The 240,000-nt window shown below is 45.2% G+C and overlaps 11 protein-coding genes and 1 long non-coding RNA gene across 14 annotated transcripts in view; 5 read left to right on the top strand and 7 right to left on the bottom strand.

Moving 5' to 3' along the window:
* Positions 1-22,079: 22,079 nt before the first annotated feature.
* On the top strand, positions 22,080-25,342 carry LOC307237757 (uncharacterized protein; the record flags this gene model as incomplete). Its single annotated transcript, XM_080010521.1, has 2 exons — positions 22,080-22,127; positions 24,315-25,342. Exons 1-2 carry the CDS (start codon positions 22,103-22,105, stop codon positions 25,340-25,342), a joined length of 1,053 nt encoding a protein of 350 aa, XP_079866647.1. The 5' UTR covers positions 22,080-22,102.
* A 16,435-nt stretch (positions 25,343-41,777) lies between these two features.
* adhfe1 (alcohol dehydrogenase iron containing 1) lies at positions 41,778-50,100 on the top strand. The gene is made up of 14 exons (XM_080010285.1): positions 41,778-41,916; positions 43,080-43,117; positions 43,792-43,838; positions 43,947-44,000; positions 44,072-44,226; positions 44,806-45,002; positions 46,182-46,259; positions 46,335-46,440; positions 46,661-46,813; positions 47,307-47,405; positions 47,908-47,986; positions 48,356-48,452; positions 49,130-49,287; positions 49,455-50,100. The coding sequence occupies exons 1-14, from the start codon at positions 41,864-41,866 to the stop codon at positions 49,536-49,538; spliced, it is 1,398 nt and encodes a 465-aa protein (XP_079866411.1). The 5' UTR covers positions 41,778-41,863; the 3' UTR covers positions 49,539-50,100.
* A 24,895-nt stretch (positions 50,101-74,995) lies between these two features.
* On the bottom strand, positions 74,996-81,831 carry vcpip1 (valosin containing protein (p97)/p47 complex interacting protein 1). Its single transcript, XM_080011577.1, has 4 exons — positions 79,169-81,831; positions 78,450-78,536; positions 77,390-77,700; positions 74,996-76,829 (listed from the first exon to the last, which is right to left on the bottom strand). Exons 1-4 carry the CDS (start codon positions 81,795-81,797, stop codon positions 76,362-76,364), a joined length of 3,495 nt encoding a protein of 1,164 aa, XP_079867703.1. The 5' UTR covers positions 81,798-81,831; the 3' UTR covers positions 74,996-76,361.
* A 2,146-nt stretch (positions 81,832-83,977) lies between these two features.
* Positions 83,978-92,218, bottom strand: nol7 (nucleolar protein 7). The gene is made up of 8 exons (XM_080010576.1): positions 91,972-92,218; positions 91,522-91,582; positions 88,158-88,213; positions 88,051-88,076; positions 87,102-87,216; positions 86,395-86,516; positions 85,398-85,475; positions 83,978-84,591 (listed from the first exon to the last, which is right to left on the bottom strand). Exons 1-8 carry the CDS (start codon positions 92,076-92,078, stop codon positions 84,518-84,520), a joined length of 639 nt encoding a protein of 212 aa, XP_079866702.1. The 5' UTR covers positions 92,079-92,218; the 3' UTR covers positions 83,978-84,517.
* A 369-nt stretch (positions 92,219-92,587) lies between these two features.
* On the top strand, positions 92,588-95,961 carry epdr1 (ependymin related 1). The gene is made up of 3 exons (XM_080010792.1): positions 92,588-93,055; positions 94,165-94,373; positions 94,745-95,961. Exons 1-3 carry the CDS (start codon positions 92,817-92,819, stop codon positions 94,930-94,932), a joined length of 636 nt encoding a protein of 211 aa, XP_079866918.1. The 5' UTR covers positions 92,588-92,816; the 3' UTR covers positions 94,933-95,961.
* A 658-nt stretch (positions 95,962-96,619) lies between these two features.
* On the top strand, positions 96,620-115,939 carry stard3nl (STARD3 N-terminal like). 2 transcript variants are annotated; one of them, XM_080010566.1, is made up of 10 exons: positions 96,620-96,770; positions 103,574-103,630; positions 104,361-104,555; positions 111,452-111,529; positions 111,932-112,009; positions 112,156-112,209; positions 112,359-112,476; positions 112,867-112,965; positions 113,101-113,156; positions 115,044-115,939. In XM_080010566.1, exons 3-9 carry the CDS (start codon positions 104,376-104,378, stop codon positions 113,151-113,153), a joined length of 660 nt encoding a protein of 219 aa, XP_079866692.1. In that variant the 5' UTR covers positions 96,620-96,770; positions 103,574-103,630; positions 104,361-104,375; the 3' UTR covers positions 113,154-113,156; positions 115,044-115,939. The 2 variants fall into 2 exon arrangements, with proteins under 2 accessions (XP_079866692.1, XP_079866693.1); XM_080010567.1 differs by having other exon boundaries at positions 104,279-104,555.
* Positions 115,940-116,420: 481 nt separating this feature from the next.
* LOC307237756 (uncharacterized protein) lies at positions 116,421-132,315 on the bottom strand (the record flags this gene model as incomplete). The annotated part of the gene is made up of 15 exons (XM_080010520.1): positions 116,421-117,487; positions 117,914-117,971; positions 118,623-118,678; positions 118,938-119,287; positions 119,426-119,591; positions 119,748-120,986; positions 122,285-122,402; positions 122,523-122,620; positions 123,948-124,017; positions 124,688-124,843; positions 126,052-126,174; positions 126,880-127,049; positions 127,340-127,500; positions 131,120-131,184; positions 132,211-132,315. The coding sequence occupies 14 exons, from the start codon at positions 132,313-132,315 to the stop codon at positions 117,927-117,929; spliced, it is 2,922 nt and encodes a 973-aa protein (XP_079866646.1). The 3' UTR covers positions 116,421-117,487; positions 117,914-117,926.
* A 1,456-nt stretch (positions 132,316-133,771) lies between these two features.
* LOC307237958 (arylsulfatase I-like) lies at positions 133,772-141,558 on the top strand. Its single transcript, XM_080010775.1, has 11 exons — positions 133,772-133,929; positions 134,366-134,506; positions 135,249-135,388; positions 136,704-136,853; positions 137,188-137,262; positions 137,436-137,610; positions 138,344-138,580; positions 138,761-138,907; positions 139,244-139,397; positions 139,646-140,148; positions 141,062-141,558. The coding sequence occupies exons 2-11, from the start codon at positions 134,381-134,383 to the stop codon at positions 141,554-141,556; spliced, it is 2,202 nt and encodes a 733-aa protein (XP_079866901.1). The 5' UTR covers positions 133,772-133,929; positions 134,366-134,380; the 3' UTR covers positions 141,557-141,558.
* A 4,505-nt stretch (positions 141,559-146,063) lies between these two features.
* LOC307238600 (enhancer of polycomb homolog 1-like) lies at positions 146,064-176,672 on the bottom strand. The gene is made up of 14 exons (XM_080011658.1): positions 176,346-176,672; positions 166,559-166,718; positions 162,666-162,811; positions 162,092-162,298; positions 160,395-160,543; positions 159,752-159,899; positions 159,469-159,636; positions 157,754-157,843; positions 156,456-156,604; positions 155,946-156,304; positions 152,002-152,105; positions 151,377-151,515; positions 148,497-148,869; positions 146,064-147,675 (listed from the first exon to the last, which is right to left on the bottom strand). The coding sequence occupies exons 1-14, from the start codon at positions 176,496-176,498 to the stop codon at positions 147,603-147,605; spliced, it is 2,418 nt and encodes an 805-aa protein (XP_079867784.1). The 5' UTR covers positions 176,499-176,672; the 3' UTR covers positions 146,064-147,602.
* Positions 176,673-177,601: 929 nt separating this feature from the next.
* On the bottom strand, positions 177,602-187,313 carry LOC307237580. The gene is made up of 3 exons (XR_013844411.1): positions 187,087-187,313; positions 179,745-179,832; positions 177,602-177,806 (listed from the first exon to the last, which is right to left on the bottom strand). It is a non-coding gene; the product is annotated as an uncharacterized lncRNA (long non-coding RNA).
* Positions 187,314-188,372: 1,059 nt separating this feature from the next.
* LOC307238157 (integrin beta-1-like) lies at positions 188,373-223,937 on the bottom strand. 2 transcript variants are annotated; one of them, XM_080011037.1, is made up of 17 exons: positions 223,694-223,937; positions 205,774-205,840; positions 203,631-203,716; positions 202,089-202,311; positions 200,434-200,604; positions 199,577-199,815; positions 198,162-198,317; positions 196,941-197,036; positions 196,707-196,796; positions 196,141-196,281; positions 195,758-195,960; positions 194,389-194,627; positions 193,607-193,829; positions 192,623-192,852; positions 192,074-192,240; positions 191,238-191,321; positions 188,373-190,042 (listed from the first exon to the last, which is right to left on the bottom strand). In XM_080011037.1, exons 2-16 carry the CDS (start codon positions 205,838-205,840, stop codon positions 191,244-191,246), a joined length of 2,409 nt encoding a protein of 802 aa, XP_079867163.1. In that variant the 5' UTR covers positions 223,694-223,937; the 3' UTR covers positions 188,373-190,042; positions 191,238-191,243. The 2 variants fall into 2 exon arrangements, with proteins under 2 accessions (XP_079867163.1, XP_079867164.1); XM_080011038.1 differs by lacking the exon at positions 191,238-191,321.
* Positions 223,938-239,773: 15,836 nt separating this feature from the next.
* The window catches only part of LOC307238230 (neuropilin-1a-like), a gene marked incomplete at its 3' end in the record, with an annotated part of 59,361 nt that continues 59,134 nt past the window's right edge, over positions 239,774-240,000 (bottom strand). Inside the window, exon 18 of the mRNA XM_080011141.1 lies at positions 239,774-240,000. This exon is cut by the window's right edge and continues 48 nt beyond it. Within this exon, the coding sequence (XP_079867267.1) occupies positions 239,774-240,000 (227 nt within the window).

Genomic DNA, 240,000 nt, shown 5'->3' with positions numbered 1-240,000 from the left:
GGAGAGAGGAAATTATGCTTTTTTTTGTATCGATCCTCTTGATCGATCTGCCCCCACCAACCGAAAAGACAGAGCTTGTGAAAAACGACTCCCACTCCAGGTCAATAGGGGGCGAAAAGACGCTAAAGATGTTTGCAACCACAATTAAACAGACGAAGAAGAAGAGGAAGAAGAAGAAGAAGAAGAAGAAACAATGGCCGAGCAGCTCCCTCCTTTCACTGTTTGTGTACAAGAGCGAATCGTTGCTGCGGTTGAAGAGGTTTTATTTGTCTGTGAAAAGGTAAAAGTAGCTAAAGAAGTGAGAGTTTTATTGAGCGAGAAACTGGCAGCAGCAGACAAAGACATTGTCAGACATTTAGAAGAATCTGTGGTGGATTGTGAGAACAGACTGGGGCGCTCGAACCAGGAGCTCTGCAGGCTGAACAAACTACTGTATTTAATACTGACACCTGAAGTCAAGCTACACAGAGCAGGTCTGTATGAAGAGACACTACTTTATGACATACATCTATCTGTCTGTCTGTCTGTATGAAGAGACACTACTTTATGACATACATCTATCTGTCTGTCTGTCTGTATGAAGAGACACTACTTTATTACATACATCTATCTGTCTGTCTGTCTGTATGAAGAGACACTACTTTATGACATACATCTATCTGTCTGTCTGTCTGTATGAAGAGACACTACTTTATGACATACATCTATCTGTCTGTCTGTCTGTATGAAGAGACACTACTTTATGACATACATCTATCTATCTGTCTGTCTGTCTGTCTGTCTGTCTGTATGAAGAGACACTACTTTATGACATACATCTATCTGTCTGTCTGTCTGTATGAAGAGACACTACTTTATGACATACATCTATCTGTCTGTCTGTCTGTCTGTCTGTATGAAGAGACACTACTTTATTACATACATCTATCTGTCTGTCTGTCTGTATGAAGAGACACTACTTTATTACATACATCTATCTGTCTGTCTGTCTGTATGAAGAGACACTACTTTATGACATACATCTATCTGTCTGTCTGTCTGTATGAAGAAACACTACTTTATTACATACATCTATCTGTCTGTCTGTCTGTATGAAGAGACACTACTTTATGACATACATCTATCTGTCTGTCTGTCTGTATGAAGAGACACTACTTTATTACATACATCTATCTGTCTGTCTGTCTGTATGAAGAGACACTACTTTATTACATACATCTATCTGTGTCTGTCTGTATGAAGAGACACTACTTTATTACATACATCTATCTGTCTGTCTGTCTGTCTGTATGAAGAGACACTACTTTATTACATACATCTATCTGTCTGTCTGTCTGTCTGTATGAAGAGACACTACTTTATTACATACATCTATCTGTCTGTCTGTCTGTATGAAGAGACACTGCTTTATTACATACATCTATCTGTCTGTCTGTCTGTATGAAGAGACACTACTTTATGACATACATCTATCTGTCTGTCTGTCTGTATGAAGAGACACTACTTTATTACATACATCTATCTGTCTGTCTGTCTGTATGAAGAGACACTACTTTATTACATACATCTATCTGTCTGTCTGTCTGTATGAAGAGACACTACTTTATGACATACATCTATCTGTCTGTCTGTCTGTATGAAGAGACACTACTTTATTACATACATCTATCTGTCTGTCTGTCTGTATGAAGAGACACTACTTTATTACATACATCTATCTGTCTGTCTGTCTGTATGAAGAGACACTACTTTATGACATACATCCATCTATCTGTCTGTCTGTCTGTATGAAGAGACACTACTTTATTACATACATCTATCTGTCTGTCTGTCTGTCTGTATGAAGAGACACTACTTTATTACATACATCTATCTGTCTGTCTGTATGAAGAGACTACTTTATTACATACATCTATCTGTCTGTCTGTCTGTATGAAGAGACACTACTTTATGACATACATCTATCTGTCTGTCTGTCTGTATGAAGAGACACTACTTTATTACATACATCTATCTGTCTGTCTGTCTGTATGAAGAGACACTACTTTATGACATACATCTATCTGTCTGTCTGTCTGTATGAAGAGACACTACTTTATTACATACATCTATCTGTCTGTCTGTCTGTATGAAGAGACACTACTTTATGACATACATCTATCTGTCTGTCTGTCTGTCTGTATGAAGAGACACTACTTTATGACATACATCTATCTGTCTCTCTGTCTGTATGAAGAGACACTACTTTATGACATACATCTATCTGTCTGTCTGTCTGTCTGTATGAAGAGACACTACTTTATGACATACATCTATCTGTCTGTCTGTCTGTATGAAGAGACACTACTTTATGACATACATCCATCTATCTGTCTGTCTGTCTGTATGAAGAGACACTACTTTATTACATACATCTATCTGTCTGTCTGTCTGTCTGTATGAAGAGACACTACTTTATTACATACATCTATCTGTCTGTCTGTATGAAGAGACTACTTTATTACATACATCTATCTGTCTGTCTGTCTGTATGAAGAGACACTACTTTATGACATACATCTATCTGTCTGTCTGTCTGTATGAAGAGACACTACTTTATTACATACATCTATCCGTCTGTCTGTCTGTATGAAGAGACACTACTTTATGACATACATCTATCTGTCTGTCTGTCTGTATGAAGAGACACTACTTTATTACATACATCTATCTGTCTGTCTGTCTGTATGAAGAGACACTACTTTATTACATACATCTATCTGTCTGTCTGTCTGTCTGAAGAGACACTACTTTATTACATACATCTATCTGTCTCTCTGTCTGTCTGTCTGTATGAAGAGACACTACTTTATGACATACATCTATCTGTCTGTCTGTCTGTATGAAGAGACACTACTTTATTACATACATCTATCTGTCTGTCTGTCTGTATGAAGAGACACTACTTTATGACATACATCTATCTGTCTGTCTGTCTGTATGAAGAGACACTACTTTATTACATACATCTATCTGTCTGTCTGTCTGTATGAAGAGACACTACTTTATGACATACATCTATCTGTCTGTCTGTCTGTATGAAGAGACACTACTTTATTACATACATCTATCTGTCTGTCTGTCTGTATGAAGAGACACTACTTTATTACATACATCTATCTGTCTGTCTGTCTGTATGAAGAGACACTACTTTATGACATACATCTATCTGTCTGTCTGTCTGTATGAAGAGACTCTACTTTATGACATACATCTATCTGTCTGTCTGTCTGTATGAAGAGACACTACTTTATTACATACATCTATCTGTCTGTCTGTCTGTATGAAGAGACACTACTTTATTACATACATCTATCTGTCTGTCTGTCTGTCTGTATGAAGAGACACTACTTTTTTACATACATCTATCTGTCTGTCTGTCTGTATGAAGAGACACTACTTTATGACATACATCTATCTGTCTGTCTGTCTGTATGAAGAGACACTACTTTATTACATACATCTATCTGTCTGTCTGTCTGTATGAAGAGACACTACTTTATTACATACATACATCTATCTGTCTGTCTGTCTGTATGAAGAGACACTACTTTATTACATACATCTATCTGTCTGTCTGTCTGTATGAAGAGACACTACTTTATTACATACATCTATCTGTCTATCTGTCTGTCTGTCTGTATGAAGAGACACTATTACATACATCTGTCTGTCTGTCTGTATGAAGAGACACTACTTTATTACATACATCTATCTGTCTGTCTGTCTGTATGAAGAGACACTACTTTATTACATACATCTATCTGTCTGTCTGTCTGTATGAAGAGACACTACTTTATTACATACATCTATCTGTCTGTCTGTCTGTATGAAGAGACACTACTTTATTACATACATCTATCTGTCTGTCTGTCTGTATGAAGAGACACTACTTTATTACATACATCTATCTGTCTGTCTGTCTGTATGAAGAGAGACTACTTTATTACATACATCTATCTGTCTATCTATCTGTCTGTCTGTCTGTCTGTCTATCTGTCTGTATGAAGAGACACTATTACATACATCTGTCTGTTTGTCCGTATGAAGAGACACTACTTTATACATCTATCTGTCTGTCTGTCTGTCTGTATGAAGAGACACTACTTTATTACATCTATCTGTCTGTCTGTATGAAGAGACACTACTTTATACATCTATCTGTCTGTCAGTCTGTCTGTATGAAGAGACACTACTTTATTACATACATCAATCTGTCTGTCTGTCTGTCTGTCTGTCTGTCTGTCTGTATGAAGAGACACTACTTTATTACATACATCAATCTGTCTGTCTGTCTGTCTGTATGAAGAGACTACTTTATTACATACATCTATCTTATCTATCTAGTGGCGCGGTGGCGCAGTGCATTGCACTGCTGCCTCACCCGAAGAAGGTCCTGGGTTCGATTCCCGCCTGGGGTGCTGTTGGCCCTGTGCTCTGGTGGGTTATCTCCCAAATAGGAGCCTTTCTGTGTGGAGTTTGCATGTTCTCCCCGTGCTCACATGGGGTTTCCTCCACCCAACGTCAGTAAGGACCCCCACCAAAAACATGCACCCATCATTGTCTTGGTCCTGGTCCCCGGGCGCGTCCATGTACGCTGCCCACTGCTCCTGGCTGTGCCCCTGGAGGAAGGACAAGCCAGGATGGGTCAAAAGCCATTTCACCGGCACCATCAAAGCATGTGCATGTGTGTGTGTGTGCAAGCGTGTGGTGTGTTGCGTGATGAATAAAGACTGTTTCTTTCTGTTTCTTCTCTTTATCTTAACAATCTATCAATTAGCCTATCCATCTATCTATCTTTCTGACTAAGCAATCACACTCTTGGTCCAAGTATTAACAAAGAGGATCCAACAATAAGAGACCACTCTCCATTTTATTCCTCAGTTGCCGCTGCCATTTGCATCATTTATTTTCTTTTATAAACAACCCACTCAACCACCCACAACTTAAATACAAAGATAATGTTAATACAAAAACGCAAATGATAATGTACAGCTATATATATACAGCATTGATTATAATACAATTCAAAAGAAAATTAAATAACCACAGTAAATTAATAATAATAAAACAGAACATTCTCCAGTCCAGGTTATAATGTTTGGTGCATTTTTAGCACTTGTAAGTTAAACAAATGTCTTTGTTTGTCTGACTGCCACTGAGTACGAACTCCCGGGAAAATTATGGATTCACAGCAGTGCGTTACAGGAAGTGTGTCAAACAGTGAGAAACCATTAGTTGGAATTGCGGATGGTGGAGCAATATACTCCATGTAGACCATAAACCATTGAACATAAAAACAACTCATCGAAACTCGGTTGAGAAATGTTAATGTTACGGTGCTTTATGTCTATTCGTGTGATGGGTCGCTATGTGGAACCCATTGAGGATGTGCCATGCGGCAACATCGTTGGTCTGGTGGGGGTGAACCTGTTCCTTGTCAAGACCAGGACCATCACCACCTTCGATCATGCCCACACCATGAGGGTGATGAAGTTCAGCGTCAGCCCCATTGTGAGAGGGGTTGTGGAGGGCAAGAACCCCTCCGACCTGCCCAAGCTGGTGGAGGGCCTGAAGCGTCTTGCCAAGTCTGATCCCATGGTGCAGTGCATCATTGAGGAGTCTGGAGAGCACATAATTGCCGGGGTTGAAGAGCTGCATCTGGAGATCTGCTTGAAGGATCTTGAGGAGGATCATGCTTGCCTTCCCCTCAAGAAATCTGATCCCATGGTGTCCTACAGAGAGACCATCGGTGAGGAGTCAAGCATGATGTGCCTGTCAAAATCCCCAACAAGCACAACCGTCTCTTCATGAAGGCCCTGCACTTCCAAGATGGTCTGGCTGAGGACATCAAGAAGGGAGACGTGAGCTCTCGCCAGGAGCTTAAGCCCATGCCTTCTTCCTCGCCAACAGCACGACTGGGACATTGGTGAGGCCCGTATGATCTGGTGCTTCGGACCTCTGGCCCCAACCTGCTGGTGAAAGTAACCAAGTGCAGTGCAGGGAGTGCAGTACCTGAACGAGATCAAAGGCAGCGTGGTGGCCGGCTTCCAGTGGGCATCCAAGGAGGGTGTCCTTTGTGAGGAAAACGTGTGTTCCGTCCGCTTTAATATCCATGACGTGACCCTACATACTGACCCTATCCACCGTGGTGGTGGCTAGATCATCCCCCCCGCAGTGTGCTGTACGCCTGCCAGCTCACTGCTCAACCCAGACTCATGGAGCCAGTCTACCCGGTGAGTGAGATGGTGTGAGGAATCTACAGTGTCCTGAATAGGAGGCGCGGTCACATGTTTGACGAGTCTCATGTCATGGGTACCCCCATGTTTATCGCCTAGGCTTCCTGCCCGTCAACGAATCCTTCGGTTTTACTGCCGAGCTACGCTCCAACATGGGCATTCCCAGGCCTTCCCGCAGTGTCTTTGACCACTGGCAGTTCCAGCTAGTGGTCAAACATATGCAGTATATACAATATATGTCCAGTTGCATTACATGATGGTGATGTGATCAGGTGCAAATATTTTTCTGGGCCCTCCCCACATGCACACACACCCAGCCCATACTTCTTTCTCCTCTCTTATTTCCAAAGTGGTGTTGATTATTTCCACGGAGCTCAATGACGAAACCGTAAAGTGATCAGGTTGTCTTAGCGACAGCGGAATAAACAATGATACCACTTAAACACGATTCAAGTCAAGTCACACTTTATTTATAAAGCGCATTTCATACCAGGCAACACAATGCGCTTTACAAAGAAATACAAAAAATAAAGAGAGAACGTAGTAGTCAGCTGGTCATTACAAAAGAATGCCCCTGAAACAACAGAAACAACAATTGCAACAGAAACAACATAGACAACAAAAACAACAATAAAAGCAACTCCAACCACAGTGGCAACAGCAACCAAAAACAACAACAGCAGCAACAACAGCAGCAGCAGCCACAGAGACAACAACAATGGCAGCAGCAACATTGACACCAGCAGCAACAACAGCAAAACAACATTAAAAACAACAGCAACGCACACGCAAAGACGTCACCGGAAGTGGTAGCTCTCACTGTAACCGGAAAAGTCACTCAGTTTAGAGATGGTTAAGTTAAGGTTTAAGGTTAGGGATGGTTAAGTTTAGGTAAAAGGTAAGTGAGGGTTCAGTTAAGGTACTGTATAAGGTTAGCGCCACCAACAACAACACCAGCAGCAACGACAACACCAGCAGCGACAATACCAGCAGCAGACAATAGCAGCAACAAAAACAGCAGCAACAGCAGCCGTAACAGTAGCAGCAACAGTGCACAAGCGAAGACGTCACCGGAAGTGGTAGCTCTCACCGGAACCAGGAATCTCATCATCTGTATTGAGTCAACAGTGTGTACCATCTCATCTCAACAAAGTAACACACAGCAAAGACATCACCAGAACTGGAAGTGGTAGCCCTCACCGGAAACGGAAATTTCAACTGTGTGCACCATCTCATCTTATTCCAGTCACGGTCCTTTAATTGGTGTCCATAAATTACGGGTCAAGTTTTCATTCAGACCTCGTGAGGGAGATCCTTTTGACTCTCTCTCTCTCTCTCCAAAAACACACCCTTCTTATGATCCTCTTACTGTAATATCACAACAGAAACAACAGCAACAGAAATAGCAGCAGCAGCCACAAAACAACAACAGCAGGAGCAACATGAACTCCAGCAGCAACAACAACAAAAAACAACGGCAAAAAAAACAACAGCAATGCACACGCAAAGATGTTACTGGAACTGGAAATGGTAGCTCTCGCTGGAACCGGAGAAGTCACTCAGGTTAGAGACGGTTAAGTTGAGGTATAAGGTTAGAGATGTTTAATTTTATCTATATGGTAAGCAAGGGTTAAGTTTAGGTATAAGGTTAGCAGCAGCCACAGCACCAGCAACACAGACGGACAGACAGATACACACACACACGTCAGTCAGTCAGTCATAGACTGTAGTGAACAGCAAGGTTTATAACCTGCTTTTAAAAGTATTCAATGTGGGGGCCTCTCTCAGGTCCCTCGGTAAGTTGTTCCATTTACTTGGGGCATAGATACAGAAGGCAGCCTCTCCTGCTTTAGAGTTGGTATGAGGGATAGGTAAAAGACCACTGCCTTTGGACCTGAGAGTTCTTACTGCACATTCAACAAATGACCATTTTCAGTTCTTTACAACCTATAAAATGTTTTGAAACTCTGTTGTGCATAATTTTGGAACAGTGCATTTTGAGTTTTTTCATTTTTGAAAAAATTGGAGAGGTTTGTTCAATAACATTTGAATTATACCCTAACGGTTGATGACTTGAAAATTATACTGACTGTCATTTGCAAAATCATGATCATGCATTATGAAAATCATGCATCATTTGCATAATAATTTGGAATGCGGTGTAAATGAAAATGTACATAGCAGAATGAGGCAGTCTAAAGGTTTCACACATCTTGACACACTGTATGATTCAGTTGGTGCTTTGTATAAATGATTTGTTCTGTCCGAACTCTTTCCCATAGGCTACATATTTCTAAAGCACTTGTTGACAACATGTAGAACACTACACAATACATTTTTGTGATTATCAAAGAGCCCTCTGACCTCAGCTTGGACACACTATCCTAGTTTTCTTCACTGACTGTGTGTCTGTATTTCAGTGTTGCCTCCAGACCTCCAGCAGCTCTCTGTCTGTAAAGAGGAGCTTCCCTCTGAGCAGCAGGAGTGGAGCCCCAGTCTGGGCAAGGTGGAGCCAGAGCCTCTACACATTAAAGAGGAAGAGGAGGACCTCTGGACCGAGTTCCCATTCCTTCCTGTCTGTGTGAAGAGTGAAAGTGATGAAGAGCGTGCTCAGTGGTCCCAGGTTGATCAAAGCCAAACTGAGGAGAACACAGAGGCAGAACCTGTAGCCAGCACCTCAACTGAACAGATGAAACCAGAAACTGGTGGAGAGGACTGTGGAATATCAGAAGCAGCTGGGAGCTTAGATCCAGCTCCTGATTCAGAACCAACCTGTGATGAGAAGCTCCTTTCTCCAGACTCTTCTGAAACTGAAGCAAGTGATGAAGATTGGAAGGAGACCAGAGAACATCAGTCAGGTAATGTTTTCTCCTTCCAGTTTGTCCTGTTAAATCATTGCCACATTGCTGGTTGACTGGATCTGGCAGCAGGTAACAACATCCTCAATATTGCAGAATTAGGAATAATAAAACAAAATTATATAAACACTGCAGACATTCACAATCCGAATGAAACTTAATTATCATGCATAGTTTCGATGAATAAGAGTTTACCTCTTCTTTCTACTCTGAACATTTTCTCAAGGTACAGTGCTTTACAGGTTTTTACTTAACATCCTAGATTTTTCTTTGTATTCTATACTTTTCTTTCTTTCTTATTTTCTTTCTTTTTCCAGGAGTGAAATGCCAGTTTGACGAGACAGACTTTTCATCAAATGAACTCAAAATTCATGAATTTATCCACACAGGATACGGAGGACTGCACCACTGTCAAGAGTGTGGGAAAGGATTCAGGGAATCAGGGAATCTCAAAAGACATCGGCGTGTTCACACAGGAGAACGGCCTTACAAATGTCAGCTTTGTGGGAAAGGATTCAGTCGATCAGGATCTCTCAAGACACATCAACGTATTCACACAGGAGAACGACCGTACAAATGTCAACAGTGTGGGGAAGGATTCAAGCAATCATGGAATCTCAAGGAACATCAGCGTGTTCACACAGGAGAACAGCCTTACAAATGTCAACAGTGTGGGAAAGGATTCAAGCAATCAGGGAATCTCAAGAAACATCACCGTATTCACACAGGAGAAAGACCATACAAATGTCAACAGTGTGGGAAAGGATTCAGGCAATCAACAAATTTTAAGAAACATCAGAGTATTCACACAGGGGAACGGCCTTACAAATGTCAACAGTGTGGTAAGGAATTCAGTACGTCAGGGAATCTCGAAAGACATCAGCGTATTCACACAGGAGAACGTCCGTACAAATGTCAGCAGTGTGGGAAAGGATTCAGTCAATCAGGACATCTCGAAAGACATCATCGTATTCACACAGGAGAACAGCCGTACAAATGTCAACAGTGTGGGAAAGGATTCAAGCATTTAGGGAATCTCAATGAACATCAGCGTATTCACACAGGAGAACGTCCGTACAAATGTCAGCTGTGTGGAAAAGGATTCAGTCAATCAGGACATCTCGAAAGACATCAGCGTATTCACACAGGAGAACAGCCTTACAAATGTCAGCTGTGTGGGAAAGGATTCAAGCATTCGGGCAATCTCACGGAACATCAACGTATTCACACAGGAGAACGACCGTACAAATGTCACCTGTGTGGGAAAGAATTCAATCGATCAGGGTCTCTTAAGAAACATCAGCGTACTCACACAGGAGAAGTAAGGGTGCTCTGATTGATTTGTCACCGATCGTTTGGACGATATTCGTTCTCTATTGTTTGATTGGTAATGGCATAAAGGCCGATCACCAGAGCCGATCAGATGATGCGAAATTATAAGGAAAATGAGTATCCTTTAAAAAATAAATGTAGTTAAAAAAAAAATTTTAATAAAAAAATAATATAATCAAAAATATATACACACATTTTTTTTTAGACGTACCACTACTCCGCTTCCTGGATGGGCAGGCCTGACCCCCGGGGCCTGCCCATAATGCCGGGTGTTCCTGCAGCTAAAATGGCGTCTATCTGAGTCAGTTATCCCATGAAGCAGAGAGTCCTTGTTTTTGGCTGGACAATAAAAGCTGCTTTCCCAGTTTCGCACTCGCAGCATGAGCCTACCTCTGTAGTGTAGATACACGGCAGAGAATATTGTAGATGAGAAGAGGAACAAACAGTCTGCCAAAAATGCAGATTTCTCTCTGCTATAGCCTTTTTTTGCAGTTTTTAAAGTTGGAGTACATTGAAGAAGCATTGTCACAAAGCACATGCATTTATGGCGACCAACACACACATTGGATGGTGTCCGGTGAAATTAGTCCTCTGCACACGACCCAACCAGGCTTGTTCTTCCTCTGGGGGGGTGCAGCCAGGAGCCGTGGGCAGCATACAACGACACGTCCAGGTTACAGATGTCCATCGCTGGTCGAACGATGTGCATGTTTTTGGTGGGGGTCGTTACATGGAGGAAACCCTATGTGAGCACAGGGAGAAGATGCAAACTCCACACAGAAAGGACCTTAATTGGGAGATAACCCACCGGAGCACAGTACCAACAGCGCCCCAGGCGGGAATTTAACCCAGGAGGCAACAGTGCAGTGCATTGTGCCACCGTACCCACTGGGGCCCTGTGTTACCACTAATATTGTGTGGCTCTCCCCCTTGCTGCCAAAACAGCTATGACCCGTGGAGGCATGGACTCTGCAAGACCTCTGAAGGTGTCCTGTGGTATCTGGCACCAAGACGTCGGCAGCAGGTCTTTTAAGTCCTGGAAGTTGCCAGGTTGGGGCCCCCATGGATCGGGCTTGTTGTTCCAGCACATCCCACAGATGCTCCATCGGATCAGTCCCTAATCATCCACATGATGTAGAAGAACACGTCATTCATCAGACCGGGCAACCTTCTGCCATTGCTCCAGGGTCCAGTTCTGATGTTCACCTGTCCATTGTAGGTGCTTTCAGGGGTGGACAGGGGTGAGCATGGGCACTCTGACCGGTCCCATACGCAGCAAGCTGCCATGCACTGTGTTCTACAGTCTTCTTTCTATCATAGCAGCATTAACTTTTTCAGCAACTGAGCCCATTGGCGCCCATGAGCCAGTCGCCGGTTGTCCTTCCTTGGACCACCCGCTTATTTGTTTTGGAGATGCTCTGACCCAGTCATCAAGCCATCCCAATTTGGCCCTTGTCAAAGTCGGACACATCCTTAAGCTTGCCCATTTTTCCTGCTTCCATCAATTCAAGAACTGACTGTTCACATGCTGCCTAATATATCCCACCTCTTTGACAGGCGCCATTGGAACGATTGAGCAGTGTTATTCACTTCATCTGTCAACTGGTTTTAATATTGTGGCTAATCAGTGTAATATAATTTGTTTTAACTTGGTGTGTTTGTGCACATTTAGCGTTTATTACAATTTTTGATTTAAACAGTTTTATTTATTTCACAGGAAGCCTACATTGTTCATCTCTAAGTTGCTATTTGTAATTTGTCTCTTAATCCCCTTTCCCACTCGTGCTGAAAGTCGTAAATCTACTAGCAATGTTCTGTATTGGCATCATGTGGGAACAGGAGCCTATGTTGATTTTCCGTAAAAGTAGTTCCATAATTTCCCTCCCCCTTTCGACTAGGGCTGTAGGAACTAAATTCTAATTGAATTTTAATATTAAAAAGGATCACTTTTCGAGTGCTGAAATTGCCATTCGATTGTGTATTTTTAAAATATATAAATAATTGATTATAAATGTTTTGGCTAATATTAACAAATCAATTCACATGTGATGAGCAATTTAGTTCAATATAAGTTCATCCAGTTTGTTGCATAGTGAACGCACATTAGAGGGAAGTAATGGTGTGCAAAGTCCATGTCGGCAGAGACGCACGAGCGCGTTTCACTGCGTGTACAAGGGAGAGTGCGTCTTTGACCGAAATTTCCAGTAATTCCACTGATGTGGCGATGAAAGTGAAATACAACCCTACCATCATCCTCTCGGACACTAGAATGTCCTCTAGTGCAGAAGTTCCCAACCAGCGGCTTCCCGCTCTGTGCTGGGCCGCGGGGCATTTTCCACCGGGCCGTGATAACGCCTAGTGTTTTTTTTAGGGGCGATCTGCACCGCAGCGGAGCAGCAGCAGGAAACGCAGTAATTCAAATACATCTAGACTTTTTCATTGCTTTGTTTGGAGAAAAGATCGCTCTGATTGGAGATGCAGAACCGTGCGTAACGCCCTGGGGAAATTTCCATTGCCAGACTCAAACAACCTGTCTGAGTGGCCAGGAAATGCAAGATCGCTCTGTCAGCTGGTTAACAATTGCAATTAATCTTCTTGAAATCACTTTCCAGCGGTTTACAGCAAGGGCTATTAGATGTTGGTTTACCTGATCTATAGCTGTGTTTGTTTCTGCTTTCTGTGATAGTTTGCGCCCGATATCCATGTTTAAGATTTGTTCAGCAGATTTCGCATGCACTCTCAAGTGGGCTGAAAGGTTTTTCCAGTTATTGAACGTATTCCCACTAAGCTGTGTGCTTTTTTCTGGGTTTCCAAATAGGTGGCAACAAAAGCACATAAGTCCTTTTTTTCACTGTACACGAGCCAGAACCTGCTTATCTTTTCTCCATTCTTCATCTGAAAGACAATAGATTGGCGCAAAAAAAAAACTTTCTTAACCACAACTTTATGAAGCATTTTATGGGGCCCTTGAGAGCTTGGCGCCTAAGGAAATTTCCAACCTTTGCCTAATAATAAAGTCCACCAGGATCAGCTGTTACTAAAGAGGATTTGGCGATGGGCAGGACGATGGCGATGAGGAAGGTGATCATACAGACGTCATTGTTGGAGTCAGAAGTTTGAGGCATTTGCTCTTTCCACTGTGCCACCGATTTGTGGGTGACAAGAGCAATGAAACCTTACCTGGATCCCCGGATAAGCAGAGAGTTCAGCAAAGTAATGAAAAAGCCGGCTGGGGAGATATGGTTTCCCATTTGAATAATGTAGTTAATATTATTATTTAGAATTTTATTATTATTTCTGTATATTTATAATTGTTTTGCATTTTATATTTAATCATTTATGATAGGCTGTTGGTCCTATAGTCACCTGACTGTGTGTGTGTGTGTGTGTGTGTGTGTGTGTGTGTGTGTGTGAGAGAGAGTTGGGGAAGCAACATTCATCTATAAGCTCTATACCATTGTATCATATTTGTATATCTTAAATATCTGATTATTTCTGTTTTGTTTTTTTTGCAATTTGTATATATTTGACATTTTAATACATTTTTTTGTTATTATTTTTATTCTCCTTTTTTCAGACCGTTAAGCTTTTTTTTATGCTTATGGTCTGTGCTGAACTGCGCCAAACCTCACCAGAAGAAATTCCTCTTATATGTAAATGTCCCTGCAGAAATAAACTGATTCAGATTCAGATCCTGGTTCTGATACATGTCAGCCGCTGCATGTCCTCCCTTCTCACATTAACTGTTGTTTTATTCAATTAAACTGTATTTTTCTACTAACTGTATTGCTGCTTGTGTGATTTGGATCTTAAAGAACCTGTTGTTTGGGAGCACAACCACAACCGCAGCTTTGGTGACATTACTTTTACTTATTTTTTTAAAGATGCTGTCGTGTAAAAGTTACAGAATGTGCTCAGCGCAACACATTGTTTTGGCGATTGAAATAGTGGTTTGGGCGTAGCTTTCTCGCTCAATGCCACTCCCAAGAGATAAGTCAGTCTGGTAGACAGTACTATTCCAGCAAACAAATTGTTGGAATATTCTTCTAAGAACACACTCCATGACTAGATACTATAAAAGGCTGTGTCTTTGTATTTAGCCAGCCTTGTCCTCTGCAGAGACAAACTCAGATCTTTTTATAATAAATTGTTCTTAAGACGTCTCTATTGGCCCCCCCATAATGTTCTTACATTTTGTTAACATTTTCCTATATGTGTGTTCCATGGGAGTCGACTATCAACACATTCCAAGGAATCTGACAACTTTCAACCTTTATAATTCCTTGTCATACAATTTCAACTTTATTTCCTCTCCAATCTTTTTTCTTGTCAAGGCAATGTTTTTTTTATCCAGTGAAAATGTAAAAGCCCCGTCAAAAGACAACGCTCCACCCCGTCAATTGCTTCTTTTAGTTTCCCATCTTCAGCAAACAATCATCCCCCCATGTCGTGCTCCAAATGTGCGTATGCGTCATCTTTCATGATTCAAAATTAAAGTGGATTGTCCACGTTTACAAGTTTGAGGGGGAAGGAGTTTTCTCCCGAGTGATAAACTCCTTCCCCCTCTAACTTGTAAACTTCTTTCCATCACAAAACCTGATCCACCTAAATATCCTTCCTCTAATCCTCATTTTCTTAATTGTAATGAACAGTCCTTCCTTCCACATGAAGTTGTTTTCCACACCAAAGAACACGGCAACCACTACCTCCTTATTTATTTGTGCTTCTCTGACCCCAAACACAGTACTGTACTGGTTCCATTGTACCCCAACCTTTTCTAGAACTACTTACATGACGTGATATGAGAGTTCCTTTTTCGATAAAGTATGTTAGTCGCTCTGTGATCATTCTTTCTTTTATTTTTCCCAGATGTGACGCCAGAGCTGGTGGCCTATAATTTGTGGCTTTGGTTGGATCTTTTCTGCTTTCCTGGTTTTCCTAACCCCCCTGTTCACCTCTTCCTCCTCAGAGCTCCCGCCATGTTCAATAGTATTTTGCGATCGCTTACTCCCTTCCACCCTAATCCAATTATTTGTATCCATATTTTCCTCTTTATTCTCTCCATGACAACTTCCTATATTCGGTTCAGTCAGTTATGGGTTTAGAGCCATCTACCACAACAGCTTGGTGTAGGATATAGAGAAGAGAGTGTCTGAGAAAGTGTCCCTGTTAGGCACAGTAATTATTTTGTTTAGACAAAACAAACAAACTGAGAACAATAAAATAGTCGAAATTTAAATTATAAACACAGTTTTTTTATTTATTTGGAGGAACGGGTCAAGGGGACACACATTGGAGCACAGTTCGTGTGCACCCCATGGCTGGTGCGCCGATGGGATGGGCCCCGAGGGGCCACTAGGCCTCAGTTGCGCCATCTGTACTTACGCCAATGTGCGTTCTTAAGAGTGAGGTTTGGTCTTGGGACGGGGGCGGGGGGATGCCCAACAACAAAGGGAATAGGGAACGTGAAGTTTTGAGAGTTGCGATGCGTTGCTATGGACTCTGGTCGCTATTTTTGAAGGGATGGCTTCCATTCAATTGCAAAGGGAAAATGTACAAATTGTACAGAGATGGAGAAAGGAAGGGAGAAAAAAAAAGGGTGGGGGTTTCACACAAGATGGTTGCAAAGTTTTTTGTGGCAGTTTTTTCTCCTTTAAGACTTCCAAGCATCTTTTATCTCAAACATACCGACCGACGTTCACAGCAGATGGGAGCGATCCCCCAACGATGGCAACTTGCTCCAGCGATATGACGCCAGCTTCACATTCCCTATTATAACGAGTGGCGTGACTCTCATCAAACACACCGCTGTAAAGCTTAGAAGTGTACAACAGTTGATAATATATAACATTATACAACAGGCGTTATAAAAACACATGAAGAGGAAATGTCAGGAAATATGGAGTACAGAGATTAAGGGGTGATATTTGTTTCAAATTAATCCAACAGTTAGGAAACTGGAATGCATCTATTACTTAGTTGTCGACACTAGAATAGAGAGTGGGACATGTTTAAAAACTATTTACATGAATAAGTAGAATTTAACATCAGTCATATTTTAAATCTACCTGCAGGTACAGGAGAGAAAAGACATAAGATCATTGTGGAATTTGTCAAAGCAACAAGTTTGATGAGAGTTTGAGGTTTAAAACTGCAGTTCACACTCCAGACCAGTTGGTGTCGGTAATACACCATGAAGTTGTTGATCAACCACCATTAAAAGAAAGAAGAAGAAGAAGAAGAAGAAGAAACAATGGCCGAGCAGCTCCCTCCTTTCACTGTTTGTGTACAAGAGCGAATCGTTGCTGCGGTTGAAGAGGTTTTATTTGTCTGTGAAAAGGTAAAAGTAGCTAAAGAAGTGAGAGTTTTATTGAGCGAGAAACTGGCAGCAGCAGACAAAGACATTGTCAGACATTTAGAAGAATCTGTGGTGGATTGTGAGAACAGACTGGGGCGCTCGAACCAGGAGCTCTGCAGGCTGAACAAACTACTGTATTTAATACTGACACCTGAAGTCAAGCTACACAGAGCAGGTCTGTATGAAGAGACACTACTTTATGACATACATCTATCTGTCTGTCTGTCTGTATGAAGAGACACTACTTTATGACATACATCTATCTGTCTGTCTGTCTGTATGAAGAGACACTACTTTATGACATACATCTATCTGTCTGTCTGTCTGTATGAAGAGACACTACTTTATGACATACATCTATCTGTCTGTCTGTCTGTATGAAGAGACACTACTTTATTACATACATCTATCTGTCTGTCTGTCTGTATGAAGAGACACTACTTTATTACATACATCTATCTGTCTGTCTGTCTGTCTGTATGAAGAGACAGTACTTTATTACATACATCTGTCTGTCTGTCTGTATGAAGAGACACTACTTTATTACATACATCTATCTGTCTGTCTGTCTGTATGAAGAGACACTACTTTATGACATACATCTATCTGTCTGTCTGTCTGTCTGTATGAAGAGACACTACTTTATTACATACATCTATCTATCTGTCTGTCCGTCTGTCTGTGTGAAGAGACACTACTTTATGACATACATCTATCTGTCTGTCTGTCTGTATGAAGAGACACTACTTTATTACATACATCTATCTGTCAGTCTGTCTGTATGAAGAGACACTACTTTATTACATACATCTATCTGTCTGTCTGTCTGTATGAAGAGACACTACTTTATTACATACATCTATCTGTCTGTCTGTCTGTATGGAGAGACACTACTTTATTACATACATCTATCTGTCTGTCTGTCTGTATGAAGAGACACTACTTTATTACATACATCTATCTGTCTGTCTGTCTGTATGAAGAGACACTACTTTATGACATACATCTATCTGTCTGTCTGTCTGTATGAAGAGACACTACTTTATTACATACATCTATCTGTCTGTCTGTCTGTATGAAGAGACTACTTTATTACATACATCTATCTGTCTGTCTGTCTGTATGAAGAGACACTACTTTATGACATACATCTATCTATCTGTCTGTCTGTCTGTATGAAGAGACACTACTTTATTACATACATCTATCTGTCTGTCTGTCTGTATGAAGAGACACTCTACTTTATTACATACATCTATCTGTCTGTCTGTCTGTATGAAGAGACACTACTTTATTACATACATCTATCTGTCTGTCTGTCTGTATGAAGAGACACTACTTTATTACATACATCTATCTGTCTGTCTGTCTGTCTGTATGAAGAGACACTACTTTATTACATACATCTATCTGTCTGTCTGTCTGTATGAAGAGACACTACTTTATTACATACATCTATCTGTCTGTCTGTCTGTCTGTATGAAGAGACACTACTTTATTACATCTATCTATCTGTCTGTCTGTCTGTCTGTATGAAGAGACACTACTTTATTACATACATCTATCTGTCTGTCTGTCTGTATGAAGAGACACTACTTTATTACATACATCTATCTGTCTGTCTGTCTGTATGAAGAGACACTACTTTATGACATACATCTATCTGTCTGTCTGTCTGTATGAAGAGACACTACTTTATTACATACATCTATCTGTCTGTCTGTCTGTCTGTATGAAGAGACACTACTTTATTACATACATCTATCTGTCTGTCTGTCTGTATGAAGAGACACTACTTTATGACATACATCTATCTATCTGTCTGTCTGTCTGTATGAAGAGACACTACTTTATTACATACATCTATCTGTCTGTCTGTCTGTATGAAGAGACACTCTACTTTATTACATACATCTATCTGTCTGTCTGTCTGTATGAAGAGACACTACTTTATTACATACATCTATCTGTCTGTCTGTCTGTATGAAGAGACACTACTTTATTACATACATCTATCTGTCTGTCTGTCTGTATGAAGAGACACTACTTTATTACATACATCTATCTGTCTGTCTGTCTGTATGAAGAGACACTACTTTATTACATACATCTATCTATCTGTCTGTCTGTCTGTCTGAAGAGACACTACTTTATTACATCTATCTGTCTGTCTGTCTGTCTGTATGAAGAGACACTACTTTATTACATCTATCTATCTGTCTGTCTGTCTGTCTGTCTGTATGAAGAGACACTACTTTATTACATACATCTATCTATCTGTCTGTCTGTCTGTCTGTATGAAGAGACACTACTTTATTACATACATCTATCTGTCTGTCTGTCTGTATGAAGAGACACTACTTTATTACATACATCTATCTGTCTGTCTGTCTGTATGAAGAGACACTACTTTATGACATACATCTATCTGTCTGTCTGTCTGTATGAAGAGACACTACTTTATTACATACATCTATCTGTCTGTCTGTCTGTATGAAGAGACACTACTTTATTACATACATCTATCTGTCTGTCTGTCTGTATGAAGAGACACTCTACTTTATTACATACATCTATCCGTCTGTCTGTCTGTATGAAGAGACACTACTTTATTACATACATCTATCTGTCTGTCTGTCTGTATGAAGAGACACTACTTTATGACATACATCTATCTGTCTGTCTGTCTGTATGAAGAGACACTACTTTATGACATACATCTATCTGTCTGTCTGTCTGTATGAAGAGACACTACTTTATTACATACATCTATCTGTCTGTCTGTCTGTATGAAGAGACACTACTTTATGACATACATCTATCTGTCTGTCTGTCTGTATGAAGAGACACTACTTTATTACATACATCTATCTGTCTGTCTGTCTGTCAGTATGAAGAGACACTACTTTATGACATACATCTATCTGTCTGTCTGTCTGTATGAAGAGACACTACTTTATTACATACATCTATCTGTCTGTCTGTCTGTCTGTATGAAGAGACACTACTTTATTACATACATCCATCTGTCTGTCTGTCTGTCTGTATGAAGAGACACTACTTTATTACATACATCTATCTGTCTGTCTGTCTGTATGAAGAGACACTACTTTATGACATACATCTATCTGTCTGTCTGTCTGTATGAAGAGACACTACTTTATTACATACATCTATCTGTCTGTCTGTCTGTATGAAGAGACACTACTTTATGACATACATCTATCTGTCTGTCTGTCTGTATGAAGAGACACTACTTTATGACATACATCTATCTGTCTGTCTGTCTGTATGAAGAGACACTACTTTATGACATACATCTATCTGTCTGTCTGTCTGTATGAAGAGACACTACTTTATTACATACATCTATCTGTCTGTCTGTCTGTATGAAGAGACACTACTTTATTACATACATCTAACTGTCTGTCTGTCTGTATGAAGAGACACTACTTTATTACATACATCTATCTGTCTGTCTGTCTGTATGAAGAGACACTACTTTATTACATACATCTATCTGTCTGTCTGTCTGTCTGTCTGTATGAAGAGACACTACTTTATTACATACATATAACTGTCTGTCTGTCGGTATGAAGAGACACTCTACTTTATTACATACATCTATCTGTCTGTCTGTCTGTATGAAGAGACACTACTTTATTACATACATCTATCTGTCTGTCTGTCTGTATGAAGAGACAATACTTTATTACATACATCTATCTATCTGTCTGTCTGTCTGTCTGTATGAAGAGACACTACTTTATTACATACATCTATCTGTCTGTCTGTCTGTATGAAGAGACACTACTTTACTACATACATCTATCTGTCTGTCTGTCTGTCTGTATGAAGAGACACTCCAATTCATTACATCTGTCTGTCTCTTTGACCAAGCAATCCACCTTTTGTTCCAAATATTGACAACAAGGGTACAACAAGAGACCGGTCTCAATTTTGTTCCTCAATTGCCACCGCCATTCTCTTCAATACTTCTTTACTGACAACATTAAATAATACAGCAATTTAAAAATTGCAGTTGCCATGATGTATTGCACGTTTTGTATCACTTTCTGTGTCCACTAAGTGTTGCTAGAAAACAGACCAAACACACATTATGCTGCTGTATATGAAGGAACATACAATGTGAATTTAATGATGTTTGTAATACAAGTCCTACCAGTAGGAGGCGCTATGTCCATAACTCGAAAATGGCACGTAAATGTCTTCAGGCCGAGACTCAGCAAATATGTGAATTTTTGGGCAGATTTGACCATGCCCAGTCAAGTTACAAACCACTTCCTGCCAGGAGGGGGTGCTATGACCATAACTCAATGTATCTTCAGGCCGGGACTGTAATTTAACATGTGAGGTTTGGGGCGGATTTGACCACGTCCAGGCGAGTTACAAACCACTTCCTGTTCGTGATGAGACATGGAAATTTGACGCCAAGCCACACGCAGACCATTGGGCTAATTATTAAGCTTTAGATAACTTTTCATTGTTAAGGTGTTGTGTACAACCTGACCAAGTTTGAGGTGGAACTCATTAACCACCGAGGAGGAGTTTGTTGAAGTACCCCTTTAAATGGAAAATAATACATTGAAGTTTCACACTCATTTCAAAATGTGCGTGTGCGCCGTTCCACATCTTGACACAACGTATGATTCAGTTGATGCTTTGTATTAAATTTTCATTTTGTCTGAACTCTTTTCCATAGACTACATATTTCTAAAGCACACGGCAACAACATGTAGAACACTACAAAATACATGTTTGTGTGACTATGAAAGAGCCCTCTCACCTTTGCTTGGACACACTATCCTTGTTTTCTTCACTGACTGTGTGTCTGTATTTCAGTGTTGCCTCCAGAGCTCCAGCAGCTCTCTGTCTGTAAAGAGGAGCTTCCCTCTGAGCAGCAGGAGTGGAGCCCCAGTCTGGTCAAGGTGGAGGCAGAGCCTCCACACATTAAAGAGGAAGAGGAGGACCTCTGGACCGAGTTCCCATTCCTTCCTGTCTGTGTGAAGAGTGAAAGTGATGAAGAGCGTGCTCAGTGGTCCCAGGTTGATCAAAGCCAAACTGAGGAGAACACAGAGGCAGAACCTGTGGCCAGCACCTCAACTGAACAGATGAAACCAGAAACTGGTGGAGAGGACTGTGGAATATCAGAAGCAGCTGGGAGCTTAGATCCAGCTCCTGTTTCAGAACCAACTTGTGATGAGAAGCTCCTCTCTCCAGGCTCTTCTGAAACTGAAGATAGTGATGAAGATTGTATGGAGACCAGAGAACGTCAGTCAGGTAACGTTTTATTGTTTTCTCCAACCAGTTTGTGCTGTTTAATCAATCAATCTTGGCAGTTTACGATATCCTCAATATTGCAGAAATTAAGAATAATAAAACAAAAAATATAGCTGCAGGCAGCAATACACGGGGTCCAGTTTAGTCCTGTTAGGTATGTATTTAAGGTTTCGGATATTCCAAGGTTCCTGAATCTGCGCTCTATGATTATATGCGGGGACGTTTGGAGCGGACTGAGGGACTCTCTCCTACCGCGGATTCTTTCTTAAAACGCTTTCCTTTTGCGGGGATGGGGCCTGCATGGGGCTCAGGTTGAGAGGAGTCCGAGTTAGAGTTCAAATTGGCCCCGCGGTCCGTGCCTTGCCACGCCACGGGCGCAAGGCACGGACCGCGGGGCCAATTTGAACTCTAACTCGGACTCCTCTCAACCTGAGCCCCAACTGTCTGTATCGTGGCAAGGCACGGTACAGACAGTTGCATTGCAGGTTGAGAACTTGAACTCCACTTGCAGACTAACTCTGTCCTGGATGCAAATGGCATACAAATACTCTGTGTTGTATGCCCAGCATGCTGACAGCACGGGTTAGAAAAAAAAAAAAAAAAAAGAGTTCAAATTGGCATTTTAGGGAGACCCGCCGCATCAGCTCCGCTGCACGCTGCCAGGTGGAGGAAGCACCGGTGCTCCTGCTGTACGATTGGCTGTTCATGTCACATGTTTAAAGTAACATATTGAAGGGGTTTTACGATAGCAGTCAATACCTCATTTTTGTGGTGCCTTTTTTTCCTTGGATAACATTTTCAATTTGAAACGTTTACATGAAATACAAAAAACATTGTGGTATTTCTGAGTAATTGCCATTGCACAGTTTCTATTTTTCCGACACTTTGCTGGATCTTGACCACATCACACACAGCACATTTCAGTGGATTTGACTCAACGTGGTCGAGAGTTTTTGTGGAGGACTACTGTTTTGAGTATTTTTCATTAATCCAGCAAAGTTATGAAGACCAAAGAGATAAAATATAAATCAAACAGATATACCGACATCTACCAGGTAAGAAAGTACATCAATATACAGGTAAACCCATGGTTGGTAAGGTCGAATCACTACAGAACGACGGAGTCTACACCGTACACTGGACACGGTCTAATGGACATTCTGATTCAGAATCTGTACATTTATAGTAAATGGTATTATGATGTCTGAAAGCATCTTACTGTAAACCTCATCTTCATTTTGTTTACGAATAGTGATGTCGCTCAAGCAAGACCAGCTGGATATTTGGGATCAAAGTTCGGTTTATTTATTGGATAAAATTTGAACCACCAGATCCTTGTGACATACCAGTTTAAATGACACCTGAACCGTGTTCATAGCTTATGTCATTGTTGTGTGCACAATACTTTTAGACGGGTTGGACATACTTTGGCGTGAAATGCATTGGACGGCATCTGTGATATCGATCAAATTTGGGCGGTTTGTCAGTCATTTCTCCTCCGTATGTGAATCGATTTGAATGAAACTTCAACCACGATGTGTTTGTGACAACGCGGTTGAAACTACATGTGAACCGTGTTGGTAGGTTCTGCCGATGTTTTGTTCCAGATAGTTTTAAATTTCTGGTGTGTGTGTGTGTGTGTGTGTGTGTGTGTGTGTGTGTGTGTGTGTGTGTGTGTGTGTGTGTGTGTGTGTGTGTGTGTGTGTGTGTGTGTGTGTGTGTGTGTGTGTGTGTGTGTGTGTGAGTGAGAGAGATACACTGGGAGTTTATCTAATGTGGCTGTGTTGTGTATTTCCTAATTTGCTTGTTTGTGTGTGTTTAATTAAGGGGCTGGTTGCGATATCAGGTTCTTTGTAGGTTTTTGCTGGCGGTACTTATGAGTTATAAATTGTCCGACCAAGACTGACTGGCAACCCGGCGGTACTACCAGCGACCGCTACACCCTACGGGCTGGACCCCGATATTATATAAACACTACAGACATTCACAATACTAATTAAACTTCAACATGCATAGTTTGGTTCAATAATAGATTTACCTCTTCTTTCTGCTAGACATTTTCACAAGGTACCGTGCTTTATAAATTTTTTTACTTGCCATCCTAAATTATTCATACGCTCTGACTTTTTCTCTGTTAACTGTAATTTTCTTTCTCTCCCGTTCTTTCTTCCTCTTTCTTTCTTCAAGGAATTAAATCCCAGTTGGACGAGACAGACTTTGCATCAAGAAAACTCAAAGTTCCTGAACATATCCACACAGGATACGAAAGACTGTACCACTGTCAACAATGTGGGAAGGGATTCAGGGAATCGGTGAATCTCAAAAGACATCAACTTGTTCACACAGCAGAACGGCCGTACAAATGTCAACAGTGTGGGAAAGGATTCACTGGATCACAAAATCTCAAGAAACATCAGCGTATTCACACAGGAAAACAGCCGTACAAATGTCAACAGTGTGGGAAAGGATTCAATAGATTATATCAACTCAAGGTACATCAGTTTATTCACACAGGAGAACGGCCACACAAATGTCAACAGTGTGGGAAAGGATTTAGTAGATCAGCAGATCTCAAGAAACATCGGCTTATTCACACAGGAGAACGGCCGTACAAATGTCAACAATGTGGGAAAGAGTTCAAGTCATCAGGAGAACTCAGTTCACATCACCGTGTTCACACAGGAGAACGGCCTTACAAATGTCAACAGTGTGGGAAAGGATTCAATCGAACAGGAGATCTCAAGAAACATCAGCGTATTCACACAGGAGAACAGCCGTACAAATGTGAACAATGTGGGAAAGGATTCAGTGGATCAGAAAATCTCAAGGTACATCAGCTTATTCACACAGGAGAACGACCGTACAAATGTCAACAGTGTGGGAAAGGATACATTAGATCAGCAGATCTCAAGAAACATCAGCGTATTCACACAGGAGAACGGCCGTACAAATGTCAGCTGTGTGGGAAAGGATTCAAATCATCAGGAGAGCTCAGTTCACATCAGCGTATTCACACAGGAGAACGGCCGTACAAATGTCAGCAGTGTGGGAAAGCATTCAATCAATCACAAAATCTCAAGAAACATCAGCGTATTCACACAGGAGAACGGCCGTACAAATGTCAACAATGTGGGAAAGGATTCCGTTTATCAGATGGACTCAAGATACATCAGCGTATTCATACAGGAGAACGGCCCTACAAATGTCAACAGTAAAATAAACATGACAGGAACCCTTACTGGCAAATTTACTTTTCGTTTTTATTCTGGTTTTAGCAGCTTATACAATCATATTCACAATTTTGTGTGTGTGTGTGTGTGTGTGTGTGTGTGTGTGTGTGTGTGTGTGTGTGTGTGTGTGTGTGTGTGTGTGTGTGTGTGTGTGTGTGTGTGTGTGTGTGTGTGTGTGTGTGTGTGTGTTCACTTGCATATAGGGATCATATGAGTTGGGAAGACAATTACACTTGTGTGATTCATAATATGTAGAAGGGTTTAGATCACTGTATTAATATAGCCATGGCAGGGCTCCACCTTCTAAAATATATATCTTTTGGAAGAAAATACTCTGAGTATTTTATTTGTTCCATCTGACAAGTTTTCCATGCTCTCTGTCCAAATATTGTTTGTTGGGGGGTCTATGGAATAAAATATGGGTCAAACCTATTGCAGCTGTGAATCACCATACCTGTCTGTGTGAAAACATTTTGTATGAATACATTCATATATGTGAATGTGTACAAAGGTTTTGAATGTGTAAGACATATCTGAGCAAATGGCTATTTTAATTTATTTTACAAAGAAGGTTTTCAGTTACACATATCTGTTTGTGGGTGGAAATAAGTTCACACAAAAAGTTGGATATGTAATGTCATATCCACTTGCCTCATGTATATAAAGTAACCTGCAGTCTGCCAAAAGGTAGATCACCTGCGGCCCAGACACTCAAATAAGATCATTCATCAAACAAATCAGATGAACTCCTGATGAATAGACTAATGTTCTCTGGAATAACTCTGGAGACAAAAACATTGAACTATGAGTCAACAGGAGGAGGAAAGTCAAGTTGAGCTCCTGAATCTAGCGTTAGCAGCTGAGTGGCTGCCTTCCTGTTTTGAACTAATCTTGTTAATATACTTTAGCTTTGAAGAGAACATTCCTCCCTGTGACGGTCTCAAGAAACAACTGGATTGTTATGTGGCTAAACAATGAACGTGACGTTGAATTATAAAAGTACTATTTAGTTCTATTCATACTAATGCAAGGTCGATGGGGTCGAGCTCCTGTCTGTTCTCCTGTGTGTGTGTGTGTGTGGATCTTGACATTAAGGCTTGTCCACTACTATTGTTTTTTGGGGGGTTTTTTTGTGGGGAAAGTGGAAGAGAAATGTACTTGCCCCACAGCATAAGCAAAAAGTCATGAACTAAAAAAATACTGTTTCTCTTCACGTTGTGCTGGGAAATAAAATGATAACGACAATTATCGCAATATTTTTTTTCCTCAAAGTCTAAGTAAAATAAGCTTGATAATTTCAATAAAGTCTTCCACATGAAGGGGTAGAATTTAACATCAGTCATATTTTAAATCTACCTGCAGGTACAGGAGAGAAAAGACATAAGATCATTGTGGAATTTGTCAAAGCAACAAGTTTGATGAGAGTTTGAGGTTTAAAACTGCAGTTCACACTCCAGACCAGTCGGTGGCGATAATGCACCATCAAGTTGTTGATCAACCACCATTAAAAGAAACAGAAGAAGAAGAAGAAGAAACAATGGCCGAGCAGCTCCCTCCTTTCACTGTTTGTGTACAAGAGCGAATCGTTGCTGCGGTTGAAGAGGTTTTATTTGTCTGTGAAAAGGTAAAAGTAGCTAAAGAAGTGAGAGTTTTATTGAGCGAGAAACTGGCAGCAGCAGACAAAGACATTGTCAGACATTTAGAAGAATCTGTGGTGGATTGTGAGAACAGACTGGGGCGCTCGAACCAGGAGCTCTGCAGGCTGAACAAACTACTGTATTTAATACTGACACCTGAAGTCAAGCTACACAGAGCAGGTCTGTATGAAGAGACACTACTTTATGACATACATCTATCTGTCTGTCTGTCTGTATGAAGAGACACTACTTTATGACATACATCTATCTGTCTGTCTGTCTGTATGAAGAGACACTACTTTATTACATACATCTATCTGTCTGTCTGTCTGTATGAAGAGACACTACTTTATGACATACATCTATCTGTCTGTCTGTCTGTATGAAGAGACACTACTTTATGACATACATCTATCTGTCTGTCTGTCTGTATGAAGAGACACTACTTTATTACATACATCTATCTGTCTGTCTGTCTGTATGAAGAGACACTACTTTATGACATACATCTATCTGTCTGTCTGTCTGTATGAAGAGACACTACTTTATGACATACATCTATCTGTCTGTCTGTCTGTATGAAGAGACACTACTTTATGACATACATCTATCTGTCTGTCTGTCTGTATGAAGAGACACTACTTTATGACATACATCTATCTGTCTGTCTGTCTGTATGAAGAGACACTACTTTATTACATACATCTATCTGTCTGTCTGTCTGTATGAAGAGACACTACTTTATGACATACATCTATCTGTCTGTCTGTCTGTCTGTGTGAAGAGACACTACTTTATTACATACATCTATCTGTCTGTCTGTCTGTCTGTCTGTCTGTCTGTATGAAGAGACACTACTTTATGACATACATCTATCTGTCTGTGTCTGTATGAAGAGACACTACTTTATGACATACATCTATCTGTCTGTCTGTCTGTATGAAGAGACACTACTTTATGACATACATCTATCTGTCTGTCTGTCTGTCTGTGTGAAGAGACACTACTTTATTACATACATCTATCTGTCTGTCTGTCTGTCTGTCTGTCTGTCTGTATGAAGAGACACTACTTTATGACATACATCTATCTGTCTGTGTCTGTATGAAGAGACACTACTTTATGACATACATCTATCTGTCTGTCTGTCTGTATGAAGAGACACTACTTTATTACATACATCTATCTGTCTGTCTGTCTGTCTGTCTGTATGAAGAGACACTACTTTATGACATACATCTATCTGTCTGTCTGTCTGTATGAAGAGACACTACTTTATGACATACATCTATCTGTCTGTCTGTCTGTATGAAGAGACACTACTTTATGACATACATCTATCTGTCTGTCTGTCTGTATGAAGAGACACTACTTTATGACATACATCTATCTGTCTGTCTGTCTGTATGAAGAGACACTACTTTATGACATACATCTATCTGTCTGTCTGTCTGTATGAAGAGACACTACTTTATTACATACATCTATCTGTCTGTCTGTCTGTATGAAGAGACACTACTTTATGACATACATCTATCTGTCTGTCTGTCTGTCTGTGTGAAGAGACACTACTTTATTACATACATCTATCTGTCTGTCTGTCTGTCTGTCTGTCTGTCTGTATGAAGAGACACTACTTTATGACATACATCTATCTGTCTGTGTCTGTATGAAGAGACACTACTTTATGACATACATCTATCTGTCTGTCTGTCTGTATGAAGAGACACTACTTTATTACATACATCTATCTGTCTGTCTGTCTGTCTGTCTGTATGAAGAGACACTACTTTATGACATACATCTATCTGTCTGTCTGTCTGTATGAAGAGACACTACTTTATGACATACATCTATCTGTCTGTCTGTCTGTATGAAGAGACTACTTTATTACATACATCTATCTGTCTGTCTGTCTGTACGAAGAGACACTACTTTATGACATACATCTATCTGTCTGTCTGTCTGTATGAAGAGACACTACTTTATGACATACATCTATCTGTCTGTCTGTCTGTATGAAGAGACACTACTTTATTACATACATCTATCTGTCTGTATGAAGAGACACTACTTTATTACATACATCTATCTGTCTGTCTGTCTGTATGAAGAGACACTACTTTATTACATACATCTATCTGTCTGTCTGTCTGTATGAAGAGACACTACTTTATTACATACATCTATCTGTCTGTCTGTCTGTATGAAGAGACACTACTTTATTACATACATCTATCTGTCTGTCTGTCTGTATGAAGAGACACTACTTTATTACATACATCTATCTGTCTGTCTGTCTGTATGAAGAGACACTACTTTATGACATACATCTATCTGTCTGTCTGTCTGTCTGTATGAAGAGACACTACTTTATGACATACATCTATCTGTCTGTCTGTCTGTATGAAGAGACACTACTTTATTACATACATCTATCTGTCTGTCTGTCTGTATGAAGAGACACTACTTTATTACATACATCTATCTGTCTGTCTGTCTGTCTGTATGAAGAAATACTCTGTGCAGGTCGGCCCCATACGGTGAAAATGATGAGAAAATGAAATAATTTAGAGAAAAAAGATAGAACACATAAATAAAAATAGATGATTAAAGCTGACACATGAAATTATAATGTATATCCAGAATGACGCAATCGAAATGTTTCACACATCTTGACACACACATCTATCTTACAATCTGTCCATTCCGTGCCCCCCCACTCCCTCAGTTGGTACTGTGACATCATAGCATTGTGACGAAAGTGTGACATCGGAACACTGGCATATAAGATAGTCAGGCAGGAACACACAGGCGCTCAGAACATGCCTCAGACTCTGACGAGTATCTCCTTCCATCAGCCTCGTCATTGCCCTTAAGGAAGCACAATCTGTGAGTTTGTTCATGTTATTGGTGTTTGCTTACAGTGTAGGAGCTATGACAATGTATTAACAGGTTATATGCATCTGCAGAGAGACTACGCATGAATCTGCGTACTTCTGTACTGTTCCACAGTTTCACACCACTTCTATTAAATATACCAAAAGTGAGCTACTGACTCCGGGTACTTTTTGGGGCAGTGTCTGTTTGTCTGTCTGTCTGTCTGTGTGACAACCATAAGAGACCACTCTCCAGGTTTGTCATCAATCGCTGCCACCATTTTGTTTATCTCTTTTTCACTAACAACATTTATTAATGAATACAATTATTCTGATTTTAAGTCCTGAACTAATTCACATGTTTTGCTGTATATTTGAGTGAGCTGCAGGTTGTCAAATGTGCTGCTGTGCAGGTCTGCCCCATACAGTTACAATTATGAGAAAACTAACTACAACATATTAATAAAAATACATAAAAGGTATTCAATTCAATTAAAATATGCATAGCAGAATGAGGCATTCTAAAGGTTTCACACATCTTGACACACCGTATGATTCAGTTGATGCTTTTTATAAGTTTTTGTTTTGTCTGAACTCTTTTCCATGGACTACATATTTCTAAAGCACACGGCGACAACATGTAAAACACTACACAAAACATGTTTGTGTGACTATGAAAGAGCCCTCTGACCTCAGCTTGGACACACTATCCTAGTTTTCTACACTGACTGTGTGTCTGTATTTCAGTGTTGCCTCCAGAGCTCCAGCAGCTCTCTGTCTGTAAAGAGGAGCTTCCCTCTGAGCAGCAGGAGTGGAGCCCCAGTCTGGTCAAGGTGGAGCCAGAGCCTCCACACATTAAAGAGGAAGAGGAGGACCTCTGGACCGAGTTCCCATTCCTTCCTGTCTGTGTGAAGAGTGAAAGTGATGAAGAGCGTGCTCAGTGGTCCCAGGTTGATCAAAGCCAAATTGAGGACAACACAGAGGCAGAACCTGTAGCCAGCACCTCAACAGAACAGATTAATCCAGAAACTCGTGGAGAGGACTGTGGAATATCAGAAGCAGCTGGGAGCTTAGATCCAGCTCCTGATTCAGAACCAACTTGTGATGAGAAGCTCCTCTCTCCAGACTCTTCTGAAGCTGAGACTGAAGATAGTGATGAAGATTGGAAGGAGTCCAGAGAACATCAGTCAGGTAACGTTTTATTATCTTCTCTGACCAATTTGTGCTGTTGATTCATCTCCACATTGACAGTTGACTGGAACGATGTCGGCAGGTTACGATATCCTCAATATTGTAGAATTTAAGAATAATAAACAACAAAATTATACACTTCAGACATTCACAATACTAATTAAACTGTATTTTCATACATATTTTGGTTAAATAATAAGTTAACTTGTTTCTACTACAGACATTTTCTCAATATTCAGGGGCTTTACAGGATATTTTACTGAACATCCTCAATTGTTCCTACCCGCTCTGATGTTTTCTTTGTATTCCATACTTTCTCTTTTTTTCTTACTTCCAGGAGTAAAATCCCAGTTGGACAGGACAGACTTTTTATCAAGTGAACTCAAAATTCATAAACGTATCCACACAGGAGACAAAGGACTGTACCACTGTCAACAGTGTGGGAAAGGATTCAGTGAATCAGGATCGCTCAAGACACATCGCCATATTCACACAGGAGAACGCCCGTACAAATGTCAGCTGTGTGGGAAAGGATTCAGTCAATCAGGATCTCTTAAGAAACATCAGCGTATTCACACAGGAGAACGGCCATACAAATGTCAGCTGTGTGGGAAAGGATTCAGTCAATCAGGATCTCTTAAGAAACATCAGCATATTCACACAGGAGAACGACCGTACACATGCCAACTGTGTGGGAAAGGATTCAAGGAATCAGGATCTCTTAAGAAACATCAGCATATTCACACAGGAGATCGGCCGTACAAATGTCAGCTGTGTGAGAAAGGATTCAGTCGCGCGGCATCTCTTAAGAAACATCAGCGTATTCACACAGGAGAATGGCCATACAAATGTCAGCTGTGTGGGAAAGGATTCAGTCAATCAGAAGATCTCGAGATACATCAGCGTATACACACAGGAGAACGGCCATACAAATGTCAGCTGTGTGGAAAAGTATACAGTAGATCAGGTTCTCTAAAGAAACATCAGCGTATTCACACAGGAGAACGGCTGTACGAATGTCAGGAGTGTGGGAAAGGATTCCGGGAATCAGGATCTCTTAAGATACATCAGCGTATTCACACAGGAGAACAGCTGTACAAATGTCAGCTGTGTGGGAAAGGATTCAGGGAATCAGGATCTCTTAAGAAACATCAGCGTATTCACACAGGAGAACGGCCGTACAAATGTCAGCTGTGTGGGAAAGGATTCAGGGAATCAGGATCTCTTAAGAAACATCAGCGTATTCACACAGGAGAACAGCCATACAAATGTCAGCTGTGTGGGAAAGGATTCAATCTATCAGGGAATCTACAGAGACATCAGCGTACTCACACAGGAGAACGGCCGTACAAATGTCAGCTGTGTGGGAAAGGATTCGGGGAATCAGCATCTCTTAAGAAACATCAGCGTACGCACACAGGAGAACAGCTGTACAAATGTCAACAATGTGGTGAAGGATTCAGTCGATCAGCAGATCGCAAGAAACATCAGCGTATTCACGCAGGAGAACAGCCGTAAAAATGTCAGCTGTGTCGGTAGGATTCAGTCAATCAGGAGATCTGGAGATCAGCGTATTCACACAGGATAACGCCTGTATTGATGTCAATAGTAAAACAGAAATAAGGATTATAGGAGCCCTATAGTCCTAACTCGCACATTTACTTTGATCTTAGAACTAGAAATCACTGTCTAACAGCCACTAGCAGGGAGCTTGTTACTTGAGCTTGTGTGTACCATGGGAGGTATGTATTTCAGAAAATGAACTTTCAAACAGCTTTTGAAGCACAGGATTGAAATGAGAAATTTCTGACACCATTTGCATCCTTCATATATGTATTAAGTAATAAGTAATTAAGTAAGTAATTAATATAAGTTCACATAACCTCAATAATTTAGCAATTATCTTATTTCAATGCTTACATCCAGAAAAGTTGTTAGATCAGTTTGACGGTCAAATTATTTATATATCTTTTTTTTTTTCCCCCCACAAATAAATCTTATTTTTCATTCATCCACCATAGTGGTCTAATGTCATCTACCAGGTCATTTGCTATTTTCCAGTTTATCAGTGGGTTCTTCCTTTTTCCAAATATACAAAATAGTTTATTGTGACGGACCAAACATTTTGCCAATGTCTATGATCTGGTGTTTTAATCCTTAATATAATTGATGCAACTCTGCTTTACTCTTATTGACTCTTTATTTCCTCTACATTTATGTTGAGAGTTGCAGAGAGGACTTTGAAATTGATGCATCAAAAGCACAAATTGATGTATAAAAGTTCCCCAGGAGGAGAGAAATGAAGTGTCTTGACACAAAATATCATGGGGGAGGATCCCCAGACCCCCGCTTGATTTGAAGCCCCCAGGCATGGAGCCGCTGGCCAAGTGTCTCATATATTTCCACATTGAAGGTGGCAATCCTAGCTTTCAGTTATCAAAAATAAAAGATATTGAACAATTGAGTTGTCTTTTTGAAAACCAATTAGTCATATGTCAGCTGGCAGACGACACAACTTTGTTTTTGAAAAATGTTGAGCAGATACCAAAGGCTATAGAGATTTTAGATTTATTTTAATATTATAGATTTATTTTCACATAGATTTATAGATTTATTAGCTATACATGACTGATTCATCTATACATTCATCTGCCATCTAGGGGGAGCGGATGGTATCCCCATTACAACTACAATCAAATACCACACAATACAAAGTGGTAAAGACCATCAACATTATTTAAAAAAAGCAACCATGTTGAAAGATCAAGATGGTGGTCTACAGACCATTGACTTTGTATGAATGGAACCTTAGAGATCAAATGGTTAAGGTCCTTTTAGGAAATAACAGCTTTTGGTATTGTGTTCCCAGGGACATGTTGAAAAAGATTGGTGCTTTTTCTTTTTTTTTTTTTTTAACTGCTGCAGCATGCCGGGCATACAACACATACATACAGTATTTGTATGCTATTGCATCAAGGACAGAGTTAGTCTGCAAGTGGAGTTCAACTTCTCAACCTGCAATTCTTTTCCGTTGCAACTTTTTTGTTCATTACCTGTAAAACTATCCACATTCCATTCACAGGTACTGTTATATTGGAAATTATTGTACAAACACAATTTCCCACTGCACGATGTTCCCATCTTGAATTACAGATTTGGGTTTTTTTTTAGAAATAGGTCTTTATTTTTCAGTGACTCGATGGAGAGAAATATTTGGTCTGTCACTCATTTATTGGATTAATCTGGCAATTTCTTACCTTTTGAGAAATTCTGTTTGAAATGTAATTTCCAGTGCATCCGTGAACAATGTGATAAGGTTATTAAAAGCATACCAATTTGTTTTATTTTGATGTTTGATAATGATTATTTTGACTACCTCATATGGTTACCCCCACCCCCCATCCCCCTTCACTGGTGATCAATGGACATGATTTATCAAGTAAGACTTTGCCAATCAGTGATCTGTGAAATGACCCATTAACTTCAACTGACCTCTATCTCCAAAAACAAAGGAGCCTCTGTAGTGGAAAAGTTGCAGAAAGTGCCCAGCGCAACACATTGTTTTGGCAATTGAAACAGTGTTTTGACCGTGGCTTTCTCGCTCAATGCCACTCCCAAGAGATAGGTTAGTCTGAGAGACAGCATTGTTTATAACTAAATCATAACTAATTCCTAACTAAAATTATGAGCATAGTTGAGTAATAAAATAAATTTCCACCTCAAAAAAAGCAGACTGATAATAAGGTAGACAATGCTGGCCTAGAAGGAAAGTACGGGAGGAAATGAGAAAAATTAGGCAGCTGCAAAAGACAAAAAAAAAAAAACCTGCAGCGCAACAGGCAGAGCTAATTGCTCTGACCAAAGCGTGCAAATTGTCGAAGGGACAAAATGTCAGTATATACACATTGGCGCCACATGGAAAGCTGGGGGGTTCAAGAGGGCTGATGGGGCACCCATATAGCACAATGAACAGATTGTTAATCTTACAAGCAATGAAGAAATGCGCAAAATTAGCCTTGATGAAGTGTGCAGCTCACAAGTCAGACAAATCCTTCATAACTACAGGAAACAATTCAGTAGATTTAGCAGCTAAAGCTGCGGCAACAAGCAATCCAAAGGAAATACTGGCCATACACTCGGCAGACCTGGAGGAGCAGGTCATGGCAAAAGACTTAATCCTCCTCTAAGAAGAAGTAGCCGAAAAAAATCTTTGGAAACAAAAAGAAGCAACACAGGATGACAATGGAATATGGAGAATGCATGGTGGCTTTGTTGTAGCCCCAGATGGTCTGCTGTGAATGAAGTGGGTAGATGCACGACCAATTGCTTTGATGTTCTATAAAGGAAGCAAAAATAGAAAAACGCAACTAACACCGCATGAAATGCTTACGGATCGCCACATGCCTGCCAGTGTACAAAAGATCCACCAAGAGACATCATTAGAAATTCTGGAAAAAGATGTGAGAGCTTTTGTAAAACAAATAAATCATGTGCACAAGGGAATTTATGATCATGCTGATCCATCCATTAAACCAGGAGATCACGTGTTTGTTAGGGTATTTAGAAGGAAGTGGAGCAATCCAAGAAGAGAAGGTGGTCAGAGCCACCACAACAGCAGTCCAAGTGCAGGGATCGCCAACGTGATATCACTTCAACCACTGTGTAAAGGCCCCAGAAGAAGCAGAGAATGAGGAAGATTTGATTCCTGAAGAACCCAAACTCCAGAGGAAAGGACAGGAAACAGGAACCAGAAAAAAGGACCAAGTGGATAAATAACTGACTGAAATTATGCAGGATGAAGGGGACCGTGCCACGAGTGACACTGCTGATCCGATGGATGGGACACCTACTCCAAATGACACCAGTGGTCAAAATGGTCAGATGCCGCAGAATTCCCAACAATTGACTTCAACAACCTGAACCTGGACCTGGGTTCCTGAAGCAACTCCTACTGAGACCTCTGGCCTATCATGGCACTTTACCTCCATGATAAAACAAGGGGTAGTACAGGTTAAGAATGGTTCTGCCGACTTTGTAAACCAACTAGGTGGGACAAAAAAGGGGACGGAGTCAATATCAGCTTCCAACATCCCAACCCCAGTTGAAAAACTATATAAACAAGCTCAGGCCAACGACTGGTATCAGTTGGTTCATTACACTGGCATACAAAATAACTTTAGTAACTGTGACTTATTCTCCAAAGCGAGACCTGAGAAATCATATGTCACAAACACTCAATTTGGCTGGACCCAATGTGACCAATGGATCAAACAATGGTTGACTACATGTGAGCGCTAAACTGTGCAGTTGAATGCACCCTCTACCATAACTATACAATATTCTTCAATGCCAGACATGCCTGTCCAGCATGTGCGGTCGAGTGCCTGACTTATTTAGGATCTCCTGAACATCTGAGCATCTTTAAATGGCCGGACCATCCAGACACAAGGGTAGGAAAATAGTGTGAGGCCATAGATATCAGGCTGTCCCCAGATTGGACAACCTGGACCAGAGAACCAGAGAACATCGGTCAGGTAACGTTTTATCGTTTTCTCCTCCCAATTTGTGCTGTTTAATCCTCTCCACATTGATGGTTGACAGGATTGATGTTGGCAGGTTGCAAGGTTGAGGTATCGTCAATATTGCGGAATTGATTATTATTATTATTATTATTATTATTATTATTATTATTATTATTATAATAATAATAATTATTATTATTATTATTATTATTATTATTATTATAATAATAATAATAATAATAATAATAATAATAATAATAATAATAATAAACAATATCCCAATAACCCTACGGTCTGGACCCCTAATTATATAAACACTACAGACACACAATACTATATTACACAATACTACTTAAACTGTATTGACATGCTTATTTTGGTTAAATAATATGTTTACTTCTTGTTTCTGCTACAAACATTTTCTCAAGCTACGGTGCTTTACAGGTTTTATTCTTAACATCCTAAATTATTCATACCCTCTCTGACTTTTTCTTTATATTCCAAACTTTTCTTTCTTTCTTTCTTCTAGGAGTGAAATCCCAGTTGGACGTGACAGACTTTTCATTAAGTGAACTCAAAATTCATGAACTTATCCACACAGAATACGAAAGACTGTACCACTGTCAAGAGTGTGGGATAAGATTTAGACATTCACAGGATCTCAAGGTACATCAGCGTATTCACACAGGAGAACGGCCGTACAATTGTCAGCAGTGTGGGAAAGGATTCAAGGACTCAGGAACTCTCAAGAACCAACAGTGTATTCACACAGGAGAACAGCCGTACAAATGTCAGCTGTGTGGGAAAGGATTCAGTCAATCAGGACCTCTTAAGAAACATCAGCGTATTCACACAGGAGAACAGCCATATCAATGTCAACAGTAAAAGACAAATTAGGAGTATAGGAACCCTAACTAGCGCATTAACTTTGATCATTGCAACTGGAAATCACTGTCTGACAGCCACTAGCAGGGAGCCTGGACATGACAGACCTACAGACAGACCTAACCGCATTTGTCGCCTGGTCAGCACTTCATGCGGGGACAGTCCAGTCACACGATGTGAGATTCCTTGGATTGCCATCATCACTTATGGCAGGAATGAAACTCAGTCGAGCTTACCTTCACTGCTTTTACATTAAGAAAAAACATGTCAATTATCACCAAACAATATTTCAGCCATGACAATGAGTCAGCTAGATAAAGTCCATTTTAAAGTGTTTGAAAGGAGCACTTGGATTAGAACGCAGAAAACTGGTGGTAGAAATGTATCTTCCTACATTGTTCTCAGCACAATCATAATGTTTACTCAATTCTCTAATTATCCCTCCTTTTTGACAAATGGTACTTACCATATCTCAAAAAGAAAAGCAATGAAAAAGTACCAACAGTATCATACAGTACCAACTGGCTCTGTCACTACAAACGTTGGCTTGCCACAATAATAGTTAAGTACAGAATAGCTATAGGTAGAGGAAAAAACAAGGTTGGTGAGGAATCCTGTGTCCTTATCTGAAAACAACCATTATTTGACAAGAGCAATATCAGGTATGGCGGCTTTGTTGGCTGTGTTGGCTCCAACATCTCCTACAGAGATGGGGTCAGGTACATCAATGTAAATAACACAAAATGGAAGATCCGAATGGGAGGGTTATGACATCAAACATTTAACGGATGTTGATCATCTTGTTCTAAGTATTTTAGAAAGTCCTGTGTATCCATAACACAAGCAGATCAATAAACCATCAACATTCAAATTAATGTGCTGCCATTATTAACTCAAAATCAGCTAAAATAAATATCTGTAATGGGGCAGAAAAAGCATTACTGGAGACTCTAAATAACTTCAAGAATGAGTTAAGCAACTAGAGAGGGTAAGAAAAATAACGTGATTCACATACCAAAACATTTTAAAATTTAGCATTTAATACTATATTCCTGAGTTATTTATATATTTTCTACTTATACCCTTAAAGGTGCAACTAATTACTGCAAACAATAAGCTTGGAATCTCAGCGGTCATCAAGTTAACAGAAACCTGACTTGCGTTGATCAACATTTGATCAACTATCCATTATCTCATGGTCAATTTGTGTCACCTAACTTCTAAAAAATCACATGAATTATGTGCTTTGAACTGCTAGTCTTACCTTTTGGCCAGGGAGTATTCAACTATAAATCACATTATTCTGCAATCTGATTAGAGAACACTGATAGGTTATTTAGCATTTCCAATCAAGTTAACACCATTACCTAAAAAATAAATATATATATATATGACAATAACATAGCCAGTATTCAAATTGAGACCATCTAAAACCCTAAAAGGGCTATTGTTAACATAGTAAACGCAATCAATGAAGCTTTTGTCTATAATCTGTGCCTAATTCTGTTTCTACATAATAATTGAATTTACTAACTATTCAAACCATTTCCTAAAATTTGGAATACTATTTAACTTAAATTTGCCAATTCTCTTACTGCCATGTAGTTTTCTTAGAGAGCATTTACTAATCTGTGTACTAACAGAATAGACAGATTGATAAAACAGCATCTGCAAACACACACAAAAGTTTCAGCCGGGATCACACAGATATTACTTCCAGCAGGACTTTAGGCGATCAATCAGTTTGATGTTTTGTCTGATGCAGTGACATCACTGAATGCGGGTCCACAGGAGTATAGTTAGTTAGGGTCCTCAACTGTGCACAACCCCTTTTTCAATTGTGAGTTTGTGGTACTTGGAGGCCAAAACACTTCATGGTTGTTGGTGGAGGGAAGGAGCAGAAAAAGTTAACGCTTGCATTTTATTTCACGTTGTTCAGAAAATGTTCCAAGGTATTCTGCCTGATGTTTGCCAAACTGGACCTCTGGCTACAAGGTCTTCACAGACCTTCAAGTGTCTCTCAGCGGGATACCAGGTAGATAGGAATGTCCTTTGGGCCTTGGTGAAGCCCTGGGATGTTTAATGTGTTTGTTGCAGACATTGTCAGAAGATGAACGAAGAGTTCTATCACAGTAACAGGCAGTGTCATAATCGTATTTGCAAATCAGTTAACTACAAATAGAAATAATATCAATAATTTACAAGGACCATTGAATGCTGGCCTTACTCAATTGTAGATCAATTGTCTTTGATCGATCCTGTTGTCAATCCTTCAGGTCTTCCCAATGAGACACAGTCACATCTACACTGGTCAAAGTCAAAGTGCTGCCCAGTGGATTCCTGTTCAAATGCTTGAGAACTGCGGAAAATATAACACTGAAAATATAAAACCACCAAAAATTACTTTATGGGTTAAGTTCACTTCCATCAGGACACACGTGAAAATCCGTTATGCTGACATATTTGGCGACCCAAGGGCCTGTAGATTGCCATGATGAATTTGGTGATTTTGCCAACGACACATGCAGAAGAGCATCATGAATGTCACAGCAGGCGTCCTGTGTCGGGGTCAATCCGCCTGTACTTACCTCACCACAATGAATTCCTAGTACATATAAATGAACCTGTCAGCCACGTCTCCTCCGGAAGTACATCCACCCGGTTAATATAATACTATAGTAGTGGTAATGTCCTGTATAGTAAATATTATACAGGACATACTACTTTAATAGTGATATTGATGATCAACCGTATCTTTTGCGAGGTCAACCCAGACACAGTACATTATTCTGTCACTCACTATGAAGATTGTTTTAGAAAGATTTGTGTCATTTTGTCGTTGATAATGTTTATCATAATTTTGTTTTATTTTGGAAATGTATTTTCTTTAGTAATGTGTACCAACACAGCCATAGCCATAGCCTTTACTTTATTAATTGTATATTTTGGGACAATTATTTGTAAGTAAATGTTTTCTTTTTGTTTGTTTTTTTTACCCAGCCATGACTGCCTTTATTCAAATGACCTTGAACTGTGTTTGTGTTATGTGTTCAGTGCAGCAGAATAATGTCGATATAGACACTTGTATATTACAGTATGTAAACCTCTTGAATCAAGGCCTCATCCACCGCTGAAACCTCCTGCCGGTATACGTCAATAGCGCCGCCATCTTGCCAAGGTGTCATTGCACTAAGTCACAGGTTGCGCTGCTTTAGAAGAAGAACAAGAACAATCTTTAATCGTCACACAACACACCACACTACAACACACACACACACACACATGCTTTTGGATGGTGCTGGTGAAATGGTTCCTCTGCATTGAACCATCCTGGCTCCTCCTTCCTCCGGGGCCACAGCAGGAGCAGGGGGCAGCGTTCGTGGAGGCTCCCGGGGACCTGGTGACGAGGGGCCATCGCTGGTCAGACCATGATGTGTGGATGTTTTTACTGACGTGAGGTGGAGGAAACCCCACGTGAGCACGGGGAGAACATGCAAACTCCACCCAGAAAGGCTCCTGTTTGGGAGATTACCCACAGGAGCACGGTGCAAACAGTGCCCCAGGTGGGATTGGCACCGTGCTTTATACCATTATTATTATTATTATTATTATTATTATTATTATTAATAATAATAATAATAATAATAATAATAAGCAGCTCACATTGGAACAAGTAGAGGATCACAGTAAAGCCCTTGCTCTCTGAAAAAGGTTAAAATAGGAAAGAAAACTAAATAAATCAATGTTTTGTAGCGTGTTGGGGAATAGAGGTAGGGCAGAGATTTCGAAGCATGCTTTGTTTATTGTGTGTTTTGGGGTTGTCGGGGAAGGGAATTGTTTTATGTGTTCTTGGTTACAGTAATGTTAATTGTTATGCCGTTGTTAGTGTTAGTTAGCCATGTTACATGTGTTATGATAGATTGTTATTACTTTTATGTGTTAAGATTGTTGCACCAGGAGTGAAAGTGTGTGTATATATATATATATATATATATATAAATATATATATTTATATATATTTATATATATTTATATATATATATATATATATATATATATATATATATATATATATATATATATATATAAATATATATATATATATATATATATATTTATATATATTTATAAACTACTACCCTAAAAATAAACAATTTCTAAGATAAATAAGACATTTCTAAGAAATATAAAAAATATTGCATCCATGCTGTCAAAGCGGAGAGCAGAGTGAACACCGCGCCAACATGGCGGCGGCAGTGTTGTCGTGACCCTTCACCCACTTTCCCCGTGTGACCGGCGGGGGCGACGCGCCACACGGGGCCGAGAGCCGCAGCTTGAAACGCACGAGGCTCCAAACGTCCCACAAGGCGGAGATCTGCACCGAGCGGCGGGATGACGGGACGCGGCAGAGTGGTGCAGCTGCTGCGGCGGCTGGAGGCGGCGGCGTAAGTGGAGCTTTGACCGAGGAGGAGGCGTCGAGAGGGGCTTTTGAAACGGTTGGACCTCCCGGTGCTGCTGGTTCAACTGGAACTGTACCGGTACTAGAACTGTACCGGTGCGAAACCTCCTTTTCAAGATCGATTCTAGCGTCAATAGGATCGATACCAAAGAAGGAGCAGTTTCTCTCCAAAATAAGTAAAATCGCTTTCTTTTTTTATAATAAAAAAGTAAATATCCTGTATAGTATTTACTATACCTAGTGTATATATAATATCGAACACGCCCCCTCCGGAAGTCATTTATAGTATAGTAAATGACCTAGTATCGTACCGGTCCACCCGGTAAATATAATACTATAGCAGTAGTAATGTCCAGGTGGATTTACTTCCGGAGAGGGCGTGGCCGACAGGTACATGTGTATGTACTAGGAGTTTGCTGTGCTCAGGTAAGTCCAGTACCTTGGCGGATGGAGCCGACACAGCACACCTGCTGGGACGTGGATGATCGTTCGTTTACGTCTTGTCGCTTGCGGGGGCGTGGCGCCGTCCCACGCCACGCCCGCTTGGACGCCACGCCCGCTTGGACGCCACGCCGTGAGGTGTCCTCCCTCTGAGAGCCCGTTTCTTTTTTTTTTATTCCCTTTTTTTGTAAATTTATACAAATCTTATAACGTATTTGTTCAATATGAGACAGAACCTTCTCACTTTGGTGATAACATTAAGAGAAAATTGGAATGGAGGAAAAATAAATGCATTAGGAATAACAACAAACATTTCTTAACAGAGCAGAAACATTTTTTGTTTCATATTATATCATACAAATTAAACTGAAATATGTGTCTGTATAGGTATTCTGGATATGATAAGGTTTAGTATAATTGCATTGAATAATTGAAGTGACACGTGCACACATATCGATCAAAGGGGGAAACTTTGCTGAATTTGGACGAAATATAAAAGCAAGAAGTGGAAGTGAATAAGGAGCGGAAAGAGTCGGCTCTTAATGCTGAGCTCAGTCAAACTCAGGAAAAAGGGCCGGAACTCCCCTCACGACAGCACACCGCCCGCCCCCCTGATGAAAGCCCTCCATAATCTGTGGTTCTGCCCTCGTTTTACTTGGTATCGGATCAAATTAAAACACCACTAACTGGATCTGCTTTGCTTTGCAGGTGCAGGTGTCCTGCACACTCCAACACATTCTACCAAGGTACTGACTGGGATCGTTGAAAATGGATATAATAATAATAATAATAATAATAATAATATCATATTCATAATAATATTATATTAATAGATATAATAATAACAAATATGGTAATAAAATAATATCAATGATGATAATAATACAATTATATCAATAATAATTTCATTTACACTACATAATAATAAATATGGTAATATAATAATAATATCAATGATGATAATAATAATAATACAATTATAATATCAATAATAATTTCATTTACTACCAATAACAATCATAGTAATCATATAATAATAATATTATTATCATTTTATAATACAAAATAATAACAATAATATGAAATATAATAATCATAATAAACATAATAATAATAACAACCATTATTTGCACAGCACCTTTCATACACACTGTGCATCTCATTAATAGAAGGCAACCAAATAGTGAAAATAAAAAAGTAGACAAGCTTTTAACAAAAATAAATACATTTTATGGGCCATAAGGATCACAATCATTTCTCAGAGAATGATTTTCAATTATCATTTCTGTTGAATAATTTATCTGAAATGATAAGTCTTGAACTACTCCAAGTGTGAAATAATTCTCAGAATAATCCTCAGACATTCATATATTATAGATACTGATATTGGTAAATATTAATATTGAGTGTTTCCCATCAGGAGCTGCAGCCAGCTGCACGGTGGGACAGACGGACTATGCATTTGAGGTGATCGATCAAAACGTCTCATTGTTTGCCACTGTGTTTGCAATGGGATTTGGAAATATAGTTTACAGGAACACGCGGGAGTCACCTTGTTTTCTATGTCCTGGTTAGATGGCGAGCTCCAATATCCGATATGGAGAGGGCGTTACCATGGAGATTGGAATGGTAGAGTTGTCGACTGTTTATATCACTAGAACCTCCTTGTGAAAGTATTTCCAGCTGTGTGTGGTGTGCAGGACCTGCAGAACATGGGCGCTCGTAACGTCTGTGTGATGACCGACAAGAACCTGGCGGGCCTGGCGCCGGTCCGAGCCGTTCTGGAGTCTCTGGCCCGGAACGGAATAAACCACAAGGTTTACGACAACGTGCGCGTGGAGCCCACCGACTCCAGGTACTACACCCCAAACAGCACACATCAAAACAATAGGCAATAATTATAATAAAGTAATAGTAGGGGAAAAAATGGATATACACAAAAAAAGACAAAAAAAAAAGCATGAGAAATTGAAATAAATGGCTTCTCTGGTATTGTTTTTATTAATATTAATGTTTATTGTATAAACATTAATATTAATAAAAACAATACCAGTTATTAATTTATAATTACAATTAAAAATGACAAAAAAAATACCAAACCAATATATGTGCAATAATGATTATCTTGACAGTCGTACTACTGTAGGAACTGGTTTTCATGGTGATTACAATTGTAAACAAAAGTTTACAGTTGTTTTTCCCCCTGTGCAGTCAGCGTGCTGGACGTACAACACACAGTATTTGTGTCATTGCATCTAGGACAGAGTTGGCCTGCAAGTCAACTTCTCCACCTGCAACCTGCACCTGCAGAGCACAGCTTTTTCTTATGCAGACAACAGTTTTATCTTGAAATTAAAACGGAATATCTGAACAGCTCTGCAGCTTAAGGGTTGTGCGTGCACTAACGACGGCCTTTCTCCTTCTGTGAGAGCAGCTTCAAGGCGGCCGTCAGCTTCGCCAAAGCGAGCTCCTTCGACGTGTACGTGGCGGTGGGCGGCGGCTCCGTGATCGACACGTGCAAAGCTGCCAACCTGTACGCCAGCCACCCCGACGCCCACTTCCTGGACTTTGTCAACGCTCCCATTGGCCGAGGAAAACCCGTCACTGGAGCCCTGAAGCCCCTGATCGCAGGTGCTTATGGCACGCATCACTTTTTCAAAGTTTCTAGTTTCTTACATTTTAGTCAGGAGTTGCCCGAGGTGGACATTTCGGGAAGGGGGGGGGGCGCGGGGGATACATGCCCCTCAATATATAGAACACGTACATTTGCCCCCCGCCCCCCCAATAAAAACATGGAAGAAGCAGAGGATTTTAATTTTTTCGTAAATAAAGACACCGTATTTCCACCATAAATTGATGCAGAAAAGGAACAAACCTGTGCATTAAAATTCACCAGAATGGAGGAAATTAAGTGTTTGATGCTCAACATTTCAGCAGGAAAAGGCACAAGTCACTAATGAATAAGTACAAGTGCCCAGTTAATAGTGACTGTATACTAGTATCTATAGGAAAAGATGTTTTTGTTGGAGGTAAATATTGAACATCTGAAGGACGGAGCCCCATAGGGTTCAATGACAAACTTGTTCAAATTGTCACTAGAAACATTGGAAAATTGGAAAATTGTCAGTAGAAATATTGGAATAGTTACTAGTAGTGATAAATAAGTACTAGTAGCCAATACATTTACACTAGTAAAACTAAAATAATTACTAGTAACTGTTGGAAAAGCAACTAGTAGCTAAAATATAATAATAATAGCTTTATTTATATAGCACATTTAAAAACACAGTTTTAAAGTGCCTTGACAGATGAAATGCTCAGCTCATAAAATTAAAAAGGCGAAGGAACATGAATAAACAGGAATTCAATCCATTCACTACATTGAAAAAAAGAAGCAGAAGTAGCTTTTTAAAAGTACCCGGGTCGCCCTGTGGGTCAAAGGTTCGAGCCGCGCGCCAGAGGTGCCGCGCGCCAGGCCCCAGGAGGCTCGATGTAATGTTTCTGTAGCGCATTCCGGCTCCACCCAGGTCCAGCGTGACCCCTGGACGGAGCCATGACTCAGCTGAGGGAGCGGGGGAGGTGGAGGCCCCTGAGACTCCAACCCCACAATCCTTTCGATCTCCTCGGTCGCCGTGTTTACCGTGGAGATAACTTCCCCGCAGGCGCGGCGGAGATTCTCTGGCGGCGAAGGAGGAGGCGTGAGCAGGACAAAGCGGGCGGCGCCACGTCCTCCGGAGTGGAACGCAGCCACAGCATTTTGCGGAGAATCCGGGATTTTAAAGATTTCAATGCTGTTCTTTCCGCCCTCAGTGCCGACGACGGCGGGCACGGGAAGCGAGACCACCGGAGTGGCAATCTTTGACTTTGAAGAGCTGAAGGCCAAGACCGGTAGGTGGATTTTTTTTTTCGTTGTCGGCGCTGCGTCGGCGCCCGGTGGGTGACCGTCCTGTGCGCTGCCTGCAGGCATCGCCAGCAGAGCCATCAAGCCGGCGCTGGGCGTGGTGGACCCCCTGCACACCCTGCACATGCCCGAGAGGGTCGCTGCCAACAGCGGCTTCGACGTGCTCTGGTAGGACGGCGCGGCCGCACCCTCACGCCCCGATGATGATGAGGATGGTGGTGATGGTGGTGATGATGAGGATGGTGGTGGTGGTGGTGGTGATGATGATGATGATGATGATGATGATGATGATGATGATGATGATGATGATGTGAACTTCCTGGTGTTTTTAGGCTTGTGAAGCACTTTGTTTCCACGTGCACTGAGTCTTTTCTTCCGCCCCTCCAAGCCACGCTCTGGAGTCTTACACCGCTCTGCCCTACAACCAGCGTAAGCCCCGCCCATCCAACCCCATCCTCCGTCCTGCCTACCAGGGCAGCAACCCCATCAGCGACGTTTGGGCCAGACACGCCCTCAACGTGGTGGCCAAGTACTTGAAACGGTGAGATCGGAGGAGATGACATTCAGTGGATCGTAATTAAAGGAGAACTTTGGTATTTTTGAGCGCAATCCTTCAGTTTCGATCATCGGGCTCCGAAATTGGTAGAAGAGGTTCCGCAGGTTCCGCACCGGGGTGATCACGCTCGCTGAAGAACGTGGTCACGGTTTCTTCCGTTGCAGCTCGCTGCGTGGCCACGTTTCTCTCAACGCTGGATCCATTTAAAAGATTCGAAAATAAGGTTTAGGTCAGAAAACACCGGAGTTTTTACCTTTTTAATCTTTTCTGCTAAATCTTTTCTACGATTGAATTCAGCGTGACAACACCTCCCCTTCCTGCAATTCAAATGGGAATTCCTAAATGTCCTCAATATGAAGTGATCGAATCCAATCTTTGCTGTTGTTTCCGGTTAATAAAACACAGGATAACCCACTGAGTGGAACGCAAAACGTGGCAGTGATATCTTTGCCGAGCCTTTAATTTGCGTGTCTTCCAGGGCTGTGAGGGACGCAGGGGACCGGGAGGCCCGGTCCAGCATGCACCTGGCCAGCGTGTTTGCAGGCATTGGCTTTGGAAACGCTGGAGTCCATTTATGGTCAGTGCGAAAAAAACCTTTTCATTCCAACGCCTCATCCACAGGCGTCGTCAAATGCTTTGGCGACGACTTTTCGGGGTCACATGAAATTATTTTCCATCTCTGGATCAGTTTGACTTGTTAAAATGCAATAATTCACTGAACCCGTTTTAGAATTACAATCGGATGAGTCTCAGAGATTATGGCCGAAATACAAACGTTTTATTAGGTTTCTTGTTTTAATGGTTTGTGTGTTATATTGTATTGCATTTATTGCTCCTTGTTGTTAAGACAAATACATTTTAATGTTGTGCTTGGCACAACAATTTCTTTAATACTAATACTTAATATCGGCATCAGCATTTGAGAAAACCATATCGGTCGATCACTCCTTCCCGTCAGACTGCTCCGTTGGTGTTCATTGCGAGTCTTTATCGTATCCCTGTGATGCGCCAAACTAAGCGTCAAATCCCGACGACAACGGCGCGGGCCCTGCTCAACGTCTGCTGTTTGCTCTGTCCAGCCACGGGATGTCCTACCCTATAGCCGGGAACGTCAAGACCTACAAGGCTAAAGGCTACAACGTGGATCACCCTGTTGTGGTAAGGCCGGTCCTCACATGTCTGGTCAATACAGTGACATCCACCCTGGCGTCTCTTTTTAAGATGGAAATGTCCACCTTAAGAAGAGACTCGTACAGGTAAGTATCAAAAACAAAGTGCAATTTCAAAATCTCTTGAGGTTTACGAGCAAATTTGCCCAAAAGGGACAGTTCAGTGGGAACCGGGGCTGCGTACCACAGCTCCCACAGCGCTTCTGCACTGCTTTGTAAAATAACGTCCGCAGCCCAGGCACCAGTTCCCTGCTCGCCGGCTCTTTTCTCTGTTACACATTTACCAAACTTTCCTTCTGTGTAGAAATGTGTGATCAGCTCCTCACTGTGGCTCACAGACAGATCTGTTTCCCTGCAGCCTCATGGCCTCTCTGTGGTCCTGACATCGCCAGCGGTGTTCAACTTCACTGCCACCATGTGCCCGGAGCGCCACCTGGAGGCTGCGCAGATTCTCGGTAAAGGAGTTAAGTCACATTGGTTGGTCTGGCGGAGGAGAGCGGGCAAAAATGGTTCATGGAGGTTGTGGCACAAGTATTAAGTAATAGCTGTAGACCAGAGCGGGGGTCCCCACCCGCCGGGCTGCAGACCGATGCCGGGCCACGAGGCATTTACCACCGGCCCATGAAGATGCGGGTGGGAGTGCCCTGTTTAGCCTGTGGGTTTTTTTGTTTTTTGGGTTTTTTTTTTTTTACAAAGCCTGATCAAAGCGATGGCAAGTGAGCTTTAGTGTAGATGTATTTATCTATTCATCGATTTATCAATCTATTATTTATTTTCCCTCCCCGCTCTGTGTACACTGCATAACGGTGGCGGGTGGTCGAGGTGGGGGTGTGGCGGTGGGGTTGCCGCGGTGCGGGTGTGGGTGCCGCGGTGTGGGTGGGGGTGCCGCGGTGCGCCTCGCTCTGCTCCCCAGTCTCAAAGTCAGGGGTGAAGTCTGAGGTTGGGAACCCCTGGACCAGAGCAATGCTAACCAGTAGCATCCACTGGAGGGCAGTGGTTCTAATACCCGGTAATTGACTTTACTAATTAATCCACATTAGTAATACCCGGTAATGAGCTACTGCTCATAGCTTCCACTAGGGGGTGTCAAGTGTCTCAGGTGTCTTAGGTGTACGCTGTCTTCTCCTCTCAGGTGCAGACACCAGCAGAGCTAAGCGGGCCGACGCCGGGCCGCTGCTCGCTGACACGCTGCGTCAGTTGCTGTACGACCTGGAAGTGGAGGACGGGCTGAGTGCCGTCGGATACACCAGCGACGACATTCCCGCCCTGGTGAAGGGAACGCTGCCGCAGGTCCGACGCCAAATCACTACCTCGTCCCCTTAACCACCCCCCCCCCCCATAATTTAGACAAAAATAAAAATCAAAAAAGTTTATTATGGTGATGACTGGACGCCGGAGGCTTTGACCTGAGCGGCTGTAGCTTCCCTGCTGAGTCAAGATGTGTCTTCCTTCTCCAGGAGCGAGTCACCAAACTGTCTCCCAGAGAACACACCGAAGAGGACCTCACCCGTCTGTTCCACGCCTCGCTCAAACTCTACTGAGACGACTGAGCTCAGAGGGAGAAAGACGGGCAGACAGACAGACAGAAAGACAGAATCCCTTGTGGTCGTCATTGTTTTCAACTAATTAAAACTGTTTCCTACAGCCAACCTTAAAAATACAAATCTAACCATCTGTCTACCTGTCTATCCATCTGCCTATCTATCCATCTACCTGTCTATCCATCTGCCTATCTATCCATCTACCTGTCTATCTGTCTACTTATCTATCTAAATTGAAGGGGTTAGGGGACAAAGTGTTCAAACATTTGTCGTAGAAAAAAAGGACAGTTTGTTTTTTTGCCAAATCAGTGAAAGTTTTCGGAAAATTGTTCAACATCTTTTCAATCAAAAGTATAAATGGACCTTGGTACATTTAATGTGTAAAATATTAACATTTAATCATTTAGAAAATGTTTGGAATTCACAAAAATGCATCAATTTTAGACTTGTCTTTGTGTAAGGTATGTTTGTTGTGAGTTCTCCAGATGAGCCGCGTGTCCGTGAGATCATGGAAGCTTGATTGTGAAGTTTTTACTTGAAATCAATAAATCCTTGTCCAGAAAGTTGACCCAAAATGTGATGTTTGAGACCCCAACCCTGCAGGGTGTGGGCCCTGCTCCGGGGAATAGAAACCTCACCCTACTTCTGGGAAGTGCAGCTCAGGTTAATCTAGTTTGCAGGTGCTGTTATGTAAAGTAGACACGGAGCTAAGAATGCCGTCGATCTCGCTGCTTTTAAGCGGTTTAACCTCGCTCGCCCGCAGCTCTGTGAGGAGAGAGAGAGCTCAGCCCGTCTCACACCCTCATTCAGACGTTTATTCCCAAACACGTTGTTCTGCTGCAAACTGCTGAGATGGACATGAGAGCAGATGCAGCTCGAAAGCAGCCAGTTCAAGTATTAAATACAGTATGATGCCATGACGACGACGTGATCCACAGATCTGAGTTTTGTGTGTGTGTGTTTGTGTGTGCGTACGTGTGTGCGTTCGTGCGTGTGAGTGTGTGTGTGCGTGTTGCGTGCGTACGTGTGTGTGTGTACATGCATGCGAGTGTGGGTGTGTGTGAGAGAGTGGGCGTACGTGTGTGTGTGTGTTGGTGCGTGCCTACATGTGCGCGCGTGTGTTTGTGTGAATGAACGTACGTGTGTGTGTGTTCGTGTGTGTGTATGAGTTTGCGTACGTGTTTGTGTGTGTGTGCATACATGCGTGTGTGTGTGTGTGTGTGTGCGTACATGCATGCGAGTGTGAGTGTGTTTGTGTCCAAACATGCATGTGTGTGTGTGTACATGCGCGTGTGTGCGTGCGTGTGTGTGTCAGATTAGCTTCCTATTTAAGCGTCAGTGTTCACTATGCAGAGCAACAGACACGATGCAGCAGATTTACATGCAGAGCGATGAGCAGTTTGAAATCTTCACCACAGTTTTCTCACCACAACGTGAGTAAATATCTATCCATCTCCCTGTCTGTCTGTCTGCCTGTCTATCTTTCTGTCTATCTATCTATTAATCTATCAGTCTATCTGTCTGACTATCTATCTATCTGTCTATCTGTCTTGTAATAAATGTAAATATATGTCTGCCAATCTATCTGGCTGTCAATCTATCTATCTATCTGTCTGTCTATCTATCTATCTATCTATCTATCTGTCTTGTAATAAATGTATAAGTCCGTTTTCAGCATCTCGTTTGCAACTCGATGTTTCTAAGATGAAAGGATGCTGCTCTGGTGACCTTCATGTGACATTGTGGGAATACTTGCCAGAGGCTAAACGGTCATTGAACTGCAATTCTCTGCTCATCTTGCGCAATTCAAAACGCTTTACACCGCACGCCTCACACTCACCCACTCATTCATTCACACATCACTGGCGGCGGCAACCGTGCAAGGCACCCACCTGCTCAGCGAGAGCAGTTAGGGGTTCAGTGTCTTGCCCAAGGACACCTCGACGTGCTGCCAGGAGGATTGAACCTGATTACCGGGCGACCCGCTGTACCCTCTGCACCACCCACCACCCTCACCCCAAATATCTTGTATACTTTGACGCTGAAACAAACATGGATGCCATCAAGCTCGCCACTCATGACTCACCACAATTCCACCAGTCGCTCCTCGATTTCAGAAGTCCACACTGACCCACTTCCTGCTTTCTTTGGCTTCATCTCATTGGCTGTTGAAGGTTCCCCTTGCGATTTGAGGCACACACAGCAAATGATTATGGAAAGACTCGCCCCGATAAAATCAAACCTGCTTGACTGAATCGTGACCTGGTTGATTCGGTGATTTGATTCGCATTGAGACAGATTTGAGTCTTTCAATCACACTCACAACATGGCCACCCCGGACTACCACGACTCCGCCCGATCTCAAATCGTTGTCACATCGTGGGGCCCTGGATTAACAGAAGCATGTTAAGTGAGAAAAGTAAAGGGCCAAGATGGCTTCCCTGTGGAACACCCGAAGTTAAAATCACATGAATAAAGTTCCGTCTGCTCTGTTAGTTTGCAGAACAAGAACGCGGACACGGCCCGTTGACGACAAGGTGAGCGTCCAGAGTGGTAGCAAATTACAGAGGCGCTCACAGTTACTGTAATCGAGTACTTTAAAAACTGCTCTTCAAACAGTATTCATGCTCAAGGTCTTAACAAGTTCTTGGCCTTAATGATCTTGTGGCCTATAAAAATGAGTCCAGTGCCACCGGTGTCAATGCTTGTTTTATGGTAGCTCATTGCAGCATTCTGAAGATAAATATTCTGCTACTCTGCAAACTGCCAACCACCATCTAAGTATTTTGTCTGTGTGGTGGAACTGGGAGACTGGGCTTCAGACCAGCGTCCTCAGCATTCCCAGCCAGTTTCATGGCTCTGGCAGAATCACTGCACACATTGCAAGTCATGGAGTTAAGAGAGGTTAATCCGGGTGTAATCCTATTCCCAGATCTCTACTGGTGATGTTCCAATTGACTGAATGAGCACACAGAGTTCCTCAATGATACAGCAGGCTATAATTAACACAGAAAATAAAGATACTGTCGAGAGAAGCCCTTAATTCATGACGTGTGTTTTGACCAGAATGTCTTAATGATCCTTCATTGTTCTGAAACATTTAAAAACATAAAAATAAAGGTTCTCAGACAATTAATAACCCCAAATTTCACAGTGTATGGATATTTCCTTAGGTGGTGGCGGCCATTAACTATCGGGCCCACGGGCCTGAGGAGCTGGAAATGAGTCACGGCGATGTGGTCCAGGTTCTGTTCAGAGAAGATCACTCATGGTGGTTCGGACGCCTGAAGAACGGGAACGAAGGCTACTTCCCCTCAGCGTGCGTCACTCCCTACGTCCAGGTAAACCTGCCGCAGGATTTGACTGGTACCCACGGGGAGTCGCCCAGTCAGACCAGCGTCATATGGTGCGGAACATCCCAGTAGCAGCTCTACTGGAGAATTTCGAATCGGCTGCCTTGCTCGTGGGTTCTTCAGCAGCCGCTGTTGGAAAATAAGTGTCTTGAGCCTGCTCTTCTAAATGAGGGGTTTCAAACATCCTTCTTCTGATCACATTAATGTTCAGATCCAGCCACTTCTGTGACAAGCTGCTAGTGGTCCAGTACAGTAGACAGAATCGCTATATTTCAGCCCAGGCCTTAAATTGTTGGTTCCATCATTCATTGAGAAACTTACCACTCGGCTGCAGCTTCTCACCATACTTCAATACAGGACCCGAGGGCAAACATTAAATCTCCTTTATGAAATAAGCTGCAGCATAGTGGTGAGTTTGTCAATGAATGATGGAACCAACATTCTAAGGCCTGGGCTGAAAATAGCAAACCTTTCCTTTAATGTTCCATGCTCATTAATGTGTTGACAACAGACAAACACAACACTACTCTAATTTCGGCCAGTAAAGCCCTTTAAAGGAACATACGACATACAAACATATGAACCGTTGCCAAGGAAACACTTTACAGACAGAAAATAGCAGCGCAGCATTAGCGTGGTGGTGATGTAACCGGGGCGTGGGGCTTTGTTGTGTTGACAGGACACAGAATCGGCCAAAGTGACTCCAAACCTGTTGAGGAGAGGCTCTGTTCCTGCTGTCATGGCAACTCTGGACTCCCCCAGTGTCCATGGAGGGTAACTACACCTTCACCACCACCCTGTTATAAAGCTATGAAGCAAAATACCCTTTTGTGTCTTCTATCATCAGCCCTTTGGATTTACTGAACCTCTGTGTCAAACATCCATATGCATATATCAACTATAGCAGCTAGTGATAGCCACAGCCAAAACCAGGCTCAAAACAAAGTGCTTCATACATCAGGGCCTGACAATAGTGGTTGCCCAGTTGACCAGGCCACCAAAATCAGGCCATTGTCAACCTCTTTTCAAATGTGGAAAAATGTGCGGGGGACCTCTGTATGTTTACAAACTTCCACCAAGGAAATGTAGTTATGATGGATTGATTTACTCTTAGCAAAATGGTGAAAGAAGTGAGAAAATATAAATATTGATTATAATTATATATGCAACCTACAGCTGATGCGCGCATCTAAAAGTTAGTGTCATGACTGAGTTTTATCTTCATGTTGTCTACATTCAGGGTGTAACCTGTGGCTTGTTGTGCTTCCAGGGGTCGCAGGTCGGCCAATCTACCCAGGAAGTCCAGCCTGCTGCAGGTTCTGGGCCAGGAGCCGGGCCCGGGGCGGGGAAGCCCCGCTCCCCAGGGCTCCCCCAGCCTACTGCATCGAGTCCTGGCCAAATCCAGGAGAAAGAGCTGCCCACACCTTCCCCACGGCCCCCCGGACAGCGGCTCTGTCAACGCAGCCTTCCAGTCAGACTAGACACAAAGTCCACACATCAAAAATGATGATGATAGCCAAAGATTTCCAGTCTTGTGCATGAACGTGCTCATGTTTTTGGTGAATGGTGAACTGAACGTTTCCGTTTGCCACTAATGAATGTGAGCGTAGTTCACTCCCAGGGGAGTGAGCGACGCTCAAACACGGTGTTTTACGACACCCGGCATGCAGGCACGGCTAGTTCAACTGGCTATGCAGACAACGCAGCTACCAGTACTGCTGAAGCCAATTCACAAGAATATTTGAAGGAGTTTCATGAAGATCTCAGTACAGATTCAAACTGAAAAAAATTCAAATTTTTATGCAAATTGTGCCTGTTGGGTCCGAAAAAAACAAGTCCGAACGTCAGCCACACCAGACACATCGAGTTGAAGCATCTGACCGGGGAATCTTGGGAAATATCTGCGAGTGAATGATAATCACAAGAAATCATTTACAAAGGGTAAGACCACGAGCCAACAGCTGCAAAGTTCCTCCCCCCAAGTCAAACTCACAGCATTTTGTAAACGACCGGTTACCTTCCTTTCCCAACAAGTAGACATACTTGTACTAGACTGCATTGTAGGAGATATGCAGCCTTTAAGCATATTATATGTTTATAATTCTATAAAAATATAATATGTAATAATATAACACATTGTTTAAGTGGTAAAACCACTTAAATCACAGAGGTTTTTCTTGGCTTTTAAAAGTAATCTGTCTGTGGTTCTATAGTAGTATATTTAATTGGTTTGGGGAATGTGGACTAGTTAATTTTCATTCACACTGAAGTTTTCTACGAACCCTTTGACACGCAATGTCACGTTGCACTGCCAGGGCTCCTGTTCTATTCCAAACGTCTAGTTTTATCTGCTTAAGTTCAAGTTCAAGAGATTATTTGTCACATACATATACATACAGTCATACATATGTAGCAGTGAAATGTCATGACACACGGTGATTATGTACAATAAGCTCTGTAAGCTCTAAAAATAGGGGTCAAGCCCCCTTTTGGTTGTTATAGTGGAACTGTCTCCATTCTAGTCTCTGTTGTCTTCCCGTCCAACAGGAAATTCCCAAATCCACGGGTCACGTAGTTTGTTTTTTGTACATGTTACTTCCATGCAGTGTGACTGTTGATTGCACTGCACATGACATGGTTTTGTATAAATAACCTGAACCATCTGCATCTCCTGTTTTGCTTCCATCAATAGTTCCATTTCCCTTCAGTGCTGCTTCTCATCATTATGATGTCATAACGCAGCTCTGTGGAATACTGGATTCTGATTAGCACCAACCAGTGGTCAATTATTTTTTTAATAATAACCGCTGATCTGGGTTCCCGCCCCTTGTATCACTCCGCCTACATGCTAATGCTAACAGTAGCTAGTGCCGCACCCTGGTGATGCTGCATAGAAACGGAAGAATTAAAGAGATGGATGAGGACGTCGAGATGAAAATCCCAACTGTTCACATTCAGCGTCACATTTCACCATTAACGTTAATGTTAAATGTAACATTAATAACAGTAAAAAGTTTATTATATTATTATATATATATGATATTATATATTATTATATTCAATCATAGTTATTACAGTAATTAGTGTATTATTATATAAAATTTAAGTTATTACAGTAAATAGTGTAATACTAAATTAAAATTATAGTTGCCATAGTAAACACTTTATTTATACGTAGGAGAATTGTTCATTACATTGCTGTGACTATTGTTCTCAGTGGAAGCTCTTAAACTAGACATTCCTGTAATTAAACTAGACATGCTGGTTATTAAACCAGTCATACTAGTTATTAAACTAGACATAGTAGTTATTAAACTAGTCATACTGATTATTAAACCAGTCATACTAGTTGTTAACCAGACCTACTAGTTATTAAACTAGTCATACTAGTTATTAAGCCAGACATACTAGTTATTAAACTAGACATACTGATTATTAAACCAGACACATTCGTTATCAAACCAGTCATACCAGTTATTAAACCAGACATACTAGTTATTCAACTAGTCATACTAGTTATTCAACAATTTATTCTAGTTATTAAACCAGACATACTAGTCAAGTCCAAAAATCTCTTGGATCTTGGAGGTCAAGTCAAGTCACACTTTATGAAGCGCATTTCATACCAGGGCAACACAATGCGCTTTACAAAGAAATACAATAAATAAAGAACATAGTTGTCAGCTGGTCCTTTCAAGAGAATGAAACAACAGCAAACAAAAAAGCAGCAGCAACAACAACAAAAACAACAAAAATAGAAAGCAGAAGCCACAGAAACAACAACAGCAGCAGCAGCAATATCAACACAAGCAGCAACAACAAAAACAACAGCAAAAACAACTACAACAGGAGCAACAACACCAGCAGCAACAGCAGTATCAGCAACAATGAAACAACAGCAGCAGCAACAACAGAAACAACAACAACAACAACAGCAGCAGCAGCAATAGCAGCAGCTAGAGAAACAACAACAGCAGCAGCAACAACAACACCAGCAACAATGACAACACCAGCAGCAACAAGAGTGGCAACAATGAAAGCATCAACAACAACAACAGCAGCAGCAACAATAACAGCAACAACAGCAGCAACAGCTAGTGCTGGCCAAGTCAAAGTCGACGTTCCAAAATCCGAAAAACAGTTCAGGCAAGGGTCAAAGCCAGGAAACAGTAAGGATATCACAGTCTGAACAATCGAAAATTCTTAATCCAAAATCAGGTAGAGTTGGGGAACGATTCACTGAAGTAACGCATACACAAAGAAGTCACCGGAACCGTAAATCTCCTCATCTGTACTAAGTCAACAGTGTGCACCATATCATCTCAATCCAGTCGCAGGGCTTTAATTAACGTCTATAAATTATGGGTCAAGTTTTCACTCAAAGCTCAGGAGGGATTTCCTTTTGACTCTCTTCCTCTCCCTTTCTCTCTCTGAAAAACACACCCTTCTTATGATCCTATCACTGTTCTCGCACAACAGAAACAACAGCAGCAACAACAGCAGCTGCAACAACAGAAACAACAAGAACAGCAGCAGCAACAACAATAGCAGCAACAACAGAAACAACAACAGCAGCAACAGCAGCAGTGGCAACAATAGAAACAGCAGCAGAAAATGTCTGTGCAATTAGTAAATTAGTAAGTAACTAGACATGCTGGTTATTAAACCAGTCATACTAGTTATTAAACCAGACATCTTAGTTGTTAAACTAGACATACTAGTAATTAAACTAGATATACTAGTTATTAAACAAGTCATACAAGTTATTAAACCAGACATACTAGTTATTAAACTAGACATACAAGTTATTTAACTAGTTATACAAGTTATTAAACCAGACATACTAGTTATTAATCCACACATACTAGTTATTAAACCAGACATACTGGTAATTAAACCAGACATAATAGTTATTAAACCAGACATCTTAGTTGTTAAACTAGACATACTAGTAATTAAACTAGATATACTAGTTATTAAACAAGTCATACAAGTTATTAAACCAGACTTACTAGTTATTAAACCAGACATACTGGTTATTAAACTAGTCATACTAGTTATTAAACCAGACTTACTAGTTATTAAACCAGACATACTGGTTATTAAACTAGACATACAAGTTATTTAACAATATATACTAGTTATTAAACTAGTCATACTAGTTATTTAACCAGACTTACTAGTTATTAAACCAGACATACTAGTTATAAATAATTCGAAATCTACATTTTGTCTCAGTATATTATTTTATCTTGTTCAGTGATACCAGCCATGATCACTCTGTCGGGTTCTTTTGACAATAATGACCGGCCGGCTGCACATTATCCCTCACTTAATACAACAATAATAAAAATTATAACAGTAATAAACAACAATTCATCAACATCTGCATCATTCTACTGCTGGAGCTAAAACTGTGAATGATGAGGAAGGTCCAAAGCAGGAGTTTGGAGTTCGTTATTGGATACATTGATATAATTTATTCCAGATAATAATTTATTACAGAATTATAAATCAGCACCAGTTTCTTTCAATACTTTGTGACATTGGTTCATGTCAGAGTAAAGTTACAGTTTTACACTAAAGCTAACCTCTCTACTACACGCAATAAAACCAAAAAACAACAAAAGCAAAAACTATGGAGCACAGAGGGGCCGCTGAACGAAAAATAAACCTTGTTATTAATATAATAAATATATTGTCGGCACTTTCCTATCTGACAGCGACAAAGTCGAACAGTCAAACACACATTTTAAAACAAGTGGAGGTAGTGTTACAAAAAAAACTTTTTTTAAGAACAGTTCATAAATAGTAAAATTTCAATCATAAAATACCTGCAGTTCAATTCTTTCACTTCTTTATCTGTCTCACCTTAAAGTGCAAACTCCACATCTTCACAACTACCATTTCAACTAATTCACTAGTAAAATGCACCCATGTTTACTGTGGATAAATAATAAATGATTCAACAATTTTAAAAGAGTGCAGATGTTAAAGATAAATGTGCAGTTAATTAAAAACAAATGTAAAATACATGGAACGTCAGTATGAGTCGACTGTGCGACCAATCATAAAGAAAAAGAAAAGACGTCCTGTTTACATAAAGTGGCCATAAACATCATGTTCATGTTATTTTAACATCATGTTCATGTGATTTTAAAATAGTGCTTATTTCATACAGTAAAACATTATATTAAAATATGTAGGTATAAATAATTATTATGAGAATAATGATGCTAAAAACAAAAAGAGGGTTACTAAACTAAAACAATATATCAATCAATAAAAGATTCAGAATGGTTCTGAATCCAGAAGATCAAATTAAATAATCATTAACATAAAGCTCATTTTTTTATATTGTTCTGTTATAGTATGCATACAGCAGTATTTATAGTATGTTAAAGTGTATGTTAGTGTATTTTAAAGTGTTAAAGTGTATAATAGTATGTTTTAGTATATTGTAGTATGTTATAGTGTATAATATGTCTTAGTTTATGCTATACTGTACATCTGTGATGAATGCTGATCAGGTGGAGACTGAAAGCAGATGCCAAGCTCAGATCAGGAGGGGAAGGTTGGTGTCTCCTCCATGTAGAGTCTGGCCTGCTCCGTCAGGATCATCTGGGCGTCGGTCCTCCCGAACACCACCTGTTGCCATCCTCCGCCCTCCTGGCAGACACACAGCGGCAACATACACCATCCATACCGTGATGCAAGGACGTTCATGAGAATCAAATCAAACAAATAACACAAACACACCCATTTTCAATTTGTGTACTTCTGGTAAGAACACGACAGCTTGAGTGGAAGACCGGAGTGTCCCAGCACCGTACCTCGGCAGGAGCAGGGGATTGTGGGTAAAGCAGTTGCTCAACATCAGGGGAGCCTGGCAGCGCCTCACAGCCCAGCACAGAGCTCCTGAGGGGGGCAGCACTGAGCAAACTCTCCCCCTGGACCTGGAGGACGGCAGGTTCACATTGAGATCATTTTAATCTTATAACAGTTATCAGACAATACAGTCGACGGATTGTATGGAACGATACTCAAATATATATTTGACATATTTATTTACACTGAGTAATTAGTAGCAATTAATAGCATTATCATTTTTTTAAGAAGCCTTGAACTAAAACATGACAGCTGGTGTTTTAATCATGTAAAACCATCTTTCTGCTGTGTATGGGTTAGTACTGGGTGGCTCCCAGTATCACTGGCAGCAGAATGGTTGTACTGGGTGGCTCCCAGTGTCACAGGCAGCAGGCTGGTTGTACTGGGTGGCAGCCAGTGTCACCAGCAATAGACTGGTTGTACTGGGAGCTCCCAGTGTCACAGGCAGCAGGCTGGTTGTACTGTACTTGCACTCAGCTAACTGTTAGCGTCAGGATAAGCAGTGGTGTAAGTACTGTGTTACTGTTACCTTCTCCAAGTCTGTACCAGCTTCAGTATTTTATGTTTTGGAGACTCTGACTATACTATATTTCAAAGAAAATGTCTGTACTAGAGACCAGCGCACCCTAATCCTCAGCCAAGGACCCCGCCCAGAACACCATGGATCCCCAGCACATTCACCAGTTGGCAGCAGACTCCGTGGGGTGAGATGATTTTACTGATGTAGGACTTATAATGAAAGATGCCTCATTAGACCATGTTCGTTTATTCTGTTGTCCAGAAGTCCAGGATCCCAAAGGTCCATATGGTATTTAACTCTCTGTATTCTGCACACACTCATTATATATAATGGAAACTAAATGCATAAACATTAAAAGCATATTCCTCCTATGGGTGTATTTTGAGTGTTTTACAAATGAGCTCTAAACCTCTACATTCACATGAAATCCTTAAATACAAACGCAACCACTTAAGTCATCACTGACTTACTTACATTTGTGTTTATAAGTTGTATCGTTATGTAAAGTTTGTGCGTGGGGCCAGGGAAAAAGGTGCAGTTCATTTGGGTGTTCCCGCACATTTTACTGCTTGAAGGTTTGAACACATGAGGTAAGAGGAAACCGAGGTCCTCCACCCTGAATCTGTTTCATCACTTCTCTCCATTTTCAATCAGCTTCACTTCCGTCTCATTAGCTGATCTGAGCTTTATTGACATTGTTCTTTTTAAAAACCTTGCTGAACCTGTGACCTGATCTCTTACTTCAAAGTACAAATACTATGACACAAAATTATAGCAGTGAAAGCACCACGTGACATTTCAGCTCAAGCAAAGTATGAAGGTACTTGCTCTAAAAATGCTAAAAAGTATTGAAGGTGAAGGTACCTCCTGATGGGACAGAGACTGCAACACCTTCCTATTCTCCACTCCCCAATCACTGAGCTGCTAAAACGCCCGGATAAATAAAGTAAAATCTTACCTCATCTTCAGGTGTTATTTCCTGTGTGACCTCCACCTCAGAGCGATCAGTCTCCCCTAGCAACGCCTCGCCAACTGGAAAACACTGACACACACACACAGACACAGACACACACACACACACACACACACACACACACACGATATATATATAATTTGAGCAGACTGGTTTAGGACTGGAAGACAGACTGGTTTCAGCAGGAGTCAGACTGGTAGAGGCCCTCCCTGGGACTGACACCAACCTGATCTGATGCCCCCTGCTGGCATTTCAAGGTTGAAGGGGTCAGAGGATCTCGCAGCAGCAAGGAATTTATCTCCGGAGTGTTGGACCTCAACGGGATAGAGCGGACTAGCTTCAGCTTCATTATCATCCACATCATCTGACACTAAACACAAGTAAAGCCCTCAATATACTTGATTTCTATGACGCGTACATGTAGACAAGCGGCTGCGGCGTGTGCGTCATTGTCCACATACTTGCCTGCGTACTTTGCGTGTGCCTGGAGGATTAGAAAGTAGATCCACCAGGGGACAGACGAGGGCCCATTTATCCGTGGCCGATACCGGAACATCTTCTCGAGAAGAAGAGATCTGGAGAACGCCTGAAGGACAAAACACGGCATCGGCAGGGTCCCCACCCCACTCCTCCAGCATCTCCCCCCATGATCGTGCATAACGATCTCGGACCCATTTCAATTTGTTTTGCAGGTTTCCATGGTGACTTGTAAAATCTTGGCGATCTCACGCCGGTTATTCTAGAATCTTTATCGTTGCGGAGCGGCATCGACACATCATATAAATGCGGGTAATTGAGGACAAGCTTGACAAGTTTCACAAGTAATACTTGTAGTAAGTAAGTAAGTAAACTTACGCCATCGTTGTCGTTCGTTCGGAGTCTGCTGCAGACCTACCTGTCACATCCTTATGTACTGCCCCCACTGGTCATGTGTTGAATTGCACCTTGCGGACACGTGGCGTTAATTTCTGAGGACGTGTACAACCAACGCTCCAAAGGAACACAGGATACAGGGGGCAGCCATCTTGCATACGCATTCCCGTAGTTAAAAACAAGTATATTAAGGCCTTAAGACAACCAGAACATTCCAAGAAGGAATGCTAAAAAACTAGAGTGATACCATCCATCCATCCATCCATCCATTTTCCTCCGCTTATCCAGGCCCGGGTCGCAGTGGCAGCAGGCTGGGCAAGGCGCTCCAGGCCCCCTTCTCCCCGGCAACGTTTTCCAGTTCCTCCTGGGGGACCTGAGACGTCCCCAGGCCAGCTGGGATATGTAACCCCTCCAGCGCGTTCTGGGTCTACCCCGTGCTCTCCTACCAGTTGGACGTGCCCGGAAAACCTCAAAGGGAAGGTGCCCCGGAGGCATCCTGATCAGATGCCCGAACCACCTCGACTGGCTCCTTTCGACGCAAAGGAGCAGCGGCTCTACTCCGAGCTCTCTCCGGATGTCCGAGCTCCTCAACCTACCTCCAAGGCTGAGCCCAGCCACCCTACGGAGGAAACTCCTTTTGGTCGCTTGTATTCGCGATCTTGTTCTTTCGGTCACTACCCAAAGCTCATGACCATAGGTGAGGGTTGGGACGTAGATGGACTGGTAAATTGAGAGCTTTGACTTCCTGCTCAGCTCCCTCTTCATCACAACGGTCCGGTACAACGCCCGCATCACTGCTGACACCGCACCGATTCGCCTGTCCATCTCACGCTCCATTTTCCCCTCACTCGTGAACAAGATCTCAAGATACTTCAACTCCTTCAGTTGGGGCAGCAACTCGCTCCCGACCCGGAGGAGCAATCCAGCGTTTTCCGGCAGAGAACCATGGCCTCAGATCACAAACAGAATCGGGGACAAGGGGCAACCTTGGCGGAGTCCAACACCCACTGAGAACGTGTTTGACTTTGTGCCGAGAATGCAAATAAAGCTCTCACTTTTGTTGTACAAGGCCCGGATGGCTCGTACCAACGGCCCTGGTACCCCATATTCCCTCAGTACCCCCCACAGGATCCCCTGAGGGACACGGTTGAAAGCCTTCTCCAGGTCCACAAAACACATGTAGACTGGATGGGCAAACTCCCACGACCCCCCCAGCAACCCTGCAAGGGTAAAGAGCTGGTCCACTGTTCCACGTCCAGGACGGAATCCGCATTGCTCCTCCTGAATCTGACGTTCGACAATCGGCCGGAGCCTCCTTTTCAGCACCCTCGAGTAAACTTCCTCGGGGAGGCTGAGTAGTGTGATACCCCTATAATTGGAGAACACCCTCCGGTCCCCCTTTTTAAAAATGGGAACCACCACCCCGGTCTGCCACTCTACAGGTACTGTACCCGACATACACGCGACACTGAAGAGGCGTGTCAGCCAAGACAGCCCAACAATGTCCAGAGCCTTCAGCATCTCAGGGCAAATCCCACTCCCCCCTGGCGCCTTGCCACTGAGGAGCTTTTTAACTGCCTCAGCGACCTCTGCCAGCCATATGGACGAGATGCCCGGCTGACATTGCACCCGACCCCAACGCCTATCCCTGCAGGTGGTGAGCCCACAGGGTGGCGGTTCCATGGTGTTTCTTTGGGCTGTGCCCAGCCGAGCCCCATGGGTCAAGGCCCGGCCACCAGACACTCGCCGGCGAGCTCCCCTCCCAGGTCTGGCTCCAGGAGGGGGCCCCAGTTTCCCTATTCCGGGCGAGGTACCATATTGCCTTTGTTGTCATTTCTTTAGGGTCCTTATAGTTAGTATAGTCCTTAGAGCGATACCAGCGTGTGTTAAATCAATATCCTGCTCTCTGTTTACCTTATGTTACATCATTGTAACCTATGAGTAGTTTTCTAATCAAACTGCCTCTAATATTTCACATCTTGTATTGTGTGAAGGCTCAGATCATATCTTCTCATCCCTGGTACTTTAAATGACACCACAGCACCGAGAGGAGCTGACCTCCCAGTTTGCACCACCGTCTAAATCACCTGGGCTCCAGCAGGCTGCTGTAACTGCCGGGGGATTGGTGGTCGCTGCCCGCCGTGGAGGACACCAGTGGATCTACACCTCCACCCATGTTGAGGAACTGATGGGAAGGAAGTGATGAAGTCAACCATGCTGCTGCAGGCCAGGAGGTTAAAGCACCACAGAGAGGATGATGGGTAATTTTATCTGACTGGCTCTTCAGCTCTCCATAAAGTGTAGCACCAGGAGAACTACAGGTAATTCTCTTTTAAATAGAATCTCTAGGAATCTGTTTAAACTCACTATGAATTAACCAGGTTTCAAATGAGGGAGGCTGCATTACTGTACTGGACGGCTCCCAGTGTCCACCAGTAGCACCCTGTGGTGGTACTGGGGAGCCCTCTAGTCTTAGTGCTGGTACTTCATCCCCTCTGAACACCAACACTGCCACCTGGTGGAGACAGCCAGTAAACTCAGTGATGTTTGGCAGCTTGAGGCCTGCAGCCGGGGTCTACCTCTGAGGGGGAGAAGAGTAGTTCTCTGATGGGGCTGTTTCCATGTGAGGGGGCGCTGCCGTCTACTTTTCTGTTTTCTGCTTCCTCCCAGGTGTTCAGTGGTGTCCCTGCAGCCTTTAGAAAACAGCAGCCAGAGGTATCCAGTTAGAATGCTGGTCCCCACTCAACACACTCATCTCCAATGACACAAGTTCCAGCTCTTCTCTGAAACCCATGGGATAACGTTGTTACGCAGACGGCCAAAGCAACTTACAATAAGTATTTATCATGAGCAGCCAAAATCCGAAGCAAATCAAAGTGTTCAATAGGAAGAGGTGACATTGGTTAAGTAAACTGTGTTTTTTTGTTTATGTTAAGGAGAGGAGCGAGGGATGAGATTCTTCCATGCTGACACTAGAGGGAGCTGGTCCCACCAGCAGCGATGGAGAATGAGAGTGAACAAGCAGGAGTTTGGAATTTGAAACAGCAGTTGATTTGTTCATTGGAGTTTCCTGCATGGTGGAAGTCCAGATATTGGAGAGTGAGTCGGACTCTGACCGTCTGCCTGCCGGGGTGGGAGAGCGGAGGCCTCGGTTCAACGTAGCTCTTGCTGAGGTCTGTCCAGGAAGATTGCTCTGTGTGGGAGCTGGCTGGGGGGATGGGCTGGTCCTGGATCAGCGCTGGGGTCACTTCATTCAGGACGCAGCTGGGATACTCATCCCAGAACGCTGTGTCCTGTCGAAGCACTTCAGATTAACAGACGTCCGCCCTCATCGAAAATCCAGAAATATATGTAAACCAGCAGCAAACTGTGGAACTGATCAAAGTTGTATTTGCACTTCTAACCCTCCAGGAGCTTAATTTGGATGGATTTGGAGTCTAATGTCATCTACCTCAGCAAATATCACCAGATCATGTAACATTTAAATTGTGTGAGGATACTGTATATTTAATGAATCCTATTCTCTGTTTTCATGAACATTTCTGCTTTTCTACTGAACCCTGATAGATATGGAAAATTAAGAAAGTAAATTTAACAGCCTGATAAATACAATTTAACACATACTTAATGTTCTTTTTAAACATATGATCAACTTTCCTCCAAGCCATTGTACCCCTGAAATCCTGCTGTACTTTATTTTAGGAGTGTAGTCCTACGGGAACCAGCTTTACCAGTGAACTACCTGCAGAGAGCCCTTCAGGCCAGGGGAGCTGAGCAGGGCCCAGGGGGGGTCCATTGGGGGGGTGGAGAGGTAGTATGGGGGGCTTAATGAGGGAACATTCTGTGGGTGGATGTTCTCCTTCTCCATGACGTGGTCCTCCAAGCTGCTCAGAAAGAAGCAACCCAACGCCTCGTCCTGTTTCCTATCGACGAGGGAGTTACAGCAGCTCCCAACCTGCTGGGGGGTAGAGACAGACAACCGCTTGTTTGGCTGGGAGCTACTGTATGAGAGGAGTTGTCTGACTGTAAGGCCAGGTGCTAGTGTCTAGAATCCGTCTCACTGCCAGGCTGGGTGCTACTGTATCAGAGGAGCTGTCTCACTGCTAGGGCCGGGTGCTACTGTCTCAGAGGAGCTGTCTCACTGCCCGGCCGGGTGCTTCTGTCTCAGAGGCGCTGTCTCACTGCCAGGCGGGGTGCTACTGTATCAGACGAGCTGTCTCACATCAGGCCGGGTGCTACTGTATCAGAGAAGCTGTCTAACTGCCAGGCCGGGTGCTATTGTATCAGTGGAGCTGTCTCACTGCCAGGCTGGTTTCTTATTGTCTCGAAGCTGTCTTACTGTATAAAGCATCTTTATAAATCCAAAACTGTTGGTAATGTCAGTCACGTTAGTTTTACGCTCAGCCGCTCTACACTGGGCCCCATCTTTTCTGCACCTTCCACTTCTGTCTCCTATGGCTCTTTCTGAGGGGCTCTCCAGCTCCCTCCCCCGGCCAAACATTTATTTTCCTCACATGCATTTCAAAATATAAGGCGAACTACTGAGCTGTACCAGCAACCCATTGATGATTATCTAAAAGATGTTTTGACAACAAATGATTGGTTAAATGGTCAAACCTGAATTGATTTGTGTGTGTAGTCAGTGTGGTTTTATGTCTTTGGTCTTGAGCTTCACATGTTGCCAAAGAGGTGGAATAACGCAGTACTACTGGAGGACTCACCTTGTCCCCACCTTGTTGGGACCTCAACTCTGCAGAGAGAGCAGCCTTTAATACCTGAGCTTTTTAAGTCTGAGTTAAGCCATAGCTGGTCCCCACTCAACACACCCATCTCCTCTGACACAAGTTCCAGCTCTTGTCTGAAACCTATGGCATTACATCATTTAGCAGACAGCCAAAGCAACTTACAATTAGTATTTATCATGACCAGCCAAAGGCGGATGATGGGTCATTTCATCTGACCGTCTCTCCAGCTCTCCATTAAGTGTAGCACTGGGAGAACTAATTCTCTTTCATTTTAATTTTTTTACTAATCTGTGCTGTCAGCATGCTGGGCATACAACACAGAGTATTTGTACGCCATTTGCATCCAGGACAGAGTTAGTCTGCAAGAGGAGTTCAAGTTCTCAACCTGCAATGCAACTCTTTATTAATTCTTAAATCATCAAGAACTGCTGCAATAACTCTGTCCTGTGGAAGCCCTGTAGAATGAAAAGAGCACAGTTTTGGTTATGGAGAGCCACCACCAACCCCCCTCCTTGGAGAACTATTATCATGTTTGGGTCTATAAACAACTGATCACTACTCCAAGAGGGAGAGTCACCACGGCGAGACAAATAAACATAGAAACAAACAACATTTACACAAAAACGTGAACATTGGACGACAACATGTATTGAAAAACTGAATTAGGTCCAGGAAAACTGGAACTACAACTGGTCCCGTGGCCTCTTCCTGTCAAAGTTATGGCAGCAAATGAGGGAGGAAAGGAGAGGAATGCACCCCAGGTTGCTGGGGTCCATTCCAAGCAGGTGTGCGTGTGTGTATGTGTGTGTGTGTGTGTGTGTGTAAGATGTCCACCGGTGAGTGTACATGACTTATCCCCATTGGTACTAGTGTAGAAGGTCGGTATTATGTCGCAGCGCCTCCAAGCAGCGTAAGGGGCCCCGAAGCCCCCCGAACTCCACAGCCCCGCGGACAACCCCCGGCTGCAGGAGATCCCCGGGTACCCCGCCCTGCGGCCACGGAAGACCCCCAGGCCCCCAGAGAAGCCAGAGGGCCGTGGAGCAACTCCCGCGCCTAGCCCGAGGAGCAAGACCAAGTCCCAGGGAGCAAGAGGAGGCCCCGCGCCCCAGGGGCACACACATACAACCAACCCCAGGGCGCAGGCACAAGACACAGCCGCCGGCACCGAACCCGGGCCACGGGAGCAAGGCACGGACCGCGGGCTCGGGTCACGGCCCCACGGTGACAGACCGGCACCCCGCCCGAGCCGCGGGCCGGCAAGACCCCCACGCCCACCCACACCCTGCACAAGGGGGGGGGGGGCTGCCCCCCCGCAGCCGGCCAGGCGCCCCGCCCGGCGTGAGTGCCAAGTGACCATACATGTAGCAGCAAGTGCCCAGCGCGGGGCACCTCGATGTTACACCCCCCCCCCCGGAGATGCTGGCAGGCCGCCAGGTATACAGGCCCTCTGCCACCCCCAGAACTCGGGGCGCCCGCCGCAGAGAAGCCCCTCCACAGAAGCAAAAGGCCAACAGCCGCCCCCCACACCCCAACCCACACCCACAACAATAAGCAGTCCCCCCAGGGGCCCCGGAAGGCACCCGGCGGTGCTCTCCGCAGCCCCGCCAGATCGCAGCACATCCCAAGCCACCAGGCGCAAGCCGTCAGGACTCCACCCAGGCCGGGAGGAGTGGCCCAGCCGACCGCCCCCCGGCCAACCACGCCCCCACACCGACCCGCCAGTGACCAGCCACCCCGGAAAACCCCAGTGCTCAATGTGTGCTGTTGGTAACTGCAGTTAAAATTGCGGGGTTGGGGGTCCGAGTCCTTCAGGCAAGTTGAACCCAAATCACTCAAACCCCTCCTGGAGTGTTGTTCGGAGTAGGATTGGTGTGCCAGTGTGTGTGTTCAAAGCTAATGTGAGTGGGATTAAAATTTTGGGACGGACGAGAAGCATGCTTGGGCAGGAGCGTGACAGGCAAGATGGCAGCTGCCCGCCGCATCCCCACCCACATAGCCTGCACTCCGCCATCCCGCAAGCCCTCGGTCTATTGTGTGGTGTATGTGCTGAGTATGAGTTTTGGCACTGGGAGAGATAGGCGAGTCGCGACCGGATCGATCCAGGGGCGCAGCAGGCCGGGGAGCAACCACACGGTTTGGCAGCTTGAGGCCTGCAGCCGGGTCTACCTCTGAGGGGGAGAAGAGTAGTTCTCTGATGGGGCTGTTTCCATGTGAGGGGGCGCTGCCGTCTACTTTTCTGTTTCCTGCTTCCTCCCAGGTGCTCAGTGATGTCCCTGCAGCCTTTAGAAAACAGCAGCCAGAGGTATCCAGTTAGAATGCTGGTCCCCACTCAACACACTTTCGTTCGCAAAGCGTTCAATAAGAAGAGGTAACATTGGTTAAGTAAACTGTGTTTTTTTGTTTATGTATACCACTCAAATCATTTGTAAGAGAACCAGAACCGCAGTATTTCCTGAAACTTTATCGACACCAGGTGAGCGCAAAGAGTCTGATCACAGGTGACAGACAGACAGACAGACAACCTTGCTTCGGATGCTGGTGCCATGTCTCCTCCTGAGCTTTGAGGAGCTGTTGGAGCTGCTGCTCCTCTGCACGTCCTGAATGTAGCCTTCTTCCTCTACCTTCCTTTTCAGGGTGGAGTTCCAGTGGTTTTTGACAGAGTTGTCCGTCCTGGAAACAAAGCCAGAGACAGAGCTCTGTGCAACTTACTTTTTGTCGGCAGGAGATTTATGAACAAAACCAGACCATAGCCAGAAGTAACTAACCCGTCATTAAATCTTGGTTACTTATGTCATATGTGCCCTCACTGCAACACTCGGACATTAGCCGTGGTCTGCATGATACATGGTGTGTGTATTATCTCCACAGTTGTATCATGGTGTGTGTATTATTTCCACAGTAGTATCATGGTGTGTGTATTATCTTCACAATAGTACTACCTGCCCGACAGCAGTTTGGAGATCTGCGACCAGCGGTTCCCCACCCTCTGGTGGGCTCGGTAGATGACCTGGTCCTCCTCCAGAGTCCAGTAGCTGTTTTTGACGTTGGGGTTCAGGTGGTTGTTCCAGCGCTCGCGGCACTGCTTCCCGGTGCGGCTCTGCAGCTCCTGGGCGATGAGCGGCCAGCGCTTAGCACCGTTGGCCCGCACCAGCTGGATGACCTACACATGGAGGACAGGGAGACATTAGGCATCATAACATCATTACATTACAGTACTTTACGTAAAAGAAGAATTCACTGCTGCCTTATATTACTGCATTATTTAATACACTTTACACTCTTAACTGTGTGAATGACATGGTTTATAATTTCAATAAATCATGAGCCACCATTTTAAATACTATTGGACCTCAGAAAAGCACAGCAAACAATAAAAGTCTTGAACCCCTGGACGGAGTGAGCTAAAGAGGAGAGTGAAGAAGGACAGAGGGAAAAGCAGAGAACAAAGAAGTGGTTGCCCGTGGCAACTGACTTAGCGGTCATTATTTAGAAATAACCGACCACTGATTGCTGCCACAACCAATCAGAAAAATTGAACAACGTCCAGCCCTACTGAGCTCCAATGGGAGTAGAAGACATGGTTCTTCACCTTCTCATCCTCCTCCAGGGTCCAGAACCCTTTTTTCAACACTGGGTTTAGGACCCTCTGCCACCGCCTCTGACACTGAGTAATTGACCTTTGAGACTGTAAAACCATAAGAAAAAGACAATTATTATTATATTATTATTATTATTATTATTATTATTACTACAGGTACTCCTCACTTAACGACCTACCTGTTTTACAGCCGTTGGGACTTAGGACCAGCAGTCTGACCAGTCTGTATTGTACACGGTGTACAATGCCGTGGTGTGCGTGCTGCGTGCATGCAGCTTCTCAGCTTCAAGCATCTCATTGCGCATCATCCTTTATATACTATACACTATATACAGTATTTATACTATATATACACTGTATACATCTCATCGCGCATCACTGTTCTTAGTCTCAGTCGCGTTCCCGCAGTCTGTCAGTACACTAGCGTTGGCAATCACCACGCCCCCTTACCGTGAAATAACACGGGTCCTCGCTTATCGACCAATCAACCTCAGGTTTTATATTCTTGTATACATACTGCTTCAGTGTTGTAATGTTTCTGTTTTACTGTTAATTTCTCACATTAATATAATCGATACAGTTCATTGATAAGCTTCAAACGTATTCAAAGGGCCGGTCTAGAGTCATAGGAGGGAGGGCCACATTTGAACCACAGTCCACCAGTTGAATAGGCCTGACGTACAGGTCAAAGTAACATACCATAGTACACCAGTACCATACCATAGTACCATAGTACCATAGTACAACAGTACCATACCATGGTATCATACCATCACAGTACCATAGAACCACAGTACCATACCATAGTACCAATAGGGTTGGGCAATAAAACAATCTCGATAATTTTCACGACAAAGCCTACCATGATAACAATGATAAATCGATGAGATTTATTTTCGATACTGTTAGATACAAAGTCTGTTTCCTCTATCTTCAAAGACACAACACAAACAGCTAACCGTACAGCAGAGAAACAACCACGTGACAGGAACAGCCAATCTGACAGCAGAGAAACAACCACGTGACACGAACAGCCAATCGTACAGCAGAGAAACAACCACATGACACGAACAGCCAATCGTGGTCACCCCGTGGTGTTCCCTTGGCTCAAATCACTGGAGGGAGCCACAGAAGAGGGCGGCACACAGCAAGGAAAGGCCTCTAGCTGGGGATCATTGTGGAACACAGGTATATTCACCGGCAATGGCTGGAAACGTGGAGAAACCAAGCTGGGCCAGGTCAGCAATCAAGGGGCCGGCCGTCAGAGGGAGAGAGGACTCACCCTTCACGAGAGGGGAAGGCGACCAGAGTCAGTGTGAGGGGGACAACACAAGCAGGAGACAGGAAGGCTCCTGATGCCCCGGACTGGGAAGAACCTTAAAGAAGTTATTTTGCTCCCCCACCCTTTCACCGCTCACGATTTAAATTAATGAACCCTGAAAAAGCTTACCTCTGAGCCTCATTCCCCCGCCGAGGTCAACACCATAGGACTAGGGGTGCCACACCACGTGACACCAACAGCCAATTGTACAGCAGAGAAACAACCACGTGACACCAACAGCTAATGGTACAGCAGGAGTACCGGTGTCTGGTCTGGTCTGGACGTCAGGAAGAGAGTCCCTCGGTCCGCTCTAAACGTCGCCGCATATAATTACAGAGCGCAGATTCCTCAACTTTTCGGAATGTTCTCAGATGACAATAATGAAGAGAATGTCCAGTAAATCCACTGATGTGGCCATGAAAGTGGGAAATCAACCCGACCACCACCGACGGAATGTCCTCTAGGGCAGAGGTTCCCAACCACGGGCTCACGGACCGCACCGGGCCGCGGGGCATCACCCGCGGGCCGTGAAAAGCGGGCGGGATTTTTTCAGGAGCGATCTGCAATCCGCTCCACAGCAGCAGGAAACGGAGTAAAGTAAATACATCTAGAGTTGGAGCGGCCAAACCGTGCATAAGCCCCCACCCCCCAACTAAATTTGAGCATTAGAATTTTGAATACATTTCAATATTAAAAATAAAAAGCATAAAAATTTGAATGGGATAATATAGGAATATCTGCTGCCCTGATACATTTATATATTATTTATATTTGTTTCGTTTACGTATTTATTTTATTTATTCAGTGTTTAAGGTTGAGTTGGGTTATTCTTAAAACTGTTAATTGAGCACTATTATTATTACTATTTGATATATATATATATATTATGATAATTATCGACATTGATCAATATAGAAAAACATATTGTGATAAAATTTTTGGCCATATCGTCCAGCCCTAATTACCATAAGCACCATACCATAGTATCATAGCACCATAATACCCAGCACCACAGTACCATAGTATCATAGGCCCATAATTCCCAGCACCAAAGAACCATAGCACCACAGTACCATAAACACTGATTTACCTTGAAATGTGCAGATATCACAGACCAGTCGTTTGAGCCGTGCTCCTCCACCAGCCTGTGCAGCGCCTCATCCTGATATTAAAAACCCACCATGAGGGTTTAGTAAAAACAGATCCACATAGTTAGTATTACTATTTACTACTATTACTAACACTATCTGCAGTCAACCATAAAGGGAAAGAAAATCGAAATCAGAGGTTTTATATTTGTTTGGTATATTTTGTTTATAGAGCAGCAATGGAAGCAAAGACCTGAATGGATATTGACACTGCTTTAGTTTCCCTGTGAGTACAGCCTGAAAGTGTATTTATTGTACTTGTTTTTCAAAAGACTGACTGACTCACTCACAATGTGTATATTATCTTCACTGTATGTATTATCTTCCCATTAGTACTCATGACGTGTGTATTATCTTCACAGTAGTACTCATGATGTGGCTATTATCTTCACAGTAGTACTCATCTCCTCCATGTATCTAGATTTCAGAACAAACAATACAGTGTGGACAACTGTCCGTCACCTCTTCTTGGGTCCATTTGGAAAAACACAAAATCCTGCCAGGAAAACCCCCTTCAACATGGTGGTCCTTTAAACTGAGAAGGAACAACAGATGTAGAACATACAGATGTAGAACACACAGATGTAGAACACACAGATGTAGAACATACAGATGTAGAACACACAGATGTAGAACACACAGATGTAGAACATACAGATGTAGAACACACAGATGTAGAACATACAGATGTAGAACATACAGATGTAGAACATACAGATGTAGAACACACAGATGTAGAACACACAGATGTAGAACACACAGATGTAGAACATACAGATGTAGAACATACAGATGTAGAACACACAGATGTAGAACATACAGATGTAGAACACACAGATGTAGAACACACAGATGTAGAACACACAGATATACTGCAAAACACACAGATGTAGAACACACAGATGTAGAACACACAGATATACTGCAAAACACACAGATGTAGAACACACAGATATACTGCAAAACACACAGATGTAGAACACACAGATGTAGAACACACAGATATACTGCAAAACACACAGATGTAGATCACACGGATGTGGACGCAGATATAGAATGACCATTTCAATAAAACCAACGGAAATGCTGAGCCGCAGCAGCTCAGCGTGGCCTGTCAGAGAAGGACTGACTCGCTCCTTTCATCTTGTCGATTTTTCTCCATTTTGTGTTGCTGGTCTATTCCGCCTCCTGTTGTTGTTGTTGTTGTTGTTGTAGCTTGAATGTTATTCTCCCTTGTAAGTCGCTTTGGATAAAAGCGTCTGATAAATGACTAAATGTAAATGTTGTTGTTGGTTATTGTTTATCGGTGTATTCCTGAGTTTGGTGACTGTCTTAATGCATCGTCACCTTCGGGGCTACCGTTTTGGCCGTTGAGCCGACGACGGCATCGTCCAGGGCCGCGCGGTATTTTCCTGCGTTGTGCGACGTCATCGTTTGAACTCTTACGTCGCGTCTTGGGCGACGTGGGAACGCGCGTCGTGCCGCGTGGAGCCGCCGTGTGCACTTACTCACATCCCCCGCAACTGCTCATCCTCTCCGCCGGGGGGCGCTGCCGCTCCCCCGAGGTTTTCTCCTGTCGGTAAACTTTTGGCGTTTTCAACCCTTTTCGGACCTTTTTTCGCGCGGAGGCCGAACCGCTCGGTCTCCGCGGCGCGTTGCGCACCAGCCGCCGCGGCCTCCAGCGCAACAGATGAATAAATGCGAAATGGACGAACGTCGCCTGGGTCGTCGCCGACGTTAACGGAAAACTGCGCAGACTGCTCTGCGCGCAGCCCCGCCTCTGATTGGCCAGGTGAGCGTGACGTCACAACCACTGTGGCTAAACACACCGAAAACTGGAAACTGTCATTTAACTATGCGACAGTGCTCACACTTGCAATAAAAAAAAAAAAAAAAAAATAATAATAATAATAAAAATAATAATAAATAATGTGGAATAGCTGATAGAGGTTTATTTTTATTTTTTTATTGTTATTTTTTAAGCCCTCTTGGAGGTGCAGACTGACACAGGGACCACAGCGCACAAAACAAGCAGGAAGGAAGTCTTTTTATTGTTGATTTAATAACCCATCACACATGCAAACAGCAATGTTGAAGCTGCGGAATCTTCAACATTTTATTAGCAAACGAGAGAAGAATTACCAAACCAAAACAGAGGAGCTGAACAAACAGTGTTTCTGTACAGATCAGAGTATACTACAATATGTACTAGTATCATACAACCAGATTATTACTATACACGTCAGAAAACGTCTGCCTGCCTGCCTCACTGCCCTTCTGGCCGTCTCCCTGTCCGTCTGTGTCTGTCGAGCAGACTCATAGTATCTGAACTGTAAATTACCCCTGTCTAGTTGGTGTGGGTGTGTGGCGCGAAGGTTCCCTTTTTTCTTTACAATTTGTTCGCTCAGAGTGAAAATCAAAATTGAAGCTTCGACTTCGGGCCCGTTGTACAATCATCAGAATGCAGAGCGGAGCTGCGACAACACAGTCCCTCGTGTGTTTTAAGGCCATGACAAGTCTGGTGGCGTCCTTTAAGAACCCCAGCCGTAGTGCTCTTACAGAGTGTTTTCAGAAAAACAGTCTGGTGGAGCTCCGCCTCCAAAAGTGAAGAGTCAGTCTCCTGCAGCGCCCGTCACAACGGAGCTGACAGGCTCGGCAGGTGGAGAACCCCGTCCGGATTTAGAGAAGCTCAAGAGTTCTGAAAGTGTTTTTCGTCTTTAGGATGAACTGAGGACGTACAGACATCGAGCAGTTTCCTTGTATTTTCGGTGGGACTAGGGAGGGGGCGGCGCCCACGGCGCTGTGGGTGACGCACGCTGTAGAGTGTGGAAGTTTAGCGGAAGGTTTGCATAGGAGGGAGCTGGACTGAAGAGAGACGAGAAGATGAACTGAGTTTCAAACTGGAACATCAACTTCTCTTCATCTTTGGCCGTCGCAGGTTAAATGGAGATTTGAAACAAAGCAAAAAGTGATCCGGTGCGCCTTCGCTGACATTTAATAACAATTAAACGTAAATCTTTTCTTCTTCGGCTCAAAATGCGCTCATTATTGATTGCATTTTCTTGCAGGAATTTATAAAAATTGCCAAACCCAATGAGTGCCAGGCAGAAGATGTAACGTGACCAGTGGACACAGTGCTGAAGGGACACTTCTCCATCTACAAGAAGACGTTTTCACCCTCCAGTCTGTTTCTGTACAGCCACCAGAGGAGAGCCAGACCCCCTGCTGGAGGTTTGGAGAACACAGGGTGGTGTTTGGGGGAAGTGCTGGGGAGGGTTCTGAAGCTGAAGAAAGGTTTTGGAAAGGTTTCAGAGATGTTTTGGTGGTGTTTGGGTAGGTTCTGAAGGGTTCCAGATGGGTTCGGGAGGTATTTGTGGGAGGAAAGTACCTCCATCCCTCCCTCTTCAGGAGTGATCCATGAGCTCCATGTTGCTCTGCTCCGCATCCTGACTCTCCATCTCTTCTGGTTCCTCTGACCTCCTCAGCTTCTGCTCTGGTTTGGCAGCCGCCGCCTCGCCGCCTCCTCCGTCCTCGGCCGCAGGCTCTGGGCGTCCGGCGTCCGACTGCTTCCCAGAGGCCGCCGCCGCCGCTGCCAGGCTTTGCTGCTCCTGCAGGTGGCGCTCCATGGATGCCTGGATGGACGAGACCATCTCCTGCAGCTTCTTCCTCTGCTGCTCCATCACGCCGGGCTCCAGGTGCCGGTTGTCCTTTGTGGTGAGGAAGCCTGGCGCCATGCGTACCAGCTGCCGGGCCTCCTGCGGGACGCTGGACAGGTCGGGGGGGTCGCGGGACACGCTGGAGCTCAGGTCCACGCCGCTGCTGTGCTGCCGCGTGATTGGCCGGTGCTGCGGCGTCGCGTCATCCGTGTGGGGCTGGAACACACGGAGAAATCAATCAACACTTTGATCAGAGTGAAGGCCATTTCACACAAAGTCACAATTTTTTATTTTGCACAAAAATAACGCACATCAGTCTCTTCAAATCAACACGAGTTAGCCGGGATTTCCGAGGCTGTCGGACTGCGACGCTGTGTTGTCGGGTCCATTCAAGGTTTGACCAGACATATGATAATAGTACAGTCGCTTTCACGTTACTTCTGTCTAATGTGAACAGATGTACATCCAAATTCTGCTTTTTAACGTGCGAGGAAACCAAATCCAGAAACTCCCCAACGCACTTTCCAAAACAGCTTTTGAACATTACATCTTCAGCTCTTCATAAACATGTGGAACTCTCCGCTCTCTTTTTTAAGGATAGGATTAAATCAGATTCAACAACTGCTTTGCTGCTGCTGCTGCTGCTGCTGCTGGTGGTCGACGCCATGTTTGTTTTACTCTTTCTTGCGTTCTCGTGGACGTTTAAATACTTTGTGTTGAGAGTCACTCCATGGTCGGTTTAACCAAACCTCTTATCCCCTCATGGTGATACCTACCTCCACGCTGCCCAGCGAGTGGCCCTTGCCCTGGAAGGCCGTGACGCTCTGGAGCTGCTCCTTCTTCCGCACCGCGCCCCCGCTGCCCAGGCGCAGCAGGCCGTGGGAGGGGCTCCCCTCGCGGCTCCCCCTGCCGACCGCCTCGCAGCGCAGCTGGACCAGAGCCTCCTTCACTAGCTCCTCCACGTCGGGACCCACCGGGAAGTGGCCGGCGGGGTCCACGCACAGCTCCAGCCGACTCTCCGTCGCGTTGTAGACAAACACCTTCCCTGTCAGGTGGGGCAGTGTGCAGTGCTTCCCGTCCATCAGCCCTGACGGACGACAGGAAGGACATCCCTTCACTTTAATTCCAAAACATTTACACGACACGGTCTCTCTGAATCAAAATCTCTGCTCTTTCAATGGACGTAATGAAATCACCTCAAAGGACATAACATGACACAGCGAGACTGTGAATTAACTGGTTCCAAGTGTCTGTGTACTGGGTAGTGTGTACTTGATAGTACCCTGGCAGAAAGTAATACTACCGCACAGGAAGTGATGCGGTTTATATCACAGATATCACAGTGTTACTACAGAAACCATGTAAAGCAAGTTTATTTCTATAGCACTAATATTGGTTAAGTCAGCACCCGGTCCTCCAGGTTGGGGGTTGGGCGTGGGGTTAATAACCTCACCCCGTAAAAAAAGCATGTTACGTAAATGACGAGAAGAAGCCATTCTGGTAAGGAGCAAATGGTGGGGACTCGTCGCCCAATGTTCCAGAAGGAGCGGGAGGAACTAACTAACTAACTAACTAACTAACTAACTAACTAACTAACTAATATTGGTCAAATCTCTCTAAACATTATTTGCTATAACGCAGCACTGTGAGACGTTCTGGAGGCTCCACGTAGTTTCATGCAGCTTAACAAGGTAAAAAAAAAACAAAAAACCTTCAACATTGCTCAAAGTCTTTGATATTTTACCGAGTTGTAGGGTAAAATTGGTGGGTTTCTCACCCAATTTCCACTTTAATAATCATAAAACATTGCTTTTAGTATAAATATAGAAGTTGTACCCATATCTTTCTTGACAATGTTGTAGAAGACGCCACCTTGCTGGAACAGATGGGGCAGTTTCTTCGCATAGGACCAAACGTCTTCACCTGCAAAGAAGTTAAACATATTTTACAGTGTACCAACATTTACACTAAAATGAATTAAATTATTATCATAATAAAATTAATCTTAATTCATCATCTTTCAGGGATATAGTGTCATGAAATTAAGACAATGCCAATTTTTCTGTCCGATTGAACGTGGTGACGACAGTAAAAAAAAAAAAATATATATATATATATATATATATAAAAACATAAATAAATTCCTTTATCCTCGGTAGGACGGAACGCTGCAACGTCTGTCAGGTGTCTCCAAACCAATGCTGCCGAGGAACGCTGACTTCTAACCAACACCAAGAAGCTCCTCGGCACTGCACCGGCGTCCAGTGTCTCACAATTGATTTTAAGATTCTGCAACTTGTTTACCCATCTCTCAACGCCTTTAGGGTCAAAACACATCTGTGATTCTCATCTCTTCTAATATGACCCAGACCTCTCGGGTCATCTGGTAAAGGTTTTTCGATCCAGGCTCATGGACCTGCTGTTGCACCAGACACTATCTCCACAGTAGGACTCATGAAGTATGCGTAATGTGATGGGTGAGGGTTAGGGTTGGTGTAAAAAAACCTGGTGTTGAAAAAATAATAAAACACATCATAGGTAGTGAAGTGACTCACCCATCAGCGTGGCCAGGAGGCAGAGAGAAGAGATCTCCAGGTCGATGCTCTCCTGGAGCTCCCTGCTGCCCGTCCTGCTGGAGCTCAGGCCCTCCCCACCCTTCACGGCATGGACGGGCGAGTGGGAGCCGGAGGCCCTCAGACCGGGCCCCGTCTTCTCCTCGGGGCCCTTAAGTATCTCCACGGTCACTCTGTCCCCATGCTGGAGGGCCACACCCTCGTTCTCCTCGCCCTCCTTCGGGGGAGGCAGCTCTTTGGGCGGGAAGCCGTAGCGGATGCACTGCTGGGACGGCGGCACGCTGAACTCCCTGGAGATGCTCCTCTGGAGCTCTGAGAAGGAGGTGCAGGCTTGCAGGGTGAGCATGGCCTGCCTGCCGTCACTGGTGGTCACGCGGATCTTCTTGTCCTTGTTGGACGAGGGAGAGGAAGCTGTTTTGATGGGCGTGGCCGGAGCAGAGGAGGAGGTTTCTGGAGTGGAAGGCCGAGCGAGGCCTTTCTGGTCCTGCTTGAGCTTGTCTGTCCTTCGCTTCTGCGAGGTGGCGGCCTTCTGGCCGATGCTCTGCTGGAGGCTCCGCTCTGCCTGGCTCATGGTCAGCTCCTCCTTGTGGATGGTCTTGGCTTTCTGGCCGGTCAGGATGATCTTGGTGGGAGGGTGGGTGTCCATGGCCTGGTGATCCTCTACGGTGTCGCTGAATCTGTGGGCGTGAGCCCCGTCAATGGACACGGGGTTGTACTCGTCTGGGTTTTTCTTGGCGGTGTGATGCAAGATGGTGTTGACCACCTTCTGCACCAGGATCTCGCTGCCAAACTCCCCTGGAAAGTGCTTGGTCACCAGCTTCATGGCCACATCATAAACGTTACTATTCAAGGCCACGTCTGTTTCGTACTGGAACCAGTAGACCGTCTCTCTCACCTGCCGCCCTCCCCACTCCAGGGTGATGGGGAAGGCCTCCGGCAGGTTGTCGTACTCTCGTCCCTCCCAGAAGTGCTTGAAGCCACAGCCACACTTCCCTCCCTGAGAGCGGCTGTTGGTTCTGTCTCCATCCAGGTAAACCACGGAGCCGTCGCCTTGGATGTGGCGCACCGAGGAGCCGTGGCACCAGGTGCAGGTGTTCAGGGAGCTCATCTTGTAGTCGGGTACGAGCAGGTCTCGTTGCGGGTCGTAGGAGCACACCACGTTGTTGAGCGGGAAGCTGTAATTCTTGTCGGGTCTGAGTTGTCCGTGTGTGGACTTGGCCAGGTTGTAGAGCTTCCCACCAGGGGCCAGCCATTCCACCGGCACGTGGAGCTCTGACAGAGCGCTACAGATCAGACAGCGATGCAGCCGGTTCTCCAGAACCAACCTCTTGGCCGCCTCAGTCACCTCCTCGGGCTGAACGCCGATCACCCCCGTCCGTCTGTAGATGTACTGGTGCACGTCCGCCACGAGGGAGGGGTGAATTCCGTGCTTCTCCATGAAGACTTCCTCCATGGCATTGACCAGCCTCATCAGGTATTTGTCCTGCAGGCTGCGGTCGCCTCCAACTACGCAGCTTCCGTCCGGCTCCAGCTTGATGTACTTCCTGATGAGCTCCTGAGGAACACCCCAGGCTTTGGGCAAGAGTCTGGCGGGCAGCTTGGGCAGCACGGTGTTCTTCACACCCACCAGGGGGATGTAGTGGTTCCGCCCCGAGCTGCTCCAGGCGATGCAGATGGGCTTGTTGGCTCTCCCGTCTTTGGCCTTGCACTGTTCCTCCGGCACCAGGCCCGGGAGGAAGGTCGCCGAGTAATCCCCCGAGCTCCTCATCCCGCTCAGAGAGTCCAGGAGGATGATGGGCCTGTGGAGCACGTTGGCCAGGCCGAAAATATGGATGTTCCGTAGTCCAAGGGGAACGCCCTCCGGTGGGATGAAGAGCGGGTCACATTCGTTGATAATGTCCTGCCATTCGGCGGCATCGATAAAGTCCTGGAAGAGGGCCTTGTAGCGGTCCAGGTTCTGTTTAAAGTTCTGTTTGAGGTTCTCCCTCAGGGCGTGCCAGAAGAGCTCCCTGCCCACCAGCGCCCTGGACACGGCGTGGACCAGGCAGTGGCCGTCTCCGTCCACATGCACCGGGATGAGGCACTCCCTGTTGCCGTTGGCCTTCTGGATCTCCTCCAAGGTGTCGTGGAGGTAGATCAGACTCCCCGACCGGTCCTTGCCATAGCCGACGGTGGACACGTGTTCCGGCTCGATGAGAAACACCCTGTCCCCCAGGAGGGAGCAGTCGAACATCTCGCCCTGGTTCATGTCCCTCAGCAGCTTGGCTCGGCCGGTCTGCCGGTCCATGCCGTAGCGGGTGAGCACCGGGGACAGCAGCTTGCAGTGGTAGTTGGACAGACCCATCACCTTCACCGCCTCGGAGCCCTTCTTCGGGGCGCCGGCCACCCCGAGCAGCGCGTTCCTCAGCAGGTTGTGGAGCACCACGTCGGGGTCGGTGACCTCCTCCACCCGCAGCAGGTCGCGCTGCTCGTGGCGCTGGCCGCACTCCGTGCACTCGATGCTGGCGGAGCCGACGGCGGGGAAGAAGAGCCGGGCCCGGCAGCCGGGCTCCGGACACGTACCGGAGAAGACGCGCCTGTCCTTCTTCTTGGAGCTCCGCAGCAGCGACATGGCGGCGGGTGGCGCTGCGCGGCGGGGGGTCAGACCATGGCTGTCAGTCGTGTGCGGGAATAACAGACACAACGCGGAAGCGGCTGTTTTTCTTTCCTCCCTCTGTGACCGTCCCTCGCATCACGTCATCGCACGTCATCGCGGCGGCTCCTGGGCCTTGTAGTTCGGCCTTTGTGATGTATTGGGTGAAACGCCGCCCCCGCCGTTCGATCCTCCTTGGGAATAATGGCCGGATATTCCGTGAGCGTTCGCCTCTGTTTGAGTCGGTTTAGTTCGTGTGAGCGACTTGTTTGCGTCCCTATTTGGAGCGTGTTAAAAATCCCTACTAGACTACATATCCCAGAGGGCACCGCGGCAGTGTTGTTGTTGTTTCAGGAAGTGGAGCAGGAGAGCGTCCCTGCCTGGTCTGAACGCTTACCTGGCCGCAGCGCCTTTTCAATGTGTCATCATTGACCATTATTGACCATAATCGATCATAATTGACCGTATGTTCCTCGTGGCTGATGACGGGACCACAGCTCGGCAGATGGAGCCCAAACAGTGACTTGTTGTGAATGTTTCAGCAGAAACACTGACATGAGATCAGATAGTCTGTTTATTACTAAGCTTATTATTATTATCCCATATATATATATATATGTATATGTGAAAAATATATAATGAAGAAAATCTCAATATATATATATATTTCTTTTTATTTTTTTTATTTTTTTTATTTCCAGAATTATATTTTACTATATTTTATATTTTACTTTTATTTTTTGACGTGCACTGTCTTGTCATTCTCCCTCTGGGATCAATACACAGTATATATTTCATTTATGTACATATATACTGTATATATAGTCCGAACCCTTTAGGAACACCTGTACACCTAATTCTTCATGCCATTATCTAATCAATGCATCACATCCGGGAGATGGGGGTCAGCAGCTTTGGTGAATGTTAAAATCAACCATCAGAACAGGAAAACAATGTGATGACTGTTGGTGCCAGACGGGCTGGTTTGATCGTTCTGTAACTGCTGATCTCCTGGGATGTTAACGCACAACAGCCTCTAGAGTTTACTCAGAATGGTGCAAGAAAACACCCGGCAAGCGGCAGGTCTGCGGACGGAAAAGCCTTGTTGATGAGAGGGGTCAACGTAGAATGCCCAGACTGGTTTGAGCTGAAAGGCAGAGACAGAAAGGCTCCGGTCACTCAGATGACCGCTCTGTACAATGTGGTGAGAAGAACATCCCACAATGCACAACGCGTGGAACCTTGAGGCGGATGGACCACGGCAGCAGAACCACGTCAGGTTCCGCTTCCGTCAGCTGAGAACAGAAAGCTGAGGCTGCAGCGGGCACAGGCTCACCAAGACGGACAAACGTAGCCTGGTCCGGTCCGTGTCCATTTCCGCTGAGGCACACAGGTGGTGGGGTCAGAATTTGGCGCCAACAGCATGAATCCACGGACCCGACCCGCCTCCTGTCGACAGTCCAGGCTGGTGGCGGTGGCGTGGGGAACTGTACCGTGGCACACCTTGGGCACGTTTCTACCAATCAATCGCGGCTTGAATGCCGCAGCCTATTTGAGTATTGTTGCGGACCATGTGCTTCCCCGGACAAAATGTATACATCTTCTAACAACTGCTTCCACCATGACGATGCACCGTGTCACAGAGTAAAAGTCGTCTCAAACTGGTTTCGTGAACATGGCAATGAGTTGAGTGTCGTTCACTTTCCTTCCCCGTCACCGGTTCCGAATCCAACAGGACGCCTTTGGGATGCACCAATGTGCCGCTGACAAATCTGCAGGAACTGAGTGACCACATCATGTCAACATGGAGCGGAATCTCAAAAGGAATGTTTTCAAACATCTTGTGCCAGGAAGAATCGAGGCCGTTTTGGGAGCAAAGCGAGGCCCCGCCCAGTACTAGCAGAGTGTTCCGAGTCAAGTGCTGTGAGTGTGGGAGCGAATATGGATCATATCTAAACACAGAGGCACGTCACGTTACAAAAAGCGTTTGCTGAAGAGACGTTATGTTACACGTCGAACACAAGGGGGCGCCACAGACCCTCTCCGGTTTGAGTCAAGGATTAACTCATTGGCAGCACACGGGTGTTGCATTTTGAATTTGACTTATTGTATTTTGGTTTTACAGTTTGAGTTCCGCAACACATGGAAAAACGACAACAGGGAATCACAATATTTTACTGTCGTTGATACAGCTCAAGTCTGTGCCAGTTCATTACTGTGAGAGAAAACACTGCATTTATGGTGTTACCACAGTATGAGATTATTTTAAGTATCTGATGTCTTTAAATAATCAAACTGCAACGTGAGACATTTCTAAAAGGTTGCCCAAACACGTTTTAAGTGAAAATATTTACAGCATTCCAAAAAAAAATTATAATTTCAGCTTCATTTAAAAAAGGTATTTTTAAACTCAAACTCAATAATTTGTATATTGTAAATAGTCCGATATGACGGAAGTTAATGTACTGAGATTAGAAATACAGGAATCCTAGATCTGCATAAAAAAACAATATGATGACGAATTAAACAGATATTTATTCTTGAACAGAGGTTTTGTGGGAGCCCCAGGAAGGGATTTTAGGCCCCATGAAAATAAATCACACTCGGCCCCACCACGTAATGTTGTAATAATTTCCTGGGGCCCCTGTCCGCTACAGGCCCTTAGAACACCTCCCCCATACGGCACCACTGGCCCCAGGTCAGCTGGAGGAAAGCTGCTGCTTGTGGAGCCATCGCCGCTTCAGCTTCTCTGCTTTGGCTTTCTGCTGCGGGGCTGAAGGGAGACACCGTACAGGGGAATCAAACACGTCGGGCATCAAACTAAACCTTTGTCGGAATAGTGGGTAAAACGAATGAAGATAGATCGATTGTTATGGGTGAATTATTGGATGGAAGTACTAGGAACACAAATCAGAGTGAAGTGGTAATATCTAATTTCCGTAATTCATTAATTCCCTAATTTATTTCCGAAGTAATTTCCCACTGGGATTATTAAAGTATTTCTGATTCTGATCTGTATCACAGGCTCTGTTTCTGGAATGCCTGTTATTTATATCACGTGACTTCATCATAATTTCCCAGATCGGTTTAGGATTTATTTTCTTCGACACACAATGTATGAAATGTTATGAAACTGGTATTTATATTATAAATACACACAAGCCAAATACTGGTATATTATAATATATAATTTATACCCAGGCTGGTCAATAATAACTTATCCTGTGCAGAGAATCACATTTATTTCTTATCATATTCGACTTTTTGTGTATATTGGACCATTTTCATTATAATTATATTTAACTATATTATTTTATTTATATTTTTAAGGCTGCAAGGCTTTTTTTTTTTTTTTTTTTTTTTTTTTTAATGGAAATTGTGTGTAGAGAAACGCACCAATCCAGGTACCTGAAAATGTACCTGGTGGAATAAACTTAATCTGGATTTGATTCAGATTTAGATGTTTTTAAATTACATTTGCCTGCAGATAAACTCTACATGTTTGGCTCTGGACAGTAAGCAGACGGTGGAGGGATGGAGAGAGAGAGAGAGCGACAGATGAGAAAGACATCGACTCACCCCAGCCCTTGTCGACAAACTGCACCGCAGCTCGTTTGTGAGGAGCCGTTTTATTCTGCAGCGACAGGAACTCGTTGTCTGCAAACAGGGAAAAGGTTCAGAGACCAGCGAGGCGGAGCAGCGAGGTGGAGCTCTTCTCCAACATCCGACGGTTGGACTCGCACAGACACCGAGTCAGATCCAGGTGGGGAAGACTCTCCAATGCGTGTGGCAGTGCTCTCAGAGCCGCGCCCACGTCAGAGCCGCTCAGAGAGACGCTGCACGTTGCTGTCGCAAAACTCAAATTGAGACAGATCATTGTCCGAGGACTTCTGCCACAGAGTGTAGTTTGCTGTAACTACCAACCAGCTCACTAAATTAACACTTGTTTTCATATACCGGGTGTCGGGAAAGATGAATACACTTGAAAACCTTTTAAAGACAAATGTAAGACAGGTATGTGGTGTGGGGATGGTGTGGTTTGAGCAGCCACACCTGTCCTGGGTCTAGGTGATCGGCCCCAGGATCAGTGTGGCTGCTCACCTGTTGCCAACCAACGAGCAACAGTTAAAACCCCCATCCCCCCACTCACTCAGGAGAGGAGCCTGTCACGACATGTCCCTCTGCGCCGGGCTTGTTCCATCTCACCCACTCTCTACAATAAACCGTGTCTGAAACCCCATCGTCTGTGGCTCTGTGCCCAAGGTCCCTGAACAGGGACTCTCCAGCAAGGGGACGGGACACATCAGCAACCCTCTCCGGACTGGCAGCAGCAGCACCCAGGGTGTCCGGCAGAGAACCGGGGGAGAAGTGGCCACAGCCATCCAGCAGCCACTCCTCCCCCCAGGGCCACGACAGACTGGCCCCTCCTCCCTTCCGGAGCGCGGGGCCTCGGGCTGCTGTGCTAGACCTCAACCGTGTACGTGGTTTGAGCGGTTGTCGTGTTCCAGACACTTTTGGCCTCGCGGGCTGAACCCCTTTATAATCAGATTCCAGAACAGCGGCGTGCGCCTCCTACTTGTGGTTCTGCAGCTCCCCGCGCCGTACAGTCGCTGCTGCAGGAAGTCTGCGGCAGCCTGCTGCTGCGCCGCCGCCAGTGAGCTCCTCGCCGCCATCATGACGGTGTAGCCGTCCCGCAGCCTGAGGAATAGGACGAGAGAGATGAACCACAAGCTGGGCTGCGCGTTATTTTGACATGGTTGACGACACAGACTTCTAGACCAGTTCTCTGTTGAGTATCAATGACACAATTTTCCTTTTTGAGAATGGAAATATGTCCAAGGTCAAACGCTGCATCAAAATGTAACTGTTTCTAGACAGATCTTTTTCAAACTTCATAAATACTAAATTACACAGACTACAAAAACCCTTCCTATAAAAACGATTTAAAAAGGAAGCTGACAATTTTTTTCAATGTCCTATTAATGTCATTGACACTGTTTGTACCCTATTATTATTATTATTATTATCATCACTACTACTACTACTATTTGTAATACATTTGACACTGACCCCAGAATCCAACGGAACACAATGAAATAAACTAAACAGTTTTTCCAAATAAAGTCTGCACAAATTTTAGAAGTTTAGGTCTCATGAATCACTGAACTGGGATGCGTCCCGAAAGGTGACTCAACCATCTAGAGCATGCCATCACTTCATTTACATCTTTCTAGAAATAATAATTATTTTAATTGTTAATAATATTTAAATACTTATATTTACTTCCGAATACCCCTCATCCGGCGGGGCTTCACCGCCTCTTCCTCCTCTGATCCGACTCCTTCATCCTCCTCCTTGCCATCTTCCTCTTCGCCCTGGTTGTCCTCCGTTGCTGCTGCTTGGTGGAGGAACATCAGGATTTTGTCGATAGAGGCTCACACAGCGAGTCAGCGTTGCCGTAGCAACACATTGTAAACAATCCCAGTGGCGTAGCACAGTGGGACAAGCTCTGACTGAGGTCGCGAGTTCAGACCTGCGCTGAGCTCCGTCACCGCCCTTGGTTTGGTTTGAGTCTTGTGATCACTTCCAGACACAACATCAGGCTGGTTTGATTTCAACCTGAGTCCAACGTCTCTGCTCCTACAGTGTGAGCTAGGATCCAAGATGGCCGCTGCCCTGTGCTCACCACCCTACAGTGTCACCACTGGGGCGTGAAACAAGTCTTTAAATGTGTGATGCTGTCTTTTGGCGGACGCCATCATAGCAGCTTATATTCTGCTGATTCAGAGTGTCTGCAGGCACCAGGAAGTTAAATCGAAGGCTTCAAAACATTAAAAAAAAAATTCCCACTTTGGTAAGACTCATCGTGTGGCAGTGCTCTCAGAGCCGCGCCCATGTCAAAGCCGCTCAGCGAGACGCTGCATGTTGCTGTCGCAAAACTCAAATTGAGACAGATCATCGTCCGAGGACTTCTGCCACAGAGTGTAGTTTGCTAGTTTGTTAACTACTAAGCAACTAACTAACCAACCAACTTACTATCAAATCAAATAACGAACCGCTGCTGCTTTTGTCTTCAGAAACGTGGTGTCTGCAGGTATCAGAGAGTTACATTTGAAACGTTAAGACCAATTTGACCTGCTATAACCTAGTTGTGAATAATAACAATCTGCATTGAGTCCAACCCGGGTCACTGTTGCACTGGACAATGACTCGGGATGTTAAAGTTTATTACCTTGATCTGCAGATGATTCCTTCTTCCTACAAAGAAAAGGAGAGTCACCATTGGGACACTAAAAGGATAACCACAGCGCAATGAGCTCATTAGCAAAGAACTCTTACTGTGAAGGTGCGGCGGCGATTTCCTCCAGGAATTCGGCAGGGAGAAGCCTCCGTTTCTACAGAGGAAAGGAGGTGGGAGGTTAGGTTGCCTAGTATACACTTAAGTGCCAGATGAATGTTCAAGATCATAAGGAAATCTCTTGTGTTATGGGCAGGGGTGTCACGATTCAGATTCAAAATCGATCAAAATGAGCGTTCAGGGGGTTGGGGGTCACACATCAAAGATCTTCTCCAGGAGGAATCTCCAAAGAGTCTGTCTGGTCTCCAGTCTATGTTTTGTCATGAAAACACACACACGAGAATCGACACAGTAAATGATGCAATACCATGCGCAGGACAGGATTTTTTCCCTTCCAAAACGGATATGGGCAAGAAACGAGCACTCCAGGTTGTTTGTGCGCTGATTGGCAATGAAAAACCAAGGAAGAAAAATGAATAAAAGAATATGATATAAAAGAATATGGGCGAGAGAGTAGACTGGAATACACGGGCAGCAAGGATTGTCTGTTCTGCAGGACAGTTGGAGGCGCGCACACGCACACGCACACACACACACACAGTGGGGCAAAAAAGTATTTAGTCAGCCACCAATTGTGCCAGTTCTCCCACTTAAAAAGATGAGGGAGGCCTGTTATTTTCATCATAGGTAAACCTCAACTATGAGAGACAGAATGAGAAAAAAAATTCCAGAAAATCACATTGTCTGATGTTTAAAGATTTATTTGCAAATTATGGTGGAAAATAAGTATTTGGTCAATAGCAAAAGTTCATCTCAATACCTTGTTATATTCCCTTTGTTTGCAATGACAGAGGTCAAACGTTTTCTGTAAGTCTTCACAGGGTTTTCACACACTGTTGCTGGTATTTTGGCCCATTCCTCCATGCAGATCTCCTCTAGAGCAGTGATGTTTTGGGGCTGTCGCTGGGCAACACGGACTTTCAACTCCCTCCAAAGATTTTCTATGGGGTTGAGATCTGGAGACTGGCTAGGCCACTCCAGGACCTTGAAATGCTTCTTACGAGGCCACTCCTTCGTTGCCCAGGCGGTGTGTTTGGGATCATTGTCATGCTGAAAGACGCAGCCACGTTTCAGCTTCAATGCCCTCGCTGATGGAAGGAGGTTTTCACTCAAAATCTCACGATACATGGCCCCATTCATTCTTTCCTTTACACGGATCAGTCGTCCTGGTCCCTTTGCAGAAAAACAGCCCCAAAGCATGATGTTTCCACCCCCATGCTTCACAGTAGGTATGGTGTTCTTTGGATGCAACTCAGCTTTCTTTCTCCTCCAAACACGACAAGTTGAGTTTTTACCAAAAAGTTATATTTTGGTTTCATCTGACCATATGACATTCTCCCAATCCTCTTCTGGATCATCCAAATGCTCTCTAGCAAACTTCAGACGGGCCTGGACATGTACTGGCTTAAGCAGGGGGACACATCTGCCACTGCAGGATTTGAGTCCCTGGCGGCGTAGTGTGTTACTGATGGTAGCCTTTGTTACTTTGGTCCCAGCTCTCTGCAGGTCATTCACTAGGTCCCCCCGTGTGGTTCTGGGATGTTTGCTCACCGCTCTTATGATCATTTTGACCCCACGGGTGAGATCTTGCGTGGAGCCCCAGATCGAGGGAGATTATCAGTGGTCTTGTATGTCTTCCATTTTCTAATAATTTCTCCCACAGTTGATTTCTTCACAAGCTGCTTACCTATTGCAGATTCAGTCTTCCCAGCCTGGTGCAGGTCTACAATTTTGTTTCTGGTGTCCTTTGACAGCTCTTTGGTCTTGGCCATAGTGGAGTTTGGAGTGTGACTGTTTGAGGTTGTGGACAGGTGTCTTTTATACTGATAACGAGTTCAAACAGGTGCCATTAATACAGGTAACGAGTGGAGGACAGAGGAGCTTCTTAAAGAAAAAGTTACAGGTCTGTGAAAGCCAGAAATCTTGTTTGTTTGTAGGTGACAAATACTTATTTTACCGAGGAATTTACCAATTAATTAATTAAAAATCCTACAATGTGATTTCCTGGATTCCCCCCCCCCCATTCCGTCTCTAATAGTCAAAGTGTACCTATGATAAAAATAACAGGCCTCTCTCATCTTTTTAAGTGGGAGAACTTGCACAATTGGTGGCTGACTAAATACTTTTTTGCCCCACTGTGTGTGTGTGTGTGTACACACACACACACACACACACACACACACACACACACACACACACACACACACACACACACACACACACACACACACACACACACACACACACACACACACACAGTATATGGCTCTGTTGCACTTCCATCTCTCCTTCTCAACTCCTCCCCTCCCCCCCACTCTGCTGTCATTGGCTGTAGCTTGTTGCATGGTTCCCCGACAGGACCAGATATTGAGCCGGCTGGATATCTTTCGGACGTCTGTGAGGCATCGGCGAGCTCTCGAGTCGCGTCTTGAATGGTTCAAACATAACGATCATGGGCGATTTGTGAGCGCCGAGCAAATTTCTAATTGCCTCCGATCTGAGGGCTTTTGTCGGCGATCTCCGAAAACTGGCGCAGAGGGTTTAATTTGTATAGTGTGAACGCATCTTAAATGCGGGTTCTGGTCACTAGTTTCAGACGCCAAGAAACTCTTGTGATCACTTCCAGACAGAACATCAGGCTGGTTTGGAGTTTAAATTCTCGGCTCCTACAGTGTGAGCTATAACCCAAGATGGCCACTCCCCTGTGATCACCATCCTACAGTGTTAGTACTGGGATGCAAAACAAGTCTTTAAATGAGTGATGCTGTCTCTAAGTGTATCCCTTCCATTATTAGCAGTTTATATCCCACTGAGTCAGGGTGTCTGCTGGTATCAGCGAGTTAAATGCAAGGATATTTGACAATTTTAGATATTTACCACTTTGGGAAGACTCTCCAAAGCGTGTGGCAGCACTCTCAGAGCTGGGCCCACATCAGAGCTGCTCAGCGAGGTGCTGCACGTTGCTGTCGCAAAACTCAAATTGAGACAGATCATTGTCTGGAGACTTCTGCCACAGAGTGTAGTTTGCTGTAACTACTAACCAACTAATTAACTACTGTTCTTGGCATTATATACAGGGTGGCTGCAGGTATCAGGGAGTTAATTGTTATACATTACATTTTGGCAAAAATATATATAGACAAATAAAACAGACATATTGTTCATGTTGAAATGAAGACCTGAAATTAGACATTTTAAGGCCTAATATTTATAAAACTTGATTTAAGACTTAAAAAAATGACCTGTGTAGACAGCCCAACTCCCTGTGAATTCAATGTACGTTGTGAGCCAGGCGGTGGAAATATTGAATACTTTTTACACACATACATTTATCCACAGTTATACCTTCTGTTCCTGGAACAGCTCGTGTCTTCTGCGCCTCTTTTCTTTCAGCTGTTCTTTTTCCCTGGGGAGGGATGAATGACAATGTAATGAATCGCAATAGCGTCGTGAATTCGTGATCGATTAGACATGCTCCCCCATTGTTAACCATGCCCACGCTGCTGTTGACAGATTCATTCATTGTGTACAGAAATATGCCAACTATATTTACAGTCAGTACTAGCAGCCATACAGCCGCTTAGCCTCCGCAACAGCCTTATAATGTGCGCTTCGACTGCGGTGACCTTTACATGTGTGAACTAACGTGCTGCTGCTCTGTCTGTACAACAATGCACCAACCTTTACCAAAACAAAACCCCTTTAGATGAAAACGCATTTTTCCAATAGACACATTGCGAAGCAGGTTAGCTCGGCTGGCATGCTAAGCTAACACAGTTTGCGTGCTCAACGTACCGTTTGCTTGTCTCCAGCGCCGCCTTCATGCTCCGCAGGGCGGACAGCCTGGAGTCGTCGAAGGTCACCTCCTCCGGGGCCTCGTCGTCGCTGGACTCCGGCGCCATGTTGCGGTCTCTCGTCCTTTCTCCTCCGGACGTCGCCGTCCACACGCGCTGCCGCTTCGTCGTGTCGGGCGGTGTGACGTCATCGTCCGGCGACGACGTTTTCCTCGTCTCGTTCTCGCGATGGTTCAGGTGAAAAAACGCTAGCCCTGAATCACAAATGTAACTTTTGGTTAGAGGTGGTGACGTTTCGGAGGGATGTTGGTAGTGGTATAGTAGTGGTATAGTAGTGGTATAGTAGTGGTATCATGTGTATAGATGAAAGTTAACTTAATGACAATACAAATAACGTGGTGGTCAAATCTCGCGAGCGTCTCGACAAAAACAGGTTTCGGTGTCGCCATGACCCCTGGTGGTGGATGTGTGAATGACAGCCGCACACACTGAGTTAGCGGTTCCCTGGAAATAAACTCGTTCTAACGTCGGTTCAGCTGCTGATGTGTTGGACGAGCATATAACTGACGAGTGACGAGTAAATATAACTTTTTTTTCAACCACACTTTACCTAAACTACAAACTTCCAAACGACAGACTGCCTAACAAATATGATGATGGTCGCGTTTATCCAATCGCACATTCGTATAAGTGTCAAATGACAGTTTGTAATAATCTGACTTCAGGTGGATTTTGAACAGCGCTCGTAGGCTGATGACGGTGCTACTGTGCACTGCGCAGGCGCATAGACCCACGGTTGCAGGCGGTGGCGGTCGTTCGGTCTGACTTGGCTGCTGGCGACCCCCAATGCTGCGACTCGCCCTGATCCTCTTCGCCGCGGTGGCGGGCCCTGCCCGGGCCGTCCCCCACAAGCCGGGCGCGGGCCCGCCGGCCCGGCCGTGCCTCGCCCCGCTGCAGTGGGAGGGCCGGACGGTCCAGTACGACCACGGCACCGGGAGGAACAGCCGCTCCGCCGTGTCCTACGACGCTCAGAACCAGAGGATCCGGATCCTGCAGCAGCACAAGAAGCACACCCCGTGCCAGAAGTGAGTGCGTCCGAGTCGGCGTGATGCGGGTATCCAGAGCGGACTCCCCATCGGGGTCTGCGTGCGGAGGCCGACGTCCCGATGCGCAGCACACCGACCGCGGAGGGGAAAGGCCGTGCGTGGTTTGGTGGCTCTCAGGTTTGGTTTGGTGGCTCTCAGGTTTGGTTTGGTGGCTCTCAGGTTTGGTTTGGTGGCTCTCATGCAGCTTGGTCACAGCCTTTCAAAGTTACGATGTTGGCTGAGTGTTTACTGAATGGTTACCGATCCGGTCGGGTCTGTCTGTCTGTCTGTCTGCCCTGTGGGTCAGGAGAGGATCTGCAGCTTTTTAAAGGCCTTTGGAGGATCAACAACAACATGCGTCACTTATGTTCCTGGTTTGTGTCAGAGACGAGTCTGGATGTGTGACTTCAGTTCAGACTTGTTTTCGGAGTAAATACTGCGTCGTAATGCAGATTCATTGCGCAATAACAGACAAGGGTGGATAGATGGATGACGGATGGGGATGGTAGCTCAGGAGGTAGAGCTGGTGGTCTAGTAATCCAAAGGTTGCTGGTTGGATCCCAGGCTCCTCCTGCTAGCATGCTGTAGTGTCCTTGAGCAAGACACTTAACCCCTCATTGCTCCTGATGGCTGCGTCCATCGGTGATTGAACAATTGTAAGTCGCTTTGGATAAAAGCGTCTGATCAATGTAATGTAATGTAATGTAATGTAATGGATAGACAGGTCGATGGATAGACGCATGACGGATAGACGGATAGATCTATGAAAGATACTATAGCTGGATGAATGGATGGATACCTAAGTATGTTGATTTTATTTAGGTAAGAAAATATAAAATACCTAAAAATAAAAGTGAATTCGTACACAATAACTAATTAGAGAAAGAGTGGACCAAAAAGATGAACCTGGAGGTAAAAACAACTGGTCATGTTCAATAAACCTAATGATAAACATTCAAAACACGGCGAAGAATTGACAAAAATAAACAAAAAGAGAATAAAGCGAAACATTTTTTAAGAGTAAACCACGTGTCCTGGTGCATGGGGAGGGAAGCGCACAGACAACAAGTGAAATAACAAGTAATGAGTGTCTCTCCCCGCGCCCGCAGGTACTTTGAGTTCATCTACCTGTTCCAGAGCAACGTGCTGTTCCAGATAGAGCAGAAGACACTGAGCTGCTCCAAGCTGCCGCTGAGCGACGCCTGGGACGCCTTCGACATCCCCAGCAACTCCACCTTCGAGGACCAGTACTTCATCGGGGGTCCGGGGGACGTGTTGGAGGTCCAGGAGTGGTCCGACAGGAAGCCAGCCCGCAAGCGTAAGGCTGTCTGTCTGTCCATCTATCTGTCTGTCTATCTATCTGTCTGTCTGTCTGTCCGTCTGTCTGTCTGTCTGTCTGTCTGTCTGTCTGTCTGTCTGTCTGTCTGTCTGTCTGTCTGTCTGTCTGTCTGTCTGTCTGTCTGTCTGTCTATCCAACTATATATCGTCTGTCTGTCTGTATCTTTTTATTATTTTGCTTTACAGGTTTATCGTGTATATTAAATGTTTAGGGTAATTGCATATTGCCAAATTCTTCCGTTTTTTTATTATTATTACTTTATTATTATTGACTATTCTGTCTGTCCGTCTGCCTGTCCCTCCATCCATCCCTCTCTCTCTCTCTCTCTCCCCACCCCCTCGCTCCTCCAGATGAGACCTGGGTGGGGGTCTACACCCTGAAGGACTGCTACCCGGTGCAGGAGACCTACACCCGGAACAGCAGCGTCACCACCTCCACCCGCTTCTTCGACCTGCGTCTCGGCATCAGCGACCCCGCCGTGTTCACGCCGCCGCCCAGCTGCCTGGCGGCGCGCCACCCCCAGATGGACGGATGCTGAGGACCCGCAGCCGTCCGCCAAAAATTTGGAATCAGATTTGGGTTTTTCCTTTGACGCTGCTCCGAAGCGTTTCTCGTTGATATCGAGCTGCGTCGCTTGCTGCGATCTACAGGCCGACAGCAGGGGGCGCTGACTGGTCTCAACTGGGAACGCGCCAATGATTTGACGCCGTTTCGCTCCAGATTGAATCGCTTGTCCATCGTGTCAACACCGAAACCTTTGCCCCAGAATGTGACGTGGTGTTCCACAGCCTTTCGTCCTTTTCGTTTTTTAATGTGGATATCCCTTCAGTGACATGGCCTTTGCAAGGTGCAGGACACACACACACACACACACACATACACACACACACACACACACACACACACACACACACACACACACACACACACACACACAGTAGTCTTCATTTGAAAGCTGCAGTTTGATTTAGTGGATTCTTATACTCCATCTGAACATTCTAATTTTGGACATAAATTCAGTCTGACCGAAGAAATAATTACAACTTGACTTTTTCTCCTCCAAGCACATTGCTGCCGTGCATCAGCGTCGTCACCACGAAGCATTAAAAGGAAAGTGGAGTAGGGGGAATATCCAGGTCGGGTCTAAAAGTCCAGGGTAAACAACTCTTTTGATTTAACACCGCGTGATCCGACGGTGACACAGAACCAGGTTGGAAGTCGTGTGCTGATAATAAATCTTAAAACTTTGACGCTCCGGACCCTCCACCTGGTCCCCGCCGGTGAAACCGACACAAGGCGGATGCTTGACACGAGGGACCCGTTAATCGCCACGCAACGAGGCTAAGCTTGATAGACCACCTAAAAACAACTAAAAAGCTGCTTTTATTCTATAATTTATCATAAATTAAATGTAGAAATGGTTCATTGCTACATTATAATTTAATTTGCACAAACTTCGCTCCTGACATTTCTAATGGAAATAGAATGGAACTGTATGCAATGTGTGATTTACAAAAGCTCTTCTCACATTAATGTTTTGCTGAATAAACTTTAATTGTGGTTCAAATACGAGTTTGTGAATGTGACTCTTGACTACAAACCACTTTTTAACAGTTACCCCCGCTGGACCAGGGGTGCTCAAACTTTTTGAAGGCCCCCAGCCTCCCTGCGGACCCCGGACCCCAGGGAACCCCTGCACTTGACTCCCTATGCCTCAAGTCTGATCAATGTTCTGGAAATTTCAATGAAATATTCAAGAAAAAGAAAAGTAGCAGCTGAGTGCTTATAGGGTGTGAAGAAAGAAAGAAATGTAAATGTTGTGGTGCTCTTTAGAAAAAGCCACAAAGACACTCACAAGACATTTAGTATTTAAAGGGTGAAGCTCCAAAACAAAATAGGGAGATACATAACTATTGAAATACATAACAAGTGAAAATTTAACCAAGAAATATACATATGTACCTTTGCATATTGTGCATTTGTGTATGTACGTGTGTCTAAATATATATATATATATATATATATCACTATATTTATGTATATAGTGCAAATAAAATGTATTCAAACATGAGCAGTAGAACGTGAAAATATTTAAAATATTAGTATTAATTCTATTTTTATTGACCTTTCCGTGAGCTGGTTCCTGCCGCTTTAAGACGTGACCCAGAACTCCATTTCCCACAATGCCCTGCGGCTCTCTCAGCGCCGTCCAGTCCGACGCGAAAACAAACGAGCGGCAGCGTCTGGAGGCGGCGCGTCCGAGTCCAGGTCCAGGTCCAGGTCCAGGTCCAGGTCCAGGTCCAGGCGGGGGCTCCAGCGTCGCCGCTCCACGAAGCCGAGCGAAGGGACACGGGCACGGGCGGCGCGGCCCCGAAGGTAGGGCGGTGCGGAGCTTCCCAATCCGCTTTTAACCGGCCGTCGGTGAACCCGAGCTGGCGCGGAAACACGGAAATCAGCGCATTTGAACGCAGCGTCATTCACCTGCAGCTTCATTATTGTGTTCGCTGCGGGATGAGGGTTCATCGCTGAAATATTCCTACGTTTTCCTGTTTTATTCCGCTTTTTTTTTTAGCGATACGACGCTACCATTGTTCACATGGGCGCCTGTCCACCATAGCAACCACCAGAAGCCGAACTACACCGCATGTCTCACTTGCCGTGAATTCTGATTTGGAGTCGAGCGTCGACGGGCTGCTCGCCTTCCGCGGTGTTGACGTTTCGACGGTGGCGTCTCGGATCCTCCCACACCCCCGCGTCCAGTTCCTCCACGCGGTGAAACATTGCGATGGAGCGTCCATGACATCACCGGTGCACTGCGATGGCTGCTTCTCCCCCCCCCCGTTCAGCAGAGGACGGAGCTTTAGAAACAAACCGCGTTTCTCCTGAACGTCCTGTCAGATGTTCACCCGTGTGCCGGGATGGTTCACCCGTGTGCCGGGATGGTTCACCCGTGTGCCGGGATGGTTCACCCGTGTGCCGGGATGGTTCACCCGTGTGCCGGGATGGTTCACCCGTGTGCCGGGATGGTTCACCCGTGTGCCGGGATGGTTCACCCGTGTGCCGGATGGGTCACCCGTGTGCCGGGATGGTTCACCCGTGTGCCGGGATGTTTCACCCGTGTGCCGGGATGGTTCACCCGTGTGCCGGGATGGTTCTGGATATTGGGGTGAATGAGCCACAAACAGGCCACGTGATACACTGTGAGCCAAGTTAAACCGCGTAGATTCAACATTATCTGTTTAATCTAAACAAATAAATGATTCGAAAGTTGTTTTGGTCATTTCGACTTAAATGGGACCTATTATGCTCCTTTTTACACAAGTTAATATCCGTCCCTGAGGTCCCAAAATTATGTCTTTGAGACTTGTTGCTGAAAATACCAATTGGATTATGCATTCTAACCATTGGAACAGAAAGGAGCAGCAGAAATGAGTACGCAGCAGCTACGCTCTGCACGAAGATCCACACAAAGGTAAATAACTGGTGCGTGATAGACGTCATGGACACGTGACACGCCCACCCGCTCGCTGTGAATTCTCCAGACAATCACCATATGACGAAATCCGTGACCAGCTGACGTCAGCTCGTACAGAGTAGAAAAAACCTTGGAAACGGTACGTTCAGAGCGGTCGAAATCCTGAGCGTTTTGTTCACAGTGAATACTTTGTCATTAGTTTACCTCATTATTTGACACTTTGACCACGTCTGATATAAACATCCCACAATGTAACATCATATAAGTGACAGAAAATAAGGAAAAGCATGATAGGTCCCCTTTAAAGGAGCCATTGTGAAAAGGAAATCATCATTCTACATCCAGGGAGCTTAGAGGAATATTAACATGAAAGGCATTTCCTGTGATTATCTGCCACCCACTGGTTATTTATTTTTTATTTTTAATGATTTGTAGCATTATTAACGTTTCGACAAAATATAAACAAACAAGGAAAAAAGAAATACAAAAACATGCTCTTGATAAGACGACAAAAATGGGACACCACAAAAATGGAACAATAGGGTTTCCTGCGGTGCGCAGCCCTCTGTTCACTTTTCTACAGACAAGTGTTTCCTGTCGTGCTTTTGTTGTGTTCATTTGCAGGAAAAGGCATCAGATTATGATGGTCGCTTCACTCGTCACCACTCGACCCCAGAGTAATCTGTCAGCGGTGGACAAAACAGAGTGAGAGGGGTCGACACACCCTCTACTTGTGAGATGAATTGGAATAAGTCTTTCAATGCGGGTCGACTGTATTGATGGTTGAATTAGCTGCTGACCCCGTCTGACTGTCGGACCTCAGGACTATTTAAGGTCCATAAAACACACGAGGAGACGTGTCGTTGGGCGGATGCGTTTGGGATCTATAAAGTCTTGTGTGTTTTAGCATCAAAAGTACACCTGGCGGCGTTCGTACCATCGTGCCAGGCAGCCACTCAGGGGAATAGAACCCCTAATCCCCTGGCATCTCCACAACCGAGGACCCCGGGCTCCATCAGAGCATCTTGACTCCGGAGGTCCCTGATGTGGTTTTCATTGTGTGCGGAGCCAGCGGGGGCTGCACTCGTTGCATTGCTACGGCGTCGCTGTGGTATTGGTAACCTGATCCACCCACTGAGCCGCGCAGGGAATAGAACCCCCCCCAATCCCTGCAGTGTTGGTGCTTTGCTCAAGCCCAGGCAGATGCAGACCGGCCCTTTGAATACATTTAAAGGTTGACAATGAATTGCAGATACATTCCTTTCAGAAATATCTTAAGCACTTAAAGTACCAACAACTAATATGAAACATTAGAGAGTATTATTTAGAAATGTATTGGGTCATTTTAACCCATTTTGTGTAAATTGAAGATGATAATTCAAAGAATATTGAGTTGGTTTGCATTTTCTTTTTTTTGCTTTCTTTGTACAAGTTTAGCTCCACACTCAACAATGAAAATGGCTTTTTTGACAAATTGAATTAGTCAGGCCCTTGAGCTGAAAACATGTAGAAAATATGGCCCCCACTACCCACAGGGAATAGAACCCCCCAACCTCTCTTGGAGAATCGGAATCAGAATGAGTTTACTCCGCCAGGTACATTGACATATTAAGAGGAACTTGTCATGGTGAGGTTTGGTGCGTTTCTCTATGGAAGATCAGCATAAATACAAAGCTGAAAAACAGAATTTCCAGAAGTATGATATGTTGTTTGTTCAGATTTCGTACCCCTGAGTGTGTGTCAGAGTTGTATTTAGTCACCTCTAGTGTTTTTGTTTTTGAGTTATTTAATGTTATTCAATGGCACTGCGCCATACCCTTTTGATAAATAACAGATTTTAGGGCCTCGATTTGAATCAGTACTTTGGCAAAAAAGTGACGTACGATTATCCAGGCTGCCGTGCCTACTCCCCGTTAAATTAAACCACTTCTTCCGTAGTGATGGCCATCGAATAACTCTTCTGATCAGGGTTCAAATTCAGTACAGATAAAGTAAAAATTTTTTTTTTATCAATCACAGTTATCGAAAATAAATTCTCATTAAGTAAAGCAACAAGTGAGAATTGAGAATGTTTCATACATCCCATATATGGGACTTGTTGTAGATTAATGTCAAGAACAAAGATTACACTGATTATTATTGGTGGGGGGAAAAAAAAAAAATAATAATCTCAACAGTCAACAACAAAAAGTCACAATTCAGGACATTTAGGTTTAGTTGAAGAGGGTCACAAAGACACATTTTGACCTGAGATTTGACAATGACAATTTTTTTTAATGGATAAATTTTTTTAATGTATTAAATGGAAATCAAATTCAGATTTTTTTTTTTCTGTACAGCAGCAGCAGCAAGTTTTTTGGCTCAGTGTTGAATATTTACCAAGTGGCAGATTTAAATGTTTGTCTTGTGGTTTGCAGTTCGGCTGTGTAATCTGCAGGACGACGCTGAGCAGCGATAACGTTTCGGGGTTGAAGGGAAGTTCCACCTTGTGTCTGGAAGGTTAAACGAATCAAGTCTGGTTTTGCCGGCATTCGAATGTTTACAGCCTCTTTCGATGTTTTTTTTTTTCTCCATGTAGGTAAGCCATTAGGTTTTTATCCTGGTTGGTAGGTCGCTTGGCAGGTAGGTATGTAGTAGTTAGACAGATAGGTAGGTCGTTGGGTAGTAAGGTGAACGGTAGTTTGGATGTAGATTGGTAGGTAATTAGGTCAGTAGGTAGTTTGGTTATTAGGAAGGTCATTGGGTAGTTTGGTTGTTGGGTAGGTAGATTGGTAGGTAGTTAGTTTGGTCTGTAGGTAGTAGTTAGGCCGATAGGTAGGTCGTTGGGTAGTTCAGTCGATGGGTAGGTAGATTGGGAAGTACATTAGTAGGTAGTTGGGTCAGTAGGTAGTTTGTTCTATAGGTAGGTAGTTTGGTCATTGGGTAGGTAGATTGATAGGTAGTTAGGTTGGTAGGTAGTTGGGTCAGTAGGTAGTTTGGTCTATAGGTAGGTAGTTTGGTCGTTGGGTAGGTAGATTTGTAGGTAGTTAGGTGGCTAGGTTGGTAGGTAGTTGGGTCAGTAGGTAGTTTGATCTATAGATAGGTCGTTGGGTAGTTTGGTCATTGAGTAGGTAGATTGGTAGGTAGTTGAGTCAGTAGGTAGTTTGGTCTATAGGTATGTCAGGTGACTGGTTGCTATGTAGGCAGTAGTTGTGCTGCTTGGTAGGTAGGTCGGTCTGTAGTAGTTAGGTCAAGAGGTAGGCCGGTCAGTCGGACAGCAGTTAGGTTGGTAGGTCAGTAAGCAGACTGGTAGATAGTTAGACAGGTCCGTCACAAGGTAGGTAGGTAGGTCAATAATCAAGTTGGTTGATCGATCCGTAGGTTGAGTCCAGACTGATCTTGGATTAATTATGGACACAAAGTTAGAAGGAATTTATATTAATGGAAGAGTTTTTTAGTTACACTAGTGCATGCCCGTTTCACATTTAAAGCAGATCATGCTGCTTTTTACACAAGTTAATATCAAGTCTCTGAGGTCCCAAAAACATGTTTTTGAAGTTTCTGGAGAGGGGTAGGACCCACCGTCCCAAGTCCCCTACTTCTGTGAGCCAATGGGATTTGAACCGGGTTCCGTTGTACATGCTCGAGCCGCCGCCTACAGTCCTATCTACTGCATCCTTTTCTTTTTTTTTTCTTCAAGAAAGAAAGAAACTCAGCAGAATTATTAACAAATGTTTACTTTTCCCTTATCTGCAGATTTGTCATGCACAGTTGGTATTAATTCCTCTTTCTTTTAAAAGATTTGTGCTGGTCTCTGCAGCCAACTACAGAAGGCTTAGCTCTTAGCCAGCGGACCCACTAGCAGTGGCGCTCAGGCGTGGGTGGAGTTGCTCAGCTGCTCATTAGAACTGCCCCCCTGGCGGTTCTGATTCCAATGTGGGTCCACTGATGTAGGGAGGGATCAAAAATCGGACGGGGTTGTTTCAGGACATGTTTTCTGACAAAGGCTACTCACAACAAACCAACTGGGTTGTCTTGTTTCACAGTGCGTCTTAGTAGAACCATCAGACACCCACACGTATGTGCACAAGCGCTGGAAAAGTGAGTCTTTCATAGTAGGTCCCATTTAAGACTTTCTAAGACATTTTAATGGCACAGTTTAACTAGATGTAAAACCAACAGAGCTTCCGGAGGATCAGTCCAGTCCAGGTTTTCTTCTGTCAATGATTCAGTCCTGTTTATGTGGACTGTGAATCCTTTATTTCTCCAGCACCACTTCATAAACAACATTGCTGAGAAAGTGGCGCTTCTTCTTTGTCACTTCATCTTGGACCCGTCTGCTTGGTCTGCCAACCCTGCTGGTCTCCACTCTTTGACCCAGCCGCAGAGCCCTGAAGCCCCGGCCCACTGCCGATCACCTGTTTTTTATTGATATTACACGTGTCCCGTGTCCAAATTCCACCAAATTGGACACTTCAAATCGGGATTGGCATCCGACCCAAAATTGGCAGAGAATACCGATGCTTTCACTGATATTTTGGCAATAAGTGCAACATTTTTAAATACATTTTGTAAAACTAGTATTAGTATCTAGTATTTAACTTATAACCAAACAAATAAATAAAAATAAACACACAAAGAACTCTTTGATAGATAAAAAATGTAAAAGATCATATTAAAAAAAAAAAAAAAAAAAAAAAAAAATTCAGAGTTCCATTGAACGCATCATCACTTTCGAAACAAATTCGTTTTCCATGTTACCCATGAACGCAGCATGGCTTCCTGCTTGGAGAGCCTAAGCGCAAGTGTAAACAAACATTGATGGATTTATAATGCCTAGTTGGACTTCTGCTATTATTTTGGTGTGTGACTTAAAAGTAGTGTTTTTTTTGTTTTTGTTTATTATGTTATATTATTTAAAAATTGCGGCACATCAGCTGCATAACTACCGGTCCCGATCCCCTGCTTCAAAAAACTCAAATGGTGGCGATATATCGGTCGGGCTGGAGTATAAATCTCCTAATTATAATAAAAATAGTTTGCTAGCTGAAAGTCATGCTCCCATGACTCAGTCCAGTCTGAAGTTGTTGTGTTAGTGTCAACCTTGTTAATGTTCAGCCTTTTACAATCAAATCATGTGGGATCACTATGTATTTATTGATGTTGAACAGCTTCTTACCGTCAGTGTGGCCTCACATTTATGTAGGTCGGCCTTTTCCAAGAGGATCATTTCAGACCGTTTGAAGACCATAACATTAACGTTTGTTCCCTCAGTCCGTCTGTCTTTCTGTCAGCAGTCAATTAAAATGTCGACGAGATGATTTTGAAGACATTATGTAGGTTGACATCGCTTATCACTCAAGGACATGCACTTACAGGATATGTTATTTCTCTTTTCATGTTTTTTATTATTTGATTTTAAGCAAGCTATTTATTCACCCATTTGCATTGTATTTATTGTTTGAATAATGTGTTTTCTTTGTGAATGGGGGGGGGGTACATTTAATTGAATTTCATGAACACAACTATGGTTCACAAAATATGGGTTAAAAAAATTGCTTTAACAACATGAACTATCAAACAGCTGCTTCTGTTGAGAATCCCTATTTACTGTAAAACTTAAGTTATCCTAAGATAATATACAATATTAATTTTATTTATCTTACTGTTCAAATGTAATGTGCATTTCCCAGTTTGGAACAAACACCTTCTTCCCTCTCTCCAGATGGAGCCATGAAGCCGAGCTCCAGGGAACCAACTCTGTTCCTCTTTCTTCAGTGAAGTAGGTTTATGACTTTTGTACATTTGTTTGTATAAATTCACCGCACGTTTTCATTCGTGTTGCTCACGGTTTATAATCAGCTACACAAACACTGTCCAAGGAGCTGTAAACGATGCGTTCCAGCTCCCTCGGAAACTCGTAAATCCCAGCTTCGACCAGTAATGGTTACTTATGGCTGAAATTAATGTTTATTCATCTGAGTAGATTCATTCCCTTGATCGATGGCATTGACCATACATAAATGTCGTACATAAATGACCGGTTATGAAGCTACATTTCCAAACTCTCCCAGCTGGGTCGAGCCAATCAACAGCACTGGTACTGATTAGACCGACCCAGTATGTCCGTGCCGACGCGGGACGAAGCTGGCGCTGTCACCTGCCGACCGTGGCTTGACCACGCCCCCTCATCTGCCACGTCTACATATTGTTTCAGCGGTTTTAATGTCATTCCACTTCAATGTCTATAAGCAGCTCTGAAACCTTTTGATGCCTTGAGCATCAGACCAGCCGACCTCACTGGTTATTACTGTTTATTACTGTTAAATAACCACCACAACGCTCCATGAACAAGAGGTGGTTGAATCGTAGCAAAAATGGTGTTTTGACTCCAGTCTAGATTTATTCGATATAAATTAAATATAAATAGATGTGTTTTTCTTCCTTCCTTCCTTCCTTCCCTCCCTCCTTGCTTCCTTCCTTCCTTCCTTCCTTCCTTCCTTCCCTGGCAGGAGGCGGGGCCAGGGATGGACAGCCCGTGCAGCAGCCGGGGGGCGGCGTCTCTGAGCAGCACGCCCATCCCAGGTCGGGTGGAGTCGTACGAGGGTGGAGACAAGAAGTGCATCTCCGACGTCAGGAGAACCTTCTGCCTCTTCGTCACCTTTGACCTCCTCTTCATCACCCTGCTGTGGATCATAGAGCTCAATGTGAGGAACTTTAGATTATATTACTACTTTATATAACGATGAGTACAATATATGATATTACTTTACACTGCTTTATATTAAATTACTTTACACTACTTTATATTACAATACAGTACAATATATGATATTGCTTTACACTACTTTATATTATATAACTTTACACTACCTTATATTACAATACAGTACAATGTATATTACTTTACACTACTTTATATTACAGTACAATATATGATATTACTTTAAACTACTTTATATTATATTACTTAATGCTACTTTACATTACAATACTGTAAAATACACATTACTTTACACGACTTTACATTACAATACAGTATAATATGATATCACTTTACACTACTTTATATTATGACTTCACACTACTTTATATTACAATACAGTACAATATATGTATTTATTTACACCACTTTATATTATATTACTTTACGCTACTTTATATTACAATACAATATATGATATTACTTAATATGTTATTGCTTTACAGTACATTACTTTATATTATTTTACTTTAAAGTACATTTCAGTGTTTCTTTATTCCGTCCTGTCGTCTGGTGACAGAGCCTGAAGGCGTCGTCCCTGTTTCTAAAAATAAAGTTAAAATCTGGGACAAGAAGGTTCAGAACAAACTGGAGCAAAGAGTTGTTCCTGGCATTTCCCAGAATGCCTCAGTTTCTATAAAGTCATTCTGGAGAGTTCCACACGAAAACTTTACAAACACACACACACACACAATGACACAGGAACAAGCACACACACACAAACACCTCTGACCCCCACACACACTTTGAGAAGCACCTACGTATACATTACAAAGAAGAGGAGTTTACATTTAGTTATTTAGCAGACACTTTTATCCAAAGCGACTTACAAGGGAGAATAACATTCAAACTACATTGCAAAAGAAACATTAGTGTAACAATAAATAAATACTGCTAAGTAGTTCTGAGTAATTGTAAGTTAGGAGAGGAGGTGCTCCCTGAAGAGCTGGGTCTTCAAGAGGGAGGTCCCTGCTCTGGTGTTGTTTGGCAGCTCATTCCACCAACATGGAACTACAAATGAGAATAGCCTGGATTGCCGTGGTTGTGCAGAGGGCAGAGCCAGGCGATGCTCATTTGACAAACACAGCATCCGGGGGGTAACATGTGCTCTTACAAGAGCATTTAAGTAGGTGGGAGCATTCCCAGCAATCACTCTGTAGGCCAGCATAAGAGACTTGAACTTGATGCGGGCGGCTACAGGTAACCAGTGGAGCTGGATAAGCAGCGGAGTAACGTGTGCCCTCTTTGGCTGGTTGAGCACCAGTCGCACCACCGCATTCTGTATCATCTGAAGTGGCTTCACCGCACAGGCCGGCAAGCCTGTTAAGAGAGCGTTGCAGTAGTCGAGGCGGGAAATCACCAAGGTTTGTACCAGCAGTTGAGTGGCATATTGGGTCAGGTACGGCCTGACTTTTCGGACGTTGAATAGTGCGAAGTGGAAGGACCGGGAGACGGCGGCAACATGGTCCGAGAATGTCAGATAGTTATGGATAATGACACCTAGATTCCTTGCAGCCTTGGTAGGAACAAGAGATAAAGAGTCAATTTTAATATCAATGTTGTGATAAATACCTTGTTTGGCTGGGAAGACCAACAGTTCTGTTTTTGCCAGGTTTTGTTGAAGATGTTAATCCTTCATCCACGTGGATATGTCAGCGAGACAATCCGAGATCCGTGTCGAGACAGTAGGGTCATCAGGCAGGAAAGACAGAAAGAGTTGAGTATCATCCGCATAGCAGTGATATGAAAAACCATGCGAGCAGATGATCGGGCCCAGTGAGGTGGTGTATATGGCAAAGAGGAGGGGTCCCAGCACCGAGCCTTGGGGCACCCCTGTGGCGAGGTTGTGAGGCACAGACAACTGGCCTTGCCATGTCACACTGAACGAACGCCCAGAGAGGTAAGATTCCAACCAGGAAAGTGCACTGCCAGAGATGCCCATACTTGAAAGTATGGAAAGGAGAATGCTGTGATTGACTGTCAAAAGCAGCTGATAAGTCGAGCAGAATGAGATTCGAGGATTGGGCAGCAGCTCTAGCAGTTTTTAAGGCCTCTGTCACAGACAACAGGGCTGTTTCAGTGGAGTGTCCGCTTTTGAAGCCAGATTGAAGTGGATCAAAAAGGTTGTTTCTTGACAGGAATTCTGTAACCTGTCTCGAGACTGCCCTCTCAATGGTTTTGGAAAGGAATGGGGGGAGTGACCGGCTGATAGTTTTCCACTCGAGTGGGATTGAGCGACGGTTTTTTGAGCAGTGGTGCTACCCCAGCCACTTTGAAAGCAGAGGGGAATGTGCCAGAAGTGAGGGAAGAATTAATCAAATGTGTAATTGCCGGGGTGACAGTCGGTGATAGGGCTTGAAGGAGGTTAGATGGGATCGGATCTAGCAGACAGGTAGTAGGACTCTCAGCGAGAGGGGTAAAACCAGGGAACAATGAGCCTTGAGCCGGAGTGGACAGGTGGTGAGTTAGTTGTTTGGAGAATTGGCTGCTGATAGCTGTCACTTTGTCAGTAAAAAAGGGAGGCAAAGCTATCAGCAGTGAGGTTAGTAGCTGGACGAGGTGGTGGAGGGTAAAGCAGAGACTTAAAGGTGGAGAATAACTTGCGTGTGTCCGTGGCACCGTCGATGCTGTCGTTGAAGAAAGCCTTCTTAGCAGCAGTGATGCTGGAGGAGAAGGAGGACAGCAGTGTCTGGTAGCTTGCAAGACCTTCAGTCGCTTCGGATTTGTGCCATTTCCTCTCGGCTGCTCTGAGGTCAGTGCGCGATGTCCGGAGGGTGTCACTCAGCCACGGGTGCGACTGGGTTGATTGAGCAGGTCTGGTGGATAGTAGACACAGGCTATCCAGACAAGAGCTCAAGGTAGAGCAGAGAGAATCTGTGGCATCAGTAGAGAGGAGAAAGTGCCATGAGGCGGAAGAGAAGAGCAGAGCACAGAGGAGAAGTGGGTGGGAGACAGGCTGCGGAGATTGCGGCGGATGGAAACCGTGGGTGGGGAGGTCGAGGGTTGTTCTGGAAGCTGAACAAGTGGGTGAAGAAGTGGTCTGAGAGATGGAGAGGGGCGACCATTAGGTTGTCTGTGGTGCAGCTCCGAGCAAGAATGAGATCAAGCTCTTTGCCAGCCTCGTGAGTCAGTGGAGTCAGGACCTGTCTTAGGTCAAATGAGCGAACAAAAGACAGGAAGTCAACCGAGTTCGCACCGTCCAAGTGGATGTTCATGTCACCGAGGACAGGAATTGATGACAGCAGGGTGTCAAGCAGGGTGTTAAGCTCATGTAGGAAGTCACCTAGTTGTCCTGGTGGACGGTAGATGACGACCACATAGCCTTTTACCTTAGCAGTCACCAAGATAGCATGATATTCAAAGGAGACAAAGTTGTTTAAAGGCAGCAGTGGATTAAATTTCCATGTGTTGGAAATTAGCAGGCCAGTCCCACCACCATGGCCAGATGGTCGGAAGGTGTGGGAGAATGAGTAGTTTGTTGCACGGTGGCGCAGTGCATTGCACTGCTGCCTCACAGCAAGAAGGTCCTGGGTTCGATTCCCGCCTGGGGCGCTGTTGGCACCGTGCTCCGGTGGGTTATCTCCCAAATAGGAGCCTTTCTGTGTGGAGTTTGCATGTTCTCCCCGTGCTCACATGGGGTTTCCTCCACCTCACGTCAGTAAGGACCCCCACCAAAAACATGCACCCATCATGGTCTGACCAGCGATGGACACTTATCACCTGGTCCCCGGGCGCGTCCACGTACGCTGCCCACTGCTCCTGGCTGTGGCCCCGGAGGAAGGACAAGCCAGGATGGTTAAATGCAGAGGATCCATTTCACAGGCCACCATCAAAGCATGTGTGTGTGTGTATGTGCAAGCATGTGTTGTAGTGTGGTGTGTTGCGTGACGAATAAAGACTGTTTCTTCTTTCTTCTTCTTCTTGTGGAAAGCACAGCCGGGTTTGCACTATTTTCAGGTTTAATCCACGTCACAGTGAGAGCAAGCAGCTCCAAGGAGAGGTGGTTGGCATAACCAGAAATAAAGTCGGTCTTGTTAACTTCAGATCGACAGTTCCACAAGCCAACAGAGAAGGAGGTCTTTGCAGATGATGTTTGCTGCAGAGACCTGAGGTGACCCAGATTGCATCAGCGTTTATTATAATGAGGCTTTCTGTGTGAAGGTAGTTGCACATTGTGTATGAGGTGACAAAAACAAGACAGGTTTACCTTGTTGGGTGTCCTTGCTTCGGTGGACTTGCACAGATAGACTTGCAAGTATTTACACAATACCGTCTTCACACGAGAACGGCTTTGCAAGGATGCATTGGTGGTGACTTGTGTGGACTTGGAACAGCCAAGTATCTGGGATACTTGGCTGTCCCAAGTCCACATTGCATTTCGCACCAAGCAGTGGTAATGGTAATGGTCCCCGGGAGTCTGTACTCTCGAGTCGACTTGCCAAGTCTGAACTACCAAGTCTGCAAGTCCGGACTTCGCGTACTTGGTATTGAGAAACAACCAAGGACTTACCAATTTGGGGGAGTGTCTAGAAGTCACACCCTTTGTTGATGGCTAAGCAATTAACAGTGATGGGTTCAGAGTGAAACCAGCAGTCCTAAGTTACAACAGTACAATACCGTAATTTCCAGACTATTAAGCGCACCTGAATACAAGCCGCACCCACTGAATTTTGTTTTAATATTTATTTTGAACATAAATAAGCTGCACATGTCTATAAGCCGCAGGTGCCTACCGGTACATTGAAACAAATGAACTTTACACAGGCTTTAACGAAACACGGCTTGTAACAAAAATAAAAAACTTAGCGGTAAACAGTAGCCTACCAAGAAAGCTAGTGGTCACTATCTTCCTCCTCCTGCGCACTGAAACCACTGTAGTCATCTCCTTCGGTGTCGGAGTTGAATAGCCTCAGAATTGCTTCATCCGACGTTGGATCGTTTTAATTGTCGCTCTCGTCACTTTCATCCGGAGGCAAATTCCCCGCTGAGCTCATGCCGCCCTCTTCAACACGCAGCAGTCCAGCCTTTCCAAACCCGTTGATGATAGTGGATTTTTTGACAATGCTCCACGCTGTCAGGACCCACTGGCAGACTTCGCATGCGGCCCCTTTTAGTGAAGGATTTCTCCCCACTTGTCATCCAAGCCTCCCACTGAACACGGAGCGTCACCTTAAATGCACGATTTACACTGATGTCGAGTGGCTGCAAATACTTTGTTGTGCCCCCAGGAATCACAACTGGAATTGAGTTTGTGCTCTTGATGGCTTCTTTCACAGAATCTGTTATGTGGGCCCTCATGCTGTCCAAAACGAGCAATGCCTTGTTCTTGTGAAAGAATCCTCCAGATCACTTGCCGTAACACTCCGTATGCCATTCATGCATTAGTCTTTCCGTCATCCATCTTTTCTTGTTGACTTTCACAACAATTTCTCTCGGGAATTTTTTTTTTGGCATCGTCGTGCGTTTAAAAATCACCATCGGTGGAAGCTTTTCTCCCGATGCCGTGCAGCTCAGAACACAGGTGAAGTGCGTTTTTTCATGCCCAGTTGTTTTCACCGTGACGGATGATTCTCCTTTCCTGTTGACAGCCCGAGTGAGAGGCAGATGTCCATATGTATGATGTCGTGCGGGACGGTGAAATGCTCCGCTATCTTTGCATCAGTGAATTTGCGGAAGTTTGAAACTTTTTCCTGCTAGTCGGGAGGGAACTGCTGACACAGACTCGTCCGTACCCTGATGGACAGGCCTTTACATCTCATAAATCTGAGACACCACGATGGTCCACCTCTAAAATCCTCAAACTTCTTTGCGGTGGCGATTGTTTTGGCTTTCAGTCGGATGTGCACAGTTGAAACACCTCGGCCGTCTGCTCTCTGTGTGTTGACTCAGTCTTCAAGCTCATTTTGTAGTTGGGGCCATCTGCCTTACTTCCCTCTGAAAGCTTTTGTTGTCTTTTTGCACCGAGTCAGTTCCTCCCGCTGCGGTTTCCAACGTCGTATCATCGACTCATTAAGGTCAAGCTCCTGTGCAGCAGCTTGATTTCCTTTTCCCTCAGCCAGATCGATTGCCTTCAACTTGAAAGCTGCATCATGTGCATTTCTTTGGGTCTTTGCCATGATGAGGGTGGCGGAATGACGACCGTAAATGATGGGAAGTTTGAGCGCGCTCCATTTAATCTGAACAGTTACATTGTTTCACCTTGACCCGTTCGGCAATTTCATTGGTCTAATGAAACCTTCATGCCGCCAAAAAACTGAGCACCGACACATAATGTGTTTTTTGCTCAGTTTTTTGGCGGCATGAAGCTTGTGAAAGCAGGAAAAATTCATTAATTAGCCGCGTCATTGGATAAGCCGCGAGGTTCAAAGCGTGGATTAAAAGTAGCGGTTTATAGTCCAGAAATGACGGTACTAGATAACAGATACAAAGCAGTAAATACACTTACACAACAGTCTTGGCACTGTAGCTTGTCTAGTTTAATTGTGTTGTTTACATCAGATATGTGTTTTCTCTGCTGCAGAAGTCTCACTTTCTCTCCTGAACGTTGCTTTCCTGTCTGGGAGAGTGATGAATCAGCCTTTGTAATCAGAACTGATCTGATTTAACGCACAAGACACACTTCACATTGAGGGAGAAAATGCTTAAGACGCAACAAAAGAGCCGAAAAACCTCCTGTTCACTCAATGTACGGAATTAGTGATGTCACTGATGTATGTAATCTGAGGTGTATGTTATAAGTGATGACATCACTGCAAAGTGGAATTAAATCTGTGGTTCAAGTTTTGAAGTATAAAATCTACACTTTTAACTTTTTTGTAACTTTATTCACTGTTTCTGCAGGTGAACGGTGGAATCAAGAACCAGCTGAACCTGGAGGTTCTCCACTACAACTACAGAGCGTCTTTCTTCGACATATTTGTAAAGAGATGTTGTTTATTTTGATTTATGGATTATTTATATTCTACATAATGTATAATATATATATATATGTTATTTATGTATTTGTTTTTATTTTAAATGGAAACGGCCAGTGACTCCAGTGGCTTCTCGACTCTTTAGAACCGATGTTTACAGGGTTTTAATCCTGGTCATTAGTTTGTACTGTTTTCCTCTCTGACCTCCTCCATCCTTCCTCCCCACCCTTCCTCCTTCCTTCTCTTCCTCCATCCTTCCTCCCTTCCTTTTGCCCCTTTCCTCCTCCCTTACCTCCTTCCTTCCTCATTCCCTCATTCCTTCCTACCTTCCTCCTCCCATCCTTCCTCCCCACACTTCTTCCTCCCTTCCACCCTTCCTCCGGTCCCTCCTTCCTTCCTCTCCTAGCTCCTGGCTGTGTTCAGGTTTGCAGCTCTCATCTTGGCGTACGCTGTGTGCAAGCTGAGACACTGGTGGGCCATAGCGGTAAGTACTACAAGGAAGACTGAGAGACAGATGGAAAGATAAACATAGAAAAATGGATGATAGATGGATATTTATTTTTTTAATAATCACTAGTTCTTATAAAACACATTTGTCTCTAACCAGTGAACCACATGACCCCTCTACAGGTCACTACTGCTGTCAGCAGTGCTTTCCTCATAGCAAAAGTTATTTTATCCAAGGTAAGAGGCTGAAAGGTCTTTTTCTTTGTATGAAATATGTGTCTGTCTGTCCGTCCGTCCGTCCGTCCGTCCCCCCGTCCTTGCATGTACATATGAACATTTATGTATGGTAATAGTATGGTAAATATTTCTCCGTGCCTCTGTTCCAGTTGCTGTCCCAGGGGGCGTTTGGTTACCTGCTCCCCATCACTTCCTTTGTTCTGGCCTGGATAGAAACATGGCTGCTCGACTTCAAAGTTCTGCCTCAGGAGGCCGAAGAACACAACAGTACTATTACTACCATTTCTCCACTAATACAAATTTTTTTACTGCAATTATTAATACCAACACTACTATTATTACTAATAATACTGCTTCTAATACTACGGGCACTGTGACTACTACCTTGTATAGGACTTCTACTATATACTCTCTGCTTTTGCCTCTTTTAACTATCAACACTTGGAGCGTCAAATGTAGTTGTAGCACTCATATTCTCTTTCGAACTACTACTATTACCTAGACCACCAATTGTTTCTACCATTTCTAATTGCATATTCTATTACCAAAACTACTGCTTATCTTGCTGCTATTCTCACTATCATTCTTGGTTCTACTACTACTGCTAGTATTCAAAGACGAATACTGAGTATTTTGTGTTTTTCTCCTGTGTCTCAGGGTTTCTGTCTATAATGTCAGCTGCAGACAGAGCTCCACTCCTCCACCATGGACATCTTTCTGATGGACAGTTTTACTCCCCACCAGAGTCCGTGGCCGGTAGGATTCAACTTTTTTATTAATTAACAATTAACATAACTTGCTTTGTTATGATTGCACAGAAATATAATGATAGTAACATAATAGTAACATAATAATTGTAAGTCACATAGGCAATTTTTGTCTTTGTTTCAGATTCTGATGAGGAGCTGGATGACAAACATGAGCCAGAAAAAGGACTCATCTAGCAGGTGAGAAGGTGTCATTCAAGTTCTCATATGGCAGGTCTGAAGGTCTCTTGTAAGCAGGTCGGAGGGTCTCTTGTACCAGGTTAGAGGGTCTCTTGTAGCGGGTCAGAGGGTCTCTTGTAGCGGGTAGGAAGGGCTCTTGTGCAGCAGGTCAGAAGGTCTCTTGTAAGCATGTCGGAGGGTCTCTTGTAGCAGGTCAGAGGGTCTCTTGTAGCAGGTCAGAGGGTCTCTTGTAGCAGGTCAGAGGGTCTCTTGTAGCAGGTTAGAGGGTCTCTTGTAGCAGGCCGGTGGGTCTCTTGTAGCAGGCCGGTGGGTCTCTTGTAGCAGGCCGGTGGGTCTCTTGTAGCAGGCCGGTGGGTCTCTTGTAGCAGCTTAGAGGGTCTCTTGTAGCAGGCCGGTGGGTCTCTTGTAGCAGGCCGGTGGGTCCCTTGTAGCAGGCCGGTAGGTCTCTTGTAGCAGCTTAGAGGGTCTCTTGTAGCAGGCCGGTGGGTCTCTTGTAGCAGGCCGGTGGGTCTCTTGTAGCAGGCCGGTGGGTCTCTTGTAGCAGGCCGGTGGGTCTCTTGTAGCAGGCCGGTAGGTCTCTTGTAGCAGGTCAGAGGGTCTCTTGTAGCAGGTCAGAGGGTCTCTTGTAGCAGGTCAGAGGGTCTCTTGTAGCAGGTCAGAGGGTCTCTTGTAGCAGGCCGGTGGGTCTCTTGTAGCAGGCCGGTGGGTCTCTTGTAGCAGGCCGGTAGGTCTCTTGTAGCAGGTCAGAGGGTCTCTTGTAGCAGGTTAGAGGGTCTCTTGTAGCAGGTTAGAGGGTCTCTTGTAGCAGGTTAGAGGGTCTCTTGTAGCAGGTTAGAGGGTCTCTTGTAGCAGGCCGGTAGGTCTCTTGTAGCAGGCCGGTAGGTCTCTTGTAGCAGGTCAGAGGGTCTCTTGTAGCAGGTCAGAGGGTCTCTTGTAGCAGGTGAGAGGGTCTCTTGTAGCAGGTTAGAGGGTCTCTTGTAGCAGGTCAGAGGGTCTCTTGTAGCAGGTTAGAGGGTCTCTTGTAGCAGGTTAGAGGGTCTCTTGTAGCAGGTTAGAGGGTCTCTTGTAGCAGGTTAGAGGGTCTCTTGTAGCAGGTTAGAGGGTCTCTTGTAGCAGCTTAGAGGGTCTCTTGTAGCAGGTTAGAGGGTCTCTTGTAGCAGGTCAGAGGGTCTCTTGTAGCAGGTTAGAGGGTCTCTTGTAGCAGGTTAGAGGGTCTCTTGTAGCAGGTGAGAGGGTCTCTTGTAGCAGGTGAGAGGGTCTCTTGTAGCAGGCCGGTAGGTCTCTTGTAGCAGGCCGGTAGGTCTCTTGTAGCAGGTCGGAGGGTCTTGTGCAGCGGGTCAGAGGGTCTCTTGTAGCAGGTCAGAGGGTCTCTTGTAGCAGGTCAGAGGGTCTCTTGTAGCAGGTTAGAGGGTCTCTTGTAGCAGGTTAGAGGGTCTCTTGTAGCAGGTTAGAGGGTCTCTTGTAGCAGGTGAGAGGGTCTCTTGTAGCAGGTGAGAGGGTTTCTTGTAGCGGGTCGGAGGTCTCGTGTAGCAGGTCGGAAGGTCTCTTGTAGCAGGTTAGAGGGTCTCTTGTAGCAGGTTAGAGGGTCTCTTGTAGCAGGTGAGAGGGTCTCTTGTAGCAGGTGAGAGGGTCTCTTGTAGCAGGTGAGAGGGTCTCTTGTCGCAGGTGAGAGGGTTTCTTGTAGCGGGTCGGAGGTCTCGTGTAGCAGGTCGGAAGGTCTCTTGTAGCAGGTTAGAGACTACAGGAGATCTCTTGTCGCAGTATGTTCGCAGATCAGCCGCTCTTAAATTTCGCTCCAGGCATAACTTACTGGTCTTTCGTATGTTGCACAACTTGTGGGATCACCGAGCACTAACCTCAAGGTCCATCTCCATGTTCTCCTGAAAGGGGGTCCGGTCTCCGATGCCCACGACAAATCCGGAGATCTTCACCTTGACCAAAACTCTACTTTGAAGCAGAAGGAACTCCGGGTCAAGTTCGCCATCTTCTCCTGCTCGTGTTGAGATTATGAAGGAAGATTCTGCCTTAAATATTCTGTCATGTGATTCTTTATTCATTATCTACAGTGATTTTTAAACTTTCACGCTTCCGTCAAGTCTTTCACACATGGCTTTTGGAGAGGTTTTCTTTTGAGTATTTTTTTGCATCCTTTTTCTAGATTTGCTAAACTCTTCACGTGAAAGGACTGCTCTAACGACACTGGTGTAGAGAAGGATTATTTTATTAATGAGCTGCATGTCGTCTCAGTAACCCAAATATAATTCAGCGTCGGCGCATTATCAGCTGGGTGTGTCACATTTTAAAAATACTGCATCCAGTTCATCCTAACGCATGTCTCTTAAGTTCTTATTCATTTTTACTACTTATTGCCGACATTTGTGGCTTGGGATCTGAGTTACTGTACGATAGGAAGCCGTAAGGGAAGGTCGGTGGCCTCGGGCCAGGGGGTCGCCGCGGTAACGCAGGGTGGCGCTGCAGTCTGGGGTTTCCTAAAACGGGAGCTCAGCGATGGAGCAAGCTTCGCCGCCGCGCTGCCGAGTTGCCCCTCGCTGGTATAATAGTACGTTGTATTGTCATGTTTAGGCTGTCGTGATGACTTTTAAGGGGGAAGGATGAACGGTTGAACATGGAGGTCCGGAGCGTTTCAGATCTCTGCCAAATGAAATAAGTGAATAAGAAGAAGCTGCTGATCTGAGACCAGGCCGGGCCGTCGAGCCTTGTAACGCCAAGAATGATGTGTTTTTGTCTGCCTTGTCTGTTAAAGGGAAAATGTTAAAATGGAACCCTGGTTGTAGTCCTCTGCCTTTCTTTCCAGATGTTGTGCTTTCAGGTGCGATTGAACAATTTATTTTGGGTGTTTTCATTCGGACCCGAGATGTGAGGCCACTGTGTATGAAGAGAAACACTAAGTATGGGCCCCGTCCGAGGGAAATGCAGATTCCTTCCAGATGTTTAGGTTTCTTTCGCTCCCGAAAACCCGGGGTTTAGCGCCGCTGCCGCGAGAAGGTTCTGGGTTCAAACCCGACCGGAGCCCTTTGCATGTTTCCTGCCCTGAGGACGTCCACGTCGGGGTTACCGCTCCTGCTGATGCCTTGAGGAAGGCCAGGTCCCCGGGCGGCGGCTCCTAGATAGTGAAAGGCAGCAGGTGGGTTTCCCCACACGGATCAATAAAGGGATTGATGGGCCAAGGAGCACGTTTTAGTAAATACTTTCTCGCGTATTCCGTTCCCAAACACAAGGATTCAGACCCGTGAGTTTGGTGCATCAAAGTGTTTTTAATGGAAGACGCAACAGTTCTAACAGTTCTAGTTCAGGTGTTGAAATACAAAACAGGATCTAAGGCATCGAGGGAGTTCATAATGTTGACGCTCAGCATTTAGGGACAAAGTTCCCGGGTCAATATGACGCGTGAAATGATCGTGGATGTTTGAAACTTTATTCCTAAAATGGAATAATCCGTCTCTGTGTGAAGCGGTGGAATGTGTTACACGGTCTTTAAACAGGATCTAAGCCTGGAACGGTGAAATCAGATCTAAAAACACGTTTAAAACGCTCCGAACCGTCTGGATTCATCCTCTTGGATCGATCAGGTTGTTCCCTCTCGTTGAGGAACACCGCCACCCGCTGGCGGCCACCTGGAATTACAACATCTGTTCACAGCTTGACCAAAACACACGTCAAAAAAAACAAACAAATCCACCAAAAAACATTTCCCCCAAAAAAGTCTTAAGACAGAACAAACTAAAGGAGGGGTCACACATAAAAAAAAAACAAAACGACCTGAACCCGCGTCGCGGCTTGTGCTCAACGACCAAACCTGGGTGGAGTTTTTACATCCGTGTTGGAGCAAAGAGACGAGAGAAGCAGCGAACAGAGCTGAGCTGAACAGAGCTGAGCTCAGTTCACTCAACGCTTCTCAGAACTTTACACTTTGGGTGAAAACTTTTCTTCTTCCTGAAATTTGCACGACGACGACGGAAGAGACGAGGAGCCTGTTTCCATGGAGACGTGATCCTTCTTCTCAGCCGCAGGAGAGGAGGTGAAGGTGGTGGAGAGGAAGAGGAGAAAGTGCAGCAGGTGGAGGAGGAGATGCAGGGGAGGTGAAGGTGAAGAGGAGGTGAAGGAGGTAGAGAAAGTGAGGCAGGTAGAGGAGGAGATGGAGAGGAAGAGGAGAAAGTGAAGCAGAGGAGGTGAAGGAGGTGGAGAGGAAGTGGAGCAGGTGAAGGAGGAGGTAGAGAGGAGGAAGTGAAGGCGGTGGAGGCACTGACGCTGTGATTGTCGGGTTGCAGGGGGGGCCCCTCCTCCCCTCCTCCTCCTCCTCTCGCTGGAGCCTGAAAGACAAGGACACGCCCCTTTTTACCCACGATGCAGCAGGAGAAGTAACGGCTCCCACACGTAGCTGTTGCGTCAGAAGCTCAAAACCTCGAAATGAACATTGAGGTCGTCACGTTCAACGTTTCACTCGATATGAATCATAAAACGACGATAAAACATGAAACTGAGTCCCTGGAACAGATGTGTTTGTAAACGTGCGGAGCGGCCATCTTGCTTGGTGACGTCACTGAGCGACTCCTCCAAACGTCCTCGTTTGGTTTGGTTCCTGCTTGTCACAGCGCCGCGCTTTGGGGGATCGTCGCTCCCACGGACTGTGACCTTCAGCGGCGCGCTCAAGGTCAAAAGATGTTTAAGTATTTCGGAGGGAAACCGACACGGGAGGAGGTGCCGCAGCCTCCTCCACCTCCCGTCACGTCACTCACCGGGTTCCCGCGGTCAAAGCCTCTTCCTGGGGGAGCTGCTGCTCTTCTTCTTCTTCTTCTGGGGAGGAAACGGAGTCAAAGGTCAAAGAAGCTCTGCTCAGGTGTTTTAAAGTAGTAGCATTGTTGTAATAACGGTTTGTTAAGAAGCAGCACAGTATGAGAGCAGTGGATTGGGATGATTGTACGTTCATTTTAAAATTCATAAAGTTGTTAAAATATTTTTATCATGAAGGTTTTTTGGTTTTTCAAAGGATCTATTTTAAATATGTATTTAGTTTTGGTCAAAGCTGCTGGAATATTTGAATAAAAGAAGAAACACCAACGCAAAATATTAAACCACCGTGTGTGTGTGTGTGTGTGTACCTTGGCAGTGTGTGTGTGTGTGTGTGTACCTTGGCAGTGTGTGTGTGTGTGTGTGTACCTTGGCAGTGTGTGTGTGTGTGTGTGTGTGTGTGTACCTTGGCAGTGTGTGTGTGTGTGTGTGTGTGTGTGTGTGTGTACCTTAGCAGTGTGTGTGTGTGTGTACCTTAGCAGTGAGTGTGTGTGTGTGTGTGTGTGTGTGTGTACCTTGGCAGTGTGTGTGTGTGTGTACCTTAGCAGTGAGTGTGTGTGTGTGTGTGTGTGTGTGTGTGTGTGTGTACCTTAGCAGTGTGTGTGTGTGTGTACCTTAGCAGTGAGTGTGTGTGTGTGTGTGTGTGTGTGTGTGTACCTTGGCAGTGTGTGTGTTGGGTTCCATCTTCTCTGTTTCCTTCAGTCGGTTTTTCTCTGAAACACAAAACATCAGTTTCAGTTTCAACAGAAAAGTGAAAATTCATCCAAGAATTGAGGCGTTGACGCTGAACGAACAGTCACCGCCTGCGAACGCTGACGCCCGCTTCACCTCCTCAGAGGGTCGGAGTCTAAATCGTTTTCCTCTGATTTCTGATCAAACATTTTTGCTGCATCCACTTCCCAAAAACAAGTTCTTTTTAGAGAGTTCTTTTTGGTCAGTTCTTTTTGGTCAGTTCTTTTTGGATATACTCACTCTTCTTCCCTGAGGAAGCTGTACTCTCCGTCTCCACCTCTTCCTCTCCTCCCTCCGTCGCCTTCTCTCCTATGTCGGTGTCCTTCGTCCTCCTCCTCCTCCTCCTCCTCTTCTCTGCGCTGGCGGGCGGAGTCGCGTTGGGCGTGTCGTCGCCCTCCTCCACCTCCTCCGCCCCCTCGTTCTGCGGAGGCTGGTTCTCGTCCGTTTCCCCGTTGGCTTGGTTCTTCTTTTTCTTCTTGGTTGCCGTGTCGTCCGTCGGGGCGGGGTCAGAGGTCCGGGCGGGGGCGGCTCGTTTGGGTGCTTTGGTCCTGGGGAGGTCCACTGCCTCCTCTTCCTCTTGGACCTTCGTCCTGGTTCGGTTCAGAGACAAAACGGCAGATTTTTATGCCGAGAACCGAACTGGTTTCATCGCGTCACTGAGCGAAACCTTTAGTTGACGCTGAAAAGAGTAAAAGTACCGAGTTGCAGTTTGGTGCAGATTTACTGACCTCCCCCCGACCCTCTTCAGGTCACCGCTCGGAGCCGGAGCCGGAGCCCGGTCCGGGTCCAGGGCGGAGCCGGACCGGGTCGGCCTGGCTCGGCCCGGACGCAGCATCGGGCGACGCCCAGAGAAACGCTCCCTGAGAGACGATGACATCAGAGTGTTGGAGCGTCCTGAGAGAGAGAGAGGGGGGGGGGGGGGGAGAGAGAGGGAGAGTGAGACAAGGAGAGAGACAGGTGGTATTACTATTTTGATGTCTTATCAGGTTAGGACACCATTATTATTATTATGTGATGTGACGGAGGAGGGATCTGCTCCTCCCTCTCTACCTCTCTTTGGTTTCTTCTTCTTCTGCTCGGTGGTTTCCCCGGGGGCGGGGTCCTGTTGCTCCTCCTCCTCCTCCTCCGCCGGCACCTCGGCGTTCTCCTCCGGTTTCTTGTTCTTCTTGCTCTTCTTCTTAGGTGGAGTCACGAGGACCTCCTCCTCTTCTCCACCCTCCTTATTGTTCTTCCTCTTCTTTTTGGTTGTCTTTTTCGACGGCGGGACGGGGGTCTCCTCCTCCTCCATTCTCTCTCCTCTCTTCTTATCTGTGTCTGGTGGAGTGACCCCCTCTTCCTCTTCCTCCACCCTCTGTTGCTTTTTTCCTTTCTTTGGTTTCTTGGAGCTTTTGCTTCGGGGCTCGGTGGTGAGGTCTGCTGTTGTGGGCGTGTCCTCTTCCTTTCTCGTCTTCTTTTTCTTCTTGGCAGTGGGTGTGGTTTCAGGGGGTGTGGTTTCAGGGGGCGTGTCCGTGGTGTGTATACACAAAGTGACCTCGTCTTCTGCGGTATCTTTAGGGGGCGTGGCCACATCCTTTCTGCTCTTTTTCTTCCTAGTTGGTGCGTCCATGACCTCCAATGTGGTGGGGGGGTCAGGAGTGGGCGTGTCCGTGTCCTTCCTGTTCCTCTTTTTCTTCTTCTTGATGGGCGTGTCGGTGAATTCTGATGGAGGGGGCGTGTCCACAGTGGGCGTGTCCGTGTCCTTTCTGACCCTTTTCTTCTTCTTCTTGGTTGATGTTTCGTCAAGTTCCGATGCAGTGGATGTGTCTGGAGCAGGTGTGTCCACAGTGGGCGTGTCTGGAGCAGGTGAGTCCACAGTGGGCGTGTCTGGAGCAGGTGTGTCCACAGTGGGCGTGTCTGGAGCAGGTGTGTCCACAGTGGGTGTGTCTGTGTCTTTTCTGTCCCTTTTCTTCTTCTTCTTGGTTGACGTTTCGTCGAGTTCTGATGCAGTGGGCGTGTCCAGAGCAGGCGTGTCCACAGTGGGCATGTCCACCGTGGGTGTGTCCACAGTGGGCGTGTCCACCGTGGGCGTGTCCGTGTCCTTCCTGTTCCTTTTCTTCTTCTTCTTGCTTGGCGTGTCACTGAGTTCAGAGGCAGTGGGCGTGTCTTCAGGGGGCGTGTCTTCAGGGGGCGTGTTCACACCCCTTCTGTTCTTCTTCTTCTTCTTGGGGGTTTCATCCCTCTCTTCGCCCTCCTCCCTGCCCACGATTGATTCCTCACGGCCCGGTTCCACCTCCACAGCCTCGACTGTATCTATGGCAACAGAGACATGATGTCATCAAATGGTACGTATCATTAAACAGCACTGAAGTAAAACGCAGTAAGACAGGAGGAGGAATCTGCACTTTTTCATCACCAAGATCCACCTTCTGGGAGCAGGTGGGGGGTGGGTGAGAAAGTTTCAGGAATCGTTTTATTTTGAAACTCTTGGTCTCACATCTGGTCATGGACTTTACAAACAGACTCTGGTGAGGAAGGCGAGGCAGCGTCTCTACCACCTCAGGCAGCTGAGGAAATTCCGGGTCTCGGTGAGGATCCTCAAGTCCTTCTACTCTGGAGCAGTGGAGAGCATCCTGACAGGCAACATCACTGCCTGGTTTGGGAGCTGTACTGCCCAGGACAGGAGGGCCCGGCAGAGGGTGGTGCCTTCAGCTGAAAGTACCACTGGAACTACCCTCCCCTGCCTGCAGGACTTATACACCAGGAGGTGTAGTAGCAGAGCTGCAGCATCATGAAGGATCCTCACCACCACCACAACGGACTGTTCCAGCTGCTGCAGTCGAGCAAGCGCCTCCACAGTCACACAGCGAGAACAGAGACTGAGACGGAGTTTTTTCCTCAAGCCATTAGAACTGTCAATGCTGACCTCACCAGGGGTCCTCACTGAGCCATACACTAGGCTCCACTACCTACTGCACTGTATGTAGCATACTGTACTGCATACTGTACCGCATACTGTGTCACTGTTCTGGGTTGTTCGGTGTTACCGTATTGCTGCGCCGTACTGTTGTATACTGTGCTGTATTATCCCACAAACACTACCTCACTTTATTCACATGCCACTTTAATGCACATATCTGTATTTACATAATTAGATCCCATATACATAAGTCCATCCCATAAACATAAGCCTATTCCCTTTTATCTATTCTGTACCCCCACCCTGCATTACCCTTGAGTTCCTATTTTATTCTATTCTATATATTTGATTTTATTTGTTGCATTGACATTTCACTGCATATATGTATGAAAGTATGTATATGTATGAAAGTATGTATATGTATGAAAGTATGTATATGTATGTGACGAATAAACCTCTTGAATCTTGAATCAAAGGTATTTCCAGAAAGGAAAACATGGAGAGAGGAGCGGTGCCGGGTCCTGATTTGATTGGACAGTTTGCATTGACATTGATCCTGGTCCAGGAGGGTTCCAGGTTCCAGGTTCCACATCCAGACACAGAAGAGGAACTTTAATAAAATACTGGGATGTGCCACCACACCCTCCATCAGCTTGCCTGGTTGAACCTCCACCAGCCTGGTTAATGTTACCTGTTTTCAGGGTGGGGGGATGGGCAGGTCCACCCCGGTCCTCTGAGGTGGTGGAGGTCACAGTCTGCTCCTCGGGCTTCACCACATGAGTTACACCGCCCTGCTTACAGGCACCGCCCTAGAGGTAGGAGGGATGTTTGAGCGAAGGACATTTTTGGATTTATTTGATTGTGTCTTCATGACATTTTTTGGTTTGGGTTTTAAACTGATGATTATCTGGGAAGAGAAGAGTCTGGACCTTGGATCGTTCCTCCTCTTCCTCCTCCATCTGCTCCTCATCCTCGTCTTCCCCTTCTTCTCGGGTTAAAGAGATGGAGGCAGGAGTCCCTTCAGGCTCTGGTGAAGACAAAGACACAAATAGTTAAATCTTTGCATCTGTTTTTAACGCGTGATATTTGCAAACGTCTCCCTCCGAGCAGCAGGCGCTGTTATGATCTCTGCATGACACCTTCCCCACGTCTCCCAGTTCAATTATTAGAACACGCACAGAAAATACGTACGTTTGAGAAACAGCAGATAAACAAAATGGTGCCAAATGTCAAAGTTTATAAAGTTGATGTAAGCAGTACATAGACAGTACATTCCTCCAAACCAAACCAGTGACAATGGTGTTTTTAATGGAGATGGATTTACTTCTTTTATTTTCCTGCTGCGTTGCCCACCAGCTCCGAGCACGGCAACGAAAAGTCAGAACAAACTTTTAAATTCCACCCTGTAGATCTAACATGAGTGAAGCTGCAGCAACTGGATTGATTATTTCTCTGCTCAGATGTGTCCAGAAACAGGTTTTAATGGACTGACACGGTGAAATCAGTGGAAGTTACCGAGTAAATACAACGGAACTCACGCTCAAACCCACTGGGCTCACAGAACCAGGGGCCTCAGGAGGGAGGCTCCTCCCACGAGAAACAGCCCGTTTTGGAACAGGAGGGTTGAGAGTTCAGGTTCAAGAGATTATTTGTCACATACATACACATACGGCCGTACATATATGCAGTGAAATGTCATGATGTCACCCGGTGCTTACGCACAAGCTCTATAAGCTCGAAAAAAACTCAAATGTGCGTAATCCACACGTGGTGCTCGCGCAGGGGCCGCAAGGGGAGGCGCCACAATCGCGATTCTGGGTTCTATCGTTATATAATAGAATTAATTGTCTGTGTTGTATTAAATATACATCTAAATCGTCCTAAATGAAACTTTACCATAACTTACCTCGGCATGTTACAACGGCTAGAATGCATCATCTGAGTGGTATTTTCAGAAAAGAAACTTCAAGAACATGTTTTGGGGACCTCAAGAGCCCGATATGAACTTGTTGAAAAGCAGCAGAATCGGTTCCATTGAACAGTTCTGCTGATGACCACGTGACCCTCACCACAGACGTGAGGTTGTGCACTCACTTTTTAATTATTACAACATTAAAACTAACAAATACTCTGGTGGTAGTTTGGGATTGTATTTATTAGTTATATTCAAGTAATTGCTTTCATCAATAGTTGTAAATAGTTGTGATATGACAGTACTACTCCAAGTACTGCTGTACGTCTAACCTGCCTCAGTCCTCCATCTCACTCATCACAGTGAATATCGTCTTTTATTTGGGGTTTTTGTTTCATTATTTGGAGTTCTTATAATAATGTGACCGGACGGCTGCAGTTACCGTTAGGGGGCGGAGCTTGGCTCTCAGCTGGCGAGTGATTGGTCAGCTCAGCAGCCGGCGGGCTGGAGTCCTGCGACGGGCAACGTAATGTCGTTAATACTCACTCCACACAAGGACACTTGACATCTCAGAAAACTTTAATAGAAATAAAAAACACAAATTCATGCATCCACTATGATACATGGAACATAGAAAATGCAAAGTTTATTACATTTTAAATGTTGCAGCGTGGAACAGTGCGATTATTTTTCAGTAGTAAACGATTAAACTAAACTTTAATGATGAAGGAATTTCCTACTTTAATACTTGACCTGTGGGCGTCCTGATGTAGGATATTTTGAATAATAATCATTTTAAAAAACCAACTACATACATTTCATCGGAGCACTACATAATTAAATAGTTTCAAAACAGCGAAGGATTACGCTCATAACTTGTGAGTGAAAATCTTGTTCAGGAGTTGGAAAAATCACATTTTTGCAGCGACACGCAGTCAGCATTCACAACTTTTCAAAAATATCACAAATTAAGTAGTACAAACATACACACTGGGTTGATACTGAAAAAAAACGTGTGGTCAAATAATATTTTTAAATATTTTCTCCACTTAATCTTGTAACTTTCACATTCCTTAATATTAATTGTGAGTACGAATGGATTCAGGGTTTAGAATTGTTCTGAAACCAACCACTAGAGGGCGCTACACCACACCTTTGCAGACTCCCCTCCCCAAACTGCACCTGTGCTTGACCCTCCTCCTCCTCTTCCTCCTCCTCCTCCTCCTCCTCATTCGCCAGCTGGCTGCAGGCGGGCGTGGCCTCCGTTTCACTGACAGCCGTCTGCTCGGATGCAGCGTTTTCAGGAGCGGTCGCAAGTTCCAGAGCAGGTTCTGCCTCCTGAAGAACAGTTGGGCCTCCATCAGATCTGGTAGTCCTACCACTGAAATCACACACTAGCTACTAGTTACTATCCACCAGTTACTAGTTACTAACTTCTAGTTACTAGTTACTAGCTAGTGCAGAAAGTCAGTATGCAAGTGTTTCTGGTTTGTCTGAAACCAGTTTGCATCAAATAGTGAAAAGTACCAATATGCAATATCCTGGCGTGCACCGCACACGGTGCTGGCGAGCGTATCCCACAATGCATTGTGAGGGCAAGATGGCGGCTTAAAGTTCCTACGCCGCGCCGCCAGGGCCTCATTTGTGCCGGATCCTGCCGGAACAATGTTCCCAGACCTCCCAGATTGGGAACGGCGCCTCGATTCGGATCGAAGCGGCTCCGCACCTGTCTCGCTCTCCCGCGACCGGCGCCTTAACAACTCCTTTTTATTTGAGATGAAGGTTATTTTATTTTGACGTCCGCCTATGGAACAAAACAAGTGCGTAACGGGGACTTCCTCCAAGACCCTCCCCCCATCACCCCGCTGCACGCAGAGCTACCTTCAACTCACACATGTAAACACAGAGTCATGATTCCTCATTGAAATGTCATTGTGAACGTTGTAAACTTCTGTTTTATCCTGGTATTGTAATGCACTGTGACTGGAAAGTTTATTCCACTTAAGAGTCTCAGTCGACCGACGGGTTTCACACACACACACACACACACACACACACACACACACACACACACACACACACACTAGATATTGAAGTATAGAGGACGACATGCAGCACGCTGTGTTTAGTACTTGATGACACCTAGTGGTCAACATGCGTCATTACAGGAGTGTTTCATTTCCACTCGGCTGTTTGTTCCAAATTGTTTGCCGTAGTTAAAGTACGCTGCTGTGTTTCCTGTGATGTCATACATGACGTGTAATGGAGGCATACAAAACAGAATGCAGTCACGACTACAGACAGGAAATATAATGTCTCACTGCACTTTCTCTGGGAAATGTTTTTTTTTAAATTTCATGTAATAAAGGAGCATCACTGACCTCCTCCGGCTCCTCCGGCTCCTCCGGCTCCTCCGGCTCCTCCGGCTCCTCCGGCTCCCCCTCCTGGTCCTCCCCCTCCTCCCTTTCTCCATCCTGGTCCTCCCCCTCCTTCCTCTCTCCATCCCTGTCCTCCCCCTCCTCCCTCTTCCCCGTTCCGTCAGAGGCCTCGTCCGCAGCCGGGGCCTGGATTCGGACCTCAGCCTGGGCAGGGGGCTCCTGGCCGGGGCCCCCCAGGCCAGGAGCTTCGGCCCCAGGATCAGCGGGCTCAGAGCGGGGCCTTTCTGCCGGCTGCGGAAAAAAATATAAAAATGTGTTTCAGCACTGAGTGGTAAAATAAGTTGACATTGGCATCCGGGAGGAGAGGCTGAATCCTGCAGATCTGGATGGAGAGATGACGCCGTTAGATTCTCCACATTAAAAACATTTACACTTGAAAAAAACATGTCCGTGGTCTCTGACATGTCATCAGGTGAGAGAATCCTGCTCATCACAGCACAGAGGAAAATATGACACACACACACACACACACACACACACACACACACACACACACACACACACACACACACACAGTGATTTCATCAAGTAATCCATTACAGTCTGGGTCTCTGTTTGGAGAATGTGCTTTCGGACCATTTCACACACACACAGTTTGCTTTGGGAGATTAACATTCCGTCAACTCGTCTCTTCATCACCCAAACTGGTTCTGTCCAGACAACCCCGCCTGCTTCCCGGACAGAACCGCCGCACAGAGTGTGTGTGTGTGTTCCGGAAGCAGATAACACTGAAACTACTGTCTACCCAGCCTCAGATTATTACAGTGACTGGGCGACAGTTATGCGTGCGTGTGTGTGTGTGTGTGTGTGTGTGTGTGTGTGTGTGTGTGAGAGACAGGGTGACTTCCAACAAAAGAAACCATCTCTACTCAGACAGTGGCGTATAAACAATAGTTTGATTGATAAATAAAGTTACTATTAATATTATATCTTCACCTCAACACCTGTAAGGCCTCCTCTTTTCTCCTCCTCCTCCTCCTCCTCCTCCCCGTTCTCCCTCAGGGCTCCAGGATCCAGGCCCGGGTCAGGGGGCGACGCAGCGTCTCTCCCCAGGGACGGAGGCTCCTCGCTGGGCGCATCTCCTCCGTGCGCCCGGGGCTCTGGAGCTGCAGGGAGACATTGACACACGACGTCTGACGACAAAACTACCGATCAACACCAGATCAGACGCTTCCTCCTGAAACGACGACGACTCCTCATTTGGTTTGAAACGACAAAGTGAAAGTGACTGAAAGGAGAGAGGGATTTCCACGCAACTTGGTAGAATCCTGTTGGAAAAGCTACAGCGGCACCAATCACACCAAAACTAGTGAAGACGTACACATGGTAAACAGGCGGTAAAAAGACGACAAACAAGAAGTAAACAGACGCAAAGAGAGACGGTAAACAGACTTACCGACTGCAGGTTTGGTGTCTGCCTCCTGATTGGCCAGCGGAGGCTTGGTGTCCACCCCCTCCTCGTCGCTGGTGGCGGGGTCCGCCTTGATGTGCCTCCTCTTCAGCGTGGTGGAGTCCACTTCCTCTTCCTGCTTGGCGTCCTGGGCCAGAGAGCACAACCTGGGCACACAAATTTGACATCATAATGTCACCTGGATGTTGGTAACTGGGCAACATCACACCATCGCTTTCCATCCAATAATACAATTAATAGCGTCCACAGACGACAGGACTTCAAAACATCCTGACGTCTCTGGGTGTTCACTGCAAAACCCGGCTGTTCAAAAGACCCAACTTCATTTGTGGTTCCTTGCTGGTGTAGTTTCTTGGTGGTGTAGTTTCATGCTGGTGTAGTTTCTTGCTGGTGTAGTGTCATGCTGGTGTAGTGTCATGCTGGTGTAGATTCATGTTGGTGTAGTTTCATGCTGGTGTAGTTTCATGCTGGTGTGGTTCCTTGCTGGTGTAGTATTGTTGGGGTAGATTCAGGTTGGTGAGTTTCATGCTGCTGTAGTTCCTTGCTGGTGTAGTTTTATGTAAGTGTAGTTCCTTGCTGGTGTAGTTTCATGTTGGTGTAGTTCCTTGCTGGTGTAGTGTCATGCTGGTGTAGTGTCATGCTGGTGTAGTGTCATGCTGGTGTAGTTTCATGCTGGTGTAGTTTCATGTTGGTGTAGTTCCTTGCTGGTGTAGTTCCTTGCTGGTGTAGTGTCATGCTGGTGTAGTGTCATGCTGGTGTAGTTTCATGTTGGTGTAGTTTCTTGCTGGTGTAGTTCCTTGCTGGTGTAGTGTCATACTGGTGTAGTGTCATGCTGGTGTAGATTCATGTTGGTGTAGTTTCATGCTGGTGTAGTTTCATGCTGGTGTGGTTCCTTGCTGGTGTAGTATTGTTGGGGTAGATTCAGGTTGGTGTAGTTTCATGCTGCTGTAGTTCCTTGCTGGTGTAATTTTATGTAAGTGTAGTTCCTTGCTGGTGTAGTTTCATATTGGTGTAGTTCCTTGCTGGTGTAGTGTCATGCTGGTGTAGTGTCATGCTGGTGTAGTTTCATGCTGGTGTAGTGTCATGCTGGTGTAGTTTCATGCTGGTGTAGTTTCATGTTGGTGTAGTTTCTTGCTGGTGTAGTGTCATGCTGGTGTAGATTCATGTTGGTGTAGTTTCTTGCTGGTGTAGTGTCATGCTGGTGTAGTGTCATGCTGGTGTAGTTTCTTGCTGGTGTAGTTTCATGTTGGTGTAGTTTCTTGCTGGTGTAATTTCATGTTGGTGTAGTTTCATGTTGGTGTAGTTTCTTGCTGGTGTAGTTTCATGCTGGTGTAGTTTCTTGCTGGTGTAGTTTCATGTTGGTGTAGTTTCATGTTGGTGTAGTTTCATGTTGGTGTAGTTTCATGCTGGTGTAGTTTCATGCTGGTGTAGTTTCTTGCTGGTGTAGTTTTATGTAAGTGTAGTTTCTTGTTGGTGTAGTTTCATGTTGGTGTAGTTTCTTGTTGGTGTAGTTTTATGTAAGTGTAGTTTCATGCTGGTGTAGTTTCATGTTGGTGTAGTTTTACGTTGGTGTGGTTTCATGCTGGTGTAGTTTCATGCTGGTGTAGTTTCTTGCTGGTGTAGTTTCATGCTGGTGTAGTTTCATGCTGGTGTAGTTTCTTGCTGGTGTAGTTTTATGTAAGTGTAGTTTCTTTTTGGTGTAGTTTCATGTTGGTGTAGTTTCTTGCTGGTGTAGTGTCATGCTGGTGTAGATTCATGTTGGTGTAGTTTCTTGCTGGTGTAGTGTCATGCTGGTGAAGTTTCATGTTGGTGTAGTTTCTTGCTGGTGTAGTGTCATGCTGGTGAAGATTCATGTTGGTGTAGTTTCTTGCTGGTGTAGTTTCTTGCTGGTGTAGTGTCATGCTGGTGTAGTGTCATGCTGGTGTAGTTTCTTGCTGGTGTAGTTTCATGTTGGTGTAGTTCCTTGCTGGTGTAGTTTCTTGCTGGTGTAATTTCATGTTGGTGTAGTTTCTTGCTGGTGTAATTTCATGTTGGTGTAGTTTCATGTTGGTGTAGTTTCTTGCTGGTGTAGTTTCTTGCTGGTGTAGTTTCATGCTGGTGTAGTTTCTTGCTGGTGTAGTTTCATGTAAGTGTAGTTTCTTTTTGGTGTAGTTTCTTGCTGGTGTAGTTTTATGTAAGTGTAGTTTTTTTTTGGTGTAGTTTCTTGTTGAGGTAGTCTTTATGTAAGTGTAGTTTCTTGTTGGTGTAGTTTCATGTTGGTGTAGTTTCTTGTTGGTGTAGTTTTATGTAAGTGTAGTTTCATGCTGGTGTAGTTTCATGTTGGTGTAGTTTTACGTTGGTGTGGTTTCATGCTGGTGTAGTTTCATGCTGGTGTAGTTTCTTGCTGGTGTAGTTTCATGTTGGTGTAGTTCCTTGCTGGTGTAGTTTTATGTAAGTGTAGTTTCTTGTTGGTGTAGTGTCATGCTGGTGTAGTTTCTTGCTGGTGTAGTTTCTTGCTGGTGTAGTTTCTTGCTGGTGTCGTTTTATGTTGTAGTTTTATGTTGGCGTAGTTTTTCCCTGGGTTAGTTTCTTTCTGGTGGAAATTCATGTTGGTGGAAATTGTATGTTGGTGTAGTTTCATGATGGTGGAGTTTGTATGTAGATGGAGTTCGCATGTTGGTGTAGTTGCGTTTCTGCTCATTTATTTAGTGCAGATAAAATTTTAAAAATGACGTAGAACTTGGAGGAGACACACGCACAGATTGATCCTGCAAAGTTGGAGGTAAATTATGAATGATTATGAATTAGGTCCCAAAGAGTGAAAGGCCTCAGAGATACCTCTTACTTTATAACACACACACACACACACACACACACACACACACACACACACACACACACACACACACACACACACACACACACACACACACACACACACACACACACACACACACACACACACACAGTGTTGTGCACTCTGATTGGCTGGAGCTCGTTGCTGATCACATGACAGGATGTGGACCAGTTCACGCGGCGCTTCGACTCTGATTGGAGCGTTTCTGTGGTTGATCTCCGTCAGCGAGCGTTTGATCAGGGCGACGATCCCGTCGTCTGACCTCGGCATCAGAACTATGAAGGTCAGATGAGGGGGACCAGACCGCCCCCCTCTCAAGCTCTGTGGTTGGACGATAATCCAGTCGGCGTCGCTGTGTCCACAGTCTGCTCCGGGGCCCCGGCTCCGACGCTCGCGTGTTTGGACAGGGAATTCCGCGCTGGGAGTTTGGAGACGGCCGAGCGCACAACGGAAGGAGGATTTCCAAACGGAGAGCCCGGGGTGGCCACGCCCACCTCGCCGGGCGTAGCGGCGTGCGGATGAGCGGAGGCCATCGGTTCACCCGGCGATTCGACTGAGCTCTCTCATAGTTTTGTGTCGGTGAATGGATGTCGCTCCACGGGGCGTCGCAGTGTCACGGCCCCGACGCATGGGGGGCCCCCATTCAGTCACTTTCGTAGGGTACGTTTAAGACTTTAAAACGAGTTGTTTAACGCATCCACGCGGCCAACGATGGCAGTTACGCTGGGCCCCCTGACCGGTTCTGGAGCTTGAACCCCCCCTCTCACACGTCAAGGGGCCCATGAGGGGGAAAAGTAAAATTTAAAAAAGGGTTGGTTGGTGGGCCCCTAGGGTTGGCGGCCCCCTGCCGGGGCGCTTCCAACACTCAGAGCGTGGACTGAAAAGTCTTGTGTGTGAGATGTGTTTATGTGCAGAGTTCAAACACTCACTTGCTCCATCCTGTGTAGATGTCATGCAGACTGCAGGCGTGCACGCCCTCCTTTGCACTGTCCACCTGCGCACACACACACACACACACACACACACCATTAACGCTTACCTTGCAGAGGCACATGAATCATACGTTTTTATCAATTAAATTAATAAAATAAAAATGTTTCACCCCAAGTCAATTTTGACTGATTTTTATCTAATAAATAAACAAACAACGCTCTCGCGCATGAATTATTAAGTATTTTAACATTTCTGCTCCAGAGCTCCCAGGGCCCAGGGCCATGCGGCCTGGAGACAAACCAATTAAGTCATCAAGCGGCGAAGCGCGATCTACTGCTGCTGCTCCCATAGATCAGCCTGTCTCACCCTCCATAGATCAGCCTGTCTCACCCTCCATAGATCAGCCTGTCTCACCCTCCATAGATCAGCCTGTCTCACCCCCCCGTGCGAGGCAGCAGCAGCAGCAGCCCCCCCCCCCCGCGGGGCCCGTCACGGGCGTGCACGCGTCTCGCGCGCGTCCCGGTAACACGATGTTCTTTTCGGGCTCCGACGCAGCGCGCGCTCGGGAAAGGCTCGCGTTTAACGTTTTAAACACTTGAACGTGAAGCGACAACAGGACAAACGAACATTTCCACGCCCGGGACCCGGCGGCATCCAATAATAATAATCGTAATAATAATTATTATTATAAGTATAATAATAATAATAATAATAATATCACATGGCGTGGCACGCGCATCAGTACAAACAATTCACCAGGCAGTGAAATAGTTTAATTATAATATAAATAATAATAACAATTAAAATAACAATAATAATAACAATAATAATAATAATAATAATAATAATTATAATGACCTTTACGTGTATAGCACCGTCACGCAACTAAGTGATTTAATCCAAAAGTAATAGAATTGAGGAAAAAAGCAGAGAATCAAAATGTGTTGATCAAATAAGTTAATATTATACTAATTGTTATAATTAATAACAATAACAACAGTAACACCACTCCTAATAATTCAAATGACACCAATTATATCATCATCATCATCATCATCATCATCATCATCGTCCTAAGCAGTGCGACCTGGGTGAGGTGCTTCTCCAGGGCCTCCGCCGCCATGTGGAAGCCGCTCTCCCGCAGGTGCCGGTGGATGAGCAGCAGCAGCTCCGCGTCCTGTCCGCAGCTCATGGCGCCGGGACTACGGCGCGAGGGCGGAATTAACGTTAAATCCGCTCCGCTCGGTCGCTGCGCGTGCCCGCGGCGCGCGGCCCCGCGGCCCCGCCCCCGCCTCGCAGTGCACCACGGGAAGTGACGTTCCCCGCCGCTCGGGGCTCGGGGCTGACAACAAACAGTCAAAAGCAGGAGCCACCTCGCGAACGGAGAAGTTGGAAAGAAAACGCGGAGAACAGGCCCTGATTCCACGGCGTCCCGCGCGGATGCCGCGGAAACGTGAGGATGACGCCGAATAAAGAGCGAGCGGCGGCGGCTCCTCCTCGACCGCGGAGTTACGCGCTCACTCAGACCAGCGAGTAGGAAGTTCCCATTGTAATGGAACGCAGCATTGTATCGGTGCTTCTGATGTGAATATTTATGTTTTCATCAATGTTTGTATAAACACACACATTTATACAACAAACCCCAACTAAATATGACTGCTATTACTATGTGACAATCAAAAGGCAGAATCATCAGTTCGGGACAAGTAACTGTTTTCTGTCTTGATGATGACGACGATTCAAGCCTAAGCTGCGCCTGCGCACACCGAAGTGGCCCGCAACGCACGCGCACGGCGTCTCCGGTTGGGAACTTGGGGCGGGGCTCCGGTGGGCGGGGCTCCGGTGGGCGGGGCTCCGGTGGGCGGGGCTCCGGTGGGCGGGGCTCCGGTGGGCGGGGCTCCGGAGCTCCGGTTCCTCCAGTCGGAGCTCCAGGCAGCGGGATGAGACCAGACTGACGGGGTCTCAGACGCGCTGTGGGGGCTCCCGGTGCGGCTGCGGCGTCCATCCGACAGGAACCCTCCTCTCCACCTCCTCTCCACCTCCTCTCCACCTCCTCTCCACCTCCTCTCCACCTTCTCTCCACCTCCTCTCCACCTTCTCTCCACCTCCTCTCCACCTCCTCTCCACCTTCTCTCCACCTCCTCTCCACCTCCTCTCCACCTCCTCTCCACCTCCTCTCCACCTCCTCTCCACCTTCTCTCCACCTTCTCTCCACCTCCTCTCCACCTCCTCTCCACCTTCTCTCCACCTTCTCTCCACCTCCTCTGCTTGTGTTACTTCGGGTTCGGGGCGTCTGGTGCTTTTTGTTCATGCGTAATTTGCGCGTCGCTTCAGCGTCTCCCCGGGAGAGTGGGGGCCAGGCCGGGAGGGACCGTGGGGGCCAGGCCGGGGGTGGGGCGGTGGCTGGGGGGGCGTGGGGGCCAGGCCGAGAGGGACCGTGGGGGCCAGGCCGGGGGTGGGGCGGTGGCTGGGGGGGCGTGGGGGCCAGGCCGGGAGGAGCCGTGGGGGCCAGGCCGGGGCAGCAGGCGGCGTGGAGCGGACTCCAGCTCCTGAACAGTCCGGTGTGAAGTGACGCGCAGGCGCCGAGCCGCGCCGTGCGCGTTTTTTCTTTTAGTTTCCCCTCCTCGGGGATGTGGACGCGCAAAAGATAGAAAGAAAAAAGGAAAACAGGAAAAAAGCAAAGCGTCGTCCTGACTTCCAGCTTGTTGGACATGCGGAGTCTTGCAGGAAGTTTTCCTGAGCTGAACTCTGTCCAAATGAAGCCATGAAATAAAGGAAGATCCAGCAGAGGAGGAAGAAGGCGGAGGTACCTGAAACGACCTCTTTCTTAATCCACCTTTAAGTTGCCTTTTTCTCGTTGCTTTTAACTTTATAATTATTATTATGATCATCGTTTTTTATATTATTATTATTATTGTTATATTACTTTTATTACAACCATCATTATTACTGTTTGATTGCCTTCTCTTCATGTAAAGTACTTTGAGTTGCATTTTGTGTATTAAAGGTGCTGTACAGAAAGAGGTTATTATGATGATGATGATTATTATTATTATTATTATTATTATTATTATAACTGGAGCTATTTTATTATGGAGCCCGCTGCTGGTTACAAGTATGATATAAGGCTGTTAACTTGCTTTTGCACAAGTTTCGGCTTGAATCCGAGTGTGAATCGCGGACACAGGTTGATGTTGATTTTGGGTTCGATGCATGTGACGCTGGGGACGTGTTGGCTCCAGGATTCCAACGTAACGATGCGCGCTGCCACGACGCTGTGCGCGCTGAGCGCTCTGCTGGTCACTGGGCTCAGCGTGGACTGGACCGGAAGGCAGCACCACAGGAGACAACCTCACATCATCTTCATACTGACCGATGACCAGGTCTGTGTGTGTGTGTGTGTGTGTGTGTGTGTGTGTGTGTGTGTGTGTGTGTGTGTGTGTGTGTGTGTGTGTGTGTGTCTGTGTGTCTGTGTGTGTGTGTGTGTGTGTGTGTTATGAAGGTGTTGTAGAACAGTGTACTCTACATGTTTCTTGCCTCCATATTCTGCCAGAAGCCTCCTGGTCTCCTTTTCTGCTTCCCACAGTGGAACTGCAACACAAAAAAACACCTGAGGAACAAACAGAACCATCTGAGGAACACAAAGAACCATCTGAGGAACACAAAGAAACATCTGAGGAACACAAAGAAACATCTGAGGAACACGAAGAACCATCTGAGGAACACAAAGAACCATCTGAGGAACACAAAGAACCATCTGAGGAACACGAAGAACCATCTGAGGAACACGAAGAACCATCTGAGGATCCTGAAAAACCATCTGAGGAACATGAAGAAACATCTGAGGAACCTGAAGAAACATCTGAGGAACACAAAGAACCATCTGAGGAACACAAAGAACCATCTGAGGTACATGAAGAAACATCTGAGGAACCTGAAGAAACATCTGAGGAACCTGAAAAACCATCTGAGGAACACGAAGAACCATCTGAGGAACCTGAAGAACCACGCAACATGCTAGTGCTTGTTATATATAGTTGCTGATGGTTCTGCGCAGCCTTTCAAAGAACCAGTTGAGAATGTTGTGGAACCAACTTGTCCTCCCTGTGCGTCGTCCTCCTCCAGGGCTACAACGACATCGGGTACCACAACCCGTCCATCCGCACGCCCACGCTGGACAAGCTGGCGGCCGAGGGCGTGAAGCTGGAGAACTACTACGTCCAGCCCATCTGCACGCCGTCCCGCAGTCAGCTCATCACCGGCAGGTACACGCACGCGGCAGACGCTCAAGCACCTTCCAGGCAGATTTAACGACACTTCAGAACATCTCATTGGGACTGATCTTTATTTTCCTTACTCGGTTGTTCCCATTGTTCTACACGTTCTACACCACAGAACATCTCGCGTCTCCGTATATTCTGCTTAATGCAACATGGAGAGTTTATCTCCATGTTGCATTAAGCAGAATATACGGTTTGTAAATAAGGAGACTTTAGCTGCTGTGACAGACTTTTGGCAGCGGCTGAAGAGCAATGATTTAATGTTTTTGATATTTCTCCACGGAAAATATGTGGGATTGAAGGGCGGGGACGTATAGCATGAAAGCTTTGGATTTCTGGCGTTGGTTTCCAGACCTGGATTCCAGCCCGTGTTCAGGATTCATCCTCAGTGGTAAAATATTCTGGTTTTCGTTCCCAGAAAAGGTTTAATGTTCACTCCGTTCCTGGAGTCTGTGCCATGTTCACCTACACTGAGTTGATCTGAGTCCTGGAAAGTTTCCCAGAAGGTTCCCCAGAAAGAATGCCAGAAAGTTTACCAGAAGACTTCCCAGTTGTTTTCCCAGTTGCTTTCCCAGTTGCTTTCCCAGTTGTTTTCCCAGTCCCTTTCCCAGTTGTTTTCCCAGTTGCTTTCCCAGACCCTTTCCCAGTTGCTTCACCAGTTGCTTTCCCAGTTGTTTTCCCAGTTGTTTTCCCAGTCCCTTTCCCAGTTGTTTTCCCAGTTGCTTTCCCAGACCCTTTCCCAGTTGCTTCACCAGTTGCTTTCCCAGTTGTTTTCCCAGTCCCTTTCCCAGTTGTTTTCCCAGTTGCTTTCCCAGTTGCTTTCCCAGACCCTTTCCCAGTTGCTTCACCAGTTGCTTTCCCAGTCCATTTCCCAGTTGCTTTCCCAGTTGTTTTCCCAGTCCCTTTCCCAGTTGTTTTCCCAGTTGCTTTCCCAGTCCCTTTCCCAGTTGTTTTCCCAGTTGCTTTCCCAGTTGCTTTCCCAGACCCTTTCCCAGTTGCTTCACTAGTTGCTTTCCCAGTCCATTTCCCAGTTGCTTTCCCAGTTGTTTTCCCAGTCCCTTTCCCAGTTGTTTTCCCAGTTGCCTCCCAGACCCTTTCCCAGTTGCTTCACCAGTTGCTTTCCCAGTCCCAGTCCCAGTTCCCAGTTGCTTTCAGAATCAGAATCAGAAATACTTTAATAATCCCAGGGGGAAATTACTTTCCCAGTTGCATTCCCAGTTCCTTTCCCATTTCATTTCCCAGTCCCTTTCCCAGTTCCTTTCCCAGTGCCTCCAGTGTGACAGGGTCCTTGTCCCTCCAGGTACCAGATCCACACGGGGCTGCAACACTCCATCATCCGGCCTCGCCAGCCCAGCTGCCTGCCACCGCACATGGACACGCTGCCCCAGCGGCTGCGGGAGGCGGGGTACGCCACGCACCTGGTGGGCAAGTGGCACCTGGGCTTCTACAGGTACCACCACCACCCACGCCACCACCACCAGGGGGCGCTCAGGGGAACCAGCGTTTAGTGTAGAACTGATGCCTTGAGCTCCGGCGCCGCGGTGACAGTAAAACACTCCGCTGCCAGGACAGACGTCTTCCTACACCCAGACTCCAATCTTACTGCAAGTTAGAAACAGTTGAAGATCCTGAGTAAACAGGAAGTACATTTCCTTCTTTTCTCCAAAAGCGTCAACAGGACCGGCACCGTCCCCTCGCATCCTTTCCGTCTTTAATAACTGAGGCCTTTGACCCCTTTAATGCCGGGTCTCTCCTCTCCTCCCCCTCCTCCCCCTCCTCTCCAGGAAAGCTTGTCTTCCCACCAGAAAAGGCTTCGACAGCTTCTTCGGCTCCTTGACAGGAAGTGTTGATTACTACAGGTGGGAAAAACAGAACCTACGGATCAGTGTACAGACTATTTATCCATCCATCATCCGTCATCCATCTGTCCATTCATCCATGTGTCCATCCATTCATCCGTCCATCTGTCTCTCCATCCATCTGTCTCTCCATCCATCTGTCTCTCCATCCATCCGTCTCTCCATCCGTCCAGCTACGGCTCCTGCGACGGCCCGGGCCTGTGCGGGTACGATCTCCATGACAACGAGGTGGTGGCGTGGGGCCACGAGGGCCGCTACTCCACCCTGCTCTACACCCAGAGGGTCCGGAAGATTGTGCAGGAGCACGACCCGACGGCCAAGCCGCTGTTCCTGCTGCTGTCCCTCCAGGTGGAGAGAGAACACACCTCCTGCCGCTCTGCAGCGCTAAAAGCCCCTTTTCTCATTTGTATTCTGCTCCTCATCCTGGGAGGTGGATCAGACGGGGCTGTTTTTCCCGCTCTGTCCGAGGTTTTAGGGTCACCGGGGTCCAAACCGTCCCCTGAGCGCGTCTCTGTGAAACTCTTTGAGGTTGTAGCCGCAATAAAGGGCCAAAAAATATGAGAGCGCCGTGTAAAACCGCTCTAGATCCGACCGGGAGGCCGAGGCGAGATCACTCAGGGTCGTAGGTCGACTCGGGTCAAATTGATCCGCAAAGCACATTAAAAAGCCACAAATGTCGACCAAAGAGGGAGACGGGAGCTAGAACAAAGAACCGCAAAGAATGAAAGATGGCGCTCCCGACACATGACAAACATTAAAACACTGCGGAGCCTAGAGGCCCCAAAGCCCAGGGAGGGCGGATCTTCAGAAGGTCTGAGCGCGGAAGCCCTCTCTGGCTCAGCGGCTCTCAAGCCGCTCCAGATGTCTAGATGTGTCCTCGGAGGCCCCCGTGAGAACATCGGGACTGCGGCAGATAAACAAACATGAAGAGCTTTGCTCCCATAAAGTGGACGTCCACCTCCACGGCGCCCTCCAAAACGGCCCCGCGGCCCGGCCCCGGACCCCGACCCGGCGGTTGAGGAGCACCGCTCTCTAATACGCACTGTGTGTTGTTGTTGTTTCTGTTGTTTTTCTCGGGAAGGCGGTGCACACCCCGCTGCAGCCCCCCAAGTCCTACATCTACCCGTACCGCCACATGTCCAACCTGGCGCGCCGGAAGTTCGCCGCCATGGTGTCGACGGTGGACGAGGCCGTGCACAACGTGACGTACGCGCTCAGGAAGTTCGGCTTCTACAGGAACAGCGTCATCATCTATTCCACCGACAACGGAGCTCAGCCCTTCACCGGGGGAAGCAACTGGCCCCTGAGGGGACGGAAGGTAGGGGGCGGGGGGGGATAAGATGCTTGGCTTTGGCAGTATAACAACTGTCATTATGCCAAAAAGCACAGCTGAACTGAGTTGAGGGGGAGGGGGGAGAGAGAGTTTAATGGATGTCCTCCTCCTGTTCCTCCTCCTGTTCCTCCTCCTGTTCCTCCTCCTCTCTGTGCTGGTGTCCAGGGAACCTACTGGGAGGGCGGGGTGCGGGGCGTGGCCTTCGTGCACAGTCCCCTGCTGCGCCGCCGGAGGAGGGTCTCCAGGGACCTGCTGCACATCACAGACTGGTTCCCCACGCTGGTCCACCTGGCGGGGGCCAACACCAGCCAGGTCAGTGGGACCACCACACCCGAGACCCTCTAAGACCCCCCCCCCCCCCCCCCCAAGACCGCTAACACCCCCAAGACCCCTAACACCCCCCATCCCAAGACCCCATATGAACCCCTGAGACCCCCCACCGACCCTTGTTATTTTTATCCTTCACAGTCATCCGTGTGTGTGTGTGTATATATATACACGTATATATATACACATATATATATATATACACATATATATATATATATATATATATATATATATATATATATTCCCCTTGTCCTCCCACTCCCCCCGTCTCTCACCCTCTCTGTTTCTCCCCCCTTCCCGCCTCCCTCCCACCCTCAGAGTGAGGGTCTGGATGGTTTTGACGTGTGGTCCACCATCAGTGAGGGGAAGGCGTCTCCTCGCCAGGAGATCCTCCACAACATCGACCCGATGCACAGGCCCCCCGCCCCGGTCCCCAAGAAGAAGACCCCCGAGCACGGGAAGGGGCCCCCGGGTAAGATAACACGATGTCAAATGTAAAGACATACCAAGGTAACTCCCAGGTCAGAAGGTGGTTTCTATATCCATGTCCTCATTCATTCAAGTCTTCCATTATAGTTTCTGTGCAGCACCACAAGGTCACGCCACCGGCTAGTGTTAGCATTAGCATTATCATGTAGGCGGAGTCATACGAGGGACGTGAAACCGGGAGATTGTACTGTTCAGAAATAACTGAGCCCCGGTTGCCCCTACACTGTGCAGGTTCACTAAAGAGAGTCCTGAGGCCGACCTCCTCCAAGCCCAAGAAGAAGAAGAAGAGAAAGAAGAGCGTCCTGAAGCAGGAGTCCAAGCGGGTCGGGCCCCAGCGCCGAACCGGGTCCAAACTCAAACCTCTCCCCAAATCCAAAGTCAAAACCAAATCCAAAGTCCCGGTCGACGCTCTGGACCATCCGGCGTCCCAGACCGAGAGACGCCCGAAGGCCCGGCCCGGGTGGCACCGCAACGTGACTGTGCCCGGAACAACCTGGTACAAACCCCAAGCCCAGGCTCAGACCCGGTCCCCGTTCAGTTCCGAGTCCAGCGGGGCTCCGTACGAGGAGTGGAGCCCGTTGCCGCCGGGGCCCAGCCGACCCGCGCCCCGGGCGGAGGAGGTCCGGGAGCAGGTCCAGCCGGTGTGGGACACGTCGGTCCAGGCCGCCATCCGAGTGGGAGACTGGAAGCTGCTGACCGGCGACCCGGGACACGGAGACTGGGTCCCCCCTCAGGTACCGGCACCCGGGAGTTTGACGGAGCGGAACGAGGTTTAAATGTGACGTAATAACATGACACAGAGATAAAATCAGTTCCGTTACAATGTTACTGCAACAAACCATTTACTACATGTATTTCAAAAGTCGGTGAATTTTGGCAGAAACCATTTAGGGTTCAGTAGAATCCTGTCAATCCACCCGAACTCAGGCCCGTTTCACACGGAATCTGCAATCGCGTCCGATTCCTTGTAGATACAGTGACATCACGTCGTTATTTCATATTCTCTACTAGTTTTACTGAGTTCCGAGAAAAAAACCTGACAGACGTCACGTCCGGTCGCAGCGTCGAACCCAAACCTGGGCTTAGAAAATGCCATAAAGCATCTCGAACGCACGCGGAAGGAGGGGGAGCTTATCTCGGAGGGGGCGGGACTTATCTCAGAGGAGGGGCCTCTCCATAGGAAAGAACCAATCTCCAGCCTGTGGACACGCCTCCTCGCGGCGCGTAGAGCTGCCGCGACACGAAGATATGAATTGGTTTACGCCGTGAACACACGTGTGTGGGGTGGGGGCAGTGGGATGTCAGCAGCCACACCTGTCTCGCGGGTCTAGTCAATGAGGGCCGGGGCCCCGCCCGAGTGGTGTTTTCAGGGCCCTCCGACACGGAGCCACAGGCGACGGAGTAGGAAAACACCAGTTGATTGTAGAGAGTGGGCCAGATGGAGCAAGCCTGGAGCAGATGGACGGAGGCCCTCCCGTGCGCGTGTGGGGATGGGGATTTCGTTGATTGCTCTGACGGGGAACAGGCGTACAGCCACACCCATCCCGGGCCCAATTAACTAGATCCAGGACAGGTGTGGTACCGTACCGCCCCCCGCGCCACAGCATTTACAAACCTGAACGTTTAGGTTCTGTCTCTGCTCCCCAGATGCTCACCACGCTGCCCGGCCGCTGGTGGAACCTGGAGAGAACCTCGTCCTCCTCCTCTTCCTCCTCTTCCTCCTCTTCCTCCTCCTCCTCCTCTCAGAAGTGCGTGTGGCTGTTCAACATCAGCGGGGACCCGTTTGAGCGCTGGGACGTGGCGGAGCAGCGTCCTGACGTGGTGCAGCGCCTGCTGCGCCGCCTCGCCGCCCACAACCGCACCGCCGTGCCGGTGCGCTTCCCGCCCGACGACCCGCTGGCGAACCCCCAGCACCACGGTGGCGCTTGGGTGCCCTGGGTGGGCGAGGAGGAGGTGGAGGAGGAGAAGGGGGAGCAGGTGGAGGAGGCGGAGAAAGGGCACAAGGGAGCGGACAGGAAGGGGAAGGACAAGAAGAAGAAGAAGAAGAAGAAGAAGAACAAACAGAGCAAGAGGTGCAAGCTGTGCAAACTGAGGTCGTTCTTCCTGCAGCTCAACACCAAGATGATGTCCAGCCAGATCTGAGGAGTGGGCGCGGCGGGCGTGGGCGTAGCGGGTGTGGGTGTGGCGGGTGTGGGTGTGGCGGGTGTGGGTGTAGCGGGTGTGGGCGTGGCGGTCGTAGGTGTGGTGGGTGGGCGTGGCGGGTGTGGGCGTGGCGGGTCTGGGTGTGGTGGGCGTGGGCGTGGCAGTCGTAGGTGTGGTGGGTGGGCGTGGAGGGTGTAGTGGGCATGGCGGGTGTGGGCGTGGCGGGTCTGAGTGTGGTGGGCGTGGTGGGTGTGGGCGTGGCGGGCGAGGCATCACTGGAGCCAAGTGTTTGGGTCAAAGTGAAGAAATTCCTTGAATCAGACAAACATGTGGTTCTTTTGGGGGGTTGTCAACTTAAAGGTTCGTCCCGATTTCTTGAGGAAATATGAGGAAAAAATTGAAAACAAAAATCTAGATTTGAAGACATTTCAGGTTCGGGGGCCAGGGCCACTGTTTAGTTTCATTACAATCGATGGAAGTTCCCACGTCTCTTCTCGTGTTTTTATTTGAACTCGTCACAAAGAGAATTATCACTTCAACGTCTCAGCCTCTGCGGAGCTAGGCTAGCTGTACCCCTTTGCAGCCATGCGCTGCGCTAACAGCGTTAGCCTGCCTGGGCCCGGACGGACGCCCTCGTTCACTGATTCAAAGACTTTGCTCCGTGACGCACGTTTCACTCTTAGATTCAGTTTCTTTATTGGAGAAAAGGAACGAAGAGAACGAGGAGAACGAGGAGAACGGGCTGAACGGGGAAGCGGCGAGTCATCATGAACACGCTTTGTCTCGTCCTCGCAATGCATTGTGGGAGACGCCCGCCGGCCTGGCGCCACGCAGGACGCTGGGCGACAGGAAGTGCCGTCGCGGACCCCACCGGGTTTCTGGCGTGAACACTTTGAACCCGCGGCGTCCGGCTCCGTTCTGCTTCTCCGCGCCGTTGGGATTCGCAGCGTTCGGGTCTTTTTTTTTTTCCACGCTTCCTGTTTTTTGTTTTTTGACGACACTAAAAAGTTTGATTGTGTTTGTTTGTGTTGTTTTCCTCAAACCATCAGAGCAGCGACGGGATTTACAGCGAGAGACGATTGTATGGTTGGAACATTACGTTTCCAGACGCCAAATAAATGCTGACTCGGCAAAGTGAATCAGTGGGCGTGGCGGTTCGAGCCCCTCGGCCTGGACCTGGTTTCCTGCCTTAGAAACAAACTCTTGGTGGATTTGGGATTAAAATGGGATTTGATTCCGTCGCCGTGAGTTGGTTTTATTTCTGGGGTCAAACAGTTTCCCGACTGAAAACAACCTTTAAAAGAACGACCTCACGTCCCCGGAGCAGCTTCAGCTCCGTCACAGGAATATTGATTTGTTTTCATTTTTTGGGGGATTTGCTGTGAAAGACGTTGACGACGCTGAGGGACCCGCAGGGCCTTTGAGCAAGACGCTTGACGCTCACGGCCGTTTTTCACAGGTTGAAATAAAAAACATTGTGTGTTTTTATTGTGGTTGACGTGTGGATCATTAAAAGTCTCTAAACTCAAACGTCGTATTAATGAATAGAAACCTGACTTCATAACATTCATAACATTGTTTCATCTTTTATTTAACAATCTGCAGCAACACAACTCCCTGAACACCACTTAGTATGATTATATTAGTAGTGTTATAGTATCATAGTAGTATTATAGTGTAGTAGTAGTAGCATAACAGTATAGTAATAGTACAGTAGTAGTATTATAGTATAGTAGTACAATAGTATCATAGTAGTATTATAGTATAGTAGCAGTATAGTAGTAGTATAGTATTATTATAGTATAGTACTATTATAGTAGTAGTATAGTATTATTATAGTATAGTATTATAGTAATATTATAGTAGTATTTTAGTATAGTAGCATTATGGTATAGTAGTATAGTAGTAGTATAATAAAAGTAGTATAGTAACAGCATAGTAATAAATACTACAGTAGAAGTATAGTATTATAGTAGTATACAACTAAAGTAGTATTGTAGTAGTACAGCAATAGTATAGTAGTGGTATGGTAACAGTATAGAATTAGTATAGTAGTAGTACAGTAATAGTATAGCAGTATAGTAATATAGCAATAGTATAGCAGTGGTATAGTTACAGTATAGTAGTGTAGTGTAGTAGTACAGCAATAGAAAAGTAGTGGTATAGTAGTAGTATTATTTTAGTATTAAGTTGTATTTCCCACAAGAGTTCAATCGGAGACAAACTGAAAAGTTGATTTTCTCACTCTCTACTCCCACTTTACTCCACCTCTACTCCAGAGCGTGGGGATGTGTAGATCTATGAATCGGTGCAAGTTCACATTCATTGATGAAGGTGGTGTAAATGACGTTCTTGCATGTGTTTCACCCCCGCTGCTCCGACCGCCCTCACTCCGCTTGGGGATTGAAACCCCCCCCCCCCCGAGAAAACACACACGTGACATCACAGTGGGACGGACGCTTCTCGTGGTTTCCTTTCCATCGGACATTTGAAATATTTGATATTTCACCTTCGTGTTCGTCCCCGACGATGACGACGACGAACACCACTCTTCAGGCTGAGGCCGCGCGAGACCGGGGATGATGACTGAAAACTGAAACTGGAACTGAAACTGAAACTGAAACTGGAACTGGAACTGAAACTGAAACTGGAACTGAAACTGCGTCTCCTGTCGCTCGTCAGGCTCCACGTCGGTGAGAAGACCTCGCTGACACAACAGAACAGAGCAGAGTCAGGCAGGACGTCGGCCCCGGAAACAGAAAACGCTCTGATCTTCCCCCTGTAGTTACACCCTGAGCCGCTAGATGGCGCCCGTCTCCAGAAGCCGTTCGCCAGCCGACGGGTCCCAGACGGGATTTGGGATTTTGTCGAGTGTTGTTGACGTTGTTCTCCGCTGCGTGTGTGTGTGTGTGTGTGTGTGTGTGTGAGGGTTGTACCAACACACTGTGAAACAAGACGACCCGCTCAGTTTGAACCGAAGACGCGCCCCGAAACACCCCAGAATTGGAACCCCCCCCGTCGGAGTAACTCCACCCACGGCCTGGAGAGGACACGGGGAAAAAAATAAAATAAAAATTAAAAAAAAACAAACATGCAGGTTGTCCGGGCGAGACGCCTTGATGAGGAACGGGTCGTCGGCGCCCGCCATCTGCGTCCGGCGGGGCGCAGAAGGCGGGGGTCCCGCAGAGGACCTCCCGTCCTACTCCGTTTCCTTATGGAACGAGTGAGGAACATGGGGTCCATTTGCCTTTTTTTTTTTCCCTCAAGCACCAGCCCCTCGTAGCGTCTCTGCACGGGCCTGCTCTCACAGACCAGCACAAATCTTTTGAAAGAAAGAGGAATTACAAACTGTCCGTGACAAAACTGCGGTTGATGGAAATGTAAGTATTTAAAAAATAATTCTGCCGTTTCATTCTCAAAACAGGTACGTGGCACACAGACGAGGCTGCGGCGATCCACTATGCGTTTCCTTAAACCAAACCAATAAAAAGTGTTTTTAATTGTAGATTTATTTCTTTTAGTTTCCAACGTTTCCTAATTGAGTGAAACGGGAAAAGCCGGGCGCGCCGCAGCAGGCGGTGCAGCAGGCGGTGCAGCAGGCGGTGCAGCAGGCGGTGCAGCAGGCGGCGCGGCGCAGCAGGCAGCGCGGCAGGCAGCGCGGCAGGGCGCCTGCCCCACAGTCGGGACCAACTCCTTAATGACACCTCACAGATCTACCGCCAGTGAAGACCCAGCGACCGCACCGATTATTTCTCGCCTCAAAGCAGGTTTGGGACGAGCGATGAGGCCCCCAACCCCGACTGTGACAGAGCAGACAGCGCCAGGGAGCAGGAGGGTTTAGAGGCATGTCACAGCGGCTAGAACGCACACGGTGCGCGGCGCTTTCCAGCCAAAACAAACAAAAAAATCCTTCACCATGTTTTGGGGAAACCTCTGACGCAGGAGCAGAACACGTCCCTCCAAACACAGGCCTCCGCAGGGGGCAGCGAGCAGCGGGCGCTTGGATGTATCTTTGATGAAGTTCACTAAATTGGCAAAACACATTTAAAAACACTTGTACGCAACATAAAACCTACAGAACATGAAGCTACGGAACATGGGGCTACGGAACATAAAACCTACAGAACATGAAGCTACGGAACATGAAGCTACGCAACATAAAACCTACAGAACATGAAGCTACGGAACATGAGGCTACGCAACATAAAACCTACAGAACATGAAGCTACGGAACATGAGGCTACGGAACATGAAGCTACGGAACATGAGGCTACGGAACATGAGGCTACGGAACATGAAGCTACGGAACATGAAGCTACGGAACATGAAGCTACGGAACATGAAGCTACGGAACATGAGGCTACGGAACATGAGGCTACGGAACATGAGGCTACGGAACATGACCCTACATGCTTGTCGCAGGGTGACCGGCGCTCTCCGCCTTCCGACACAAACCAGACAAAAGAGCAAAGACACACACGGCGTCCAAACCCGTAATGCCCTGGATCTTTATTTCCTTTTGTGAGAATTAAAGAAGCTTCCTGGCGGGAGAGGGAGGTTGTGGGAAATGCGGTACAAACAAAGTGAAACTACAAGTAGCCTTGTTGAGTACCAGCCTCTTCACAGAAGAGAGGGGGGGGCGGCGTTGTCGTCGTTTTCTCATCTTTTATTCCCCCCCCAGAAAACCTTCAGCTCCTTTCAAAGTCAAGAAAAGCAGGTTTGTGTTTTTTGTTTTTTTCCCCCCAATTATTATTATTATTATTATTATTATTATTATTTATTAATAATCATTTATTTTCGTTTTCCTTGGGGTGGAATGATGAGCGTCAGACTGCATCTTCACGGCTGGACCAGTCACAAAAAGAAGGAAGCCTCTCGATGAGGAACATAAAAAAATAACTTTGTCATGATACAAAAATAATTCATAATAATTCATAATTCACTTCTTTCACGAAAAAAAAAAAAAAAAAAAAAAAAAGACAAGCAGAGCTGGAACGCTGGGAACGTCATTTCAGGAAAAAAAAACAACCCAAAATAAAACTGTTCACACACACACACACACACACACACACACACACACACACACACACACACACACACACACACACACACACACACACACACACACACACACACACACACACACACACACACAAGCAGCATCAATCAATGAAAACAAAATGAAAATACATTTAGTGCTTAGATACGACAGAAGCAGCAAAGGCTTCTGGGAAAGTCTTCATTCCTCGTGGTTTCCTTATCGCTCCTTTCTGAAATAACGGACGAATGGAAGAGGCCCAGACGGGGGCCCAGACCGGGGTCCAGACCGGGGTCCAGACCGGGGCCCAGACCGGGGCCCAGACCGGGGCCCAGACCGGGGCCCAGACCGGGGTCCAGACCGGGGCCCAGACCGGGGCCCAGACCGGGGCCCAGACCGCCCCAAACAACGGAGGTTCTATCTACAGCCAAACAGCGACGACAACCACGGGAGGTAGAGGAAAACAAAAAAGGAGGGAAGGGAAGGAGGGAAGGGAAGGAGAGAAGGGAAGGAGAGAAGGGGGGAAGGAGGGAAGGGAAGGAGAGAGAAGAGCTCTGTTTGTAAACAGCGTCACTTCCTTCAATTCATCTTTTTTCATTTCGGATTTTTTTTTCTTTCTGTCGATTTCCCGAGTGCAAAAAACATCACAATGAACGATCCTGTATTCAAGTAATGTTATGTACAAGAGGGGCGGGTTTACAAATATGCAGTACTGTACATTTAATATTCATAATTTACACACGCTGATGGGTTTCTTTGACGGTAACCGAGGGGAACGGGGAGGAAACAAACAAACAAAAACAAACAAAAAACAAAAACGGGTTTACGAGACGAGCATTGCAGTTAAGTCCCAAACGACCCCCGGGGGCCCCTGGCAGCCCCCCTGGCAGCCCCCCACGGGCCCCTGGCAGCCCTCCGGGGGTGTGTTCTCTGACAGGAGATGCATAGCACCTAGAAGACCTCCAGGGGGCGTCGGGCTCTGGGGTGTGTGTGTGTGTGGGGGGGGGGTTACGTAACCTCCATGGCCACTGTGTTCTCAGACAGACTGCCCAGGGCCGGCTGGTCCTGCTCGTGGCTCTCCCTGCAGGGGTCAGGGGTCAGGGGTCAGAGATCAGAACCTTCACTCACAAGTTACACTGAATTACATCAAAAACAATAATGACTTTTATCTGTACAGTGCTATTCATGCACAACGTGCAACTCAAAGTGCCTCACAATTATAGAAGGCAATCAAATAATAATAATCATATTATTAATAATAAAATAAATAAGAAGAAGAAGAAGAAGAATGTGATTATGTAGTAATAATAAAAGGCAGCAAACAAGCAAAGGGAACGTCATAACAACAACAAAGTACATGTTCATGGACGTTCATTGATTTACAAGGAGACACTGAAGGATCACGATCCTTCCTCAGCAGATGATTCTCAAATCATAATTTCTCTTAAATTCCTGAAACTATTTCAAGAAAATCTCAAATCATTTTCCAAATAATCCCAACGATAGTTTGGGAATCTTGTCAGGAACGAGAGGTTGAGCATCACCCCCAGTGAAAGATTTCAGTCACTTAGTCCCAGAACTCAGGACACTCCCGTTTTGGGGGGATTTGAGCTAGGCTAGCTGATCCCTACCGCCCCCACGCATTGAGCTAACGTGGTTAGCATCTCTGTACGGGGGGTGTTGAGCTTCTGGTCTGAACCTCAGTCAGACGGACAAGAAGAAAACTTCTCAGAAAACTTCTCACTTTACTTAAATCGCAACTTAAGTCATTTCAGTGAAGTAAATAAAGTAATTAAGTGACATAATTAACGGGCATCAAGTAATTACTGAAATAATGTAAATATTTAAATTGTCAACGTAAAAGGTACTTTTACTTTACTTCCAAGCCCCGCCCCCTCTGACCTTGGCACTCTGTCCAGCGGTGAGTTGGCGGTGGCGGTGGTGACCTTGGCTTTCTGACAGTTAGCAGTAGCGGCGGCTGCTAGCTTCAAGGTGGACGTGGACACGGCGGCGCTGAGCGTGCGGGGGGCGTGGCCAGGGGCGGGGCGCTTGGAGGTGGGAACGGCCATTCGCAGGGCGCCGCCGCTGCTCCCCAGGAGGACCTGAGTGGTGGCGGGCGGGTGGCTGGTGCCGTTGTTTGAGGTGGGCGGGCCGGCGCCGGCGGGCGGGAGGGCGGGGCTCAGGGCCGCGTTGGTGGAGGGCGGGGCCGGGGGCGCGTCAGTGGAGGGCGGGGCCGGGGGCGCTGCGCTCTGCAGGAGTAATCCCTTATACACACCTGGAGGGCGGAGTCAGAGGTGAGCAGAGTTATATAATACACTCAGTGTGTTTACATGCATTTGGAATAATGTGATGACTGACAAAACAGAGTTTGCGCGGCGGGTTATTGATAGGAAGTAGTTGGGTTAATGACAGGAAGTAGTTGGGTTAATGACAGGAAGTAGTTGGGTTAATGACAGGAAGTAGTTGGGTTATCGACTGCAAGTAGTCGGGTTATTGACAGTGTAGTCGGGTTGCTCAACCGTCCAGGGAAACCCTCCGTCTACGTCCTCCACTTTCTTCAAAATGTCCCCATTTGGGTCATTGCATCCGTCACACACACACACACACACACACACACACACACACACACACACACACACACACATATACACATATACACACACACACACACAGTGTGAAAAAGTGATTGCCCCCTAAAGCTAATTAGTGGTTGGGCCCCCTTAGCAGCAACAACTTCAACCAAGCGTTTGCAATAACTGGCAATGAGTCTTTGACAGCGCGGTGGAGGAGTTCTGACCCACTCATCTCTGCAGAACTGTTGTAGTTCAGCCACATTAGAGGGTTTTCCAGCATGAACCGCCTTTTTAAGTTCATGCCACAGCATCTCAACCGCATTCAGGTCAGGACTTTGACTAGGCCTCTCCAAAGTCTTCATTTTGTTTTTCTTAAGCCATTCAGAGGTGGACCTGCTGGTGTGTTTTGGATCATTGTCCTGCTGCAGAACCCAAGGGCGCTTCAGCTTGAGGTCACGAGCAGACAGCCGGACAGTCTCCTTCAGGAGTTTTTGGCAGACAGCAGAATTCATGGTTCCATTTACCACAGCAAGTCTTCCAGGTCCTGCAGCAGCAAAACAGCCCCAGACCATCACACCACCACCGCCACATTTCACTGTTGGTATGATGTTCCTTTTACGCCAGATGTAATGGGACACACGCCTTCCAAGAAGTTCAACTTTTGTCTCGTCAGTCCACAGAGTAATTTCCCAAAAGTTTTGGGGATCATCAAGACTGAGACGAGCCTTGATGTTCTTTTTGCTCAGCAGTGGTTGTCGTCTTGGAACCCTGCCACACAGGCCCAGTTTCTTTGTCATGGTGGAGTCATGAACACTGACCTTAACTGAGGCAAGTGAGGCCTGCAGCTCTTTGGATGTTGTTGTGGGGTCTGTTGTGACTTTGTGGATGAATCGTCGCTGCGTTCTCGGGGTAATTTTGGTCGGTCGGCCACTCCTGGGAAGGTTCACCACTGTTCCATGTTTTTGCCATTAGTGGATAACGGCTCTCACTGTGGTTCACTGGAGGCCCAGAGCTTTAGAAATGGCTTTAACACCTTTTACAGACTGATGGGTCTCAATGACTTTGTTTCTCATTTGTTCCTGAATTTCTTGGGATGGCAGCAAGACGTCTGGCTTCTGAGAATCTTTCGGTCGACTTCACGTTGTCAGGCAGGTCCTATTGAAGTGGTTCTTGCTTGAGAACAGGCGTGGCAGTAAGCAGGCCTGGGCTTGGCTGGAGACATTGAACTCAGCTTTCCAAGGATGTGATCAACCACAGTTCATTTATGTTACGTAGGTTTGGGTTTCTTTCCCCTCATTAATAAACACCTCCATTTAAAAACTGCATTTTGTGTTTCCTTGTGTTTTCTTTGTCTAATATTAAATACGACATCCCATCATGCCCGGGTTCATGTGTTGACATGAGGGCTGCAGCACTGTGAAGCCTGAACCCGACGGGTGGTGTCATTCAGGTGCATGTTAAGGCCCTGACAGTGACGGAGGACACGGGAGCTTCCTACAGATCCATCCATCAGCCCAGTTGTCAGGGAAACGGCACCGTCTCGGCAGCGCACACAAGAAAGTAACACAATGAAAATATGGGGAAAGTGGAGCAGACGCCACAACCAAACATGATCTATATGGATCAGAGGGTGGAGGGGCTCAGTTTGTGGTCGCTACGTCCATTAAGGTTCCATTCTGCAGCAGCTTTTCTCAAATCCCGTGAAGATTCATGTGTTTTACAGTAAAACTGCTAGAACTGGAAAAAAAAACTTTTTTGCAAACAATGTAATGACATTCCTCAACATTTATTTCCAGAACCCAGGGCTGAAAGGAGAACGAAAGCTTTTTTTCTTGGCTTCCAGATCTTTAAGGACCAACTTTAGCGGCGGGCTCCGTCTATCGGGGCAACCAGCTGAAGCTCTGTTGTTTTGGACGTTTTGGGAAAACAAAGATGGAGGAACTCCCTCAAGGAACAAGACATTCAGGTGACGGATTTAACACTTTTCCAGACGTCCAGGTGCTGGGTGTCGGCGGATTTGGATGAAAGCCTCCTCTGGCGTCCCGCTGACTGAACGGGGTGTATGTGTGTGTGTGTATGTGTGTGTGTGTGTGTGTGTGTGTGTGTGTGTGTGTGTGTGTGTGTGTGTGTGTGTGTGTGTGTGTGTGTGTGTGTGTGTGTGTGTGTGTGTGTGTGTGTGTGTGTGTGTGTGTGCGGTTGCTGCGGTTACCCGAGGGCGTCAGGGTGCCGTTGGCTCCGCCCGCTCCCGGCTCCTCCTTGGTTTTCAGCGCCAGCAGCTGATCCGTGGTGACGAGCGCTGACGCCGCAAACTGAGCGCTGGCGGCGTCCAGCGTCTTGGAGCCCAGAGCCTGGGGGGCAGGGGGGGAAAGGTGTTAGCATATCTGGATATTTATGACGTTTTAAACAGGACGACAACTGCTCCCGACTTTTTGGTGTCACATCTGAACCGCGTCACGAGAATATTTCACAGGACGAATTCAGTCTGACACGGAAAACAAAATACTTGACGACGGTGATATTTGAGCAGAACTTCCAAACAAAGCATCGATAATAATAACTTTCATTCCTCCCGTGTCCTCTCACTTCCCTCTCTTTACACTTAATGTCAATTCATTTATTTCCCATCTCTTGTGCCTGGTCCCTTTTTTTAACTCATCATCGTTTTTAGCATTTTGTTGCTGACCACTTCTGGGGTTGGTCCTTTGCCAATTGTACCACGCTTCACGCTTCTGAGAAACACGCTCTATGAATAATATGCATCACCATTGTAATTATTAGAATTATTGTTGTTATTATTATTATTGTTATTTGAAGTGGAAGGTGTGTGCACTGACCTGCGTGCTGGAGGTGCTGCTGCCGCTCTGCTGCTGCTCCAGCTGCTGCTTCTGCATTAGAACCAGCTGGTCCTGGTGCAGCTGGTACTGCTCTGCGGTGAGCGCTGAACACAACACAACAAAGTTGTCTACATCAACTTAAGGAGGAGAGACTTGCAGGGGGAAGGATTTTCATTTCACTTTACGCATTTTTATGTGTTGGGTCTGATCTCCGCTGATACTGATCGATTAGAGCCGCCTCTCGTACGAGCCTGCGGGTGAGAATATATAGATATACCTATATACTCTACACAGTGTTTATCTATATTACAATTACAACTCCCTTGTGTATGAAAATTTACATTTACATTTACATTTACATTTAGTCATTTAGCAGACGCTTTTATCCAAAGCGACTTACAATTGTTCAAACACCGACGGACGCAGCCATCAGGAGCAATTAGGGGTTAAGTGTCTTGCTCAAGGACACTACAGCATGCTAGCAGGAGGAGCCTGGGATCGAACCAGCAACCTTTAGATGACTAGACCACCAGCTCTACCGCCTGAGCTACCATCCCCAAAATGTACTTGCCCCCCCCCCAAAAAACACATTCTGATGTAAAAACCTACTCCTTGTTTCTATGGAAATGTGCCCATGAGCGCGGAGCTTTCAAGCAGCAAGAAAAATAAAATAAAGTGGAACAACTTGGTGAAGGTGTTTGATCTAAACTAGATGTGGAATAAATGTTCCGCTCCGTGGAGCAGGGGGATCCACAGCTGGACTTTTGCACCAGGAACTGTCGTAAAAGTCAAGACGCGCAGATCCGAAGTTTCAACAAGCGAGTTTAGAGGTTTAACCACTGGAAGGTGCACTCCAGCAAATAAGAGATGAGTCAACGTTGCGTGACCAGTTTGCCGCCGTCACCGTGTTCATCTACACGCCAGTGATCTCAGAACACGCCTTGAAAATACTGTCAAGATGTCAACGCGTCGTTCTCAGGTTCTCACGTCCACATATCCGACGCTCAGGTTTTGCGACATAAAGACCTTCCCTCTACACCCGTCCAGAAATCACACATCCCACCGTCACACATCCCATCATGGAGCGAGGACACCCTGAGCGGCGTGCTGCGTTTGAGGCTTCAGGACAAAACCTTCCCCAGAAAAAGGTGAAGAACGTGCTCCCATGTGTGAAGCCGCAACCCACCATGTTGTTTTGTTGTTGTAACGTTTGTTATCTTCTGCTGTCAATGTCCGTTAGTCAAGAAGACAAAAATATGAAAAGGGGAAAAAACAAAAGGGATTCTATGAAGTGTTTAGTATTGTAGTGTCCGGTTTGGCTCTGAAGGAAAACTTCCATCATCTCCGGCCCATCAGAGATGCAACACTACAGTGGGCTGACGGTTCAGTACATTTCACAGTACAGTTTGAATCTTTATATTTATTAAAAATTCCAATTATTTTTAGAAAAAGTAGAAAGGTGTAAAAACAGTTTTTATAGTCTGTCATAAACAACTAGTGTAATGCTCTGTGTGTAGGACTGTGTGTGTGTGTGTGTGTGTGTGTGTGTGTGGGGATTGGGTCATTCATTGGTGGTTGTTATCATTTGCACAAGTTCATCTGATTGGAGGCGAGGTGTTCAGCATAGTGGCTAATTCAAATATGCATTTTTTGTTAATATTTGTTTTTTTTATTTGTTATTCATTAATTTATTTTTATATTATATTATCTGAAAAACTTTGAAAATCAATAAATAAAACAGGCGCTTTAGTTAGTTATTTTTGTGTAGAACAGGTATAACCGTACTCTTCACACATAAATAAAATCAGTAAAATAAAAGCTCACAGTCAGACCAGTTCATGGTACCTTCGCTTTGTGAACCTGACGTGACAGGTTTTCAAACATTTTCCAGCGGCAGGAGACATCAACTTAAACAAACAGAAACTGTAAAACCTAACAATAAATAAATGAATGAATGGATCAATAAATAAATAAATAATAGGGCTCATCACCCTGAGACTCCATTCCCTTCATTCCTACAAAAGAGACGTTCAAAAGATACCACCAGACACTACCTGGTGTGAGTGGAGCGAGCATCTGAAGAGAAGTTGATAATAAACAGGAAAATTTTCATCCAGGGGGTTATTCTCCCACTGGACACATTGATTGGTTGCACTCTTTACTAAAACATTTCTACGTAGTTTTAACTCGCGTTTCTATTGAAAAGTCTGCGTAGCCGATTGGAAGCAGCACTGACGACACACACTCTGTACGAAGAGCCAACGCATCTGGTGGAGTTCTACAGTGATATCGTAATACTGTGGTTCACATGTGACACGCACACACACACACACTTATTATTAATATAGTGTTATATATTATTATTATTATTATTATATATATACTGTTATATATTATTATTATATATAAACTGTTATATATTATTATTATATGATGCAGCAGGTGAAGAGTCAGCTGTTGACGTTGATGTGTTGAAGCAGCGTAAGGATCTGAGCCACTTTGACAAGGAGCACATTGTGATGCTGGACGACTGGGTCAGAGCATCTCCACAAGCACAGCTCTTGTGGCTGTTCCTGCTCTGCAGTGGTTACTAGCTGCCAAAAGTGCTCCAAGGAAGGACGACCGGTGAACCGGCGACAGGGTCACGGGGCCCAAGGATCATTGATGCACGTGGGGAGCCAAGTGTAGCTCGTCTGGTTGGATCCCACAGAAGAACTACTGCAGCACAAAGTGGTGAAACAGTGAATGTTGCTATGATAGAAAGGTGTAGAACACACAGTGCATGGCAGCTTGCTGCGTATGGGAGCTCACAGTGTCCATGCTGACCCCTGTCCACCACCCAAAACACCTACAATGGACACGTGAGCCACACAACTGGACCATGGAGCAATGGAAGAAGGTGGTGGTCTGATGAATCACGTTTCCTTCTACATCATGTGGATGGATGGGGTTAGGGTCCGACCCGAAGGAGCATCTGTGGGATGTGCTGGAACAACAAGCCTGATCCATGGGGGCCCCAGCTCCAACTTCCAGGACTTAAAGGATCTGCTGCTAATGTCTTGGTGTCAAATACCACAGAACACCTTCAGAGTCTTGTGGAGTCCAAGCCTGTTCTGCACAACTTGCGCCCTAGCAATTCAACATGCACGGCCCCCATGACATGACATGAACAATGAGGTGTTTTAACAGAAACCCTCCGATCGAGGCCTTTTCACCTGGATTCAAAACCGCATGACACTGCATCCAACCCCTCACTCCTCAGCAACTTATAGATCCAACTGAACTGTCTTATATGGTGAGTGTGTGTCTGTGTAGTTTTTGGCAGTGTTGTTCACAAGGTCGACAGAGAGGACGGAGATGCTTCACTGGGAAGATTTCCCAACCAACAGGCAAGTTGGTGCCAGTCGCAGTCGAGACCCAGGACTGACACTGCAAATCACTGCTACTAACTGCTGCCATGTCCTATTTGTACTTCCTGTAGTGTAACCCCCACCTGCCAATATCGGGGTCACTAGTTGGCATAGTGCTACTCCATGTTACGGTCTGTTTATATACATATATATTAAATTTGATCTCTTCTTTTATCTTGCACTGTTCTGTCAAACCTAACTCCCCCAACTTCCCTCAGAGACCAACAGTTTTCTCTCATCACCTACATTGTTAGATTCTACAGTGTAACCATAGCAACGGCACCTCGTCTGCATCTGATTGGTTTACATTAGTACCAAGTGGAGTAGGCTGCCGTCCATTTCTGAAGTGGAATGGCGTTACCATGGTAAATACAGTGAGAGGGGCCATGGCCTTTGAGGCTCATTTTGATCTTTAGGCAACATCGATTTCAATGATGCCTCAATTAAGCAGTTTCTCAAATTTAACAAATGGGCGGAGCTAAGTGAACCCAAGCAGGGGGAGGGCCCCCCTCCGGTTCCAAGCGGACCACTCACCAGGCACGGGGATGGCTGCTGGGACCAGTCGGCCCAGGGGCCGCGCACCCGCCGACTGGCCCCCTGGTGTGGAGACAGGGCCCGGGCGCTTGAGGCCCCGGCTCAGTGTTCTGAAGAGTGGGGGGGCGTTATCCAGCTGGTGGAGCGGTAGCGTCCGGGGCCTGAAGTGCCTCCAGCGACAGGCCTTTATATCCAACAGTACGTGACGGAGGTCCGAGAAGGAGGAGCTCCGGTCCGAGGTATTTGGTTCTGAGGTACTGGCAAAAGGAGAGCGAGGAGGAGGAGGGTGATCCGGCGCCTCTGGGTCCAGGCCGTGGAAAACGTTGTCACAGTCCGTGTGCGCGCGGTCCAGTAAGACCCTGAGAACAGAACCAGAACAGCTTAGAACCAGAACCGGAACCGGAACCCTGATTAAATGCTGGCACAGTGCTTATCACGTCCTGATCAGGCCAGATGGCTTGCTTGTGTATGTTCCACCATGCTTCCCCCTTAAATTCTTCTCCGTCTCACCTTCCCCCTCTGCCCAGCCGCCGGCGGGCCAGGCCCAGGCACCGCCGCGGGACGGTCAGCGTGGTGAGGCTGTAGCGGTAGCGGCTGTTGCCCAGAGCTCCGTCGCAGGGTTCGGTCCAGGGCCAGCCCGCCACGCGGTCCTGACAAGCCTGCGGACACATGGGGAGGCGGCCATGTTGACTCTCTGCAGGTTTCATTTCACACACAGCAATTAAGTTCAAGTTCAAGATCAAGGTCAAGTTCAAGAGCTGATTTGTCACATACACATCCATACGGTCCTACATACATGCAGTGTAATGTCATGACTCCCATTCGTTCTGAGTCCTCAGTTCCATGGTTTTTATGAGAACAGGGTTTCAGACTTTTTGAGGCGGTTTTCTAGTAACTTTTCTCAGTGTTATAGTAGTGTTACTCAGTGTTACAGTAATTGTACTCACAGCGTTACTGTAATGTTACTCAGTGTTATAGGACTGTTACTCAGAGTGTTATAGTAATGTTACTCACAACATTATAGTAATGTTATTCACTGTAACAGTAATGTTACTCACAACGTTACAGCAATGTTACTCAGTGTTACTGTAATGTTACTCACAGCATTACAGTTGTTTCACTCATGTTATAGTTATGTTATTCAGTGTTACAGCAATGTTACTCAGCGTTACAGTAAAGTTACTCAGCGTTACAGTAATGTTACTCAGTGTTACAGTAATGTTACTCAGTGTTACAGTAATGTTAATCACAGCGTAGTAATGTTACTCACAGCATTATATAGTAGTTATGATATTCAACGTTAGTTATGTTACTCACAGCGTTACAATAATGTTACTCAGTGTTACAGTAATGTTACTCACAGCGTAGTAATGTTACTCACAGCGTTATAGTAATGTTACTCAGTGCTACAGTTATGTTACTTACAGCGTAGTAATGTTACTCACAGGGTTTTAGTAATGTTACTCGTGTTGGTTATGTTATTCACCATTACAGTGATGTTACTCAGTGTTACAGTAATTTTACTCACAACATTATAGTAATGTTACTCAGTGTTACAATAATGTGACTTGTGTTACAGTGATGTCACTAACAGCATTACAGTAATGTTACTCAGAGCATTAGAGTAATGTTACTCACATCTTTATAATGTTACTCGTGTTACAGTAATGTTACTCAGTGTAGTAATGTTACTCACAGCGTTACAGTAATGTTACTCACAGCGTTACAGTAATGTTACTCACAGCGTTACAGGATTGTTACTCACAGCATTAGAGTAATGTTACCCGTGTTATAGTAATGTTACTTACAGCGTAGTAATGGCAGCCTGCTTTCCGACGGAAGGCGTAGGCTCCATCTGGGTCGTTCTCTTCCTCCGCTTCTGAAGAGCCCGAATGCAGCTGGAGAGAGGTCAGAGGTCACACAGAGATATTTGTATTTCTGTTTTGATTACATCGACACCGCGTTCCTAATTATTATGCAAATTGGATTGAAGCGTCCTAAACTAATGTTGTTGTTACACTAATCTCTGTCGCAATATAGCTCGAATGTTATTCTCCCTTGTAAGTCGCTTTGGATAAAAGCGTCTGCTAAATGACTAAATGTAAATGTAATGTAATGTAAACATTTAATTGTTTGTTTTTCAATTCAACTCATGGATGGTATTGTGTCTCAGGGCTTTTTGGATCACTGGAATCAACCTCAGACACCTGTGATAATTAGTTTGCCAGGAGCCCAATTACAGGAAAACTACTTAAGAATGACGTTCCACATTATTAAACAGCCACAGGTTTCAAGCAACATGGAAAGAAAAAGGATCTCTGCTGCCGAAAAGCCTCAAATAGTGCAACACCTTGGACGAGGTATGAAAACATTAGATATTTCACAAAAACATAAGCGTGATCATCGTACTGTGAAGAGAGCAGCTGCTAAAATGCCGTTACAAAGCAGCAAACAGGTATTTGAAGCTGCTGGTGCCTCTGGAGTCCCGCCAGCCTCAAGGTGTAGGATCCTCCAGAGGCTTGCAGTTGTGCATAAACCTACTATTGGGCCCCCCTAAGCAACGCTCACAAGCAGAAAGGTTGCAGGGGGCCCAGAAATACATGAAGACTTTCAAACAGTCTTTTTACTGATGAGTGCCGTGCAACCCTGGATGGTGCAGATGGATGGAGTAGTGGATGGTTGGTGGATGGCCACCATGTCCCAACAAGGCTGCCACGTCAGCAAGGAGGTGGCGGAGTCATGTTTTGGGCCGGAATCATGGAGATAGAGCTGGCAGGCCCCTTTAGGGCCCCTGAAGGTGTAAAAATGACCGCGGCAAAGTATATAGAGTTTGTGACTGAGCACTTTCTTCCTTGGTACAAAAAGATGAACCGGGCCTTCTGTAGCAAAACCATCTTCATGCACGACAATGCACCATCTCATGCTGCAAAGAATACCTCTGTGTCACTGGCTGCTATGGGCATAAAAGGATAGAAACTCATGGTGTGGCCCCCATCCTCCCCTGACCTCCACCCTTTTAAGAACCTTTGGAGCATCCTGAGCTGTTCTGACGTCCTGCAAAGAAATTCAGCAGAAACTCTCCAAAAACTCACAAGTTCAATGGAGGCAAGAACAGTGAAGGTGATATGAAAGAAGGCTCCTATGTTCACATGGAACTTGGCCTGTTAAGATGTTGTTGATTGAAATAGCTTTTGATTTCAGTAAATATGACTCCTCATGCTGCACATTCAACAAATGACCATTTTCAGTTCTTTACAACCTATAAAGTGTTGTGAAACTCTGTTGTGCATAATAATTTGGAACAGTGCATTTTGAGTTTTTTATTTTTGAAAAAAATACTGTTTCATTGGGAGGTTTGTTCATTAACATTCAAATTATACCCTAAAGGTTGATGACTTCAACATTATACTGACTGTCATTTGCATCGACTATTTAGGAAAATCAGCGAAAAATATAATTTGGAACGCGGTGTATATTTGTAAATTGTGAGTATTCCTCCATATGGTGGTGCATTTGGTGTCACCTGGGAGAAGGGCTCGTCGTCGGAGCTGGGGAAGTCATACTGGTTGAGGTCCTTGGCGTTGAAGACGACGGGCCCCGGGTGGTGGTGGGAAGCTGCCGACACGGCAGGAAGAACCTTCTGCTTCTTCTCGTACTTCCTCTTCGGCCGCAGCACTTCCGACTTCTCTGGCTGCGCAGCGGGAAGAAGAGATTGGAGGGATTAGTCAAGACGTCCTCCTCGAAAACTATCTCCGGCGTTCTGAAGAGTCGGGGGCGAGGGGAGAGGTTTTGGTCTGGTTTCTCACCTTGGATTTGTAGTCCTTGAGGTCCGTGTGCTCCTGGTGTCTGTACTGGTTGACGATGGGAACCAGAGGGATGATCTGGGGCTTGACCAGCGCTCGCTGGGCCAGAACCTCCGCCATCACCTCCCCGCTGAAGTCCGACATGACGTTCCTTCCAGGAGGAAGAACCAAAAGCCTCGTTTAATAACTGTGGTTCCACTGGGAAAGGGTTTATGTCATTTATTTCAAGTCAACCGTGAATATTCATGCAGGGTTTTAAGATAAGTTGACACTTCTACTGTCATTTCAAATTAGACTGAAATTCCTAAGATTTTATTTCAATGAACTTGAAGGGGAATTGTATTTTGTTTCTTTCCGTGACCAAAATTTGGTGAGGAAACCAATGTATTGAGCAATTTGACAAAGGTCATCTGTAATACTTGTCACTTTGTTTTATTCATTATTTTTGTATTGTGCTGCATTCTGAATTTTATAAAAGAGATTATATAATATACATATGGTATTACGCTGCATTATATAAACATCCATTCAATCTAAAGCAGCCTTTAGTAAAGTCAAGGCACATGTCCAGGAAATGCGGGTTTTCCAGGATCCTGCTGAGCCGTGCAACTGTCTGTGGCCCCCAACAAAGCCAGCGGCCCCTCACCTCTTCTGGAAGACCTCCAGCGTGAGGTGCAGCAGCTCCCGCTTGCTCTTCTCCCTCCTCTTGATCATCTCCAGGATGGTGACGGCTCGGCTCAGGTTACGCCGCAGCTTCAGCATCTTCTCGTACGATGCCTCGTCGTTCTTGCGATTCTGAGGGAGACGGAGGGTTAAACCAGGGGCTCAGAAACTTTTTCTACGGAAAAGTTAAATATAACATTTCTGTCGGCCTATGACAACATGTTGTGTTCTTTGCGTGGCGTATAGAACATTTATCTTAAAACTAAAAATGCATTTTAAAGCTGGGAACTTTTCTTTCGGCTATTTCTGCCCAGTTCTGCACTTGGCCACTGGGGGCATGATAGTTCTAAGAACTAATGAACCTTCCCAGCAGAAGACACTGGCGACTGGAGTTAGGGGTGCTGTCGCCCCATCACCGGGTGGAGTAAAGAGCCTGAAACACCCAGTCAGATTGATATGAGGCAGACTCCACAACCTGCTTCAGCCAAAACAGTGCTGAAAATCCAAGTCTTTTTTTTGTCAGAAACAACATGTATATGCACATTTCTCCAATGGGGCAACGGCAAAAAAAAAGCAGCAGCCATTAGTAGAAGAACATGTGCCCTACAATAATTATATTTTATTATCATATAATAAATATATTATTATTAGAGTTTCCCGAGCACCATCTACTGGGACCGGGTTAGATCAGTAGAAATTAGGGCTGTCCCTGACTAAAGATTTTCCTAGAGGACTATTAGTCGACTAATTGTCGCACGTTCAGGAAATTAATTTCATTATTTTAATATATGTTTTTGGAGCTTCATAAAACGGTTTGAGTTCCAGGGCTGAGAAAGAATGTTACAAACAAATATTATCAACACTGTGCTACATTACTGTCAAATACAAAACCTAATACCAGTCTTTAAAATATCAATTTAATTTACAAGCACTGAGCACACAAAGTGAGCCGCCTCGCCGAGAACATCTGGTACCAACACCGGCAAAATATTATGTTGGTAAAACATATTAGGCCCTATTCATATTTTATTGATGTACACATTTAAACTACATATTGACATAATTTTCACTGAAGTGTGGCATACGGTAGATCGTTGTCCCGGTGTGTCAGTTACCCCTCGTACCGCGGACTCGCTAAACTCGCAGTGCCGGGGCACCAGGTCTGCGACAAAACCGGCACAATACCAGAACTCAAATATATGCCCCTGCCAAACCATATAGAGTACACTGCTTTGAAAGTCCAGCAGCATTGCTATCATGGCTTCACTTCAAAAGTAGCCCGATTCCACGGGAAAACTGTGGAGCTATAAGCCACCTAGGATATAAGGTTAATTTTGACAAGTCGCAGCTCCTGAATGAAGGTTTTTTTTCCCCCCCCTGCAATAAACCGACCAATGAAAAACTTGGTCGACGAAGACTCTTGACAGAGAGTTGATAAAATGCTTTTACTTACTAAGTCTAAAGGTTGGATGAACTCTGCGCCTCTGTGAAATTTTGGGCAGTTTGGACAGACTTTCTACTCTTCATGAGCGACGATTGTTAAACACGGGTCCGGACGGGAAACACCCTCTCTGTCCCTTCCTGGATTCAAATCCTAATTTTTTCCCGTCATTACAACACCCTTACACATGGAACTCCAGGCCTGAGCATTTATACACAACATTCGCCCGGAGAGTTCACCTTCCTGGTCTGCATCTTCTCGGTTCGCCGGCGGAAGGCCACGTATGGGTCGCTGGTGCTGGATCCGTCCCTCTTCTCCTGCTTGAAGTTGGGGGTGAGGCAGCCGGCCGCACACACCTTCCTCCTGCGGCTCCAGTAGTCGAACACCTCCTGGATCAGCTCGTCATCCTCCTTCAGGAGCAGCTTGGCCTCCTTCAGGCTCACCGACTGCAGGAGGAGGAGGAGGAGGAGGAGTCAGTCCAACACGATGTTCAACAGTTCATCCTGAATAAACAAGGCCAACACTTAAAACAATAGAAAAACTTTACTTTTGTTTTGGGGCTTTGCTGGAAGGTTTGATCCAGTTCAATGATTAAGCTAGTATCTCCTGAAGCCATCTTTAGAAAATCAAGTAAATATTCCTTCAAATATTACCTGACTAAAGGTTGACAACCAGCTAGACCTACTGAGTATTGAGAGTGATCTGTTTGAGAGGGATACAGAGTCATGACAGAGGGACCAGATGGACGCAGGGAGAGTCACTGCGTCAGTCATGGAGAGGGGGACCTTGGCGTACGGAGCGTACAAAACCAACCTGCTGCCCGCTGCCCTTCTCCAGACGATCCACCATCTCCTCAAACTGCAGGAAGCTAATCTCCATCTTCTTCTTCAGCTTGACGACGAAGGCTTCGTCCTCCGTATCCAGGTCGTAGTCGGGCTGCTCCGTGTCCAGGCTGAAAGCTGAGAGAGAGAGCCAAACAGTCAATGAGCCGATCACAAACGGGGTTAAGGCCATTTTCGGAATATTGCAACCGTCATGTCAACACCTTCCAAAAGTAGAAATGGGCGTAAGCACGACCCGATGAGCGGACCTTGATTTCTCCTCAATCATTCCATCCATTGTGGCGTGTGAACACCCGAACCCGGACACGATCAGGGTGTCAAAACAAGGCATGCCCCATTCCCCTCCCTCAGATATCCAACCAGGAAGGAGTTGTTTGGGCGGATAAACATCACCATGGAAACCGGTGGTAAACACTCGCGCTCTTGGTCGGACGTTGGAGCAAGTGCTTCCTGTCAATAACCCCAAAACGCCACTCTCCGCGTCAACTTTGGTTTTTCAGTCATCATTCCAAACGCACCTAAATCCCTTAAACGCATCGTTACCTGAACCCGAATATTGAGCTTAATCTGGTATTTAGCGCATGTAAACACACTGAGTGACTCTAAAATTCAGATTCTGACTGTCTAGAGTTCCACTGAATGAGTGGCATAAATAAGAGTCGGTGTTAATTAAACATTAATATGTTAACGACCATTTCCCAATATCTACATGAATCCCAGTGTGGGCCATGTTGTGTCTCATTGACCTTCTAGTCGGGCCAGTGTTAATCACAGCTCATTACCTCCCCCCACACAGAGTTCATGGAGGGGATGAGTTCCTTCCAGTCCTCAGAGACCTCGCCTGGTGCCCGGTGCTAAAACTCACACCACCAAGACGGGCGGAGCCACAGATGTAGAAGACGTCACGTTAAAACAACTCCCTTCCTCCTTAAAAACCTCCATGAGCAGAACTGCTCCTTCTCCTCATACTTGGGGGGGGGGGGGGGGGAAGACATTCTAATAAGATTTAAGACTGATTTCACCCGGAGGGAAATTGCAATTCCCCAGCAGCTCACAATAAACAGTAGGCAGTTAATATAACAGCCTCAGAATAAAATATGAGAATGAAAATATAAAAGGGGCAATATAATTGGAAACTAGTGACATATGCAATAAAAATATGGCAGGATAATCGAAAAATAAACCCGAAAAATGCCGCTATTTAATGCAGAGTTCAGACTACGTCATTCTGGCCTGACTTTCTACTCGCCGACAGGTTTTTTTCTGAGATCGCCGAGCAAAGCCCCAGATCAGAGGCAGATCACAGCACACTCCCGTGAGCGACGAGTGTCAAACCTGCAGCGTACAAGAAGGTCTAAAAACACAAACACGGTTACTGCCACTTCAAACCACCGATGCACAGTGTTGAAATACACAAAATACACAAAATACACAGTGTTGGTCCTTTCCACAGCAGTGTGTTTGTGCCTAGGGGTGGAGGAAAAGAAAAATCACGACAGCATAGTACCGCCATATTTTGTGTAGGCGATATTGTATCGATACACACGCCAAGTATGTATAGTATTTTATTATATAAACTCCGAATACGAATTACAGTTTTTGGTAAGAGAATAAAAAAATAAATAAATCTATTCAACCAATAGAACCGGCTGTTGCTGTTCCAGTTTGTGTGTCCAATGGAACCATGGCGGAGCTGGTATCAGCAGCAGGAAGTCCCGAAGGAAAACTAGTGACAACAAATGACGCGACGCGCCAGCGACGGCGTTCGTCTACGTCATGCGTATGTGACAGTTACACAATGTGTATTGAGAGATGCAGACTCCACTACAAAATCCACTGTAACTCGCTTAGCTCTCAATTTTCATGAAATTTAGTTTGTTATAAACGGGAGAAATCGAACATGACACTGGTTACCTACTGGAATGAAAATCAGTTACTGGCTCTGATCAGCGCTATGGAAAAACATGAACCTGAATAGACAACTTCCTCTGGGACACGCAGGCTCCCATCTATGAATATGCAACATCAAGTGTCAATTATTTAGAACTTCAGCCTTTGTGAGTTTCCTCCAAAGTATAGATTTCTATATCTATTATACTGTTATAAAGCTGCCTAGCTGCTTGTTATTGAATAAATTATTAAATCAATTAATTAATAAAATGAACAAGACTATTTTTGTTCCCCAGAACATTGGTCTCAAAATCGACTACATTGTATGTAGTATTGTATAATCCTATTATATTAGGGTATTGTATTATCATGTTATAGTATTATCATATTATAGAATTGTATTGAAGTATTTTATTAATATATTATAGTATAGTATTATCATATTACAGTATTATCATATTATAGTATTGAATTATACTATTGTATTTGTCAGTGTCTAAAGTGAATTAATAAAGATTAAAAAAAAAAAAAAATGGTATGGTATTAGTGACATTATTTGTCCAACTGTCCAGCCTGCAGAAGTGGACTTGTGTCTCACGGTGCACAGACGAACTGACTGGATGTTCTTCTCCTAAATGGAGTCAGGGGAACAAAAAGTCTGGTTTATTTAATGAATCAATTAAATTAACTTTTTCAAATAAGTAGCCAGTATCAAGTTCAATTTCTCACGATTATAATAAATCAGATTTCATTCAAATCACTTCAGAATTAAATGAGTTAAATGAGTCGATTTTCTCATGGAGTCTCTCAATACACATTGTATTTGTTTACTAGTGGATTTTGCCCTCCCCAATACGGCGGAGGCACAGCCTTGGCAGCGACATACAGCAGCAACCAGAGGAGTCTGGACCAGACAGAGGTGTGTAGACCAGACAGGGGTCTCTAGACCAGACAGAGGGGTGTAGACCAGACAGGGGTCTCTAGACCAGACAGAGGGGTGTAGACCAGACAGGGGTCTCTAGACCAGACAGAGGGGTGTAGACCAGACAGGGGTCTCTAGACCAGACAGAGGGGTGTAGACCAGACAGGGGTCTCTAGAGCCTGTTTCTCTCTGTAAATAACGTGAGACTAGGCAACAGAGTCAGTTTGAGTGTCATTTTCATTACCAGTTGTCCACTGTTTGTTTGTTGATATATGAATAAACATGTTCTACCATTGGGGAAAAAAGTTTTGTTTGATCTCATCACCACAACTGGTGAAAGTGGTGGAAAAGGGGAAAAAGCTGTCACGCTCGTCTCATACCAAGTGAGTATTTTAACAATGGTGCCGCTGGATGTAAACATAGCACGTATCGAATGTGACGTCTGTATTGACAACACTGACGCATGCGTACGTTTACGCCATGACAGTGTTTTCAAGACCAAAATGGAGAAAAAAAGATGCGCTTTTAACTTTTTACTGCAGTCAGGGGAGAAATCAACTAGCAATGTATCTCAATATTACAGTATGGGATCGTATGGCAATACTTGGTATATTTCAAAACAAAGTATTAGTACAGTATTGTGAGATCCCTGGCGATTCCCACCCCTATTCATGCCCAACCCATTAGAAATACCTGGGGCGGGGTCGTTTAACTGGTGACCTTTGAACCACAGAGGAGTCTTGAAGGTCATGAAGGAATGTTTCTACTGTGGTTCATTATGGAAACTCACCACTGCAACATGCACTCCAGATGATAAATCCATGGTCCAAAATGGGAAAACCAAACTACGGAACACAAAGTCCATTTCAGCTTCACACTAACGTCACAAGACACAGCGTCCAACACAGAACAAAAACAAACAACATTCAAGTACAGTGTGTGGATAGTGAGCCTCTGCCACTAGGCTGCACTGGACCTGGAAGCGATCCACCTGGAAGAGATCCACCTGGAAACGGTGTTTCAGAAGGAAACCTCCTCCAGCTTCTACTCACGCTGTATGTGAATGAGCTGCTTTGGCATCTTGAAGTCCCCCGGGTAGAGGGACTCGTAGTAGGCAATGTTGCTCTCGGCCTCCGGGACGGGGATCACCATGTTGTCCCTCTTCTCGCCGTAGACCTGCTGGGCGGAGATCGCCCTCTGGAGGTGGTGCTCCTGAAGGAGGACAGAAGGTTCAGGTCAGAGGGCGTCTCCATCGGGGCATCCACAGACACAGACCTCAGGGCCGTCCCTACCAAGACCGCGCGCCACACAATAATTGAGTTGGAGAAAAATGTCTACATGTTCAAGGTAAAAAAACCTTTTTGTTCTAATCTCCAATTCAAATGAATTCCCAGGCAGAACGTGCATTTTCCTCGACCCAAATGATGGAAACAAACTAAATTCACATTTTAATGGTACTCTGCACCAGCAGGTACCCAAGAGTGAGTAGCTTACTGGAAACCTGCACTCTTCCTAGAAATAGGACAAACCGGCACCGGTACATTTCCATCCTTAATAAGGTCGGACAACACGTGGATTGTCTGGCCTGGAGTCAGATGGAGTTCAAGTCAAGGACTTTTCCAGCACTTTTAAAGGGGTGCCATTATGAAAAACTCACTTTGCACATACATTTTGGTCTCTGACACACACACACACACACACACACACACACACACACACAGACACACACACACAGACACACAGACACACACACACACTTCAAGGCAGCTAAAGTCAACTGAAAATGCAACAGGACGTACAATTTTTTAAAACTGTTTGTTTATTTCGTCAACGAGCACAAGTAGAATAAACGGGGACTGTCACTGTAAAGTGCATTTTGGCCTAACCCCTTCAGGCAATGCTGATCTACTTTATTTTGTTTTATTTATTTAACACTACCAGACTTAAATGTTATACTGTTTCAAATGTAATATCTGGGGATGTTAGGAAAGGCTGTTTAAGTTGATTTGACTTAATTCAACCGCCGTCGGAGAGACGCCCTGGACAGGCAATGCCGCTCAGTTTTTTTTAGTTTTAACATAGCCGACTTTGTTTAGCACTGTAAAAATAAACATTTATGTGATTTATTCCCAAACCCTTGGAAATGTTAAATATTTGTTCTGTTTAAAGAAATAAGTGTTAATGACTGTGGCAGACTTGGGGGCGTGGTCGAGCCGCTGCCATGAGGCGAAGGGGAAGTCAGCATGGCCACGCCCCGCTTCAGTATCAGCTGTGTCTAGTTGAGCTGACTGGCCCATCACAGCAGATGGGACGTTTTCTTATGTGTCCCTTACAGTGAGGGAGCCCCACGGGCAGGGATCTGGGCAGGGATCTGGGGGTGCGCTCCTAAACAGAGCGTTCCACAGCTGCCACCGGTAAAAGACTCATTTCTGTGTCCACTTTATTTGATCATGCGTTACCGCAGCACCAGAGCGCTTTATGCTTAACTGTCCCAAATAAAACCCGGTGTGCCGGCAAACATCCAGCCAAACCTGCGTCTCTCTCTGTCATTCCGGCTGAACGGGGCAGCAAACCTGCTACAGCTGTATTCTTCTTTTGCCGAGACGATAATGCCAGAAGATTCGATTATTGGGTGGCGATCGCTTGGCAGCAAACATTTCATGTCCAGCCTTCTACTGATAAGGTCAAATCAGTGAAAGTTTACAGACTAAATACAAGGGAACCTGGAAGTCACACTCAAACCCCATTGGCTTACAGAACTGGGGGGGGGGGGGGGGGGTGAAACAGACCGTCCTGGTACAGGACAGCATAGAGTCATGTTAGAATGAATCATTTATATGGTATTTTCATCAGAAAATGTTAAAAACATGTTTTGGGGACCTCAGAGACCTATATTGACTTGTTGAAAAGCAGCAGAATAGGTTCCCTTGAGTGTCTGTAAGGAAACATTTCCCTGCACCTCTATGCTTTTGGAAAAAGACATCAGTGTTTCCTGGGTATCAGATCCATCAGAGTTCAAGCATATTCCTGACCTGTAAATGTACCTGTTTTTTTTTTTTAACCTTGAATGCTAAGGCACAACATCAGAAAAATAAGTTGTTAAAATAAAACGTAACTAATCTGAACGAAAAACTAATTTCGGAACAAAAGCCTTGCAATATTCTGGCAGGCTGTGGATCAATAACTTTGCTGAGTCATTTGTACAGTTATAAAACCAGATCCATGCACACCTGCAACTACATTACATAAGGCAACTGTCAACAGTCACCCTTCCGGTTTCACAGCAAACACCGTGTTGGAGGCGTTCCCACCAGACTGCTGCCGAGCCAAACACCCCGGGCATGTCGGATAAAGGCAACCACCAACATGCACCGCCACCAAAGCTCTTTCAAATCTCCAGGGTCGTAACACACATAAAGAACTTTGAATAGAATACACATCGTTTGAAAACCATCAAGCTCAAATGTGAAAAACAAAAACGGGACTTTAAAAAAAATAAAATAAAAAAAAACACTTGAGGACAGTTTTGTCACCTCCTGGACATGTGCCGCCAACCCCGGAGCGAGGCGTACTCCAACGGTGTTTGAAGGGGAGCGTTAACCAGCAGCCAGCCACTGAGGGGCAATGACCTCAGAACTGGCATTAAAATTTCAGAGTTTCTCGAGGTCCCATCGACGCTGGAGAGAGAAACAGACGTGAAGCCCAGAGGCTTTGAGAGTCAGAGCAGCAGAACCAGAGGCGCGTGGAGACGCACCGTCTGCATCCTCGACCGTGATACTGAGACAACTGTTAAACTACTTAGTCTCATAACTCTGCCAATCATAGAAATAGTCCATTTTGGACTGCTGGGAAATGGTTGACATAAGATTTCATTTTGTCGCTTTTTTTAAATTTTCTTTTATTTTTTTAATCCACCACAGTACACACAACTTGTTTCATTCCCAAGGCTGTGGTTCGTACAAATAACAGATCTGAGCCAGAGTGCATGCTCATCAAACAGCCTTGCACTGTGGGAATAACTAAGCTGGAAAATGGACACGTGGAGGACCATCGTCCTGTGCTGGAGATCAGACGACACTGTTTCAAGTTTTTATTGGTGCAGGTGAAAACCCGTCCTATGTTCAAATCCCAACCACGGGATAAAATGTGGACATTTCCAAAAACAAGAAGAAAAGTGACTGAAACTGAACTTGTCAGCAATGACAAAAACAACAACCGCGTTATCATGCAACACGTTGTTTACATATTGACTATTGAGTGAGGCGACATCGCGCTACGATGCCAATCAAGATAACATTACACTTTGTTAGTCCACGGGGGGGGGGAACTCTGATAATTGATATCAGGTAATTGGCTTGACATTAAAACCGGGTGTGACTTGATGTGGATATGAACAGGGCGGCGACGTGGTTACGGGGCGCAGGTAGCCTGAGCGGCTACGGGAGCAGACGGAGCGGCTGGATGGAGTCCCAGTCAGACGTAGTAGTAGGAAGCGCTTTGGCCCCGATCTGGGCAGCGTGTCAACAAGGCAGCGCTCAGCATGATCTCTGGAGAGGCAGAGTGTGTGTGTGTTCATGGTTTCACAACGACTCAACGACAGAGCGGAAGGCGGCCTCCCGCCCGCAGGACACAATCCGCTCGAGTGACAAGTGTTTTTTGGGGTTTTTTTTAAGATGATACAACTCAGAATACACACCAAATGGATTGGGCTGCGAGACAAAGTTTCACATTAAGTATTGAAAAGAACTGAAATGACAACCAGCGTCACAATAGATAGAGACAGATGGATTGCAGTGTTAGAGCCGCACACTGCAAAACAAATGGGCAATCATAATAATAATAATCATAATAAATGGAGTGAAAAATTGCTATTTCGAAGTAACTTAAAAATAAAAAACGTATGCTCTTACTCGGGTCACGTCTGGATGTATCCTCTGATCCGCCCCATTGCCTTTCCTAGCATCTTTAACATGAGCCCTGGAGACAAATGTAGAAAAACTAAGACAGGTCTCAGATCCAACATGAAGAAGTACCAGATAGAAGCTTGATTGGCCACTAACACACGAGGCGTTTTCGCACCGCGGGAACTTTTTCATAGTTCTAAGAACTTTTGGAGGAAGCGTCCATTTTTTTGTGTTTGCAGGAACTAGGAACAACCGTAGTTCTTGGAACACCGTTTGAGGGACTTTTTTAGCTCCTACTCCGGGGCAGGGATTAACCGGTACAAGAGGAACCTTCAGTGGCGTCAGCGCACGGTGACTGGTCCAGACCAAGTCCACGGTTCCTCAACGGTCCCTCGGACTGAGGACAGTCCGCCCACTCGAGTCGCATCGCTTTGGGTGCGGACCAGCCCACGTACGCTCAGCAGTAATAAAATAATAACCAATAAAAATAAAAAGCAATAAACATTGAATTTTTATTGTAGATGTATTTATTTAATTTTCCGACATTAATCGAACAAAGAAAAAAAAAATCCCCTTGTGGTGTCCAGATTCGAGCCCGTGCCTTACGAAAGTTGGAACAAACTTTTAAATGATGCCTTGTTGATCTAATATAAGGTGAAGATTCAGCCACTGGATTGATTAGTTTTCGCCTCAAATTTGTTCAGAAACAGATTTGGGAAGAATGATGAGGTGAAATAAGTGAACGTTACGGAGTGAACACAACACGGAAGTCGTGCTGAAACCCTCGTTGGCTTACGTCACTTCACCGTTGCCATTGGCAGTGCCAATACAACTAGAAAAAGCCCTTGAAGGTCTCTAGTTGTCGGGGAACTGCCCCAGTTCCTGGTTACCCTCAGGGAGTGCCCAGAACTGTTCAGTGCGAAAACGCCCCTATTGATACAAGAACAGTGTCGGTACTCAAACATTGCCACATAAACAGCAGTTTAGTGTCGTGTGTGTGCTTGTAAACAAGCATGCGTGCTGTTTTTTTGCAGAAATGTAATATATTACTACAATTCAGTGCTGGGGTTCCTCCCAAAGTGGCAAGACACCAGATCCGGTGCTAAATTTTCGTTTAAGCTCTGGGATGGTAGCTCAGGCGGTAGAGCTGGTGGTCTAGTAATCTAAAGGTTGCTGGTTGGATCCCAGGCTCCTCCTGCTAGCATGCTGTAGTGTCCTTGAGCAAGACACTTAACCCCTCATTGCTCCTGATGGCTGCGTCCGTCGGTGTTTGAACAATTGTAAGTCGCTTTGGATAAAAGCGTCTGCTAAATGACTAAATGTAAATGTAATGTAAATGTTATCGCGCTGGCGAAGTGGGTTTCAGATAATGCTTGGTTCGTTCCTTTCCTCAAGCCAGGCCACCAAAACAAATCAAATCTGACGGCAGAACAGCCGCACGTAGTGAATGCAGAGTTGTGTAAATACACGGCTTTCTTTTATCCCAAGGAACCATGACAGGTGCCAAAGAGACCAGCAGCCACGCCGTTTACCCATAACCACTAATGTCACGATGAATACAAAATTACTCAGTGGCTTTAAGTATAATGACCTTTATCTTAAATGTTCATAATGAAAATTAGAGTGAACCGCTGTCTCACAAGTTAGGCATCAAACCCTGAACCATAAGGAAGGAACAATTTGTCTTCTGTTGAAGGATAAACAAGGATGATCACAGCCCGTACAGCTATCAGGGTCATTTTCTTCAACTGTCTGATCGCCAACACAGAACGCAGCCAGTTTGTGCCAAATTAGAAGAAACGCCACTTTCACTGCTTGTGCAACACGCAGTTAAAATAGATCTGCTTGGTAAATTAGGAGGGCTGCCATTTTTGTTTGGAGCACGAGGCAAAATGCTCACATCAATCTACAATTTCAGTCGGATTCCACAATTATTGTTATTGGAGTCATTGCACCAAACAACATAGATACCTGTTTTAGGAATGGGAAACATGAGTATAACAACTAGGGACGCAGCAGTGTGCTCGCGGTTCGGTATGTATCATGGTTTTGGGTCCACGGTACATTATCTTTGTGTTTCAGAGAAAAAAAAAGGCAACATTTGTAAAAAGGGTGTAAAAGCGTTTATAGTAGTCTGCCACGAATAACTAGTGTAACGCTGTGTGTATAACTGTAAAAAAAACATTACTAGGATAGTTATTCTTTGTGTAGAACAGGTATAAACCGTATACTTCACTCATAAATAATATTAATCAGTAAAATAAAAGCTCACGGTCAGACCAGTTCGTGGTGCCTTCGCTTTGTGAACCTGACGTGACAGTGGGTGCGACCAAACAGACTACTAGTGGGGCTTCTTGAGCCTTTCTCACAATTTGAACCCGTTCAAAGCGCTTGCCAAGCCATTCCTTGTGCACACGCATGTCTGCATTGCCTTCATATATTTCTATCCATTCCCCAGTGAATCACTACCTCCAGACAACCTCTGAATTGAACTTCCTTCCCGCCTTCTCTTCGCGACGGAGGAAACTCAAAACCCCGACAGCCTTGAGCCAAAACAAATTTGCAGCCAAACACAATCAAGTGTGTTTACATCTGCGGCCGTGGCTATTTACTGGAGCCTGAATGAACAAAGTCAGCAGGCACATGGAGACACACTCCGGCTCCTCCAGACTACAACAGTGTCCAGAAATAACCCCAGCCGTCCGCTCCAAAAACCCACCCCCTCCGCTACGGTCGCAGATGCTGGAAACTGCTCTGATGGAGCTGCAGAGCGGCTGACTGCACCGTTTGGATCGCGGCGCAGTTGGATCTGTACACCTGAGCCACGCTGGTACCTTCTTTCAGGAGGCTTTCTAACCGCCTGTGCAGACACTACGGGAGGAAACAACCAGCAATGCAAACTTCTGTTTCCATTAGGGCTGGGTGACACTGACAAAACATGATATAATATTTTTGGAAGAATACCTTGATATCAATGATCTGAGGCTATGTTGGTGTTTACCATCTGTGCTTTCATACGATTTTACACATAAGAAATGTGAGAACCAGGTAATGTAGATATTATGACCATTGATTAGTAGAAAACGGCATGTCTTTACTGTAACGCACCTTAAAGACAACACTGAACTATATCGTGAAATTTCCTAACAAAACGAACGGTGGCGAGAGCGTGCCAGGCCGTCCGGTGGGCCACTGGAGGCAAAGGTCTCCAAGTTGTAAATAAAAAGATGTCTGGAGGAGGAATTATGAGTTTTGCCGTGCAGACTTTGGACAAGTGGCCCGGTTCACATTCCAGCAGCAAGGTCAGACGATGAGAAACTACCTGTCAGACCACCAGTGTGTGTGTGTCTTCACGTGCACACTGCCTGTCTGGCGCGGAGGGAAACACAGCAGATGCTTGCGGATTTCCCACGAGGATTGCAGACAATGACCTCATGTTGACCCAAAACCTGGAAGCGACATAGAGCGCACGGTCCAAAGCAAACGGGCTGCACGCGCACGGCGGGTTGCAGCCTTCCGACGTGCACACAGCCTGCAAATTACAAAACCAAACCGCACTGTCCGGCCGGGGAAAACAAGCTCCGTGTCAAACTGCACGCTGACTGGATCTCAACCTCTGAACGTTCTCAAACCACAGGTCCGGGTTCACATCCAGCCCGTGAGACAATTTAATGCAGCCCTGCTAAATCTCCATCATATATCCCTAAATCTAGCTCACAAATTATTAAAGAAATAACAATAATCACTGTGATCAACTATTCCATGCAATTTTACTTCAAAGTTTTTGGAATATAAAACAGAATAAAATAGAACATAACAAACCCATCATTTTAACAGACCATTCACTGACATACAGTTCAACCCTCCAGGAGAAGACAACCTGGCCAGTGGCCCCCAGGTAGTTTGAGAGCCTGGATTGTAGAGTTTAATAAAAAGATTCAAAGTTAAGAGTTCCCACTGCCGCTGAAAAACTGACACTTAAGCAAACGGCATCCTCAGAATGCAGTTATTGGATAATAGTGTTATGTATCGAATCGGTATAATATCGGTATAGCGATATGACGAGAGATCGCCCGGGATTTCTCTTAGTGATATCACTTTACTAATGACTGTTTTTCAGATATAGCCATTGTGTATAAATATCTTCTGAAAGCTGATTGTCATCCACAAAATATTGTCCAAAAAATAAAAATAATAATACAAATACATATATACACACAGACGGCGATATTTGCTTTTGTCAACATGGCCCAGGCCTGGGTTATAGAGCGTAGGAGCATGTGCTGCTTCCTCCAGAACAACAGACCTGCTCTGATCTGCAGCTTAACACTATGATGTAACATAAGAGCAGCTCCAGCTGACACACTGAACCTGAGAATCCTGAGCTCCACAGCAGGGGGGCTCCAGAGCCGGGTCAGCTCCAAATGAAACAGAAAAGCAGAGACATCTGTACGTCTATGGCTGTGTATATATATTATTAACTGTGATTCTTACACATAAATGTAAGTAAGTATGCATGTCAACGGAAATGTTTTAAACTTCTGTTTTTACTTTAGGTAAACTTCACTCAACTGCATGTATTCTTTGAGTGAAACATACAAAACGAAATAAGTCAAACAAAACACTATATGGTAAGGAAATAGTGATATGATAAACCACAATAAAAACATAAAGTATGATTTATCCTCATTCATTAAAACGGAACTTCAAAATGACATATCTTAATTTCACGATGATGCCGCTGAGGGAATAAACAACGCCAGAACTAGTGCCGAGGGACAACGTATCCGTCTGAACTGATGGGAGATATGTCCCAAAACCCCCGTTAACGGACGTTTTCGAGCGAGGTTTACCCGGTGCGCACCTCGCCGGGGGACCCGCTCTGGGGGCCCCGGGGTCGGCGGCACATGGGGGAAAAGTGGCTTTAACATCCGGTCCAGCGTCACAAGCCGTAGTTCTATTACTATCTATTATTATTATACACACAGCGCCGCCATACGACTGGAGGAGGAGCCCCGAGCACCCACACCGGCCACCGACCACCTGTGCACAGCGGGAGGTACCACTACCACGACGCACAAGCAGCCGCCGAGTCGTCGCTGTTAAATGTATTTCGAAGAGTATTAAAAGTGCCCCCGAAATAAGAGGCTCATACCCCCCAAAGCCCCCCGCAGACCCCGAGTACAGCACCACGCGGGCGGTGTCATGGCGACAGACAAACATAACCGTCGTGTCAGAACCAGGTGACGACACAGTCAGAACCAGGTGACGACACAGTCACAAACCAGGTGACGACACAGACGTTCGCTCCGAGCGGCGCCGACTCGGGTCACGCACGCACACGCACCGGGCGTGTGTTGGTAATGACTTGTGCTTTGTTACTTTCCGCCGCTGCTCCCAGCGTCTCCTACAGCCACAGCCCGCGGCCCAACTCCGCTCCGGACGCACCTCCATCCAGCCCCGTCCCCGCACCCGCTGCTTGACAGCTCCGCGCCGGCCCCCACCGCCGGTCCCGCGTCGAGGCTCCGTACGCGCCCCCCGGCGGCCAACCCGCCGCCATGACAGCCACACCGGAGCCATCCCCGCGGACAAAATGTCGGCGTCGCAAACAAAAATAATAATAATAATGATAATAACAATCACGTGACTCCTTTGTAGCCCAAAAGCCTCCCCGCGCACAAACAAGCCCGAATAAAGCGGAGAATTCAACCTGGCGGCGGCGGAGCGGGTCCCGTTCTACCGGGACGCGGGTCGACGCCCCGCGCCCGCGCCGGATCCGTCGTGTTTTTTTGGTGAGAGGAGGGGGGGGGCGGCGGCCATTTTGTGGACGGCTTGCGCAGGAAAGAAAAAAAAAACCAAAAACAAAAGCAAGAGGGACGCCTGTTCCCGGTGTAAACAAGACGAATAAAAGGTTTATTTTCGCTGAAAATCATACCGACTCCTCTTCTTTCTCCATCCCCGTGGGCATCTGCGGCACTGCCCGGTTAATGGACGCGTACTCGTGCAGGTCGGGCAGGTCCTCGCAGCGGAACACGGGCAGCGGCTTGGACGCGTCCAGCGCCCGCGCCCGAAACGACAGTTTACTCATGGTTTGGATGTTTTATTTCCCTACATAAAGCTCCCGGAGCTGCTGGGCTTCGCCGCGGCGCCGGGCGGGGCCGGCATGGAGGACCCCGCGCGGGTGTTCTCGGCTCGGCTCGAACGCGGGGGCTGCCGCGCAGGGGCGTCGCCGACGACGGGAGGCCGGGAAAGCCCGGGTCTTGCTCGCTCTCGGTCGGACTACTTCGCCCGCTGCTCCGCTCCCCGCCGCTGGCTCAGTGCGCCATGGACAACATGGCGGACATTTAAAAGTCCCCCTCGCTCGGTGCGCTCCGGCGGTCCAGCCCCGTCCGCGCCGCAGCCATTCCCACACGCTGCGGAGCGCTTGCGCGGTCAGGGCGGTGGGGGAAGGGGCATCTTTCGACGAACCGCACGGAGAGTCATCGTTGGAATAAACAGAGACGCAACGGAAAATAAGCGGTTTCCATTTTTGTTCATTCAAAAAATGTTGTTGGAACGACAGAGACATCAAACTTCATTTCCCCCAAATTACAGTATTATAGGAAGAGGAAAAAAAAATTACAAAATGAACACATAGCCCAGAAATATTCAGCATTTATATTTCCATAAAATATATATTATTGCAAATGCAATCATATTTTAGAACTTACAATGTCATACCAATTAAAAATGTGATAAAATGTTATGGTGAAATTATTAATCCAATATGAACTATTATAATATGTAAAGAGCCCAATTTCAGAAGCGAACGACCAGACTTGTTTTTGCGATGAACATCCTCAATAAGGTTGCGATAATCTTTTTATTGTATTTTTTTTTTTTTACATTTTTCAATCCTTTAGTTCATTTTGACGTTTACTGCAGGATTGCCATTTTATTTTTTCAATTTTCATTCTTACGACTATTTATTTTGCCTATTTGGGATGTGACACTGCAGTCTCCCTCCGAGCAACAATCAAGTATCTATATGTAAGTGGTAAAAGTTGTTTATTCACCTTTCAAAGCAGAACTTTTTCAAACGCAAAGCAGCCTTATATAAGAAAAAATGCTGAGAAATGTATAAATTGATGATACGTGAACATTTTTATAGAATTACAGCTTTATTGGAGGGGGGGGGGGGGGGGGGGGGGATCAGGGATTAGAGTTTTAAGCAGCACATTTCTACAGCCCACATTCCTGCAACTAGGATCCGCCACCTTCAGTGTGGAAACGTAAGGCCCAATGTTCCGTATCGGCGCCATGTGGGAACAGCAGCCGGTGTCGATGTTCCGTGAAAGTCGTTCCGTACATTCCCCGCTGTTGACCTACTTTCATTTCCGGGAAAATGCTGGTACGGCTGTGGAGGGAAGTGTGTGGGAACGGAAGCAGTAACATTGCTGTAAAGTCGGGGTGGAGCCAAATCCAGATAAAGCACAAATAGTGGGTTATTAAAAACATTTATTTCTTACAAATGTTTTTAAAAGTTTGCCAACAGATTGTCCAAACGATGGCATCTACACTGGACATAACGTACTAACCCAAACCCATTACGTAGTGTATCCGTAACGGCCTTGGAATGTGGGAACAGACTCCGTACGGAACTTTTCCGTCAAGGAGGCCGATGTGGTAATGACGACCTACTGCCTTTGCCGGGTATTTTTTATCCAGCAATGTTACGGACTCCATGTGGGAAAGGGGCTTAAGGGACACCTCCCCAGCGGCCCATGCCCGGGGGGGGGCCTCAAATCAAGAGGGGGTCTGGGGGTCCTCCCCCCGTGATATTTTGAGTGTCAGACACTTCATTTCCTACCTTGTAGTGAATTTTGATGCGTCAATTTCAAAGGCCTCTCTGCAACTCCCAACGTGAATGTCGAGGAAATAAAGAGTCAATAAGAGTAAAGCAGAGTTGCATCAATTATATTAAGGATTAAAACATCAGATCATAGACATTGGCAAAATGTTTGGTCCGTCAAAACAAACTATTTGGTATATTTGGAAAAAGCAAGAACCCATTGATAAACTAGGAAATAGCAAATGACCTGGTAGACGACAGAGACCACTATGGTGGAAGAGTGAAAAATATTTATTTGTGAAAATGATTTTTTATTTTTTACCGTCAAACTGATCAGATCAAGGGGATGGTAGCTCAGGAGGTAGAGCTGGTGGTCTAGTGATCTAAAGGTTGCTGGTTGGATCCCAGGCTCCTCCTGCTAGCATGCTGTAGTGTCCTTGAGCAAGACACTTAACCCCTCATTGCTCCTGATGGCTGCGTCCGTCGGTGTTTGAACAATTGTAAGTCGCTTTGGATAAAAGCATCTGATCAATGTAATGTAATGTAAAATCAACTCTCCTGGATGTGAGCATTGAAATAAAGATCAACCTGCTCCAGAGTGAGGGAAACGTGGAGAAACAAGATAATAGTTATGTTAGGTGAATGTATACATATATGAATGTGATTTGAACCTTCAGTCCAACACCTTTGAGGAGGAGGGGAAGCTGAGCCTTTGGAAGATTTATTTCCACCAAGTGGATTATTATTTTAAATTTCATACCCCAGATATTTGAATATTTGACATGGTCCCCTGTGGAATGCGGCCTCGGGCCGGACAGTTCACCGTGGGCGACGGAAAACACTGGTTCCCAGCGACAGGACCGAGCCAGCGTGGTCCTGTGGTTCAGATCTGTATGTGGACGGCCTCTTTCTTTTCACGGGGGGTTGAGTTGAACTTGAGTTGAGGTACTCGCCGACATCTATAAATACCTCAGAGTCTCCGTAACCAGGGCAACGACGACAGAGTGACTTGCCTGTCATTCTGATTTAATACGTCTCTGCAATGTCTCGTGAAACTCTTTGGGTTTTATCATTTCTCATGTTGTGTAAACGTAGTGTATGATTAGAGGTGGATGTGCGCAGAAATTAGGGACAAATCGCGTCCCTTATAGATTCAGTGAGGGACAGTGCATTTTATTTTCCAATACAGGACGATCCCTTAGTAGAAGGGGCGGGTGGCAACCCCAGCTGCAACCATCCTACAAACTCAATAATTAAACAATCTAGAGGTAAGATTAAGTCAGATTTTCCCGTGACCATATTTTAAGACGGATTAGAGAAATTAGAGGGCTGTTTGGTTGGGGTTTCATGGGGAATCAGCCTACAGTCACAATTTAGTTCCATAATGTTTGTCTTATATTGTAATGCTGTTCAAACGTTGCCCAGGGGCTCGCAGCACGTGCACAATGTGGCCCTCTCCCGGTCCGAGAGCCGGAGATTTGGGCCGAGCCGAGCTGGTCTTACCTGGGGGAGTAATGGTGTCAACCGTGGTCCGACCGGGGCAGCTCAGCGCTCCTCCGCCAACACCCCATCGCAAACTCTCTCAGCGCTTCTGAGGATTTGGAGAACATTCACAAAATATACTGAAAAAAAGTTGTTGCGCAGCCTGTTTCACAGCAGGATCCACCTGTGAGGGCGCTGAAAATGAGTGAACGTAAGCACGCAGCCGCTTCCAGCTGCACAAAGTTGGTTCCAGGAAATTCTTAAGGCAAGAGTCTCTCTCTCACTCTAATTTAAAGCAGAATGTATTTGGTGTCAAAAAAAGATTATGGGGTTTACGTTGTTTACCTCTACTGTTTTTACACCAAAATAAGCGAGTATACCCATTTTTATTATAATTATTTTTTAAAAACGCGGGTGAACCTGCTTAAAATAGGCTACTGATGACTAACAAAAGAGCGAAAGCAGCGTGGAGTATCCATGCGCACCGCTCCTTCGGCTGCGGGAGAGGAGACGCTCCTCCGGTTCGAGTCCCGCTTGGGGCGGGGCAGGAGTCCCTCGGAGCCCGGCGGGGAGCGTGGAGGCTCCCTCGCTGTGCTCCCCACGGAGTGATCGCCACACTCACAAAATTTCATGGCCCCCGCATGCGGGAATGATGTCAATAACTTCTGATTTTGGATTCTAATTGGATAATCTATCTCTACGGCAACGTCCGAAACTTGCAACACGCATCGCGTCGGTAAAGGGGCGAAAATGAGGTTGTTGTGTTCCAATCCGAGCCAATCGGCACTGGAGCCGTCTATTGCAGGGTCATTTGTCCCAGGACTGAAACCCCGGTGTAACCTCTCTTACTGATGACAAATGCCGGATGTTCACGGGTGTTACCGGGTTTTTAGCGCAGTGTGAAAGGGGAACTTTACACAAAGGAAACTGATGTTTTTTGGGGGCTTTTTATAGTAGTTAACAATGTAGCGGCATTTAAAAACAAGATATTATTTTCATTTTTACTTGTCATCAAGACGCAAGTTGTTTCACTTAAATAACTCAGCCTTTGAAATGCTGGAAGGCGCACTTCCCGAATTTCACAGGAGCCCGACTTGTGCCAAGTTCCCTGTGATTATCAGAATCTTCGTGTCCACCAACACCACGGCAGGGATGTAAACAAACAAGCTATGGTTAGGAAAACAATTTACCCCACACAACTCAGTTGCAATCCCATTACAGTTGCAGTCCATTCAGGGGCGGACTAAATCAATAATTCGGGCCAGGAATTTGACTCCACCCCAGGTCACCCTGTTCACGCAATCCACCACACCACTCATTTTGTGGGCAAACCCTATTTGCAGATGTAATTACCAGAGTAGTTATAAATTTGTCCCCAAGATGCACGGCGCTGCTTTTTTTGTTTCACGGGATAAAATAAAATACATCTAAAATAAAAAGCACAACGTTCTCAATGCGTTATTGAGAGGCCCAGAGAAGAGCAGGGGACGTATTTTACAAATTTGTTTTTATTATGTTATGAACTTGGGCAACGGTACACAAAAATAAACAAAATGTGTTTTATTTCTATGAAAAACAAACAAGCAAAAAAAACTATGGTGGACGGAAAGGCTAGACACAAAACAATTAGCCTACACTTTTTTAAAAGAGAATGAGATACAGAGTTAGCTCAAATGTTCGTCATTAAAGCATATATGCATACATGAAAGTCAAAAAAACAAGCCCCTGTACAAAAGCTTTAAATCCCAGCAAATTTTCTTCCCCCGTTGTCAGTCAGTTTAGTAATTACCACACGGTAAACCAGTAGTAGTCATTGCTTTGACGTCATGTTTGTCAAGTCCCGTAGTTTGTCAAGTCTCCTCCCTGCCGTCAAAAGGAACGCTTCAAGGTTCCGGGTGTGAGGGAGTTTCTAAGGCGGTCCTCCGACAGTCCGCCTGAGTGACGGACAGGCTGCGGAGGAACTTGTAGCCCAAAGCAATGACGCGGAAGGCATCCGTGAGCAGATTGTACCGAGACAGGAGACGATAGCAGCATATCGGGCAGTTTTTACACGATGAACAACTTCTGCTCACCAACGCCACACCATCACCAGGATCCTCAAAGCCTCGCCCAGATGCATCACCGGCGGCGGCCCTAATGTTGTACAGTCTTCCTCCAACGCAAAGCGTTTCACATTTTCCCGTGGTTCCGAAGGACTGATGAGTTCAGCCTGCAACGCCTCAACAGCAGCACGCTCATTCCAGTAAGCATCTGCTGAGCTCCTCCGTGGCTGTTTGGCCCTTTTCTCTGATCTCAGGAAAATGCCTCGGATCCGTGCATGAGACCTCCGTGCACCGCGGCGCATTTGCCGTATAACGACGGTGAACGCTTCCAGCAACCGTGTCCAGGATCAGATTGTGGATGTTGATTTTGTAATCCATGTCTGCATTAGCGATGGGCTCCTCTTCTGCCAACCCGGCTGGCTTTCGCTTCTTTTTCTTCCCCGTTCTCTTCTCCTGGAGAGCAGTCTGAGCTTCAGCGTCACAGTCCTGCTGCTCCTCCTGAAAGCCATTAGCATCGCCAGACCAACTGGCGCAATCAGACAGACCTACAACCAAGCAGAGCGACGAAAATGTGTGACGTAGCGCCAAGCGAGTGAGTTGGAAAATTTCAACTTTTACCGAATCCTGTCGGAAGTACGGTAAACACATCTTTCTTGTCAACAAACGCCGTCCGGTTCCTTTAATAGTGTCGTGATAGCGGATTTAACAGCCCCCCCAACATCAGCGGCAGCCATCTTGGTACGGGATTTCAACGGCTCTGCATTGTCACCATATCAAACCCGCCCCATTGGATAAACGGCTGTGACTGGCCCGACCCTGGCAAGGTCGGGTGGAAATCTGTTTGAATGCGGGGGTGGCCAGTCCTACTCTGTGAGGAAACCAAACATGAGCTGCAGATTTGTCCGGTTCCCAGGCTGCCTTTGGCCATTGGTCGTCTGCTGCCCCCTTCACACCCTCAAAGTCTCGGGCACACTTTCTCAGGTTGTCCCCCGTCCCCGTCACCAACTGCTGCACTGTTATGAGGTCCATGAAACTCATCTGCAAGTATTTAGAGAGAGGGAAGGTCTGCTCGAAAAATCTGTGGAAAACTATGGTTTCATACTTGAGAGCATCCTTGTACCCTTGGGCCTTGTTTTCCAAGTGATGTTGTATAATTACAGCTTCATGTCTGTGTCCTCTGTAGCTAAGGCCACATTTACCAATAACTTTACCTTCACCAATCACACATTCCATGACCTGCCTCCTCTTCTGACCTGGTGCCGTTGAACCGACATTTGCTTTTCACTCAGGAGGGAACAGATTAGGGATGCCACGCCGAAGAGTTTTTCCCACCGGTTAATAAACCCATGACAACACCGGTGTTATCGGCGTGGAGTGTCCCCGTTATGCACAGGCGCCAATTACGCATGGAGGGAGACAGGTCCCAGAACGAGAGTGGGCAGGTAATGTAATCGGTGTATGACCGGACAACATGTAACACCGGTAACCACGGCAACCCTAGTAAGGGTGTTGGCTTTACTGGCGCTGAAGAAAAAGACTTCTGCACTCTCTTTATGGGTCTTGCTTCATTCATGGTCCTGTCTTTTCCGGTGGCCATGTTTCCACGCCTGCATGCCTCCTTGGACAAATGCACTGTCACTGGCTGAAGATTTAGCCAATGCAAGACATGCTGAGCAGAACAAGGAGTGCGTTACTTCATTGTAGGTCAGACATTTTCTGGTTGCAGCATCTTTGGAGTGGAATAGATTGGGAAGGACTCTTTGGGGGGGGTACTGAAAAAAATCTGTCAAAATCCTTGCACCGAGGAGGGGCAAAATAATCGGATGGATTTTCAGTGCTTTTGCTGTCCTTTTCATTGTTCCCTGTACTGGGCTCTGAACCTCTCTCTCTGCACATCTGGTATCTATGCAGAATGAAATCAACACTGTAAATAACTCAACTTGTATTACTTGTGCAGTCATCGATTGTAGGCCCCCCCGGATCAGTCGTATTGATAAACTCGTAAATAAAGCCCATATTAATCTAAAAGCATAGCCTAGATTAGTGGTCGACCGATATGTTGGTTTTTTTTTTATGGCCGATGCCGATGCTGATATTTAGCGAACACGGCGGATGATAGCCGACACATAACGCCGATATGATGTTGTTTAAAAACAGATGAGACACAAAATTGCTGACGTTAAATAAACATCTATTTAACACTAATGTTTTTTGTCTGCATTGTCTCTGCAGTGCACATATTTTAAATAAAAACATGTATCAAGTGAATAAATGTCCACAGGTAAAAAAAATTAAAGTAAACTTTGTAAAAAAAAAACTTAATAAATATATATATAACCGATGGAAAAAAAACAAAAAAGAAATCAACAGCATCATATTCAAGTCTGGTCGGGAAATAAAAGTAAAGTACTTACGCAAAAATATCCAGTTTTTACTAAAGCAAGTCCCAAAGCAACAGAAAGCAACAGAAAGCAACAGGGAGAAGGTGTGACGCAGCACGCACAGGGGCAGGCACGTGTAGGGGGGCTGAGGGCGCCCGAGCACCTGCCCCTGATGCCCATGGTTCCCTTTTTGTATCTCATCTTGTCTTTTATGTGTGATCGGAACGCCTGCGATGGTGCCTAGAGCGACGGTGCCCAGGTCGTCGCACATGGTCTGCGCTCCGCCGTGCGCGTTACCTCAAAATGCGCAAATATCGGCTCGACCACTAGCCTACATGTTTAGCGTTGCGCTCTAAAATTGTACCTGGAGTTTCCTGCTCTGAAACTCTCCAGCATCTCCAGCTCTGCAGAAGGAAGCCCTGCAGCTGCTTCCTTCTGCACATTTGCAAAGAAAACCCAAAGACCAAACCGTAATTTTCAGTTTAGTCTACTGTTCACATATGACCAATGACTATTTTATGTATTCTAGAGACAATAACATTGATATCTGGCTCAGGCTACACCCAACATTCAGTGCTGTACATAAAACAGAATTTATGCTCCACTTTGGCACTAGTCAAAAAATTCTCTGAGAAACAACAATTTCACATGTAAATGATTGTGTTAGTTTGCCAAATTCTAATATTGTGCAACTGAACTGACTGTTATTAGCTACTTAGCTAGCTATGGCGTGTTTTTTTACTGACCTGATCCCTTACTGGCAACATGTCAGTTGGCAAGGGCCTCTCCTATTTTTTATTCCCTCCCTCTCTGCTCCACCTTTCCTTTTTCTTCTGACCATCCATTTCTACCAAGCAGGTGGACTGTTGCTACGTGCATCGCGGAGCGACGTGATGACACCATGTTTGTTCACGCGAGTGAGAGTCTCCCCTCAAGCCCTGGTCTTACCTCTGTGCGGGCGGGGCGGGGCGTTTATAGCCGTGACACCATCTGTCGCAGTATTCTCAGAAACCACGGTCGGCAGCAGAGAGAATGTACCGTGTGAAGCAGGAAGTAGTAAACGAAGACGATGCTAGACAAGCTCTCAAACACGGCTGCACGCACGGCATTGGAGGAACTGCTGTTCATGGTGGTTAAAATGACTCGCTCAGGAAAGGAGTTTGTCTGTCCAGCCATACCATCTAGAGACGGGACAGGGGGGTTGAACTTATGTCCTGCTCAGCATCTTATTACAGAGGAACTCACTGAAGCGTTCTGTTCTGGAAGGGTCCATTAAAGAGTCAAAATGCTTCATTATTCTCCCTCGTTGCGAGCCTCTTGAAAAATAACCCGCACATAAATACCAATCAATTATTAGTTGCAAACTGAACGTTACCACCCTGTTAAATTACAATAAAATCACTAAACCTGGATGAGCTGTTTGTGTAAATGATTTAGTGCCTGCGTCAGAAAGTCATTGGTAGACTTTGAATTTCACATCTGACTTGTGCTGCGGATCCAATCTCCTCGCGCCAGGTTAACAAAGTTGGGTCAGCATCCACCATCCCACGGTGGAGTCATTTGCGCCTCGCGCCACAGTTAACTGTTCACAGCAGGCCAAAATGACCCCTGGGCCACCAGGGAAATTTCCTGGTGCTCCTGACGGGCTGTCCACGTGAGAGTCCCCTATTTGCCCTCAGTGTTTGATGGTTTGGATCCACTGGCAGGTGTGTGGCCTCGGCAGCGACTGTGTCCGAAAGTTTACAGCTCTGATTTTTCACCATTTTTCACAACTTGGCTTCTATTGTCTGATCTGTCCCAAAGTAGAGACCAAAGCCAGGTGGCATGAAGTGCAATGCACCAATTTTGGTGTCAGACCCCTTAGTCAGGATTGAGGGTGTCGAGGAGTAAGAGCTAGATTTTATACTTTTTAAGACAAATATGAGTGAAAAGACTTTTGGATGAAGTATAAACTACAACTCTGAGTATTAGGTTCAGCGGTAGGCTTTTTTAGGGTTTTCTAACGCCAGAATTATAAGGATAAAATCTCGTAAAATGTTTGTGGAAATTAAGACATACACTGAAATTCTTACTAGTGTAAAACAGAATTCAAGGCAGTTTACAATTTGATGGACCTACTGACACCTGCCACCCATGGACAAAACTCTTGAGTTTCAGGTGGTTTTGCAATGAGTCCGTGTGGGCAGTGGATGGGGCTCCGGGGGAAGGGAGACTGTGCCTGGGATGAGACATAGAGGCCAGGCAGTTCCCTGGCTCTTCCTGGGCAGCTCCCAAGCTGTTTCCCCGGCCGTACCCAGACTGTTCCCCGGCTGTAACCAGACTGTTCCCCGGCCGTTCCCTGGCTGTTTTCCTGGCCGTACCCAGACTGTTCCCCGGCTGTAACCAGACTGTTCCCCGGCCGTTCCCTGGCTGCACCCTGGCTGTTTTCCTGGCCGTACCCAGACTGTCCACACAGCAGCCTGGCAGCGTTCAGCCATTACAGCACCAATAAGCCCAGAATGAAACATTCTCTCTTTCCAACCCAGATGACGACTCCTCATGGTTCCAGGGAACAGAAGCTCCTCCCTGGTACCTCCACCTGCTGGTGGTTGTGTTCCCATCTACATTCCTTTATATTTATATTCATCTCTTTCTTGACCTCCATGTTATGCTGTGTGGAATGCTAGCTCGTCCCAGGATTAGTGTGGGATCCCCGGTACACACGCAGGCCTGGCGGTTCAACCCAGGTCACGGGGACCGCGTCTAACCCCCCTCCCCTACGAACGGACCCGGAGCGGCGGCCACGAGTTGCGTCCGGCCGCCGCTCCGGTGCAGAAACGCGGCCGCCCAGGCGCACACCTCCGACCGCGTGGATGGAAGCGACCCAACGCCGGGGGAGCCGCTCCCCGCGCCGGACGAGCCGCGGCGTCGAGTCCGAAGCGGCGGAAGTCAAACACTCACCCGGCGCAGCGGCACCGCCGAGGATCCCTCAGGGGGCGACGCTCACACGACGCGGCCACTTCCTGCTGGCTCCGTGGTGGCTGCGGGGGGTGGGGAGGCAGGCCGGACGCGGAGCCCTCCCCCGCGGGTGTTAATCTTTCGGCTTTACACCGGTAAAAGGCTCGTTTTCGGGGCCGGGGCGCGGGGCGCGGAGCCCGGGGCGCCGACGCCGCCGCCGCTGCTGGGCGAACAACTTTGCCGTGAGACGCGGCCTCTGATTGGCCGGCAGAGGCGACCAATCGCAGGTGGAGAAGTCAGGCTTGGTGACGTCACGTACCAAAGGGAAGAAGGCGCGTCGTGATTGGCCGATAAGATCGCGCGATGTTTTGGAGGCCCCGGGAGTTAGTTGATTTTGTTTTTTAATGTTTCATCTTTCTGCGTTTTTTTATTTATTTATTTATTGATTTATTGTGTCTTCGCTATTATTGAATTCGATAATAACCACATTTTTAGGGTTATCAATAATTCTAACCCTATTTTCAACAATTAGCTAAATTCTTAAAAATAAATATTTGCACATTTTTCCTTGCAGTCTAATACATAAACACTGCAGTCAATTTAAAACTGTCAGAATAATGATAGAATTAATTTAAATAAAACACTTAAAATCATTTAATTTCGCATTTGAGCCATTAGGAGAAAACATTTTTTTTTTTTATTATTGATCTGAAACCTAATGATTTGATGTTTTCAGATGTGACACATTGTCTAAAATAATACTTATCACCTTAAAATATAAAATTGCACAATCCCTCAAGTTGAGTTCCCTCCAAACGTATAACAGTGGAATCAGTGTTTGTAAGGAACTCCAGTAGAATCTTCTGAATTGAAAATAAACAAAATTAAATTGCTTTTTCATGGTTTCAACTGCTGAGCTGCACAGTGTTGAGCTGCGGCTCGACGGCGTCAAGCCAGGAGCACAAGAAACAAGATGGACACGACGGCTTTGTTTGTTTGTTTATTTATTTATTTGGCCAGGTGTGCTGACAAACTCCATTAACTCAGTTATGTGAGGTGTGTATTGCTTATGGGCACTTCAACGTTTCTTTTTTCTTTTTACATTCCCTGTCCAGACATTCCACCCTGGAAGAGGGATTTGAACCCAACAAGCCTCTGACTGTGCGAACGTCACAGTGCTGCGGCCTGAGACCACCCCGCCCCGCCCCCCTCCCTCCCTCAAAAACAACAACAAAAACAACATTAATACTCAAACACAAATACACAACAATACTGTCACAGCCTTGGGGTCAACTGTTGTGGGTCTTTATTCAATAAATAATTTCAGAAATAAAGAATCGCAAATATTAATGTGTCGACAAAATTATAAAGGCACTTAAAAAACGATACTTATAGCCCAAAGTTTTCACTTTACAGAAATTGGAAATTCTATATCAGAGACAGTTCCCGTAACACTGATTTGAAAGGCTATTTGCAATGTACGGACCGCTGTGAAGGTCTTTGTTCCAGGCACCTGTTAAAACTACATTACACACACTGACCCCCCAGGTGGCCCGGCCCCACACACCGACGCCCAGGCCCAGGCCGCCCCACACGCCGACGCCCAGGCCGCCCCGACGTTTAACATGAGAGTCCAGAATGTCAGGTAACTTTGGGGCGGTTCCGTAGACGAGGTTTAATCTAAATCAGGGCTAAACTAATCAGACTCAGATTAACCCAGAATTTAAAAATGCCTTTCTGAGACGTTGCTTGATTTAAGTCCTAGACTAAGGTGATGAAGGACTAGTCAGGTCCTTCTCTCTGGTGCAGATAATCAAGGTCTACCTGGAGGACACGCCCACTAATCTTAAGGTTGAATTTAAGCTTCACTTAGACCTAGATGAAGCCAGACTATTTTAAACTCTGACTGAGAAAAGGCATTTTAGGTAGTCCAGACTAAAAGTGGGACTTGGTCTAAAACGATACCTAATCTGCGTCCACGAAACCGCCGCTTAGAGTTTTGTTCTCCGACCCTAGGAGCCGCACCCGAGCCTCCGACCGGGAGGAGCACGGAACCACGCGGTGCGAGGCGGTCGCTAGAGAACCAACAGGGAACCACAAGCTCCTGCTCGCAAATAAAGGCATTTTCAAATGTTTTAGTCTAAAATAAGGCTGATTGACGTGTATTTGGCATTGCTGTGAAGAATCAGGGACCTGAGTTTGTCTTTTTTAAGTAAAACAATTAAAACCCGGAGCCCACAGTGACCCCCTCCCCTCCCCCCACGCTCCGGACGGGGAGACGTGTGATTGTTGGGATGGAACAAAGTGAAGAACACGCTCCGTCGCCTCCCTCCCGTCGCTCTACATTTATGGCTTTACAAGGAATCCAAAAAACCTGTACACAACCCACCGCTGCGCCACCTGTGCAAGCTAGCGCTACGTGTAAAAACAACAAAGGAGAGAGAGAGAGAGAGAGAGAGAGAGAGAGTCCAAAATAATGTGTTTGACCGTGCAGCGGGCAGCGTGGGACAGCATTTGGGCTTCGACCTTGCGGAAATGACGACGAGCAGCAAACGCTCGATAAAAAGTGAAATAAAACAGTCGTGGGGAAGAAGGCACGGGTGGCTGGGTCCGCCGCCCCGCGAGTCCTGCGGCGACAAAACCTCCAGGTTCCACAGAGAATAAAACCATAAAAAACAGACTGTACAACGTCCAAACGATGCATAGAAGAAGACAAGTTAGTACAACGTAATGAAATAGTGGCAAAACGCACCGGTCGTCACGACGACGACAAACAAACAGTGAGGCGTTAAAAAATAAAATAAAACACAAACAAACAATAACGACGACGCTCCTCCTCGAGCCCGGACCGGGTTCTGCTGCACACCACGTTGCCATGACGATGAGAACCGCATCATTTACCCTCGTACTTGGGATTCACCACAGTCGTCACGGCGCTCTTGTAGATTGGATTCTCACCCTGAGATGGAGAGATGGAGGGAGAGGGAGTCCAGGTGTCAGTCCATTCTTTTTATTGACTTCAAGGGAGTCTAAACAGATTTTCTATGAGTGTTTTCTTCACAGTGACGGTCAGGTCTCCAAGAAGCTCATCTGGAGCAGTGTCTCGCCAAGGACACAGACAGGATTGAAACAGGCAACCCTCCCATTTCTACTAACCTGCTCTGATCTGCTGCTGATGTACAATAATAATAGCAACAATAATAATTACAGCTGCAATACACGGGGTCCAGTATAGTCGTGTTGTTTTACAGTTTCCCAGGTTCTGAAACGCACCACGATTTTCCAAGTTTACTCGAACGCAGCATGCGCGTCTCCCGTGGGTAATTACCATTGCACGGCTTCTATTTTTCCGACGCCTCGCTGGATCTTGAAGGCATCACTCAGTTGCACATGTCAGTGGTTTCGACTGGACGCGTTGACCAGCTCTTGTGGATTACTTTTTATTGTATTTTCCATGAATCCGGCAAAGTAATGTGGACGACGGATTTAAACACGACGTGTCAGTTAACCAAGACCAACTGAATATTTTGGGTCAAAGTTGTTTGCTTTTTCACTAATATCTGCTCCGTTTGTGGATCCATGTGAATGAACCTTCAACCACCAGGTCTTTGTGACAGTGCGGTTCAAACCAGTTCTGCTGAACTCGCTGTTCCAGATCCTTTTAGGCTTCAACATTCCTACGGCTGGACCCATACAAACAGTAATGTGAGAAGGTTCCTTCTTCTTCCCTTCGCTCCTCGTCTTTCCTCAGCTTCAGCTTCGTGTCCGTCTCTAAGTTTGGAAGCTTTTCTTCCTGCGTCTCTTTGTGACTTGTTTTTGTTCCCGCAGAGCTCAGGGTCAAACTCCTCGTCGGGTCCGAGACTAAGCCCAAAACATCCCAGTTTACAGAACCACGATGGCACTTCAAAAACACCGCAAGCCACTTTCACCATCCACCTCAACAGCGAGTGACACTTTTATGGGACGTCCTGTACTTTCTTGTTGCTACGCATGCTGACATCCCCACAACATGCAGCCACAAAGCCATTCAAGTCAAAGTTCATTAGCGTCAAACGAACCCTGGAACAACACAGTAATGGGTTAGTGAGTCTGGGTTAACCTCGGCACGCTGCACACTCAGAGGACGTGCACGGGGACCAGCGGGCAGTACCAACTTTGGCCTAAAGGGCGGCGCCTTTGTTCCCATAGCTGGGGTTCTGGAACTGGTTTATGGGACTCTTGTAAATGGGGTTCCCTTGCTACGACCAGAGGAAACATCCAGACGGAAACCGGCAGGCGGGTGGACAGAAACGGGGGGGGGGGAGAAAAGACGGTGAAAAGAAGAGTGACGGAGAGAGATGACAGGACAGATGGCAACGAGTGAGGAAAGAAGGGGAAGGACAGGATGTGAGAGGATCCATCACAGCGCTGTGCACGGTCATCTGACACCAGGAGATGTTTTAAAACCAATTCCCTCCTCCAGGCCTCCAGGCGTCCCGACGTCTCCTCTGCTGTTATTTCTGGCGGCGCGGCGCGGTCCGCCGGCGGGGGGCAGCGCTGAGCCGAGTGGAGGAGCCACCAGGAGTGACACAGCAGGTACCACAGAGAACTGGGCTGCATTTTTTAAGGGATCTAGCTCATAAAGTCTAAAATATCTTGCTTTATAAATAACATTAAATAAATAAATAACATGGGTTAATTTCCATGATTTTCCATGACCACATACCAAAATTGCATGTCCAAGGAATAAGTAATAACTTACTGATGAGTCCATGTACATTAGCGTGGACACTTCCATGACTTTCCATGTGCAATTCAATTCAATGTATGAGGAATACAAACTGACATGTTTTTTGAAAAGCCGCAGAGGAGTTGGCCTTCCAGCGGACGACATGGAGGGACAACAGGGGAGGAATTACCATAGAATATGAAACATTTCCCTGACTTTCCCTGCCTGGAGCTGTCTCTCCAGGGGGTTTCCAGGACTCCTCCCGGCCCCAGGGGAACTCACCGTGTCCCACTTTGCGTTCATCTTCTCCTTCTCGAACTTGGCGAATTCCCTGCGGTCATGGATGATCATGAGCAGCTTCCAGATGAGCAGCAGGGCCAGGCCGATCAGCACGATGCCCGCCACCACGCCCGCCACGATGGGGATGATGTCGGGCCCCGCCGGGCACTCTGCAGCGACACGGGGAATTGAACCACGTGTGTTCAGATTTGTTTGGGGATCGTTTTGAATATTACAGTTTAGAGTGTTGTCGTTTACATCCTACTCTGAACGTAAACAAAGCAGCTCTTCATGAAGAGGCACTCTGCCTCATCCAGGATTATTTCAATTCCCAAAATGAAAAGTTAACACGTGGTAATCTAAAGTACGGTACAAACCCTGATCAACTATTAAATATATTGCACTTTTTATTACCATCATTATAATGATTATAATTATCATTGTTATTATAAACGTCAAAAACTATTTTTATTATCATTATTATCATCAGTACAACTGTCAGTTATTAACATCAGTATTATTATTATTATTAACATTGTAATGATTCCGTACCCAGGGTCTCCACCACGTACACCTCCTTTGTGTCGTTGCGCACAGCGTAGGTGTAGTAGAACCAGCAGTCGTTGGTGTCGCGCTCCTTGCAGTGTGTGAGCGGGAAGCTCTGGTCCGTCGGCTGCGGCAGCTTCTCTCGGTCCTTCACCTTCATCAGGTTGAAGTAGCTGCAGTCCTTCTCGCACAGCGCCTTGTCTCCGTCACCAAAGGCGCGGCACTGGACACACTCCCTGTGGGGAGGGGGGGGGGGGCAGACGGAGAAAATTATTTCAAGTCGAGTCAAATTCATTTAGACCATTGGTTCTCAATGTGCGGTCCAGGGACCCACAGGGGTCCTTAAAAAGGTTCCGGGGCATCGGCAGCAAAATGATTGGATGAGGATGTGCCGCTAGAGAACGTCCAGCAGTGACAACAGTGAAACTAGGGATGGATCCTCGTTCCACTGGCGTCTGACTGGAGACGAAGCTGCGTTTCCACGGCAGGAACCTTCCCCGGGAACGAGGAACCTTTGGAGGGACTCAGTGTGTTTCCACCGCAGGAACCGGGGTCAAAATGAAATTTAACAAAGCACCAGGAACCAAAAAGTCCCTGCTCGGGGGGAGTACTTTTCAAGAGTCCAGGAACTTTGGGGGTGGAGCTTGCGGCGCTGAACATTTCTGATTGGTTGAGTACTCGCAGCATTTTATTTCATTTTTATTTTAGACGTCATTTAAAAAAAACTTGCAGCTGCAAACGTACTGCATGTGGCTTGTTTTTGTTCTAAAATATTCAGTTTGTACAAAAAGTATGAACACATTAACCAATGTGTGGTGCAAATGCAGCTATAGACACCAAACCATATTTAACAATAAACATCTGCTCGACTGAATCCCAGAGACCTGATGTCTCCTGATAATAATCCATTCATTGTTTTGCGCCGTCACAGTTTGACATCACCGGAGTACCATCATTAATAGCATTAAATTGGGGGGCTGGGGGACTGACTTGTGCTCGGCGCAGACTCCGGGGCAGGTGGGACACACTTCGCAGGTGGGACCCTGGAACTTGGGGTTGGTGCACTTGCAGACGCCGCACTCGCAGTTGCCGCGCCCGTTGCAGATCTGTCCGTTCTTGGCCAGGCAGGTGGAGGCGTCCAGCGAGCAGTCGCAGGCGCTGCCCGTGTAGTTGGCGTCGCAGATGCAGATCCTGCACTCGCAGCGACCGTGACCTGGTGGAGGAGCAGAGGTTATGGGATACTCTAGTTTCACAGGAGTTCGGCTCCCCTCTGCAGCCTGGCATTGACCTCACAGCTCGCATGCAGCCTGTCGCTATCACAGTACCAGACACACTGGGACGAAATGGTTCACAAGTTCACCTAGCATCTCACCTAATCGGACTGCTTTGCTACAATCACATTCAGTAGGTCTAAAGCTGCACGTGACAGCCATCTTGTGGACTGCTATTCCCATAACATAACACAGAAACCTCTTCTGAGTGTGCACCGGATAGTACACTGTGCACCGGATGTTACACTGGCAGGGAGTAATACTGTTGGACAGGAAGTGATGTGGATTACAAATATGAGGAAGAGAGTTACTACGGTAACAGACACCACATTCTGCTACTACGGCTATGAAATAAATCAATAGTGGTGCAGAAAGCCTGAAAGTCCAAAGAGAATGTAACATAACACAACAGACTACAGTCAAATATACAAGCAGCTTTGAGGTACACAGGTAGGTGTCAGCGCTGCATCATCAGTTTGATAGTTGCAGGTAAATAAACACCTCCGCAGAGCTTGTTGTTGGAGCGGTCGCAGTTGAAGTTGTCGCACTCGCAGTACTTCCCGCTGTAGACCTCCGCCGGGTTCTCCCTCTTCTTGCACTCGCAGGTTCCGCACACACAGTCTCCATTGTTGCTGCAGATTTCGGTGCCGTTGTCCTTGCGGCAGTTGGCGTCCAGGTCCTCGGTGCGCACGTCGTCCTTGCTGCACTCGCACAGACGCCCGATGCGTCCGGCGTTGCACCTGAGGAGCGGGACGCCGCATGTGAGTCGCAGAAACACTGGATTTCTCTCTTTCTCACCGTAGTTCTGTTCATCAAAATGCATTCATTTTTATAGAGCTCTGACCCAGCGGTGAGAAGATCGATGGATGATGAGTCAGTGACACCAGGACAGATTGGTGGAGAGACAGATGATCAACGGAGAGATTTATGGTTAGATGATAGATGAATGTAAAAGGCAGTGACATAGGATGGATGGATGGGGGATGGCTAGAAAGATGGATGGATGGATGGATAAATGGCTCAATGTATAGACGGGTAGTTGATAAAAGGATGGATGGATTGGTGGATGAACAAACGGATGGATGGGTAGATGATGGTGGTAGACTGATGCATGGTCAGATAGATGGCGGATGGATAAGATAGAAGGATGGTGAAGAGGAATGATAGAGGGAAGGATATAGGGATAGAGGGATGACAGAAGGACGATAGATGGATAGAGGATAGAAGGATGGATCGAGGGCTGATCGAGGGATGATAGAAGGATAGACAGCTGATAGATGGACGATAGAGGGATGATAGAAGGGTGGTTAGACAGCTAGTAGATAGATAGAGAGATGATAGAAGAGTGGTTAGGCAGCTGATAGAGGGATGAAAGAAGGATAGAAGGATGATAGAAGGGTGGTTAGACAGCTAATAGAGGGATGATAGAAGGATAAAGGGATAATAGAAGGGTGGTTAGATGGCTGATAGAGGGATGAAAGAAGGCTAGAGGGATAATAGAAGGACAGAGAGGGATGATAGAAGGGTGGATAGACAACTGATAGAAGGATGATAGAAGGATAGAGGGATGATATAAGGGTGGTTAGACAGCTGATAGAGGGATGATAGAATAGAGGGATGATAGAAGGGTGGTTAGACAGCTGATAGAGGGATGATAGAAGGATAGAGGGATGATATAAGGGTGGTAAGACAGCTAATAGAGGGATGATAGAAGGATAGAGGGATGATATAAGGGTGGTTAGATGGCAGATGATGGAGGGATGATAGAGCGGTAGAGGGATGGCGAGAGGGATGATAGAAGGGTGGTTAGATGGCAGAAGATGGAGGGATGATAGAGCGGTAGAAGGAGGGAGAGAGGGCAGGTATTTACTTGCAGGCTCCACACTCGTAGGTGCCGTTGCCCTCGTGACACCTGTCGCTGTTGGCCTCTCCCTCTCTGCTGCACTCGCACTCGCAGATGAAGTTGAGGATGAGGTCCACCTCCTCGGTGAAGCCCAGCGGCTTGATCTTGATGCTCTCCGACCTGCCGTGCGACGGACACTTCTGCGACTCTACCGAGATCTGGAAGGAGACCTGAGGGCCCCGGGGACCGAGGTTACCGCCTCACGACCACGCCTCAACTTTGACCGTCACACCAAACGTGTCATTGTTGTCACGCTGAAAGCAGTGAGCTATACAGTCTGTGATGTTAACAGATCTATAATCAAATGTGATGTAAACTGATCGATAATCAAGGGCTGTGGAGAGCCGCACCTCGTCTCCGATGGAGATGTTGGAACACTTCCTGCCGTTCTCTCCTGTTCCCATCACGCCGTTCTTACAGATGGACTTGTAGGTGATGGCCACGCCCTCTGGGAGACGCCCGTTCTCCAGGATGACCTCCGAGGACAGAGACTGGAGGCACATGCGCGCTCATATCAAGGAAGGATATGCACTTTTTAACAACATCTTTTAATGGTGACAGAGCCCAACACAACATTTTACAAGCGGTGCCCATGAACCAGCTGGTGGTTGCCAAAACAAAGACAAAATGGTTGCCGGATTCATCAGGATACTATATCATTATAATCCATATTATAATAGTTTCACTAAATCAGGACATCAGGAAAACTCATTTTCCTCGGGGGAAGTTTCTAAACAGAGGTTTTATTTTACTTTATTATTATTATTATTATTACTTTACATATGAAAGGTGTGGTAGACAATGGCCCAAATCTGGTTGCCCGGGGTAACGGGATTTCCAGAGAGCACTGCATTCATTTAGGATGTGGTTGGACCGTGGAGCAGGCTCCAAGAAGGAGCGTTAAGACGCTTCTCACGTTGTAAGCGTCGATGATCAGCTTGATCACGTTGCTGGAGTTGGACGACAGCGTCCCCACGGCCGACTTGGGAATCAGGTTCTTTAGCTCCTGCGACAAGGGGGTAAAAAAACGGAGCGGATGTCAGCGGCCCAGAAGCCGTAGACACCGACACGACAACTGTATTCCCACTGACGGGACGGCGGTGGATTACACTTCACAAAGAGAGCCACCCTAGAAAAGCTGAAGCCGGACCTTGTAAACGGGCTGGAACTCCTCCGTCACAGCGAAGATGGTCTGGATGTTGTGGTCGCTCAGCTTCTGGACCAGATGGGCGATGGACGGGTAGTCCTGGCGGGATGAAGCACAAATACAACTCAACACCAACAAAAGGCGACGTCTAAACGGACCCAAACACAGTGCAGAGCCCCGGAGCTCATGAGCTGGACTCCCCAGGGAACAATGACGTCAAATAGAACAGAGGATCAAACAGCGCCGAAAGCCAGAAGCAGCTGCTGGTTCTGCTCAGCGCCTCTGCTGGGTGAAATGTCAAACTGGGTTGAACCCATCTCACTCCACTGTTATTAGTGCTTGCATGATAGCAACAATTTCATGCACCGATTTCCACAACACCTCTTTTATTGGTGTAGTCTCACAGGTGAGACCCTTCACCTGGGACCCCAGCGCTGCTTCTCTCAAAGAACTTCTGAGGGGGAAGCCGCCGGGAAAACAGACCAGTTTCCGGACTGTTGCGGGGACATCGCACCGACGAGAAACTCCTTCGCGAGTGGCAGGATGGAGCTCGGAGAAGAGGGTTTTAATAAGTGTATTTGTGCAGAGGCAGGTCTACACGGCGCTGACGACTGGAAACCTCCACGGAAACCTAGTTGAAGAGCGCTGGCGTCCGGACGGGATGTGGTAGCCCATCTCCCCGCCGGCTACGGGAACGGTTTAATTCATCGATGCAGGACGAGTTTGTGTCGGTGGCTATTAACCAAGGAGCGATCTGGGATCCCAGCGATCCTTTTCAATGGCCGGTGGTCAGCTATGTCACCTTTCGATAAGCATCTCGTTCTGGTCTCCGCTGGTGGGGTTGTTTCCAGCCGGGACTCATTCCACGTCGTGTGCTAACAGAGCCCCGCCCCCCAGCCACCTGATTGGTCCAAACATACGGCGAGAGAACGCGAATCGCCCTGTTTACATGCGGCTCAGCCCCCTCCCCTTCGAGTCGCTGAAAACAACAGTTTTTTGGCTGAATCTTCTGCTTCTTCCAAGCAGTTCTGGCACCAACAGCATTTAGCTACAGCAGTTAGATGACAACAGCTTCTGCTACCAGTTTCATGGGTGGTCATTGTACTTATTGCGGTGGTCCAAATATACTTTATACAACAGGAGGACGCCCCTAGTTGACGTCATCGGCATTTTCGCCAAGCGCTCTGGACAGTGGCCGTGGAGCCAGGGCCTGGAAGTACGTACGTAGTAGTGGCTCATGGTGTACATGTCGTTCTCCAGGTGACACTTCCCATCGTTGGGCAGAACGATGCCGCCCAGCTTCCCATCTCCGGCGAAGTGGAAGCCGGCGTCGGTGGAGAACACCAGCAGGCGCGTCACGTTCCTCCAGCCGATCAGCTCCTGCGGAGATGGACGGGAAGGAATGAGTCTGAATCTGAGCTTATTCCACAGAGCACCTTTTCAAGTACCAGGAGTTTGTCAAGGTGAGCATCAGTGCGTTTCTCTACAGACAGAAAAAAATATATAAAAAATTATATATATTTTTTTACATATGTGTATATATATATTTACATGTGTGTGTGTGTATATATATACACACACACACACACACACACACACACACACACACACACACACACACACACACACACACACACACACACACACACACACACACACACACACACACACACACACACACACATTTATAAACTAAATTAAAAATAGACAAATATACACAAAGGGCTCCAAAAAATACAGAAAAAAATATATATATCCTAAATGCAATTCTATGCACAGGATGAAGAACATAAGGCTGAGATTAATTCTCATCATACGAGGTCTGAAAAATACTCTTTCGTGGACATAAATGTGTCGTTCAATGTGATGAATATTTAGATTTGAAGCCGTTTATAAGCTGCCGTTGTGGTTCACCAGCTTTCAGCGGCATAATACAGAAGTGAATCAGAATCAGAACGGTCTTTATTGCCAAGTAAGTTTACACGAACAAGCATACATGAAAGAAAGGTAAAACAATAATATTAATGAAGTATATAAGCATATGTAATACAAGGCTGTTTTTTTTTTTGTTTTAATGAAATGGATGAAGTAAAGACACTGCTGAGTTTTCACATTCAACCAGTTGAACTTCAGTCGTATGGAGATTCAACAGCAGGTCAACGTCTCTTCAGGTTTGTACGGGAAATGTCTTCCTGTAACGTCCTTTGTGGAATTTTAAAGTAATATTTTTTATTCTCATCATTTTCAAGCAGCGTTTGACTTTTAACTCCGCATTTCCGTTCTTCAAAGACAAGTTAGAAGATTCCAGCGACAATGACGACGTGACATTTCTCATAATACGATGCTTAAATTATATTTTTATATTTAGTTCACCCTTTTACTGTAGTTTTATTTGAATACTAAACTTCAATTCTGAGACTGTCAACCATCTCATCCAGCCGCCGTGTTGTAAACCACTTTTAATACACTCATTTCCTCTGTCAAAAAACGGTGAAACATAAGGATGATGGATATCGCTCAATTACCAAATGATTAATATTCGGCAGCCATTTGGACATTTTGCTGGATTCATTCAGCTGCGTATGTATGTCTAAAATGCTCCCCCTGCCCGGCACGTGAACCCTCCTCCTGGGTCTCACCTCGCAGACCGCCACCTGCATGATGGCATCGAAGCCCCCCTCGGGGGAGTCCAGGTTCCCAGAGATCTGCTGCTGTCCCACCAGCCGGTTGAACTCGTCCGTCTTGTTGGTGAGCTTCAGCACGTTCTTGTAGCTGAAGGGGCTGGTGCAGTTCTCGCTGCTCGTGCACGGGTTGATGAGCCGGGCCGGCGTGGTGCTGATGTACGGCATCACCGTCTTCTCCACGAAGGAGCCGAACCCTGGTGGTGGTGGTCAGAACTGCGGTTAGTGTCACGAGCCCTGCTGTTTTAATGGCCATAATCACCATGATGATTGTTATCACTACTACTAGTCTTATTCAGCATTAATAAGCATAATCATATTTATGGTTCTCATAATAATCATCATCGGGGCTCAACGTTGACCAGTTGTCGCGGGAAACCAGATTCAGGCCACTGTCAACCATCTCGTACGGCCTGGTCGCCCCGGCAACCACTTTTGACACGTTCAAAACAAATTCTAAGTGCGGTATATCTCTGTATGTAAGTGGAATGAAATGGAATAATCAGGGTCTGAGAAAAACCGTTCAAAAGCTTAACACACGGAACGAAAAGAACCACATGGATGGTTGCATAGTTACCTTGAACCTTAAAACAAGACAAAAGGGACAACACCGGAAATAAATATAATCAAAAATTTTATTTCTGCTCATAACTATGTTTGTACTTTCTTGATATTGAAAATAGGGTTATAATTATATAGGCTCAATATTATTATTATTATATATAATAATACTATTATTATTATATATTATTATTTAGTTTTAGCAACCAACAGTATACTGAACATCATCATCATCATCATCGTCATCATCATACCGATCCTGAAGTCAGAGGTGATCTGCTGCATCTCCTTCTTCAGTTGAGTTCCCAGGTTCTTGACGTTCTCCAGATCGTCCTTCATGGAGAAGGACAGATCCATGAGGTAGTACAGGTCGATGGGGTAGTCCTCCGCCCGCTTGAACTTCAGGTTGAAGGTCTGGGGCTCACCTGGGGGGGGGGGGGGTCAGCGGGGAATGTCTGTCAGCGTGGTTCTATGGATCCATCCATCCCAGTATTGACATCTAACATCAGGATTACACATGGCTGACCTTGTATATGTTCTGTGTATTTAATAACAACACTTAAATTAAGGACGCACCGAAGGCATTTTGTTCACTGCAGAAACCAGTTGAGTTCAGAGTCTTAAAGGTGAGCGTGTTTGAGCCACGTCTGCAGCGCCACATAAACACTAACATCCACAAACACTCAGTGATGCCAGCACCCAAAGCGCTTGTGAAAATGAGACACAAAGCGGGTAATGATCATCCAAGCATTTCTATCCACCGATTCCTCAGCGCGTTGGTGAGGACCTGCTCTGAACTGGTTCCTCAAATAAATACATCATATAACTCATAACTTTTATAATGTAACTTATATAAAACAAAGGAGCAGGAAATCCATTTTCCTTTCTTTACCCTCTAAATCTCTCTTTTTGTCAGCATTAGCCACTGTGGACACAGTGATCGACACATATGGGGTTTTCCAACAGCCGACACCGACATCTAACAAGTGAGGCACAAAATTGCTGAACTTAAATTTATTTAACATTAACATATTGTATGCATTGTGTCTGCAGTGCACTAACTTTAAATAAAACATGTATCAACTAAATAAATGTCAACAGGTTATCAAAAAACTAAACTTTGTATTAAAAAAAACATGAAAAATAAACAATTATAAACGCTAAAAATTTTTTTTGTTATAAACAGCGTCATATTAAAGGTTGGTCAGGAAATATAGAGTCTCCCCCTTGCAGAAGTGCAGGATTTATTATTATTATTATTACTTATAAATGAAGTATTGAAGCGGGGGGGGGGGGGGGGGGGGGGGGGCAGAGGGTGCCCTTGACGTCCGGTTCCCTTTAATGCCATGAGCATGTGTTATGAGCACGTTTTATGCTCCACAACGGGCACCAAGGCAACCGATTTCCACGATGGAGACGCCTCGACGGTCGCGTGGGGACGCCCGTGATCTGCGCTCCGCCGTGCGCTCCGTTCCCTTATCGAACCCAACTAAAAAGAACCGTGTCGTGTTCAAAACGTTTGTTCCATACGAGTTAGGAATAAAATAAATAGATCTAAAATTAAATCACAGGAAAATCGGAACGCACGCCCGGTGCAGCGCTGTCTGGAGGAGGAAATAAATAAATAAATAAATAAATAAATAAAACTCCACTCCAGTTCTTCAAATTAGGTTCAAGTTTTGCCTCAAATGCAAAGTATTTCCAAACAGCACTTTTTGGTTCATCTGCCTCGTTAGCGCAGGCACCGGCTGGTACCGATGATCTCAAAATGCGCAAAATTGGCTCAATTAATCGCTGGACCGATCAATCGGTCCATTCCTAAAGGAACTACATTCAGCGCAGCAGCTAAGCCAGGAGGTGGAGCAGTAAGAGGATAAAAGAAGGGCTGTGAGCAGAGGGACTGCGTTACCGGATCGCAGGGTGAGGGTGAGCTTCTGAGGCTGGATCTGGGTGATCTGGTCGGGGCTCAGCTTCTCGGCCACGTCCTTCTTGCGGTTGGTGACGGGCGTGTCCTTGTTGACGACGATGTGGCCGCGGGGATTCTCTATCTTGTCCACGGCGCATTTCCTCGCCAGCAGGGACTCCAGGTCGTCGCACCGGGCCGACTTGGACTCGCCCTGGTTCAGAAATTTCTGCGGGGGGGGGGGGGGGGTGCAGTGTGTAGAATTTTGAATTCAGAATTCAGTTTGCTGCGACCTGCAGCCTCACCACCAGATGCCACTAAGTTCTACACCCTGAACCTTTAACGGAAACGTTCAAAGAGAGTTCCTTTCAAGAGCAACGTTTGTTTTTAGAAGAAGGGAAAACTCAGGCATCTTTGTTACTTAAACCCGTCGTTGGGAGTCAGTGATGATGGCGTCAGGATGTGATAAAACGAGACAGTGATGAGTTTTTAAGATGCCCCACATCGGGGCAACCACGTTGCTGAAGAACGCGGTTGCAGCCGCCGCCCCTTGTGTGGCCGTCGGCGGAAAATATTCTCTTCACGCCAGATCATTTGATAAGACTCCGGAGTGGATTCCAAATTATCACATGACGTGTGGGTTCAGATCTTCCACCCTTTAAACGACGTCTAAGCCTCCTTTGAGTGATGTTCTGTCTCTGCCACAACACTCCCTTCAACTTTAAAAGCAGCACTTCCCTGTCCACTGGAGGGGGTATGGGCAGGGCCACGGCGTTCTTGGGAGGCGCTAAGGTAAAGGCCGCCTCTCGCCAAGATGGTTTAGAAATTAAGGAACGTCAACAAAGCGCCCTGGGGCTGAGAAATCAGAATCTCTGAGAGCTGCTGTGCTATTCTACGTCAATACCCATAATTAATACAGCATTAATATATGAGGCTTTGGCTCTGTGTGTTTCATGTTCTCAACTCAGCATTTAACACAAATAACAGCAGAGACGAGTGGAGCCGCTGGAGGTGCTAGCGATCATTAAGGGACAGACCGGCGGCTCTTAGCGGGAAGAAAAGGAGAAACAGATGACGAGGGAAGCCAATAAAAAGCATAGATTGGATGCACATGACATCCCATAAGGCCGTGCAGAGCGGAGCCTGGGACAATGGAGTGAGTCAGGAGAGAAACAGAATTCCGGTCTAATTCTCCTCTGCAGGCGTAAAAATCTCTAAAAGGTACTTCAAATATTAAAAGTAAAAGTACTTTGTGTGCCCTGTTATAACAGAGAGTGGAATAAGGCACAACGCTGTAAAACTAAAGACTGACCGACCTGAAGTCCATTTTTTAATTTGACAGACCACAGCTGAAGGTGGATTCAGAATTCCGCCGTCCGATTTGACTGGTTTACCTTTGACCACGAGGCTAAAGTTACGGGACCGTGCCGGAAGAGCGGCGGAGTGAAAGTCGCGAGTCTCCGAAAAACAGAATACGCTAAAGTAAGTTCAGACGGCTGAAAACGCTGCTTGAAGACAGGGCCTCTCCACCACTTCCCGTTGACTTACTTCATCGGTGCACCACCCGCACGTCTCTGCGACCTGGATGCATTCCCCACACGACTGCGCGTTGGCCTTGATGCAGACGCTCCCCTCTGGAAGAGACCGACCACAACGTTGAAGCCACAATAACACCACCCGCCCACATCAGACGGACGGAGGGGAAACTCAGGCACCGTAATGAAAATGCATTAAATCTCAGACAAATAAGTGCCTTCAACATTTGAATTGTCTTCAACTGAATAAGGTAAAAACATGTTTCCACCTGTTGAACAACAGCCATTTATAGTCATTGAAGGTTGAATTTGGCGAGACAGCACATTTTCCTCCACCCAACGGACGGAATGTCACCGCATTCAAATTCTATTTGTTGCCAGATTTCTGACGTCAGCTTAAAATTCCACTGAAATTTGGATGGAAACAGGACTGTGGAATCAAACTATTTTGAATCCAACAATTCTGCTCAAATAATAACGATCAGGCGATGATGTCATAAGTGTGACCGCTGTACTCTCTATTTAAAGACCTTTCGTTTTATTTTTTTCCAAATCAAGGCTGGAGACTTGTTTGCCGCTGCCTTTTACTAAACCGAACATTATTTTCTTGCACTGAACTGTCACTTTTATGACTTGATTTGATGCATTCTGTTTCTTAACTGAATGTGTTCTTCCTTTTACACTTTGTCTTGACGCTTCTGATGTTTTATATTAAGCACATTGAATTGCCTCGTTGTTGAAATGTGCTGTATAAATAAAGTTGCCTTAAGAGGGAGTAAAGTGGTTCCTGCTAATGAGGCCTCTGTTCACTAAGCCATGACATCACGGTTTAGGAAAGGATCGTTACTACAAGTACAGACAACACATCTACCGGAGCTTCTCACTCAGCTGAGCTAGACAGACCGTGGAACCGCCCCTCGTCTTTTACCTTCATCTGCTTTATAAATCGGCAACAAATAGGTGGCGAACATGAGCCAAGACAGAGAGTTCAACCTGTATTTACTAAAAGCATAATGACCAAAAATTGCTTTTTTTGTGAACTAAAATCAGATCTTGAAGATGAGTCACTTCAGCTGGAGCCACATGATGCGAGTATTTTCCAATTGTAACAACGAAAAAACAAGAGATTTTGCAAATTTCCAGTCTCTTCTGACCACACGCGTAACGGCTACTTTTGAGGAGCAAAAATCTAAAGACGGAGAACGGATGGAAGCGGTTTGGTGGCACGGTTGCACCCGCGAGAATGTATTTTCTGTATGTATATATGTTATATATAATGTAAATATTTTGACACCAAAACAAACATGGACGCCATACAGGACTGACATCACACAGACACTCATGAGGCGCCACAATTCCACCAGCCGCTCCTCCACCTCAGAAGACCACGCCCTACTTGTTGCTTTGTTTGGCTTCACCATCGTGCAGGCGCAGGAATTGCGATTTGAGGCTTTGACGCACACACACCAAATGATTACGGAAAGACTAGCTCCAATAATATCAAACATGTTTGACTGAAACGTGACCTGGCTCATTGGCATCACGTCGAGAGAGATTTGAGTCAGGGCACGCACACATATCGATGGCGGCTACAACTCTAGAGCGCGACTTCCCTGGATTACCACGACGACGCACCGTCTCAAATCGCTGCCAAATATGCCCCAAAAATCATGTCACGTGGCCCAAGCTTTGGATGCGTCCTCTGATGATTGAACATCACATTGAGGATGGCGACATCAAGGGAATACCAACATGTTGCAAGATTTCACTATGTTTGTATATGAAGTGCTTTTCTTTCTTTATTAAAAAGTAATAATACAAAATAAAATAATAACACACACACACACACACACACACACACACACACACACACATGTTTGGGAAAGAATAGAAGAATATTGTTATACTTTTGTGATTTTCATTTCATGTGGTTGTTTTGCCTGTTGTTATGTTTCATATGGACCCCAGGAAGAGTAGCTGATGTTCTGCATCAGCAACTGGGGATCCTCATGAAACCCAAATCCAAATCACAGAATGACAACCAATCCCTCTTTATTTATATAGCACTTTAAAACAACCAAAACAATTTTGCTCCAAAGTGTTTCACAATAATTTTGTGTTGACGATGAAAATGGTCGAGTTGTGGCTGATCTTACCTTGCTGCGCCCAGGTGGAGCAGAGGACAGCAGATAATGTCGCTATCAAAAGTAACCGCAAATCCATCTGTGAAGACATGAACACGGGGAAGGTGGAGTCAGAGGAAACGTGCTTTGCTTAGAAGACACAAGTATCAAAAACCCCTTAGGATCGGACTTTAAACCGTTCTGTGAGCGCGGGACCATGAGGTTTGAGCAGGGATGGAGATCTGTGCACATATTCATGTCAGAACTTACTGATAAACACCTAGAAATGCAATCCACCCAGCGACACTGCATTCCAAACTGAAACTGAATGTCCGCTGGTTTGTTGATTTTTTCCAAAATGCAGCAGAAAAATCGAAACAACGCAACAATCAACCCAAAATGGAATGTTATCTCCAACCAGAGTTGTACTAAACTGGGGTTTGTGAACTTCGTGGCCATGGTCATTTCCTGTAACTAGATTTAAATATTATTTTGTTAATATTCATTCTGTAATAAAAGAATAAAAAAAACACATTGTAATAAAATCAGATATAAGATGAAACTGCTACCAAGTTCAAAAATGGAACATGATTTGCGTCGAGAGGTAACTATTTTTTGTTGTTACAAGCTTGTTTTAACCTTTTATTTTTGTTTGTCGTCTCCTTAATGTGTAGTAACAGTCTTGACATTGACCAAAGCGGGTGCTGGTTCAATTCCTGCCACTTTTAAGAGTGTAGGCCTATTTTAAATTGCACTCGAATGTCTATCTTTTTACCTTTTTATTTCTATACTTTTATTGTTCTTTGCTTCTATATAATGTATTTTATCTCCTTGTACATGAAATGTGCTGTGAAATGCCTTTCATGAGCAGCGTATCTCGCAGGAAACAGTGTCAAAATCAAATAATCAGTAACCAAGTGACAAACAGAACTGAGAGTGGGAAGGTTTTATCCTTAGCAAGACACTTAAATATCAGTGACCTGACAGGGAAGAAGCATGGCCGACGCTCTAAGAACCAGCATTCCTAGGATTCTGGGGTCTTTGCAGCCAAAAAAACCCAGACGGGATCACAACAGCTCCGTAACCGAAAACGCAGAAGCAGAGGTGTGTGTGTGTGTGTGTGTGTGTGTGTGTGTGTGTGGTTGCGCGTGTGTGTGTGAGAGCATTTGTGCGACTGCTCCATATTTGGTCAAGCAATTTCATGCCTTCTTCTCGGTCTGCAATGTTCCCCGCACCCACCATGACACACTTCCTGTGACTGGCTGCCCAACCCTCAAAGCCAGCGACTCATACTGTCTCTCAACCCCCCCCCCCCCCCCCCCCCCCGGCTCTCTGACCCGGTAATATATATAAACCAAGTGAAGCGGGGTCGACGTTGGCAAAGTCCACAGTCGAGCAGTGAACTAAAAGAAACGCGCCTCGGTGCCGTCCCGAGCGCTTTCTTAGTTTAAACCGGGCGAGAAAAGTTAAACATTACCGCCAAACCAGCGATCCCCCACGTCCTCCCCAGTGTGAGAACGCCGCACATTCTTCGACATAAATCCACCAGCGCATACCGCCGCAGCGCTGCGGGTCAGGGGGTGCAAGCTTGTAGGGAAAAAAACACATCCTGCGAGGCCTGCGCTAATGGCCGTCTCTAATTTGAGCGCTCCCAAGAGCTTCGGCGATATATACAAACCAAAGAGCATGATGGGACGGGTGATCTCACGGGCCAACAGCATGAGACGGCCATCAAGACCCGGTAAATCTACGGCAGTATGAGACGCAAACATTGAACGCACGGTTGTGTGACGCGGTGGTCCGAAAACATCTCCAAGAATATAACTTAATATAACGCGTCAAGGCACGGAACACTAAGGTTTTGGACTACGTGCGAGCATCTTCGCAGGTACTGATGCACACACATATATAAATCAGACTTGAGTAAGCATCAGTAAACTATCAGTATACACATAAATATAAGATGTGATACATATAAAAGTAAATATGAAAGCTTATCATGAGGGCTTCATGGACTGAACTGGGCGGGGCTTCACTAAACAAACCAGAACAGAAGTCAGTCACATCCTACTATTGTTGGACAACAATGTAAAAAGACAGATAATGTACAGCAAAAAATACAAATAAAGAAGGCAAAGACAGGACGACAAAACTGAAACACACTGAGGCAAGTATGAGATCAAAAAATAACTAAATTAGAACTATTCAACATGGAGGTACGAAAGATGTGTTCCAAGACTCGCAAAAACCTGGGACACTGACGATGAAGGAGATCTGAAAAAACCTCTTGTACATCGTGTCGTCACGTACACGTCACACTGCAATGACTTCTGGGAGATTCGCCATCTTTGTAGCTGCAGGCGCATTGTATCCGTGTGTAACTCGGTAGCAGCATTTCTTTTAGGATTGCGCTTGTGGTCATTGTTTGGTATTTATTCTATCTATGCAATTAAATTAAAGTCAGCGTAGAGATGGCTGCAGATATTCCTCTAGAATCACATTCAAATAATTTGAATATATTCTAATTTTTAATGCTTAAATGTACTACTGGGGGGTTTACACACACAGTTCCGCATCTCCAATCAGAGCGACCTTTCCTCCAAACAAAGCAAATAAAAACACTAGATGTATTCAGTTTACTCCGTTTCCTACTGCTGCTCTGCTGCGGAGCGAATCGCAGATCACTCCTGTAAAACGCCCGAGTTCCCACGGCCCGGTGGCAAATGCCCCGCGGCCTGGCACGATGTGCGTGCCGGTGGTTGGGAACCTCTGCCCTAGAGGACATTCCGTCGGTGATGGTCGGGTTCATTTCCCACTGTCATCGCCACATCAGTGGATTTACTGGACATTCTGGTCAAAGGCTCAACACTCTCCCATGTACACACAGTGAAACGCTGTCGTGCGTCTCCGCTGGCGTGGACCTGGCACACCCTCACTTCCCTCTAATGTGCGTTCACTTTCCAACGAACTGGATGAATTCATATTGAACTTTATTGCCCATGTTAGTCAAAACATTTATAATAAATTATTTATTTATGTGTTTGTTTATTTAAAAATAGTAATAATCAGTGGCGATAGTGGCGCCGCCCCTAGCGGTCGCCTGCGCCGGCGCTCCGGTTTCTTTCTTACTCTTTAGTATTTTTTTCCTTTTTTTATCACAATGTTCGCCAGAAAAACATCAACAATTAACTCATACGGCCGCGATGCACTCATGGATATAAAAATTTCCCTAAACGAACAACTTTGGGACTTTTTATCCGTGGGAGCAGAGTGGCCGGCGGAAATCCTACGCGGGAACACTCGCAACAACAACTACAACAACAAAAATGGAGTCGCTGTTCCACGAGCCGGCCCACGGAGGAAGCACCGTGGTAAACGAGGCGGCATTCGGGTCAGAATGAGGACGCAACCTTACCGTCCACCTCTGCCAAGCATACTTCTTGCTAACGTCCAGTCCCTGGAGAACAAGATGGATGAACTTCGAGCGAGGATTCAATTCCAGCGTGACACGAGGAACTGTTGCGTCCTCTGCCTGACGGAAACATGGCTGACCCCACTGGTGCCGGATGAAGCCATACGTCCAGCCGAGGCCTTCTCCGTGTTCCGCGGCGACAGAACGGGAGAGTCGGGGAAATCCAAAGGTGGAGGCGTCTGCCTAATGGTAAACAACCGCTGGTGTAACGCCAACAACACCAAATTCCTCTCCCACTCCTGCTCGCCGAACCTGGAACAGCTGACCATACTATGCCTTCCATTTTATCTCCCCCGGGAATTCAGCACGGTCATCATTACAGCCGTTTATATCCCACCGCAAGCGGACACCGACGCAGCTCTGTCGGTTCTGCACGATGTGTTGTGCGGATTTCAGAACAGACATCCCGACGCGGCTGTGGTGGTGACTGGGGACTTTAACAGGGCCAACCTGAAAAAAGTTCTGCCGAATTTCCACCAACACATCACGTGTGCCACCAGGGGAGACAGAACTCTGGACCATTGTTACACTCCTTACAAGAACGGATACAAGCCCGTCTCGCTCCCTGCTTTCGGGAAATCAGATCACGCCGCGATAAATCCATCCGCTGCGCTCTGAATGCGCGCACGGCCGCTTACAACGACGGACTTGTATCTGGTAACATGGACAACTACAAAGCGGCGTCGTACAATCTGCGGAGGACGGTGAGGGACGCCAAACGGACGTACAGAGACACCGTGGAGCTGCAGATGGAGCGGGGGGACACAAGACGCTTGTGGCAGGGGCTGCGAACAATAACAAACTACAAGAGCAGCTCCTCCCCAGCCACGAGTGTGGACGCCTCCCTGGCCAACCAACTGAACTCCTTTTATGCGCGGTTCGAGTCTGGCAGCAGCACCGCTAGCTCGCCGGCTAATTGGAGCTACACCGCTGGGGACGAGCGCGCACTCTCAGTGTCCGTGCACGAGGTCAGGAGGGCTCTGATGCGGGTGAACACCAGGAAAGCTGCGGGTCCAGATGGCATATCTGGGCGAGTACTGAAGACCTGTGCTAACCAGCTAGCTCCGGTGTTCACCACAATATTCAACATCTCCCTGGCTGAATCAGGGGTCCCATCCTGTTTCAAGAGGTCCACCGTCGTTCCTGTCCCGAAGATCGCCTCTCCAACCTGCCTGAATGACTACCGTCCGGTGGCCCTCACCTCGGTGGTCATGAAGTGTTTCGAGAGGCTGATTAAGGATTACATCTGCGCCTCCCTCCCCCGCACCTTGGACCCGTTGCAGTTCGCGTACCGGCAGAACAGATCCACGGATGACGCGGTCTCTCAGGTACTGCACACCACGCTCACGCACCTGGATGGCCAGAAGGGGGCCTATGTGAGATTGCTGTTCATTGATTATAGTTCAGCTTTCAACACCATAGTCCCCACCAGACTGGCTGTCAAGTTGTTGGAGCTAGGATTGAATGCTCCGCTGTGCACCTGGATCCTGGACTTCCTCACAGGCCGCCCCCAGGTGGTCAAGGTGGGGAAGTACATGTCAAGCTCCCTCACCCTGAATACAGGATCCCCCCAGGGCTGCGTCCTCAGCCCCCTACTGTACTCCCTGTACACACATGACTGTGTGGCCAGGTCCAGCTCCAACACCATCATCAAGTTTGCTGACGACACTGTGGTCGTGGGCCTGATCACCGACTGCGATGAGAAGGCCTACCGCGAGGAGGTGGCTGACCTGTCACTCTGGTGCCAGGACAACAGCCTCCACCTGAACGTCAGCAAAACCAAGGAGCTGATTGTGGACTTTAGGCGTGGATCACAATCGAGGACGCACGCGCCGTTGTGGATTAATGGGACTTCTGTCGATAGGGTGAGCAGCTTCAGATATCTGGGAGTCCACATCACAGAGGACTTAACATGGACTGTTCACACAGACACTCTGGTGAGAAAGGCGAGGCAGCGTCTCTACCACCTCAGGCAGCTGAGGAAATTCCGGGTCTCGGTGAGGATCCTCAAGTCCTTCTACTCTGGAGCAGTGGAGAGCATCCTGACAGGCAACATCACTGCCTGGTTTGGGAACTGTACTGCCCAGGACAGGCGGGCCCTGCAGAGGGTGGTGCGTTCAGCTGAACGTACCACTGGAACTACCCTCCCCCCCTTGCAGGAGTTATACACCAGGAGGTGTAGTAGCAGAGCCCGTAGGATCATGAAGGATCCTCATCACCCCAACAACGGACTGTTTCAGCTGCTGCGGTCAGGCAAGCGCCTCCGCAGTCACGCAGCGAGAACAGAGAGACTGAGACGGAGTTTCTTCCCTCAAGCCATCAGAACTGTCAACGCTGACCTCACCAGGGGTCCTAACTGAGCCATGCACTAGGCTCCACTACCTACTGTACTGTATGTAGCATACTGTACCGCATACTGTATCACTGTTCAGGGTTGTTCGTGATGCCGTATTGCTGCGCCGTACTGTTGTATACTGTGCTGTATTATCCCAAACACTACCTCACACTATTCACATTCACATGCCACTTTAATTCACATGCCACTTTAAATGCACATATCTGTATATACATAGCCATATTCCTTCAACCTATTCCATTTTATTTCAATTTATTTTTTATTGTATTTTATTCTATATATTTTTTATCTTATTCTATAAGTATTCCACTTACTGTATTACGTTTTAGGAGTCAGTTAGTCGGTCTATTAGAAAGTAATTTTCTACTTTTTATTTTATTTTAGTACTTTTTCCTAGGACTTCTTGTGTGCTATCACCGGGTGCGTTGCATTACATTTCACTGCATATATGTATGGAAGTATGTATATGTATGTGACAAATAAAAATCTTGAATCTTGAATCTTGAATAATAAAAATAACAATAAAAATACACATTTGAATGGCAATGTCAGCAATTGAATAGTGACTTTTTTTTTTTTAATATTCAAATTCTATTCTTATTTTGTTCCTGCAGTCCTAATCTATACAATCAAATTACAGTGTGGAGTAGTGTATAACCTAGCAAATACACGGAATAAGCACTCACACCAACCAAGAGACACATAAAAATACCAATCAGGGCTAGAGGCAGCAAGTCCAGATCAGTAGTACATTCTTTGTTGGGGAGTTTGTGGGGATCCACATTATTATCCTGGCATATTCTAGTGTGGTTCTTTAGCACCTCCAAGCCTTTTGTCCTGTTATCATCCCTTCTCCTTTCCTCGGTCTTTATAAATCCCTTGTAAGTCGCTTTGGATAAAAGCGTCTGCTAAATGACTAAATGTAAATGTAAATGTATAAATGTATTTATTTTTTTGCATTCCCATAGTCCTTGATCACAAACAGAACTTGAACAATGTTAGAACTGCTACAACAACGATGGCCGACTCATCTACAAAACTCCCACAATGCATTAGGATGTACAAGCCCTATCGAGAGTCAAACCAGGCACCAAAAATACTTCTCTTCAGAGAGAGAAAAAAGTTCCTCTGGCTCCTCCTCAACATTCCTGAAGGCAAACTGTGTTTACAACTCTGGGTCTATCACAAACTGTGGGATTCAGATTGTCTTTACTACAGCCCACACCACAGTGGGGCACTGTAAAAAAACAACAATAAAAGCAGAATTTTAGTAAAAAAAAAAATATATATTAAAAACCTAGAGAAGACAAGTAAAATAGCTGTGTTGTTGTCGTTATCGCCCCCCCGCACTCTCATTGGCTGTAGACCGGTGCGTCACTCCCGAGTCGACCCCGACACCACCAGATATTAAACTGCTTGATATCTCCCAGCTTCTGCGAGCAGTGGCTTTGAATTTGGGGCTTTGCCTCAGCGATCTCCAAAAACCTGCCGGCGAGTGGAAAATTAAGCTCGAATCACGTAGTCTGAGGTCGGCATGAGGGGGCAGCGGTTAGTTTCTATCAAATCTTCAGGGATACGTTGTGGTTGTGCCGTTGCCGGTGGAGGTGTGATGGTTTTGTGGGTAGTAAGTTTAAGACGCCGCGCAGTTCACTGCACACTGCAGTCATAACATGATTACTTCTCTTTGGAATTTATTTTCAGTTCAGGCAGTTTGGAAGGCTTTTCAGAACAGTAGTAACAGAAAAACAAACAAACGGTTGGAGTTTTGGAGGCCGCCGCCACAGTTTCCACCACCTCTCTAACTGACAACAGCCTGGCGGACTTCAGTGCCGGAATGCCATCAATTCAAACAACTTATCTCATACTGCAATGAAAACATTATGGACGTGTTCGGATGCAACATTTTTTTAAGTATCAACCGCAAGTTTGATCTCGGTAGATTTTTAGTCGTGACTTTTTGAATCTTGGAAAAGAGTTCATTAAGTAATTAAGACTACATTTACCGTGAGCTCCATGGCCTCTTGTTATTTGCTCATTGGAATAAAACAAACGTCATCCTAATAAGAAAATGACTGCTTCTGTCCATCATTTCCTAAACGGTGAGCAGTGAGCAGCTCTGGGTTTGGGAAACTCGGCTGACTGCACAGTATGGGAATCCATGACGCACCATGGCCGGCTGCCAGGCGGTGATGGGGGATGGGGGCTTATCAGTTTCAAAGAGGGCTCTGATTCAGTCTGGGAAACAGACAGTGTGTTGAAGATGGAAATGGATCTCCACGTCACTGTGAAGGGTCACTTCAGGAGGAGATCCAACCTTTTCCATTTCACAAATGATGGAACCCATTCTGACTCCCAAACATGCTTAGCTTGTATACTACAACTGAACAACATTTCTCTGGATAGTTTAAGTCATCCTGGTACTTTTCAAATACTATAGGATACAGGCACTTTTTTTAAATGCTCAATGCTGTTTTTTTTGTTTAATTAAAATGCTTTTAAACGTTGTCTTAATCTGGTTTTAGGAGTGGAGTGAAAAAGGGTAAATGGGGCCTGAAGGCAGAGTAACTCCAAATCTCTTCTTTTGTTTGTTCCAAATCTGGCAACAAACAAAAAACTCAACACCTTTCTCCAAACTCAACATCCTTCAGTACGTCTGACTGGTCCATCTCTGGCCATCACCCCATTCCAACACCGTCAGACAGAAACTAAAGCCAGTGTAGTCCGGATGACAGACGGGTGAGCCTAATATTTGGACTGGTGGGGATAAACTCAGTGCTGAATCATGGCTTTGTATGGTCAGGTTGGAGGGAGACACTGAACAGTGCTGAGCACTTCTGAATCTCCCTAATTTGCTCTGCTGCCTTTATTATAAATAGCAGGCCAGGTTACGCAGAACCTTCTTTCCATTAAGCAACAACCAGAAACTATGATTTGGCCGTGTTACAAGTAAAGTTCCTGTAAGGAATAGAGCCACCGACGCCAGATTTTTGGGTCTGATGCCGGCCCTCATTTTGGAGAGTCCTTACCAGCCGATTACCAATGTTTTGGGCAAAGCCTGGTGCCGCAGCTCGCACCTTGTGGTATTAAAGATAAGATCATGTTCGACATGGTGCTGCGATATGATGAGGAGAATTCTGAAAAAAAAAGTCTGATCAGAGAAGAAGGTACAGAGCGGATGTGGTGGGTGGATGAGAAGAGACGCTTGCAGAAAGTAATGTTGAAAAGTTTGTCTCTTTTCAGTGAGCAGGATGAGCCGACTCCCAGAGCTCCCGAGCATTTATTTTAACTATGAAGTATTTTGTTTATATTTATTAAACTACAAAAAATATAACACCTATCATGATTTAATGTGACTGGACTCAATTAACATCCTCTAAAACAAATTAAACAATTACAATGAAAGCAAGGCATTCAATGGAAAAAAAACTATCCTATTGTTCTATGTTTCATTCTCAATACTTTTCTTGCTCCATTGTCTAACGGAGGAAGACCATTTCAATGGTTCTGTTACAATTCTCTATACCTCTAAATAGTTATTGTTTACCAGCCAAGATGCCGTTTAGCGAGAGATTTTTGGGGGGGGTGCAGGTGATCCGCCCTCTCAATGTTAACAAAATGTGCATCTCCCCCCGCCCCCCAATAAAAATGTTTTTATGTTTCCTTCACATAAATAAAGATATTTCCACCATGAATTGATGCAGAAAAGGCAGGAAATGAAGTGTTTGACGCTGAAAATTTCCTGCAATTTCCTCCATCAGATGTTGAGCCACGCTCAAGATAATTATTTAAAATCTTTGATCAAAATGAAATTCTCAAGTATTACGAGCTTTAATAACTAAAAACTAAATAACAATAACAACAACCTTAACAGAGAATAAGTTATTTAATAAAAATGAATAAATATTTCTTTCCACGTCATCCATGCTGGCATTTCAGTGGCGTGTTGTGACTCCGGATCGGCAGGCGGCGAATACTCTGGAGTAGCCACGATTGGATGTATGAAAATAGAATTGATCACCCGACCCATATGTACATTATACTGTGTATATATACTTTATTTATTGCAATTGTTACCCAATAAAAATTAATTATAGGTTTTGTACGTTAATAAAATATAATAATTATTCAAATGCCTGTTGGTTTCATCTTTTTTTAATAGGCCTAGATTTTCCATTTCGGACAAATACATTTGTCTATCAGGCAAATAAAACATCTCTGCCACTTGGCAGAAGTGGCTTAAAAGGCTTAATGTCAAGTCCTGCTTCCTGTTTAGAAACCTGTGTCCATGTTCAAACGTGACTCTAAATATAAGCGCAGAGTTCTGCGCTTATATTGGTGCGTAACTTAAAAGTTGTGTAAAACAAACAAGTACAGGATAAATAATCAATGTTTATTTTTGTTAATTATACTTATTTAAAAATAGTCACATCGGCTGCATAAACTGCCGATCCCGATGCGGTCAATAAAGTTATACAATGACCGATATATAAGCCAAACAGATATATCAGTCGGGCTCTATTGGGGAGACCTGTCTGTCTGTAGCTGCAGGCTTGTTGCTGGGATGTAAACAAAACAACTTTCTAGGACAACTTTGAAGGTATGACCTCATTACTCGAAAGCAACATGTTTAATAAAGAAAAACCAACTGTGCAATTCATAACCGGAATAGTTGATTATTTGTTTCAATAATCTATAGATTATTTGACTATCAAAATAGTCTTATTTCATTAGTTGCAGCCCTACTGAAGAACTGTAGTTTAACCTCCCGAAACACTAAAACAGATCTTAACCTAGATCTAAAATTGGACTGAAACCGACTGATGAATTTGATCAGTCAACTTTTGACCTCCGAGTCAAAACGCTGCTCAGCACATTGAGCATTTTGGCTTTTCTCTCCCATTTCATTTGCTTTTTCCTCGACAGCCTTCACACAGTCAGAAAATGTAACATTTCTTTCCTGGGAAATTCATTTTATAGCCAAGCTATAAAATGAATTATAGCTTGGCTATAATTCATTTTAAATAATTTATTTTATTTATTTAGCTCCACAAGATGGGACCACTCGGCAGACAAACGCTTTATCTGGAATCTCCCTCTTTGGCTGTAAGTAGGTGGCGGTGTTTCTCTGAAGGGGACACAGGTCTGCCATTACACGCACACAGGTCTGGGCCGGTTGATTTAAACTCCACTCTGAAGCCATGGCTTCAGGGGAAAACAGCACTCTGTCTCACTGATTCAATTCTCCAGGCATTCCACCGCTCACACATGCAGTTGCCATGTAAAGAATTCAGCCCTGGTGTGACGTCTCCACCCCCACCCCCAGCGCCTGGGTGTGACATTGTTTTGGTCAAGTTACCGTGGTCAAGTAGAGACGCGGTTAAAAGAACGGGACAGGGGATCCGCCCGGAGGCCGAGAGAACATAGGGTAGGAACATAGAAAGTTAAGGTGGAGGCACACTTAAAAAGAAGGACGGGTTTTTGACAAAAAGATGCGTTCAGAACAAGATGAGAACAAATTGACGCGGTGGTCTGGGTCCTCGCCGTGTTCTCTGCTCAAGCCCGAGCCCAACTTTGTCTTCTGTCTATTTCTCGTTCTGAGAGCTCCCCCTGTTGCAACTGGTCCATATGCTGCGGACACCAGGACAGTGGACTGCGTAATGGAGAACGATTGGTCAACTGCTCCCCGCGTGTCTCCGAGCAAAAAAATAATGCCAGTTTATTTTAGACGTATTTATTTTGAGGAGCACGGCACCCAGACGGCAGTTGGGGTAAATTAAAGCCCCGGTCACAATTTGAGGAAATACAGGGACTGTCAATAAATGACATTGAGTTTGATTTCACAATAAATATATTTTTTTCAATCTTTATATAAAGCAAAACCACTGCCAACCCCTCTCACTGTCACGGTCATGCTTCTTTCACTGCAGAGTTTTCACTGAGTTGTGACTGAGTATCCTGCTGACGGTGTTCTGGGACATGTTCTCTGGTGGTTCTAATGTCTTTTGTTCTCACGTCGTAAGTGTATCTCAAGCTTTAATCTGGCTGCTGAACCTGTAGATTTGTAAATCAGAAATTGGTGCACATTTTTAAATGCCCCCTTTAGTTTTATCTGCAAAGAACATCCAAGTTACCCAAAGGATTCCTACAGACACAATGGTTTGTTTGTTTTTTAACCCCTGAGGAGTATTGCTATCTGTACCTGCCAGTGTCAATTTTATCCTGATGCATTTGAAGAACCTTCATAAGCAAATGATCAGTGAGACCTGGCAGGTCTATATGACTCCCAGCAGTGTAGACAGGGCAGAAGAGTTTCTGACCCTTTCTCATCGCTACACATCTTCTAAATAGCAGTTTTTTCCAGCTAACCTTTTCTTGTCTGAAGAAATACAGACTTGAGGACAAAAGGCAGCATTTAAAACCTTTAAACACTGTTTTCAGTTTAGTTTAACAGTTATTCAATACTTTTGCAGCTGCAAAAGTTAACCATAATCTATGTACCTTCCATTCTAAAATGCATTCAAACTTTGTAAAAGCCATTTATTTTATGAGAAGCAAACTATTTGATGCACCTTAAAAGGGAATCTGAGACATTTAAGTGTGAGGGAATTCAAATTTTGCCAAATAAATGTAACTTTTTTTTTTTTTTTTATATGTACTTTTTCCGACTAAATAACCTACAAAGCAATGAGAGTTGAAATTGTTGAACTAAAAGGTTTCCCACATGGTTGAACCTTCATAATGTGAATTTGTTTACAGGTCAAGTGGAGGTTTTTTTCTAACCTTTATCAGTTAGTTTCAAATGGCTTTGCAGAGACACACAAGGCACTCCCTGCCCTAAAGCCTGCTTAACAGCCCCATGCTGTGCCATGTAAGCACAAAATCCTCTGCACCTGAAAAGTGCTGGAATTTTATCAGCTTGTTGCGTCTACAGTCAAAGCTGAGACATTAAACACTGTCGTTGCTGAAACTCTCTCCGAAACATTTGCACATTCCTGCACAAACTTTACAGCTCTAAATTAAAAAAACAAAACCAAACAACAAAGCCTTATTTTACATATTCTTACATATTTACAGGTGGTTTTCCTATTGTTCAATTTTACATTTATGTTTCCTGCATGCACCGAACGAAGAAAAATGAAAGCAACAAAGATTCTGATTCTAACACGCCTCGTGTGAGCTGATAAAGCACAACGACCCTTATACTCAACTCATCCATTCATCACAGATGTTTTCTTTAATCGGGTAGAATCACATTTTATTCTAGATTAGGGGAAGGACAGACTCCCACGGTTCAATGTTGTACAGTTAAGATAAGTCAGCGGTTCTTAAAGTGGGATATTTGGGGAGGTGCATGGGGCATCCAAAATGACAAAGAGTTTTGATTATTTCCATTTTTTTAGTCATTCCTTGATAAGTTTTAGTTGTGTTTGAATGCTACTATGTCTGCTAGCTTTCGGAACCCTCCTTGTGCAAACAGACTGAAGAGGTTTGTGCGTCGCCTGAAAATGTTGTAAGGAAGCGTTGAAACGTCTGCAGACAGGGGATGTCGTTCGCAGACAAGTTCCCCTTTGAGATTAAGTTATATATTGAGTCATTGAGATGTATCTGGTGATCATTAGGAAATACATGAAAGGTGCGTCAACTCTGAATACTGCGTCAAATCAGAATACTTCACTGTATGTGGGAAGGTAGGGAACAACTTTTTAGACAGACAATTAAGTGATTGGTAAAAGCTAAAGCTAGCTGTTGAACACAATAAATTATGCAGGTCTACTGCCACTTCTACTCTGATCACATCTTTTCAGGAGGGATGCGTTTCTGAGACACATCTTGCTGGTGCACATATTTTACCGCTATCAACACTTTGTCTTTGAAGCATGCATGGACTTGTGGGGCAGGCTACAGTTGAAATTATACCACGAGAGGTTTGAACAGGGAAACCAGAATGTATTGCAGTTCTCCTTTCAACACAAGCAGCGGTTAACCACCCAAGCTATTTCTAACCACCTTGTGCCATGACATATTTTTGCCCCATGAGAAAGGGCATGGTAAGCTGCTCGCAGGTAGAAACGTGTGTAAATGTTCGACTGTTGCACAAGATGCAGCTAAAACATTCATGCTACAAACAAAAACTACTTATATATTGCCAGCTGCCTGTTACCGGTGGTTTACAAACTTTAATTCTACTTTGTGGTAAAATCACCCTGAATGACTCAAGAGGTTTTTGCTAAATCCCTGAGTCCCTGAATTTCCCCCTAGAATTAATAGTGATTTCTTTGTCTGGTATTTAAGCCAAACAGGGCTGTTGGATCAGAGGTGGCCCGTCTGAAGATGTTCACACAGGCGAGGCAAACTCAGAGAAACACACAGAAGGGGAGGTTGCATTCAAAACTAGCTGGCATTGTTAAACCTGGGTGGGTTATCTGTGCATTATGGGAGGAGGGTGCCCCCCTCCACGGACAGAAGTCAGCCATCCATCCAGCCAGCTGCTGTTACAAGTCAGAGCCCGCTGTCGGTCCGCAAGTCCCCAAAGAGTCTCAGCAGGACATTGCATCTATTTCCCTTCATTAGACGACGCCCAGTCGCCCCCCGCCAGACCCCAGACCCCCAGACGCTCTTTCTAAATGGACTGTGGATGGATCAGGAAGGTAAAAAGCAAGCTGCCGCTTTTAACTGCAATCACAGCTCATTCAGCGGAAGTTCAACCTACAACACCGGACTCACTGTGCTGCGGATAGAAAGCTTTTAAACCTGGATGTTAAAAAAACCTTTGTGTCCAATTGGGGGCTGTGATCTAAACTAACAGTAATGAGGCACATTACAGAGAATCTCAGTCTCTGGTAGATTATACTATTATTTATAATAGTCTGGCCGCTGTGTTTTTTCGTTCTTCTGTGGCCTCATGTCACTACAACTAATTTAAATTTAAGGACGTCATTCCGCATCTTCCAACGCAAATCACTACCAGTGAGGGTAAAACCATGCAAACTGCAAACCCTAGATTGCTGATACCATTTCAAGCCAACAGCAAAGGCAGCAGCGGAGACTTCCACAGGCCCCGGCAACATTCCTTTGGCGCTAGATTTGATCATTTAATCAGACAAGCCCACTTCCTGCATCCCCCTGGACTCTCCTGACTTGCGACTACTCAAACCAAAGTTTAGAGGTGGAAGACTTTTCTCTACACCCTGTAGACTAAAAAGTCAATCAGTGAGAAAGAGGCAGAATGAGTGAAGAAATGGTTTTATTTCCAGTCTTGGGAAAGTTACTTTTATCATGTAATTTGTGACATTACTTGTTACTTTCAGTTAAAAGTAATATGTTACTTTACAACATTACTTTCTGTGTAAGGTAATAAGTTACTTATAACACTACTTTTAAGTTACTCACCAAAATAATAAAACTTGTGTTATTTTTGCAATAGGGGAACCCTGGTAGTAAAAGGCAAATTACGTTGTACAAACGCTACCTGTGTCTTCTATATTTACTGAAACGCGATTGGAAAACAAAAAGCAGAAAGCTGCTTGGGTTCGGCTCGGTGGTCAACCCTCGCCTTATGTTGTCGCAGTGCAGGAGCAGACGGGCTAATGTTGAAATAATCCACCCAATGCGTCATTCCCCGAAGAGCCACGTTCCTCCATGTTTGTTTACGCTAGTGGTCTACCGATATGGGTTTTCATTGGCTGATGCCGATGCCGATATTTAGAGAGCAGGGTCGTCGATGGCCGATATAGAACGCCAACATCACTTGGGTTTTTTTGCATCTGATAAAACGGACGGACGGACGGTGCATGAGTGAGAGGAGGCGGGGCTATGTGGGCTCTGCAGCTTTTTCCAAATAAGAGTAAAAAATAAAAATTAAATAAAATTCTGGTCAAATACCGTCTCACCGAGATGATGACATCACCCAATCTGATAATGGCTTACAACCTGGACGGCGTTACCCACAGCTCCCTTTTCTTTTCGTAACAAAATGAGCATGTTTTCTCTGGGTGGCGTACGTCATATGGGGGAGATGAGCAGATCCCAATCTCCCCCCACAGAGATGAGACCAAACATTCCATCCTAACCAGTACCACACCACCTCCCTGCTGGACCCACTATGCAATCTCTATGACATCATTTTCCATTTCGTACTTGGACTAGAGCACGAGTCCTCTTTAATGGTGAGAGTGAGAGAGTTTTCTGGGCCTGGGGACCAAAACAGGGCGAGATATTTGGAAAGCCCGTTGTTTGGGTTAAGAGACGACAGGGTGAGGCGAGATGATTGCTGAGAGAGATTATTATTATTATTATTTATTCCTTCCCGTTAGAGTTCAACTGTCGGCAGCAACTTGAAGAGAATTTCTCTGATAACTGGGACAGGTTTGAGCAAATTTCGGGCACTCCTACTCGCTCATTGAACTGTGATGAAATGCCTTCTTGCCGCCTCACCACCAGTCATCAGAGCCAGGTCTGTCCTCTCCCGTGACTCACCTCTGGGGGGGGGGGTTTGCAACAAGGCTGTCAGGGGTCTGCGGAGCCCGGCAGCCTCGAGCACCGCACAGCAAACCGGCACCATGCCATTGTGTCCCGACACCAAAACAGTGTAACTAAGGGAAGTGACTCAGTGCTCCTGACAGCGGTCAATCTACTGAGTCTACAATTAGGAGGCCCGGCCCTTACGTGATCCTTACACATCACACTGGACCAAAGATGCATAAAGCCACTCTTCACCCGATGCCACTCTGTCCCCGTGTGATTATAAAGCAGCTTGTAACCGGAGGCGGTCTAGTAATTAAGACTCTAAAAACAACCTCATATCACTAACACGGCATGTGTTTTACTAGTTTGAAGCAGCTACCCTTCCCAGGAGCAAGCAGGCAGGCAGGCAGGCTGGCTGGTTGGTTGGTTGGTTGGCTTCTCCTGCCAATGGAATAAAACCATGGCCCCAGGCTGCGTCCTGCTCAACAGGAGGAGGATCAGCAGGGACAAGACGGGTCTTGTCGGGCGGCGTACTACTGCCCTGAACCACGGCGGAGGGCGAGGCTCGACACGAGACTCTGGCTAACCAGAGCGGCTTACTGCCTCAATCTGGTGCCAGGAATCCAAAAACCAGTTTAGAAAGCACACGGGATGGCGATAGCTCTGCGGGGGTAAATAACATTTGCTGGCTTTTTGTTTGCGTGTGTCCTTGAGTTCCTTGCAAGGCACTTCAAAATCCATTTACAACATTTATGAATAGAAAAAGTGATTAGGAAACTTCTGAAAAAGTCAGATTTAATGAACACGCACAAGATCACAGATTGAAAATCTGGATTTAGAGTAGAGTTATTATCATACTCAAGCTTTTATTAGATTTTCTGACTTGTTGCCTGATGTATTAGTCCTGTTTGGCAACTTCCCTTTGTGGATGAATGTGGTATCTGTGTTTGTTTATTCCTCGTACAACTTCTTTAGTTTTTCTTATTGGGTCTTCTCTGTGAAGCACGTTGTAACTGGGCTTCGAAAAGTGTATATTATTACTTTAAGAACCTCTCCCCTCCACCCAACAGACAAATGGACCAGAAAATAAAGTTTTGTGGGTCACAATGGCCCCATTTATGCTTCATACGGGGGAGCTAAGAAGAATAGCAGCCCTGTTTCCCCCCTGGGGATCATTTTCTCTGCCCTGTGACAATATAAAGCCACATATACTTGATTTTGGCACTAAAGTATTGATCGCAGTGAAGTGGACGGTGATCAGAGCCAAGCCTCGGCCAGTCCCCAGCCCCACTGCCATCTTTGGTGGTAAAAACGCAGCCAGGAGGCCCGACTCCTCCGTGTTCTCCACACAGACCCCACAAAGGGACTGCTCTTTCTTATTCTCTCTCTCAAAGGGGAGGGGAAGAAACCCAACGCGCTCAGACCCAACCCAAACAAATATATTTCTCATCTCCCGGCGCCGGTTCGAGAGCGTTATGAACCGACGCGGGGGCTCCCCACGGCGCGGAGCCGTTACGCCCGTTAAACCGCTGCATCCACACCCAGCAGGAACCGTCGTCCCCCCCAACGGAAAAAAAAAAAAAAAAACACCCCGCCGCCGCCACCGTCCCACGGCGGCGGTCCACATCATGTGGATTAATAGGGATTAAATTCGACCTCACCTTGTGCTTCCCGGCGTCTCGGTCACCAGCAGAGTCACAAAAACATTTGGGGCTTGGGGGGAAAATAGTCCTTTAACGCGGTGGAAGTGAAGTGCGGACGGGGCTAGCTCCACCAGACACCCGGATGCTAGCAAGGCGCCGGAAAACGGCGTTTCTCTCTGAAATAACACCCGCGGAGGGGGAATAGACGTCTTGGTTCAACTCTGCGCGGTGTTACTATAGAGCGGGCTGGGTGGGTGGGTGAAGCGGAGATAGAAGGTCCCTGTGCCGTCGCCGCTGTTGCTGCTGCCCGCGCTGCTGGTGCCGCTGCTGGTGCTGCCGCTTGGGGCGCTGCCTCCTCTCTCCCCCGCGGACGAAGCGTGAGGGATCCGGCCTGGGAAGCCCCGCCCCTCATCCCGGGAGGCCACGCCCACGCCGGAAGGGCGCTGCGGCGACACCCAACGTGTTTTAGAAAAACATCACGTAATTTAATTTACATCATGTGTTTATATTCATGTGTTTATATTCATGTGTTTATATTCATGTGTTTATATTCATGTGTTTGTATTCATGTGTTTATATTCATGTGTTTTATATTCATGTGTTTATATTCATGTGTTTATATTCATGTGTTTGTATTCATGTGTTTATATTCATGTGTTTATATTCATGTGTTTGTATTCATGTGTTTATATTCATGTGTTTATATTCATGTGTTTATATTCATGTGTTTGTATTCATGTGTTTGTATTCATGTGTTTATATTCATGTGTTTATATTCATGTGTTTGTATTCATGTGTTTATATTCATGTGTTTATATTCATGTGTTTTATATTCATGTGTTTATATTCATGTGTTTATATTCATGTGTTTTATTTTCATGTGTTTATATTCATGTGTTTTATATTCATGTGTTTATATTCATGTTTTTAAATTCATGTGTTTGTATTCATGTGTTTTATATTCATGTGTTTGTATTCATGTGTTTGTATTCATGTGTTTATATTCATGTGTTTATATTCATGTGTTTATATTCATGTGTTTGTATTCATGTGTTTATATTCATGTGTTTGTATTCATGTGTTTGTATTCATGTGTTTATATTCATGTGTTTATATTCATGTGTTTGTATTCATGTGTTTATATTCATGTGTTTATATTCATGTGTTTATATTCATGTGTTTTATATTCATGTGTTTATATTCATGTTTTTATATTCATGTGTTTGTATTCATGTGTTTTATATTCATGTGTTTATATTCATGTGTTTATATTCATGTGTTTATATTCATGTGTTTTATATTCATGTGTTTATATTCATGTGTTTATATTCATGTGTTTATATTCATGTGTTTATATTCATGTGTTTTATATTCATGTGTTTATATTCATGTTTTTAAATTCATGTGTTTGTATTCATGTGTTTTATATTCATGTGTTTATATTCATGTGTTTATATTCATGTGTTTGTATTCATGTGTTTGTATTCATGTGTTTTATATTCATGTGTTTATATTCATGTGTTTGTATTCATGTGTTTGTATTCATGTGTTTTATATTCATGTGTTTATATTCATGTGTTTTATATTCATGTGTTTATATTCATGTGTTTATATTCATGTGTTTTATATTCATGTGTTTAAATTCATGTGTTTTATATTCATGTGTTTATATTCATGTGTTTTATATTCATGTGTTTAAATTCATGTGTTTATATTCATGTGTTTTATATTCATGTGTTTAAATTCATGTGTTTATATTCATGTGTTTATATTCATGTGTTTATATTCATGTGTTTATATTCATGTGTTTGTATTCATGTGTTTATATTCATGTGTTTATATTCATGTGTTTTATATTCATGTGTTTATATTCATGTGTTTATATTCATGTGTTTTATTTTCATGTGTTTATATTCATGTGTTTTATATTCATGTGTTTATATTCATGTTTTTAAATTCATGTGTTTGTATTCATGTGTTTTATATTCATGTGTTTGTATTCATGTGTTTGTATTCATGTGTTTATATTCATGTGTTTATATTCATGTGTTTATATTCATGTGTTTGTATTCATGTGTTTATATTCATGTGTTTGTATTCATGTGTTTGTATTCATGTGTTTATATTCATGTGTTTATATTCATGTGTTTGTATTCATGTGTTTATATTCATGTGTTTATATTCATGTGTTTATATTCATGTGTTTTATATTCATGTGTTTATATTCATGTTTTTATATTCATGTGTTTGTATTCATGTGTTTTATATTCATGTGTTTATATTCATGTGTTTATATTCATGTGTTTATATTCATGTGTTTTATATTCATGTGTTTATATTCATGTGTTTATATTCATGTGTTTATATTCATGTGTTTATATTCATGTGTTTTATATTCATGTGTTTATATTCATGTTTTTAAATTCATGTGTTTGTATTCATGTGTTTTATATTCATGTGTTTATATTCATGTGTTTATATTCATGTGTTTGTATTCATGTGTTTGTATTCATGTGTTTATATTCATGTGTTTGTATTCATGTGTTTTATATTCATGTGTTTATATTCATGTGTTTGTATTCATGTGTTTGTATTCATGTGTTTTATATTCATGTGTTTATATTCATGTGTTTTATATTCATGTGTTTATATTCATGTGTTTATATTCATGTGTTTTATATTCATGTGTTTAAATTCATGTGTTTTATATTCATGTGTTTATATTCATGTGTTTTATATTCATGTGTTTAAATTCATGTGTTTATATTCATGTGTTTTATATTCATGTGTTTAAATTCATGTGTTTATATTCATGTGTTTATATTCATGTGTTTATATTCATGTGTTTATATTCATGTGTTTATATTAATGTGTTTTATATTCATGTGTTTATATTCATGTGTTTATATTCATGTGTTTATATTCATGTGTTTTATATTCATGTGTTTATATTCATGTGTTTGTATTCATGTGTTTATATTCATGTCTTTATATTCATGTGTTTTATATTCATGTGTTTATATTCATGTGTTTGTATTCATGTGTTTTATATTCATGTGTTTATATTCATGTGTTTATATTCATGTGTTTTATATTCATGTGTTTATATTCATGTGTTTATATTCATGTGTTTTATATTCATGTGTTTAAATTCATGTGTTTATATTCATGTGTTTATATTCATGTGTTTTATATTCATGTGTTTTATATTCATGTGTTTATATTCATGTGTTTTATATTCATGTGTTTATATTCATGTTTTTATATTCATCTGTTTGTATTCATGTGTTTTATATTCATGTGTTTATATTCATGTGTTTTATATTCATGTGTTTATAATCATGTGTTTATATTCATGTGTTTTATATTCATGTGTTTATATTCATGTGTTTATATTCATGTGTTTTATATTCATGTGTTTATATTCATGTGTTTATATTCATGTGTTTATATTCATGTGTTTTATATTCATGTGTTTATATTCATGTGTTTGTATTCATGTGTTTATATTCATGTGTTTATATTCATGTGTTTTATATTCATGTGTTTATATTCATGTGTTTGTATTCATGTGTTTTATATTCATGTGTTTATATTCATGTGTTTATATTCATGTGTTTTATATTCATGTGTTTATATTCATGTGTTTATATTCATGTGTTTTATATTCATGTGTTTAAATTCATGTGTTTATATTCATGTGTTTATATTCATGTGTTTTATATTCATGTGTTTTATATTCATGTGTTTATATTCATGTGTTTTATATTCATGGTTTTTTTTAAGCAGGACACATAATAATACACAAGCGGAAACTTTATTAAAAACGTGCTTGATTGAAGGCATTAATCTATATGTAAAACAATTAATCATTTTTCGAAAATTTACTTTTATAGAGAAATAATTTTGCCACAAGTAAGATTAAATTCATTCAATACATTTGCCATAACTTACATGAAAAATAAAAAATACATATTACCAATATCAAGACATTTCACTGCATATATGTATGAACATATGTATGTGAGTGTGACAAATAAACCTGTTGAATCTTGAATCAAACCAAGTCCTTGTAAACATGATCACTGTCAAAAAAAAAGAAAAAAATAACAAACATCTTCATTTGCAGAATATTAAAACAAAAAGTCTGTTTTTCTTTTCTGGACCGGTGTGGTGTCAAAAAGTGATTCCAGCTCCAACCTTGTGGCTGGAAGGTTGTTTCCGCCTCGAAGTCACGTGGCTTCCAGCTCGTATTGGACTCTTATTAGAACGCACCCTGCGGCACTTTTTGCCTGACAACAGGGTTTTGGCAGGACACCAGTACTGTTGGCATCAATATCATTTTACAACATTTTTAGGAATGAAAAACTGAAAAACGTTATCTTTTTTTTTTTATGCTTCATACGGGGGAGCTAAGAAGAATAGCAGCCCTGTTTCCCCCCTGGGGATCATTTTCTCTGCCCTGTGACAATATATAGCCACATATACTTGATTTTGGCACTAAAGTATTGATCGCAGTGAAGTGGAAGGTGATCAGAGCCAAGCCTCTGCCATCTTTGGTGGTAAAAACATCAAACAAACAAACAACACCTTGTACATGGAAAAACATAAACATAAAAACAAACAACAACATGTACATGGAAAAACATAAACACAGAAACAAACAACAACATGTACATGGAAAAACATAATAAAAACAAACAACATGTAGATGGAAAAACATAATAAAAACAGACATAATAAAAACAAACATCTACACAGAAAACATAAACATAGAAACAACAACATGTACATGGAAAAACATAAACATAGAAACAAACAACAACATGCACGTGGAAAAACATAATAGAAACAAACAACATCTACACAGAAAACATAAACATAGAAACAAACAACATTTACATGGAAAAACATAAACACAGAAACAAACAACATGTACATGGAAAAACATAATAAAAACAGACATCTACACAGAAAACATAAAAATAGAAACAACAACATGTACATGGAAAAACATAAACATAGAAACAAACAACATGTAGATGGAAAAACATAATAAAAACAGACAACATCTACACAGAAAACATAAACATAGAAACAACAACATGTACATGAAAAAACATAAACATAGAAACAAACAACAACATGCACGTGGAAAAACATAATAGAAACAAACAACATCTACACAGAAAACATAAACATAGAAACAACAACATGTACATGGAAAAACATAATAAAAACAGACATCTACACAGAAAACATAAAAATAGAAACAACAACATTTACATGGAAAAACATAAACACAGAAACAAACAACATGTACATGGAAAAACATAATAAAAACAGACATCTACACAGAAAACATAAAAATAGAAACAACAACATGTACATGGAAAAACATAAACATAGAAACAAACAACATGTAGATGGCAAAACATAATAAAAACAGACAACATCTACACAGAAAACATAAACATAGAAACAACAACATGTACATGGAAAAACATAAACATAGAAACAAACAACAACATGCACGTGGAAAAACATAATAGAAACAAACAACATCTACACAGAAAACATAAACATAGAAACAACAACATGTACATGGAAAAACATAAACATAGAAACAAACAACAACATGCACGTGGAAAAACATAATAGAAACAAACAACATCTACACAGAAAACATAAACATAGAAACAAACAACATTTACATGGAAAAACATAAACACAGAAACAAACAACATGTACATGGAAAAACATAATAAAAACAGACATCTACACAGAAAACATAAAAATAGAAACAACAACATGTACATGGAAAAACATAAACATAGAAACAAACAACATGTAGATGGAAAAACATAATAAAAACAGACAACATCTACACAGAAAACATAAACATAGAAACAACAACATGTACATGGAAAAACATAAACATAGAAACAAACAACAACATGCACGTGGAAAAACATAATAGAAACAAACAACATCTACACAGAAAACATAAACATAGAAACAACAACATGTACATGGAAAAACATAAACATAGAAACAAACAACAACATGCACGTGGAAAAACATAATAGAAACAAACAACATCTACACAGAAAACATAAACATAGAAACAACAACATGTACATGGAAAGACATAAACATCCGACGACAACATGTATTGTAAAAACAGAGTTAATCAGGTCCAGGAAAACTGGAACAGTAATTGGTCACGTGGCCTCTTCCTGTCAGAGTTATGGCAGTAAATGAGGGAGAAAAGGAGGGAGATGCAACCAGGAGGCTGCTGGGGGAGTGTGTGTGTGTGTGGGTGTGTGCGTACAGGACTTGTCCCAATTGGTTCTGTATAAGGTCGGTATTATACTGTGGCGTCTCCAAGCAGCAGAAAAGTCCCCGAAGCCACCCCTGTGTCCTGCAGCCATCCCAAGACCGCAGGAAAGCCCTGAGCACCCCGCCCTGCAGCCACAGAAGACCCCCGGGCCCCCAGAAGAACAAAAAGTCCCGCAGAGCAACAGCCATACCCAACCCCGAGGAGCATAACCCGGTCCCAGAGAGCATGAGGAGACCCTGCACCCCTGAGGCGGAGACATACAACCCTCCCCCACGTGCAGGCACAAGACGCAGAGGCAGAACACAGGCCGCGGACGCCAGGCCCGGAGCCAGGTCCTGCGCCGACAGACCGACACCCCACCCAAACTGCCCGCCCCGCAGTCGAGCCCACCACAACCGGCCAGCTGCGCCATCCAGCCGCGAGCCCCGAGCGCTCATCCACGTAGCCGAGTGTGCTCAGCGCAGGGCATCACCTGGATATATGTGCAGGTTTACGTGTTCGAAGCTAATATGAGCGGTATTAAAATGACAGAACAGACGACAAGCACGTCGGGGCAGCAGCGTGACGGGCAAGATGGCAGCCGCCCGCCACATCCCCACCAACATAGCTCGCACCCCACCCGCCCCACAAACCCTAGGGCTATTGTGTGGTGTATGTACTGAGTTTGTGTTTACAGCAGCTTTCTAAAATCTATACCCCCCCCCCAAAATTTTTTTAAATATTGCCCTTTAAATGCACTTATTAATTGGATTCAAGTGACTTTTCCTGAGCACAGTGGCTCCGTGAACACCTCGCTAAATATATTCATCTTTTATCGCGCAGATATTTGTCACAGACAGAGAGAGGGACCTGGATCCTGGAGGGAGTATATTTAGACCATGTCCATATTTAGACTCCATTTGCTGGGAGGCTCCAACAAACACAACAGCTGCCGCATTTAAAGACTCATTTCACCAAATGACATCACGCTTCTGCAGAGACATATGTCTGTCTGTCTGTCTGTCTGTCTGTCTGCTGTAGACACAGGGAGAGTATGAGTGGACAATAGTGGCGCTGTCGCGATAGTGGCGCCGCCCCTAGCGGTCGCCTGCGCCGGCGCTCCGGTTACTCTTTCACTTTTTAGTATTTTTTTCCTTTTTTTAATCATAATGTATGTCAAAAAAACATCGACAGTTACCTCATACGACCGCGATGCACTCATGGATATAAAGATTTCCCTAAACGAACAACTTTGGGACTTTTTATCCGTGGGAGCAGAGTGGCCGGCGGAAATCCTACGCGGGAACCCTCAACAACAACAACAACAACAACAACAACAAAAATGGAGCCGCTGTTCCATGAGCAGGCCCACGGAGGAAGTACCAAGGTAAACGAGGCGGCATTCGGGTCAGAATGAGGACGCAACCTTACCGTCCACCTCTGCCAAGCATCCTTCTTGCTTAATTCCAGTCCCTGGAGAACAAGATGGATGAACTTCGAGCGAGGATTAAATTGCAGCGAGACACGGGGAACTGTAGCGTCCTCTGCCTGACGGAAACATGGCTGAACCCACTGGTGCCGGATGAAGCCATACGTCCAGCCGAGGCCTTCTCCGTGTTCCGCGGTGACAGAACGGGAGAGTTGGGGAAATCCAAAGATGGAGGCGTCTGCCTAATGGTAAACATCGCTGGTGTAACGCCAACAACACCAAATTCCTCTCCCACTCCTGCTCGCCGAACCTGGAACAGCTGACCATACTATGCCGTCCATTTTATCTCCCCCGGGAATTCAGCACGGTCATCATTACAGCCGTTTATATCCCACCTCAAGCGGACACCGACGCAGCTCTGTCGGTTCTGTACGATGTGTTGTGCGGATTTCAGAACAGACATCCCGACGCGGCTGTGGTGGTGACTGGGGACTTTAACAGGGCCAACCTGAAAAAAGTTCTGCCGAATTTCCACCAACACATCACGTGTGCCACCAGGGGAGACAGAACTTTGGACCCTTGTTACACTCCTTACAAGAACGGATACAAGCCCGTGTCACTCCCTGTTTTCGGGAAATCAGATCACGCCACGATTTCGCTGGTTCCCGTTTACAGGCCTCTGATCGCGCGGGATCTGGTGATGACGAGGGAAGTGAAGCGGTGGACGGACCAACCGGAGGCTGCGCTTCAGGACGCTCTGACTGACGTAGACTGAGACATGTTTCAATCAAGTTCAAGTGACGTCAGTGAGTTTACGGAGGTTGTAGTAAGTTTTGTAACTACACTCACGGATGACATCGTTCCCACGGTGAAAGTTCGGATATTTCCAAACCAGAAACTGTGGGTTGATACATCCATCCGCTGCGCTTTGAATGCGCGCACGGCCGCTTACAACGACGGTCTTGTATCTGGTAATATGGACAATTACAAAGCGGCGTCGTACAATCTGCGGAGGGCGGTGAGGGACGCCAAACGGACGTACAGAGACACCGTGGAGCTGCAGATGGAGCGGGGGGACACAAGACGCTTGTGGCAGGGGCTGCGAACAATAGCTAACTACAAGAGCAGCTCCTCCCCAGCCACGAGTGTGGACGCCTCCCTGGCCAATCAACTGAACTCCTTTTATGCGCGGTTCGAGTCTGGCAGCAGCATCGCTAGCTCGCCGGCTAATTGGAGTTACACCGCTGGGGATGAGGGCGCACTATCAGTGTCCGTGCACGAGGTCAGGAGGGCTTTGAGGCGGAACTACCCTCCCCCCCTTGCAGGAGTTATACACCAGGAGGTGTAGTAGCAGAGCTGCAGGATCATGAAGGATCCTCATCACCCCAACAACGGACTGTTCCAGCTGCTGCGTCAGGCAAGCGCCTCCACAGTCACACAGCGAGAACAGAGACTGAGACGGAGTTTTTTTCCTCAAGCCATTAGAACTGTCAACGCTGACCTCACCAGGGGTCCTCACTGAGCCATACACATAGGCTCCACTACCTACTGTACTGTATGTAGCATACTGTACTGCATACTGTGTCACTGTTCAGGGTTGTTCGTGATGCCGTATTGCTGCGCCGTACTGTTGTATACTGTGCTGTATTATCCCAAACACTACCTCACACTATTCACATTCACATGCCACTTTAATTCACATGCCACTTTAAATGCACATATCTGTATATACATAGGCATATTCCCTCTATCTATTCCATTTTATTTAATTTTATTTTTATTGTATTTTATTTTATTCTATATATTTTTATTTTATTCTATAAGTATTCAACTACTGTATTACGTTTTCGGAGTCAGTTAGTCGGTCTATTAGAAAGGAATTTATTTTTTATTTTTTTCCTTGGACATACTGTGTGCTATCACCGGGTGCGTTGCATTACATTTCACTGCATATATGTATGAAAGTATGTATATGTATGTGACAAATAAAAATCTTGAATCTTGAATCTTAAGAGTAGAAATATTAAATATTATAATGTAAAGTGGAGGTGTGCTGATGAATATGGACATTAGAAAGGGCCATTTACAATGAATGTACAATTAACCAGAGCATGTGTGTGGAATTGTTCATGTGTCATCAATATGGTCAGTAGCTTAGTGTTGCTAGTTAAGGAACCTGACAACCGTGGGGTAGAAGCTGTTTGTGAGTCTGGTAGTCTGTGCCCGAACGCCCCGGTAGTTCATCCAGTCTACCAGTGTCTACCAGTGTCTACCAGTGTCTACCAGTCTACCAGTGTCTACCAGTGTCTACCAGTGTCTACCAGTCTACCAGTGTCTACCAGTGTCTACCAGTGTCTACCAGTCTACCAGTGTCTACCAGTGTCTACCAGTGTCTACCAATCTACCAGTGTCCACCAGTGTCCACCAGTGTCCACCAGTGTCCACCAGTGTCTACCAGTGTCTACCAGTGTCCACCAGTGTCCACCAGTGTCCACCAGTGTCCATCAGTGTCTACCAGTGTCTACCAGTGTCTACCAGTGTCTAGTAGACTACAGCCACCAAGGCTAAAGACTGTTACCAGTCCCTAGCCTGGGTGGCTGTAGTCTTTAATGATTTTCTGTGCTTTCTTAAGATGTGGTGTGTGGTAGATGCCTTGCCCGGAGGGAGCTGGCAGCTGCTGATTCTCTCAGCTGTCACCACCCGCTGGAGGGCCTTGTGACCAGGAGTGGAGTAGCTGCCGTGCCGGGCAGCGATGCCGCCAGAGAGGAGGCGCTCAGTGGCGCACCTGTAGAAGTTGCTGAGAGATTTCCAGACATACCAAACGTCTCGATTCTGCTCAGGAAGTTTAGACGCTTTTGGGCACTTTGTAACCACCAAGTCCGCTGGCCTGGCCCAGGTGAGGTCATCTTTGATGAACACACCGAGGGACTTGAGGCAGGAGACTCCACTTCAGCCCCATGAATGTGAATGGGGGCGTGACCCCTCCCCTGCTGCTTCCTGCAGTCCACCATCATCCCTTAGGTCTTGCCGACGTCGAGCGAGAGGTTGTTGTCCTGGCACCGTGTCGCTGATCCTCTCTGTAGACGCTCGCATCATTGTTGGAGATCCAGGGAGGGTGGTGTCATCTGCAAACTGGAGGATGCTATCTATCTATCTAACTAACTATCTATCTAACTATCTATCTATCTATCTATCTATCTATCTATCTATCTATCTATCTATCTAACTATCTATCTATCTATCTATCTATCTATCTATCTATCTATCTATCTATCTCTCTATCTATCTAACTATCTATATATCTATCTATCTATCTATCTATCTATCTATCTATCTATCTATCTATCTATCTATCTATCTATCTATCTATCTATCTATCTATCTATCTATCTATCTATCTATCTATCTATATATCTAACTATCTATCTGTCTATCTATCTATCTATCTGTCTATCTATCTATCTATCTATCTATCTATCTATCTATCTATCTATCTATCTATCTATCTATCTATCTATCTATCTATCTATCTATCTATCTATCTATCTATCTATCTATATATCTAACTATCTATCTGTCTATCTATCTATCTATCTGTCTATCTATCTATCTATCTATCTATCTATCTATCTATCTATCTATCTATCTATCTATCTATCTATCTATCTGTCTATCTATCTATCTATCTATCTATCTATCTATCTATCTATCTATCTGTCTATCTATCTATCTATCTATCTATCTATCTATCTATCTATCTATCTATCTATCTATCTATCTATCTATCTATCTATCTATCTATCTATCTATCTATCTATCTATCTATCTATCTATCTATCTATCTATCTATCTATCTATCTGTCTATCTGTCCGTCCGTCCGTCTATCATATGGTTCAAGGTGGTTTGGACCTCCACCCTCATCCAGCTTACATTGATATTGACTGTTTCCAGGTCTTATGCCAATATTGGCTTTTCATGCAGCCAATATTATTATATTATATTATATCAATTACATTATATTATATTATATTATAATAAATGATATTATATTATATTATATTATATTATATCAAATTACATTATATTATATTATATTATATTATATTATATTATATTATAAAAATTGTATTATATTATATTAAATTACATATTATTAATTATATTATATTATATTATATCAATTACATTATATTATATTTTATTATATTATATTATATTATATCAATTACATTATATTATATTATATTATATTATAAAAATTATATAATATTATATTAAATTACATATTATTAATTATATTATATTATATTAGAATAAATTATATTATATTACATTAAATTACATAATATTATATTAAATTACATGATATTATATTATATTATAATAAATTATATTATATTATATTATATTTTATTATATTATATTATATTATATCAAATTACATTATATTATATTATAATATATTATATTATATTATATTATAAAAATTATATAATATTATATTAAATTACATATTATTAATTATATTATATTATATCAATTACATTATATTATATTTTATTATATTATATTATATTATATCAAATTACATTATATTATATTATATTATATTATATTATAAAAATTATATAATATTATATTAAATTACATATTATTAATTATATTATATTATATTATATCAATTACATTATATTATATTATATTATATTATAAAAATTATATAATATTATATTAAATTACATATTATTAATTATATTATATTATATTATAATAAATTATATTATATTATATTAAATTACATAATATTATATTAAATTACATGATATTATATTATATTATAATAAATTATATTATATGACATTATATTATATTATATTATTATTATATTTGAACAAGGGTTCTACTGAGTGTCAGTAAATGTAGAAACACACTGACAACGACGTTCACGCTCAAGCGTCTCATGTACACTGCTGCCCCCTGGTGCCCGACGGAGCCTCTGCAGCCAGTGTATGAATGTGATTTATCACATCAACATGTTTTATTTGAGAGTTTTTAAGAAGCATTTTATATGATCTCCACAGAGCTCACTGCTGCTTGTAGAGTTAGGGTTTCTTTTCTGAGATGGATCTTCTTCTTCTTCTTCTTCTTCTTCTTCTTCTTCTTATTAATAATAATAATAATAATAATAATAAGAAGAAGAATAATAAGAATAATTATTATTATTATCATTATTATTATTATAAAAATAAAGAGAGTGGAAGGCAACCCTATTCATTTCCCTCTTAGTGACCCATAGAGAAGCAGTGACTCAACATTGCTGTTGTGGAGCCTGGTCTTTGTCTTGAGGCGGTCGACCTTTGACCTCCAGTTGGGATGGACTAGACTGAAGCCACTTCTGGCCTCGATGTCTTCTACGCTGCTGGGATGTGTGAGATGCTCGACGTGCACATGTGTCTCCGTCGATGGACTGGATGGAGGTGTTGATGGTGTATTCATTCCCGTGACGGGCTCCTCCTGGTGCAGATACGAAGAGCGGCCTGTTCCGCCCAGACCGCGGGGACACGCCCCCCCCGACACGCCCCCCCCCCGACCGAGGGGACACGCCCCCCCCCCCCCCCCCCCCGACCGCGGGGACACGCCCCCAGACCGAGGGACACGCCCCCGCCTTACACCGAACCCTCCTTGAAAGGACTCTGAGACGACGCACATAACGTGTTGACAGAACATCCCAGTGAGGTCATTTTGGGCTGTATTCCGTGAGCTCCTTGGATCCTCCGCAGACACTATGGGATGTGCTTTCGTCCCGTCGACGAAGACGACGCAAAGACGCTGCTCGGCGACGTTTCCCAGGAGGGAGATCCATCCGTCAGCAGCAGGAGGCGCTGACCGCTCCGTCGCTCCGCGGCCACAGTTTCCCACGGATCCAAAGGAGGGAGCACAGCTGCAAGATCCAGGTTCGGGGCCTTCAACCTGCTCCGTTCCGGGATTTGGAGCCCACCGCGCGGACCGAGCCGCTCGGGCGCCGACCGCCGGCCCCAGCGGACGGACACGGCACGGGGGGGAGGGAAAACATGGAGTTTTACCTTCTGAAGCCGGAAGGGAGAGGGAAAGAAAACCAGGACAAAGCGTCGTAATTAAAACATTTATTTCATCCAATTCTTTGGAATGTAGTAGTCAATGATGAGAGTCTGAGACGAGTCAAAACACAAACATTACTTCGAGTCACTTTAAGGCCTCGCTGCTTTCTCATTTGTCCAACTTCCTTCTTACGGGTTTTTTTCTTTTTTTTCCTCCACCCTAGATTGGACTCAGCAAAATTACAGAAGCAGTTAAAATGTAAAAAAAACAAAAAAGAAACAAACAAAAAAAAAAACCAACAACAACAAAAAAAAACATTTTCTTATGTCGTCGTCCAAGAAGCGAAACAAAATCCAGACGGTGGCAGCACATCAGCGACGGCACAAAAAAAAAACACACACACACCGCGATATTATACCAAGTCCACGGAACCAAGAGTCCTGGGGTGGAGCGGCGTCCCCTCCACCCAGGACGAGACACACCTCCCGAAATGGTACGTTCCAGAGCGGCAGCGTCCGACGTGAGGGGGAAACACTGTGACCACGCCCTCCCTCCCCTCCACCCGCCCAGCCACCTCATGAACACACTCTCCTCCTCCTCCTCCTCCTCCTGCTCCTCCTTCCTCTTCTTCTTTTTTTAAATATATCAGTGCAACGTCACACCGGCAACCACCCCCCCCCCCCCCCCCCCGTTTTGGCGGCGGCGACAGGTCGACATTTTTACAAACAGAACATCACGAAACGTTACTCCAACAACACAAGGACACCAGGACGTGGAGGAGTCCCATCGCTCCGTCTCAGGAAAACAAAACCAAAGTCTACGGTGACGGAGGTGGAGCCCATGTCGAGCGGTCCACGCAGGGACCCGGGGCCACGCAGGGACCCGGGGCCACGCAGGGACCCTGGGGCTCAACGCTCATTTTGCCGTTTTTTTCCCCGACGGGGATCGAATTTGATTCGATGGCGGTTCATTGTTATCTTTTTTTCTGCCTCCCGGTGTGGATCCGTCGCCACGTCAGCCACGCTGACCTTTGACCTTTGACCTCGACTCTCCATCGAAGGGTGTTTTCTCGGGGGCCAAGGGCGTCGACGTGGGACGACTGAGAGCAGAGCGGGCGTCGGCACCCCGCCCCCCCGGAGACCCTCCGCTGGGATGGCGGGGGGGGACCTCATCGTGTCCTCCGTCCTCAGCGTCTCCACCCCTCCCTCCGCCCCCCTGCTCTCCTGATTCTCTCCGCCCTTGGGGAGGCCGACACCAGGCAGGTCTGCGGGCCCCCCCGCCCGGCGAGCTTCTCCGCGTTGCTCTGCGTTTGTTGGTGGTTGCCGTGGCAACATGGGAAGGATACTGAAGCACTGAAGTGTCTTTTTTTTCTTCTTAATATAGAAAATGGCTCAAATGTTTTAAACCTATGTACAGCTTGTTGGCTGTGGGAGGAGCCACCGCTCCCTTCAAATCCACGTGTTACGCTCTTCATCAGCTTTTTATTCTTGTTGTTTATTTTCACCGCCGGGGGGGGGGGGGGGGGGGTCCTTCCAGTATTTCTTCAGGGGAAACAGGCAGGAGCCCTGGACGTGACGGCGTCGCTTCATGAAGCGACTTCCAAAAGTAAAAGGCAACAGAAATGTTCCAGAAAAGAAAGGCACTGTTGGAACTGGACGGGGGGGGGGGGGGTTACACCTCAGATGGAGACACACACACACACACACACACACACACACACACACACACACACACACACACACACACACACACACACAATGATTTAGCTTAGTGTCAGACACACACACACACGCACACACACAGGCGATCGTGGCCAGCTGAAGTAGACGTCAGGATAATAAATCATACAATCTGCTTTTTTCATGAAACCAAAAACTAAAAACAAAGAAAAAATAATAAAAAATAATAATAATAATACAAAAAAAAAAAAATTATTTCCTCCCCAGGAAGGAAATTTAAATTCACAACTGATAAATACTTTCATCTGAATTGGTCTCGACACCAGCACATGTCATGACATGAGGTCAACAGGCGGGAAAACAACACAAACCTTGGTTGTTGTTTTTTTTTTGCTGTACATGTCCTTTGCACACAGCGCCCCCTGAAGGCCAGTCTCTTCCACTGCAGCTCCTGAGAAGCAAAACACCGCCTCCTTTTTCCAGCCCCACCCCCACCCTGTGGTCCCGCGGGCCGCCCCCGGCCCGGCGCCGCCCCCGGCCCGGCGCCGCCCCGCGTCTTTGAACACCCCCCCGCCCCCCCCGCCCCGCCTCACGCCTCTGAGTAGTTGCTCTGTCCGTTCATCTTCTCCTTCTTTAGCTTGACGCCGTCCACCAGCTCGAAATTGTAGTTCTCCAGCGCCGACAGGTTCCTGTCCGTCATGCTGCCCTGCGAGCAGGCGCAGTACAGCACCACGCCGCACACGGCGCCCAGGAGCACGCCCAGCGCCGACATGGCGATGATGGTGATGAGGATGGGGTCCAGGGTCCTCAGCATGT

This window comes from Zeus faber (genome assembly GCF_960531495.2).
Source record: "Zeus faber genome assembly, chromosome: 12".
In the NCBI taxonomy this organism is placed as follows: domain Eukaryota; kingdom Metazoa; phylum Chordata; class Actinopteri; order Zeiformes; family Zeidae; genus Zeus; species Zeus faber.
Note: the sequence above shows the minus strand (reverse complement) of the source record. Positions and strands in the feature narration are given on the sequence as shown.

Excerpts from the sequence above, each read along its gene's own strand:
- adhfe1 (XM_080010285.1), top strand. The coding sequence starts at position 41,864 with ATGACGGGACGCGGCAGAGTGGTGCAGCTGCTGCGGCGGCTGGAGGCG. Across the intron at positions 43,118-43,791 it reads CTCCAACACATTCTACCAAG|GAGCTGCAGCCAGCTGCACG; the intron begins GTACTGACTGGG and ends GTTTCCCATCAG. Across the intron at positions 47,987-48,355 it reads ACGTGGATCACCCTGTTGTG|CCTCATGGCCTCTCTGTGGT; the intron begins GTAAGGCCGGTC and ends GTTTCCCTGCAG.
- vcpip1 (XM_080011577.1), bottom strand. The coding sequence starts at position 81,797 with ATGTCGCTGCTGCGGAGCTCCAAGAAGAAGGACAGGCGCGTCTTCTCC. Across the intron at positions 78,537-79,168 it reads CCTCCTGGCCACGCTGATGG|GTGAAGACGTTTGGTCCTAT; the intron begins GTGAGTCACTTC and ends ACTTCTTTGCAG. Across the intron at positions 77,701-78,449 it reads CATTGTCAAGAAAGATATGG|GGCTGATGGACGGGAAGCAC; the intron begins GTACAACTTCTA and ends GTCGTCCGTCAG.
- nol7 (XM_080010576.1), bottom strand. The coding sequence starts at position 92,078 with ATGGCGCCGGAGTCCAGCGACGACGAGGCCCCGGAGGAGGTGACCTTC. Across the intron at positions 88,214-91,521 it reads AGCTGTTCCAGGAACAGAAG|AAACGGAGGCTTCTCCCTGC; the intron begins GTATAACTGTGG and ends TTTCCTCTGTAG. Across the intron at positions 87,217-88,050 it reads GGAATCATCTGCAGATCAAG|CAGCAGCAACGGAGGACAAC; the intron begins GTAATAAACTTT and ends TCCTCCACCAAG.
- epdr1 (XM_080010792.1), top strand. The coding sequence starts at position 92,817 with ATGCTGCGACTCGCCCTGATCCTCTTCGCCGCGGTGGCGGGCCCTGCC. Across the intron at positions 93,056-94,164 it reads AAGCACACCCCGTGCCAGAA|GTACTTTGAGTTCATCTACC; the intron begins GTGAGTGCGTCC and ends CCGCGCCCGCAG. Across the intron at positions 94,374-94,744 it reads CAGGAAGCCAGCCCGCAAGC|ATGAGACCTGGGTGGGGGTC; the intron begins GTAAGGCTGTCT and ends TCGCTCCTCCAG.
- stard3nl (XM_080010566.1), top strand. The coding sequence starts at position 104,376 with ATGGACAGCCCGTGCAGCAGCCGGGGGGCGGCGTCTCTGAGCAGCACG. Across the intron at positions 112,010-112,155 it reads GACACTGGTGGGCCATAGCG|GTCACTACTGCTGTCAGCAG; the intron begins GTAAGTACTACA and ends ACCCCTCTACAG. Across the intron at positions 112,966-113,100 it reads CCCACCAGAGTCCGTGGCCG|ATTCTGATGAGGAGCTGGAT; the intron begins GTAGGATTCAAC and ends TCTTTGTTTCAG.
- LOC307237958 (XM_080010775.1), top strand. The coding sequence starts at position 134,381 with ATGCGCGCTGCCACGACGCTGTGCGCGCTGAGCGCTCTGCTGGTCACT. Across the intron at positions 134,507-135,248 it reads TCATACTGACCGATGACCAG|GGCTACAACGACATCGGGTA; the intron begins GTCTGTGTGTGT and ends GTCCTCCTCCAG. Across the intron at positions 138,581-138,760 it reads GGCCCCTGAGGGGACGGAAG|GGAACCTACTGGGAGGGCGG; the intron begins GTAGGGGGCGGG and ends GCTGGTGTCCAG.
- LOC307238600 (XM_080011658.1), bottom strand. The coding sequence starts at position 176,498 with ATGAGTAAACTGTCGTTTCGGGCGCGGGCGCTGGACGCGTCCAAGCCG. Across the intron at positions 159,637-159,751 it reads TCAAGGACTACAAATCCAAG|CCAGAGAAGTCGGAAGTGCT; the intron begins GTGAGAAACCAG and ends CCCGCTGCGCAG. Across the intron at positions 156,605-157,753 it reads CAGGCTGCCATTACTACGCT|GCTTGTCAGGACCGCGTGGC; the intron begins GTAAGTAACATT and ends ATGTGTCCGCAG.
- LOC307238157 (XM_080011037.1), bottom strand. The coding sequence starts at position 205,840 with ATGGATTTGCGGTTACTTTTGATAGCGACATTATCTGCTGTCCTCTGC. Across the intron at positions 196,797-196,940 it reads AGTTCCAGCCCGTTTACAAG|GAGCTAAAGAACCTGATTCC; the intron begins GTCCGGCTTCAG and ends CCCTTGTCGCAG. Across the intron at positions 194,628-195,757 it reads TACGAGTGTGGAGCCTGCAA|GTGCAACGCCGGACGCATCG; the intron begins GTAAATACCTGC and ends CCCGCTCCTCAG.